Consider the following 288,358-nt stretch of genomic DNA (forward strand, 5'->3'; position numbering starts at 1 on the left):
TTAGCAGTGTTTCAGCTCCAAGCCCAGAGAAGTAGCAAAACCCGGTGGAGCAATGCCACGACTGATATCAGGACTAGATGAAATGAGTAGTGACCCTATCCCCTGGTGCCAACCAATCAGTAGAGACCATGACCCTGAGGAGACACACCAAGAAAGCTGATGAATATTCTATTGAGGTTCTCCCCTGAGACCTCAGATAAAAGCCCACAGGATGGAGGACCCAGCATAGCTGTTTCAATTGAGCACACCAGTACTTTGCCCCACTCCCTTCTTTCCCCAGGGCACTCATTCATATCTCATCTCTCTCTCTCTCTCCCTCTCTCTCTCTCTCACTCTCACTCTCACTCTCTCTCTCCCCCCCTCTCTCTTCCAGAGCACACCCAAGTCTCTCTTCCCTTTTTTTCCCTTCAAGCATGTCTGTATCTCTCTCTCTATTTCTCCTAAGCTCCAAGGGCCCTTTTACATCTGTAACTTTCAAAATGAATTTTCTGTTATAATTTGAGACTTGGCTCTGAATTCTCTTAGCCAGAACTCAGGAACTGAGGTTGCTGAACCAAGGTTAACAGCTGGCACTGTTTTTCCACTGCTAATAATTAGTACATCACTAAATAGAATGTGACTCATCCTTTGACTTCTGCAAATGCACCACCCTCACCACATATTATTAATGAGGAAAAAACTTGTTAATAGAATCTAGAAAATTTACTACTAGAATGATGGTTTGAATACTCTAAAGACTACTTAAATACAATGCTTTTAAAATCAGGTTTATTAAACATTTGGAGGAAATTTTCAGTTTAATAAGACTCATAATTAACATTTGGCCATAAGACAAAATGACTGAGTCAACAGAGTGTCTCTTGATGAGAAAAGACTTCTTGTTTTGTATGAAACATCTGAAATTAAAAAGAGCTCTATTATCAACAAATAAGCATTAATAACAAACTATTTGACTTAGATTAATTACTCACAGGATAGGCAAAAGAAAAAAAGAATTCAGCAGAGAAATGAAGTGAAACATATTGTACATAATATTTATCTTTGAAAGACTTGACATTAAGATATTTTCCTCCAAGTCACAATTCCTCCTGAAAGCCCACAAACTCAGTGATCCCTCCATCTTTTGAAACTCTATTACATTATCCATACAACTCAAAAACAAAAATCTAAAATCAGCTTATAACACAGGTTATTTTTTCTATGAATTCTATCTCCCTCAACTGGAGTGTGAGCTCTTGAAGGATAGACACCCTGGTAATGTTTGTGATTCTCTGCCTGTGGCACAATAGTAATACATTTTAGAGTATGTCCACTTTAAGTCACTCAATATTTTTCTCCTAATCCTGCTTTTCTCCTGTAACTCCTTTCTTATATTTTACCTTAATCTAAATGTAAATAGTGTTTCATATTCTAAAGCATTATTCTCTTATTTCAGCAAAGGTAAATCCACCCCAAAATGTAGCTTTTCAGGGTTAATTTTTAAATTGCTATATTTTCTGAAGACATCATCACAATCCATACAACATTAATTGTCCATCCACAGTGTGTAGGCAAAAATTATTCCATTAGTCCTAAATGCAGAACATTTCTTTTTATCTACTGTTGGGAACTACCCTGCCTGGTTTCAGAAGCTGTAAACCCCCATGGATAAGGCTGAGTAAAAAGACCTTAGGACCATAAGTCACTAAGGAGACAAAGCTTATCTTCCCAGCAGGGGCGCTACCTCTGTCCCCTTTACTTCACCCTGCTTGGCCCAGGGCAGATAACTGTTTAGCCAATGATAGGTAAGATTCCTCAAGGGAAGGACAACCTGAGACAGGCATGGTCACAATAAGGCCATCAGGGAAGGACTTGGGGGACTATAGAAAAAGAGGGTGATGGACCTTCACCCCCCAGCTTTGACATAGCCTAAGTCCTCATTTGGTCTGTAAGAAGTCTCTTAATCTCTGGCTGCCTTACTCCCCCTGCCTGACTTAAGTCTGAAATAATGCTGGAGGGTGGTGCAGCCCTAGGCAGGAACCAGCAGTTCCCCAGGATGATCAGGCCTAAGAAAGAATGCATAAAATCCTGTGAAGCCTGCTTTGCTAAGAATCCCCTCAATTTTCTGATAAGAGTCCAAGCGTAAAATGAGTTTGCTCCCCAAAGTCTTATGTCCCTTTGGCTATCTGACCCTGACTCAGAATAAGCCCTCATAGTTCTTTGAATGTTATCTATTGTTTGATCATTACTGCCTGACAATAACTGATGAGCTTTACCTGTATTCTTGTGCAAATTAAACCCAATAAAAGCCCATTGAAGAACAGGCTCAAGGCCCTTCTCCTGGGAGAGACTGGCTATCTTTCCTTCTCATCTGAGGTGGCTGGGGGAGAGGGGCTCTGCTGCACAAAGCTCCCCCACAATCTACTGTCCCAGAGTAAGTATTATAATGTTATACAACTTACCATTTTCAGTAAAGCTTTTTGTTTAGAAGTAAGCAGGCAACTTATTAACAGAATAAAAATTAAGACAAAAGCAAATGGTATCAAGAAAAATAGCAGAATTTCCTTCCACATGCCATCTAAGTGGAAAAAAAAATCACAAGAAAAGGGGAGAAGGGTTAGATGTTCACAATTATTTTCAAAACTGAATTATTTCATAAGTAATTTAGTAAATGGTGAAGAGCTGAGTTTTAAGTCAAAAACTTCTGCCATCTTTGTCAGTGCATAGACACCACAGATATGTTTGAGTGTACCATTTCTTTCATTTATGTACTTTTTATGTAGAATTACCTCACTGAAGTGTGACATCTCTTCATTTCATTTGGAAAAATAACTCCCCCAAACCCAATTCTTATTTTCCAATATGGTTTTGTTTAAAAATTGGCCTTGTGAATTTTTCATAGGAATAAAGTGATAAAACATTAGCCAATTAATAAAATAAATGTATCTTATGTATCTCTTAACTCTCAATAAGTCAAATGTTTATATCATATAATGGTGTACTAAGCAAAAGCTGATCTTCAGTATAAGTCTGTGTAAATAATGGACCTCGTCTTTAAAGGTTATGATTTTAAAGTTGCCTCACATTTCAGTGACTAAAGAGTTTTTCTTTATTAAATTTTTATTTTATTTTATTTTATTTTATTTATTTTATTATTTTATTTTATTTTATTTTAGAAAGAAAAGAAAAGAGAGAGAGGGAGAGAAATATCAATGGGAGAGAGAAACATCAATTGGTTGCTTCTTACACATGCCCCCGACCAGGGACCTGGCTTGCAACCCAGCCATGTGCTCTGACTGGGAAACGAACTGGTGACCTTCTCTTTGCAAAAAGATGCCCAACCAATTGAGGCTTACCAGCCATACCAGTATTTTTTTCTTGTTTTTTAAAGGTTGTATTTATTTATTTTTAGAGATAGGGGAAGGGAGGGAGAAAAAGAGGGAGAAAAACATCAATGTGTGGTTGCTTCACATGAGCCCCCTACTGGGGGCCTGGTCCGCAACCTAGGTATGTGCCCTGACTGGGAATAGAACCAGTGACCCTTTGGTTCACAGGCCGGCATTCAATCCACTGAACCACACTACCCAGGGCTTTTGTTTTCTTTTAGAGATAAACTTTTAATGGTTCTTCTGCATAGCAAAGAATGAGAAATGACTATACAGACTTAGAACAGTAGGCAAAGCTTGTCCTTCCAAAACTAGTATGTCTCATTTGTTTTTAAGTAGTACCATAAAGCGTCTTGAATCCTAGACCCATACATACACTTAAAACTACCCACAATCCAACCTTTTCTTTGTCTTCTTCCCTCCAGATCATATTTTCTAATAAGTTAAATTCATATGGTCAGTTCAGTTAAGATTCGCAAGGATATAATCCAGAAAAGTAACTAATAATGTAAGATTTTGGCATGCAAAAATAGCGGGAAAGCAGTTTTCTGTCCTGAGTTTCCAGTTGCTTCTTCTATTTATGAGTCAACCCTGAAGAAAAAATATTTTCATTAAAAAATGTCCTATTCTTCCATAACTTGAAACATCCAATAAAAATATAGCCTAAAGAACTAAGGCCACATGTATCTGAGGAAATTCTTTACTCTTGAACTCAGAGTTTTAAGATTTTACCAGTAGATATCCATCAGGGAAAAAGAAGTCTCAGTCGTCAATATCATGGTTAAGACTATATGTACAATACATAAAAAGATGTAGATTTTGAGGATGTGGCTAAAAACTCACCATAAACTATGCATCAACTAATGACAAGATACCAGTAGAACATGATTTTCTCAACATCAGTTCCATGGAGTCTACAGATTTCTTATAGTGATGACAAAATTAAAAAAGTAGAACCAGTAAGTGTTCATTCTGATTTCATGTTATCTCTTAGTTAATTGAGTTCTCCATCTCTCTGCCTATTTTTTCTCCATAGCCCTTAGTGATTATACATAAGATACATTTGGCTTCTTTGTTTGTTGCCTATCTCTACTCGGTGTGGGAATAAAATATAAATTTCTTAAGGACAGGGAATTTTTTTACTGCTCTTTGTCTCATGGCTGAAAAGTGTGACACATAGGAGGTACTTAATAAATGTTTGAAAAATTAAAGAGAGCAATAATATCATTGTATTAATAGGGAAATAACAGCCAAACAGTGATTCTAGTATAATGGAACAACATGAAAGGAGATGGATGATAGATAGAAATGACAGAATCTGTCTATATCTATATATGTATATGTATTTACATATGTATATATCTGAAAGAGCAATGCTAAGTTAATGTACTTCATTTTCAAACAATTATTAGTCATGTCTATTGATAAAGCTAGTATACTGAAAAGCACAATAATATTTTGCCTCATTCTCAAGGCTTTTTAGTTTATATTACTATTTCAACATGTATTTTATCATGTCAATTTAAATCAGTGTTGGAAATGAATGGAATAGGTATTTTACTAATGATAACATATTAAGTAGAAAAACATTCATTAAGCATAGTACAAGACACTCAAAAAAAGTATATGCTGACTTATCCTTGCTTTAAGATTTCTGTTCTATTAAAAATTGAAAGCATAGGAAAATATTTTTTAACATAGGTGCCCCCCCCAAAAGAAGAACTAGCATATTCTCTTTACTGATAGTCAGAAAAACAAGAATGTTGGTAATAGAACTATAGCAAGACTCTTAAACTACTTTAACCACTCTTAGTTAAAACTCAATATTAGATTTTCCATAAATCTATGTTTGATTAAGGTTCTTGCTAATTTATCTTCTCTGATTATAGACTCTATGAAAGAGCCTTTTGATTTCTTTTTTAATATATTTTATTGATTATGCTGTTACACTTGTCCCATTTTTTCTTTCTTTTATTCCCCTCTGATCTGTACCACCACCCCCACCATCATTCCCCAACTTTAGTTCATGTCCATGGGTCATAAATATAAGTTCTTTGGCTACTCCATTTCCCATACTATTCTTAACATCTCCCTATTTTCTATCTACCATTTATGCTTCTTATTCTCTGTACCCTTTCTCCCATTCTCTCCCCACTAATAATCCATGTGATCTCTATTTCTGTGAATCTGTTCCTGTTCTAGTTGTTTGCTTAGTTCATTTTTTTATGTTCTTCTTATGTTCAGTTGTTGATAGTTGTGACTTTTGTCATTTTACTGTTCATATTTTTCATCATCTTCTATGCCTTAGGTAAGTCCCTTTGACATTCCATATAATAAGGGCTGGATAGTGATGAACTCCTTTAACTTGACCTTATCTAGGAAGAACTTTCTCTGCCCTCCCATACTAAATAATAGCTTTTCTGGATAGAATAATCTTGGTTGTAGATCCTTGCCTTTCATGACTTTGAATACTTCTTTCCAGCCCCTTCTTGCCTGCAAGATTTCTTTTGAGAAACCAGCTGATATCCTTATGGGAACTCCTTTCTAGGTAACTGTCTCCTTTTCTCTTGTTGCTTTTAAGATTCTCCTGTTATCTTTAATCTTGGGTAATGTAATTATGATGTGCCTTGGTGTGTGCTTGCTTAGGTCCTACTTGTTTGGGACTCTCTGAGCTTCCTGGACTTCCTGGAAGCCTATTTCCCTTGTCAGATTAGGGAAGTTCTCCTTCATTATGATTTCAAATAAGATTTCAATTTCTTGCTCTTCCTCTTCTCCTTCTGGCACCCCTATGATTCAGATGTTGGGATACTTTAAGTTGTCCTGGAGGTTTTTAAGCCACTCCTCATTTTTTTGAATTCTTGTTTCTCCATTCTGTTCTGGTTAAATGTTTATTTCTTCCTTTTGTTCCAAACCATTGATTTGAGTCCCAGTTTCCTTCCCTTCACTGTTAGTTCCCTATACATTTTCCTTTATCTCACTTTGCATAGCCTTCAGTTTTTCCTCTATTTTGTGACTATACTCAACCATTTCTCTGAGCCTCCTGATTACCAGTGTTTTGAACTGTGTGTCTGATAGGTTCGCTATCTCTTCATTGCTTAGTTGTATTTTTTCTGGAGCTTTGATCTGTTCTTTCATGTGGGCCTTTTTTTTTTTTGTCTCAGGGCACCTGTTTTGTACTGAGGGGAAGACTCTTAGGTATTCACCCAGGCAGGGCAACACACATAGCTGCATTATGGTGCTGTCTGTGGAGGAGGATTCTGAGAGGGAACAATGCCACTTGGTGGGCCCTCAGCTGGCTTTCAGTCACTTCTCCTGCTACCCACAAACAAATTGGGCCCTCCTGGTACTGATTCTCGGCTGGGTGGGTTTGTGTACATTCTAGGGCCCTGTGGGTCTCTCCAGTGAACTCTCCTGTGAGGCTAGGAATTTCTCCTGCCACCTCAACCCCCACAGGTATTTTCAGTCAGAGGTTTTGAGGCTTTATTTCCCCACACTGTAACCCTGGGTTGTGTGGTCTGTCTCACTCCCCAGTTGTTCCTCCTTATTTATCCACATGCAAATGCAGGGCAGGATAGCTGCTCTGCCAGCCACTTTCTTCACTGGTCCACAAGTCCTCTCCACTATGGCTGCCCATCTCCACCTCTCCTACCAATCAGGATAAATGTTTTTTCTTTAACTCCATGGTTGTTAGACTTCCATATAGTTTGATTTTCTGGCAGTTCTGGTTATTTTTTGTTTTTTAATTTGTTGTTGTCCTTCTTTTGGTTGTGCAAGGAAGCTAAGTGCATCTACCTACACCTCCATCTTGGACAGAGGAACTGATTTGTATAACCAAAAAATACACCAAAAGAAAATTAATTATGCTAACAAAAAGCCAGTTATTTAGTTGCTGTTCTTTTATTTCATACCTCTCCAGCATTGTGTATCACTCCATTCACTCCAAATTCCATCATCTGAGCAATAAATATTCATTCTGTTTCTCACTAAAAAGCATAATTGTTGGCTTTCATTTGATGCTCTTCTGACATATATTTCATTTTCAAATGTGGTGGTCTGAAAGCCAAGGAAAAAAAAGATGCCATTATTTCATCTAATTGTAGCTAGATCAATCCTATTTATTTTGTCACCTTCAAAATGGATTTTGTAACATAAAATATATGCATCGAATGACTAGAAACATATCTACCAAAATTTAACAGTGATCATCTCTCTGTAAAGTAGGTTACATTTTTTTTCATTTTTTATTCCCTTCTTTATCTATATTTTAAATTTTCTCTATAGTGACAATGAACACATGCAGTAAATGACATGTGTGACAGGACACAATTTCTAGGTAGCTTTGGTGTGATAGCCAATATTTGGACTAGTGTCAAATTTCCCAGATTTCATGAATTGGAAAATGCTATGTACACTGTGTTGGAAAAAGACAGAGCCATCATGTGAATGCTATTGCTATAGAAACTATAGGATTCATACACATAAAGCTTCCCCCCCCCCTTTTTTTATTTTGGTTAATCACCTAAAACCTGTGTAGTAGGTGCTTTGGGCTTGACATGAAACTACACTTTCAGGTGTAAGAATACATAAAGGTAGATAATCTCAAAGGAAAAATATAACTGAGGCAGTTATTTCAATTTTATATTTTAAAGAGCTGAGGAGTGTTTCTCATAAAAATAATAGTTTTTATTTTGTTGTAACTTTCTTGGGAACCAACATAGTGTATATAGGTTAAAGTGGACAGAGAATAAGATCTGGATTTTAGTTCTAGCTGTGTAATGTGAATGTAAATCAATTCAGTTCCTTGGGACTTGTAAATCAATTCAACTCCCAGTTTTCTCATGCTTATGAAATGAATTGATTAGAACTAATACCTCACTTACTTTTTCTGCAACACCTTCTAAGTTAGAAATAAATGATTAAAATTATCATATAACAATGTGGGGCTAATGGCATCATCACATTTTTGGTGCTGGAGGATAATCAGTCTTTCAACCATTGCCTGCTTCCTGTTAACCTCTCTTCCCAGCTACAAGCAATTCTCAGGAAGCCCAGCTAGACTCGACTCTAACTCCAACCTGGTGATTGTTCCTCAATAAGTTGTTTTTTATGTTTTTGTTTTTTATTTTTTAAATCTGAGACCTCTTCATAATCCATCTTATGCATGTACTTATCAACTTTAATTTATTCACAAATTATTGAAAATAAGTGACTAGATTATCTCTAAGGTTCTATGCAGCTTTAAAGTTGGTATGATTGATTATACTTTCAAACAGCAAAAATCTTTCTTACATCCACTAGATGATTTGATTTTCTTGAAATTAAACTAAGATACATGTCAATGTCATGTTATCTCTTGTGCTACCTCTTGTGGATAGCAATTGATTGGTTCTCATGTTTGTTATTTTATTTAAAAGGCTATGTCTGTTTTTCCCAAGTAAATGTAATGCTCATACCACCCAAGTAGTATCATCTTCTGTGAACTTAATTTCATAAATGAAACACTTTGATGGAATGGGTCCATTAGGTATGTTCCATTTCAGGTTAATTTCATCTGAATCCTTGACAATAATACTAAGATAGTCTGGTGGCAAAGATTTAACTGAAAAACAAACAAAAAAAAAGCTATTTCAACATGGAGGTTACTGAAGTTTAACAGTAGTCCGTAGGAAAAGCAAAGGAAACCTAGTAACCTAAGCCTCCAGGACAAATCAGGCGGCTCAAGACTATTCTCTATAAAGTGAATTAAAATCAAGGTTGCTTGCCAACCTAGTTTAGGTTATTAATAAACTTGGTTGTTTTGGAAACTAATTTTTGGTGAGTCACATATTGACAAATAATAAAGCCAAAGAAAAAAGTTAGATGATCCAAATCATTACAGTCATTTTTTCACTTTGTAGTGAAGGGAAACAGACTATATCACCACAAAAAGTGCCACTTAAGCATATAGATTATTTCAAGCTGAAAACTATTAAGTTCCAAAAGACTCGGGAATTTTTCCTTTCCTTTCCTTTCCTTTTCTTAACTGCCCACTTAACTGAATGAAACAATTTAAATATGGGCTGGTCCAGGAAGAGAGCCATCACCAGAGATAACTAACTACAAAATGTATGGGCCAGGGGTAGTGGGCTGGGGAGACCTGGCAGGGACTATTTGTTCAAAGTCCTCTCTGTGTCCCACTGTCTCTGAATAGTGTTGTAAACATTAATTTAGCATTTACTCTTTCCATCTTCCTATGAATTGTCTTCCTTCTCTTTGAAATGCCAGGCCTCTAGGCCCTTCTCCTTAGCTCAGGATGACACATAAGCCTCAATAGCCTAATTGTCTTTGGGCTTTTCATGTCTATGTGGGGCTCTCATATACATGTAATTAAATTTGGTTTTCTCCTGCTAATCTGTCTTATGTCAATTTAATTATCAGGCCAGTCAAAGGAACCTAGAAGTGTAGAGGAAAAGTTTTAGCCCTTACAATAGCATTAGAAACACTTACCATAACTATGACTACTATTATTTTTGTTAATAGCTAACATATTTAGAGCTTATGATGTATCAGGCACTGAACCAGGGATGGTTTGTAGAGAAATTTATATTATAAATGTATTCATACCCACAGTAAATCTATGAGGTGATCCTTTATTATCCTCATTTTACTGATGAGGAAATTGAAATATGTTAAAAGTAACTTGCCCAGAGTCATAACCCTAGGAAGCAGTAAATTCAGATGCAGGTATGGCCAACTCTAGAACCTGTCATTTTTGTAACTGTTAGAACTGAGAACCCAAACTTGGAAAATATCCAACCATTTCCTATTTAGGCCTGCAAGCAAGTGACTATATAATTACTCCATCACTAACACTAGACAACAATACTGTATAGCAGACCAACCCTTAGAAGCTGGGAAGTAGATTGTGAGTTCTAATGAAAATGCTACTTTACCTTTCACTCAATGTCTTATCTTCCATACTTTTATATTTAATAAGTGCTTCCTTGTATCCTCTGTAGGCCCACATTTTTCTAGCTTTGCACTTTAGTAGGTCTCCATCTCCACCTCTCTTTCTCTCTCTCTCTATAGCTAACTCTTCTCTTTCATGTGGTTGTAAATGGCCTAAAATAGAAACATTTTAAAGTTGTTTGGTTACCTCACCTATATTTTGAAGCTGAAAAATGAAATAGCTGGGTCTGATAAGCTGGGATTTTGAGGATCCATTAACACAGATGTAGAAATCTTTATAGTCTGGTGATTCCAAATAGGGAAACCTGCATCCAATATTTTTCCCATTACCCTGTATGTAATCAGCACACTGTAATGCATGGTCCAAGCCCTCATACCTGTAAAGGGAAGTTTTGCAAGAATTGTTTTACCAATATCTTCTAGCATTATGGTGTCCCATTTTCCATTATCTTAAGGCACTAAGTGAGTTAAAAATCCCTTAAGAACATTCAATATTTATTGAGTTACAACTATGTACCAGATCCCATGATAAGTGCTAAGGATACCACAGTAAGGAAAGGAGACATAGTCCATAATATCATGATGGGAACTTTTATGAAATATCAAAGATAATGCAAGTTTGTGTTGACTCACCAGCAGGATTTATGAATCAAAGAATAATATTCCTATTAAGAAAACCAGGGATTTATATAGTCCTAGATGATACTGCCTTTTTTTAGTATTATAGTTGGCTTAGTTTAACATTATCTTAGTTTCAAGTGTACAATATAGATTCAACATTTGTATACCTTATAAAATGGTCATCACAATAAGTCTAGTAACCATCTGTCACCATGCAAAGTTATTACATTATTGACTATATTTCCTATGCTGCACACTAAATTTCTGTGGCTTATTTATTTTATAACTAGAAGTTTTTACCTCTTTTTCCCCCTTCATTTTTTTCCTCAAGCCCTTTCTCTGGCAACCTTCACACATGGTTGATGAGATTATAAATTGATGCAGCCACTATGGAAAACATTATGGAGGTTCCTAAAAAAATTACAACTAGGACTAGGACTTCCATATGACTGAGCAATTTGTACTTTTGGGTGTTTATACAAAGAAAATGAAAATCCTAATTTGAAAAGCTATGTGCACTCTATGTTCATTGAAGTATTATTTACAATAGACAAGATATGGAAATAACCTAGGTGTGCATGGATAGATGACTGGATAAAGATGTGAGAAAAAATATAAATATGAATTTATATATATAGAATCTCTCTATATATATAAAGAGAGAGAGAAATATTACTCAGAAATAAAAAAATGAAATCTTGTCATTTCCAACAACATTTATGCTAATTGATACTGCTTTGTCTATATTATACTGGAGAAGTTACAGTTGAAGAAAGCAAGTTTAAAAACAGATTTATAAAATATTGTTATGTTTAATAAAATAAATGAAAATTCTCTGAGGATACACTACACATCAAGAGATAAGCCTCCGATAAACCAATGGGGTGAAAAAGGAAAAGAGGAACTATTTGACAAGTAAATATGTAATTTCCCAACATCCTAGACAAGAAATGTTGCCATATCATTGAAAGTTAACCTCTTCCCAGTAAGAAAACTAATGGGAATTAAGGGGAATTTCCCTACTCCTTTCCAAAGCAACAAATGCCTGATTTATTTTCCTAAAGAAAAGCTTGCAATGCAAAATGTGACATTAACTATAAAAGCAGCCAAAATTCTCCCTTTGAAATAAGGCCAATCCAATCAATGATGTTGGTACAAATAACTAGATTCTACAGAACTGACTTTATGCCAAGTATTTACTTTAGCCAGAGTTTGTAAAATTGTAGTGTTTTGGTTAGTTTACTTGATTAGAGGTTTGACTTTACACAGATTTACTTTGTGTCAGTGGGAAACCTCATGATATACTTATTTTCCATTCTCTATATTTATCCTTCACTATTTTACTAAGATGATGACAAAATTATGTTAAACATGAAATACAATGTACAAGAAGGAAGGGACTTTGTCTTATTCACATTTTTGTCTTTTTTTATGTAGAACAGAGGCTGGAATTTAATAGTTGCTTAACATTTGCTGCATTAAAGAACAAAAAAGTTAGACCTTAAAAACTGGCACATCCAATTTGAGATGAGGAAACTGAGAGCCCCAAAAGGGAAATTGCTTACCGAAGACCCCTGGGTGAAATGATGTCAGAGCAGGGATTAGATCCCAGTTCTCAAGATTGTTAATAATTTATGTCTTTTCACTTATTATTATGATTTTCTAAAGAAAAATGCCATGGCAATTTGGCCCTAAGACTCACGAAGAGTAACACTTTGTCCTCTCATATGCTTTTTCTTTTTCTTTATTTCTTTTTTTCTTTTTATGCTTGCTCTGTAAATTTATTGTCTTTATCTGAAAAATCTTCATAGAAAATTGTGGTTTGATTTGTTAGCTCTCAGCACCCCATTCTGAGGTCTGGGGAAGCTTGTTTTCTTCTGAGTTATATAATCTTTCTTATTGGCAAGACACATTTTGAAACCTCCACTTCTTTTTTTAAGCTGCTTTTTTAAGCTTCTTCTCATAGACTGAATTCTCTCATACAGCAGCGTGAGCTTTCTTATACAGATCCTCCATCATGTCTGGAGTTATGTTGTTCTTTATGTACTGAGAGAATTGTTTCTAGTAAGCATCATCATCTTCTCCCATTAAGTAACATATAATTTGCAATGTTGTGACCCATGATGTGCTTCTGATGTACTTCTGCATTGAATTTCTTTCTTTCTGAACCATACACAGGGAATCATTTGGTACTATGAGAGATAGACAAGCCTCCATCCACAGCTCCCTTCAAGGTCCCCAAAGTTTTATTTCTGGTAGTAGTTCGGTAAGCCCTGCACCCAAAGAGCAGGTGAAGACATCAGGTTGACCATTAATGTTTTCCACATTGTATTCATCTCCAGTCACCTCCACTTGTCAAACCTATTGAGAAGCCTGTGGGCCAGGAGCAGGCCAGTACATATGCTGCAGTTTAATCTGTCAAGCTGACCTTCACACCATACTTGGGGAGTTCATGAGCATAAGTTGCACAGACTGTCATATCTCCTTCTCTACGAGCATAAGAAATCTGACAAATGACATCTCTGTTGGTTACATGAACTATCATCCTGTATTTACATTTGGAGTGTTTTTAGGCATAGTAATCAGTTTTACTCTCTTATCATCATCTAAATTTCACTAGGTATCCCTTAAAATAGGCCTTATTTTGACAACTTTAACAAACCCCAGCCTGCAAAAGAGAGACCCATGTCCTCAGCTTACCACAGACCTGCAGGCACAGCAGAGCTCCAGTGGGGACAAACATACTTTTTCAATTATTTCATAAATACATCTTTTTTCATTAATTTAATAAATATTTAGCAATAGTCCACTATGGGTATAGCACAGAGGTAGTCAAGTGAAATATAAGAAATAGTTCATCCCCACCAATCTCTTAACAATTTAAGAGAGGAAACAAAGCATATATGCATATATGTGAAAAAAAGTTAAATGTTATCTGGACAATAAGTAATAGTCAAGAGAAAAAGTGAGCAGAAATTGATGTGATCAGTAAAGGTTTAAGGAAATTTAATACCAGATGGCCTTTGAAGGATGGATAAGAGTTGGTAAAAGAGAGAGCCATAGGTCATTTCAGATAGGAATGCACACAAAAGCATAAAAGAATATAACATGTGTGAGAATAAAAATGTAGAAATGGGTCTAGATAGAGTGGAGCATCCACAATGGTGATAGTAGAAGGTAACATTGGAAAGGCAGTGATACAGTGGGGCAGAGACCTTGAATGGCAGTTAGATTTTATCCTGGAGGCAATGAGTAGCCACTGGAGGTTTTTAAGCAAAAGAGTGGTATATGAATACTGCAGTCTAGGAAGATAGATCTGACTACAGTGTGCAGTATGTATAAGAAGGAGAGAGATTAGAAGCAGAGAAACCTTCACTTGGGAAGCTATAGCAATCATCCAAGTGTGAAATGAGCTGAGCCCAAAGTGGTGTTCTTAAAGAATACACGGGAAGTAAAGAACAGATGTATGACCTAGTAAAGGAGTGTTGGGACATGACCAATGTTGTCATGAAACAAGGAATGAGGGAGATAGAAGATTTAAGATGGCTGTAAGTTTAAAAACCTCAGTGACAGTTATAAAAGGTAAAGTCAGAAAAATGATCCAGTTTTAACAGATATTTGCTTTTTTCAAAAAGCAAAAATATAAAACATGCCAATATTTTTAGGTTATACATCCATTTATTTAAATAATACAAAACTGAATCTAGTATAAAAACAGTGATTACATTCTTGTATCACCCACAGAGAGCCTTCCAGAAGCCATAGCCTAAACATACTTCTCCTTTAAAACCCCAAATAATTATAAACAACTTCATCATAAGTACAACACTGAAAAATACAATGAATTTAATTAAGTGAAAATTCAGTTACTCATCCTATAGATTAATCTTACTAGATATTTTCCTAATATGAAATTCTTATTATAAAATACTCACCAGTAAAACAAGTTGTAATTGGTATCAAAATGGACACCCGTGCCAAGTTTCCAAGAACAGAGTAAATACTGCCAGTTATAATATATGCAATTCATATCCCACACTTTAGTTTCCAGATTTCCTAAAGGAATGAATGAACTGTAAATGCTTGAAATGCATGGTGATGAATCACTTGGGAAATCACTGTACAATTCTTTTTCATTTCCTTTTACCTCTCCATTTAATTTAGCAATCAACATAATCAAGAATATTCCAAAAAGAAGTTATTGAATCACTTCACTGTAAGTGGGGCATGCAAAATCAAAAACTTTTGAGGATTCATTTACTAGTGTCAGTACTAGTGTAAGCATATATGCAAGTACTAAATTAATAAAATGCTCTGAGCAATTGAGCAAATGCTCATAGGCATATTTATTAATATGATGCCAAAACTGGCAACTATATTAACCAAATAAGATGTAGGCTTCACCAAATGTGTTTGCTAATTTAAAGAATTCAAAAAGGCTAGTCACCCAGTCCTAAAAATTATTCTTTTTGTACCATACTCTCAATTGTACATGCAATCTCATGTATAAAAGTTAAAGGACTTATTCCCTATATGGATTGTTCTCACAGTATTAAATATGAAAAGAAAGCTTTGTTTTAACCTTGAGGTGATGTCCAATAAGTAGCTTCTGACCATGAACTCTGAACTTCAGATCCATTTGTGCATTGTCCTCGCAGAAGCGTATGTATCTTTGCTTCAACACCTTTGTTAAGATCAAACCCATCTTTGTAATGTAGATTCTTAGTAATGATGGTCTGTTTGATAAAAACATGAGACAGAGCCAGGCTTAGAAACAGTGATGGTATCATAAACTACATTAATAAGGCTAATAAGTCATTAATAACCTGGAGAGTTCTCAATAGCTGAGAAATTACTCAGGATTATCTGATACAGTCAATGGTTCAGTTATATTTCTGTCAGAACTTTTGTACATCATTTGATGAGACCATTTGAATCTTAATATGTTATTTTAAAAAATCTGGAAGAGACAAAGGATCAAATGGCATGATTTGCATTATAAGCTACTTGAAATCAAGAGATAATTTTCACATACCATGCACATATGACATGGCAAATGATTTATCACCTTTCAAATGTCATATGAATTCTTCAGGAATAATATAAAATAAAATCTTGGAGGTAACTGGAGAAAGACAAACTATAAGTTCCTAGAGCAGTGGTCCCCAACCTTTTTGGCATCAGGGACTGGTTTTGTGGAAGACAATTTTTCCACAGATGGGGTGAAAGGAATGGTTTGGAGATGATTTAAGTGCATTACATTCAAGCTCACCTGCTGCTGTGCAGCCCAGTTCCTAATAGGCCAGGACCAGTACTGGTCCATGGCCCTGGAGGTTGGGAATCCCTGTCCTAGAGGACTAAAATCACATATTGTTTATCCTTGTATTCTTGATGCCTAGCAGAGTGCTGGGAACAAAAATTGCTCAATAAATGTTTGGTTTGAATTGTTTCTTGAGCCCTGGCCAGTGTGGCTCAGTTGGTTGGGTGTCATCCTGCAAACTGAAAGGTTGTGGGTTTGATTATCAGTCAGGGCAGATGCTTGAGTTGTGGGTTCAGTCCCTGGTAAGGTGCAGTAGGAGAGGTAACCAATCAATGTTTCTGTCTCACATTGATATTGATGTTTTTCTTTTTTTCTTTCTCCCTCCCTTCCCCCCCTCTTTGAAATCAATGAGCATGTCCTTGGGTCAGTATTAAAAAATAAAAAATAATAAAAAATGAATTGTCCTTTGAAACTACCTAGCTAAATTAGGAGGGTAAAAGAATTCATTGTACAACAGAAATCTTTGAATGAACATGCTTGTAGACTATGTAAATAGTTAATAATTTGATTTACTAAAATATATGCAAAGAACCATGTTGTGTTCCATGGAGTGAGTACAAAGATAAATATATCTTGACTCCCACAAAGAAAAAAATTCACAGTCTAGTAGCATATATAAGACCCATATACAGGTATATAAGTAACTATAAAGTATGGTAAAATGTATAAGCACTCTTCAAGTTCATATTCCATGGGACCAAGTGTTTTGCTTTTTTTTTTTTTCTATAGTAGTCTTAATACTGGATAGGGTGAAAACATATGTGACAGTAAGCACAGGAAAAAGCAGCAGCTATGGAGGCTTGTTTTATCTTAATAATACCTATTAAGAGATAGAAATTAGAGTGGACACTGACATCAGGAATCACAAGAAAACTCCTAATAATCACTCTGACGTCACAACTGCATGCTTTACTTACCTTCCAGTTTTCACTATCAGTGTTTCGGTATTTTAGTTCGTATTCTACCATACATTCCTTACAATTATCCAGAAACAATGGAGGTTGCCATTGCAAATAGAGATAACCTAAATATCCAGGATCCACTATCTCAAAATCTTGAGGAGGATTAACTGAAATAAAATAAAAATATTTTTACTTTTTTCCTGTATTTAATGACAAAAAAAATGCTAAATCTGGATTACTTCCATATGTTCATTAACTGATGAATAGATAAATAAATTGTGGTATATTTACACAGTGGCATATTCATCCATAAGAAAGAATGAAGTATTGATATATGCCACAGCATGAAGAATCTTGAAAACTTAAAGCTAAATTTAAAAAGCCAGTAGAAAAGACCACATATTGCATGATTATATTTACATAAAATATCCAGACTCGGCAAATCTATTGAGACAGAAAACACTAGTGGTTGCCAGTAGCTGGAAGGAGAGGAGAATGAGACATGACTGCTAGATGGATATAGGGTTTGGTTTGGGGGTGATGCAAATATTCTAGAATTTGACATTGGTGGCTGTTGTACCTCATGAATAGCCTAGACACCACTGAACAATACACTTTAAAAGCATGAGTATACACTTTAAAAGCATGAGTATACACTTTAAAAGCATGAGTTTTTTGCTATGAAAATTACATCTCAATAAAACAGTTTAAAAATTGGTTTACTGCTATATGGTTATCCCTTTTTAAAGAAATCACATATGCAAAATGTGACTTTGCCTAGAGAGGTACTAAGTTTTCACAGAAACAAGAAATTCACATGGAGTTATCTCTGTGGTCATACAGATCATAATTTAGTCTAAGATAGGAACACTTTATTACAGAAATCTCTCTAATAAAAAGAACCAGTCTTAATTCAGTGTTTACAATATCCATTTTACACCATAGCACACACACAAAAAGGGATAGAAAATATAAAACATAACAGTTATGGCTAAAGGCCTTAAGAATTAGGAGAATAGGCAGATCTTGTTGGTCTAGTCTGGTTAATAAAATCCTTTAGTAAACTAAAGTTCAGAGCTAGCCCTAAAGTATGGCGAACCAGAGCCACTCTTCGGAAAGAGTCAAGAAGTGGCAGGCAGCTGAATAGAGTGATATCAGGAAATGGACCCTTTTATTCTGGGCAAAGAAGCAGTAGGAGGCAATGGTGACCCCATCTGATAATTTAAAAAGCAATGAAAACAAATATTCTATAAACTTTCCTACTAGCAAAGCTAGTAGTACTATACTACAACCCTCATGTTGCCTTTCTGCCAATAATTTCCTCTCGTTTCTGCCCTGTTGTTCATTTTAATACAACACTTAATGATGTGAGGGGAAAAAGACCCACAGAAAGAAACTGTGGCACAAGTAATAATCTGATGTAGAATCCTCATGTACCCATAAAGAAAGCCTGCCTTGGGGAAGAAATGACAATCTTCTTTCAACTTTTATAGTTAGAAATTTTTGTCACATACATCATTCTAATTACCTTCAGTTATAAGAAGACTTCATGAGACATAATTTAATAATTCTGTAATTAATTTTAAGTCTTACTTTAAATCTCTATATTTTTATTTATCTAATTGTCTTAAAAGTTAATGGTAGGAATTAAGAAAAGTTTCGGTTAGTTGGGTATCAGGCAGTGTTGTTTCAGATAATTAACGTATTCATTAGTGAGGGCTATAGAAAATATTTACAAAGTGTCTTTTAATTTGGCTTTTATCCCACAAAATTTTTGTTATCATAGTTACCTTACACATGGCACTGACTAGTATGAACATATCTTTTGTGCATGGACTTCCTGAATTCCAATAACAATCTATCTATTTGTCATGTACTTTTTTTAGGTCAAGTTGAAAAGACAGTTAATATCTCTAATTTTCAAACTACCTCATTGTTGGTTTACCTTTTATCTCAGCGTTTGAAGAATGAGTAGAGCCAAATGCTGTACAAATAACAATGGCATATAGGCATCTGAGGTCCAAATGAATTAAATCCATTTCTCTAAAATTTAATACCTTGAATTTTCCACTCTAAAAAAAATACAACATTTTAACTTGATCTTACTTCAAATAACCAAATAACTAAATGTAATTGAAAATACATTTGGGAACTCGCTGCATGCTTTCTACCAAGACTTGGGAAAATTGTGCCCCACTGAACCATGAACAAAGAAAGAATTAAGTCTGGAACCAATATAATTGAAAAGGGAGGATTATAGTTTCATCTTTCTCATAAAAGTAAAAACAAAGCAAAGCAAAGCAAAACAAAACAAAACAAAAAACAGTATCCCTTCACCAGCCCCACCCCCACACTTTTCTATATATCACAGCTGTAGCCAGGATGGGATGACTTAAAAAGCCTTCAGCCTGTAGACTGAGCCAGACCCACCAGTTCTTAATGGTTCATGGGGGGAATTATGACATCATTAGTCTCCATAGCAATCCTCTCCTCTAAGAATGAAAACACACAGATATGTATACTCCTTTCTGAAATGAAAAATATTTGAAAGTTATCTGACTACTAAGAATGCTCAGAACCTACACCAAACCTCAGATAACTCAGAACTTTGTTCCATTTAGAAATAAGTTCCATTTCTTCACAAATATGAAATCATCACCTTCTACTCTCTTAACTGTTTCACTCTTCCCTGTGTTTCCTATATCTGTAAACAGCATCATCATCTTCCTAACTGCCCAACTCAGAAACCTGGGAGTCTCCTCAACTTCTCCCTCTCCCATCTAATCTCTCAGCTATCACTACCACTTTCTAAATTGAAGATCTTTTCATCAAGTATCTCCTTATCTAGCATTTCCTGTGCCCAAACCATTCTGCACCACATACAGCAAGAATAACCTTTCTAAAGGGCAAATCTGAACTTAGTAACCCTTTCTTAAAACAGCACTTCACTGCCACAGAATACAATTTAATCATCTATTTATCCTTAAAGAATACTGGTTTTGTGATAAAAACTTAAAGGACTCATTTCTCCACATACCTGCTCAATAAAAAAAAAAAAAAAACTTTCCTTTAACAATGAGATATCACCTCACACCTGTCAGAATAGCTACCATCAATAAATCAACAAGCAAGTGCTGGCGAGGATGTGGAGAAAAGGGAAACCTAGTGAACTGTTAGTGGAATACAGATTGGTGCAGCCACTGTGGAAAACAGTACAGAATTTCCTCAAAAAATTGAAAATGGAACTGCCTTTTGGGAGTTCCACTTCTGGGAATATATCCAAAGAAACCTGAAACACTAACTTAAAAGAATATAAACACCCCTATGTTCATTGCAGCATTATTTACAATAGCCAAGATTTGGAAGCAGCCAAAGTGCCTACTAGGGGACAAGTAGATAAAAAAGCAGTGGTACATTTACACAATGGAATACTACTTGGCCATAAAAAGAAGGAAATCTTACCTTTTGTGATAGCATGGATGGACCTAAAGAGCATTTTATGCTAAGTGAAATAAGCCCATAAAAGAAAGATAAATACCATATTATTTCACTCCTATGTGGAATCTAATAAGCAAAATAAATTAACAAACAAAATGGAAACAGACTCATAGATAGAGAGAATAGACTGACAACTGTCAAAGGGGAAGATGGTTGGGGAACTAGGTGAAAAAGGTGAAGAGATTAAGCCAAAATGATATAACCCTCATAGACACAAATAACAGTATGGTGAGTACCAGAAGGAAATGGGGTGGGGGAGATAGAAGAGGGTAGAGGGGGGATAAATGACTTGGGATAGTGAACACACAATACAATATAAGATGATGTATTATAGAATTGTACATCTGAAACCTATACAATTTTATTAACAAATGTCATCCTGATAAATTCAGTTAAAAATACCTGTGGAGATTGACTGTGGAAGTGAGGGGTAGGCTGGGCAGAGGAGGGCAAAAGGGTAAAAGCTGGGACAACTGCAATAGAATAACAATAAAAAATAAATAAATAAATAAATAAATAAAAATAATATAAATAAATAAATAAATAAATAAATAAAAATTTAAAAAACATTCTCTTTTCAAAGAAAAATCACTACTTACTTGAAGTCCTACACTGCTCTTTGAGTCTACAATCCTGGAGCCAACAATTTCACAGGAAGTTAAGGATTAAAAGTCACTTACCCAACATTCAGGGACAACCTTTCTTTTCTCCTATGTAAATTAATTGAGCATAACAACCCCCTCTCCCTGCCCCACCCTCTTTATCCTACCTGGTCAATCTATAATGTTCTAATGTTGGTAGGCTTCAATTATTATGTAATAGAATCTTGGGATCAAGCTGTTAAAGACAGCTGGTATACCAGAGACAATGCTTGTCTGATCCTTCTTTATATATTCAGAAATAAAACTCAAACTTGTCCAAGATTACACAGCAAGTTAATGACAAAACTAGAAGAGGACAGAGATATGATCCCCAATTCAATGCACTTCCACCCTACTGTGCTGGTTCCCACATGTTTGACTCAGGATTATGAAAGCTTTTCCTCTGGGGCTCCAATATTTGTCTTCCCTCACATAGCTAACTAGGCTGAATCAACACCATGCTATGTTGTATGCTTCATAAAATTATAAGGGGATGCCTTTTCTCTTACTGAGGTCCAATAAATATCCCTCCTGATTTCCTCCCTACACACTTGCCAGACTATTGCTGCCTTCTAAAGCATCTATAAGTAATGGGTAGGTTTAGTCAACATAAGACCACAGACCTTCCACAGAGCTTCTCTCATAGATTGAGATAAACACACTAGTCACTTTTGGACCCAAGACAATGGGTCTGACAAAGAGAAATCCATTAATATTACCTATAAACACTAAGACAATCAGGCTTCCTTCAAAATGCTCACAGACAGACCTTAAAGTCCTCTTTCACCTACCAATCTGTCCTTAAATATTTCAGACCTTTACATCATGTATAGCATAAATATTAAATAAAGAGTTAAAAATCACTTGCTTCTATTGTATTTATAAGCTACTGAAGCTTGACTCAAGCTATCAAGTAGTATTTCCTGGATCAGCTCAATATACTTAAGCAAAATCAGGAAATGGGATAGCTGACTTCCTGACTTATCTGTAAGCCCATGAAAGAAGTTCCTAAATTACACCTAGGCTCCCATCTAGACTTTCTTATCCAAATGAACACAAAGGCAATTATTTCCTTGTCTGTTGGGTTACAGAGTTGTCACTAGTGCAATGATGTGCTTTATATATTTTTTTAATCCTCACCCCAGGATATGTTCACTATTTTGAAAAGAGAAGAATGGAGGGAGGAGGGAGAGAGAGAGAGAGAGAGAGAGAGAGAGAGAGAGAGAGATTGATTAACATCAATGTGAAAGGAAAACATTTATCAATTGCCTCCCATACGTGCCCCAACCAGGCACCCAACCCACAACATAGGTATGTGCTCTCACTGGGGACAGAACCCACAATATTTTGGTGGATGGCATGATGAGTCAACCAACTGAGCCAACTGGCCAGGGCTATATTCTTTATATGGTTATATGATTACCAAGAAGGATGGAGTTTTCACAAGAGGGGTGCAGGGGGGAAGATATGAGGACAAAGGGAAGATGGGGAGTAGAAATGCAGATATACAAGATTTAAAACAGTTTATCATGCACTCCCCACCCCCAACCCACAGTTAACAACCACTTGCCTGATCTTAACTCCTTATTTTTTATTTTTCTTAAGATTTTATTTATTTATTTTGAGAGAGAGGGGAAGAGAGGGAGGAAGAGAGGGAGAGAAACATCAATGTGTGGTTGCCTCTTACACACCCCCTACTGGGGACATGACCCACAACCCAGGCATGTGCCCTGACTGGGAAATGAACCAGCAACCTTTTGAACTCAGTCCACTGAGCAACACCAGCCAGGGCTTAACTGCTTATTCTTAAAAATGAGGAAATGCCTAGAAAGGAAAGTGAGTTGTCCAAGCTCACACAACTTATTTGTTGCAGATCTAGAACTGGAAAACACTCTCTTAAGCCCTTTCCTCTAACTAGCAAATAAGTTTTCCTGTTATATGGCATCTGTCCTGTACCTATCTTACCAGAAGCTGCACCTGGAACCTTCCTCAACTTATTGTCACCAACCAAACCATCAACCCACCACAGAGTTTCATCATCATAACATTTTTGGCAGATTAATAATTCAATAAAGTTTCTTTAAGCACTTATTTTTACCAGATATTATTCCAGTTAAACCTTGTCTAATATACAAGGTGCAAATTACAACAGTCATAATATCTGCAGTAATAATAATACCTCCTACTACTTCCTTAGCACTCACAGCAGCCCAAGTACTTCCCTGCTCTAAACACTTTATGTACATTATCTCATGTCATACTCACAGTCAGCCTTGGGTGTATATACTCTTTTTATTCCCATTTTAAAGACCAGGAGCTGAAACACAGAGAAATTAAACAATTTCCAACAAGACTCATAGACCACAAATGGTGAAATTTAGCTTTGAATCCAGATAGTCTCCTGGCAGAGCTCTTGAAGACAACCATTATACTAGGCATTTTTCATACCTGAGATCAATGTGGAAGGCAGCTTCTGGTTTCTACCCACTCAGTTTCACCTAATACTCTTGCTTAGACAGTTTTCACTGAGACAGACACTCCTTTGGAATGGCAAGCCTAAAGCTATTTCCTGTTTTCAGCCTCACTTCCCCACCTCCTCAAAGCCATGCTATACAACCTCCTTTTAAGAGTTGGCTGGGACAATCCTTGCATTATTGGAGAAACTCCAGGTACTTACCAATAACATGATTTCTCAAGAAATAGATTACCATAGGCAATTATCACAGGCCCTGTTTTTTTTCTCCTCTCCAGTGTAGAGGCATTAATTAGAGACTCTAGTAAGTCCCTTCCTGTGCAAGAATCAAGCATACCGACAAAAATTACATAGGTGATCCAAAAACAGCCAGCAGCCTGGATACAGACTCCACAAATCACAAGATAGGTGAGGTTATGGGTGTGGCTAAAAGCCCATCTGAAGCAAATTTAGAGTCACAGAAAGGTGTTATAAAAGTTTACAGGACTAATTAATCCTTGCATAAACTAACAGACATACATCTAAGGAGCTTATTATAATAAAAGTTACAATGTTATAAGTGTCAACCTGAACTTCAGCCTTGCCTCAATCATTAATATGCTTAGAGGAAACTTATAACTCAATTCCCAACTATAAAATGAAGGTAATCAGCACAGCCTGGCAGATTTGTGCTGAAGATCAAATGAGATAATAAATGTGAAAGTGCAATCAAAATAATAAATTGCTTTATATGCTTGAAAGGGATTTGCTTCTGAGCATCTAGTCACTAAACAAAAACTTGAAAATAAGTTGTTCCAACCTATGCATTTGCCTCTACTAATTCAGCAAAATTAACCTGACAGTAGAAAACTAAGCACTTAATATTAAACTCCAACTTCTACCACTTATGTTGTTCCATTATCTGCCTTTACTTCTCTTTGTCCTAATAAAAATAATATTTGTATTTCTTTATCTTTTGATAATTCACAATGAATTTATTAAATTTATTGAAATCTTCAGGGGTGTAACATTGGTATTATATATTTATAGTCATTAAAGCTGAGGTTTAAAGAAGTGATGCAACTTGTACAAGACCCCACAGCTGGTATAATCTGTACGGAAAGGGAAGTTAAAAAAAAAAGGGATAGAAAAATGTTGTAAGGCTAATAATCTAGTCACCCACATGATTCGGTTTTGTAGAAAAGTTTCTTCTCTACCTTGACAAAGGAAAAAAAGATTCTTCCAAAGTATTGGAAATGACCACAGGTTCCTGTTTATAAAACAGGATGTGTTTATAAAAGCAGTAACCAAATTGCAGAGACAAATAATTATGTGTTAGGAAATGAGGAATGAACTTTTTCAATGTTATTCAAGTGGCTTCTAAAAAATCCACCTATCCCTGACTGATGTGGTTCATTTGGGCATCATACAGCAAAGCGAAAGGTTGATTCCCAGTCAGTGCCCATGCCTGGCTTGAAGGTTTGGCCCCCTATTGGGGCACTGTGAGAAGCAACCAATTGACGTTTCTCTTGCACATGGATGTTTCTCTCTCTTCCTTCCCCTCTCTCTAAAAATAAATAAATAAAATCTTTAAAAATTAAACCATTAAAAACCACTTAAAAGAAGTATGAGCATATTATGTATACTTCTTTTAGGTTTTTTAAAAAATTAGTTTATTTTGGGCGGGGGGGGGGAAACCAGTGTTATAAAATTTGACATTTTCCACTCACATTATTTAAAATATCCAAAAAATATCACCCAAAGTAATTAGAATAGGGCTTACAGAAAAGGAAATGGGAAAATAGAAAAGTAGAACTTGAAGACAGAAAAAATGTAGTGTGATTACAAAGGCTTAAATGTCATCTGTGGGTGAAATGATAAGTTTATATGGCCTTACTTGAGAAGGCACTGACCAGGAGATTTAAGCTCTAGTACCAAATTTGTCAGGTATTTAGAAAATAATAATAGAGACTATAGTTTATTAAGCTCTGTGCCAGATGCTTGATATGGATAGCTCATTTAAGTCTCACCAACACTGATCATTACTACTAATTTTTAGGTTTTTATTTATTTTTAGACAAAGGGGACAGAAGGAAGAGAGAGAAAAAAACATCCATGCAAGACAGAAACATTGATCAATTGTCTCTCACATGCTCCCCAACTGGGAACCTGGTCCACAGCCCAGGCATGTGCCCTGACCGGGAGGGAATTGAACCAGTGACCTTTCAGTTTGCAAGCTGATGCTCAATCAACTTAGCCACACTAGCCAGGGGTATAGTTACTATTATTATTATCTCAGTATTGCAACTGAGTAGTTTGAGGCTCAAAAATGTTAAGTAAATTACTCAAAGTTACAAAACTTCAGCAAGCAAAAATGTTTATATCTGATTCTAAAAACTCTGCTCGTATTAACACATAATATCGTCTTTCACCTAATTTTACATTAGTGAAGCTCAATTTCCTCTCACATAATTATCCCTAGGCTATCACTTTGTTTCCTCAGTCTGCTGTGTATCCATCCACAGTTTTAGGATGTGACTCAAAAGAACTGGCTTCCTCAATAACTAATCTTATTTCAAGGAGACCATCCAACATATACAAATGTCTATGCAGAGCTTGTATAGAATGACCAAGACTCAGCATCATAATCAATATCTGCAGAACCTTCCAGATCTTAAAGTTTGACAACTTGCTGAGATCAATACATGACTCAATAATAGTACAATCAGCCTATGAACTTGTGGTGAGTCAATTCTAATTTAGATAATAACTAGCAAATATTACATCCTATAGTAGAATATTTTGTAGAGAATGATGAAGACCCCTTGACTGATGTGGTTCAGTTGGTTGGGCAACGGTCCATGAAATGAAAAGTTGCCAGTTCAATTCCTGGGTTTCAGGTTTGGTCTCCAGTGGCTGGGCTGTGTATGAGAGGTGACCAGTGGACATTCTCTCTTACATCAATGTTTCCCTCCCTCTGTTTCTCCTCCCTTTCCCTCTCCTTAAAAATAAATCAATAAAATATTTTTAAAAGAATGATGAAGATGATTGTATATTTGCAAACACAAAAAGACTTTGTGTCAAATATATCCATCATGCTCACCACTGTTTAAGTAGTGTAAGTCATTTCCCACCAAAATACAGAAAGAAGTTAGGCATATATTGAATGATGGAAACCACTGCAGACAAAAGAAATATAGGTAGGATCTCTTTTAAACAAATATCACTTTAACATCCAATTATGTATAACATGATTATATTTGTGTCCCTGTCAGTATTACATACTAATATTTCCACTGACATTTATAAGATGTGTTCAATACATCTTGTAAAACATAACTAATCATCTTATTCCCTAATCCTTTTTTTAGATGGTTTCCTGTATGACATCCGGAGTTCATCCAGTTAACGAATTTCTTGAAGCACTGTCAAAGCTAGAGAACTTAGTTTTGGAATACTATAGTAACTTCCAGATAAACAGTGTTAATTCACAAAGCAGTTTACACATTTCAGAATCTGTTCCTAATTTGAGCAGTTCAGAGTTTTTTTAGTTTATAATGTCATCCAACATATCAGCAACAGGATTTTACAGCCCTTTAAAAAAACAGGTCATTCTGGCTGGTGTGTCTCAGTGGGTTGAGCACCATGCTGCAAACCAAAAGGTCACCAGTTTGATTCCCAGTCAGAGCATATACCTGGGTTGCAGGCTAGGTCCCCAATTTGGGGCTTATGAGAGGCAATCAATCAATGTTTCTCTCCCTCTTTTTCTCCCATCCCCCCTTTCTCCTGTGTCTAATAATAAATAAAATATTTTAAATGAAAAATCCCCACAGGTCATTAATTTCTTAACACAGTTATTAAATAATTAAATGTGCCTTACATTCTATTCAAATGAAGTCATGCTGGAAAGCAATGCAGTATCTTGAAAGTCTCCACTGTTCAGGAGTGAGCAAAACAATTTTTTTTGATGAACAACCTTCTCCCCACTCCCAGATGCTCTCAAATACTTGCTAATAATCAAACACTGTGTACCCAAAACATTCACTTTGTGCAACAATTTCAAAAGTAAATAAGAGAATGAGCCTTACCAAATCAGAACAGAATACAAAATGTAAAAAAAGCCAGCTTTTATATTACTTCAAGATTATTTTACTAACATATTCTTTCATGTCCATAATATATAGATTATAAGTACATGGAAATGTGGTATTATATCATATATAGTACCATCAGTTACAGAAAATAGTGCTAACAAAAATATGTAAGTATTTCCACTGTGTGTTCATTATTCAACAATTATTTTTGGAAACCTATTACATTCCAGGCCCTATTTCAGGCACTGGGGGTATAGCAGTGAACAAGACAAAGAACCTGCCCTCTTGGAATTAATTTTTTGATGAAAGAACCGGACAATAAACATATCAATTATAAGTTCTATAAAGAAAAACAAAGCAAGATAATGTGAAAGAAAGTAATGGGGCTCATTTTAGATAAGGTGGTCAGGGAATGCATCTCTGAGAAACAGACATTAAGGATCTCAACAAAGTGAGGGAATAAGCCAGGTGAAAATACAGGGGAAGAATTTTCCAAATAGAAAGAATAGCACCTTCACAAGTCCTGAGGTGAGAAGCAGCTTAGTGGTCCTAGAAACATCAACACCAGTACAATAGAAACAGAAAAGGCTAGATGACCTCACAGGTACCAGGTAGGCCATGTGCCTATTTATTTTACCATTTACTTTTAGTAAAATGAAAAGCAATTGGACAGTTGTGAGTTGTGAGCTGAGTGACATGATGTAACCTATACTTAAAAGTCTACTCTGTATGGAAGGAAAGAGAAGAATCCAGGATTCTTGGATTACTACTAGCAGTAATCCAGGCTAGAGTTGATGGTGACTTGGACCAAACTGATAGCAATGGAGATGCTGATAGGATTTACTGATAGATTGAATCAGAAGATGCTGTCTCTGTTTTTTGTTATGGGCAGCCGGATAATGATTTATGGGGCCTGGAGATGATGAACAAGAGTTCAGTTTGCATGGTTCAGTTTTAGCTGCCTGACTAAATATGCAAGGGGAAAAGATGAATAGGCAGTTAGATATTTGACTCCAGTGATTAGGGAAAGACTAGAGCTGTAGACATATATTTGAGATTCATCACAATATAGATAGTATTTAAAGCCACAGGATCAAATGAAGTCCCTTAAGGTATAGTAGAGATGGGATTACAAAAGCAAAGAAAAAAGGAAGACCAGGGACTGAGATCTGGAACCCTTCAATATTAGAGAGGTGAAATGGATGAGGAGGTACCAACAAACAAAACTAAACAGAGACCAGGGAGGTAAGAGGAAAACCCAGAGTTTGTGGTATACTAGAACCCAAGTGGAGAAAATGTTTCAAGGACAGAGTGATAATGTCAAACACTGTTGACAGACTCAATAAGATGAAGCCTTAGAATGGCCTAATGGATTTAGCAAAATGGAGATAATTGGTGGAGTTGATAAGGGAATAAGTGAAATATTTGGAGCAAAACTCAGATTAAAGTGGGTTCAGTAAAGAATGGAAGGGTAGATTTCTGCTCAAGATGGAGGCACAGGTAGATACACTTCACCTCCTCATGCAACCACAAGTAGAACTACAAGTAACCTCAAAACGAATAACACTCAGAACTGCCAGAAAAATGAAACTGTATGTAAGTCAAACAACTAAGGATTTAAAGAAGCCACATTCATCCAGATGGGTAGGAGGAGTGGAGACACAGAGTTGGGGTGGAGAGACGAAGAGATGTGGTGTGGTGTGGAGAGGCAGTGGTGGCGGTGGACCGGGCAGTCCCACACTCATGTTTAGTGGATAAAAATCAGGAGGGATACCTTAGGACTGAGCTATCCCACTTCCAGCCAGACCACACAGCCCAAAGATCCAAGACCAGGAAGATAAAGCCCCATAACCTCTGCCTGTAAAAACCAGTGGGGGTTGGGGCAGCAGAAGAGACTGCTGTTTTCTTAGGAGAGTCAGTTCAAAGGGCCCGCACAAACTTAAAACATCCATGAACCCACCCACTCTGGGATATACTGCCAGGGCAAGAACTGGAAAAGCACCAGTCCCATATGAAAGTGGCTGAGGTGACTGAAAATGAAGTGAGTGCTGGGAAAACCTCCAGAAACCAGGCAGCAACATTGTCCCCTCTCCAAGCCCTCCCCCACATACAGAGCCACAAAGCAGTGAAGTGGGGTACCCCACCCTGGTGAATACCTAAAGCTCAGCCCCATACACCTTAATAGGTGTGCTAAGGCAGGGAATCAAAACAGCTCTACCTGATACACAGAAACAAACACAGGGAGGCTTCCAAACTATGGAGACAAAGAAATATGACCTAAATGAAAGAACAGAACAAAACTCCAGAAAAAGAAGTAAAGAAAAGAGAGATAGCAAACCTATCAAATTCAAAGTTCAAAACACTGGTGACAGGATGCTCAGAGAACTCATTAAGTATGGCAACAACATAGAGGAATAAATGAAGGTTGCACTAAGTGAAATAAAGTAAATTCCACAGGGAACCAACAATGAAGGGAAGGAAGCCAGATTCAAATCAACAATTTGGAACATAAGGAATAAATAAACATTCAACCAGAAGAGAAAGAAGAAACAAAAATTCAAAAAAAGGAGGAGAGGCTTAGGAACCTCTGGGACAACTTAAAACCTACCAACATCTGAATCATAGGGGTGGCCAGAAAGGGAAGAGGAAGAGCAAGAAATTGAAAACTTATTTTAAAAAGTAATGAAATAAAACTTCTTTAATTAGGTGAAGGAAATAGACATACAACTCCAGAAAGCACAGAGTTCCCAACCAAGTTGGACCCAAAGAGGACCACATCAAGACACATCATAATTAACATGCCAAAGGTTAGAGATAAAGAGAGAGTCTTAAAAGCAGCAAGAGAAAAGGAAATAGTTACCTACAAAGGAGTTGTCATAAGACTATCAGCTGATTTCTCAGAAGAAACCTTATATGGCAAGAAGTATTCAAAGTCATGAAAAGCAAGGTCTTACATCTTTACTTTCTGCGTGTAATCTGATATTTCATTTTTTCTTCTAACTTTGTTTTCCACAAAAACGTCTTCAGAAACAACTTTATATTTTATAGGGCAATTTTAAAATTTGGTTGTTAGTCTAAGAACATGATTAAAGATTTTAACTGAGAATCATCAGAAATTCTGGTTCTATTCTCAATTTCAAAATGCTCTAGATAACTCTATACAGCAGAGCTATTATTTAAAATCAAAAGGCAGATAAAGTGCATCCCAGATAAGGTAAAGTTAAAAGAGTTCACCATTAACAAGCCATTATTACATGAATGTTAAAGGGACTTATTTAAGAAGAAGAAAATCAAAACTATGAACATTAAAATGGCAACAAATTCACAACTATCAACAACTGAATCTAAAAAAAAAACAAAAAGCAAAAAACAAACAAACAAACAAACAAACTAAGGAAACAACCAGAACAGGAACAGAATCATAGATATGGAGATCATTTGGAGGGTTATCAGTGGGGAAAAGGAAGGGCGAGAATAGGGTAAGGGTACAGGGATTAAGAAACATAATTGGTAGGTACAAAATAGACAGGGGGAGGTTAAGAATAGTATAGGAAATTGAGAAGCCAAAGAACTTATTTGCACGACTCATGGACAGGAACTAAGGCAGGAGGATTGTTGGAGCAAAAGGGGGTACCAGGTGGAGGGGAGTAAAAGGGGGAATATTGGGACAACTGTAATAACATAATCAATAAAATATACTTAAGGAATGGAAGGGTAAAAAGTGAAGATAATGAGTATAGATAACCCTTGAAAAATTTGTAATGATGGGACATAAAGTGGTCTAACTAGAACTAAATCATTGATTTTTTGCCCCTTGAACGCATGAATGGAGAACATCTCACATAAAGGCTTACTCCTGCTCTTGGATTTTTGCTATGTTATTTGAGGGGCACAGGTCAGCATGTTTTAGGATTTTTACTTATCAAAGGGTGCCATACCAAGTAGAACATTTTTGTAAGACAATAAGACTCTACCAAAGTTTAGTTTCACCAGTGATAACTTTAAGAAATATGTTCCATCTGTTCAAAGTTCTTGCATTTCTAATGAAATAATATTTTCAAAGCCTGCTAAATTCTCCAGACTATAGCTTATTTTTATTTTCTATGTGCAAGATGAGATTTCATTTTTTTCTTCCAATTTTTTTTCTACAAAAGTCTTCAGAAACAACTTTATATTGTTAGAAGGCAATTTTAAAATTTGGTTGTTAGTCTAAGAACATGATTAAAGATTTTAACTGAGAAACATCAGAAATTCTGGTTCCAGTCTCAATTTGAAAATGCAGAATAGAAACATATAGCTTTTACTGTAGTTTGAAAACTTTGAAACTGAGGGTTCAAACAATGTGTCTGAAAATACTCCCAAAGGGTTCCTTCCAGTAAGTGTATATCTCTAGGCAAGTAAATTTGTATTCTGGCTTAGATAAGCAGCCATTTTGAAACCAAAGCTGGAGGGGAGCTTTTTTGTCACTTCAAGCTCTTACCATTGCCTTCTTCTCCCTCATTCACCCCTTTCTCTGGCCCCTTCCTTTTCTTTTCTCCACTTTTTTTCCCATTATATCCCTCTTTTTCTCTCTCTTACTGATGTTTCCCTTTTCCATTAAGTGGAAATTAATATATTTTTGAATCATTGTCTATCCTTATATTTAAAATACTGGAGCATTCTCTCTTCTCAATACACTTCCATTAGTTCTTTGCCTTCAGAATATTTTCCATGCACCACTTGATTGTTAAACCAGTTTTGTAACCTTATAAGCTTACTTTTTATAAGTGTTTATGACAAAGTTATTTTTTACTGATATGTGAACAGAGCTTTATTGTTTTTCATTAGCCTGATTACTTGTCATAAAAATGAATTTTGTGCTTTATGAGGACTAGTTATTTATCATCATCTGCTTAAAACCTCTAAATATGCTTCATAATCTTAAGTGGTAGGTCTGCCTAATCATCTATTTTCTCACTGTTTTGATAGCTGCTTTAAAGCTTAGGTTAGACAAATGTCTCCTAAGAGATTTTAGAGTTGTCTCATCAAAATAGAACCTCAGAGTCTCTATTTTTATAACTATGCCTTTGATTGCTGTATTAGTGCTGACACAGTCATAGGCATCCATACAGATCTTCATTTCACAGACATTTCCGGAACATCAATTTTGCACTCAAGGCTACAGATATGAAAAAAATCAAGAAACATTGTTCTTTGCCTTCAAGTCTATTGAAAGAGCAAACAAAATATGTGTATTCACAACACACCCATTAAAATGGCCTAAAATCCAGAACACTGACAACATATGATGGTGAGAATGTGTAACAACAGGAACTCTCATAATTTGCTGGTGGGAATGCAAACTGGTACAGATACTCTGGTGGCTTCTTACCAAACTATACTCTCACTGTATGATCCAGCAATCATGCTCCTTGATATTGACCCATTGGAGCTGAAAACTAATGTACACAAAAAACCTGCACATAGATGTGTATAGCAGTTTTATTCATAATGGCTAAAACTTAGAAACAACAAAGATGCCCTCTATGAGGTGAGTGGATAAATAAACCATGGTACATCTAGATAACCAGATGTCATTCAGGGCTAAAAAGAAATGATCTATCAAACCATAAAAAGACATGGAGTTACTTTAAATGCAAATTACTATGTGAAAGAAGTTAATCTGAAAAGGCTATACACTGTATTGTTCCAACTACATGACACTCTGTGACAGGCAATAACTATGGAGACAGTAAAAACATTAAGGGTTTCCAGGGGTAGGATGAGCAGGACAGATGAATGAGCAGAGCACAGAGGATTTTTAGGGCAATGAAAATATTCTGCATAATACTATAATCATGGATATGTGTCATTATACTTGTGTCTAAACCCATAGGATGTACAACATCAAGAGTGAATCCTATGAATCCTAAGAATAAACTATGGACTTTAGGTGATTACAATGTAACAACGAAGATTCATCAACAGTAACAAATATACCACTGTGGAGGGGGATGTGGATAATGGGTAGACTACACATGTGTGGGTGCAGGGAGGGATAGAAAACCTCTGTACCTTCCTTTCAATTGTGCTGTGAACCTAAAAGTGCTCTGAAAATTAGTCTTTAAAAAATAAGTTATATAAACTTACAGTTAAATAAATTGTAATATAAGCAAAATTAATTTAAAAGGGTGAACCTTTTCTCAGGCTACTTGTAGAAATATGAATTGCTACAATCCTTTTTGGATGTGGTACACTGAGATTACCAGCTGTTTCCTAATATTCATTCCTTTCTTCTTCAGTAGTAATGGAAACCCCCGAGTTTTAGCTGGGCACATGGCTACACAAAATGAAGACTGTTTCTGAACAGCCTTTCAGCTATATGTGACTTCCCATTAAATTCTGGCCTAAGAGATCTCTCTCCCCAGCTAAAGTTTTGACCCCACAGAGAGAATGGAAGACATAATTCCAAAGAGCTGACCTCCTCAGCATGGCCTAGGCATGACACTAGAAGCAGCATGGAATGATGGAAAGAGCATGAACATTACAGCCACACAAGTCACAGCAAGACAATCCAGCTCTGTATACCTCAATTTTCTCATCCAACAAATTAAAGCAATGATACTTGAGGTTTAGGAAATGACTAAATGAGATAGTACATTTAAGATGTCTACAGCATAGTGGTCATATAATTCAAGTGTTATTAGTTGCCTTCCACTTATCCCATATCCAGAGGCCACCTCCTATTATTCTTTGAAGACACTCTGAAAAGTGCATCAAAAGGAACAAGCAATCCACCCTACCCCCCACTCCTCCAAGTTGTAGCAAAACACAAGTGATATTTCTCTCATTTTCAAAAAATACTTTGAAAGCAGCTTTTCATTTACAGGGAAGATCTTAGCATTAAAACAAAAAATAAAAAGAATCCAATAGTTGCTCTGCCTCTTTATTTAGTCCTGATGTTTGAATAATCATTTCTAATATTTCTATTTCCTTTCATGACATTACGCAGAGTCAGAACATCTGATTTATTTTACAAGTGGATAAATTAACATAGAGGGGGGTGGAAGTGTATCCCAAGGTCACAAGGCTATATGGGGGAGAGCCGTGTCTGAAAACCAGACTGCTTATTTATTAGTTTATTATTCTGTAATAATAATAATAATTATATGCACTTAAGTCTTGAATTCTCTAAAACATTCTATGTTTTAATAAGATTTTTAAAAAGGCTTTATTTATTTAGTTTTAGAGAGAAGGGAAGGGAGGGAGAAAGAGAAGGAGAGAAACATCAATATGTGGCTGCCTCTCATGCACCCCCTATGGGGGACCTGGCCCACAACCCAAGCATATGCCCTAACTGGGAATCAAACTGGCAACCCTTTGATTCACAGGCTGGCACTCAATCCACTGAGCCACACCAGCCAGGGCAAAGATTTTTTTTTATATAGAAAACAGCTGATAAAGTCCCTGTGTTCATGTCCTGGTTCCCTATACCCTTTTACATATTAAAAGTGACAGTTCATCTGTAAGCATCCAAAGTGAGTGCAATATGTAAAAGTGATATGTTTTTAAGTGTTAAATTTGTGTTAACTATGTATTCTTTCAAAGGAAAATATGAGCTAAATACATAAGCTGCTACTTCATTTTACAGCAAAAGCAGTTAAAATTAACATTTTTTATTTTAATATCTCTACAATACATGTAACCACATTATACAAATAAATGAAATCACCACATACAAAGGATATGAATGCCTATAAACTCAAAACACCACAGAAAGACAAATTAAGTCATTCATTTTAGAGGAGTTCTATGGTTATTTCTGAGTTTGAGAGAGAAAAGTTACTGCAAAGTGAATGTTCTCATTTGTATGAAAAAGTCTCATAGAAAATAATCTCAGAAAATCTCTTAACTCTGAAATGGAACTATTCTTACTATTTTGAAAGGACAAGGTTTGCTTATAAGAGGTATGATTTTTATAGAAAATACAGGTTAATAAGGAAACAACAATAAGAATTAAGAACTGGCCTGGCTGGGTTGCTCAGTTGGTTAGAGCATATTTCCAACATATCAATGTTGTGGGTTTGATCCTTGGTCAGGACACATACAAGAATGAAGCAATAAATGGGTAAATAAGTGGAACAAAAATCAATGTCCTCTCTCTCTCTCTCTCTCTTCCTCATTCTCTCTAAAATCAAAAACTAAAACTTTTTTAAAAAGACATTTTTAAAAAGCTGGTCATTAAAAAGATAAATTTAAAAGAGTTAAAAGCAATAATGGTATTTACGCTAATCAGCCAACATCTATGAATTAGCTTCATGCAAAAAGTATTCTATTTCTCCAAATTAATATCATATCAAGTCACACAAACTATTTTTTGCTACAAATGAGCCTATTTTTAAAGGTGAAGAAAGTGAAACAAATTATTATTCAAAACAATTTACTTCTCACTCTCACACTCCTTCCCCCAAATTTAAATTCCAGACTTACTGTAAGTAAATAATGAGCCCAGTTATAATAAAATCTTCTGTAATCCCAATGAAATATGTCTCCATAAACAGCTTCTTAAGCTTAATGAATTTTAGGTGGCCTTAGAATTGAAGTTTTTGATGTAGGAGGAGCTCTGCTTTATCCACCAAATTTACCAACTGTCGTGAGAAAATCTGCATTCAAAGCAGGTCAGTATCCAAGACTACATTTGTCAAAAGATTAAGAGGAAATCACAATTTTCTTTCCCTTTTAATTAGTTCCTGATAGGCATTTCAGTATGCCAATGTTATTTTACTATGTGACTCATCACACTGAGAATTAAAAGATAATCCAAAGGTTTATCAGGTCTATGTTGTTCCCTCCAAGTGCACTATCCAAAGTACTTCACTGTTTTGAGTTTCAAATATCTTTAAGTATCAACAGTCATAAAAGGACAAGGAATCTGAAACCTGGATTCTATTTGAGGCTTTTCCTTCCACAATCAGATAGGCGACCTTGAAGAATTGCCTTAACACTTTTAAACTTCAGTTTCAATAAAAATATTGAAAAAAAAAAAAACCCAGAAGTCATCTAGTTCACCCTTCAATTCCAAACAAAAGTTGCCTTCTCATTTGCCCTAAGGAATCTCTGATTTCTAAATTCCTTGGTGCTGTAATTAAAATTCAGTGTCATGTATCTTTTTCCCATTGAAAGTTTATCAAATATTTCTTTTCATAACCAAACAAGATTTTATTTCAGCTCAAATAAAATTAAATAAAATTAAGAAACTCAGATCACCATGAAATTGTCCTTCATCTGTTAAGTCCCCACAGAGTTTTTAATCCACCCCTGATTTAATCTCCATGCTGAGGAACTATGAAAAGTCATAGGAAGCCAGAATACTGTGGTGCTTTTTCTAAAGTACATGAAATGATGTCAGCGATTTATTCCAAAATAGGAATGAATTGAGATTGGATCCAGTTTGCATACCATCTAATATTTCAATGGATAAAAATTATTTTCCTTGCTGTGGAACACAGGTTCAGGCAATAAATTTCCTCAGAGACCAAAGATACATTTTATTCTAAATATGTAAATAAATAACAAAAAGCAAGGACACAAACTGAAGAGGGGATTGTGGACACAGTCTTCCCTCCATTACTAACTTTATGTTTTACCCTAACAGGTTTCTTTTCTTTTATGTCCATTTGTATGGTTGGTTAATGCTTCATCCTAAAATGAAGTTGAAAGGTGGGAAGAAACTGGTAATTGTTTAGGGAGTTTAGTATCTGCTTTTCAAGAGTCAGCTAGTTTTTTCACAATTATTTTTGTCAGAAGTTACTTATGTATTTTATGATAAGAATTTGTTCACATAATGGTAAAAAAAAATGGAAACCTGGATTTAAAAGTTTTTCTTTTCATGTGAATGCAATTCCAATTAACTCATTTATCTTCTTCTATTAAACAAATAACTCTTCAGGCCCTGGCTGGTGTAGCTTAGTGGATTGAGTGCGGGCTGTGAACCAAAGTGTCGTCAGTTTGACTCCCAGTCAGGACACATGCCTGGGTTGCAGACCATGTCCCCAGTGGGGGCCACATGAGGGGCAACCACACATTAATACTTCTCTCCCTCTCTTTCTCTCTCCCTTCCCATCTCTCTATAAATAAATAAATAAAATATAAAAAAAAACTCTTCAGGAAGTTTTCTTCAAGCTTCTTTTTCCACCAAATCTTCTACCTTTTGCAAATATTACTTTATATCATATTTTATTACACTATGGTATAAGGAAAATATAATTCAAAGAAATACAACTATAACAATATCTCAGAATAATACAGTGCTCTTGTCTGTAGACATGCAAACTCTAAGTATAGTTAATAAAATGCACTATGGAAATGATGCACCATGCTTCAGATGTTAAAATTGATTAGATATGAACTTCCACCCTGGTTTGATAGCTTACCCAGTGAAAGCATAGGCTAAGCTTTGTTTCTTGGTGTGAAGAGAAAGACACTAAAAAGACAACTAATTTTAATATACTAAAATTTCTATTTGATGGCTTTCTGGTGACATCAATGGAACTTGCCAATAATACTTGTGTACTTGTTCCTTCTCACTCTCATTACTCTAACCCAGATACAAGGCATGTTGCAAATCCTAAGAAAAAGAGAATTTGGGAGTAAACTTGGTTGGTGCAGAAAAAGAGATTGAATAATACTAGTTGGAACAATCCTTCTTTAGCTGGAGGCTGGTCTACACCAAAATTAAGAAAAGGCCTAAACTTGTACATGAAGCAAGCCAGGGTCAATTTCACCCAAGGGTTGTGGAATGAAGAGGTACATCAAAGCCTCAGGGAAGGAAAGTTCTTCATGATAGTTGGGATCAAGTCATTCTTGTGAAAGAACTGGGCAAGATGGTACAAATGATTCCACAAGTAGTCTACAGTTAGTCCCTGGAAAAGAGCCACCAGAAACTACGTTAAAAGATTTAAGCCAGGGACCCAATTTCAACAGACACAGAGGAAGAATTTAGCTTCCAGATCAGAGCCAAAGTCCAATTAAACAACCAAAAGCAGATGGTGGGGTAAGAGATAAGAGCCAAAGCCTAATGCTTACAAAGTGTCCTGGGACCCACATCAATTCTAGAGGCAAAGCACACATTAGGCTGTTTCCAGACTTCCTACCTAGTAAAACTTAATTGTTTTCACTGGGCCTGGACTGTGTTGAACTGAGACTTTCTAAGCTGACACATGAAGCGGAGCTAGGACAGGGCGAAGGTAGACAAGCACTATCCCTGGCCTCTCTAGCAGGAACATATGTATATTACTTTATTTTATCCATTATTCCCCTAAGATAGTTGGAGAGAGGCTAGTTCAGTTTTACAAATGGATATGAGTCAAATTTTAATAGATTAAGTCACTTTCCAAAAGTCAAAAATTCAGGAGAAATAAAATCTAGGTGGACCTGACACCTAGTCCAGTGCTCTTCCTGCAGAGTCACGCTACTGTTGGGACACTTTATGATCCCTCAATAGCTAAAGTAGTTGACTAGCAGGGATCATGATATTTCTTTCCTGTGTAAAGTTCTGTAACTCCCCTTCTGTTGACCATCAAAACAAAAAGAGGATATTCCTGAACTTCTGTTCAAAAGAGGCAATCAGCAAAAGCAGTATTTGATTTCCCAAAGTGTTATTTCCTTTGTAAGATTAAGGAACATTAGATAAACAAAAACAATAAAAATAATACTATTGACTATATTGTTTACATGTATACACACATATACACAGTTCTTTAAAAAAAATCTATGAATTTAACAACAGTTTTTAACCATTCAGGCATATGACAAACTTCTAAGGTTCTGAAGGCTCTTTTCAGTAATAGCATCCCCAGAAAGCTAATTTGAAAAGTTACTTAGTAGAGCTGGCTATTACACAGAAAAACAATGTCCTATGAAGACCACATTCTGTTGAGACAGAGGACATTTGGACTGCCTGCTTTCCCTGAAATCCAGGTTTTTTTATTATTCTGAAACCAACTAATTTATGAACTTTGAATTCCCCTTCAGACAACCACAAATTCAATAGCAGGACACCAGAGCTGAGCTTCTCAGAAAACCCACATGAGCTGGGAAACACATAATCCAGTGCCCAGATTAACACCAAACAGTCTTAAACACAGACCCACAGACTGCAGAGGTCAGCAGTGCTGGAATCCAGTTTTCATTCACTCATATTCATGCAACAGTTTACAGAGAAACAATGTGCCAAGCACTGTGCCAGATGCTATATGTACAAATGTGAATGAGATTATACCTCATGCAGCTCACCTTCTAGTTAGAGTAAATAGAAAGTAGAAACTATTGAATAATTACACTCCTGCTTCTGATAGTATCAAGTTGTGGTATAGTAAAAAATATATGTGGTCTTCATCCCCAGTTCCTGGCACAGGCATCCTAAAAACCTTGGAATTTCCTGAGTGATAGGAGTGTCTTTTGTTAATTCCTAAGGCCATACCCAAGTTTAAGCTAATGTGGTGACTACTGATCACCTAGACAGAAAGGAAGAGGGCTGGTTGTCAGAGGAATTAACCAAGTGACTAGAGGGTTGGAACTTTCAGTCCCACCCTGACCTCCTGAAACAGGAGAGAGGCTAGAAGTTGATTTCAATTTCCAATGGTCAGTGATTTCATCAGTCATGCCTATCTAATAAGACTTCCATAAAAACCCTAAATTTGTGCAGAGAGCTTCCATGTTAGTGAACACATCAAGGACCTGGGAGGTGATCTACCTGGAGAGAGAAGGAAAGCAAGATCCCCGAGCTGTGGTATGCTTCTCCCACCCCAGTACCTTGCTCTGTACAGTGTATCTCTTCCATGTGGTTGTTCCCTGAGTTACATCTTTCATAATAATCCAGGAGAGTGTTTACCTGACTTGTTTGAGTTGTTGTAGCAAATTATCAGACCTGTGAAGGGTCATAGAAACTCCTGAATTTATAGTTGATTGGTCAGAAGTGCTGAGACTTTTTACTGGCATCTGAAGTACGGGCAGACTTGTGACACTCAGCCCTTAACATGTGGTGTCCTTGGTAACTATATATAGAAACTAAATGTCAGAATTTAATTGAATGATAGGGCATCCACTTGGCATCAGAGAATCTGGAACCATATAATTGGTTGATGTCAGAAAACACTTCAGACAAGTCAACCTTCTTTATAACCATTTCTTTATGAGTCGTAAAGCCCACCTCAGTGAGAAGGTCTAGGTCTTTCAGGAAGCTTATCAAAATAAAGTCATCTGATAAACTAAGGCAGACACTGCTAATTGTTTCTCATTATCCATTCCCCTAACCTCCTTTTAGCAATAGAAATCCATAAGTCAGCGGTGTATATGACCTCCCAGCCAAACTTTTTTTCCAGACTCCTTTGTAGTTTGGTATGAAGATACGACAGAAATTTAGACAATGATATGCAAGAAGTAGTGATTTGCGCAATCTTTGGATCATGTTTTAACAGGAAAATCCCTTGTCCTCTTTTTTCTCTCCCTTCGCTCAACCAGCACAAACATGATAGTAGGAGCCAGATTGGACCACACAGACAAAGTCAGCATACTGGGAACTGACAAAGCAACAAGGCAGAATGATCCTGAGCCATGGGGGACCTTCTGTATCAGTACTGTTGTCCACTTTTGATCTGTTTCTTGAGCTATAATATTTTGAGAACTCTTGATTATGACAACTTCCCTTGTACTCTACATAATATAACACTAAATGTTCATGAAAGTGTAATTCATATTACTTAATGTGTTATGTTTTTCAAAGGCATTTATACATGGATTCTAAAAATTAAAGAATGTATAAAGTTCAAAAAAATATGCTAATGGTGTTTGAAAACCAGTGACAGGCCAGGGGTTTTTGTTTTTATCTCCCTTAAATTTCAGTATACCAACAGTTGGCTACTCTGTCACTCCTTTAAGTTCAGCCTAACTCAAATATCTCACATGTCTGTTTCTCCACTTAGTGCAGTAGCCCCCCACCCACTTATCCATGAGGTATATGTTCCAAGACCCACAGCAGATGCCTGGAACCTCAAATAGTATCAAACCCTATATATAATATTATTGTCCTATACATACCTATGATACAGTTTAATTTATAAGTTAGTTACAGTAAGAGATTGACAATAACCAATAATAAAACCAAACCATCATGACAATATCTTATAATAAAATTTATGGAAATGTGGACTCTTTCCAATTATTTTTTTAACTTTTATTTTAAGTCCAAACCTATTCCTGAATCTTTGTAACCGCCTCTTACTTGCAAGTAAATGGCTTGTTGTCACTTGTTTCAGGGGATTCCTTACAGAAGTTTCAGTGTTTGCTGGTGCAACATGTTGCCATCATCAGAAAACATTTGTAGTTCATGTCTCCCACCCACAAATATGATGATTTTTTTTCATGTTAACTAAGCACTTACCATGTATTGTGGCCCTAACTTTTGCAGTTTGAGGTGGGATGGCAAAACTAGCAAAACTTTCTTCTTCCTTCTTCACAATTTCATGGATAGAAGATTCATTCTTATCATAGATTTTAGCAACCTCAGCATATGGACTTTTCTCCTTATTAAGTCAAGAACTTTCCAGTTTTCACTTAAAGAAAATACTTTATGGCTTCTCTTTGGTGTATCAGAATTGCCACGTCACTACTCTTGTGCTTTAGGGCCATTATTAAGTAAAATAAGAGTTACTTGAACACAGGCACTGTGATACCATGATAGTCTATCTGATAACCTAGGTGGCTATTAAGTGACTAAAGGGCATGCAACGTATATAGTGTGGATATGCTGAACAAAGAGATGACCCATATCCCAGGCAGGAGAGCACAAGATTTCATTAAACTACTCAAAAAGGCATGGAATTTAAAACTTATGAATTGTTTATTTCTGGAATTTTCATTTCATATTTTTGGACTGAAGTTGATCATGGATAATTGAAATTGCAGATGAGAGGAAACTGCTGTATGTGATTTCCTTAGGAACAAAAAGTGTGCCTTACTTAATTCTGTAAATCCAGTTCCTAGAATGCAGCAGATATACAATGAGTATGTATTCAATACTTTTTGTGAAGGTAACCAAAATAGCCAAATTTCCTCCCTTGTTTTTTAAATTCTTCCACACATAAATTTCATTTCAATACAAATAACTAAATACATAAGTAATGATGACAGAAATAGGCTGATATTGTTGGTTTAAGCTGCTTGTCAGACAGTTGGCAGTTACCTAAAAACTGAAGAAAACGGCTCTGGAATGATCTGAAGAGGGAAGGGTATTTTGTATAATTGTTTCAGAGGACAATGGAAGAAAATAGCATAGACACAAAATAGACTTCACAAAATCAGTTTGAATATAGTATATTATCTGCTATTAAGCATTGTACTAATCAATTAACTTCTAAATTTGTTATTGTTTAAGAATATTGAAACATATAGAAAAGTCAAAATAGTACAGTAAAATTGCATGTACCCATTACCTAGATTCAACAATTATCAAGATAAAATATTTATTAATCTCATCATGAGAACTGATATTCCCAGTCAAGAAATATCATATTCACAGAATCTTAAACTAGTAATGCTGAAACACATTTAATGCTCTAATCTTAACACTCTCATTTTACAGCCAAGGAAACTAAGGTCCCGAACTGAGAGATGGTGTATTCAGATCATTTAGCTAGCAATAGCCTATATAAGAATAAGTTTCCAGTTTACCGCACTGCTAGTTAGTATTAATCACTCTTTAATTTATTTGAAAATTTTGAAAGTAATTGATGAAATATGCTAAAAGTCTTTTCTGGATAAATTCATTAAAACAGACTAGGCTATTCTGCAGATATGAGTCTTTTCTACCTAAGTCTTTTTTTCCCAAGAATGTAAGTTACAAAACAACTCTCTCATTTATCCCCTTTAATATCTAATCATATTATAAAGTAAATAGTTCTTCAATCAAGATTCAGAGAAACAATCATACAGAAGTTTACCATAACACTGCAATCTTTCCCAATTTGTCTCTTAATAATGCTGAGACAGGAACAAACACATAATGAACTTGTTAATGAACTAGTAGCAGGAAATGACAGTGTACACATGTGTGTTCTTGAATTGAGCCTTAATGAAATTAGGAAGTTAAGACCCACCCAGAGACTGAACAACCAGCAGAAAATTTCTAACAGCCAGAGCACCCCAGAATTTCAGGAAAAATCAAGATCAACAATACATATTAATTTTCTCAAGTTGCAATTTTATTAGTGACATATGGGTTTTTAAATGTTAAAATAGATTACTAAATCAGGTTTCAAAACTAACTCATCTATTAATATTTACATTAATTTAGAAAAACCCCACAGACTTATGGATCATATTCACTGCATATTAACAATTGACTTCCAAAGTGGCTGTAACTCCTAAAAAGAGAACAGTGGGAATTTTTACACTAATACTGAGATGATCTTGTAAACTATATTTTATATTGGCAGCATATCTTAGAATAAATGTTTTATTTATTTCCTCAGACCATGACCCACTTTCTCCCTAGGTTATGGCCATTGAGTGATTCATTCATTCAGTCTTTCATTTATTCAGTAAATAGTTATTGAATTTTATGTTAGGTAATTGGGATACAACAATAAAAAAAACCAGACAAATTCTTGACCTCATTGAACTTATATTCCAGAAATGGGAATAGACCATAAACAAATAAAGAAAAAATATGTTAGGTAATAATCAATGCCATAAAAAATAAAGCAAGGTAAAGGGCTAGATAGTAATGGGTGGAGTAAGAGAAAGAGGCTATTTTAGAAAGGATGATCAGGAAGGAAGACCTCTCTAAGGAAGGACCTGAATAAAAAGATGGGAAGAGAGTCATGAAGTTAACTGAGTAGAGGATGTTTCAGGAAGATTGAATAGCAAGTGCAATGGCCCTGAAGAGGGGTTCTAACTGGTAGGTTGTGGCAAGGAAACTGTGTTGCTGGGACAGAGAAAGCAAGAAAGAAAGTAAGAGGAGGAGAGGACAAAGGGGTAGAGGAGGTAGTTTGTGTGGTGCCTCATAGACCATTGCAGACTTTGACTTTTGCCCTGAGTGAGATGGGAAGCCACTGGAAGTTTTTGATCAGGGACATGCATGCAATTAGTTATGCCTTAGAGAGAACTCTGGCTGCTGAGTAGACAATATATGAGATAGGTACAAAATGGAATAGGGAGATGACTTAGGAAGCTCTCACAATTGTCCAGCCAGGAGATGATGGTGATTTGCACTATGATGCTGAGAAATGCCATATTCTGAATATATTTTAGGCAAAGGTAGAATAATTTTCTATAGAATTAGATGTGGAGCATGGAAGAAAGGGGATAATCAAAAATGATGCCCAGGATTCCAGTCTAATTAAGTAAACAAGTGGTGATGCCATTTACTGAAAAGAGGCATGCTGGAGGAGGAGCAGTCTTGGTGTGTGAATAAAGAATTCAGTTTTGAACATCATACATTTGAGCTGCTCATTAAAATTCCAAGTAGATATACAGAGTAGGCATTTGGATACATGCGCCTGGAGCTTGGGGGAGAGTTCAGTACTAGAGATAAAATTTGAAAGTTAATGGCCTGAGACCAAAAGAGATTTCCTGGTGATCATTTATTTAGATTGTAAAACAGGTTTAGGCATGGGTAATTCTAAAACTTAGAAAACTAGGAACTGTAGATAATTACCACAACATTAAAAGTCATGAACACTTCCTGCTTGGAACAATAATCAAATATTGCTAGATAAATTAAAAGCTGTTTACTGGTTTTAATCTTTTTGCCCTCTGATCTCAATGGCAAAAGTACATTATCGCCCTAGCCAGATAGCTCAGTTGCTTGGAGCATCCTCCTGTACACCAAAAGGTCGCAGGTTCAATCCTGAGTTGGGGTGCCTTCTGAAGGCATTTATCTCTCACATCAATGTCTCTCTCTCTCTTTCTCTCTGTCTCTCTTTCACTGAATTAATAAACATATCCTCAGGTGAAGATTAAGGGGGAAAAGTACATTATCCTACATGATCACCTGTCAGAAAAATTCAGTCATTTTTCTTTTAAACTTATTCTAAATTGTTTTAAATAATCTAAGTTTTAGCAATGTTAACATTACATTACTAATCACTAAGCTTCTAAAAGCCACATTATCTTTTATTCACTTTATAAGATTTGTTATTACAAAGCTCTTACATTGTCTAGAAACTTTTCTTGCCTGGCTAGTGGCATTCCCACATTAAAATATGAAAATTTCTTACTTTTACACATTTCATTACCTTCCTTTCCTATTCAAGTTTGAAGACCTATTAAAAATTTTTGTGCCCATGTGACAATTAAGGGACAATAATTGAACATTTACCTGGAGAGAAAGCTATTCAAAGACTCATACTTTCAGGACTCAGAAGACACCCTTAAAAAATCCTCCAAAGTTACCAAACTGTACATATTAAAGATATGTGGCTCTTTGTATATCAATCATACCTCATTCAGCAGTTAAAATAGGCATTTTTTAAATCTTCCTTCTTCTTTCATCACCAAATTGTTGCACTGATTTCCTATTACTAGTAGTTTCAGTTGATCTTTTTGGTAGATTCCCCATTAATCCTTGTGTGCTGAGATTAAATGTTGAGAGCAAAGGTGGGTACCATTTTCTGTGGTTTTGAGCTGCTCTCCAGCATATATATTTATCTCACATTTAGAGGAAGATACAGACTAGTTGAGAGAAATGCATATATACATACTAAATTGATCATGCCAGATTCATATCTTAGTATATTGCATAAAAGCAGTAAATCTGGAGTCAGATTGTCTGGATTTGAATCTCAGCACCATCATTTGCTAGCTATGGGATGCTGGAAAATGTGCCAATCATCTCTGTTCCTCATTTTCCTCACCTTTAAAATGGCTATAGTAATAGGATTTTTCCCACACAATTTTAGTGAGAATTAAATGACTTGGTACATATAAATCACCTACTATGGGCCTGGCACACAGTATCCTATGTGTAAATTAAGTGATAGAAGGTTTTGATTGGAAAGGTGGGTGGGTGGGTCAATAAAATAGAGCTCCGCCCGACCATTTACTTGCCAAGATTTACCCCTTGCCACCCACTGGGGTTATAAGTCACAATATTGGCATCACTCCTTTATGATAAGCTCCTAAAGCAGGAATTATTTTTTCTAAAAGTGCATTGATATTCACATAGACTACTCAAGAGATAAGTGTGGGAAATAAATAGGTATGTGTTAGCCTTTTACATTTGCACAGCATGACTATTATCTTAAGTATTTTGCCAAGTACAGATACTAGGAGTGATAAATTGTTGTGATGTGTAAGAAATTAATGTGTGAATATATGGATGCATGCATAAATGAATTTTTTAAATGGTAAAAGAGGAAGGGGAAATATAATGAAAAAGTATCAAAAGGGAAGGAGATGGGAAAGCAAGAATTACTAAGCCATCCAAGACCTCATTCCCACATTTGAAAAATGTGCCCAATCCTCCTGCATTTCTCTAAAGTAAGAGGAATGATTTGCTGTAAATGCTTAACAGAAATCCCTCAAGTTCCACTGTCTGTACAATAGAGGCACCTTCTTTGGTGAAAATGAAACAGAGAGTATCTCAGGATATCACAGTCATAGACAATTATAAGTCCCCACATATTAAATAACAATGACCAGATCCCTTCCCTGGTTTATTAATTCCATATGCCAGACCAGGATGCAGAATCTCAGGGACCCAGAAGATAGAATAAAGGATTGTAAGAAAGCCAGTGTAGAAAAACAGTTATCATTTTCACTTCTTCCTCAAGTTTGAAAACCCTAAATTAAAGAAAAGGGGTAATGGAAAATATTCTAGTAATCTTCCAAGTAAAATTTGTCCCACATGTAAACTTGACTTATATTTGTAGCTATTTATAAACACTGAGATATCCTTGGCACCTTATAATAAGTATTAAAGTGTCATTTTTTCCCTGAATGACCTCAGTGGTGAGGAGGCCAAATGAAAGTCTTCAGAAGACTTTATAAAGTCCTCACTCATATACCCACCTACAAGTCAAGTAATTATTGCAAAAGGTACAGATTGGCATATAATGTCTGCCTTTGGGAAACAGAAGGAAAAAGGGAAGAGAAAGGATAGGTCCAGGGCTGTGTGGAATCAAGTACTAAGTTGTTGAGGATGGTCTCCAAGGGCATTCAGAAGAGGCAAAGAAGAGGGAGTACATACTACTCTACTGAGCTCCATTATATTAAACTGTTCCACAAAAATTTTCACCTAGATGTCTTACAGGCAAGTCAAACTCAACATGTCCAAATCTAAACTCATCATCTTCATCCCTTACCTAAAACTGATCCTCCTCCTGTATTCCAGATTTCACAGAATGACACTGCTATCTATTTGCTCAAGCCAAATAAGGTAATCCTTGTTCTTCACACAATCACTTTCATCCACACAGTCAATTCAACATGGAGTCCTGCCAATGCTATTTCCTAATGACCTCTTGAGTCTGTCCACCTCTCTCTATTCCCACCACTATGGCTCTAGATGAGAATGTCATTATGTTCTTTATGATGCCTCTTAACTGGGCTTCCGGCCATCATGTTTACCCTCCTCCAACACATTCTTCAATTAGAAGCCCTAGAAAAGTAAATTGGACTTGGTTAGTCCTCCACTTAAAATATATTCTATTACTTTTCAACTCCACAAAACATGGCTCATGGTACATAAGGCATCCTATGATTTAGCCTCTGCTTATTTCCTTTACTTGGGCCCCTTCACTCCTGAATAAAATCATACCAAACATTTGCCATTTGCCTAGATATCTCATGAATTTATTATGCTTTGTTGCCTTTAAACCAGAAGCTCTCTCAAAATGTAGTAGGGCAAACATGTTTGTAAGTCCAGTTGGGGAATACTTTCCATAATCCAAGGAAAATATGAAGAGATCTTCCTATTTATCATTCAAAGCTCTACTCAGACAACATGTCCTTGCTGAAACTCATAGCCTAGATTTTCAATGACCCATTTGGAAAAATGTTTCCTGTTAGTATAGTATTTAGTGGACTGCATCATAATTATCTCTTTATATCTCTATCTCCATGGATTGGACTGAAAGCTTCTTGAGGGAAAGAAATAAAATTTTATTAATGTTTGAGCTCTTGGAAGCTAAAACACAAGGTATATCTGGTGGAGCCAGGGAGGATGGGTCTGAGGTAGAAAGAACATGAGAGAGAACTTGAATTGTCTGGGACAGCAAATTTTGAGATGGATCCAGGAAACATGGTTTTTATTTAGGACAATCTAGGTTTTGCATGTAAATTTGGTCTATCTGCATTTTCTTTCATTTAATATTTCAGTGATATTGGCATTCCATATTACCAGGAATCTTTTAGAGTGTAACACTGCTTGACAATTCTCATTTGCTATGTCACTCAAGTACTAATGACACAGATGGACTCTAGTTCCAAGCTACATAGATACTGCTTAGTATAAATACCTTAGAAAAAATTCAATAGCTGTGAAAAATTCAATTATTTTGAAACCTTTTTCATAAGGTGTGGTGGAACACATTTAATTTTTTAACTGTCATCTATGATATTTAATATCAGGCAAATTCCCAACCATTTGTTTATATTTTCAGGCATGGTAAATTAGTATGTCCCTGTTGTCCTCCTCACCTCTTATTCTAGAAGAGTACCCCTAAAAAAGATCACCTCTACAATCAGGATATATCTTCTGTATGAGTCTCCCTTTGCCATGTTATCTTTCCTATGTCCCTTTTCTTTAAAGAACATACTCTCCTAGCCCTGGCTGGCATAGTTCAGTGGATTGAGTGTGGGCTGCGAACCAAAGTGTCACAGGTTTGATTCCCAGTCAGGGCACATGCCTGGGTTGCAGGCCATGGCCCCCAGCAACCGCACATTGATGTTTCTCTCTCTCTCTCTTTCTCCCTCCCTTCCCTCTCTAAAAATAAATAAATAAAATCCTAAAAAATAATGAAATAATTTTAAAAAAGAACATACTCTTCTGAATTGTCTATCACTTTCATATAGCTGTCATACTTCTATGGACCAACAGATTCCTGGCCTTAACAGACATGCACAACCTCATGCCACCTCACCAAAAGAATAACCAGCAAAACAGAGAAAGATTTAGTTATGTGTGCTGTAAAGAACATTAGTCTATGGGTTAGGGCACCTGAGTTTTAGCCCTAATGCTATCACTATTGCATTGGATACAAATTTTCTTCTCTCAGGACCTCAACTTTCTCAAGAGTAAAATAAGTTTGAGGACTTTGATGATCTTCAAAGTCATATCCAACTCTAATTATTCTCCAAAAATACTATAAAATAAATTTTTCTTCATTATAAATGTACTTATTTTGCACAATTTCATTAAAAATTTTAATAAAATTAAAACTTACATTTCAAAGTATGTGTGAGATTCAGCTGCTTCTTGTGAATTGCCTGTACAAGCCCTACATAAGCAGAGTTATATGGTTAAAAGCAAATAAACCTACAGAAAAAGAACATTAAATGCCGTATCTTTCCAAATATATCTGTGGACATTATTCAAATAAATACTGCTTTCTTTTACAAAATATTTGAGAGAACAGAACTTGTGTGTACTGGCATCATTCACATTAGTTTGATCATCAGTAAATGAAATAATTACTACTGACACAGTAAAATAAGCATACTGATATATTACTCAGACTATCATGATATGTTTAGAAATGAGAGGGAACTACTAAAGCCTGTAATTTGTTTATAAAAATACATTTTTAAAAAATATCACTTAACCAATAGTTTATAAATCATGTCAGTCTACTCCAACATTATACAAAGACAACTTGATTCCAAAACACCTGGTGTACCAAATGTAATAATATAGAAGAAACCTTACAGTTGCTAGGTTTTGCTTCTACACTCTACCCAATACAAACAAATGAGACTTTCTCCTATTTATAAACCTCTCTATTAAGAAGATTTCATGCAACTTTCCTTAGGAACCACTTCCAGTGTTTCACAATCAAGATTCCTACTTAAATCTTTCCAAAATCTGCCATGGCCTTTCTTAAGGCTGTTTACTCACTGAAGAATAGACTGTTTGTTGACTATCCTGTACATCTCAGTCATTGATATTTTAAGGTAATCATTAAATTATCCCTCAGGCTTTTCTTCTCCTGGGTTAATGAACACTCTTTCCTCAAAATTCCTTTTGAGTTACATCTCATATCCCCTGACCTATCTTCTGATTCTGTAGGTAAATAATTGGCATCAGAGTTCTGGTAAGGTCTTCCTGGATTTGTGTTTCACTTTTCATGTCTTGCCCTCACAACTCATTAGAATGTATTTTGATTTTCCATGGGGTCTATAGAATCTGCTCCTTCCCTAAAATTTTATCTCCCAGAACAATATTGAGCAATATGACCCAGGTTATCCAAAATATAGCTGAATTATCACAGCGCAAAAAAAAAATTAAAGTCCTGACTCTAGCTCACAAAATAAAGTAAGAGCAATGCATTTTTAGCTTTGTGGTATCCTAGTCCAGAGGCCAAGAAATTACTCAAGTGGTATTTCTCAGGAAACAAATGTTTAGACTCCTGGGAGGAAGCCAGAAATCTGGAGTGGATGATGTGGTTCTTGGCTACCCCTGGATTCTTATGTCACCAGAGAAATATTTTGGCTGAGCAATACATACTTGTCTTCATTTCCAGACCACATCATTTTATGAAGTTAGATTGTTTGGAGAATTATATAGTATATCCCAAGACACATTTTAATGGTCTAATTGCCATATGTTATATATTTGAAATTTGAACTTTTGGAAGGAAGATGTAAAGGTTCTGCCTGTCTCCCCCCTCTAGATTGTAAGCTCTATGCAGCAGGTATTTTTCTCCATTTTGTTCACTGATAGCAACCAGATACTTAAAACAGTACCTGAAACACATTAAGTGCTCAATAAATACGGTCTAAATGAGTGCATGAGTTGAATGATCCTTATGAGTGATAGTTAGTATACAGATTGACACTATGAAAAGCTCTATTTTGACAAACTTGTGAAGACATAAAGCATTCATTAAATTATTAAGTTGAAAACAGAAATAATAAGTATAATTTATCCAACTGTAGCCATTGGGTGTTGATTTTATTTATTTATTTTAGAACATTTATTCAGTGCTTACAAGTTGCATTTCATCATTATTCAATTAGATGTATCTATTCACATACACAATTACATATGTAGTATTTATAAACACTTAGATAAGGACACACATGCAAGCACCAAAATGAGTAAAGGAGAACAGTAGACGGCAAGTGAAAATAAAATGGAGGCAACCATGGATTGATTTGTGAAGTTATAGCAGCAAGTAGTTTGCAGGGAGCTGAAAAGGGTACAAAAGTGTTCACCAAAAAACCAAGAGGTGATGTCAGATCATAATCAGAAAATGTGGGAGGTGGGAGTGGGTCGGGCAGGGGAGAATAATGGAGGAAAATGGGGACAACTGTAATTGAACAACAATAATGGAAATTTTTAAAAGTAAAGAATATATCTCACCTTGATCTGTCTGGTACCTTAATTTAATCAGATGGGTAAGTCAGCCTCACTCCATCTACACCTCACTCTTTTTATTCCTGCTCCTGTGATCCCTACCTATTAAAAACCTGAGATTTTTGTCCTGGCTGGTGTAGCTCAGTGGATTGAACATGGGCTGCAAACCAAAGGGTCACCAGTTCAATTCCCAGTCAAGGCACATGCCTGGGTTGCAGGCCAGGTCCCCAGTATGGGCCATGTGAGAAGAAACCACACATGGATATTTCTCTCCTTCTCTTCCCCTCTCTCTAAAAATGAATAAATAAAATCTTGAAAAAAAACAAACCCTGAGATTTTAATACCAAAGTCCTTTATCCCAAGGTGACACATTTCCCTGGTTTCATTAAAATACTACAGGTCATTTCCTCACACTCAAAAAAAAAAATCAGAGTCATTGAAAATAAGAACAATTTGACAATAGCCAGAGGGGAGGAAGGTGGGGACTGTGGGGACAAGGGTTTTCAGGAACTACTATGAAGGACAAAGGACAAAACCAAGGGGGAAGATGGAAGCAAGGGAGGGAGGTAAGTTTGGAGGGGGTGGGGGGGAATGCAGACAACTGTAATTGAACAACAATAAAATAATTTTCAAAAAAGAAACCCAAACAAAGGTTTTCGGTTACCTTAGTTAACAAAATACAAATGAAGTATTAGACTTGCCTTCTCCTGTGACTGTAAGCCTTCACATTCTCAGGAAATTAGTTCTGGAAAAGAACAGGAAAGCTGCCCCTTTAGTTTCCTTTTTGTGCCTTCCATTTTGATTTCTTATTTCCAAATGAGTTATATTTAAGTAGAAGTAACTACTTAAATATAAGTAGGGAATTCTGACACTACTTTTGACTATGAGAAGCATTTAGAAATAGTAAGTAATGTCTACATCTCTCCTTTTCAAAAAACCCTATAGCATTTACAGCATGTTTGTTGAAACAATTTGTTTGAACAATTGAAGGAAAGTGTCAGCATTTCAAAGGCCAAATACACTTCTTTTAATTTAATTTTCAGGACATAGTTAATATGTTTCTCATCCATCATTTTTAAGTTTAATTTTTCATTACAGTAAACTTTCAAAGTACTATAGATTTGAAAAATAATATGAATGAATCATAACTTTGCATGGTTTTAAAATTTATTTTTACATGTGAGTTTCCTAGGAAACCACTGAGATGGGTAGAATGGAAAATATTTGTCCCATTTTCTATATGAGGAAAATAGAAATGCATTTTCCAAAATCACATGACCAAAATTTGTCTATTTGGTAATAGAAATCTGGGTGTTTTAATCCTTACTTCATTTTAATTCTGGCTGTGAACCTCTGTTTCCATTTAGCAGAGATTATTCGAGCATCTACCACTGCAAAAGCAAGAGCTATGCACTATAGATACAAACATAAGACATAGTTCCTTTCTCCTCAAAGATATTAATATTTAGCGTAGAAAACAGACATGTTACTAAATATTGTTAACCCAGCAATTCCACTGCTGGGATTATACCCTAAGAACCCTGAAACACCAGTCCAAAAGAACCTATGCACCCCAATGTTCATAGCAGCACAATTTAAAATAGCCAAGTGCTGGAAGCAACTTAGGTGCCTATCAGTAAATGAGTGGATCAAAAAACCATGGTACATTTACACAATGGAATTCTATGCAGTAGAAAGAAAGAAGGAGCTCCTACATGGATGGAGCTGGAAAGCATTATGCTAAGTGAAACAAGCCAGGCAGTGAAAGACAAATACCACATGATATCACCTTTAACAGGAATCTAAACAACAAAACAAAACAAAACAAAAACTAGCAAAATATAACCAAAGACACTGAAACAGGGGATAGTTTGACAGTGGCCACAGGGAAGAGAAGAGGGAATTTCAGGGGGGAATGGGTAGGGATTACAGGAACAAATTTGGAGGACACATGGACAAAAACTAGGGGTGGTGGGTAATGGGGGGAAGGGGGGAGGGTTGGGTGGGTGGGCTGGAATGGGAGTAGGGGGTAGAAAACTGTACTTGAACAATGATTAAAATAAAAAAAAAAGAAAGAAGGAGCTCCTGCCCTTTGGGACAGCATGGATGGAACTGGAAAGCATTATGCTAAGCAAAATAAGCCAGGCAATGAAAGACAAATACCATATGATCTCACCTTTAACAGGAACCTAAACAACAAAACAAACAAACAAGCAAAATATAGCCAAAGACACTGAAATAGAGAATGGGCTGACAGTGATCAGAGGGGAGAGGGGAAGGAATTTCAGGGGAATTTCAGGGGAAAAGGGGAAAGGTTTACAGGAACAAATATAAAGGACACATGAACAAAAACTATGGGGGGTGGAAATGGGAGAGAGGTGGGAAGGGATGGGTGGGTGGGTTGGGATGGGTGTAAAGGACAGAAAACTGTACTTGAACAATGATTAAAATAAAATTTAAAAAACAAATATTGTTAATATAGCAAAATAAGGAATTGTGTTAAGGAATTCTGTTTCCAAACTTTGTAGATAATAAACTCCATTGGGTTTTCTTATTTTATTAATACATTCTCTCAGTAGATATATATTTACTTATAAATCATACACATGCAGTGCCATAACTAATACCTTAAGAAACAAAACATATTTAGGGTGAATTTTATTATTAATATACAGGATATAAGTTCATGCATGAGCCTTCTTGTCAATTTTGAACTTTGTAAGCCAATATTTTTGCAAGCCTAACTAGATCATTTTTGGATTTGTTTTGTATATAAATTAATAATGTGGTTGACAAAGAATGTTGTCCTTTTCTTGTCCATCTGTACTTATATTAGTAATATCACAAATATCATTTACAGAAATCATTTGAAGCCATTTGTGAGAGTTCATTTATTTAAAACTTAATGTGATTAAGATATTTAACTGGGAACATGTAAACTGCAGCATTTTGCAATCTAGTGAATTTAACTAATAAATGAGTGCTTCTGTCTACTCCTCCACACTCTTGCAGCAGTATACCTCATAAATTTATATGACATTAAATGTGACCTTGTGTTATCAAACAGACTAATTAATGGTAACACTGCTTTTATAGTACATACGTGTGTGTTGGTAATTAAGAATTTATTATTTTTATTAAAATAAATATAAACAGGCATACATTCTTTTATGACTATTCAACCCCAATGTCCATCTACAAAAGAAAACTCTGCAGGGTGTTGGCTCAGAGTTTCTTGCAATCAAAATGTTGGCCTGTGTTGCAGTTATTTAAAGTTCTGATTAGATCTGAGGGATATAAGATATATTCTGGCATGGCTCACTTACATGGCTGGTGAGCTGGTGCTGGCTTTTGGCAGGAAGCCTCAGTTTCTGTTCTGTTGACCTCTCCACAGTCTGTCTGAGTGTCCTCACAGTGTAAGTCTAGCTTCCCTCGGAGCAAGTGGTCTGAGAAAGAGACTAAAGAGGAAGCAAGAATGTCTTTATGACCTAGCATCAAAAGATACATATTGTTGCTTTTAGAACATTCTATTTCTTAGAGCTAAGTCTCTAAGTCTCAGCCATATTCTAGGGAAGAGGATTTGGGCTCTACCGTTTAAAAGAAAAAATGTCAAAAACTTTAAAAAATCTTAATCCACACCTAAGGACATTTATTTATTGTGTTTTCTTTTTTTAAGAGAGAGAGAGAGAGAGGGAGGGCGGGGGAGGGAGAGAGAGGAAGGGATAGAGAAACATTGATGTGAGAAATATGGATTAGTTGCCTTCCATATGCATTCAGAACAGGGATCAAATCCACAACCCTTTGGTTATAGGATGACACTCTAACCAACTGACCCACACTGGCCAGGGTTTGAAAGACTTTTTGAACACATTATGAAACCATCAGAGTCTTCCTTTGGACTACAAATTATTAATGTTCTTTGCAAATGCAAAATATGTATATCACCTCCAAAATCAGCCACAAATCTCATTTCTTACAGCAGCAACTGAGACTCAAGTTGGAGAACCTTGACAACTAAATCAAGTCCCACTGCAGCGAAGCTCTTCAAATGTGATGGTTTCTCGAGTATGTCTCCTCCTCCTCTGAAGACTTGTCAACTGAAGAGACAGTTATCTGGGTCACACACCTATACATAACAGATCAGAATATTTCTCAAAAACCTCTGTCTTAGATGATAAATAAAATTTTCCTTCAAGAGACAAGAGAGAAAGACAATCTTGGTGAAAGAAGCAAAGTGAGAAAAACAGTTGGACATTGCTGCAAGCACAAGGATCAGGACTGCATGGAGCAGCTTCTTCAAGTTTTCCAAAAGGGCCAGCCCACTCATGACTAAAGTGGGATGGAGCAAAGACTTGGGTCATGCTCGTTACAGCAGGGCTTCCTCAGATTCTGACACACTGGCGATCAGAAAAGAGACATCACAGTTATCTTTCACTGGACATGACAGTCCTATTCAGCCCTAAAATAGCATCCTCTGAGAAGTGTTCCTGAAGGTAGATTGCAGAATGACCTGCAATATGTTAAGGTAAGTTGTGCAGTTAATTGTTGAAATTCAGATTTCATAAATACCATCCAGATGGTTTCTCCTAGAAAACTCTTCCCAGGATTACTGGCACAAGACAAAGTCCATGCAAATATTGTAGAGCTACTTGATAAAGACAGTATCAGAGTATCTGAAAAGACTGGTTCCTGGAGAAAATCCTCCCTCCATATATTTGAGAAGCACCTTTAGTCATGTTTACAACCTAAATGAAGAAGGTGAAGCACTCAAGCAATCATGAGTCAACAAATGTATGTTCACAATTACAAGTTCAACACTGAAAAAAATACCAGAGTGGTAACATAAGGAGGCTTTATTTCAATAGATTAGTTCTAGACATGCTCAGTGTTCTCAAAAAGAGCAAAGAACTGAGCAAATGTTTGGAATATAACACATTTTAAAAATAATAAAGTCATAAATACATAAATATTTTCCAAGCTCTTACTTCTTACTCTTACTTCTACCACTCATCATTTAATCTTAACAACACCAGAGGAAAAAAAGCTAAGTTCACACAAATATAAATATCCAGGCATCTTTTCTTTATCTCCCTCACAGTAGCCCTAAGATGTAACAAAACTGTAAACATCATCCACTGATGTTAGAAGCAACTATTGTTGGATAAGTATATTTGTGTTTTTTTTTCTTTTTTATTGTTATTCAAGTACAATTTGTGTTTTAATGGTCATGTTTGAGAGAGATTTCATCTCCTACCCTCTCCTCTTCAATCTGTTCCTTCAACAATCCAAGCACATTCTCCCACTCAGGATATTTGCACATGTTTTTTTCCTTTGAGTGACACGTTCTCTCCAGACATTTGCATAACTGATCCTCTCAGCTGCTCATGTCTTGCATTCATGTTTCTGATTAGAGGCTTTCTGGAGTCACTCAGTAAATCATATCTGCCCCTGCTCCCTCCAAACCCCTTTCTCTCTTAGCTTGCTTTATTTTCTCTAAATATGTGTTACCACCTGGTAGACTATAATTTTTTCAAACGTTTTATTTATTTATTTTTTAGAGAGGGGAAGGGAGGGATAAAGAGAGGGAGAGGAACATCAATGTGCTGTTGCCTCTCCACACCCCCTACTGTTGACCTGGCCTGCAACCCAGACATGTACCCTAGACTGGGTATTGAACTGGAGACCCCCTTTGGTTTGCAGGGCCAGCAATCAATTCACTGAGCTACACTAGCAAGAGCTAGACTATGTATTTTTGTTTATTTGCTTATCATATTTCTGTAACAACTCAAATGTAAGCTCTATGAAGGTTTTTTTTGTTGTTGTTGTTGCTGTTCAATGCTGGATTCCCAGTTCTTGAAGTACATATTCCATATAGTAGTTTCTCAGTAAATATTTGCTGAACAATTGAAAAAAATAAAAAAACTTACAGTATATTTCTCTAGTTTGAAATACTATTGCAATAATCTGCTCAATGGTCAGAAAATGGATTTCTGAGTTTTGAAAGACTTTCCAGAAAGTAAGGACTAAAATTAGAAATGTTTTCTGTTGCTTTCTGATCCTTATCCAGAAAATCATCCAGTCATGGTGCCTCAGATTCAATCCCCATGTCTTCTAGCTAAGCTTGTACTATATTTAATCTATAATTTTAAACATCATTTATGAAGAAAGAGTATAAGAGATGGTCATAAGCTGATTACCAGACTAAATGGTTCTATTAATTTGCTAAGATTACTTATCTCATCTATTATTAGTTTATTGAGAAACTTACCCAGTTTCAAGTGATTATAACTTGTTCTGAATCATATTATACTCTCAGGATTATAAATCTAAGAAATAAGCATAATGTATGAGGCCAAACACAAATTCAAGGAAGTATGGTGTAATGGAAAGAGTTTTGAAATCACACAGGCTTGAGTTTGAATCCTGGCTCAACCATTTAGGATCTGTGTGGCCTTGGGAAAGTGGCTTAATTGTTTGAATCTCAGTTTTCTCATGTGTTAAATGGAGGTAATATAATTGCCTTCATCCAAATTTTGTTTTTTTTCAAGTAAAACATGGCACTCAAAACTCAAATATCAACTATCACTTAAAATGAATGAAATATGTGCAAATAAGAAAATTTTGCAGTTTGGTGTTCCATGGTAACCATAACTTCAGGGAGATCTTTCATGAATGGGTTAGTGTAGTGGTTCATTCATTCAATAATTATTTATTGAGTACCTATTCTATGTTCAGCATTGTGCCACACTTTGTGGGAGATACTGTGCTCTCCTACTACAATGTAGTAGCATAGATTAAACTGACATTGACAAATAAGCACAAACATGTAATGGTTCAAATGCAACAAAGTCTTAATTTTTCATGTAGCAATGCAGAGTGCGTATTCGGGTCACCAGGTAGCCTTTCTACTTTCAACTTTAGTTTCCAGTGTTGCTTTGGTTGCCACCATCCCTTCTGTGGGGAAGACAATAAAGCTTGAAAGTGCATCTGTGGAGGTTCTATGGTCAAGTCCTGGAATTAACATGTGTAACTCTGTTCCCATTGCATTGGAGAGAACTTAGTCAGATGGTCTAACATAACTGAACAAGAAGCTGAGAAATGTAATCTAGCTGTATGCACAGGAAAAAAGGGAGAACAGAGATTGGTAGACAGTTATAGTCTGCAGTTGATTTTTGAAAAAAAAAAACATAAGAAGGACAAGATCCCTATGCATAGGAAATGAATTTATAGAAAGTTTCATGAAATAGATTGTATTCTGCCATGTATACTTCACTCTTGTGTATAGTGTGCACCCACATTTTGGCACACAGTTTCATGAGAAAAATTTTTTCATTTTAATTTTTAATGTTTTTTTTATTTATTTATATTTAGAAACAAAACTGATTATAGTATTCCAGGGTATTATTTTGCATACAGATATCATTCTTGCTTTCTAGAGGTACACTTTTAATGCATAAGCATAAATAAAAGAATTACAAATGTTTATATAGATACAGAATTAGTACTACCATTGTATTATGTGCATCCTTATTTTTCCTTCAAAAATTTGGGCAAAAAAATGCACATTATACACGGCAAAGGGTACTGACACTCTTGCCATTGGAGAAAAGTTTCACAACCAGATCACTTTGTTTACATATCTTCTAGTTTATTATACTCCCATCTGTACCTTTATTCATTTGGACTGCTCTTTTCTAAAGGGATCAACGAAGGACATAATACTAAAGCAGATGATTTTCTCATAGGTTGGAAGGTTTATATTTCCTTTTCCTGTATTTTCCCAGTCGATCTTTAAGATGAGGGTGACCTTAAAAAAATTAAGTCTCTATGTGTTCTCTTTGTCCTCTCACATTTTCCAAGATCATCTTGGCTGCCTTCCAGAGTCTCCTAGGACAATAAAGCGTAAGTATCTACCCCTGTGAATACATACTGGTCCCTTGGAAAAGATGAGAAAAACTAATTCAAAGGGAATACACACATATACTCAAAGACACACGGACAGAGACTTGTTAAATAGTTTCTGAGTAAGTAAAAAAAAAGTTTATTTTAAAGCCCATATCACAGGTCAGCTAAATCATATTTCACTGGAAAATAATCTAAGAATAACCTAAACAATCATAGCCGTCATAGATACAAGAAGAGTTTCCTGCAATACATAAAATCCTCTTTTGCTGAATGCAGTGGTCAAACAGATGCCCCTTGTTAGAGAAGTTCTTATGTTGTTGTTTGGATTGATTGCAAGAGATAAATATGCAATATCTACACACACATGTACTTATCCCTTCATACACACACACATTTAAGTATTGTCCACTGATGCAGACACCAGCCCACAGTGTCTGCATCATTATGGATGAAATGAGACATTTACATGGACTACTGAGTCCAGTGGAGGAAAAGAGACAGCATGGCTTTTCTCTCAAGGGGAGCAAAAGCTGCGCCTTCCACCATCCCAGGTCTTTATTTCTATCTCTGGGCACATTACATGATGGTCCTCATTCACTGTGCACCAGTTTGCTTTAGGTGGTTACCTTATACAGAAAACAAAGGAGCCCATGCTGCTAATCACATCACAGAAGAGGAATATTTGCAAATGAAAAGGCAAAAGTGGTTGAACCGGTTACACTCATCCTTGGAAGGTTTAGCATGGATTTTAGGAAGTTACTTTGCAGTAAATGTCCTCAATTCAGGTTGAGGGAGTTTTTTTAACAAGAGTAAGACTCATAGTGGCCTATGCACATTGCAGGCCTGATTCCTCATGGGAGAACCTATCTGTGAGCATAGGTCCTGTACATCTCCAAGTGGGAGCTGGGCCTGTGCCACACAAAACGATCTCCTACAGTCCACTCTCCTCCTCATACATATATCTATCACAGTTTACTTTTACTGTTTTTACTATCCTGGTTAAAGTACTAATATTTTGTGGGAATTGAACACATAGAAACCCTGGTCAGACTGGGGTCACTGGAAGAATGAAGATCAAGAAGAAAACAGATATAAAAATGAGAACTATGTTAGTAGAGGCACAAAGAACACCTTTACATCACTAGTGAAGCAAATTTCATTAAACCATCAGGAATTTATTCTTGGGCCTAGAAAGAATTTTAGTCCATAATAGACTTTCAGTAAAGTGCAAAAACTTGTGGGAAGGATAATACTTCTAGATGAAGCTAGTAAGCTAGCAAGTGGCAAAGCCTTACAGAAAGGATAATTGGGTTAGATTGGAAGGGGATGAAAGAGCTAAAGTACAAGGGCAGAAGTGGGGAGAGAGGTTGAACAAGGAGAATACTAGGTACCAAAGATAAGTGTTTGCTTCCTAAGTTTGATTATGTCCATCTCCAGATCTTCTGGCTCCCTCTTTGTTTTTCTTCTCCTGCAGATTTCTTATTCTATATTACAATTCATTTCCTAAATTCTGTTCTTTAGTTCCTAATCCAGACAGGGTTAATCTAACAGATTGGAAAATAAAGAATCAGTGTAAAATTTCTGGTCACAAATAGAGGAGGTATACAAAAGTAGAAAGCTAAGTCTTTCTACTATAAACAAGAAAATGTGAAGTACAGGAAAATGGGTATAATGGCTCTTTCTCTTTTTCCCCTAGAGTGTTTCCATCTTAGTTTGTTTTCTGACCCCCAAATGACATTCAGAATAAAAATTATGTTACACAATATTTAGAATAGAAAAAATTAGGAGGTAGTCCAGAGAGAGAATTTAAAACAAAACACATCTAAGAATATTGAATTATAAACCCTGATGATTAGACAATATAACCTAAATTAAAAGAAGAGAAAATTGACAGATTTTACAAAAAAAGAAACTTGCTTTGGATGATTACAAGGGAAGATTTTTAAAAAACCATGTCTTCAAATTTCTGAGCATCCTAGAAATATAGAGGATTTACTTAAACTTTCATAAATATATCATTTTATTTAAAAATACTTTAAAAATATCAACCTCATAGATTAAAGATTTCTTTTCTTGCTTTTCTAAAAATATATTAAACATCTTTGTTTACATGTCATGACCTAATGAAAACAAACATTTTGTTACCAGTTTCTTCTCTATTCTTGTTAAAATACTGCTTATGCTGTATTATTCTTGGAAGGCACTAATCATGACCATAATTAGCAAAATGTTATTAAGAAACTGGTCTTCTTGCATGTTGTTTATTAATTGTGGCCAATTGTGTATGTAGCTCCATGTCCTATTGGCTTATTTTCTCTCTTTGTTCATTATTTTTATGCCTCAGGGAATTTATTTTTAGTATCTATTTAAATTAGAGAGTTCGGTGGAATTGAATATAATAAATAAAAACAGCTTTGTCCAGAAAAAATCAAAGAAAAGAAAATAATGTGCCTCTGTTTAGACGAGTATAACAGATCCTTGGCTTCTAAGGAAAAACAAACATTTTATCTAATTAACCTTGAAAAGTCAGACTGTAGATATATAACCCAGGGAACAATGCATTGATTTGATTCCTAGTTATCTTTAAGTCAAAGGACATATTTTGTTATCTGTCATGCCTATGTAGAACTTGAGTTGTTAATATCACTTGAGTGTACTATTTGTGATTCAAGTAGGAATACAAAATAAAATAGAGGAGAAAAGCTTCATAAAAAGGGGGAAATCAATTGAATATACAATGAAAAATTCTACACTTTTGGTAACTCAAGTTTAATATATGTAGAACTTATGTTACCCTTTCCAAATCTGCTTCTTCTATTACTGTCCTTATATTGGTAATAGCATCACCATCAATATGATTCAAGTTGGAAAGCCTGCAATATTCTTGACTTCTCCTTCAATGCCCACATGCAACCACTCATCAAATTCTATTCACTTTACCCCCCAAAAATCTCTCATATCAGTCTCCTCCACTCTAAACCCACTGCCACTGACCTAGTCTGTGTCCTCATCATTTCTCACAAAAATCTGTCTTTCTGACTTCTTGCCAGTCTTCCACCACCAACCACACATTTCTCTAAAATCCCAAACTGAATATTCCTTTGTTTAGAAATATTAATTAGCAGTCATTTACTCACATAATTAGGGCTAAATTCCCTAGCATGGAGTTCAGGGATTTTTCACAACCTCTCCTAGCCTACCTTTGCAAACTCTTCTCCAGTCACTCCTTTCCATGCATCTTATATTTTTTTTATTTTCCTTTTCTGTCAGGTGAACCTTGTAATTACAGTCCAATTTTTGTTTCCCTTGTGCTTTCCCCCCTCTGACTGGGATGCCCTCAACACCTTTGACCACTAATAAAATCAAATATCTTTATAAATATATTCTCTTTAAAAAAATGTTGTACTTTTTTTTTCCCATTACCATTAGGTTCCCTTATATGTCCCTCCCCCTGTAGTCACGACACTATTGTCCATGAACATGAGTCCTTTTTGAGTTCTTTTTCCTTTTTGCTCAATCCCTCCACCCCTTGACCTCCCCCTTAGCTGTTATCCTGCTCTCCATCTATGAGTTTGTCTCTTTTTTGCTTGTTAGATCAGTTTGTTCATTAGATTCCACATATGAATGAAATTATACGGTATTCATCTTCCTCTGACTGGCTTATTTCACTTAGCATAATGTTCTCCAGACCTATCCATACAGTTGCAAAGGGTAATTTTTTATTCTTTTTACAGCTGAGTAGAATCCCATTTTTTAAATATCCCATAGGTGTGTTATCCACTCATCTATTGATGCACATTTGGCTGCGTCCATTTTTGGTGATTATAAATAACATTGCAATGAACATGGAGGTATCTATGTTCTTTTGAATTAATATTTTGGGATCCTTTGGATATATTTCCAGAAGTGATAATGGTGGGTCAAAAACCAGTTCCATTTTTACTTTTTTTTGAGGTATCTCTATACTGTTTTCCACAGTGGCTCCACCAATCTGCATTCCCACCAACAGTGTAAAAGGGTTCCCCTTTCTCCACATCCTCCCCAGCACTTGTTGTATGTTGATTTAGTGATGGTAGCCATTCTGACAGGTGTGAGGTGATAATCTCATTGTGCTTTAATTTGCATTTCTCTGATGATTAGCAACATTGAGCATCTTTTCATATGCCTATTAGCCATCTGTATGTCCTCTTTGGAGAAGTGTGTATTTAAGCCCTTTACCTATTTTTTAATTGGATTGTTTGTTTTTGCTTTGTTCTGTTTCATTTGGTGTTAAATTTGTAAAATATTTATAAATTCTGGATAGTAACTCCTTATCAGACTTATCAGATATATCGGCGAATATGTTCTCCCATTCTGTGGGTTATCTTTTTATTTGGTTGATGGTTTCCTTTGCTGTACAAACACTTTTAGTTTGATGTAGTCCTATTTGTTTATTTTTTCTTTTTGTCCTTTTGTCTAGGGAGGTATATGCAATAAAATATCGTTTCAAGCAATGTCTGAGATTTTACTGCCTAAGTTTTCTTTTATGCTTTTTTTATGGTTTCAGGTCTAACATTTAAATGTTTAATCCATTTTAAATTTATTCTTGTTTGTAGCGTAAGAAGGTGGTCTGGCTTCATTTTTTGTCATGTATCTGTCTAATTTCTCAATACCATTTGTTGAATAAACTATCTTTAAGGCATTGATGTGTTGGCTTCCTCTGTTGAATATTTTTTAAAAGATTTTATTTATTTATTTTTAGAGAGGGGAAGGTGTTGAGGACTGCCCGGCCTGGTATCAGAAGCTGTAACCCCCACCTAGGCTAAAGCTGAGGGAGTGGCCTTGGACCATAAACCAGCCAGGAGACAAAAGCTTATCTCCCTGGCAGGAGCACTGCTTCTGCTGCTTCATTCTTAACTGAACCCCAAAGCTTGGTCAGTTAGCTGATGATGGGTAAGATTCCCCAGGGGGGTAATGATCTAAGACAGGCACGATCACATGGGAGGCCTCCAAGAAAGGATTTTGAGGGCTATAGCAAAAGTGGGTGACGGACCCTTGCTCCTTGGCGGTGATATAGCCTGAGTCCTCATCATCTGGGAGAAAATCTCCTTATCCCTTGCTGCTTTCCTTCCCTTACTCCACCTAAGCCTGAAACAATGACAGGGTGGTGCAGCTCTGTGCTGAAAAGGGCGGGTTCCCCGGGTGATCAGGCCTAAGAAAGAACATGTAAACTCCTGTGAAACCTGCTTTGTTTAGAATGCTCTCAGTTGAATGATAAGGGTCCAAGGAAGAGGTAAGTTTGTTCTTTAAAGTTTTATAGCTCTTTGACCCTGACTCAAAATAGGCCCTCAGACTTCCCTGTTATCTTTTGTATGATCCTTACTTCCTGGCAATGAGTAATAAGCTTTTACCTGAATTTTTATTCAAACAAAACCAATAAAAAGCCTCTCCGGAGGGGGAACAGGGTGCTCTCCCCACCAGAGAGAAGGTGGCCAAGCGGCGCCCTCCAGGAGAGAGGGTGGCCAAGGTGCTCCCCACATGAGGAGTGGCCCTTCTGTTCCTATTCCCCCACAGGACCTGGTTGTCTCTATGTATGTTTTTAGCATGTTTCGACGAGCATCCACAGCCGAGATGGATACTGCTGGCTGGTATCCTCCACAGGAAGGGAGGGAGAAAGAAAGGGAGAGAAGTATTAATGTGTGGTTGCCTCTCATGTGGCTCCCACTGGGGGCATGGTCTGCAACCCAGGCATGTGCCCTGACTGGGAGTCAAACTGGCAACACTTTGGTTCACAGCCCGCACTCAATCCACTGAGCTATGCCAGCCAAGGCCCTTTGTTGAATATTAAAAGCTGGGATAGCAATACTTATATTTGACAAGGACTTTATAGCCAGGGCTATAGTAAGAGTAAAGAAGGACACTGACAAATGTGTATATATATATATATATATATATATATATATATATATATATAATATTTATATAATATGTATATATGTATGGGGATAGAATATCCCTTTGATTTCAATGGATAGATCTTCCAGGAAGAAAGTCAACAAGGAGACAGCAGCCTTAAATGACACACTAGATCAAATGGATTTAATTGATATCTTTAAAACATTTCCTCCCTGCTCTGGCTGGCATAGCTCAGTGGATTGAGCACAGGCTGTGAACCAAAGTATCGCAGGTTCGATTCCCAGTCAGGGCACATGCCTGAGTTGCAGGTCATGACCCCAGCAACCACACATTGATGTTTCTCTCTCTCTCTCTTTTTCCCTCCCTTCCCTCTCTACAAATAAATAAATAGATAATCTTTTAAAAAAAATTTCCTCCCAAAGCAGCAGAATATACATACTTTATAAGTGCACATGGAATATATTCTAGGATAGACTATGTATTAGAACACAAGACAAGTTGTTACAGGGTGCAGCCAAGAGGGGGACCCCAAATGGGCATTTGAAATGGGGTCCAGAACTTAAGGTGTCCAGGAGATTTTGGGATGTCTCCATCCCCCTGCCCAGGGTGTGGGTTGGGGGAAGGGACAAATGGAGCAGGGCCATTGAGAGCTGTTTTGCATAGCAACAGCCTTGCAGCTAACCTCTGGGTTGGTCATTTAACATATCTATAGCCTTTGGCTGGTTGCATAGATATGTTAAGTAGCTGTGATCAGCTCTAAGACAGGGGAATGGAAGTAACTTCCCCACCCAGATGTAACTGGGGGGGGCGGGTCCCCTGAGTTACAGCGCCTGCGTGGGAGCTCAGAGAGGGTTGGCTCCAGGACATGGGGCCATGCCTGCCCAGACTCATGATGGCAGCCCAGTAAAGCTGGAAGGATACGAGTTCTGGCATGTGAAGCTGAGTGTGGGAGGAGTCGGAAATGGGGCTGCAGAAGAAGATTGGTCGCGGGGATTTAAAAACCCAGATTTGGCGGTCATAGAGGAGGAGAGCCATGCACTGCCCTGAGAGGAGGAGAACCACGCTGCTTTAGGGAGGAGAGCCATGCACAGCCCTGAGAGGAGGAGAACCATGCTGCTTTAGGAAGGAGAGCCATGCACAGCCCTGAGAGGAGAACCATGCTGCTTTAGGAAGGAGAACCTTGTGCAGCTCTGAAGAGAGAACCATGCTGCTTTAGGAAGGAGAGCCATGCACAGCCCTGGAGGGGAGAAACACGCGGACTTGATGGAGTGTAGACTCCTGCAGCCCTGAGAAGAGAACCACGCGGCAGCCCTGAGGAGAGAACCACGCGGCCTGGCAGAGTGGGGCCCCCACAGCTTTAGAAGGGGGAACCACCACCTGGTTTTAGCAGAGATCCTGGTGACTCAGCCGAGGGTGCCGGGAACCCAGGGAGGTCTCCCAGTCAAGAGGGAGTACTAACTGAGAAGAACCAGAGGACTACCTAAGCCATGGACTTCTATTTCCTTCCCTGAGATATGGTACTCTGGACTGGGCAAAGGGGGAAGGAAGGAAGGACTGTGTCTGTTTGTGGGTGTTTTAAGGGACTTTGGGATTTTGGTGAAGACATTAGGTCACTACTTTAAGTTTGTATAGCATTAAATAAACGTTTCCTTTCCTTTTCACAAATCTCTGGCATTGAGAGACGTCTTTCCTCTGGCAGCGGACATAACGGACCCGGGGCCTTCTTTCAATAATAGTATATCATCCCAGGCCCCCCTTGTTGTGTTCTGTAACAAAGTTTCAGTAAATTTAGGAAGATTGAAATCATATCAACTGTCTTCTCTGACCACAATGCTATGAAACTAGAAATCAATCACAAGAAGAACACTGAAAAACACAAAAATATGGAAGCTAAATATCATGTTATTAAAAAATGCATGGGCCAAAAACAAGATCAAGGAAGAAATCAAAAGATGCCTTGAAACAGATAAAAATGAGGACACAACAAGCCAAAATCTGTGGGACACTGGGAAAGCAATCCTAACAGGGAAATTCATAGCATTTCAGGCCTATCTCAGAAAACAAGAAAAAGCTCAAATAAACAATCTAACTTTACACTTAAAGGAACTTGAAAAAGAACAACAAACCAAGTCCAATATAAGCAGAAGGAAGGAAATGATAAATATCAGAGTAAAAATAAACAAAATAGAGTCTAAAAACATGATACAAAAGATCAATGAATCCAAGAGCTGGTTCTTTGAAAAGATAAACAAGATTGACAAACCTTTAACCAGATTCATCAAGAAAAGGAGAAAGATGACCCAAGTAAATAAAATCAGAAAGAGGAGAAATAACAACTGACACCAAAAAAAGTACAAACGTTCTTAAGAAAATACTACGAATAATTACATGCCAACAAACTGGACAAACTGGATGAAATGGATAAACTCGTAGAAACATACAATCTACCAAAACTAAATCAGGAAGAATCAGAAAATCTGAATAGACAGATTACACTTAGTGAAACTGAAGCAATAATCAAAAACTCCCAACAAACAAAAGCCCTGGACCAGATGGCTTCACAGCTAAATTTTACCAAACATTCTAGGAGAATTAACACCTCCCTTTTTCAAATCATTTAAAAAATCTCAAGAGGAGTAAATGCTCCCAAGCTAATTTTATGTGGCCAGCATTATCCTAATTCCAAAACCAGATAGACACTACAAAAGAAGAAAATTATAGGCCAACATCCCCGATGGACATAGACACTAAAATCCTGAAAAAAATATTAGCAAACTGAATACAGCAATGAATCAAAAAGATCATACACCATGATCAAGTGAGATTTATTTTGAGAGTGCAAGATTGGTACATCATTCACAAATCAATAAATGTGATTCACCACAATCAAAATGAAAGATAAAGACCACATGATCGTATCAACAGATGCAGAAAAAGCATGTGATAAAATCTAACACCCATTTATGATAAAACCTCTCAGCAAAGTGGATATAGAGGGAATGTATGTAAACATTACAAAGGCCATATATGACAAACCCACTTCCAGGATCATACTCAATGGGCAAAAACTACAAGTGTTCCACGTAGGATTGGGGCCAAGACAGGGATGTCTGCTTTCACCCCTTTTATTCAAAACAGTGCTGGAAGTCCTGCCACTGCAATCAGAGAAGAGGTAAAAGGCATCCAAATTGGAAAGGAGGAATTAAAACTGTCTTTATTTGAAGATGACATGATAGTGTACATAGAGAACCCCAAAGATTCCACCAAGATACTACTAGAACTGATTAATAAATTCAGCAAAGTAGTAGGATAAAAAAGTAATATCCAGCAGTAAGTTGCATTTTTATTATGCCAATAATGAACTAACAGAAATGGAAATTAAGAAAGCAGCATTATCCATAATTTCTTCAAAAAGAATAACATACCTAGGAATAAACCTAACCAAGGACATAAAAGACCTGTACTCAGAAAATTATAGGACACTGAAGAAAGAAAGTGAAGAGACAAATAAGTGGAAGCTCATAGGAAGAACTAACATCATTAAAATAGCCATACTACCAGAAGCAATCTATAGATTCAACACAATTCCTATCAAGATTCTAATGATATATTTCACAGAACTAGAATATTCCAAAAATTTATATGGCACCACAAAATGCCCCACATAGCAACAGCCATTCTGACAAAGAAGAACAAAGTTGGAGGAATCATGCTACCTAATATCAAACTAATATAAGGTCATAGTAATCAAAACAGCATGGTACTGACATAAAAACAGACGTGTAGATCAGTGAAACAGATTAGAGAGCCCAGAAATAAGCCCACACCTTTATACATATACTCTCAAATATCGCCTTTGCTCCACAGCTTTCCCTTCATTTCCTCCACAACCACCAAACTCAGTTAAAGCACATAGAAATAATTGTTCCTTCATGTATATTCCTACAAGCACTTCTCTTATAGCTCTTAAGTTTGTCATATATGGATTATACATGTATATTGATATTGGTGCATTGCTTGTTTCTCACAACCCTGATGAATATGTATTGCTATGGTCTATACCAAATGACCCTGTTCACCATCAAGATGTGACTTATTGAACCAAAAGGGAAATAGTGGCTTGCAATAGATAGCTCTGGTAGTCACATTAACCAGGTGGTTGAGTTTAACCCCAGTAGTGAAATGGCTTGACATCATGTGCTTCCTGATGTGATGCTGCGGAAATTTTACACACCACTCATGTGATGTTGCTAGAAATGCTTCACCTTAAGCTAATCATTTGGAAACATTCAAATAAATCCAAAATGTGGGTCATTCTGCAGAATTTCATGGCTGGATGCTTTAAGAGACTACATGAAATGAAAAAGAGAGAGGTAATGGGAACTTTGCATCTATCCTGTGTATCTTTAGAGCTATCAGTCAGACACCTTAGAATTCGAGCCAGATAGCAACTCCCTCCCTTGAACGTAGCAAAGACTCAAATCCTTTCAGAAGTGTAGTGGACTTACATGTTCACTGCCACCTACTAGGGGAAAGCCAGGATTTCTTGTAAATGTCAAGCAGCTAAATCCACACATCCCTGCCATCTTTGAATATCTCCTTGTAAATTCATTAAGCTATATATGCTCTCCCTATTATTTCTTTTCCACTGACTGAACCTACCACTTACAATTTTATTTACTTCTCCACTATACTTTTTAAACTTCCATTACATTTTTTTGGACTTTATGCTTAATTTTTATTACATTTTAATAAACTGTGCTATAATTTAAGATCCTCACCGACTGTAGGATCCTCACCTGAGATCCTCACCTGATCTCCTTTGATCTTAAACAGCTTTATCTCTGGATAACACTTCTACACTTCTCTCACCATGCCATCAAGTAGAAGCTGCTATTTCTCTCATATTCAGTTTAGCTCTGGGTCAAGTGATGGGATCAGTGCACTTCTCATTTTATAATACTTTTATTTTTTATTATAACTTTTATTATATTTTTTAAAATTTTATTTTTGTTCAAGTACAATTGTCTTCCCTTTTCCCCCTCTTCTCTCCCCACCCCAGCCATCCCCACCTCCCTCCCCTGACTCCACCCCTCCTTGGTTTTGTCCATGTGTCCTTTATAGGTGTTCCTGAAAACCCTTCACCCTTTCCCCTCCATTATCCCCTCCCATCTCCTCTCCAGTTACTGTTTGTTCTTAGTTTCAGTGTCTCTGGTTATATTTTGCTTGCTTGTTTGTTTTGTTGATTAGGTTCCACTTAAAGTTGAAATCATAGTGCCCATCAGTAAATGAATGGATCAAAAAACTATGGTACATTTATACAATGGAATACTACACAGCAGAAAGAAAGGAGCTCCTACCCTTTGCAACAGCATGGATGGAAAAAGAGAGCATTATGCTAAGTGAAATAAGCCAGGCGGTGCAACACAAATACCATATGATCTCATCTTATAATACTTTTTAGGGCCTCACACATCTATTTGCCTGTGAAAACCTTGGTTTATGCCATCCAGCTCTAACCACACATTTTTTTTTGGTTGTGGAACTACCGATTCCTGCTAATCTTCCTCCATTCAATCAACATTGGACTCACTGTTAGTTCAGTATTCTTTTCCACTCTAAGTCCTGACATCTTAGCGTATTTCAAATCCATGTTAATGATCTATCTATCATTCTGGACTGTCAGTACCTGAATCTCTATCTTCAGTGTCTCCCTCCCCATTTCGGCCACAAACTTGAATGGCAACACTCTGGACCTTGTAGTCACTGAGGACTAACTACTGGTATTTCTGAAATAAATGTAATTGCTTTACCACTTGACAATATTTTCAGGATTCTCATTCAACCAATCCCAACTACCATCTCACAGACCCATCTACTCCAACCATATAAAATTTCCTTTGTCTTTGCTTTTCTTCCCTATCAAATTTAGATTTCATGGTCTATCACTTCAACCCCCTGTTGCCAATATCCTATAATCCCATGTTTTGTGGCCGAACATTTGCTTGGTACACTGTTCTATTATAAAGTGTATTTAATCAGATCAATTAACTGTGCTGTTAAAATCTTCTTTATCCTTACTTATTTTTGTTTCTTGATGAATAAAACACTAAAAGAAATATGCTAAATAGATATAATAAATTTATTATTTATTTTCTATCTATATATTTTGCTTTATTTTTATTGAGACTAAGATATTAGGTACAAACAAATTTAGACTTATATCTTCATGATGAGTTGAAAATTTTATTAAGTGGAAACTGTTTAGGGAACCATTTCATATTTATTGTCTATTTTGCTTCAAAATAATACATAAGCTCTTTTTTAATCCTCATCCAAAGACATTTTTTTCATTGCTTTTAGAGAGAGAAGGAAGGAGAAGGAGAAGGGAGAGGGTAAGGCAGGGAGAGAAGAAAGATCAGTATGACAGAGAGACATCAGTTGGTTGTTTTCTCCTATGATCCTTGACTGGGGATCAAACCTGCAACTAGGGAATATACCATGACTAAAAATTGAACTTATGACCTTTTGGTGTACAGAAAGGCATTCCAACTGAGCCACATGAGCCAGGGCAACATATAAGCTCTCTATTGTTAAAATTTGCCCAATACCTTTACAATAATTTTATGTCAGCTATTCAGTGAATCTGATAAGCAGCATATACTTGTATATTTTTGTCTATTTTGATTCATACTGGCAATTTTTGGCTCGAACTGGAAGTTTAGGTCCGTCTACATTTACTGTCTAAAGTTATTTTATGTATTTTGTCTTGTTTTCTCTATATTTCTATTATCTTTTTAAATAACAACTTTATTGGGATATAATTCACATACAAAATTCACCATTTAGTTATGTATTTTAGGTCTCACTTTTTTAAATAAAAAAATTACAGTCAATATAACTTTTTATTACTTTCAGGTGTGCAATATTGTGGCTACATAAACATAAATTTTACAGTGTTTCCCTTGATATTTCCAGTACCCAATTGGCACCTACCCACTTATTACAATATTATTCACTATATTTCATATGCTAGACTTTGTAGCTCCATGATTATTTTGTAAGTACCAATCTGTACTTTTCAATCCCTTCACCTTTCTTACCTAGTTCCTCAACCCTTCACCTGTAGCAACCAACCGTCTATTCTTTGTGTTTGAGTCTGTTCTCTTTTGTTTCTTCAATTATATTGTTCTTCAGATTCCATTTATAGGTGAAATCATATGGTATTTGTGTTTCTCTGACTTATTTCACTTAGCATAATACCCTCTAACTTCATTCATGTTGTTGCAAATGTTGAAAATGTGTGCTTTACTATGGCTGAGTAATATTCCATTGTATATATGCACCAATTTTTATCCACTCGTCTACTGATGGACACTTGGGTTGATTCCATAGCTTGGCTATTGTAAATAATGCTGCACTGAAAATAAGAGTGCATATATTCTTTATAATTAGTGCTTTGAGTTTCTTCAGGTATATACCCAGAAGTAAAATCACTGGGAGAAATGGATAAATTCCTAGAAACACAAAATCTTGCTAAACTGAATCAAGAACAAACAGAAAATCTGATCAGACTGATTCCAACTAATGAAATTGAAGTAGTTATCAAATAATTTCAAACGAAATTTCAAGCAAACAAAAGTTTTGGACTGGCTGGTTTCACAGGTGAGTTTTACCAAACATTCAAAGAAGAACTAACACTTCTCCTCAAACTATTCCAAAAATTTCAAAAGGAGGGAAGACTTCCAACTCATTTTACAAGACCAACTTCATCCTAATTCCAATACCAGATAAAGACACTACAAAGAAAGAAAATTATATGGCCAATGTACTGATGAACACAGATACTAGAATCCTCAACAAAATATTAGCAAAACAAATTCAGAAGCACATATAAAATATCACACACCAGTATCAAGTGGAATTTATTCCTGGAATGCAAAGTAGCTACACTATCTGCAAATCATCCAATGTGAGGCACCACATAAACAAAATGAAAAATAAAAAAGAAAATCGTATCAATAGATGTAGAAAAAGCATTTGGAAAAAACCCAGCACTCATTTATCATTAAAAAACTATCAGAAAAGTGGAAATATAGAAAAATATATCTCAACACTATAAAGGCCATATATGACAAAACAACAGATAGCATCATACTCAATAAAGAAAAACTAAAAGTGTCCTGGCTGGTATAGCTCAGTGGACTCAGTGGTGGCCTGAGAACCAGGAGGTCACCAGTTCAATTCCTTGTCAGGGCACATTCCTGGATTGTGAGCTGGATCCCCAGTTGGGGGTGTGCCAGTGGCAACCAGTTGATGTGTCTCACACATTGATGTTTCCATCACTTTATCCCTCCCATCCCCTCTCTCTAAAAATAAATAAATAAATCCTATAAAAAAGGAAAAACTAAAAGTGTTTCCTTTAAAAGTCAGGAACAAAATAAGGCTGTCGACTTTCACCACTCTTATTCAACATAGTACTGGAGGTCATAGCCACAGCTATCAGACAAGAAGAAATAAAAAGCACCCAAATTGCTAAGGAAGAAGTAAAACTATCACTATTTGTAGATGACATGATGTTGTATGTAGACAACAATAAAGATTACATCAGAAACTTAATAGAACTGATAAATAAATTTAGTAAAGTAGCAGGATGCAACATAAATATTCCAAAAATAATTTGCAATTTTAAATACCAATAATGACCTATCAGAAAGGAAAACTAAGAAAACAATCCCATTTACAATTGCATCAAAAAAATAAAATAAGTAGGAAAAATGTAACAAAGGGGGTAAAAACCCTATACTTGGAAAATTATAAGACACTGATGAACAAATCTGAGGAACATACAAATAAATGGAAGCATATACCATATTCATGGGTATGAAGAATTAACATTGTTAAAATCTCCATACTACAAAAAGTAATCTGTATACTCCACACAATTCCTATCAAAATATCAAAGGCATATTTTATAGGACTGGAACAAATCCAAAAATTTACATGGAACCACAAGAGATCCTTAATAGCCTCAGCAAACTTGACAAAAAAATGAACAATGTTGGAGGTCTCATGCTACCTGATATCAAACAACATGAGAGTAATCAAAACAGCATGGTACCTGCATATAAATAGGTACATAGATCAACGACATAGAAAGTGACCCCAGAAATAAACCCATGCTTATATGGTCAATTAATATTAGACAAAGGAGGCAAGAACATATAATGGTGTAAAAGACAGTCTACTCAATTAATGGTGTTGAAAAAATTGGACAGATACATGTGAAAAATGAAGCTAGACAGTCTTCTTATACAAAATACAAGAATAAACTAAGATAATAGATTAAATACTTAAATGTAAGACTCAAAACTGTAAAATTCCTAGAAGAGACCATGGGCAGTAAAATCGCAATTATTTCTCTTAGCAATATTTTTTCCGATTTATTTCCTTGGATAAGGAAAACAAAAGAAAAACATAAATGGGCAAGGGAAACAAAAGAAAAAATAAACAAATGTGAGTACATCAAACCAAAAAATTTTTTGCATAGCAAAGGAAACCATAAACAAAATGAAAAGACCACCTATTGAATGGGAGAGTGTTTGGCAATGACACATCTGAAAAGGGGTTAACATCCAAAAGTTATGAAGAATTCATATGACTCAACACACACACACACACACACACACACACGAACCCCAATCCAACTGAAAAATAGTTACAGGATATGAATAGTCTTCAAAGAGGACATACAAATATACAACTATATAAGAAAATATGCTGAATGTCACTAATCATCAGAGAAATCCAAATTAAAATCACACTGTGATATCACCTGATACCTGTAGAATGGCTATCATCAACACAAAAACAAACATGTTTTGGTAAAGATGTGGAAAAAAAGGAGCCCTCGTGCACTGTTGGTGGGAATTCAGATCGGTTCAGGCACCATGGAAGACAGTATGAAGGGTCTTCAAAAAATTAAAAATGGAATTTCCTTATGACCCAGTAATTCCACTTCTGGTAATAAATCAGAAGAAAGCCAAAACACTAATTTGAAAGGATATATGCATCCCTGTGTTCATAGCAGCATTATTTATAAAAGGCACATGATGGAAGCAACCCAAGTGCCCATCAATAGACAAGTGGATAAAACAATTGTGGTACATATATACAATGGAATATTACTTGGTCATAAAAAAGAATGAAATCTTAGCATTTGCAACAGCATGGATGGACCTAAATGGTATTTGCTAAGTAAAATAAGTCAAAGAAAGACAAATACCATATGATTTCACTTATTTGTGGAATCTAAAGAACAGTATAAATGAACAAGCAGAACAGAATCAGGCTCATAAATATAAGAGAACAGGTTGGTGGTTGCCAGAGGGGAGGGAGGTTGGAGAGATTGGTGAAAAAGTTGAAGGGACTGAGAATTGCAACTTAGTAGTTACAGAATAGTCATGGGGATGTAAAGTACAGCATTGGGAATATAGTCAATAATATTGTGATAACTGTGTATGATGCCAAAGGGGTACTGGAAATATTGGGTAGTCCTCTTTGTAAAATATATGATTATCTAACCATTATACTATATACCTGGAATAAAAATAATAAAAATAATACTAAATACAAACTGTAATTGAAAAAAGGTTTTAAAATTTACCTGGCAAAATATGAGCATGAAGAATAAATTTCAGGTTAACTTGGATCTTAATTGTTTTGTTCATTTGCTTTACCTTACTAGATTTCAAATTTCTTATAAAAACAGATAACTCAGGAACTACCAAATGGAAGAGATGCACAGGACAAGGTATGGGATAAGGGTAAGGAGCACCTCTATCCCAGCACCAACAGCAAAGCTCTTAATTTGCTTTTTATCTAAAAACATACCACATGCTTTGGAAAACATCAAAATTAGTACAAAGATTCAAATATTTTAAGCCAATACAATTTACTTTACAAAAACAAAGAAAATGAAATCTTTTCTTGTTTGTTGGGGCAATAATGTATACTTGAAAGTTTGAGCTCAGATTACAAATCATAAATACTTAGAATTAAATAAATATACTTGTTTTTTAACTTAACTTTTATTGTTGACACTTTTACAGATGTCCCCATCCCCCATGTCCACCTCTATTTCCACCCACTCATACACACACACACACACACACACACACACACGCTTGTATATAGCTCCAATTTTAGTTATCACAGTAGCCTGAAAGAATGAGTATGCTTTGAACTTATAACCAAGGAGAGAGTTGTTGCCTATCAAGAGGGAAATGGACACCAAGAGTAATTAACAGTTTTCTAAGTATTCTAAAAGAGGAAAGTATTATGCATTAATATTTGCTAATTTGACATATTAATCTGTTTAAATATAAGGTACGACTTTACAATGTGTATCTTATCATCCATGTGACTAATTTCCTTTATCTTGAAAATTATATAGCCAAGTTTAAAATCTTTTTAAAAAATTTTTATTTATTTATTTTTAGAGGGGAGGGAAAGAAACATTGATGTGCAAGAGATACATGGATCAATTGCCTCTCACATGCCCCCTAGTCATGGGGCATGGAGACCTGGCCCACAACCCAGGCATGTGCCCTACTGGGAACCAAACCAGCAACCTTTCAGTTCACAGGCCAGAGGTCAATCCACTGAGCCACACCAGCCAGGACTAAAATTGTCTTAAAAGAAAATAATGATATCAAACAGGATTAATCTGAGCATAAAGCACATCTTTTAATTTATAAAAGAAAACCCAAAAGTCCTTAATGAAGTAGAACACATTTCAGAATAGACTTACTAAAAATGTTTATCTCTTTTAAAGACCTTGAAGCATCACTTACAAGTTTACTATTATACAGTAAATTGATATTAAATGAAGCTTGAAACACCACAAAGCCTTATTACTCAAGTTTGTCATCGGACCAGTAGGATCAGCATTACTGGGCAGCTTGTTAGAAATGCATATCTGAAACCCCAACCTTAAACTATTCAATCAATTGGTATTTGACTAATAAGATCCTCAGGTTAATATGAAAGAATTACTGCCCTAAGGTAAAATTGTAATTATTACTTCCTAAGCTATACAGCATTACTTTGTTATTTGTTCACATTAATAGTGACTGAGATATCTGAACAGTTTTAGAAAATTCAGTTTGCTATTTGAAAAATCTATCTCTATTTATGTACTATTCTTACCATGCATAAGGCACCCATGTTTTTGGCCCAAACTTTCAGGAAAAAAGATTTTAATTTTTATTTCAATTATTTATTTGTTTACTTTTATTTTTTATTATAAAGGAATTTTAGCATTTAAGTATAGTTTGTTGATTATGCTATTACAGTTGCTTCACTTTTTTTCTTCCCTTTATCCCCCTCCCCATAGTACCCCCATTCCCTCCAGCAACCTCCTCCCTTTAGTTCATGCCCATGGGCTGTACACATAAGTTCTTTCCCTTCTGTTTCCCATACTATTCTTAACCTCCCTGCCTATTTTGTACCTACCAATTATGCTTCTTATTCTCTGTATCTTTTCCTTCCATTCTTCCCCTCCCCGCTGAGAACTCTCCATGTTATCTCCATTTTTATGATTCTGTTCCTGTTCTAGTTGTTTGCTTAGTTTGTTTTTGTTTTGGGTTCAGTTGTTGACAGTTGTGAGTTTGTTGTTTTACTATTCACATTTTTTTATCTTCTTTTTCTTAGATAAGTCCCTTTAACATTTCATATAATAAGGACTTGGTGATGATGAACTCCTTTAACTTGACCTTATCTAGGAATCACTTTATCTGCCCTCCCATTCTAAATGATAACTTTGCAAAATAGAGTAATCTTGGATAGAGATCCTTGTCATTAGTGATTTCAAATACTTCTTTCCAGCCCCTTCCTGCCTGCAAGGTTTCTTTTGAGAAATCAGCTGATAGTCTTATGGGAACTCCTTTGTAGGTAACTCTCCTTTTCTCTTGCTGCTTTTAAGATTCTCTCTTGATCTTTAATCTTGGGTAATGTAATTATGATGTGCCTTGGTGTGTGCTTGTTGGGTCCAATTTCTTTGAGACCCTCTGTGCTTCCTGGACTTCCTGAAAGTCTATTTCCTTTGCCAGATTGGGGAAGTTTTCCTTCATTATTTTTTCAAATAAGTTTTCAATTTCCTGCTCTTTCTTTTCTCTTTCTGGCACCCCTATCATTTGGATGTTGGAAAGTTTAAAGTTGTCCTAGAAGTTCCTCAGTTTCATTTTTTTAATTTGTGTTTCTTCATTCTGTTTTGGTTGGATGTTTATTTCTTCCTTTTGCTCCAAATTGTTGATTTGAGTCCCCGTTTCCTTCCCTTCACTGTTGGTTCCCTGTATATTTTCTTTATTCACTTTGCATAGCCTTCACTTCTTCCTTTATTTTCCCTCAGTATTCAATCATTTCTCTGAGCTTCCTGATTACCAGTGTTTTGAACTCTGTATCTGATAGGTTGTCTATGTCCACATCACTTAGTTCTTTTTCTGGAGTTGTGATCTGTTCTTTCATTTGGGCCATATTTCTTTGCCTCGGTGCACCTATTATGTCAATATGGGCAGGGCCTTAGGTTTTTGCCAGGGTAGGGCTACTCAAGTCCTTGCACTGCAGCCCTGTCTGTGGGGGAGGGGTCAGAGAGGTAACAATGATGCTTGCTTGGCTCTCACCCCACTTTCAGTCACTTCTCCACTTCCTGCAAGCAATTTGCACCCTTGCAGTTGTTGGCCGGGCACTGATTTCCTGAGTGGGTGGGCTTGTGTATGTTCTAGGACCCCATGAGCTCCTTCAGCCAGGGGACTTTCCTGTGAGACTGGCAGCTTCTGCTGCTGCCATAACCCCTACAGAATTTTACAACCAGAGGTTCTGAGTCTTTATTTCCTGCTGCTGGAACCCTGGGTTGTATGGACTGTCTCACTTCCCAGTTATTTCTCCAGGTTTATCTACATGCAAATGTGGGACCACCCAGTCCACCAGCTGCAGCCTTGCCCACTGTAGTCCTCCAGCCACCGCTGTGCCTGGTCCTCTCTGACCCCACTGCCCATCTCTAACCCTCCTATCTGTTTGGATGAATGTTTCTTCTTTAATTCCTTTGTTGTTGGTCTTTCATACAGTTTGATTTTCTGGCAGTTCTGGTTGTTTTTGTTTTTAAATTAGTTGCTAATCTTCTTTTGGTTGTTGTGTGAGGAGGTGATCTACCTACACCTCCATCTTGGCCAGAGCCCACATTGGTTCTGTATTCAACATATTTTTTATCCCTAGCATTTATTTTTGAACATATTATGGTGCAAGAAATTTTATGTAACAAATAATTACAAAACACAAGAACAGATACAAAGTTTTTCAGGTACTACCCATGTATAATGCACATCCTTGTTTTTCCCTAAAAAATTTGGGCAAAATGTGCACATGATCCATAGCAAAATATGGCATTTACATATGTAGATACCTAATACTATCTTACCTATATAGGTAGGTACTTAATGCATATTAATGGACAAAATAAAAAAATGTATTGTTCCTAATTTTAAATGGCCATGTAATCAAAATTATGTATTTTATAATTTGAGTATGAAAAATTTAAATTTTAAAGAATCTTCTTTTTACAAATTTTCATAACTTTTAAAGGATTCAATGAACAACTTTTTATCCTAAACTACTGAAGCCAGAATTCTCATAACTCCTAAACTCTGGTTTTCCGATGCAGTAAGACTTACCTTTGCCAAAACAGCTGGAACCTTGCATTAAACACACACACACACACACACACACACACACCCTACTTACAGAAAATCTAACCTATTTAGATATCATAAGCACATGAATTTTTTCATGTTTTAAAACTCAGAAATAGAAAAAATCACACCTTAAGGAACAGAAGATATCTGGGCATTTTCAGATTAATCTAATATACAGTAATATAACAAAAGGAACCTAGTCTCGTGGATTGCTCTGCACAATGAGATAGGTTCCTGAGATTCTAAGGACCATCCCATGTACAATATCAAAATTTACTAAAGCAAATCAAACAGAATACTTTTCAGAATAGAGACCTATTAAAAATGTTAAATACCTGTTGTAAAGGCCCTGAAACATCCTTCATTTAAAATATCAAACTATTATTCTATAGTAAACTGATATTAATAAGAAGCTTGAACTACCACAGATCCTTATTATACAAGTTGGTCACTGGATCAGCAGGATCAGGATCTGAAGACAATTAAAAAATTCTGTGATAAAATTAGGATAGTTTTCAAGCAACTTAATGCCAAATATTTGCTTACATAAAAAATCATTTGAATCTGAGGTTTTAGGGTAACTATAAAACAGAGGCAAAATTATCTTTGATAATATTTACCTGAGTAACTGTCTTCTTTTAGGGTGAGTAACCATTGTGAATAAATAATTTTAATAAAATATGTGGATTTAAAAAAACAGAATAACTTGAAAATAGAAAATTATTTTTTATCAAAAACTTAAGGGTAAGTCAATCATATACCTTGTACTAAAATCTATCAGGAACAACTATAAAGGACACATAGACAATACCAAAGGGGGTAGGATCGAGGGTGGGAGGTGGGGATGGCTGGGGTGGGAGGATTGTTGGGGATAAAATGGAGACAACTGTACTTGAACAACAATAAAAAAATTATCACAATTTGACCTATGTTACCTTTTGTTAAACTATTTATGTTACACAAAGAGTCTATCTTATATAAAGGTGACATTATTTTATAAAGATATACTAGGGACTTGTTTCTATTTAAAGAAAACATTACAAACTGAAAATGGCAGGATATAAAAGAATCTAGACTCTAAAACAACTTACTTTGAATATCCTTTTGAAGCTTATTTTTCCATATTAGCACAGATGCAAACTATCAAACACCTCCAAAAAATGGATGCTGTGATGTTAAGAGAAGAGGTAGAAAGAGAAAGAGAAATTTCACACTAAATTTTTTGTTCAACTTTATTTATCCACAGTTCGCATCGGTAATATACATTTAGGGTACCATTTATTTTTAAATCCATCAGGAAAATCAGTCATGATAGATCTGTGACCAATACAAACATTTCTGAATTCTTCAAAAAATTCCATTAGAAAACTCAATAAACTAGTATTCTGTAAAGATAATTATTAAATAAATGGTAATGCATTCATTCTTTATTTCAATTCTAACTTATCCAACATCACTTCTTTTTTGTGCCATACAGTAATAAATTTAGCAGATAGATATATACTGCATTTTTAGGGCCGAATAAAATATTTTGGTTTGATTATTTAACCTTCAAATCACATAGCTAAGTCAAATAATGATAATCATTCTTAATTCAATAACTGATAAAGTAAGTATATAATAACCATAAAAAGTTTTATACTTATTTAAAAACTACTAAAAGAAATACATCAGAGCCTTGATATAATGTGTCCTTGGGCACTATGCTGTGAAAGTGCCCAGAGGTGGTGTTGCCTTTTGGCACTATGGTAAATAAACTGCCAGAGTTTGGACTTCAGACAGACCCATGCTAAATGGAATTTTGCTTTGTAGTAAAAAAATGCTACAGTGAGGTTCTGGTGCATTTTCTCTTGAAAGTAATAATTAGTTGACAAGTAAAATTCAATAAGAAAATGGCCTATAATTTCACTAATATTTCAATGGCACAAAACAGAAAGATACTTAGAAAATAATTAACACCTAGATTGATGAATAAGAGGAATTCTATAGCATGTTAACTATGATAGCAGTATGATTGCTTTAGCTTTTAATGATCACTTTATTTGTAACATTATCAAATTTCTACAATAAAAACTGATAGCTGAAGTATTTATTTGCCATTTTTTTTTACCGTTATTACCTAAGTTTTTGCCAGGGAGATTATGTCAATGAAGTTTTTTTTTTTTTTTTTTTTGGATCCAACTGAAAAATAGTTACTAATTAGCTCAAATATTTAAAGTAATACATTACTAAAAATATTTAGCCTATATAGTCGTAAGAGCCTTTAATTCTTTAAAAGCTCCAATTTGACCCTTGGGGGGTGTAAAAAACACATCTGTATTCTAAAGCTAAAATTTAATTATATGGCTTCATGCCAACTGATCCAAAAAAGTAGAGTTGTTTCTAAATCAGCCCTTATTAAACCATTTGGCACAATAGTTTTTGTCTTTTATATATACCCTTTGATACACCCAGGCCAACATATTTAATAAGTTGCATCCATTTTAAGAGGTAACAAGTGCAAATAATCACATATTTAAGATATGATACTTGCCTGGCTACTACAAAAGTAATTATACTGAGGTTCTTCTATAGGAAACAGAGTTATTCATTAGAGTAACGTTTTTGAAACATACCTGCACTACTACCAATGTAAATTTATCCATCTCTAAATTAAACAAGGACTTTACATAACAGTATATTTGTGAAAACATTTACAGAATGGTCTGTGTTTAATTCAACATCATGTTAGTTGAGTATCATAAGATTTACAGGATCCACAAATGACCACATTTTGAATAAAAACCTATTCTTCAATTGTTACTCTCCGAATCTAACTAAAGGGAGCACATGGATGCAATGTTCCTGGAAAGTAAAAGCATAAAGCAAACGTTGGCAGCTTTTTCAAAATGTCCTTGATAATTAGTACTTTGCTAGTTCTCAAAAACCTTATGCTTTGTGTAACATTTTCAATACAGACATAAAATACTCTTCAAACAATACATTTTAAAAGATGATTAAGTTTTCCAAAATTAAATAGCATAAATTAAGCATATTAATATTGTTTTTTGACAACATGAAATAACCAATTTAAGGAAAATTGCAATGGACTAAGTAAAAAACCCACAAATATCACAATGTGAGTCACATTTAAATCCTCACATATTACTGACATCACATAATCTACTAAAATATTTTAAAGTTTCACTGACTCCATAACACATTAAAACAAATTGCAAAAATGTTTAAGACTAAATGAGTCATCAATTACACAGGCACTTCACATGTAAACAATCTACAGTACAACTGAAAATATTTTGTCAACAACCTATAATACTAAAACAATTCAATATAAAGTCATAGTTCTATATTTTCTACTCATTTTCTTCTAGAAAACTAAGAACAAAGATTAAAGAACTTCTGTATAAACTAGAATTAGAAGAGAATTGAATAACTCAGATATAGAATTGTTTAAATAGGTAAAAAAAGATTACCTTACCCAGACATTACTGGTATGCTATATTAAAAATTAAACCTAAAGCAATTATTAAACTGAAATAGTATTTTAAATTTACTATCAATTTGAACTTCAAAAATAATCAAGGTTATCAGCTGACTAAGTAAAAAGAGAATCTGAATTTATCAAAAACTTAAGTTTTAGTCCAGTTTTCTTCCAAAGTTAAGTTTGGGCTATTTAAAATTTAATACAACACAATTTTTTTAAAAAACTAAGGCTTGATCTAATAAAATTATTTTTATTAGATAGTCTTATTCATGAATTTGAGTAATTTGAAATCACTTCAAGTAAATGAAACTATACACTTATGATTTTTAAATGTTATATTAAGCTGTAGAAAGCTGAGATGCCTTGGTTGTAGGTAGTTCAAGAAGAGCCTGAACCGTGACACCGACTTTCACAAGACCTCTTTCTTCCAAAATATGATGAGGCAAACAGAGTCTTTCCTGAAAAAAAAGTGATATCTCAACATTTGTTTTTAAATAATGCAATAAAGCCTAAATTAGTCAAAACAGGATTTTTTTAAACATGCTTTCTATAAAACTTCATGTGAAGAGCACACAATTCTGCTCAATTCGAGTCTAAAATGTCTGCTTTTAAAAATAGAGACTTTAATGTTATAAGATTATTATTTTACAAGCTGTGTTTGATCTGACAATCTGCTTAATCTACCTAAACAGATATTTTTAAGTGAACAGTCATGCTAAATGTTTCCCAAGCTCTTGTGCTAGAACAGACAAAGCACTACAATTCCAGCCAGGAGATCTAAGGGCCATGTAATATGAAGTATTAAACTTTCCTGAGACTCACTTTCTTAATCCTGAAGATGGAACTGTGTGAGAAACAAACAAAACAGCCTGTATGTGGAAGTACTTTGTACTCTGCTTCTTTTTATCAGTTCCAAGGTTCCATGATCTTTTATATATATGTACCACTTCAGTACTTTTCTTATCTTAAGGGTGCTTCCCTCCAGCTTCTAGTACTGCTGTGCTGCTTCTTATTTCCAATAGTCTAGAATTTGAACAATAACAACTGTCTCCTCTTCTAAGCACATCACATACATCATTTGATTCTCACAACTCCATGAGAAAGAAGTTTAGCGACAACTTTGCATTAGGTTTCATTAGCCTTCATTGATCCTCTTCTAACATCCTAAGGTTTTCAGAGGGTTCTATCTTCACTCTCTTCTCACTTTACACCAGGGGTGTGAAACTCATTTTCACTGGGGGCTATATCAGCGTTGCCTTCAAAGGGCTGAATGTAATTTCAACTCCTTAACAGTTAAGGAGTAGTTACACTTATACAGTCCTAAAATTATTTTGGCCCTTTGAAGGCAACAGGGAGGTTGATGTGGCTCTCTGTGAAAATGAGTTTGAGACCCCTGTTTTACACTATATCCTCTCCTTGTTATTCCCAAAGCTTTATCAAAACAGCAAGGGTTAATTGAAGTTTTGCATGCATGCATACAACATCAAATAAATTTGATAGTTATTTTTGAAGAAACAATGCAGTCCACTGCTTTAGTTGGGACACTGTTTGCCTCAGGAAAATAAGCTAGTAGTGTATAAAGGAGCGGCAAACAGACCAGTTACAGGCCCCATCTGGTTGATAACTGTGTTTTAGTTTAAAAACCTATAAACATTATTTTTTTAAATCCACTGTTTCTTGAAACACTGGAAGCCTTGGAAAGACTGGACCCCTATTCCCGAATTATAACAACTATTCTTCCATCCTGATGACTTTCAAAAATGTATTTCCTGCCAAGATTTCTCTACTAGGCTCCAGATACAAATGTCAACTTCATACAGCCAAATGGAGGTCCAACAGACATATCAAAATCAATGTGTCCACAACAGAACTACTTCCTCACTTAATAACTGGCCTTTCTTTATTCTATACCTAGCAAGTAGTACACAGTTTAATCTCTCTCAACAAAAACCTGAGAATCAAAATACTCTTTTCTTTCTTCCTTACCTCAATAACCCATTCACCAAATAGTACTGTAACATCACATTTATCAAAAACCATCTTTTTATATCCATTTTCAATGCAACATTAGTTGCCCTCCTAATACTTTGCTTATGTATTCAAATAACCACTAAAGTATATATTAGAAAATAAAACAGGTTTCAAATCAATGACTTAGTTCCCACCTCACAAAGTAGAAAAGAGCACATTAAACTAATGACAAGTAGAAAGAAGGAAATAATGAAGATGAAAGAGGAAAACAATAAAATAAAACAAAATGATAGGGGAAAAATCAATGAAACCACATGTTTGTTCACTGAGAAGATTTTAAAAAACCAATAAACCTCTAGCTAATCAAGAAAAAGAGAAAATGCATAAATTACCAATATCAGAAATAATAGAAGTAACATTGGAAGAGATTCTTTAAATGCTAAAAAGATAAATAACTTTATAACAATAAGCCTGGCTAACTAGATGAAATGGAGAAATTCTTTGAAGGACAGAGAATACCAAATCTCATGCAAGAAGAAGTTTAAAAAAAACAGAATAGTTTTAATATTTGTTGAAGAAATTTAAATTTTATCATAGACCTAAATGTAAAACCTAAGATTATAAAACTTCTAAAAATAAACATAGAAAAATTTTCTGACCTTGATTTATGCAAAGATTTCTTTGGTCTGACACCATGATCAATTTTACCTTAAACAACTGTGGGAATAGGGTGGTGGACAGGGCAGGGGAGAACAATGGGGGAAAAGGTGGGGCAACTAAAACTGAACAATAATTTAAAAAATAAAATAAAATAAAATAAAATTGCAGATAAAAACAAACAAATCAAAACTGCTCTAAGAAAGATACTACAATAAGAATGAAAGGACAAATCAAAGACTAGGAGACAATGTTTGTAAATCATACATCTAATAAAAGACTTTGTACATATCTTATACAGAAATCTCAAACTCAATGATAAGAAAACAATCCAATTAAAAATTGACAAAAGATTAGAATGGACACTTCATAAACGAATTCATATAAATGGCAAATAAACCTTGAAAACTTGATCAACATCATTAGTCTTTAGGCAAATGCAAAGAAAAACCATATTGGCAAACCAGTACACACCTATTATAAGGGCTAAAACTGAGAAAAACAAAAACAAAACAAAACAAAACAAAACACTGACCATATTAAATGTTGTTGAGGAATTGAAGGAGCTGGGTTCTTACATACTGCTGATAGAAATGTTAAATGGTGTGGCCACTTTAGAAAACAAATTTCTTTTTTGTTTATTTTTTATTTTAATTTTTAAATTAAATTTATCAAGGTGACACTGGTTAATAAAATTATACAGGTTTCAAGTGCACAATTCTATGATACATAATCTGTATATTGCATTGTGTGTCCACCTTCCAAAGTCAAATATTCTTCCATCACCATATATTTGGCCCCCATACCCTTTACCTGTGTATGTGTATGGGGGCCATACCCTTTACTTTTGTCTGTGTCTATGAGTTTTTTATTGTTTTTCTTGTTAACTAGTTGCATTCAGTTTTATAACCCACATGTGAGTAAATTCATATGGTTCTTGAATTTTTCTGTCTGACTTATTTCACTTAGCATGACATTCTCAAGATCCATTCATGTTATCCCAAATGGCAGTATTTCATCTTTTCTTATGCTTGAGTAGTGTTCGATTTCAGGGGTGTCCAAACTTTTGGCATCTCTGGGCCATGCTTGGAAGAAGAGTTGTCTTGGGACACACATTAAATATATTGTGACATAATCACAAAATATCTCATAATGTTTTAAGTAAATTTACAATTTTGCATTGGGTAGCATTCATAGCCATCATGGGCCGTAGGTTGGACACCCCTGGATATGTATCACATCTTTTTTACCCAATCATCTATTGAAAGACACCTTGGTTGATTTCATGCCTTGGCCACCATGAATAATGTTGCAATGAACACAGGGGTGCATATATCTTTGCAAATAAATGTTTTCAAATATTTCAGGTAGATACCCAGAATAGTAGTTGCTTGGTCATATGGCAATTCCACTCTTAATTTTTTGAGGAAGCTCCATATTGTTTTCCATAGTGGTTGTACCAGTTTACATTCCCACCAACAGTGAATGAGGGTTCCTTCATCTCTAAAACCTCTCCAACGCTTGTTATTGCCTATCTTATTGATAATAGCCATTCTAAGAGCTGTGAGATAATATGTCATTGTAGTTTTGATTTGCATTTCCCTAATTGCTAGTGAAGTTTAGTAGCTTTTCATATATCTGTTGGTAACTGGTTGGCAATTGGTACTTGGGGGAAGTATCTGTTCAGATCTTCTGCCCATTTTTAACTGGATTGTTTGTTTGTTTGGTGTAAAGTTGTATGAGTTCTTTATATATTGTACTTTGTTATAAGCATACACCTGTGTCAGATATCGACCAGCAGTATCCATCTCGGCTGCAGATGGTCGTCGAAACACGAGAAAAACATACACAGAGACAACCATGTCCTGTGGGGAAATAGGAACAGAAGAGCCATTCTCTCCAGTGGGGAGAGCGCCATGGCCACTTTCTCTAGTGGAGAGCACCCCGTCTCCATTCCCAAGCAGATTTTTATTGAGAAAACAGACTTAGTTTGTGGATTCACAGTCTGACAGAAAAGATCAAAAGAAGTAGGTGACTTACAAAGGTGCAGACAGAACTCCTGCTGTGATTCTGGGCAGAGATTGGAGTTTTAACATATGAAAGGACTACAGGTTCCAAAGGTTTCCTGTCTGTGCCTTTAAATTCTAAGTTAATAACATCCTCCAGCAAACAGATCTCACAGGGTCTTGCATATTCTATGTCCCAGGCCTGATTACCCCGGGGGTCTGCCGTTTCTGGTCCGGGCTGTACCGCCCCTGCAGGCCTGAGAAGGGCAGGAGACAGAGGCAGCCAGGAGACTTGGATTTCTCACATCTCAGAACAAAGACTCAGGCTTTGACAAAGTTGAGGGGGCAGGGGTTGATGTCCATCACCCCTTCATTTCCACAGCCCCGAATCTCTTCCCTTAGGGCATTCCCACATGATCGTGTCTGTCTTAGATTCATTCTCTTTCTTAGAGAATTGTTACCCATCATTGATTGCCAATCATGCAAAAGGGAAGCCAGGCATTAGAACAGGCAGTGTTCATGCCAGGGAAATAAGTTTTGTCTCCTTAGTGGCTCCTGGTCCGGAGGTCTTTCACTCAGCCTAAGTCACGGGGGGGGGGGTTATAGCTTCCTGAGACCAGGCAGGGCGGTCCCCAACATACACCTACCATATGTTCCAGTCATTTCAACCCTAGGCTCTTAGGTAATTACCCAAAATTAAAAAAAAAATCATACATCCAAAGAACATAAATGCTCATAGATGCCTTGTTTGTAGTAATCCCTAAAACTGGGAACAACTGAAATGGCCATCAACAAGTCAATGAACCAACAAACTGTGGTATATTCATACTACTCAGCAATAAAAAGGAATGACCTATTTACACATGCAACAACACGGAGTCTTAATATAATTACACTGAGTGGTAAAGCCGGAAAAATTCATGTATATTGTATCACTCCATTTATGGACAACACTGGATAGAAAATGCCAACTACACTATCATAACAGCAGATTAGTGGTTGCCTGGTAGAAGGATGGATTGCAAAGGGCCACAAGGAAACTTTTGAGGATAATGTACATGTTCATTATCTTGAATTTGAGGAAGTTTTCATGGTGTATATACTTGTCAAAACTTACCAAATTGTACATGTTATTTATATGTACTTTATCTTATGTCAACTGTAGCTAATAAAGCTGTTAAAAACACAAAAATATTCTAAAATGCAAAAAAATTAAGTGAAAAAATTGACTAAAAATTACCATTTTTAAGTCAGGAAATAAGAACTTGAAGCTAAAAATAAACCTCTTCCCTCACTGCCAGTAGCTACAAAGTTTAGAAAATGGGAGTTGTTGACTATTTCCTCCATAGCACCCTCTCTTATGTTGAGGAAGGGTGGGGCACAAACACTGCCCCAGAACAAGTTAGAGAAGACAAGAATACGCTAAGGAGAATAGTTTTTGTAAGACCTTCCCATTTACCCTTCTTGCTTAATGTATCATGAAGGTGTCTGGAGTATGTTGGACTGTCTTTTTTTCACATAAGAAAATAGAGTATCCAAGTTAAGAGAGTAGGTTCTGGAGATAGACCATTGGGGCTCATACCATGGTTCCACTATTTACTAAAAGTGTGACCTTGGAGAAGTTCCCTAACCTCCCTGTGCCTCAGTGTCCTCATCTATAAAAACATGCATTCATTCAAAAACATGTTTACTGAGAACTCCCCTTACAAACCTCTTAAAACAAAAATGGAAAAATATAGAATGCATTATTAGGAAAAAAAACTTCCTAATTTTTCTATTTTCTCAGTAAAAGATTAAGAGTACAAAAAAGAAAGAACATAAAAATGGTTAAGAATTGAAATTTTAAAACATCATGTCAAGCATAGAGAAAATTAGAAGAGAACAGCAAATAGTTTCCATATTACACAGCAATTCAACTGGTTCTCTCTATATAAATTATAAATTATATTCACTTGAGAAAAGAGGTTAAAGTGGAATCTGCAGACCAGATTATTATGACACTGTTGAGAGAGAGCTTAACAACCCAACTCATTATATAAGTGTATCAAATCAACACATTGTACACCTTAAACTTACACAATGTTATATGTCAATTATGTCTCAATAAAAATAATTTTAAAAATTAAACTAAATTTTAAAAAGCACAATTAGATTGTGACCTGCTAACAATGTCATGTCCACTCAAAAGTTAGTAATGCTGATGTTAGGCTTATCATGTTTCCCAAAAAACAACATTTTGGTTATTTATTTTCATTATAAATTTAAAATAACTTTAATTGTTAATTTTATGATTGCAACTATTACATGAAATATAAGCCAATTCCTACAAACTTCAGACGGAGTTTGTCCAGTGAGAAATTATCATAATATGTTACTATGATTTCCCATTAGACATTTTAAATAAAGTTTAAAACACTGTTCACCATGAATATAAATCTTCCATGAGTCTGTCCATGGATTTATTGTACAAAGGATTTCAAATGTCCTCCAGCAGAAAAAACAATAGCAGCAATGATCAAAACCAAGTTGTAATATGACTGCTTATTTATGTTTATTCAATGATGTGTACAATGAGTACATTTTTACATATATGTAGCTGTTTCCTAAATGACTTTCAAAGCAGCTTAAAAACATTCATTATAGTGCTACTATAGTAAAAGTTGGAACTCTGTAGAAGGTATCCATGGAAGGTAATCATGTTCATGTTCAAAAAGCATTATTCATTCCAATTGTGAAGAATAAGAAATGCAGTACCTATGTAAATAAGTTAATATTTAAATGATTATTATGTTAGAAAAATTGCAATTACCTGTGAGACACCCAACTTTTTACAAGCATCAAGAAAGTTTTCTACATTTCTTCGACATTTTGCCATGCTCAGTTTAGGCTATAAAGTAAGAAGAAAAGGTATATTTATAGGCATATTTAAACAGAAATAAATCAAAATCGATATTATTTAAAAACAGTTTCAAGAGAACTTACAAATTGCTGACAAAACTTACCACTGCTGGTGATGGCACATGAATACTAGCTACAGAGCGTGGCCTTATATGATTGGCTAAATGACAAAGAACAACCCCGTCCATGAGTGCAGCTCCAATGTCATCAGGCAAAATTACTTTTAACTTGGATTCAAGATTCTATAAAAAATAGGCATAAATCACAGATACTCTACCTAAATATGTTATATATTTATATTACAAAGCATTATATAATCCAAAATTTTAAAGAGTATTGAAAATAAAATCCATATACATTTTAAAAAAATATTTTATTTATTTACTTTTAGACAGAGGGGAAGGGAGTTAGAAAGAGAGGAAGAGAAACATCAATGTGTGGCTGCCTCCTATGCACCCTCCCTACTGGGGACCTTGCCTGCAACCCAGACATATGCCCTGACTGGGAATCAAACTAGGTACCCTTTGGTTTGCAGGCCAGCACCCAATCCACAGAGCTACACCAGCAAGGGCTCCATATACATTGTTAATTTTCCAAGTTAAACTCACTCCTACAAAGCAGATCTGAAAGGTCAATCAGACTTACATTGCGAAGTAGTCGTATTTGCTCTCGTTCTTCCCGTAAATGTTCCATCTTCCTTCTCATTGTAAATCCAGGATCTGCTGCCCCATATTCCTGGCGAGATGAGCGGCTAAAAGCTATAAAAACAGAAATTTCCTAACTTATAACAAAGCTAATAAGAAGGATCAACCATCGGTAGGGAAAGAGGCATGATAAAAAGAATCAGTACAAAATTTCACTAAACACTATTACTTTATAATACATTCTAAGTATTTTTTTACAGAATATAATTGAAATATACTAATCTGCATAATTGAAAGCAACAGGGAAGACAAGTGTAACAACTTCTACCACCTATATATGTTCTTATATAAACACATTTTTAGAAACTTATGATCCAGCTTAAAAATTATTAAACATAAATCAGCCTTTATTATTTTTATTATCTTTAAAGAAAAAGGAAATTATTCTTGAAGGTCAATATAGTTATTCAGTAATAAAAACTGTAATTCAATACCTTGCCAAGTAACATGGATCCATTTTCTTTTGGGCTTGCCAAATGCGAAAAGATCCCTTTTTAAAACCACAATATAATGGAGTGCTATAATTTCAAACAGTGTTTGGTTTGCTGGCAGAGTGGTCATTCTAATAGCAGTCACAGTAGTGTAGAAATAAGACTGCAGTATATCTAAGGCAAAAAGCTGAGGTTTCAGGAGCTTGAAGGTAAAGAGGAAGAAAGAAATGGGGAATGGGAATTGGAAAGACAAATAAGGTTAAGAGAAAATTACTTTTGGAGAGGGGAAAGAATCTGTGTGTACTTAAAACTATGGAATCAAATCCCATTTTAAGCTTGGAAACTCTAGTTTCATATATAACCAATAAATTTTATTTGAAGAACATATATTTACCTGATCTAGGCTTCAAGCCAAAAGGGCCATGTGAAAAACCATCAGTTCTATCATATACCTAAAAACAGAAAACAAATAAAACGAATTTTCTTTCAAAATAATTAAGGTAGTTATTCATATCCACTCCAATTTTGAGAAGTATTTATTTTTCTATGATCAGTGAAGTAGAGAAAGGTAAACTGCATTTCCATTTAAATTGATAATTTCACTTTTAAAAGGTATATAAATATTTGCTAATTGACCTGATTATACAAGCCTTTAAATATTTCTCTCCCATAGTATAAGTAAAATTAAAAGTAAAATTATTGAAATGTATAAATTTAATAGACATTATTTTAAGTAAACAACAAAGTCTGAAGTGAAGTAAACTTCAGTGAAAAGATAAGTAAAATTAGCAACATTTACTTAGCATGTACCATGGAGCTGACACTTAGGGGACACTATGGGGCAAAACTGTACATTTATACTAACAGGAGCTCCAGAATGGTAGACAATAAATTATTATGTCTTCCTTTTGAATGCACATTGCTTCAAAGTGCTTTCACACAGTTACATGCTGTAGAAAGAATTGTGGCATATTTTAAAAATCTGAACTTGGCATCATAAAGTTTAGGTTAAGTCTTAAGCAGAACATTTAATTTTTCTGTGACTTTCTTCATCTTTAAAATGGGATACTGTGAAGATTAACTGAGATAACTATAAGAAAGCACTTTGTAAAGTGGTAAGATAATATAATGTTAGCAGCATCTTATTTAATCTGTGCAATAATTGTGAAGTATATACAGTCTGGGTTTCAGTTACTTCTCTACCACTTATTTCATTGGGGTCTTTCAGCAAAGTTTATCAGTCTCTTCAGCTGTAAAATGATGAGTCTAATACCCAGTCCATGGGACTTCCCTTAGGTTCAAATGCATAGGCAAGCCTTTGTTAGTAGTAAAGTTCTATACCATTTTTTTATCCTTTTCTTTTCACAGATAAAATTGAAGCAATCAGAATTCTGTTGAATTCTCCGAATTTTCTGATTAACATGTGATATATACTTCAAGCTGAATGTTAATTGAGCTACCAAAACACATGCTCAACAATCTAAGCATCCACAAGCCTCACAGTTTGTCTTCATTCTTTTGCTAAAATGTTATGAATTCCCAGACAAAAATTTTACTTATCCAAATGCAAGCAAAATGTATTATATAAGCAATGTAATTTACTTGAGAAAACTGGCGCCAATACCTTCCCTGTGACCACTGATCATAAAATCACAAAGCAATTAGGCAAATAAGTAGTCACTTATATGCTTACATTTGTCATAATTGAAAGTAAAAGACTTACAAAAGCATATGACAAAGACTAATTTTAAAATATCTGCATTTAAACTATTTTCCAAAAGAATGTAACCATTTTACCTGCCATATACATAATTTAGAAACATGTTTATAAAACTAACATCCAATTCTATTTAAAAGTTTTAATCATTTGCTTACTAATGACAATACTTTTGTAGAATACTAAATAAGGTAATTTTAAATAGGAAAAGATACTGTTTGAAATTTTAAAAATTTATCTCTTGTTGTAAAGCAATAGGTTTAATCAAATTAGAATAATCAATAATTCAAACCACTAGAGTATTTGACTGAGATCTCACAAACTCTCATCTAGCCCTTCTCCCTTCCCTCACTCCAGTCTGAGATGCTAAGGAATGTGTACCCTCCTGTCGATAGGAACAACCCACAGCAGGGATGTTTCCCGTGGAAAAAGGAAGTTTCTCTTGCATTGCTTTCAGACCTAACTGGTTATGAGAAAAACCAAAGGTCACTGCACAATGCTGAAGTAGTTTGTTTTTAGAATTAATATTTTAAAGCTGTTTCTATCATTTATTTCAAAATATGGATTATACAACATAAAAATCACATAAATTGAATGCTTTTCTGTGATCTAGATGCATTTGTCAATGAGTAATATGTTATATTTATTATGAATATTTGTACAAAAAGATGGTAGTGTTCTTAGAATTCTTTATAGGCTAGGTATGTACAAATTAACCTATGTGGCTTTCTAAATATGGGTGAATAAATTACATTAAAAAAAAGATGAGGTTAGAGAAAAGAGACAAGAAAGAAACTTATGTAAACATAAAAACAGAACTTGTACCTCAGGTGATACTGGAGTTTGTGGTAACACATTAGCATTATCACTGTCTTGCTAAAACATAAAAATAAAAAGATGAAAGATTAAATTAAAACATGAATGATGATGTAGACATATAAAGAGAAAACTGAAAATTGTTTTAATCAACTGCTAATGAAAGAATCTAGAAAATACCATCTACCACCTCGTTGCTTAAAGTGTTGTTTGTGAACCAGCAGCACCAGCATCCTCTGGGAACTTGCTAGAAAGGCAAAGTCTCAGGCCTCACCCAAGACCTACTTACATAGAATCTGTATTTCAATAGGATCTCCAGGTGACTAATAAGCCATTAAAAGTTTTAGAAGTACTATCTACTCACACAAAGTATTTTCCTATAAATGTATTTCCTTTAAATATCACAAAAGAAAAACCTTTTCATATTTCTTAGAAAAGATCCATGTGTTAAGGTTCATTTCTGATGGGAAATGGCAATAACACATTACAATCTGGGCATGGAAAAATTCCATCATACCAAATAAAAACATTTATCTGGAAAATTATGTATAGTACAAGTGGCAAACACAAGACCCAAGGGCCGATCCAGCCCTCCACCTTGTTTTATCTGGCCTGGTACCTTGTTTCTACCCGGTAGCAGTGCCGAGTTCCTTGCCCCTAGTTAAGGAGTAGTTACATTTATACAGTCCTAAAAGTACATTCGGCCCTTTGAAGGCAACTGTGAGGCTGATGTGGCCCCCAGTGAAAATGAGTTTGATACCCCTGAGAGCTAATATAGGCTTAGAAATAATTCCAAAGAATTTAATTGCATAAAATAATATTAAGGAGTCTATGTTTTTCAAATGACTACTACCATCCAAATACAAAAATCTTAACATTTAATCTTGAATCTACATACCACACAGGACATTACTCACCATTCAACGAATGATTACTGACTACCCAGTATATGTTAGATACTGCACTAGGCATTGGGAATACTGAAATTTAGTAAAATATTATCTACTGAAGGATCTCTCAATCTAGAGGGAAAATAGACTAATTGATAGAGGTAATACAACCTTCTTAAGTAAAACAACAGAGCTTTGAATGTCATATCATGAGGCACAGATAATGGCGCTTGGAAAGATGGTGCTGGAGGTTGAGAAAGGTAAGTTTCCTGAGAAACTAAAAAAACTGAGTAGGTGTTTACCATAAAAAAAAGGGAACAACATTGCAAGATGAGAGGACAAAAACAAATGCACAGAAGCAATAAAAGAAGAGTGCAGAAAACCTTGGAGCAGTTCCCTATTGCTGGAGAGTTCAGTGAAAGGAGGGCAAATTGGGAGTTAAGGCTGATATGGTAAGTAGGGGCTTGACTAAGGACTTAGAATTTATCCTCTAAGTGATGAGGAGACATTGAAGCTTTCTAAGCAAAGGAATGACCTGGTCATATCTGTGTTCTTTGAAACAGTCATTGTGGGTGCAGGGAGAATGGACTGGACAAAGGAAGAGATGAGTAAGGTTGCTACTGCAGTCAAGAAATGATGAAGGCCTGTACGGGGGCAGAAAGAGCAGATATGCAGGTATGGAATATATTCAAAATGTTTCAGTATCAAAAACCAAAACCAGAAACAAAAATAAAAACAACAACAAAAAAACAGGTCTTGGTAACTAATTACATATCAAGGCAGGGAGGACCAAAGTGGATATAAAATATAAAGGGCCAGAAAGAACAGCCAAGCTGAACCACAACACTAGCTCAGTTTTCAGCAGACGTTTTCTGTGTGATTCTATTTCATAAAATTAGAGTTTTCAGAAGCCCTGCCAATAGCCAACATCAAATCAACTACGAACACCTCCAAACAAAATACAAAAGCTGAAGTATTCATGGTAATGAGACTATCATTTCAAAAATTCTAGGCTGCTGCAGTTTAAAATGGTGAGGTAAAAAATGTATAGTAATGCAAAAACTGTAGTAATCTAATTTTAAACATTAAGATAGTACAAAGAATTTGTGGAAAGATATTAATAAATTCCAAACAAATCTCAATGGATCATCAGATTGATTTAGGAAGATGGTAAAAATGTAAAAAGTTTAAATTTATGAATTAAAGGTTCATGATGAATGTTAAAATTCTACAATTGAACTATCAGAAATTCCATTATAAACAAAGGGCATATGGAAATTACATGATTACATTAGTAATTACATGACAACACTTACTTTTTATTACTGCAGAAAACCCAGGCATTAAATCAGTAACAAAGACACTGAAAGATGGATTACATTTTACTCTAATTTAGTCAACTACATATGAGAAGTAAATATTTTAAGTAATTGATAATATTACCCTCTTTTCTCACCTCATCATTTTCATTGCCACTTGAATTCTTCCTTGATGATTTATACTGAAAAATATTTCAAACACATATTTTTCCTTGAACATATGAATTCTCTACTAGTAAATAACATATGAGATTTATTCATATTTTGGTATTTTATTAAATTATTGAATAGTAAGTTTAATTATATAAGTAGTTTAAAGAGTCCTACCACTTACTAATAGCTAACACATACAGGGTCCAGCACAACTAATGCCCATTTTTTATTACAAAATCTTTTACTACAAAATCATAAGCATGTAACTCTGTAACATAACAATATCACACTCAAGCACACCATATGACATTTTAGGTGAAATGTTCAAATTAAAACTATAAATTATCACCCCATATTATTATCCTACCAATGACACTCAAGCAGGCCTTACTTTTGCTAGACCGTGTACAGTATGTGCAAGACATTGTTTTAATTACTTTACATATCAAGTAACAATTCCTCCTTAAACAAATCCATTTTGCAATCTGAAGGTTGTCTTACATGTTCCTTTTCCTTAATCCAGTATATCGAATGTGTCATCAAGTCACTTTTTTTGTTATCTCAAACTTACATCTGACTTCTCATAACTATCACCTTATCCTAGGCCTTATCTCATACTTAGTCTATAATCTCATCATTCAAAAATGTCATTATGAAGAAATCTACTTATTTTAAGTTAAAAAACCAGTACATTAAATGTCTATATTGACTATCTAATAATATAGTGATAATAGCTAACACTATGCTAGCACTTTATACCAGGCACTGATTGAAATGTCTTACATGTATTAACCCACTTAATCATCATAACAACTCTGAGGTAAATACTATTATCTTCCTTTTATACTTGAGCACAGAGGCAATATAGTTAATATGAAAAAATGCTACTATATGAAAATGTGCTTCTTACAATGAAGAAAATGCAGTATGACAACCACTAGAGTTCTTACTTCTGATTCTTCTTTACCAAAAATAATCTTGCAAATCAGTGGCAGATTAATCTTTTCCAAACACTACTTGCAACTCAGCAACTCAGGATTCTCCTGTTAAAAAACCTATTAACTTCTAGATTATGTCCAAATTACTCTGTCTAGCATTCAAGGTGCTCTTTAATAGCCCCATTTACCTATGTAGCTTTATCTTCTATAACTCTTGGAAAAATAGATAACCTACTTCCCAGCTCAACCACAAATTGGGGGCTGAGCAGAATTGGGGATTACAAATACAAAACCTAAGTTCCTCCACTGTCTCCCCTGTGATTTAAGAAAATTCTCACTAATCTATCAGGGTGCTCTTTTCGGCTGATCCCAGATACAGCTTCAATGTTTTCAATCCAGTGTTCCAGACTGCCACAGAATCAAGTTTGCATGTGTAAATAAAACTATTTGCTATCGATCCCTGTTTATGTCATTCTTGGTTCTCTATTCTACTTCAACAAAAGTATGTCATTAGGACAGCAGACAACAGAACTCCAAGATGCCATCAGTCATACCAGCAAAGAAAAAGAAATTCATGATGTCAAAGCAAGGGAGCTGTCAAGCTGGAAACTGATGCGGGATTTTACCCCTAAAGGCACTGTTGGAACATTTCTAAGAGGTTACTATATACTGGTATTACAAGAAGTATGTCAGCCCTGGCCGGTGTGGCTCAGTGGGTTGAGTGCTGGCTTGCAAACCAAAGGGTCACCAGTTCGATTCCCAATCAGGGCACAGGCCTGAGTTGCAGGCCAGGTGCCCAGTAGGGGGTGCACAGGAGGCAACCACGCATTGATGTTTCTCTCCCTCTCTTTCTCCTTCCCTTCCCTTCTCTAAAAATAAAAAAAATAAAACCTTATTTATTTTAGGGAGTATCGCTGGGGTTTCTATCCTGCTGGCAGGTTAGGTACTTTTCCACTACTGCCTTTCTTACAAAGAACTCAACAGTGAGCATCTAGGCAAGTATCATTGAAGAGAGCACAGCATGGAGGGAACAGTCTGCATTCCTGACCATGACCTTCTTTGTCAGGCATCTCAATCCTTGCTAAATGCTTTCATACTCTAATTGAGAATGAACACCCAATAACAGATGACTGGTACAAAAACATACACCCAAAACAAAACAAAATGACATTTGAGTGAATAATAAGCTAATATTTATTAAGTGCATACTTGGTGGCAAGTACTATTCTAAGAACTTTACATTACATTATTCAATAATTATAACAATCTTTTTTTAAAGATACTATTAGGGTCATTTGATCTTTAAAAATGGAGTTCAGCAAGGTTAGGTAATTCACCAAAGGACACACAATTAGTAGATATTTCAAGTAATGACTGGAACCCAAGTGGTTTGATTCTAGATGCTCAGGTTCTTAATCACTATAATATACTCCCATCTCTAAATCCTGAAAAATTAGTAGGAATGTGCCAGGAATAAAAGGGCTATTGGGGATTCTCAGAAAAAGAAAGCACAAAAGAATAAAAATGGTCAGCCTCTGCAAAAACAAACAAACAAAAAAACAGTCATGTGGCTAGTGAGAGGAGTGAATTGAGGCAGGAAATAAGACTTAAGAGAAGTAAATAAGTATGGACCATGAAATTTTGAAGATGTCCAAACTTTATGTTATTAATGATGGGGAGTTAATACGGAAATTTAAGTCAAGGATCTCTCCAAAAGTTGTGAAAGTAGAGAAAAGGGGACCATTAGGAAGTTATACTACACTTTAATTATTTTTTAACAAAAGAAGGTATTGCAATTGCCCAGACAAGAAAAATTAAGATTTCAATAAAAGCCAAAATAGCTGAGATGGAAATGAGGTGATGAATTGAAAAAAGGATGTTTAATTAACATTCTGGTAACCAATTAGGTGAGGGGAATGAGAGGTGAAAACATGAGAAGGACTTGAATTATAAAGCTTAGACAATAGAGCAGATAGAACTACCATTAACAAAAATAAAGAATAAAAATGAGAAGCAAATTCTATGGTGGGTGGTGGGCCAGTAAGGGGAGAAACTGAATGTGACATAAATGTAGGACATCCTGACAATTAGAAATACAGATCTCGAGACCAGAAAAAGTTTATGGAATATAAATTCAGATCCAGATGAATATAAAAGACATATGAAGTCATAAAAGTTTCAGAGATAGTTTTAGACTAATAAGATGAATCCCTAAAGGGCAAGCAGAAGAAAAGTCAGAAAAAAAGTTAGACAAGAACATCAAAAGAAAAACAGACAAATCAGGGAAGAAAAATGAGTTTCAAGAAGTATGTGGCCCTGGCTGGTGTGGGTCAGTGGATTGAGTGCCGGCCTGCAAACCAAAGGGTCACTGGTTCAATTTCCAGTCAGGGCACATGCCTGGGTTGTGGGCTAGGTCCTCAGTGGGGGGTGCATGATAGGCAACCACACATCAATGTTCCCCTCTCCCTCTCTTCCCCTCTCTCTAAAAATAAAGAAGGAGGATGTGGTTATCATTGTCAAATGCTACAGTGCATTTTGCCTTTAGTAGGTTTATGTGAAGCTCTAGTGAGGGGCTATTTCAATGGAGGAATGGAGGTGAAAGCCAGACTGCAGTGGGTTAGGAGTGATCAGAAAGTGGAAACTGAAAAATGGCAAATGTTGCTCTAAAAGAAAACAGAGATATGACAACAGGTGAAAGGCGAATCTGGAATAATAGTAGAGATCTGAGCTTATTTATAAGATGGAAGATTTAAAAAAGGACATAGAAAAGTAAATGGATAATTGATAAAGGAAAGAAGTAGAGGATGATGTAGTCAAGAATTTACATAAGACCAGTATTACTATTACTCAATTACTATTCTAATTAAAAGTATTTATTATATATGAAAACTTAGAAAGATATTATTTAGTTTGCATTACTGCTCATTGCAAAGGTCCTAAAGCCTAAACATATAAGTTTTACTAAATAAATAGTAAAACTTAATATATACATAGATTTAAAAATATTGTATAAGTCCAAATTTTTACTAACTCAACTCAGCTGTCCTCAGTTAATATTAGCCTGAATAAGTGAAGTTTTATTATATCTAAATTTAAATATCACAATAAGGGCCTGTTTTGAAACAGGTCAGTTCATCTCTGAAGCCTAGATTAAATTTATTGGCAAGACAGTTAACTATGCGCAAATTCTGACTCAGAACATATCAGGTTATTTCAGAAGCCCAGTTGGTTTCTTTTTTCCAGTATAAAATTAAGTATGATCATAAATATATATAAATGTTTATCTTAGGGGTTAGCTCTTAAATTAAAATATTGTACTATATTTATAAAATCAGATGTGTATTTTGTGAGTCATTATGCTGTATCACAGTAGTAATGAGAAACATTTGAAGACAAATATGACATTTCAATAAATCAAATAATCCTTAAAAGTAACTAGGTATAGTAAGTCTAATGTTCCCTAACATTTTGGTTTAGAAATCAATCATCAAATGCATTCAGAAATTCATATGTTATCATGCTTACAAGAAATTAAAGCTACTAAATTACATTAAAATAATTTATCAACAAGAGGTTAGATTTTCATAATTTATTGTGTATCTTAGTAAAATATTAATATATTTCTATAAAAGATGTTTTAATAAAGTAATGTGTTTCCTAGAATAGTTTTACTTTGAGAAATGCAGTGATTTCTTTTTGGCAACAAGGACATTCAATTTTATTTACCAGAGTAGTATGTGATAGTGGCCAAGGAGTATAAAAGTGTTAATGTAACTCCCCTACAGTCAATTATTTATGTGGTCATATACTTATGTGGTCATTTATTTATTTAGGTGGTCATATAATCTGACCCAATTTATATTCTTGCTCATATAACCTGGGCAATATGTTGAAACATTTTTTACTTAGTTTCAGGGTCTTCCCTGAAAAACATACCACCCAAAATTAGTTTGGCAACTAAGAAGCAATACTAGAGCAACACACATACACAACAAACACACAGAGTAACACACATACACAAACACACATACACTTTCAATAAATATACTGAATAACAGCACCATAAATAATTTACCATGTAACAAAGAAATGCTATGGCTCAGTCGTTTTATGTGTTAGGATAAAGTTGCACAAAAACTCTATGTTTCAGAACACAACAAAGCAAAAGAAGCCATTGTTGAGCGAACTCAGTGATAATTTGATAGAAATCTCTAGGGTAGTATATTTTAATATTTAATGAACTATAAATTCAGATTTAGTTCACTAATTTATCTTATGAAAAACCTTTTTGATTCTCAGGAGACAGGTAATTAAGATAATTTTTTTTTTTAAAGAAAGACACTTCATAGGAATTGATGATGTTTTAATCATTAAAATACTGGAAATTGTGAGTAATGGTTTGTATTTGTACTTAATTTAGAGAGCAGTATTTCAACTGTATATATGTATTTTTTACATTTTAGGAAAAAATTGCTGACATTCTATTTTTGTTAACTGTCCTAACACTGACATCTTCTGACAGCTGAGGAGAACTACATTTTCTTAAAACATGCCCCAGTGACTGAAACTTATCTTTGTACCTATTTAAGTGTGGATGAAATTAACATTTGTTGAATAATGATTATGCAACAGACACTTCAAAGATTATTTCATTTGATCTCTTAAATAACAATGTTATAGAAGGTATGTTTTAGCCGTAAAAATAAAATATTTATCAACAAAAGATGCTATTAAATCAAACTATTTATTGATTTAGGGAATTTTTCAGTGTATTTTTTCCATTACCATTTATCCCCCCATACCCTCTTCCACCTCTACCCACCCCTTCCCCCACCTGAGGTCACTGAAGCCTTTATTAAGACTTTATTGAGAAATTCACCTAAGTTACTGTAAAACATTTAAAAAACAATAAAACTGTACTGATTTGAAAATGTTCATTTGACATTAGGCTATCTATAGTAAGTAAATAGGCAACATAGCACACGCTTTGGGTTCAAATCATGACTCAAATGCTTCTTAGCTAAGTGACCTCAAGCATATTACTTCGCCTCTCTGTGCCTTAATTTCCCCATCTGTAAGATAAAAATGATAATAATTGTAGTTACTTCATAAGGTTGTTACAAAGATTACATGAGTTTATATTTTTAAAGTATTTGGAACACTACCTGGCACTTAGTAGGTGCTATGCAAGTGTTTTCATAAATAGATTTTGTATGCTTTTACTATACAAGTAGATTAAATAAATATTAAAAAGGGGAAAGGTTTTCAGGAACTACTATAAAGGACACATGGACAAAACCAAAGGGGGGTAGGATCAAGGGTAGGAGATGGGGATGGCTGGGGTAGGAGGCATGGTAGGGGGAAAATGGAAACAACTGTCCTTGAACAAAAGTTAAAAAATTTATTTTATTAGTTTAAAATACTAAAATTTCCCCATATCATTAGTTATTCATTAACTTTTATCTATTAACAAATTTTATTGAGCACTTTTGTTCAAGGCTCCATAAACTAAAAGAAGGGGTTCTAAAATAAGTGCCAGAATGTTAATTTAACTACAGACCTGTAAAAAGTTGGGATAAATAGCCTTTCATCATTACTGACCAGGGTTCTGCTTAGAATGTCCTTCCCTTTCTCCCTATGTGTTTTATTTCTTCGTTATCTCCCCTACTGACCAGGTAACAAGAGGCTCATTAAAAGATTCAGTAATTATTTGTTGAAGGATGAAACTTATCACATACTTCTTACCACATTTAAATATTTTTGTTTTGGTCATATGATACTGCTTCTAAATATGTTATAATCCCATATAAGGAAACAGATCAATGTGCATAAAGACCCACTGCTAGCAAACAGAGAAAAACATGAAATGTACTCTTATTTATTAGTGATATAAACTTCAAATTACTACCTATTATTTAGCTTAGAACTATGCATTCTGATAAAATTGTTATTATTATTAAATGAAAATTAAGCTTTGGGAAACAGCAAAGGTGCAGTAAGACAAGAGAATTTGCTATTCATGGATGAGGAGATTGTTTGCACTGTTCATTTGAGTCAGAAATTCCAATAGTGGATTCTGACTAGTACTAAGATTATTCCAATTCCAATGACTGACATCTGCAAATCAGCAGACCTAAACCACAAATATATAATATTTACAAAGGTATGCACAGTAAAATTTCATTAAAACTATGCTAACTAGAAATGTGGGATAATTCAGATGCTCTCAGCTTTTAATTTAGTTAAAAGACCACCTTATGAAAATCTACTAATATAATAACAGAATAAAATGGCAGGGAAAACACTTTTAATCTTTTGTAGAACCATATAAATAACATTTATTTACATAAAAACAATTAAATGCTAATTGTCAACTATTTATTGAAACAAATCCAATGAAGACCTTTTGGGGGTAATTCTTTTAAAACATTACCACATATTGTTCCAACTAGCAGTGTAGAAGACATTACATCTTTCTTTGTAAAGAATTTGGTAAACCACAATTCAGACTGATCTACTCATTCTTAATTATTCTGTATTACTGAAATATAGATATAACTGGATTGTGTTATCTGTACCATATACATGTACGAAATAAAGATAACACATTTACTATATGTAACAAATTATATTCTACCTTATTAACATAAAATAAAACTGATGAAATGAAAGCTCATTTCAAAGTAAATTTTACAATTTTAAAGTACCTTGAAATATTCTTTTCTAATCTGTTTGCTCCTCCTCCTTTCTTCACTATGCCAAATTATAGGTTGAGATTCTGGCCACTGTTGTTCATCTGTTTGATCCTTCTGATTTTCTAAGGGCTGTAATGAGACAGTTTCTTTTAAGTAAATAAATGAAGACAAAATATTAGGTATAATAAAAATTTAATACTCTCTTACCTGCCATGAGAAAGGTGATAATGGTGAATTAACTTCATCTGCTAAGACACTAAAAAAAATCAAAGATGCCTTAATATGTTAAAATATTTAGAATTACCCTTAGATATATATTATAAACATGATAAAAGACTATAAAATTGCCTTTTAAAACCAGAAATCTAAAGAATGTATCCATGTCTATGTTTTGAACTAATAACCTAATACTTAAAGTTGACAAAAACATATTGTAGTCTCCAATCAATTATAATCATTACAAAAACAACAAAATGGGCTTATTTAATATCACTGTAGTAGACCATCCTGTGTGGTGTGGGCCCAGCACCCAGTGACAAACATTTACTGCAAAATAACTTCCTAAAAACCATCCTAAACCTTCCAAGGACCAGTGTAATCTGTTTAATCACTTCTGCCTTTTCATATGCAAATATCCCTCTCCTGTGATGTGATTAGCAGCATTGGCTCCTTTGTTTTCTGTAAAAGGTAACCACCTAAAGCGAAATGGTGCACAGTAAATGAGGACCATCATGTAATGGGCAGAGAAACCCAATAAAAGTTGGTCATGGAGGAGGCCGAAGCTTTTGCTCCCCTTGAGAGAAAAGCCATGCTGTCCCTTTTCCTCCACTGGACTCGGTAATCCATGTGAACGTCCCATTTCATCCATAATGATGCAGACACTGTGGGCCAGTGTCTGCATCATATCACCTTATGCATAGGACGACTCTAAGGACTTTTTAGAGGCCAAAAGAAATATAATACATAGAGACATAAAAAGAACACACAAGATATTTATCAAAATCATCACCCAAAACAAAGCAAAACAAAACAAAGCAAAACAAAACAAAGCAAAACAAAACAAGTAATTCTTTTTGCCTATTGAATTACTGATTATGAGCCTGTAACCTTTCATTCCAACATACAGGGGCTATGGTAGAAATTCTTTTTATCCAGTTTTTTTTTTTGGAGTGACGTAAACTGCACGCCATTGTTACATAGCAGATTTGAACAAGGAGTTCCTTTAGAAAAAAATACACAAAATGCCCACTAGAGATGATGGTATTATTCAATACTGTTATAAAACTTCTGTTCAGTACAGGAATAAAAGAACATTTAAAAATTAGAAAGGAACAAATTTCCAAAATTTATAGAGAACATAATCGTCCAAGAGAAAAACATTTTAAAAAGTCTATTATTATTAACAGAAGGTTAGCAGTTGTAGGAAAAATATATGTTAATAGTTTTTATATATATATATATATAAATATATATATAAAAATTATAACAAGTTATAAAATATATTAGAAAAAAAATCTCATAAAAGGAAGGAAAAGTTACACCTAGGGAAAAAGAGTTAACTGGACATGCACAATACCAATATGAAAAAACTACAACTGTCTAATAAGGAACTTAAATGACTAGAAAGTTCTTAGAAAGACTAAATATTATAGATAGCTGATCACTGAAATAAACTCCAATAATTTAAAAAACCAAGAAGTATTTTTGGGCTTGTTTTGGAAATTTCATAAGAGTTACAAAGTTAATTTGGAAGAATGGATAACCAAGAAAAGTTAAGTTATATAATAAGGAGGACTTACCTACTAGGAAATTACATATTTACATTCTATTAAGTTACAGAAATAAATCAGGACTAGTTCCAGAATCTATAGGTTTTTCAGTGGAAGAGGTGTACAGGACTGCAAGTCAAACAACTTATGATAAAAATGAACTGTAACATCATTGAGGAAATGATGGATTACGCAACAAATATTGTTCAGACAACTAGTTAACCAATTGTAAAATACACACAGAAAGAAAAAAGAAAAGGGAAGAGGAGGAGAGGGAGTGAGAAAGAGAAGAGAGGAAAGGAGAGAGGGAGAAAGGAAAAAAATTACATTTCTTACACTATATCAAATATCAACATTAATGGACTGAAAGGTTTAAATATAAATAAAGATGAAATCACATAAATATATGCAAAATATGGGTAGTAATTTTTAAAATGTTTGGGTGAAGAGGGCATGTATGGAAAACGATCAAAATTAAATATTGACAAATTCCATAAAATGTAAAAATTAGTCTCTGCATCTGGCCAAGATAGAATTAACAGTGACCAAGTTTATACCCTGACTGAAAGCAATAAAAGTATAGAAAAAATACATGAAATTATACTTTCCAAGACATTAAACATCAAGGAAAAAGACAGCTATCCCTTAGACACTGGTAACAAACAAGGCAAGCCTCACAATTGAGTCAGATTGCTATAGGAAGAGAATTTCCAAGCCATAGGCCCAAGAAGGGAAACCAAAGTGGGGCCTGTAGAGCTTCCTAAATTGAGGAAAGAAAGTTGGGAACCAGAGGGAAAAAGGTGGATGGAGTTAACAGGATAAAGCAACAGAAAAAAAGAGTAACACACAGAGAAAGAATTCAAGAGCCCTACAGAAGCATCCTTCAAATTTCAGCTGAGTAATGACTGAACACTGATCATACATATGAAGAAACTACCCTAGGCAAAAGAATCAGAGAAAAATTAAAGTATTTCTCAGACCCATAGAGGGCTAGAAGTAGTACCAGTTTCCATCAGCCAAACTGGAAAACCTTATAGTTAATGGGATATCAGGTAGAGTATTATGCAAAGTCTTACCTCATTAATGGGACAAATTTGATCCTAGATGAAATGCCTCACTGTAATCACTTGTTATGTCATCACACATAACAAGTCATAAAACCAAGTCCCCAAAATATCAAATTGCTTTTCAATAATGTATCAACATCCCAACCAGCCCTGGCCAGATAATTCAGTTGGTTAGAGCACTGTCCTGATAAGCTAAGATTGTGGGTTCAGTCTCCACTAATAGCACATACAAGAAGCAACCAATGAATGCATAAACAATTGGAACAGCGAAGTGATATCTCTCTGTCTGTCTCTCAAATCAATAAATAAAAAATTAAAATAAAGTTTTTAATTTACTACCCAAAGCAATCTACAGATTCAATGAAATTCTTTATCAAGATACCAATGGTATATTTCATAGAACTAGAACAAATATTCCAAAAATTTATATGGAGCCACAAAAGACGCCAAAGACAACAATCTTGAGAAAGAAGAATGAAGTTGAGGAATCATGCTACCTAATATCAAAATTTACTACAAGACCACTGTTATCAAAACAACATGGTATTGGCATAAAAACAGACATACAAATCAATGGAACAGAATCGAAAGCCCAGAAATAAATCCATGCCTTTATAGTAAATTAATATTTGGGGTGAATAACATACAAGGGTTTAAATATAGTTCATTTAGTAAAAGGTGTTGGGGAAATTATACAGATATGTGCAAAAAAAACAAATGAAATTAGACCTCCTTCTTATGCCACACACCAGAATAAATTCAAAATGGATTAAAGATTTAAATGTTAGAATTGAAACCATAAAACTCCTAGAATGTAAAATACACAGGTAGTAAAATATTGGACTTTTCTCATAGCAATATTTTTTTCTGATATATCTCCTTGGACAAGGAAAAGAAAAAGTAAACAAACTGGACTAAATTAAACTAAAAATTTTTTGTACAACCAAGGCAACTATGAACAAAATTAAAAGACAGCTCACAGAATGGGAGAACATGGTCACTGATACATCTGATAAGGTGTTGCTATCCAAAATTTATAAAGAATTTTTAAAACTCAAAACCTAAATAAATAAATAAAACAGACGAATTAAAAAATGGGCAAAGGACCTGAGCAGATACTTCTCCAAAGGAGGACATAGTGATGGCTCATAGACATATGAAAGGATGCTCAACACCACTAATCATGAGGGAGATGCAAATTAAAACCATGATGAGATATCATCTCACACCTGTCAGAATGGCAATCATCAAAAAATCAACAAACAACTATTGGTGAAGATGTGGAAAAAAAGGAATGCTCATGCACTGTTGGTGGAAAGCAGATTGGTGCAGCCACTGTGGGAAGCAGTATGGAATTACTTCAAAAAATTAATAACCAGAGACATTGAAATTAAGAACAAACTGACAGTAACCATAGGGGACTAGGGAGGGGATAATGGGGGGAAGAGGGAAGGGTTTCAGGAACTTCTAAAAGGACACATGGACAAAACCAAGGTGGGGTAGGATCAGGAGTTGGAGGTGGGGATGGTTGGGGTGTGGGGGAGTGATGGGGGAAAATGAAGACAACTGTACTTGAACAATAAAAAGTTTTAAAAATTAAATTATAAATAAATAAAATGGCAAAAAACCCTAAATGGACTACCTTAAGACCCAGCAATTCCATTCTGGGAATATATTTGGAGAAACCCAAAATAGTAATTTCAAAGAATATATGCAACCCTGTGTTTACTGCAGAATTATTTACAACAGACAAGCTTTAGAAGCAACTCAAGTGCCCATCAGTAGACAAGTAGATAAAAGAGTGTGGTACATATATACAATGGAATATTACTCAGCTCTAAAAAAGAATGCAACCTTACTATTTGCAACAGCATAGTGGCCCTAGAGGGTATTATGCTAAATGAAGTCAGTCAGAGAAAGACAGGTACCACGTTATTTCATTCATATGTGGAATCTAATGAAAAAAGTGCACTAACAAGCAAAATAGAGACAGACTCATAGATAGAACAGGCTGACAGCTCTGGAGCAAGGTTTAGGGGGTGGAAGGGGCAAGCAAAAAAGAAAAAAGAGAAATAACTCTGGGACATTGACAACAATGTAGTGACTGAGGGGCACTGGTGGAGCAGAAGAGGGTACAGGGCAGATAAGTGGTAATGGAAAAAAAAACAATAAATATAATGTAAAAAAAGAAAGCTCCAGTAACTATATTAATATAAGAATAACAGACTTCAGAGCAAAAATTATTACCAATATAAAGAAAGTCATTTCATAATGTCAAAGTGTAAATTCAACAAGATGACATTACAATGCTCAATTTTATGTATCTAATAACAGCTGCAGAATAGATAAAGAAAAAATGATAGAAATTTAAGGAGAAAAATTAAATCCACAAGTAGTTTTGGAGATTTTAGTAGCCTTCATAACTAATAAAGCCAACATTATACATCCAAGTGGAGGTGTTGAGTAAGCAACAGATAATACAGCTCTGTAATATATACATACATACATACACACACACACACACACACATGCACACATTTCACTTGCAAATATACATGCACACACATAAAATAAAAGATCTAAAGAGAATATACAAAAATACTATGAATTGTCATTTCTGGAGAGAGGATAATGGGTGATGTTTGTTTATTTCTTTCTTTGTGTTTAAATTTTCCAGTTTCTTAACAATAACGCTACATTACTCTTATAATCAGGAAAAATTAAAAATGTTCTATTTTGTTTTTAAATAAGGAATTGGATGATTGTTTTGAAAATGAGTACCAGTAATAATGCTGTATAGAAAAGGCCAGAATTGGATATCACATTTTTGAGGTTGAGGAAGTTCAGGCTTTCCCAAGAGAATGTTAGGAACCTGGAAAGGAAGCTTAGAATGGGAATGAAAGGAACTGAGAAGAAAGGTAGTAACAGAAACTTTAAGGAGAACAAATATGTAAGATAGCATAACCAGTATTCAAAAAGGGAGAGTGAGTTACATCTAGCTAAATGAAAATTAAGATAGATGAATGTTTCTAGACTTTGGCATAAAAACTTATCTTACATTTGAACTTAATTCTGAAAGTCTAAGTGAAAAGGAAAGAAGAAAAGGCAATTCCAGCAGAGAGACCAGGATACAAAACAGATGTGAAACCATGCTGGAATAAGGAAAGGAGTACTGTTCCTAGCTACAAAAGGTGCTGGTGGAAGAGTTCATGAGAAGAGGCTCTGAAGGCAGGCAGAAACTCACTTTGACCTTATGGGTTAAGGCAAACATTTTAAACTTTATTCTAAAAGTTAGAAAGAACCATTAGAAAGACCTATGGGGTGCACAAACCTACCCACAGGAATTAGCACCAGAAAGGACCAGTTTGCTTGGGGGAAGCAGCAGAAGGGGCTGAAATCCGGCTGGGGGGAGGAACAAGCGTCATTGTTCCCTCTCAGACCCCTGCCCCATATACAGCGTCACAACCCAGCAACTGGGGTGTCCCGCCCTGGTGAACACCTAAGGCTCCGACCCTCACTACATAACAGATGCGACCAGAGCAAAAAAAAAAAAAAAAAGATGGCTCAAACAGAACAAATGAAAGCCCCAGAACCAATACTTTTAAGTGACTGAGAGATAGCCAGCCTATCAGATGCACAGTTCAAAACACTGGTGATCAGGATGCTCATAGAATTGGTTGATTTTGGTCACAAATTAGATGAACAAATGAAGGTTACGATAAGTGAAATGAAGACAAATGCACAGGGAACCAATAGTGATGAAAAGAAAGCTGGGTCTCACATCAATGGAGTGGACCAGAAGGAAGAAAAAAACAACCAAACAGAAAAGAATGAAGAAATAAGAATTCAAAAAAAAATAAGGAGAGGCTTAAGAACCTCCAGGACATCTTTAAACGTTCCAAAAACTGAATTATTGTGGTACCAGAAGGAGAAGAGGAAGAGCAACAAGTGGAAAACTTATTTGGACAAACAATAAAGGAGAACTTCCCCATTCTGGCAAAGGAAATAGACTTACAGGAAGTCCAAGAAGCTCAGAGAGTCCCAAAGAAGTTGGACCCAAGGAGGAACACACCAAGGCACAACATAATTACATTAGCCAAGATAAAAATGAAGGAGAGAATCCTAGAAGCAGCAAGAAATAAGGGGACAGTCACCTACAAAGGAGTTCCCATCAGACTGTCAGCTGATTTCTCAAAAGAGACCTTGCAGGCAAGAAGGGGCTGGAAAGAAGTATTCCAAGTCATGAAAGACAAGGACCTATATCCCAGATTACTCTATCCAGCAAAGCTTTCATTTAGAATGGAAGGGCAGATGAAGTGCTTCTCAGATAAGGTCAAGTTAAAGGAGTTCATCATCACCAAGCCCTTATTTTATGAAATGTTAAAGGGACTTATCTAAGAAAAAGAAGATAAAAATCATGTATAGTAAAAGGACAGCAAACTCACAATTATTAACAACCACACCTAAAACAAAAACAAAATAAGCAAACAACTAGAACAGGAACAGAAACACAGAAATGGATCACGTGGAGGGTTAGCAACAGGGGAGTGGGAAGAGGAGAGAGGGGGGAAAAGGTGTGGAGAATAAGTAGCATAGATGGTAGGTAGAAAATAGAGGGAGGGTAAGAATATTATGGGAAATGTAGAAGCTAAAGAACTTATGACACATGGTCATGAACTAAATGGGGGGCATGTGGGTGGGAGAGGGTGTGCAGGGTGGAGGGGACTGAAGGGGGGAAATGGGACAACTGTAATAGCATAATCAATAAAATATATTTTAAAATAATAATAAAATACAAAATAAATTTAAAAAACAAAAAAGAAAATAATAAATGGGAGTCGCAGTCAGATTTGTGTCTTAGAACCATCACTCTTCTATCAGTGCAAAACACAGATTTAAAGGTAGGCAAAACTGACGAAGAGAGGTGTATTGAGACCTGTTGCAGTAATCCAGGTAGAAAAAGGTAAGGCCTGAACCAACCCAATTTCAATAGGAATGGACATGTTGAAATAGACACAAGTAAGGTTAAGAAGCAATAATTTTCTGTGACTGACTGGACAGGGAGGTTTGTATAAGAGAGAGGAATGTCTAATAATTCCAAAGTTGCTGAGTTGGGCGACTACATAGTTGAACATTCATTCATGCATGATTCAGAGGTGTCCAACCTGTGATCTATGGGCTGAGTGCAGCCCACGATGGCTATGAATACAGCCCAACATAAAATTGTAAATTTACTTAAAATCTTATTTTCTTTACTCATCAGTTTTCATTAGTGTTTGTGTATTTAATGTGTGGCCCAATACAACTCTTCTTCCAGTGTGGCCCAAAGACATCAAAAGACTAGACAGACACCTCTGACATGGTCCTGCAGAAGTAAGGGCTGCTTGAGTGTGGTTGGTAGGGTAATAATATGGGTATAATAATTTATCATTTTAATTTGAACAGTTCACCTAAAAAATCATATGGTGTGCTTGAATGTGATATTGTTCTGTTACAGAATCACATGCTTATGATTTTGTAATAAAAGATTTTGTAATAAAAAGGAGAAATTATTTGTGCTGGACCCTGTATATTGGAGAAATAATAGGTCTGTGGGAAATTTGGACTGTGAGGTATCTAGGAAAAGACATCAATAAGATGAGTAGATCTGCAGGAAGCAAAGTGTTCTTATTACCAGGTTAATAGGAATTTGGTTAAAACAACACATGGGCTTCTGGAACAAGAAAAGTGGGTTTGAAACCTCACTGTACCACTCTTACTAGATGTATGATCTTGAACAAGTTATGATAATTTCTGAGCCTCAGTCTTCTTATAAAATGGGGAGGGCAATAATAACAATTTTATAGTGTTATGAGCATTAAATGAGGTAATACATTTAAAGTACTCAGAAGAGTATGCACATAAGAAGCATTCAACAAATGTTAACTCTTTCTGTACAAATGTACCCACCACCCCCACACCAGCCTTGGACCTTTACACTTCCATAGGAATGACTCAGGAATTGAGTGTAATGCCAATTTTCAAAGCACCAAAATGAACAAATAGAAACTTTCAAGGTGTCCTAGTTCTCTGGAATTAATATGTGTGGCTTAGACCATGTATTCACATAACAGAACTTAGTAAAACCCAATTGAGCCCTGACTGGCATAGCTCAGCGGATTGAGCACAGTCCTCAGAATAATTCCCCGTTCACTTCCCAGTCAGGGCATGTGCCTGGGATTAGGGCCAAGTCCCCAGTAGGGGGCAAGCAAGAGGTAACCACACATTGATGCTTCTTTCCCTCTCTTTCTTCTTCCCTTTCTCTCTCTAAAACTAAATAAATAAAATCTTTCTAAAAACCCAATTGAAAAGGAAATGAAAAAGTAAACAATAACAGAGAATAAACACAATCGATGATAAAGAAACATTGTTCCTGGCAGTAACAGTAATACAATAAATGTTTACTGAATAAATGAATAAATGATTCTATCAAGATGAAATACGGGTATGAGTGCAAAAAGAGATCAAAATGGCATTTTAAAAATTATTTTATTGTTGTTCAAGTACAGTTGTCTGCATTTACCCCCTACCACTCCCCCCAACCCCAGCCCAGTCATCCTTACCTCCCTCTCCTGATTCCACCCCTGCTTGGTTTTGTCCCTGTATCCTTTATAGTTGTTCCTGAAAACCTTTTCCCCCTTTCCCCCTATTATTCCCTCCCCACTCCCCTCTGATTATTGTCAGTTTGTTCTTAATTTCAATGTTTCTGGTTATCAATTTTTTGAAGTAACTCCATACTGCTTCCCACAGTGGCTGTACCAATCTGCTATGCACAAAAATGCCTAATGAAGTAAATATAAATTTGTAATTACAGAAAGATGGTTAACATAAAGAAACCAATTTCCATTACCCCAGTGTCCTCAGTAGCCTGAATCTAGTAAAGCCTCACTAGGAGGAATCACAGTAAGGGGCAAAGGACATGCATCATAGGTAAAGCAGTACAGTTTTATACCAAACAATTTTCAGATTTAATGATGAATTTATTCTTCTTCTTTGTGTGAACATACACTAAATTGTTCTGGATCCCCAAATGCAGAAGAATTGAGCTAATAAAATATCTGAGACTACTAGGAAAAAATACATCTTTAGAATGACTTTTAAAAAGGAGATGTAGCAATGTGTACTGTGTGGGGTGGGGATGTCAAAATTATTCCAGAGCATGGGAGTGGTCATGAAACGACAATGCCCTTCACAACAGTAAATTCTGAATTCTGCCCCAACACACTCACTAGTATTGTGATTACTGATGTGTATGGGTCATATAGGAGCAGGAAAGAAGAACAAAATCCATCCACCTGTAAAACATATTTTATGTACTTGAGAATGTTCCTATATAAATTAAATTTTTCTGTGTACAGTGATATTCAACATGTTAATCTGTGATACACAAAGTAAAAACAAGCATCTGTTCTACCTATTCTAAATTAACACACTTCCCTAATCCAGTTACTGATACTGTGTTTTAAGTAACAGTTGCATCAACATGGCCCTTTAGTACTTAAGGCTTCCACAGACTCGATATACCCTGATGCATACCCTGCTATTCTCCTCTGGAAGAGTTTTTCACTGAATGATGCTCTATAACATAAAGGCCTCCATCTGTATTCACATTTTGTGTCCATTGACCAAACCCAAAAGATGTTTTGGGAAAGGACAGGGAAGTCATTCATAAAGCAAACAGAAAAGAAAGAATGGATAGATTTCAAGGACTCAGAAAACTACCTAATTAGTTATAACAAACTAAAGGTTAGCATGATGTTCCTCAAACTGGAATGTACATGAAACAGGCAATGTACATGATTTCTATAATTCTAAACCAAAGTAATAAACTACTCAAAACCTGATTTTTCTTTCCATGATTGCTAATTATACTTCAGTATAACTTCTCATAATTACTTTTTTTATTTATCCATAGTACATAGTACTCAAAAGTACATCTTTCCAAAATAATAAAAAAATTCTCAGGATACACCCCCCCCAAAATAAAATAATTATTAAAAACAAAGACAAATAGAAAATACCACAGAAAGAGTTACCAAAAATGAGTATGTAAAGGGAACCAGTTAACTCAAGTCATTGAGTTACAAAAGGTCACATATATTGGAATCTTTTTTTTAAGGATATAACCAAATAACTTTTTAAAAATTTCCATATGTTTTATCATTTTTATTGTTCAAATACAGTTGTCTCCATTTTCCCACTACCACTTTCCCCTGCCCCACTCACCCCCAACTCCCACCTTCAATCCTAACTCTCTTTGGCTTTGTCCTTGGGTCCTTTAAAACACATTCCTTGACGACCCCTCCCCTTCTCTCCCATGTTATCTTCTTCCCCCCTCCTCTCTGGTAACTGTCAATTTGTTCTTTATTTCAATGTCTCTGGTTATATTTTGTTTCCTTGTTTGTTTTGTTGATTAGGTTTCACTTATAGGTGAGATCATGATCACCATACCTGACATCAAACCATTTTCAAGGCTACAGCCTTGTACTGGAATAGGAACAGACATATAGACCAATGGGACAGAATAGAGAGCCCAAAAATAAATCCAAATCTCTATGGTCAATTAATATTTGACAAAGGGAACAGGAACATAAAATGGAGTAAAAATAGCCTCTTCAACAAATGGTGTTGGGAGATCTGGACAGGTACATGAAAAAAAAAAAAGAAACAACCACTAACTTACACCATACACAAAAATAAACTTAAGATGGATAAACAACTTAAAATAAGTCACAATACCATAAAAATCCTAGAGGAGAACATAGGCAGGAAAATCTCGGATACTCCACACAGCAATATTTTCACCAATATGTCACCTACAGCAAGGGACATAAAGGAAAGAATAAACAAATGGGATTTCATCAAATTAAAGAGCTTCTGCTCCACTAAAGAAAACATCAGCAAAATGAAAAGGGAACCAAATGTATAAGAAAACATATTTGCCAATGATACATTGAACAAGGGTTTGATCTCCAAAATATATAAAGAACTCGCATGACTCCATTCCAAAAAGACAAACAATCAAATTTAAAAACAGGCAAAGGGCCTGAATAGACACTTCTCTAAGGAGGACATACAGAGGGCCCAGAGACATATGAAAGGATGCTTAGCATCACTAGCCATCAGAGAGATGCAAATTAAAACCACAATGAGATACCACTTCACACTAGTGAGAATGATATCCATCATAAACATCATAACTCCATCATAAACAAATCAACAAACAAGTGTTGGAGAGGATGCAGAGAAAAGAGAACCCTAGTGCACTGTTGGTAGGAATGCAGACTGGTACAGCCACTGTGGAAAACAGTATGGAATTTCCTCAGAAAACTAAAGATGGAACTGCCTTTTAACCCAGCAATTCCACTGCTGTAATTATACCCTAAGAATCATAAATCACAAATTCAAAAGAGCCTATGTACCCCCATGTTCACAGAAGCACAATTTATAACAACCCAGTGCTGGAAGCAGCCTAGGTACCCATTAGTAAATGAGTGGATCAAAAAACTGTGGTACATTTACACAATGGAGTACTACACAGCAGAAAGAAAGGAGTAAGTCCTACCCTTCACGACAGCATGGATGGAACTGGAGAGCATTATGCTAGTGAGGTAAGCCAAGTGATGAAAGACAAATAACCAAATAAATTTTAAGAAGTCAGTTAAACATCTGCTTATTAATCTACATAATAAGGAAATGAGTATAAGAAGAAGAGCAATAGCCACATCTCTAATACTAACATACAAAAGTAGGGTTGGTAAATATGTGAAAAATTGGTTAAATAATTTACAGAGCAACATTAAGATAATTTTTAAGACAATAGTATTTTTTTAATTTCCCAAATTCTAGTGAAGGTAAAATTATGACTTGCAGAATAGCTATTTTGATATAGATAAGATCACTGATTCAGGGGGACCTGAATACACCCAAATACAAGTAGAAATAATCCAATATTTTGATAAGAGGGACAAAGATTAGCTTTTAAAAATTCAACAATAAACTTAATATAAAGTAGCTTGATGTATATGGATCTCACTTAGACTACGAGGGAGAAGTCTTCTAAATAACTAGGCTTCAGACTTTGAACATTTATGACTTATCTACTTGATGGTTTATTTGCATATCTCTTTTCCCACCTCTTGATTATTAATTCTGGGCAAATTCTCTTGTTACATTCATAGGATAGTTTCATTCATTAAGTGCTAATATAAACTTACTTAAAGAATCAAATATATTTTTTTAAATAGTATGAACTAAATGAGTGGCAAAGCTGCTATAAGAAAACCATCAACAAACTAACATATACAATTTTTTACTTTTCTCTAAGTTGGAGGACATGCATGGCTTCTTTTAGCTGAGAGCTGACACTGCATTTACTTTCCACTAATAGCTAGCTAAACAACAGTTAAGTAGTATACAGTCAAAGTAGAAATTCTAGGTGGTACATGGTGATATGCAAGGGTAATCTTATTCCAGATAAATTCCTTTAAATCAAGATGAATAATAAAACAGAAAAACAACCCATGGACTGTAAAAACTAAAAATAAATGTTATAACTGCTGCTTATAATGTTAAATAGCATCTTAGATTTTTCATAAATAGAATCTATGAAACAACACAATGTAAATTTAAAAAGTTTATATGGAACCATAAACAGCCCTGAAAAGCCTCACCAATTTTGAGAAAGTACAAAGTAGGAGGGATCATAATACCTGACATCAAACTGTATTACAAGGCCACTGTAATCAAAACAGCCTGGTACTGGCATAAGAACAGACACATACACCAATGGGACAGAATAGAGAGCCCAGATATAAACCCATGTCCATATGATCAATTAATATTAAACAAAGAGGGCAGAAACATAAAATGGAGTAAAAATAGCCTCTTCAATATATGATGTTGAGAGATCTGGACAGTGCATGCAAAAAAATGAAACTCGACCACCAGCTTGCACCATACACAAAAATAAACTCAAGATGGATAAAAGACTTAAATATAAATTGTGACACCATAAAATTCCAAGAGAAGAACACAGGCAGGATAATTTCAGGTATTCCATGCAACAATATTTTTACCAATATGTTCCTTAGGGCAAGGGATATAAAGGAAAGAATAAACAAATGGTACTTCATCAAATTAAAAAGCTTCTGCACCACTAAAGAAAACATCAGCAAAATGAAAACAGAACCAACTGTATGGGAAAACATATTTGCCAATGATACCTCAGACAAGGGTTTTGATCTCTAAAATATATAAAGAACTCACACACCTCCACACCAGGAAGACAAAAAATCCAATTAAAAAATGGGCAAAAGACCTGAACAGACACTTCTCCAACAGAAGGACACACAGAGGACATACAGAAGACCCAGAGACATATGAAAAAGATGGAGAGCAACACTAACCATTAGAGAGATGCAAATTAAAACCACAATGAGATACTACTTCACACTAGTGAGAATGGCCATCAAAAACAAATCAACAAACAAGTGCTGGTGAGGTTGTGGACAAAAGGGAACCCTAATACACTGTTGGTGGAAATGCAGGCTGGTGTAGCCACTGTGGAAAACAGTTGGTAATTTCCTCAGAAAACTAAAGATGGAACTGCCTTTTGACCCAACAATTCCACTGCAGGGATTATACCTTAATAATCCTGAATCACCAATTCAAAGGAACCTCTGCACCCCAAGGTTCATAGCAGCAGAATTTACAATAGCCAAGTGCTGAAAGCAATCTAAGTGCCCATCAGTAAATTAATGGATCAAAAACTGCAGTACATTTACATAATAGAATTCTATGCAGCAGAAAGAATGAAGGAACTCCTACCCTTTGCAACAGCATGGATGGAACTGGAAAGCATTGTGCTAAGTGAAATAAGCCAGGCAGTGAAAGACAAATACTATATGATCTCACCTTTAACAGGAACCTAATCAACAAAACAAACAAACAAGCAAAATATAAACAAGGACATGGGAATAAAGAACAAACTGACAGTGACCAGAGGGAAGGGGTAGGAGGATAACAGGGGAAAGTAGGGGAAGGGCAAGTCAAGGAACATGAACAGAGCATTCATGGGCATGGACAATGGGATGAGGATTGACTGTGGGAGCAGGGGTTGGCGAGAAGTGTGGGGGCAACAGGGCAGGGATGAGCAACAGGGAAAAGGTGGGACAACTATAACTGAACAACAATAAAAAATTAAACACAACTCAATGTAAAAGAGAAAAGTTATAAATTATTATCAAATCCTCTAAGTAATACAATCTCTTACAAGATTACTTTTCATTTTTTCGGCTCACTCAAATCAAGTATTGTAATAGTATATAAAAGTTTATAATTATCTACATTTAAGAGAGGTAAGCAATAGCAATATGTTTTAAGGGAGAGAAATTATTTAATGGCAAAAATATGGAATTTTGGCATAAAAATATTCTGAGATCAGTTTAAGTTCAGCCATTAACAGAACCTGGTTAGGGATATAATTTAAATTGTCTATAGATTATAAAATTTTAAATTATAAATTTAAAATTTATAAATTAAATTTATTAATTTATAAATTATAAATTTAAAATTTAGGTTATAATTTAGATGATAAATTATAGATTTTAAAGTAAAATGTGCTCCATACATTATGACCTCATATAAGAAATATTTTAATGTTTGAAAAAATTAGACATAATTATTACATTAATGTCACTACATATTAACATTTAATCTAAACTCATCTTATATTCATATGTACTAATATCTAAAAAGGAGGATGAAGAACAGAATTATCAGATAAACACTGAAATTACTCTTATATATCTCAAAAAATAATACAAGTTATTTAGTGAGAACATAGTACCTAAATTAATGGCTCCTATTAGCTTTTTTAAATTTGTTGATCTCATTGCCAGGCAATCAATTAACCAATGGCAGTATCCCTGAATACCTACTAGGTATAAGGCACATGATTAGGTGCTGTTTTGAACTAATTACCAAACTATCAAAAAATCAAGACATATGAAACATTATTTGATGTATCTCAGCTACAAAAAATAATTCAAGTCACAGGGATACATGAAAAACTAATGCAACAATAAAAGAAAATTAAAAATATAGAAATATATATCACAATGTTAAATCTAAAATTTGGATTATACATCCAAATGCTATTCTTAACACAATGAAAGAAATGGATATTGTTGCATTCTTATAAAATCAATAATCTCTGCCCATAATGATAAATATAATTCTTTCACTTGCCAGGTAGAGGAGATAGAAACACAACTATTTTTTAAAGCTACTCAGAGTGGGTGGTGCTTTGCTTCATCAAACCTGTTAAATCATGGGAGTGATCAATACTTAGATTATATTGGATAGGGGAGAAATACACATCTCATAAGTAGCCAATTTTTAAAAACGGTTCACTAGAAATAAGTCTTAGAAGAAGATGAGAAAAATAAACTTCACAGAAAAGGGTGAAAGTTACTGTAGAAGAAAAATGTGAACTGGGAATAAGGGTACACAAGATTAAGAATGAATAAAGGTGAGCGATATTTTCCAGTATAGTTTTTAGTTCTATAAACACAGTAGCTGTGCAAAAAAAAAAAAAAAAAGATACTAGTGACTATTAAAAAAAGAGTAGCCCCTAAAACTATGTATTTGTCATTTGATAAGTTTTAATAGTAATTATTTTTCAAAGCATATTCAAGCAAATGTCAGTATAATTAGATTTTAAACATCCCCAAACATGGTCACGTGATCCATAAAAATTTATTGTTTTGAACGTGAGGTAAAGTACTTATTAGTTTTCAATGTTAAATGTATCAAAATCATTCTTATAATTTTCTCAAAACACAAAACATATACCTTTTTTTTTTATTTTAGGTTGGACTGAGCAACAACATTCACATCAAAAACAAGCTTTATTACAAGGTTTATAATCCTTTGTTAGCTACTCCTATTAGGTCTTCCCTATAATGTTCCTTTTTAAAAATATTTATTCAATTTATTTAAAGTAAAAAAAAATAATTCAGTCATCTCCCCACGCACAACCCCGCCCATACTTCAAATAATCTTCTTTATTATTTCAAAATTATAAATGTAGTACTCTCAGTACCATGAAGATGGCAATAACAACTGACCCTCAACAGCATCTAGAATGTTTCCTTCTAGACTTGCTCACCACATAGATAGAGTCTGCTAGAAACCCAAGTGCCCTCTTAAAAGTCCAGCACACAAAATCTCATACACAGACACTCACCCTGGGCTCCAGTGGAGGGAGCATGGCTCGAGTGGACAAGAGTCATGTGAGGAGAGACTGGGTTGTGTGGCACCAGGGAGAGAGTTGAGGGACAAGTGCCAGGGTCCTGTGCTGAGTTCCTCTCCCACACAACCCACAGATGCCATCTTTCTGGGGTGGTACACTCCCTTCCTTATGGCATCAACCTGAGGGAATGCAATAAATAAAATAGCCCCACCATCCCAATTCCCTATGCCCACCCCCACAACAGAGCTCACACCCTTTGGAGAAATCAACTGCATGAGCCCCTAGTGTTGATGTCCCTGCGAACTCTGGGTGTTTCAGAAACTGAGTTGTTTGGCTCTGGGGTGGGGACCATTCTCCTCCTTCCTGCAACCCTGACTGACACACAATGCCGCATCCAACAGGATACCCACTAGCCACACTCCCCCAATTCCAGGCATTCTGCCCTACTGAGCTCCAGATCCTGAGGAGTTCTGGGAAGAATCCAGGGCAGACTGAGTTCTGTAGCCCTAGGGTGGTGGCAATTTTTCCCCTCACACACCAGACCTGCACCACCATTCCTATTCAGGGCCCTCCCTTCATAGAGCCAAATCTTGGTCTGTTTTGGGCACGATAAACTCTGCTGGCCTCCATGTAGTGATTTCCTGAGACTCCACCCCAGAACAAAGGTCTGTGAGCACCTGGGAGTGGCACCTGGCCTTGGAGTAGTTTGGAACTTTTGCTGATTAGCCTCAGACTAAGCATTGACACCAGGTTTTAATCTGTATTAACCTAGTGAACACAATTCTCCCCTACCTGGTGACTCACTGAGAACCTACCTCATGCACCTTGCATACTACCAGAGGACCTTTCAGTGACTGAGCCTAATAGGCAGCCAGAAGGTAGAGGAAGAGAGAAGTGGATTTCCAGTGCCTTGAGACTTTTGCCCACCTGCCCTCAGGTTCAGTGCTGGTGGAAGCTGTCCTTGGTGTACAGCTTGCTCCTTCCTATGCACACCCAAGCCAACCAAAGACAACCATGTACAAACTCTGGATCCCTTTGTAGCTGCAAACGGGTTGCCCAGGGACAGTCACATATAGTGTCTGATATTTTTTAAATGTTTATTTTATTTTTGGTTTTACAGAGAGGAGAAGGGAGGGAGAAAGAGAGGGAGTGAAACATCAATGAGAGAGAAATATTGAATGGCTGCCTTCCATATGCACTCTGACCAAGGACCAAACCCACAATCCAGGCATGTGCCCTGACGAAGAACTGAACCAGAAGCTTTTTGGTTTGTGTGATGACAACCAACCAACTGAGCCACACTGGCCATGGCAACACCATCTGATATTGACCTGCTCCAGAGTCCTTCTTAAAAGGCCCCAGAATCAACACACCTAGTGATGAGCTTCTGACAACATCAGAGCAGACCCACTCAATTCCACAAGTGGGACATCCAAAAGCAGATGTTGGCAGGTACCATAACATGCTGGGGTGTATTATGCTTTTAGTGGTTAGCACCTTCGCAGCAGTTCATACACTATGGTCAGGGGCAATGCTTACAGTCAGCCAGCCTAAGGACTGCCAGCAGCAATACAGACTCAACTATGACAATAGGGTTCACATAACTCACACAAGGGAAATTCCTGAACCACCCTGCTTGGGTGACCAGTGAAACTGGGCTACTGAGCCCCACACATAAATACCAAATAAGGTCACCATACAAAGATTAGAGGACATAGCAGATCTATCTAATATACAGAAACAAAGAAGTAGCCAAAATGTGGACACAAAAAAGCATACCCCAAATGAAAGAACAGTAGACATCCCTAAAAAGAACTGAATGAAATGGAGGCAAGCAAGCTCTCAGATACAGAGTCAAAAACAATGCTTATAAGGATGTTCCAAGAACTTAGAACATCAGCAGCATAAAAAGGAACATAAAAAACATAAAAAAAAGAACCAGGCAGAAATAAAGAATACAGTATCAGAAGATGAAAATATATACTAGAGGAATCAAAAGACTCTGAGATAAAGCAGGGGACTGAATCAGCAATTTGGAAGGCAAAGTAGCAGAAAACACCCAATCAGAGTGGGAATTTTTTTTTTTTTACTGAGGATAGTTTAAGGGGCCTCTGTTGTTACCTTATGAAGCAACAACATCCATATAATAGAGTTCCAGAAGGAGAAGAGAGAGAACAAGAGACTGAACCTATTTGAAGAAATAATGACTGAAAATTTTCCTAACTTGGTAAAGGGAAAATTTACATAAGCCCAGGAAACACAGGAAGTCCCAAACAAGATAAACTCAAAGAAGCCAGCACTAATACACAGTGTAATTAAAATGCCAAAGGTTAAACACAAAGAGAGAATCTTAAAAGCAGCAAGAGAAAGAAAGATAGTACTTACGAGGGAGAACCCATAAAACTATTAGCAGATTTATCAACAAAAACATTTCAGGCCAGAAAAGATTGGCACAAAATATTCAAAGTGATGAAAAGTAAGGAGCTACAACAAAAGCTATTCCACACAGCAAGATTATCAGTCAAAATGGAAGGTGAGGTAAAGAGCCTCCTGGAAAAGAAAAAGCTAAAAAAGTTCATTACTACCAAAGCAGTATTACAAGAAATATTAAAGGGACCTCTTTAAGAGGAGGAAGAAAAAAGAACATGGTTATAAAGAATAAAATAGCAATAAATGCATACCTATCAATAATCAATCACTTTATATGTAGGTGGATTAAATACTCCAATCAAAGACATAGGGTGGCTGAATGGATAAGAAAACAAAGCCTATATATATGTAGTCTACAAGAGACTCAACTCAGAACAAAAGATACACAAAGACTAAAATTAAAGGGATGGGAAAAGATATACCATACAAAGGGAAATGAGGGAAAAAGCTGGAGCAGAAGTACTTATATCAGACAAAATAGACTTTCAACAAAGGCTACAACAAGAGACAAAGAAAGACATTACATATAATGAAGGGATCAATCCAACAAGAGGACGTAACCCTTGTAAATACTTCTGCACTCAACATAGGAGCACCTCAATATGTAAAACAAATCTTGATGGACATAAAGGGAGAGGCTGACAGTAATACAGTCATAGTTGGGGATTTTAACACCCCACTGGCTTGAATGGGTAGATCTTCCAGACTTCTGTCAACAAGGAAACAGCAGCCTTAAAAGATACACTAGACCAGATATATTTAATTGATATCTTCAAAGCATTTCACCTCAAAGGAACAGAATATACATTCTTTTCAGGTGTACCTGGAACATTTTTTTTAGGATAGACCACATGATAGGACACAAAACAAGACTCAATAAAGAAGACTGGAATCATATTAATCATTTTTTTCAACCACCATGGTATGAAATTAAACACCAATTATAAGAAAAAAATGAAAAAAATACAAAGACATGGAGGCTAAATAACATATTATTAAACAATAAAGGGGCTAACAATGAGATTAAAGAAAGAAATCAAAAGCTGCCCTGAGACAAATGAAAATGAAGACACAACCCGAAACCTACAGTAACTAGGAAAAGCAGTCCTAAGTGGAAATTACACAGCATTACAGGCCTAAATAAAAACAAAGAAAAATATCAAATGATCAATCTAATCTTACACTTCAAAAAACTACAAAAAGAACAACAAACAAACCCAAAACTGAGTGGACAGAAAGAATATTAAAGATTAGAATGGAATAACATACAGAGTGAAAAAGCAATACAAAGGATCAATGAAACCAAAAGCTGTTTCTTTGAAAAGCTAAACAAGCTGAAAAAACTTTAATAGGATTCATAAAGAAAAAAGGACACAAATCCAAATAAATAAGAGATGAAAGAGAGGTGACAACTGACACCACAGAAATAAAAGAATGTAAGGAAAGACTCTGGCCAACATGGAGGCATAGGTAGATATGCTTTGCCTCTTCACACCACCAAAAGAAGGACAACAACAAATTTAAAAACGAAAAATAACCAGAACTGCCAGAAAATCAAACTGTATAGAAGTCTGACAACCAAGGAGTTAAAGAAGAAACATTCATCTAGACTGGTAGAAGGGGTGGAAATGGGCACCCAGGTGTAGAAGACACACAGCAAGGCGGTGGCTAGAGGACCTGGCGGGCAAGGCAGTGGCTAGTGGACCAAGTGGCACATTAGCATGCAGGAGGAACAACTGGGGCATGAAACAGACCACAAAACCTAGGGTTCCAGTGTGGAAAAACAAAGTCTCAAAACCTCTGACTGAAAAAGCCTGCAGGGGGTTGTGGTAGCAGGAGAAACTCCCAGCCTCACAGGAGACTTCACTGGAGAGACTCATATGGTCCTAGAACATACACAAACCCAACCACCTGGGAATCAGCACCAGAAGGGCCCAATTTGCTTGTGGGTAGCAGAAGATGTGACTGAAAGCCAGCCGAGAGCCCAGCAAGTAGCATTGTTCCCTCTCTGACCCCTCCCCCATATACAGTGCCACAAGGTAGTAAGGTGGGTTGCCCTGCCCTGGCAAATACCTAAGGCCCTGCCCCTTACTACCTAACAGGCACGTGAAGACAAAAAAAAAAATGTCCCAAATGAAAGAACAGATCAAAGCTCCAGAAAAAAATACAATTAAGTGAAGAAGATAGAGCTACCCTATCAGATGCACAGTTCAAAACACTGGTAATCAGGATGTTCAAAGAAATGGTTGAGTATGGTCTCAAAACAGAGGAAGAAGTGAAGGCTATGCAAAGCGAAATAAAGGCAAATGTACAGGGAACCAACAGTGAAGGGAAGGAAACTGGGACTCAAATCAAGGATTTGGAGCAGAAGGAAGAAATAAACATTCAACCAGAATAGAATGAAGATACAAGAATTAAAAAAAAAAAAATGAGGAGAGGCTGAGGAACTTCCAGGACATCTTTAAACATTCCAACATATGAATCATAGGGGTGCCAGAAGGAGAAGAGGAAGAGAAATAAATTGAAAACTTATTTGAAATCATAATGAAGGAGAACTTCCTTAATCTGGCAGGGGAAATAGACTTACAGGAAGTCCAGTAAGCTCAGAGAGTCCCAAACAAGATGGACCCAAGGAAGCACACAGCAAAGCACATCATCATTAAGTTACCCAAGATTAAAGACAAAGAGAGAATCTTAAAAGCAGCAACAAAAAAGGAGAGAGTTACCTTCAAAGGAGTTCCCATCAGACTATCAGCTGATTTCTCAAGAGAAAGCTTACAGGCAAGACTGGGCTAGGAAGAAGTATTCAAGTCATGAAAGGCAAGGATATACATCTAAGATCACTCTATCCAGCAAAGCTATTATTTAGAATGGAAGGGTAGATAAAGTGCTTCCCAGATAAGGTCAAGTTAAAGAAATTCATCATCACCAAGCCCTTGTTATATGAAATGTTAAAGGGACTTATCTAAGAAAAAGAAGATAAAAAATATGAACAGTAAAATTATAACAAAGTCACAACTATCAACAACTGAACCTAAAATAAAACCGAACTAAGTAAACAACTAGAATAGGGACAAATTCAAAGAAACAGAGATCACATGGAGGGTTACCAGTGGGGAGGGGTCAGGGGAAGGATGGGGGAAAAGGTACAGGAAATAAGAAGCATAAATGATAGGTACAAAATAGACAGGGTGAGGTTAAGAAGAGTATGGAAAATGAAGAAGCCAAAAACTTATATGTATGACCCATGGACATAAACTAAGGTGGGGAAATGATGGGGGGGGGTACAGAACACAGGGGAATAAAGGGGAGAACAATGTAACAAGTGTAATGGCATAATCAATAAAATATATTAAAAATAAAATAAAATTTAACATACAAAAAATGATTGTGAGAAAATACTACAACTATATGCCATATAATTGAAACACCTGTAACAAAATTGATAAATCACTAGAAACATAAAACCTTCTGAAACTAAATCAGGAAAAATAAAATATCTGAACAGATTGTAAAAAATGAAATTTAAGCAGGAATCAAAAACTTGCAGCAAACAAAAGCCCTGGACCGGATGGCTTCACAGGTGAATTTTACCAAATATTCCAAGAACTAACACCTATTTCTCCTCATAGTATTCCAAAAAAACTCAAAAGGAGAGTAGACTCCCAAGCTCATTTTATGAAGGCAGGATTATCCTAATTCCAAAACCAGATAAAGACACTACAGAGAGAAAGTTATAGGTATATCCCTGATGAACACAGATGCAAAAATCATCAATAAAATATTAGCAAACCAGGTCCAGCAATACATTAAAAAGATCATACATCATGATCAAATCAAATTTATCCTATGGATACATGGTTAGTATAATATTCACAAATCAATAAATATGATACATAATGTAAACAAAATAAAGAATAATCATCATATCATCATATCAGTAGATGCAGAAAGAGCATTTGAGAAATCCATCACCCATTTATGATAAAAACTCTCTGGAAAGTGGGAATAGAGGGAATTTATCTTAACATAATAAAGGCCATGTATGGTAAAACTACAGCTGACATCATAGTCAATGGGGAAAAGTTAGAAGTGTCTCACTTAAGACCAGGAACAGGATGAGGATGTCCACTTTCACTCCTATTCAACATAGGAGTAATAGTAATGGATGTACTAGCCACAACAATCAGACAAGAAGAAGAAATTAGAGGCATCCAAATTGGAAAGAAAGAAATAAAACTGTCATTATTTGTCATTATCAGATGACATGATACTGAATAGAAAGGACCCTAAAGAGTCCACAAAAATTACTAGAATTGATAAATTCAGTAAATTAGTAGCATACAAATAAATATCCAGAAATCGCTTGCATTTTTATATACCAATAATAAATTATCAGAAAGACAAAATAAGAAAACAACCTAATTTCCAATTGTCTCAATAAAAATAAAACCTGGGAATAAATTTAACCAAGGAGGTAAAAGAACTCTACTCAGAAAATTATACAACACTGAACAAAGAAATTGAAGACACCAATAAATGGAAATATGTAACATGCTCATAGATAGGGAGAATGAACGTCGTTAAAATGTCCATACTACCCAAAGCAATCTATACATTCAGCACAATTCATATTAATATACAAATGCTGAATTTCACAGAACTAGAACTAATAATGCAAAAATTTATATGGAAACACAAAATACACCAAACAGCCACAGAAATGTTGACAAAAAACAAAGTTAGAGGTGTCACACTACCTGATATTAAACTATACTGCAAGGCTATAGTAATCAAAACAGCATGATACTGGAGGGCCCAGAAATAAACCTATGCAAATATGGTCAATTAATACTTGACAAATAGATACTGGAAGATGGCAGTGAGATAGGTGGCAAAGGAGTCCACTTCCCCTGCACATGGTTAGAACACCTAGCTGATCTTCTGAGGAACAGAGTGAACAGCCAACGGTATCCCAGCATATTTGAAGATTAGAGACCGAAACTGTAGAGGACATTAAAAATCAGATGGTAAGGAGATTGCTTTGGGACAATAAGGTTCCTGGGACCAGCATGGGGACTAAGGCAGCTGCAGCCCCAGGGCCGGCACCTGCCGGGTCTACCACAGGATTCTTGGGAGGGAGCCAGGTCAACAGTTCCCTCACCTGCCAAACAGGGAGGTTCAAGTGGCACCAGGATGGACCTGGATGCTTGAAGTCACTGAGGGGGAATAAGGATGAAGTGGCAAACACACAGGAGCAGTGTGCACTTTCAGAGACAGTGGACACCAGCTAGGAAGAGTTGGGTTCTGACGGACCCTGACCCACATAGTCTCTGGTCTGGTTGGAGAGTTGGGCTGTGTGAGAGGCCAGGTGCTTGTTCGGAGTGGCAGGCTTGAACAAGAGGAATTTTTAAGAAAGAAAAAAAAAAAGAGGCACTGTGTGGCTCTTTAGGGAATTCTCCCACAGCAGCCGTCCAGACTCCCCGGGCTGTGCCCATTCAGCCTCCACAGCCTTGGCCATGGGCCCACCTCTGCTGCCAGGACCGTGGTTGTGACCCCAACCTACCACTGGCCACTGCAGCAGAGGGCGCCTAATTGTGCCCATGACCCCAGTGGTGCACCACTGACCCAGCCACCCACCCTGCTGCAACTGCTGACACATCACCACAGGTAAGCGGAGCAGTAGAGACCAAGCTTTCACACTCAAGGTATAGGGAACCAATCAGCATGGCAATGGCAAATGTAGCCCAATATTGATCCAGAAAACCGATCAATGCGAGGCAGCACACAGGAGCCACGTGTGCAGACCAGCTTTCCTATGGGAAATCAGGCCTGCATTGTACCTAGGCTGCTATGAGACTTGCTTTCACTAAAACTCCCTCACCCTGAGTTAAGACTGCAGATATTTAATGCGTATCTCTGAAGCAACTCCCTAGTGTCTGGGCTAAGATGTCCCAAGGATGAAATGTAACCAAATGAATCATTTTTATCATTGCCTTGAATATGCAACTTTTTCTCCTTTTTGTTATCTGTAAGAACTAATCACTTAACTAAATCTAGAAATGAGAACCTTCTTTGGTGTAATGTGACTGGAAACCAGTAAAAGCCTGTCCAGGCAAGGGTCAGGGCGCTCTCCTCTTGAGAGAGTGGCCGTGCTGTCCCTTTTCCTCCACAGGACTCAGTAGTCCATGTGAATTCGTGTACTGCATCCATAACACTCTGGAGGGCCAGAGTCTGCATCACCAAAACACCAGGGACAGTGCACACCTGACCCCACTGCCCAGAGGCACTGTGTGTCCAACCCAACAACCCAGACACAGTAGCACAGAAATTGCATGCTCAGGTCCCTCACTGCAGTCATGGTGGGGGGCTGACTGGTTCGCTAAAAGGAATGTGGAGATGCCCCACAGAGGAGAGCAGCAGGGTTCAGAGAGTCAGCAGTCCCCAGAAAAAATTAATTCAGTGTGGGAGCCAAACTACCCTGAAGAGAATCTGAGAGTCCCTGGCATCTAGGACAGCAAAGAGTGAGAAGACGGTGTGAGTTGCCCCTAACTGGTGTACCTCAAGGACAGCACAACTGGTGGACTGAAGGTATAGGCTGGGCAAAGGTGAAGAGTACAGCTGAGACCTGGCCCCCACCCCCCCAGGCCTACAGGAAGGGAGAAAAGGGAAACCAATCCCCCCTCAGCCTGCTGCAGCCAGGAAGGCCAGCAGAACTGGCTTGGCTGGTTCAAAGTCATCAGGAGGCTTTTGTTCTCCTTCTTCCTTACTTTCTTTCTTTTAAAATTCCCACAAGTGAAACAGTAAAATCTGGAGTTGTGAAAGGACCAGAGTTAGACCCAAAGAGGGGTCATCCCAACAACTGAGACAGGGAGACAAATTTAATTTTGCTATTCCACAGAACTTGCAAGTGACTGTATTAATATTATCTTCTCATTACTTTTACATCTTTTAGTTTATTTGTATTGTTTTTATTTCTCTTCTTTCTGTTTAGACTTCTCTTTGTTAAATCGAATTGTTTCACTGGTTTTCCTTGTTCTCTCTTTCATAGTACATTTTTAATTTTCCTTCTTTCACTCCTCATGTTCCAATAGCACAGTAGCTTACATTGTATACTTCGTATTCTTATTATTAACATCACATACATTCTGTCATATGATTGTCGTTCCATTACTATTGTAAATAATTGTTGTTCCATACAATTGTAAAAACTACACAGCACCCCTCCCAGATCTTAGCTCACTTCACTGTTTCCGGAACTTTATTGCTGTTGTAGTTAAAAATATTCTCTTCCACACTACACCTATTGTCTACCCTTTACTCTCACTTTACCTCATAATCTGACCTTTCACAAACTCACTGCTTTCTAGATCCAAGTCACAATCCTTCCCTCCCCTGCAAAAATAGTCTTATCTTCCTTCCACCCTTCCTAAAAAGTGGGTAGATGGGTGAAATATCACAGGTAACACTATACGTATCCAAAGGATCTCCTATCTCTTCCCTATGGGTTCGTACTTTAAATACCATATGATACACTCCCTCCATCTTAAGCCATGTTGCCTTCTCCCTCCAACTAACCACATAAAAGAGTAGGTAGCAACTGTAAAACCCAGCATACCTCTTGGAAGAGGAAAGCCACAAACAAAGGAACCACCAACGGGTAATATGGAAGAATGTGAAGGAGTTAGTGGAAGCCACATTAACTTCCACCCCAAACCAATCTGCAAATACAACGAAGCAGTGGACAAATTACCCAGAACAAACAAATAATAGCAAGAGAGAAGCCTCATAACCTTGGACAGACAGAAGAACCAGCTTTAATACAATCTGTCCACACCTGCAAAAGGGCATACAAGAGGTGGCAGGCAGAGTGACCCTCAGTTAACCAGCTGAAGGAAAGGATCCACCAAGGAAAGACCAAACAACAATAAAAAACCAAGGACATACAGAGAGTCAACATAAATGACAGCCCAAGACCTGCAAGCTCAGGAGATCAAGGAGACTGCACCACTGAATCGTAAAGGTATTCTACCATAGAAGTTCACATCATAAACCCAGCGAGTCAGTGTTAGCCTCTGCATCTTAAATTGATCTGCAAAAGCTAACAAGGAGAGTCTAACAATGGGAAGACAAAGAAACAATCCCAAAATGAAAGAAAAGGGAGAAGCCTCAGAAAGAATGCTAAATAAAATAGAGGCAAGTCACCTATGAGATACTGAGTTCAGAGCAATGGTTATCAGGAAGCTTAATGAGCTCACAGAGAATTAACAAAAACTACAAGGAAACCACAATGAATTCACTGCTAACTATATCAACATGAAAATGGAAACAGAAACTATCACAAGGGTCAAAAGGAAATGAAGAATACAACTTTTTGAATTGAAGAACACATTATAAGGAATCACAAGCAGGCTAGATGAAGCAGAGGATCGAATCAATGAGCTGGGGGACAAGGTAGGAAAAAATACCCAGAAAGAGCAAAAAAAAAGGAAAAATACTCAGAAAGAACAAACTGGTGTTAAGGGAAATGCAAGACAACATGAAACGGAATAATATCCATATAATAGAAATACCAGGAGAAAAATAAGAGCAAGGGATAGGAAACATGTTTGAAAAAGTAGTGATGGAAAACTTCTCAAATTTGATAAGAGAAAAAATAACGCCAATCCAGGAAACACAGAGTCCCAATCAAGAGGAACCCAAAGAGGCCCACCTCAAGACACATCATAATTAAAATGGCAAAATTCCAAGACAAAGAAAGAATCTTGAAGGCAGCAAGGAAGACAGGAAGTAACATACAAGGGAGTCCCGATAAGACTAGAAGATGACTATTCAATGGAAACACTCCAAGCCAGAAGAGATTAGCAAGGAATATTCTAAGTAATGAGAATGAGAGCCCTGCAACCCAGAGTACTTCATTCAGCAACACTCTCAATTAAAATGGAAGGCATAATAAGGAGCTTCCTGGACAAAGGAAGACTCAAAAAATATACCTCCTCTACCAAACCAGCTATGCAAGAGATGCTAAAAGCTCTGCTTTAAGAACAGGAAGAAAAACAACAAGAGAGAGAGGAACACAGGTAAGAAAAATGGCAATGAATAAGTACCCATCAATAATAACCTAAAACATAAATGGATTAAATACCCCAAACAATAGATAAAGAATAGCTAAATCGATAAGAAATCATGGCCCACACATATGCTGCCTATAAGGACCCACCTCAGAACAAAACACATACACAGGTGAAAGCAAAGGGATTGAAAAAAAACATTCCAAGCATATGGACAGAAAAAAAAGCCCGGGTGGCAATACTCTTATGAGACAAAATAGATTTCAAAAACATAGCCATAAAAAGAGACCCAGAAGGGAACTTCATAATACTCAAGGGAAGAAGCCACCAAGAAGATACAAACATTATAAATATATATGCACCCAATACAGGAGCATCCAAATACATAAAGAAAATCTTGAAGAACTTCAAGAAAGATATAGACAGGCTGAAAATTACAGTAGATTTTAATACTCCACTGTCAAAAATGGATAGATCATCAAAAAAATATCAATAGAGATATTGTGACATTGAACAATACCCTAGATCAAATGGACTTAACTAATATATATAGACCTTTCATCCCAAAGAAGCAAAAATACACATTATTTTCAAATGCACATGGAACACTTTCAAAGATAGACGACATGATGGGACACAAAACAAACCTCAACAAATTCAAGAAAATTGAAATCATACCAAGCATTTTCCTCAGCTAAAAGGGACTGAAACTAGAAACTAACACCAACGTAAAGACCTCAAAACACTCAAAATCATGGAGATTGAATAGCATGCTATTAAACAATAAATGGGTCAAGAAAGAAATCAAGGAAGAGATCACAAAGTTTCTGGAAACAAATGAAAATGACCCCACAACAATCCAAAACTTATGGGACACAGCAAAGGCAGTCCTGAGAGGGAAGTCCATAGTCATACAGGCCTACATACCTACATAAAAGAGATAGAAATATTTCAAATAAACAATGAGACCCTATGCCTACAAGAACTTCAGGAAAAACAACAAAGACAGCTCAGAGCAAGTAGAGGGAAGGAAGTAACCAAGATCACAGCAGAATTAAATGACCTAGAGACTAAAAAGGCACAATTCTAAGGATCTATAAATTCAGGAGCTGGTTCTTTGAAAAGATAAAACAAAATTGAAAAGCCTTAAAGCATACTCATCAGGAACAAAAAGAGAGAGGACCCAAATAAACACAATCAGCAATGAAAGAGGAGAGATTACAACTGATACCACAGAAATTCAAAGGACTGTAAGAAATTACTATGAATAACTATATGCCAAGAAATTTGAAAACCTAGGTGAAATGGAAAAATTTCTAGAAAGATATAATCTTCCAAAACTGAATGAAAAATAAGCAGAAAGCCTGAACAGACCAATAACAGCAGACAACATTGAAGTAGGAATAAAAAAAAAACTCCCAACACACACAAGTCCTGGACCAGATGGTTTAAGAGGGGGACTTTATAAAGCATTTAAAGATGAGCTAACCCCTATCTTTCACAGATTATTCCAAAAAATCCAAGAAGATGCAAGACTCCCAAACTCATTTTATGAAGCCAGCATCATCCTAATCCCAGAACCACATAGAGACATAACAAAGAAAGAAAACTTCAGGCCAATATCAAAAATGAACATAGATGCTAAAATCCTAAACAAAATACTGGCAAACCACATCCAGCAATACGCTGAAAAGATCATACACCATAATCAAGTGGGATTCATCCCAGGCATGCCAGAATGGTACAATATTCACAAACCAATAAATGTAATACATCACATAAACAAAAGCAGAGAAAAAAATCATGTGATCATATAATAGATGTGGAAAAAGCATTTGATAAGGTACAGCACCCATTTATGATAAAAACACTTAGAAAAGTGGGAATAGAGGGATCATTCATCATATAATAAAGGCCATATCTGAGAGAACTACAGCCAATATCATACTCAATGGGCAAAAACTTAGAGCTTCCCCACTAATATCTGGAATAAGACAACAATGCCCACTTTTACCACTCCTAATCAACATTGTATTGGAAGTCCTAGCCACAGCAATCAGACAAGAAAAGGAAATAAAAGGAATCCAAATTGGAAAGAAGGAAGCAAAACTGTCATTGTCTGCACATGACAAGATAGTGTACATAGAAAACCCTATAGAAACCAACAAAAAACTACTTGACCCAATAAATGAATTTGACAAAACAGTGGGATACAAAGGCAAGACTCAGAAATCAAAGGCATTTTTGTACACCAACAATGAAATATCAGAAACAAAAATCAGGGAAAAAAAAACATTTACTATAGCAACAAGAAAAATAAAGTACATAGGAATAAACCTAACCAAAAGGGTAAAAGACCTGTTCTCAGAAAACTACACAACACTGAAGAAAGAAATGAAGGAAGACACAAAGAAATGGAAGCAGGTAACATGCTCATGGACTGGAAGAATTAACATCATTAAAATGCCCATGCTACCTAAAGCAATTTATAGATTAAATGCAATCCCACTTAAAGGTCCAATGACATATTTCACAGATATAGAACACACATTTCAGAAATGTATATGGAACCATAAATGGCCCTGAAAAGCCTCATCAATTTTGAGAAAGAACAAAGTAAGAGGGATGACAATACGTGATATCAAACTGTATTACAAGGCCACTGTAATCAAAACAGCCTGGTATTGGCATAAGAAGAGACACATAGATCGATGGAACAGAATAGCCCAGAAATAAACCCAAGTCTCTATGGTCAATTCATATTTGACAAAGGGGGCAGCAACATAAAATGGAGTAAAAATAGCCTCTTCAACAAATGGTGTTGAGATATCTGGACAGCTACATGCAAAAAAATGAAACTCGACCACCAACTTACACCATACACGAAAATAAATTCAAGGTGGATAAAAGACTTAAATATAAGTCGTGACACCATTCAAGTCCTGGAAGAAAACATTGGCAGGGAAATCTCAGACATTCTGCGCAGCAATATTTTCACTGATATGTCCCCTAAACCAAGGGGCATAAAGGAAAGAATAAAGAAATGGGACCACATCAAATTAAAAAGCTTCTGCATGGGTAAAGAAAACAGCATTAAAATGAAAAGAGAACCAACTGTATGGGAAAAATATATTTGCCAATGATACCTCAGACAAGGGTTTGATCTCTAAAATATATAAAGAACACACATGACTCCATTCCAGGAAGACAAAACTTCCAATTAAAAAATGGGCAAAAGAGGGGACTTCTGGCAAGATGGAGGCATAGGTGGACACACCGTACCTCCACGCACAACCAAGATTAGAACAACAATAATTTAGAGGTAGAATAACACCCAGAACTGACAGAGAATTTATCTGAATGGAAGTTGGACAGCCAAGAAGTTGAAGTAGACCCGTTCATCCAGACCAGTAGGAGGGGCAGAGAGGAGCAGCCGGGCGAGGGTCGCGGTGCGCAGAGAACAGGGAGAACTAGGTGCATAAGGCAACCAGGAGTGTGTCAGGCATCTGGGGCACACAAGATCGCAGTGGGTGGACCCTGAGTACGCAAGCGGCAGCTGGCAGACCCAGTGAGGCAGCGATTGTGGACCAGGGCAGAGCGCGCAAACCAGGATCCCAGAGAAGGGGCTGAGGTCCCAGGAGAACAGAGCTAGTGCCATTGTTCCCTCCTACCCCCACCCTCGCCCCTGCCCCCACATACAATGTCACAATCTAGCGACTGGGGTGCTCAGCCCCAGTGAACACCTAAGGCTCTGCCCCTCACCGTAACAGGGAGCAACCAGACCAAAAAAAAAAAAAGAGAGAGAGAGAGACAGAGACAGAGACATGTCTCAAAGAGAAGAACAGATCAATGCCCCAGGACTCATCTTTTTGAGCGACCGAGAGAGAGAGAGAGAGAGAGAGAGAGAGACATGTCTCAAAGAGAAGAACAGATCAATGTCCCAGGACTCATCTTTTTGAGCGACCAAGAGATAGCCAATCTATCAGATGCACAGTTCAAAACACCGGTGATCATGAAGCTCACAGAACTGGTTGATTTTGGGCACAAATTAGATGAAAAAAATGCAGGTTACCATAAAAGAGATGAAGAAAGATGCACAGAGAACCAATAGTGATGGAAAGGAAACTGGGACTCAAAACAATAGAGTGGACCAGAAGGAAGAAAAAAACAACCAAACAGGAAAGAATGAAGAAATAAGAATTCAAAAAAATGAGGAGAAGCTTAGGAGCCTCCAGGACATCTTTAAATGTTCCAACATCCGAATTATAGGGGTACAAGAAGGAGAAGAGGAAAAGCAACAGATTGAACATGCATTTGAACAAATAGTAAAGGAGAACTTCCCCATTCTGGCAAAGGAAATAGACTTCCAGGAAATCCAGGAAGCTCAGAGAGTCCCAAAGAAGTTGGACCCAAGAAGAAACACACCAAGGCACATCATAATTACATTAGCCAAGGTAAAAATGAAGGAGCGAATCCTAGAAGCAGCAAGAGATAAGGGGACAGTCACCTACAAAGGAGTTCCCATCAGACTGTCAGCTGATTTCTCAAAAGGGACCTTGCAGGCAAGAAGGGGCTGGAAAGAAGTATTCCAAGTCATGAAAGACAAGGACCTACATCCCAGATTGCTCTATCCAGCAAAGCTCTCATTTAGAATGGAAGGGCAGATGAAGTGCTTCTCAGATAAGGTCAAGTTAAAGGAGTTCATCATCACCAAGCCCTTGTTTTATGAAATGTTAAAGGGACTTATCTACGAAAAGAAGATAAAAAAAAGAACACGTATAGTAAAAGGACAGCAAACTCACAATTATTAACAACCACACCTAAAGCAAAACCAAAAGAAACTAAGCAACTAGAACAGGAACAGAACCACAGAAATGGTGATCACATGGAGGGTTAGCAACAGGGGAGTGGGAGGAGGAGAGAGGGGGAAAAGGTACAGAGAATAAGTAGCATAGATTGTAGGTCGAAAATAATAGGAGGAGGGTAAGAATAGTATGGGAAATGTAGAAGCTAAAGAACTTATAAGTATGACACATGGACATGACTAAAGGGGGGGATGTGGGTGGGAGAGGGTGTACAGGGTGGAAGGGAGTGAAGGGGGAAAATGGGACAACTGTAATAGCATAATCAATAAAATATATTTTTTAAAAAATTAAATAAAATAAATGGGCAAAAGACTTGAACAGACACTTCTCTAAGGAGGACATATAGGGGATTCAGAGACATATGAAAAGATGCTCAGCATCACTAGCCATCAAAGAGATGCAAGTGAAAACCACAATGAGATCCTACTTCATACTAGTGAGAATGGCCATCTAAAACAATTCAAGAAACAAGCACTACCAGAGGTTGTGGAGAAAAGGGAACTCTAGTGAACTGTTGGTGGGAACACAGACTGGCGTAGCAACTGTGGAAAACAGTATGGAATTTCCTCAGAAAACTACAAATGGAACTGCCCTTTGACTCAGCAATTCCACTGCTGGGATTATATCCTGAGAACCCTGAAACACCAATCCAAAAGAACCCATGCACCCCAATATTCATAGCAGCACAATTTACAGTTGCCAAGTGCTGGAAGCAACCTAACTGCCCATAAGTAAATGAGTGGATCGAAAAAAAACTATGGTGCATTTACACAATGGAATACTGTGCAGCAGAGAGAAATGAGGATCTCCTACTCTTTGCAATGGTATGGATGGAACTGGTGAACATTATGCTAAATTAAATAAGCAAGGCAGTGAAAGACAAATACCATATGATCTCACATTTAAGTGGAACCTAATTAACAAAACAAACAAGCAAGCAAAATATAATTAGAGACAGTGAAATTAAGAACCATCTCACTGTAACCAAAGGGGAGGTGGGAGGAAATAATGGGTGGAATGGTTTTCAAGAAAAACTACAAAGGACACATGGACAAAATCAAGGGGGGTGGCATGCAAGCAAGGGAGGGAGGTGGGTTTGGTTGTGGTTGGGGTAAATATAGACAACTGTAATTGAACAGCAATATAATGATTTAAAAAAAAGAAAGTACAAAACCCTCGAAGATTTAGAGAAATGAAGAGCATTGTCTAAGTTCCTCTACTGAAAGAGATCTGGTCCATATATGTGATTTTTTTCTAACAAGATGTAAAACAGATAAACAGATGAATAAATACATACATAAACAAAAAATACTTGAGAAATAAAGCAAGAACATATAATGGGGTAGAGACATTTATTTCAATAAACAGGAATGGGCAAATTGTACAGATACATGCAAAAAATAAAACTCAACCACTTTCTTTCACCATATACAAGAATAAACTCAAAATGGATTAAAGACTTAAAAGTAAGTCTCAAAACCATAAAAATCTGAGGAGAAAACATAGGCAGTAAATTCTAGGACCTTTCCTTTGGCAATATTTCTTTCTGATATATTTGGTCAGGCAAGGGAAACAAAAGAAGAAATGAACAAATGGGACTACATCAAAATAAAAAGGTTTTGCACAGCAAAGGAAACCATCAACAAATGAAAAGACAATGCATTGAATGGGAAAACATCTGACAATGATACATCTGATAAAGGGTTAATATCCAGAATTTACAATTAACTCAGACAAGTCAACACCAAAACAAACAAACAAACAATCCAATTAAAAAACAAAATTACCCTTTGTGACAGCATGGATGGAACTGGAAAGCATTATGCTAAGCAGTGAAAGACAAATACCATATTATCTCACCTTTAACAGGAACCTAATCAACAAAACAAAGAAACAAGCAAGATATAACCAAAAACACTGAAATAGAAAACAGGCTGACAGTGTTCAGAGGGGAAAGGGGAGGGAATTTCAGGGGAATATCAGGGGAAAAGAGGAAGGGTTTACAAGAACAAGTATAAAGGACACATAGACAAAAACTAGGGGTGGGTAGAAATGGGAGGGAGGTGGGGAGGGCTGGGGGTGGGCCAGGATGGGAGTAAAAGATAAAAAAATTGTACTTGAACAATAATTAAAATAAAATTTTTGAAAATGCCCTCCCCCCAAAAAAATGGACAGCGATCCTGAAGACACTTCTCCAAAGAGGACATAGAGATGGCCAACAGACATGAAAAGATGCTCAACATCACTAATTACCAGGTAAATGCAAATTAAAACTACAATGACATATCAACACATGCCTGTCAGAATAGCTACCGTCAACAAACAATAAGGATGTTGAGAAGGATGTGGAGAAAAGGGAACCCTAGTACACTTTTGGTGGGAATGCAGTGCATTCAGTATGGAAAACAGTATAGATATATCTCAAAAACATTAAAAATGGAACTGCTTATGAACCCAAGATCCTCTTATGGGAACATATCCAAAGAAAACCAAAGCAGGCATTTGAAAGGACGGAAGCACCCCTATGTTCAATGCAGCATTATTTACAATAGTTAAGATATGGAAACAACCCCAGCATCCATCAACAGGTGAGGGGATTAAGAAAAAGTGGTACATATATACTGTGGAATAAAAAGATAACAAAATCATAATACTTGCAACAGCATGGATAGACCAAAGTATTTATGTTAAGTGAAATTATGTCAGTCATACAAAGCCAAATATCACACAATTTCACTTACATTTGGAATCTATACAACAATATAAATGAACAAGCAAAACAGAAACAAATCCATACATACAGAGAACACACTGATGTTTTCCAGAGGGCAACCTGGTTGGGGGAATGGGTGGTAAAAGTGAAGGTATAGAAAAGTACAGATTGGGAGTTACAAAATATCCATGAGTATCTGAAGTACAGTATAGGAAATAAGTCAATAATATTGTATTAACTGTGTATGGTGCCAGATATGTACTGATAATACTGAGGGTGGCAAGAACACTTTGTAAAGTATACAATTGTCTAACCACTATGCTGTACACTTACAATAAAAAAATGCTATTGAATATAAAGTGTAACTGAAAAAAAAGAGCTTCCACTAATTTTATTTCATTCATACAATGTCTTTGTCACTGACAAAGACAAGCATTTGGGCACAGCTTAGCCAAAGGGAGAAATGTTAGCTGACCAACAAACAGATCAAAGTGAATCTGTGATCCTCAAATTATCAAGCTGATTTAATCACCCATTATATAATTCAATTAATTTCTAAGAAGTTTACACATATCCCAAGTAATTAGGAATCCGATAAAAAGCACACTATATACTTATGACGTATTCATAAAATTCTTATAACATATCTAATGCTATTGTAAGCTAAAATCAATATCAACAAATAATCAATTATTATTTAGCACACAGGAATAAAAAAGATATACTTAAGCAATAATTAAATATAATGATATTATGAGTATATTCTCTTAATTGTATATGTAACTTTACATTTTTCTCCTAAGTATTTCCTACTGTCTTTTAGCAATTAGTACCTTCAAATAAAACAAAATAGGCTTATTTTTTATTGGAAACTTCATATACTTTATTGGATAATCTTTAAATAATCAGATTTGGTGAATATTAAATTTGCCTATTTAAATCTCATTACAAAAATATACCTGTTCTTTTGCTCTTGCTGCAATAACTGAGCGGCTACTTTCTTCAAATCAGTTACTTCCTTCAAATCATCATCCTCTTCCTTGGCAAGTAAGTGTTCTTTTCCAAGTCTGAAAGGCGACACAAATTTTGGTTATCCAAAAATAAGGCAGAAGATTTTTTTCATGTGTTTTATTTTTAGTTTCTATTTATTGAATTTATTGGGGTAACATTGGTTAATAACATTATATAAGTTTCAGGTGTAAAATTCTTTTATACATCCTCTGTATACTGCATTTTGTGTTCATCACCCCAAGGCAAGTCTCTTTATTTTATGCCAGCTTCCAGAATTAGAAGCCATTTTGTTTTTAGTACCATGCAAAAGCTAAAATCTTAATGCCCTTGTATTTAAAACAGTAAAATAAGAAATAAGGAATATTTAAAGAATATAAAAACAGAGTTCTGGCCAAGATGACCAAGAAACCCTTCACTTCCTCTCACAACCAAAAGGAGGATAACCAATCTAAAATCAATAAACAACCAGAAACACAAGAAAATCAAACTGCATGGAACTCCGACAATAAAGGAATTAAAGAAAAAATCAACCAGAACAACCAGACCGTCAAAAGGCTGGAGACTCAGAAAAAACTCAGAAAAACTGTTGCGAGCTGGCCAAGGGGCGGGGCCAACTGTTGAACTTGGCAGAGCTGCATGGGAGGGACTGAGTTAAGGGGAAAACTGAGACTCAGAGCTGATTGTGGGCTACGGCTGGGGTTGACAAGGTGGGAGATACTTCCAGTCTGACTCAAGAGTCTGTTGGAAAGTGCACTCGAGACCAGCAGGAGAGCTGCATTGCTCCCTCTCTGGCCCCTCCCTAACAGGCAACTCAGCAAGAAGGGTTGCCCTGCTTGGGTGAATACCTAAGGCCCCACCCCCTTATAACTTATCAGGTGTGCCAAGACAAAGAAATATGGCCCAAATGAAAGAATACAGCAAAAGCTCAGAACTAAGTGATGAGAACATTGCCAACCTAACAGATGGAGAATTTAAAGCCCCGGTAATCAAAATGCTCACAGAATCAATTAAGCTTGGTTGAAAAATGAAAGAACAAATGAAGGATACCCAAAATGAAATAAAGCAAAATATTCAGGGAACCAACAGTGACAAGAAGAAAAACAGGATTCAAAGCAACGATTTGGAACCAAAGGAAGAAATAAACACCCAACTGGATCAGAATGAAGAAACAAGAATCCAAAAAAAATGAAGAGGCTGAGGACTCTCTGGGACAACCTAAAATGTTCCACTATCTGAATTATAGGGGTGCCAGAAGGAGAAGACCAACAGTAAGAAATTGAAAACTTATTTGAACAAATAATGAAGCAAAACTTCCACAATTTGGCAAAGGAAATAGACTTCCAAGAAGGCCAGGAAGCCCAGAGAGTCCCAAAGAAGTTGGACCCAAAGAGGAACACACTGAGGCACATCATCATTAAGTTACCCAAGATTAAAGACAAAGAGAAAATCCTAAGAGCAGCAAGAGAAAAGGAGGCAGTTACCTACAAAAGAGTTCTCATAAGGCTATCAGCTGGTTTCTCAAAAAAAAAACAAAAAACAAACAAACAAAAAAAAAACCTTTGCAGGCAAGAAGGGGCTGGACAGAAGTATTTGAAGTCACGAAAGGCAAGGACCTACATCCAAGATTACTCTATCCAGCAAAGCTATCATTTAGAATAGAAGGGCAGATACAACGCTTCCCAGACAAGGTCAAGTTAAAGGAGTTCATCATCACTAAGACCTTTTTGTATGAAATGTTAAAGGGACTTATCTAAGAAAAAAGAAGATAAAAGATACGAACAATAAAATAACAACAAACTCACAACTATTAACAAATGAACCTAAAAGAAAAACAATGAAAACAAAAACTAAGCAAACAACCAGAATAGGAACAGAATCAGAGAAATGGACATCACACAGAGGGAGTTCAGTTGGGAGGGGGAAGGGAGGAATGGGGGGAAAAGGTACAGGGAAGGAGAAGCATAATTAGTAGGCATAAAGTAGATGGGGAAAGATAAAAATGGTATAGGAAATGTAGAACCCAAAGAACTTATATGTACAACCCATGGACATGAACTAAGGGGGGTGGGGAATGCTGGAGGGCTGGGGGGCAAGGTAGAGGGGGGATAAAGGAGGAAAAATTGGGGAAACTGTAATAACATAACCAATAAAAATACCTTAAAAATAAATAAATATTCAGTTGTCAAACTTAAAAAAGCATATAAAAGCATATCTATCCCCTCTACTAAACAGAAAATGTGATATACTTATTATATTAATATAATTAATGGCTAACAAAGTAAACTGTAGTATTACTTTTCATTTCTGAAATGTGTAATGCCCATAATAATTTAATAATGTATACTCCCCAGCATTGAGTGTAATAAGAGCTGTAGAAGTCTATATGGTCAGTCTGAATATTTTATTTTATTAAACCACCTTCTTACATAAGTTTATTTATAGCAACCTTTAAAATCTCTGTGCAAAAATGTTTAAGTAGAAGAAATACAAAATAGGTTCAAATAAGACTGGAAATTCTTCCAAAAATACTCATTAAAATACATAATTTTTATCATTCAAGGAGAACAAATTTTAAAATAAATTGCCCACCAAATTCTAGTAATTTTATCTCAAAGGTATTAATAAAAAAAACAGTATCAAATCCTAAGACTTTGTATCTTTACCATAACTTGTATGTCACCAGTAACTCTCAAGTTTAGGCAACTGTCTTTGTGAGATAAGGTGAGAAAGTAAAAGAATTAAACATATAGAGTATAAGACAAAATAATGCACCTCCGTATGATGTCCCAGAAATGATTAATTAATGACTGCTTAAAAATATACCAGTGAAGTCATTTAGAGGAAGCACAATGTAGAGAAAAGAGAAAATCACAGGGATCAGAGAGGGCTCAGTTTACACCCTAGGTTCTACTGGACACTAGCTAAGTGGTTCTAGGCAAGAAACTTCAGTCTCCAAGCTTCATCTTCCTCAGCTGTAAACATGAGAACAATATCTACTCAGCAGAATTTAGTGAAGATTATTTAAGAACGATGGGAAAGCATATAGCACAGATTCTGGTATGTGGTAGATATTCAACAAATGCTCCTCCTTTCCTCCCTGCAGCTATGAAGGAACTTAAAGGAGTGACTGAAAAAATTTAGTAGGTCATATTCTATCATTTCATAAGATAAATGACACAGAAAAAGATCCAAAGCACAATTATTTTAATAAAATATCAAATACTCCTAACATTACTATGACCAGTCTGATGGAAAGTATATTTTCTCAATAAAAGAGTCAGACTAAGAGTCAGAACACCTGAGTTGCAGACATTTGAAATGCTGGGTCTCAGTTTTCTTATTTGTCATATGATGCCAATACCATCTATTTTAAAGTCTTGATAAATAGCTCAAATGAAGCAATGCATGTGAAAATATAGTCCTCAGTAATAATCACAGGGAACATTACTATTACATTTCTGGGAAAAAAACGTATATACTACACTCAACCTAAATGCTTATGATAATTTTCAGTTTAATTGAAGAACATGAGCAGGCAAAGTATTTGCAAATTAATTATCTGAATACAACAAACAAACCAAGAAAAATTATATTCTTTCAAGTAGGAATATCTTAAAAATATTTCAAGCATTTATAAGTAGCATTTCAAATTGAGAATTTGTGTGTGTGCTTACCTTTTTTCATCTCCTAATTCTTCATTTTTCTGCAATTTTTCAAGGCCTTTTTCTTTTCCCTTATATAAAAGAAAGTTACCATTTAAATTGTATGGTCCATTTTTGTTAGATCAAGAACATGCTATTAATATTTGTTCAAAGTTTCCTTTACCTTAAGGAAAGAAACAAAGGATCCCACATGTGTATCTCCTTGTTCAGAAACTGCTACATCTTCTGTGTTGAGGTCAATAAAATCATACACCTCCTGGTCTAAGTATAAAATAATATTTATTAAAAAAATATTGTCCTGATCAGTGTGGCTCAGTTGGTTGGGCATCGTTCCACAAAGCAAAAGGTTGTGGGTTCAATTCCCAGTCAGAGCACATGCCTGGATTGTGGGTTTGGTTCCCAGTCAGGGCACATTGGAGAGGCAACTGATAGATGTTTTCTCTTTCTCCCTCCCTTCCCTTCTCTCTAAAAATAAATAAATAAAACATTTTTTAAAAAATATGAATAGTGCCCTGCTGGTGTGGCTCAGTTGAACATCATCTCATAAACCAAAAGGTTGCGGGTTCAATTCTCAGTCAGGGCACAGGCCTGTGTTGTGGGTTTGGTCCAGGTCAGCACATGTGTGAGATGCAATTGATAGATGTTTCTCTCTAACATCAATGTTTCTCTCCTTCTCATTCTTTTTCCCTTCCCCTTTCTCTAAAATCAATAATAAAAATTTAAAAAATATGTGAATAGTATGCTCCGACACTGCAGTGCTTAAAAGAAAAGTGGATTTTCTCAATGAAAGAGTTAGCCAAAGATAATATTTTTCAAAGCCCACTTTTAATAAAACATCCACTTTTACTAAGGGCTATGTATATAAAATAAATACAGCAAAAACATATGGATCACCTTTCTGAGAATCAGGTTTGCTTCCAGTTGAGTGACTGTCATTTCTTGATGTCTGTTCTCTATTTGATTCTGACACTTGAGAGTGAAGGCTGACTGTGTCATCATCTGATGGCTGAAAGAAATAAGTCCAAGCACCAACGAAGCATTTTAAACATATGATTAAGAATTTATTTGCTTCAATTTCACATATAAAGGGTAGGATATTTTATTTACATCTCCAATTTTCAAGCCAAAAAGTAGTATGTTAAGGTTTCCTGTTTTGATTTTAAGAATGTGCCTGTTTACATTTGAAGTCATAAAATGTAATGACGTGCCCTGGCTGGGTAGCTCAGTTGGTTAGAGCACTGTACCAATATGCCAAGGTTGCAAGTTTGGTCCCCAGTCAGAGCACATACAAGAAATCAACCCATGAATGCATAAGTAAGTGGAAAAATAAACTGAGGTTTCTCTCCCTCCCTCTCTCTTCCTCCTTCTCTCTCTCTCTAAAATCAATGGATAAAAAAGTTTTAATGTAATGATGATTATATTTTTAAACAAAATAAATTAAATATGTGCAAGTATCTATTTCAAAGCTCTAATAAATTTTTAAAATAAAATAGATTAGCAATAAAAATTACTCACTTCTGTTGCAGATAATCGTTTCTCTCCATTATCACTTCCAATTCCAGAGTCAGGACCAGGATTTTTATTTGGATAAAAATCCTCCATACTATGGAAACAAAAATTCTAAGCACAGTTAGGATTTTCGTCTTAAATAAATAATATAGATTTGACCTAAGTTTTTGCTATATAATACAGAATATGCATTTTTGATATCTAAGATCCTTAAGGACACGAGGGGAAAAATGTCAACAATCTTCCTATAAAACACTTTATTTGTGTCCTTCATGAAATATTTTTCCTCCATGTACTCTGTTATAAAGTGTCAATTGTTAATAATAGGCTATTATTATTTCTCCTATGAAATTCAGAAAAGCAGATAGTCTTGCTACAAAATCATCTTGATAAAAAAAAAAAACTTTCTGTTTTTGGTCATCGGTTGGACAAATTTCACTATAGAATGATGAAGTTTTTTCAGTTTATTCTTCACATTAGCTCTAAAAATATTCTATAGCTTCATATATAATGTACATTTAATAATTAAGAAAACAGAAAATGCAAAACAAAGTCTGCAAAGCATTGAATAAACAATTGTTTTGGTGTGAGGTCAGAGTTGTCTTTATAAATTTCTGAATTACACAGTATGCCAATGAGGTTACAAAGTAGTTTTCACTTTAATTTGCAAATTTACAAAACACTCTACATTGACCACTTATCATGTGCCAAAAATTGGACTAAGTGCTTTAAAGATGATACTTCAGATATTTCTTGTGAAAACTCTAGCAGATCGTTGGTGTTTTTTCATTTTACAGATGAGGAAACCGAGGCCAGGAGGGGCTGAACAATTTACCCAATGGCATGCAACTTGCAAATGGCAGTCTAAATTTGATCCCAAGATTATCTAACACTAAACTCCCTGATCTTAATCACTATGTTGTATTTCCTCCCCAAATAATGATTTTTATACTTTTCTGGAGTATATTAAGAAATATAGGGAAGCAATTACCAACTGTTAGGCACTATGTTGAAAGCCTGAGATGAGATAAAATGAGATAAATTTAAAAATGTTTGACCACAAAGGGATCTCAGACCAGAAGAGAAGTAATGTTTATATGGTTTGAGGACTATGTCAAGGGCAAATATAAAGTGCTGTGAGAAAAGAGAAATTAACTAATTTTCCTTGCTAAGGTTTAGGAAAGGTCTTATCCAAGAAAATGGCATTTGAGCTTAGTCTTGAAGGATAAAAAGATGCAAAAATTGCTAATATTTGTTAAGTGTTAGATACTGTGCCAAGTGTACTTCATATTTTACTAATAATCCTTACATTCCACAATGTATACATTATCTCTTTTTACAAATGAGGACAATAAAGCTTATAAAAGTCAACTGTCCAAGAGGGAAAATTATAACATTTACCAAATATCATTTACTGAACTAGTTGCCTAGCACACACATATATTTTTTGTGTTACTATTAATGTTATTTTTATTATCATTAAATACTTCAGCTTTATGTTGAATTGAGCCCTACATTATACTTTCAAGTATGGGTTCCAAAACTATTTTTAAAAACTTATTTATTATTTTTATTCTTTTTTAATTTACATTTTATCTTTCACTTACTGTTTACATTCAATATTATTTTGTATCAGTTTCAGGTGTACAACATAGTGGTTAGACAACCATATATTTTACCAATTGTTCTCCCATAATATTTCCAGTACCCCCCTAGCACCATACAGTTATTACAATATTATTAACTACATTCCCATGCTGTACTTCACATCCCTAACTATTTTGTAACCACCAATTGCCAAGTGCACATTTAATTCTCACAACAAGCTCATAAAGTGGGCATTGTTAACATTTTAGATTAAAGAAAAAGCTCAGAGAGATTACATAATGTAGGTCACAGGGGAATTAAGAGATTAAACAGTGATTAAGAGTTGAAATGCATCCAACTCCACTGCACAAGAATACTATATACTATAATAAAATACATCTGTGTATTTCTAAAAGATGACAATGTTAATAACAAGCTACTTGTTGAGGAATTATTATGGGTAGGGCAATGTGTTAAAGTACTGCATAGACGTTATTTCATTTAATCCTGACATCATCCATATGATTGTTTACATATAAGAAAACTGAGGACCAAAGACAGTATGACACAAGAACATAGTTTTTAAGACTTGGGGAAGGGCTTTATACCCACATTATGTCAGAGTCCAAAAGCTGATATACATAACTACTGTAATGCTTATTTTTGTAGAATAAAGTATTTACAAGATATTCAAGGTACTAGAGGGTGTTATAAGTAGTAAGAACAATATAGGCAAGGGCATGAATCTGAAAGTGAAATGAACATACAAGAATTGTCTAGGTATTTCAATATGGGTTGTGAGCAAGAGATGAGAACACCCAAAAGTCAACTTGTAAGTAAACTATTGACCTGCAGTGTCCAATACAGCATCCACTAGGACTATATAGCTATTGAGCACTTTCAGTATAGTTAGTCCAAATTGAGACATGCTGTAAATGTAAATAATATACACACAAGATTTCAAAGATTTAATAGGGAAAAAAGACTGCAAATTGACTCACTAATTTATTATATCTAAATCACATGTTAAAATATTTTGGATATACTGAGTTAAATAATGTGTATTGTTAAAATTAATTTCACCTGTTTCTTTTTTTTTTTCTTTTTTTTAAATGGGTTACAAGAAAATTTAAAACTCCATATGTGGCTCACATATTTAAATTGGGTGACACTGCTAGAGACCATCTCCAAAATATCTCAATTCTGTCCACTCCTTTTCATCTCTACTACAATCACCTTATTCAAGACTCCTTGATCTCGTGGAAGTACTGCAACAACCTAACTAGTCCCTGTGCTTCCATGTTTGTTTACTTCCAATCTATTCTCCCTGTAAGAGCCAAGATAGTTTTTTTTCAACAGAAATCAGATTCATGTTATTCCCATGCTGTCCAATGAGTTCCTGCTGTACTCGAAGTACAATTTAAACTCCTTATCACAGTCTCCAAAACCCCTTAGTGACTTGAGTCCTCACTAACCAAAATCAACTTGTACACTCTACCCTTCAGCCACTCCGCTTCAACCATGCTGGTCTCCATTCAGTCTTTTAACACACCAGTCTCTTCTTAACTTAAGGCCTTTGTACATGTCTCTTCCTCTCTCTCTTTACACAGCTACCTTTTCTCCTTTCAGGTCTTACCCTGAAACCTCATCTTACCAAAGATAATTTTTGTATCTTTACTCCTGAAACATATTTCTTTCCTTTATAGCAAGGAAATCTAAAATTATTTTTATTGTATTTCCTTGTTTTATTTATTAACTGACTTTTACATTAGACTGTGGGCTACATGAAAGCTGAGACCAATGTGTAAGTCATTCAACAAAACATACCCAGAATGCACCACTAGGTATGTTACTGTATTTGTAAAATAGAGGACTAATATAAGAAATGCTGTTACTAAAGTAGCATCATTTTATAAATAAATATAAAGCAGACTAATAGAGATCATAATATGAATTAATTCTAATTTTTATAGAATTGTTTGGTTTACTAAACAAAAGGATCTTTAGGAACTAAATTTAATGTTTGGATATTTAATTCTACTTAGGCAACAGAAAAAAATTCATTAAAAAGTCCTATTTGGGAGTTCCAGAACGCGCACTGTTAACAGTACTTACTATATTGACTTTCCAAGTAGCCTAACTTTGTCATAAATCCAATGTCAAACCTTTAAACGTTTTAGACAGGGTCATAGGCTACCCTTCTGCAGTCTCACCCCATTCCAATTATTTTCCATACTAGTGAATGGAATTATATTTTCATAAAATCAGACCAGCATACATCTTGAAAAGATGAATTAAAAACAGAATATGAAATCTACCATTTCAAAATCTCATGAGGATAAAAACACCAATATCATACAGAAGAACACCGATGAAAAATCATCTTTGATCTAGATATAAAATATATAAAGAATGTGAAAAGTACCCCAAAATGTCTTGTTTTCCCACCAAATTCATATCAAATTCAAATTCCACTTGTTATTACAAATGTGCAATAGTGTGACCACAGGAGTAAATTAATAGGTTTCAAGTGGTAAGAAATTAGTATTTCTGTACTATAATATCAAACATTTATATTTTACTACTAAAGCTTTAATAATAATTAATTTTTAAGAAAATTCCAAATTGATTCTAGCATCTCAGAAGTTTATTCTATGATGGTGATATTTTACTTCAGCCCATTATTGAATTTTATACTGAGCCAATCAGCCTAAACATATTCAGTACACTCAAGATTAATAAATACTTTTTACATACAGAGAAGATACCAATAATAAAACAAGACTGTAAGAATATTACATTACCTATCTGTGAGAGGCTGGGAGGGCATTCTTTTACTCAACGATGGAAGATCCAGAGAATCTGGTTTTTTATCCATTCTGCAACATGCTTGGATATTTAAGTATTTAAATATGTGTACTTTACCCTTTAAACATATCTGTCAATAAATAGAGAAAGGTTTAATTATACAGGTCCAAATAAAAATACCATCTACCAATTTATTTATACATTTTTATAATCTCAAATTAATCTAAGGCATCATAATCATGATAGATACTTTGCATATTTAATTAATTTTTACTTCTGACATGAAGTAAAAATATCTGACAATACTGATACTAAAATTCTATTTCTCTTTTCTTATTAGGAAAACTAATTTTTCTGTATTTCACTAAAGTTTTCTTATTAATAGTACAATGTATGACCACTAAACAATATAGAATTTACAATTCATGAAAGTTGCCTTTATCAGAAAAAAAGCAAAAACAAATATATTTATTGTACTGGTGAAAACAGAAAATAAAATGAACCATGTAATTCTTTAAAGTTATCTCATCAGAACCACTAAGCTGGTTGGTCTAAACACTGCCAGAAAACTAATTAAAAATTTAAATATACGAAAAATGAATTTGTTCTAAGGTGTGATGGTAGGCTAATTATAATAAAATAATTTAAAAGTGGTCAATTCAGCTAAGATAACACCCTAAAAAGTTCTTTTCTTTGTTTTATTTTAATTGATGTTCAAGAACAGTTTTCTGCCTTTTATCTCCCCTCCCAGCCCATCCCCCCAACCCTAACCCTAAAAAGTCATTTTCATTGGTGATAGAGAGAATAGGAATAATGAGGGGTAAAATACTATGTGAGAAAAAGTATACTATATAAAAAAGAGAGACAATGAGTGGTAAGAAAGTGATAAGTCAGATTTACAAACGTTAACTGCAGTCACCTTAAGTTATAGCAAACAAGTACCTTGCAAAAATTATAAAAATATTGTTTTATGAGTCATATAACCTACCAACAATGCAAAAATAATCTACAAAGAAAACAGTAAGAAAGATACATTCAGAAGTAATTATCACACCAGGTATAAAGGAGAAACATTTCTTAGGTAATTCTAACAGATACCAGATCTGACTTGACTGCTGAAAAATTTCATTTAAAAATATTAAAACATTTGAGCTATTAGACTATAAATACATTATCAATTAACACGCACCTTATGTCTCCTTAAACTACAAACATAAATTTCTTTCATCACCAAATTAAATGCCTATGAATTTTTTTTTGTAAATTCAAATTTTAATCATAGTAATTCACATATGTAGTTTCAAAATTCACGGAGAATTATAAAACTGATAACAAAAAATTAGTTCTCCATTCTATTCTTTCGATCTCCAAGACACAGTTCCTCATTTGACTCTTTTAGTCGCTTTTCTGTGATTTTCATGCACAGTTATAAAGAGCATGGTTTTACTGTTTAGTTTTGTTTTTCAAGTACAGACCTTTAATTGTTGAAGTCTTCCTAAGGAAAAAGAGGATTTAGATTTCTAATATTATCACTACTACCACTTTCATATATCATCAATACCACACCTACCATCCTCCCATCTCCAATCACCATAAACTCACATAAATATACTTCCTCACTCTTTAGAAACATAGCATAGGTTAGAGTATAAACTTTGGTGTCAGACAGCCTTGATTTGAATCTGGGTTTTACCTCTTACTAGCCATGTGATTTGACCAGTCATTTAACTTCTTTTTAGTTGGTTTTAATAATTTATTTTTAAGTATAATTTACTGATTATGCTATCAGTTTTCCCACTTATTCCCCGTCCACCATTCGCCCTCCCAATCCTCCAGCATTACCCCCACTTAGTTCATGTCCATGGGTTGTACATGTAAGTTCTTTGAGTCCTCTGTTTCCTGTACCATTTTTATCTTTCCCCATCTACTTTATGCCTACTAATTATGCTTCTCCTTCCCTGTACCTTTTCCCCCCTATTCCACCCCTCCCCTCCTCATTGAAAACCCTCCATGTGATGTCCATTCTTCTGATTCTCCTCCTGTTCTACTTGTTTGCTTAGTTTTTGTTTTCATTGTTTTTCTTGTTTTTTAGGTTCAGTTGTTGATAGTTGTGAGTTTGTTGTCATTTTACTGTTTATAGTTTTTGATCTTCTTCACTTTCTTAGATAAGTCCCTCTAACATTTCATACAATAAGGGCTTGGTGATGATGAACTCCTTTAACTTGACCTTAACTGGGAAGCACTGTATCTGCCCTTCTATTCTAAATGATAGCTTTGCTGGATAGAGTAATCTTGGATGTAGGTCCTTGCCTTTCATGACTTCAAATACTTCTTTCCAGCCCCTTACTGCCTGTAAGGTTTCTTTTGAGAAATCAGCTGATTGCTTTGTGGACACTCCTTTGTAGATAACTGTCTCCTTTTCTCTTGCTGCTTTTAAGATTCTCTCTTTGTCTTTAATCTTGGGTAACTTAGTGATGATGTGCCTCGGTGTGTTCCTCTTTGGGTCCCACTTCTTTGGGACTCTCTGGACTTCCTGAAATTATATTTCCTTCACTGGATTAGGGAAGTTTTCCTTCATTATTTGTCCAAATAAGTTTTCAATTTCTTGCTGTTGTTCTCTTTCTGGCACCCCTATAATTTGGATATTGGAACATTTTAAGTTGTCCCAGAGGTTCCTAAGCCTCTCTTCACTTTTTTGAATTCTTGTTTCTTCATTCTGTTCTGGTTGGATGTTTATTTCTTTCTTTTGTTCTAAATGGTTGATTTGAGTCCTGGTCTCCTTCCTGTCACTGTTGGTTCCCTGAATATTTTGCTTTATTTCACTTTAGGTACTCTTCATTTGTTCTTTCACTTTTTAACCAAGCTCAATCAGTTCTGTGAGCATTTTGATTACGAGTATTTTGAACTCTCTATCAAATAGGTCAACTATCTCCTCATCACTTAGCTCTCTTTCTGACGTTTTGCCCTATTCTTTCATTTGGGCCATCTTTCTTTGTCTTGGCATACCTGTTAAGTTGTAAGGGGGCAGAGCCTTAGGTATTCACTAAGGGAGGGCAACTGTCTTTGCTGCACTGTGGTGCTGTCTGTGGGGCCAGGGTCAGAGAGGGAACAATGCAGCTCGCCTGTTCATCTCTAGCACACTTTTCAATGAACTCTCGTGTGAGATTGGGAGTTTCTCCCACTGTGTCAACCCCCACCATAGTCCACAGTCAGCTCTGAGTCTCAGTTTCCCATTTAGCCAGCCCGTCTGGTACAGCCTGCTTCCTCGCCACAGCCAGCCCCAGCCCCATGGTCTGATGGCTCACCACAGTTCCTCTCCATTCACTGCCTTACAGGTTAATTGTTCTGTTTGACTGTTTCTTTAATTCTGTGGTTGTCAGATTTCCATGCAGTTTGATTTTCTCCCAGTTCTGGTTGTTTATTAACTTTAGCTTAGTTGTCATCCTCCTTTTGGTTGTGCGAGGAAGCGAAGGGTTTCTACCTATGCCTCCATCTTGGGCGGAACTCAGACCAGTCACTTAACTTCTATGTCCTTGTTTCCTCATATATAACATGAGGTATAATGACAGTAATTGTTTTATAGAATTGCTGTAAGAAATGAGTTAATGCATATAGAGAATTTTCAACAGTACCTGGAGCCCAGTAAGTGCTATTTAAATTATCTTTACTACTATTATAACACTACTATAATTTTTCTTTAAATCAAAATCTAATATTTACACTGTTAGGACTAAGAAAATTTTCACAGATGAACCTCGTTAGCTGAATTTCCTTTCTACTATAAGTTTCATTTTTTCTAAAGTGACTAATTACCCCATTTTTTCCCTTGGCATAATTTCCTGTGTGCCTTACTACTTAATTCCTGACTCTGTGACAAAACTGTAAAAGTCCATACTGACAAACACATCAAGACACTTATCAATTTATTTATTTTTTTTCCTTTTAGAAGACAACCACCCTACTTCAAACTGACTGGTTGCTCTCTAGGCCTACTGTATACCTGTCAATCTTGAACATGAAGGATTCCTCTTTTTTTAAAGATTTGATTTATTTTTAGAGATAGGGAAAGGAAAAGAGAAAGAGAAAGAGAGGGAGAGAAACATCAATGTGTGATTGCCTCTCATGCACCCCCCAGTGGGGACCTGGCCCGCAACACAGGCATGTTCCCTGACTGGGAATCAAACTGGTTACCTTTTGGTTCACAGGCTGGCACTTAGTCTACTGAGCCACAGCAGCCAGGCCAGGATTCCTCTTTCTTAATTTCCTCCTTCATTTTGATATACTACAAACTCTGCTAACTTTCTAATAAAGGGCACATGGGAATTAAACGTTCTGAGATCTTGCATATTTGAAACTGTCTTTTTTTCTTACCTCACACTTAACTGACAGCTTGAGTACAGAAAGATATAACTTTTCTCTTAGTTGTTTAAGGTGTGGTTCTAACATCTTCTAGTTTCCTATGCTGCTGCTGAGAAGTCATTCTGACAGTCACTTCTATGAATGTAACCCATTCTGTTTCAATGGAAGCCTTTCACTGTTTCGGTCTCTTGTCTTTCATGTTAGAGATTATTACTACAACTGTCAACTTGTCCATGGCTGTTCATTTTCAAGAGTGAAGCAACTACAAAGCCAACTGGAAGCTCTATATATGAGGGGGAAGGTTACCCATGGTGAGTTTCACTGACTAGTGATCAGACAGAGACTGTCCATTTCATCAGGAGACAACCCCAAAGATCAGTGTGTGTGTGTATTTTATTTTTCAAATATAGACTTTATATATATATATAAAGTTTCTATATAAATTATATATATAATTTATATAGAAACTGTATGTGTGTATATATAGATATAAAGAGTGTTTTATATATATATATATTCCCCCTCCTAGTTGAGTAAGACTTCCAAGGGAGAACCCACCAATCCTGCCTGAGATAAATAAAATAGGCTAAATGCATTCTGGGACCCTAGTAATAGAAGTCTACTGGAGGGTACCAACTCTCACTACGAAAGCATTTGTTGTGCTCAGTATAGAGTCTCATCCTATCTATACCTGTACTCAGAGCCCCTGACTCTGGTTTTCAATCTCCCTACAGTTGTGCTGTCCAATACAGTACCCACTAGCCATATGTGGCTATTTGAATTAATTACATCTAAATTACATCTTGAATAAAAAAATTCAAATCTTCAGCCACATAATACATTTTCAAGTGCCCAACAGCCATTTGGTGGCTAGTACATTGTACAGTGCAGATATAGAACATTTCCATCACCACAAAAGATTCTAATGGACAGACCTACTCTAAGAAGTAAATTCCAAGCTTCTGTTAAGGCAAGAAGCAATAGTCATTTGGCTTCTGATCTGAGAGACAGAAGCTGAGAAAAACTACCTACTCCTCAGAGTAAACCCCAGGCTTCTGCTAATGCAAGAGAGGGGCTGTCATGAGGACAAGAATACGAGGATGTAAATCATAGATCTGTAGTGTCCAATGGTAGCCACTAATTACATGAAACTATTTAAATCTCAATTAACCAAAATAAAATTCAATTAAAAATTTGGTTCCTGTTCCGGCCAATATGGAGGCATAGGCAGAAACCCTTCGCTTCCTTGCACAGCCAAAAGGAGGATAATAACCAAGCTAAAATCAATAAACAACCAGAAGTGGGAGAAAATCAAACAGCATGGAACTCTGACAAACATGGAATTAAAGAAACAGTCAACCAGACCAACCAGACCAGTAGGAGGGAGTAGAGGGAGATGGGGCAGACAGGCAGAACCCACAGCAAGGCAGTGGACTGTGTGGGCAGGGCTGACTAAATGGGAAACTGAGACTCAGAGCTGACTGTGGACTATGGTGGGGGTTGACACAGTGGGAGAAACTCCCAATCTCACACGAGAGTTCATTGAAAAGTGTGCTAGAGATGAACAGGCGAGCTGCATTGTTCCCTCTCTGACCCTGGCCCCACAGACAGCACCACAGTGCAGCAAAGACAGTTGCCCTCCCTTAGTGAATACCTAAGGCTCTGCCCCCTTACAACTTAACAGGTATGCCAAGACAAAGAAAGATGGCCCAAATGAAAGAATAGGGCAAAACGTCAGAAAGAGAGCTAAGTGATGAGGAGATAGTTGACCTATTTGATAGAGAGTTCAAAATACTCGTAATCAAAATGCTCACAGAACTGATTGAGCTTGGTTAAAAAGTGAAAGAACAAATGAAGAGTACCTAAAGTGAAATAAAGCAAAATATTCAGGGAACCAACAGTGACAGGAAGGAGACCAGGACTCAAATCAACCATTTAGAACAAAAGAAAGAAATAAACATCCAACCAGAACAGAATGAAGAAACAAGAATTCAAAAAAGTGAAGAGAGGCTTAGGAACCTCTGGGACAACTTAAAATGTTCCAATATCCAAATTATAGGGGTGCCAGAAAGAGAACAACAGCAAGAAATTGAAAACTTATTTGGACAAATAATGAAGGAAAACTTCCCTAATCCAGTGAAGGAAATATAATTTCAGGAAGTCCAGAGAGTCCCAAAGAAGTGGGACCCAAAGAGGAACACACCGAGGCACATCATCACTAAGTTACCCAAGATTAAAGACAAAGAGAGAATCTTAAAAGCAGCAAGAGAAAAGGAGACAGTTATCTACAAAGGAGTGTCCACAAAGCAATCAGCTGATTTCTCAAAAGAAACCTTACAGGCAGTAAGGGGCTGGAAAGAAGTATTTGAAGTCATGAAAGGCAAGGACCTACATCCAAGATTACTCTATCCAGCAAAGCTATCATTTAGAATAGAAGGGCAGATACAGTGCTTCCCAGTTAAGGTCAAGTTAAAGGAGTTCATCATCACCAAGCCCTTATTGTATGAAATGTTAGAGGGACTTATCTAAGAAAGTGAAGAAGATCAAAAACTATAAACAGTAAAATGACAACAAACTCACAACTATCAACAACTGAACCTAAAAAACAAGAAAAACAATGAAAACAAAAACTAAGCAAACAAGTAGAACAGGAGGAGAATCAGAAGAATGGACATCACATGGAGGGTTTTCAATGAGGAGGGGAGGGGAGGACTGGGGTGATGTGCAGGGAATAAGAAACATAATTGGTAGGCATAAAATAGACAAGGAGAGGTCAAGAATGGTATAGGAAACAAAGAATTGAAAGATCTTATACGTACAACCCATGGACATGAACTAAGTGGGGGGAATGCTAGAGGGTTGTGGAGTGCAGGGCAGAGCGGCAATAAAAGGGGAAAATTTGCAGAATGTAATAGCATAATCAATAAAATATACTTCAAAAATTTGGTTCTTTAGTGAAGTACATATTTTGATTTCTCAGTAGTCACACATGGCAAGTGGCTATGGTATTTGTCAGCACAGTATATAAAACATTCCCATGAGGGGAAGCAAAGTTTGCCACGTCAAAATACGCCTTTGGAGATATTGATTATTTTAAGTTAGTTATTTTTAAGAAACAAAAGACTCAAAAATGCCTTTTACCTCCTCACCTGTCTAAAAAAAATCAGATTGAAAAACTGCTCCAGGGAGGGAGATCACCTTAGTATGTTATAAACTAAATATGGCAGATAGGAACCTGCAAAGTCTGTACATTAGACTCCCCTCTGTGTCTGGATGCCGTGTCAAGAATTTGTTTGCCACACATTTGCTCCTTCTTATCTACCTGTGAATCGCCTACCTTCCCTTTGCATTCCAAACCACTACCCCTCTTTCTGAGAAGACTGTATATAAATTTCAACTGCCCTGGGATCCCATATTCTTACAGAACCCCCATATATAGAGGTCTGTCCGAAAAAAAAAAAATCAAACTATTGCTAATATAACAAGAACGGTTTGTGCAACATGAATGTAACCTGGCAGCCAAAGAGAGTGGACTTGAATGTGCATCTGTGAACAATGAAGACTTCAATGTGCTAGTCAGAGGGGGTGACAGACACCATTGAGAGCAGGTGTACTGTGTGGTCACCATATTCAAAATGACCAAGCAAGTAGAGCAATGAATCTGCATCAAATTCTGCATTAAGCTAGAACACTCTGCAGAGACTATCCAGAGGATTCAGAAGGCTGCAGCTGTGGGCAACTGGTAATTGACAGCTTCATTACAACATGCCTGCTCATGCATCTTGTCTTCTGCAGTTTTTTTTTTTGTGTGCAACATCAAATCACCCAAGTGATTCAGCCCCCTATAGCCCAGATTTGGCACCCTGCAACTTCTGACTTTTCCCAAAACTAAAATCACCTTTGAAAGGGAAGAGGTTTCAAGGTGTCGATAAGATTCAGGAAAATATGATGGGGAAGCTGATGGTTATTGGGAGAACTGTATGAGGTCCCAAGGTGCCTACTTTGAAGGGGACTGAGGCATCATTGTCCTGTGTACAATGTTTCTTGTATCTTGTATCTTCTTCAATAAATGTCTCTATTTTTCATAGTACATGGCTGGATACTGTCTGGACAGACCTTGTACATACATATAATAAATTTGACCATTTTCTCCTGTTAACCTGTCTCATGTCAATTTGATTATTAGACCAGACAGGGTAGAAAAAAAGTTCTTTTTCCTTCCCATATCATCATTCAGAAACTTTTACTAAACAGCAGTGCCTTAGACATTGTACAGACTTTCATGTTTTCAGTCTTTCATCTCTATATTCAGAGCTACATGTTTCCTCTAGTAATTTACAACAACGAGAAAACCTAGTCATTCCCAGGTTTAACACAGTAAATCAATTTGTTTCTTGTTGCCTTCTCCCATAGCAAACATAAGTTTCAGCTTTCCTAATCCTTTGAAGGCAGCTACTACCAGGACTCTTGCCAACCTTTATCAGAATTAGAAAAGGCACCTCTTCTGGAATGAGTAGAATGTACCTCTGCAGGAAGAAAAAGGCAATCCTTCCTCTGGATGGATGCAAACCCTGTGCCATGGCAAATGGCTTGAAAGTAGAGAGCAGGCTGGAATTGCCTTCCATGTGCCTTCTATAGCAGATACTCTTGTGCATGCAGTATAAGTAGAGAACCTAGTTACCACAATTTCATATATTTTCCATTTCCCAAAATACTGTAACCATCTCTCCCCTGCTGTCCTCTCTCTCTCAGTCTTTCTCCTTGTGGGTTTATATTTTGGTGTGTTTCTTCCCTATCATTTTAGTGGATCCCACGTGGATTTAATCTTCAAACTAAAAGTCTAAGTTAATACTTTTATACTTGAGTACTTTTTCTTTCTAGCATGATTCCATCTATCAGTGCTAAGAAAGTACCTCAATCACTCACACAAGTCTCAAGCAGACATATACCTGAATGGGACAGAGGTAGAGAGACTGCATAGTCTATCCTTGAAAATAACACTGACAACCAGAATTATCAGTTCACAAGCAAAATGTTCATAGCTGGGTTTTCCAAATCCTATTCTCCAGAAGATAAGATAAAACTCCTACCAATGTTAAAAAGGTGCTTCTCAGAAAAACTCCTTTAGACAGTAATACACCAACAAAAAATAACTTTTACTTTTGATGCTTTTTTGACTTACCAGTAACAGACATAATTCTGAATAAAAAGAGAAAAAATAAATATAATTTTTATTACGAACCTGCGCTGGTGGTACTTGCAATGGATTGTTATCCAAAATTATTACTTGTAAATGATGTAGCTTTCTGTAACAAACTGGAATTTCGGTCACTTTATTACAAGAGAAGTCCAGCTTGACTAAGGGAAGATCTCCTAATTCTATTCAGAAATGAAAAATAATTAAATTAAATTTTACATAGTTACTCTTTCATTCATGTCAGTAAAAACAGTAAGCATCTTACCATCTGGCAATGCATGAAGATGATTTCTTCTTATATTGAGCTCTCTCAGTGAATGTAATTGCCCCATTTGTTGGGGAAGAACCTGAATCTCATTGCAGCTAATATCCTATGGAAAACAAGAAAATAAAACCATAACAAACTATCTGACAAATACAGATATATTTCAATTGTTAAAGTACATGGCTAACAGCTAGCAAAAGTTACCTTTCTGAAATTTTTTTACTTTTAAATTACCCAGTTGATATATAGTACTATATTAGTTTCAGATGTACAACCTTGTGATTAGACATTTATATAACTTGTGATCACCCCAATAAATCTACTACCCATCTGATACCAAATATAGCTATTACAATATTATTGACTATATTCCCTATGCTGTACTTTACATCCCCATGACCATTTTGCTACTACCAATCTATACTTCTCAATGCCTTCATACCTTTCACCCATCTCCCCAATCCCCCTCCCATCTGGCAACTGTCAAAATGTTCTCTGTATCTATGTGTCCACTTTGGTTCTGCTTGTTTGATTTCAGATTCCACATATAAGTGAAATCATGTTGTGCATTTGACTTTTTCCATATGACTTATTTCATTCAGCACAACACCCTCTAGGACCATCCACAATATTGCAAATGGCAAGATTTTATTCTTTTTTTATGGCTGAGTCATATTGCATTGTATATGCACCATGTTTTCTTTATCCATTCATTCATTTATTGATGGATACTTAGGTTGCTTTCATATCTTGGTTATTGTAAATAATGCTGCAATAAACATGTGGATGTATATGTCTTTCAATTTAGTGTTTTGGGTTTCTTCAGATAAATGCCCAGAAGTGGAATTGCTGGGTTTTTCCTTATCTATTATAGCCTTTGTTTTAAAGTCTATTTTGTCTGGTGTAGGTATTGGTACCTCAGCACACTTTTAAAAAATATATTGCATTGATTGTGCTATTACAGTTGTTCCAATTTTTTCCTCCCCATTATTCCCCTCCACCCTGCACCCACCTCGCACCAGCATTCCCCACTCCACCCCCAGTTCATGTCCATGGGTTGTACATATAAGTTCTTTGGGTTCTACATTTCCTATACTATTCTTAACCTCCCCCTGTCTATTTTCTACATACCACTTAGGCTTCTTATTCCCTGTACCTTTTAGCCCCTATTCCTCCCCTCCCCTTCTTCATTGAAAACCCCCCCACGTGATGTCCATTCTTCTGATTCTCTTCCTGTTCTATTTGTTTGCTTAGTTTTTGTTTTCATTGTTTTTCTTGTTTTTTTTTTTTTTTAGGTTCAGTTGTTGATAGTTGTGAGTTTGTTGTCATTTTACTGTTTACAGTTTTTGATCTTCTTCGCTTTCTTAGATAAGTCCCTTTAACATTTCATACAATAAGGGCTTGGTGATGATGAACTCCTTTAACTTGACCTTAACTGGGAAGCACTGTATCTGCCCTTCTATTATAAATGATAGCTTTGCTGATTAGAGTAATCTTGGATGTAGGTCCTTGCCTTTCATGACTTCAAATACTTCTTTCCAGCCCCTTACTGCCTGTAAGGTCTCTTTTGAGAAACCAGCTGACAGTCTTATGGGAACTCCTTTGTAGGTAACTGTCTCCTTTTTTCTTGCTGCTTTTAAGATTCTTTCTTTGTCTTTAATCTTGGGTAACTTAGTGATGATGTGCCTCGGTGTGTTCCTCTTTGGGTCCCACTTCTTTGGGACTCTCTGAGCTTCCTGGACTTCCTGAAAGTCTATTTCCTTAGCCAGATTGGGAAAGTTTTCCTTCATTATTTGTTCAAATAAGTTTTCAATTTGTTTCTCTTCCTCTTCTCCTTCTGGCACTTCTATGATTCATATATTGGAACGTTTAAAGATGTCCTGGAGGTTCCTAAGCCTCTCATTTTTTTGAATTGTTTCTTCATTCTATTCTGGTTGAATGTTCGTTTCTTCCTTCTGCTCCAAATCCTTGATTTGAGTCCCAGTTTCCTTCCCTTCACTGTTGGTTCCCTGTATATTTTTCTCTTATTTTACTTTGCATAACCTTCACTTTTTACTCTATTTTGTGACCATACTCAACCATTTCTGTGAGCATCCTGATTACCAGTGTTTTGAACTCTGCATCTGAGAGGTTGGCTATCTCTTCATCACTTAGTCCTATTTTACCCCAGCATGTTTTTGTTGTTTTCATTCTCATGAAATATCTTTTTCCATCTTTTTCCTTTCAGCCTGTGTGTGTCTTTTCATTTGAAGGGAGTCTCTTGTATATAGCATATGTAAGGGTATTGTTGTGTGATCCATTCAGCCATCATGTCTTTTTTTTTTAAATCCTCACCTGAGGATATGTTTATTGATATAAGAGAGGAGAGAGAGAGTGATATATATATTCACACACACACACACACACACACACACAGCGAGCAACATCAATGTGAGAAACATTGATCTGTTGCTTCCTGCAAGAGCCCTGACCAAGGATTGAAGTGCAACCTAGTATGTGCCCTAATCAGAAATCAAATCCACAACATTTTAGTGTATGGGACAATGTTCCAACCAAGACACCCAGTCAGGGCTCATGTCTTTTGATTAGAGTATTTAATCCATTTGTATTTAAAGTAATCATGAAAAGATATTTATTTGTCGCCACTTTATTATTCATATTTTTATCACTTGTTCTTCTTCTTAAAGAAGACCCTTTTACATTTCTTGTAAAACTGGTGTAGTGGTAAAGAACTCCTTTAGCTTTTTCTTGACTACTCTTTGTTGGGTAGAGTAATCTTGGCTATAGTCCTTGCTTTTCATCACTTTGAATATTTCTTAATCCCTTCTGGCCTGCAAAGTTCCTTGAGAAATCAGCTGACAATCTTATGGGTGCTCCCTTTTAGGTAACTAACTGCTTTTCTCTTGCTGCTTTAAAGAATCTCTCTTAAAGAATCTCTCTTTGTCTTTAACCTTTGCCATTTTAACTATGATGTGTCTTACTGTGGGCCTATTTGGGTTCATCATGTTTGGGACTCTCTGCATTTCCTGGACTTATACGTCTATTTCGTTCATCAAGTTAGGGAAATTTACTGTCATTATTTTTTTCCAAATAGGTTTTCAATTCCTTGCTCTCTCTCTTCTCCTTTCAGGACCCCTTTGATGCAAATGATGTAACATCTCAAGTTTTCCCAGAGACTCCTTACATTATCTTCATTTTTGGGGGGATTCTTTTTCCTTCTTGATGATCTGATTGGGTGTTTCCTTTTTCCTTATCTTACAAATTACTGACTTGATCCTCTGCATCATGTACTCTACTGCTGCAAAAGTTACCTTTAATATTGTTTTTCTAAAGATGAATTATCCAAATGACTTCTATTTATATTACATCACAAAGCCAACCTAGTAGAGCTAACATATTTTTCTGTGCAAAAATATGAAGTTATAATTTAGTACTACATAAGTCTACCATTCAAAAATCTTAACTGAAGACTACTCTCATCAACTCAAATCAAAAGCTAGGGTGTTCCATGTGCTCTTTTTTCAGAGGTAAAATAAAAGACAACTATCAACTATGTGACAATCTGTCAATTATAGTAGTTGTTTTGAGATGCTTGATTGGGTAGAAACTGAGCAAGTCAGGATATACACAGGTGAGCTGAAGGACTAAAGAAATGGCCAGGGTTGATTTAACCAAGCCTCTTTCTCAAAAGGATGCAAAATATGAAATATTACAAATACAAAGTTCTGTGGCTCACAACCCAAAGACAATCTAGGAAATATATGAATAAGAAATGTCTCGGGCTTAAATTAAAATGCAAGCCCTGATTTAAAATAAACAATATCACATTTCCATAAAAATAGGATAAAGAATAGGTTAATTACTCTCCTCTCCCTCCCCTTTATTACATCAACAAAAAGGGGGAAAACATCTGCAACAAGATCTCAGCACTCATTCCAGACACCCTTCAAATGAAATTCATATTCTACCACAACTACCTCCAATTTCCAACTTTCACTGGAAATTATATTGGCTTGAAGGGAGAGGAGTGACACATATTCAGTCTTATCAAAAGTAAAAAAGGCAGGATGATAAATTCAAAACGATATTAAAGAATATCTAATCATCTAATTTACAGATTATTAGAAATGTATTTTACATACTTCTTTCAAACTATATCTAAGCCATCTTTATTCAACACAAATATTTATCAAATACCAACTATTTGCTAGGCACTGTTCTAATTGCCAGTGACTATGGAGATTCAGAAGGAGCCACCCCCTAAGATATACCTCAGTTGTATGTGCATTATTTTGAACTAAAGGCAAACAAGACCTGGTGGCCTCAAAAGAAACTTCTGCTCCCTGCTACCCTCCTTAACTATCCAGAAGAAATAAAATTAGAAGCCTGGCCCACAGTAAGAGTTATCGGAAATGTCTTTTTACCTATCTATGTGGCAGGGCAAACTACTAATTACTGAACATGTGTCCTCCCTGGAGTGACCTTCTGAAGCCCCAAGGTATATTACCTCATCTCTAGCTAAAAATGTCATACATTGTTGGGAACCACCCTGACTGGTATCAGAAGCTGAAACCCCCGCCTAGGCTAAGGCTAAGGGAACACCCTTGGAACCGTAAGCCAGCAAGGAGACAAAAGCTTATCTCCCTGGCAGGAATGCTGCTTCTGCTGCTTAATTCATAACTGAAACCCAAAAAGCTTGGTCGGTTAGCCAAAGACGGGTAAGATTCCCCACGGGGGGAACGACCTAAGACAGGCACGATCATTTTGGGAGGCCCTCCCAAAAGAAGGACTTGGGGGGCTGCAGCAAAAGGGGGTGATGGACCCTCGCTCCTCGGCTTTGACATAGCCTGAGTTCTCATCCTCTGGGAGAAAATCTCCTTATTGCCTTAGTTCCCTTGCTCCAGCTAAGCCTGAAACAATGACAGGGTGGTGTAGCTCTGTGTTGAAAAGGGCAGATTCCCCGGGTGATCAGGCCTAAGAAAGAATATGTAAATTACTGTGAAACCTTCTTTGTTTAGAATGCTCTCAGTTGAATGAGAGGGGTCCAAGGAGGAAGTTAGTTTGTTCCTCAAAGTCTTACAGCTCTTTGACCCCGACTCAAAATAGACCAGCAGAGTTCCTTGTTTTCTATGGTTCCTTACTTCCCCCTAATGAGTACTGTACTTTACCTGAATTATTATGCAAAATGAGCCCAACAAAAGCAGGTATGGACGGTAAATCGGCTCGCTCCCCACTAGGGGGGGTGGCCATTTTGTCCCTACTTCCCCACAGAAACTAGTCTGTCTCTGTGCATGTGTTTGTTTCTCGCGTGTTTTTCGGCGAGCCATCCACAGCGTTCCGTGGTCACTGCTGGCCGGTGACCCACGCATCAATACATAGCCATGTTCCTTTTCTGTCTCTGAACCTTTCCTACATGCAGGTCCCTGTCAGGGGTGTCCAAACTTTTGGTGTCTCTGGGCCACACTGGAAGAAGAGTTGTGTTGGGCCACGCATTGGATACACAGACACTAACGAAAACTGATCAGCAAAAAAAAAAAAAAAAAAAAAAGGTTTAAGTAAATTTATGATTTTGTGTTGTGCCACATTCATAGCCATCCTGGGCCACATGTGGCCCACAGGCTGCAGGTTGGACACCCGTGTCTAGTGTATATGGGATCCCCATACATTCGTATTAAATGTGGTTGTTTTCTCTTGGTAATCTGTCTCATGTCTATTTGATTACTAGACCAGCCTAAAGAACCTTGGAGTAGAAGAAAGTTTCTTCCTCTCCCACAGGAACCATCAAGAATAACAAAAAGAAAAATTTCCAACTTTATAGTTTTTTATAGAGCTTACATTCTGGCAAGGGGAGATTATATAATATACTAAAAGATATTAAGTTCTATTTAAAAGAAAACACTGCAGGTTAAAAGAAAATGGCAGTACTGGTAGTAGTATGGAGGGATATTAGCAATTTATTTTTTAAGATTTTATTAATATTTTTAGAGAGGAAAGGAGGGAGAAAGAGAGGGAGAGAAAAATTGATGTGTGAGAAAAACATTGATTGGTTGCCTCTCACACATGCCCAGGCTAGGGAATGGGCCCACAACCCAGGCATGTGTTCTGACTAGGAACTGAACCAGAGACCTTTTACTTTGTGGGATGATGTTCAATCAACTAAGCTATGCTGGTCTGGGTGGATATTAGCAATTTAGATTGTCTCATGCAGAAGCTGTTATTTGAGCAGTGCTGTCAGAGCCGAGAATGTGATCCATGCAAATATATAAGAAAAGGCTATTCCTAGTCAGTAATATTGTGGTAATTATGTATGGTGTCAGTTGGAGTACGGAAAATATCAAGGGGAACTGTATGTAAAGTATATGATTGTCTAACCACTAATCTGTACACTTGAAATCAATACAAAATAAAAGAAAAATATAGTCCATGCAGAAGGAACGGTAAATGGAAAGGCTCCTAGGCAAAGTGTGTTTGACATGTACTAAGAACAACAAGGAATCCAATGTAACTAAAGGGAAGTGTGCAAAGGAAAGACTACAATGGAGAAAAGAGCATAATTTTGGTTTTTAGCAGGAAACAGGAACTTTTCAACAGAGATATGACTTACCCTGACTTATGTTTTGACAGAATTGACTTAGCAACTGTGTTAAGAATAGGCTAGTATCCAAATTACAGATAAGTAAACTTTGGGAAATGTCTTTTAAAATAAATACTATTGCATAAACAAATCAACAAACAATAAGTGCTGGCAAGGTTGTAGAGAAAAAGGAACCCTGGTACATTGTTGGGAGGAATGCAGACTGGTGCAGCCACTATGGAAAACAGTATGGAATTTCCTCAAAAAAACTAAGACTGGAACTGCCTTTTCACCCAGCAATTCCACTGCTGGGATTATAACCTAAGAATCCTGAAATAACAATTCAAAAGAACCTATGCATCCTAATATTCATAGCAGCACAATTTACAATAGCCAAGTGCTGGAAGCAACCTAAGTGCCCAAAAAAACTGCACATTTATACAATGGAATACTACACAGCAGAAAGAACAAACTCCTACCCTTCATGATAGCATGGATGGATGTGGAGAGCATTATGCTAAGTGAAATAAGTCAGGAGGTGACAGACAAATACCATATAATCTCCCCTATTAAGTGGTACCTAATCAATAAAACAAAGAAGTGAGCAAAATAGAAGGAGACATGGAAATAAAGAGCAAATTGGCAGTATGGGGGGGAGATAATGGGGAAAAGAAGAGGAAAGGGCATCAAGGAACATGTATAAAGGACCCATAGACAAAGACAATAGGGCAGGGGGAGGACTGAATGTGGGAAGTGGGGGTTGGTAGGGCAGGGAGAGTAATGGGGGGTAGAAATGGGGACAACTGTAACTGAACAACAGTAAAAAGAAATAGATAGATAAATAAATAAATACTGCTTCCACAAAGGTGTCTAATACTAAGATTTCCTTATAGAAAATCTATAGCAATTTGATAGAGAGCTAACACTTTCCAGAGAAAATAAACCCAGGCACAGGAGACTGACCAACTCAACCAGTGGATATGCTAGAAAATACTCTGTTGGGGACTGGAGGTCTGAAAGTATTTCCTAGGCTTCTAATGACAGGATTTCACTGTAGTTGCTACCAATTTCTTGTGGATTAATGTCATAGGAAAATATTCCGATGATAGGTAATATCTACTAATTTACTATGTGATTTATAATTGTCAGTTAGTCATCCTAACACTATATATCCACTGTTACTGATTTAAAGAGTTTAAAGCACAATAATTTTGCAGTGCCTAGTAAAATAATGATATTTAATATTTTAAAATATGAAACCAAGGGTCCTAATGACTTTGATTAAATTTAGCTTTAAATCCTAGCTCTAGAAATCATAACCCACTCTATCTATATATATGTCCCTCAAAGACCTAGCCTTTCTTCCAGATAATCAGCAACCCTCAAGGCAGAAGAGACAATAGTCTGGACCTGACTAATGGTTCCAAAGTTTGGACCTCTGAGAGGATAAAGATGACACCTTGACCTAAGTCATGTTTCACTTTCTGAGCCCTGAGGTAGATGAACCCCAGCTGCTTTTCCATGAGACCAGACAGAGGGATGCCAGAAAAGACCTCCGAGCTGTCCTCAAGGCCTAAAGAACTCATTACCCTGACTTCCTCTGACCAATCAGCTCCCAGTATGACCCCAAACCCCTACCCCACAGTGTCTTATATTTTTGTCCCATATAATCTGTAACCTACATTCCATCAGAGAGTTGTTTTATTTACAGAAAAAGCTCCTCATTTCCATATTGGCCAATTCAATATTAAACTATTTTCTCTTTCTGTCATGCAAACTCCTGCTCGTGCATTTCTTTGGGCCAGTGCATACAGGCAGGCGGACCTAAAGGAAAACATTGGGGTTGTGGTAACAAACATTCTATTTAAATAAAAATACTGGAATACATCTAAAATACGAAATATTTTTAAAACTTCACTTACCCAAAAACTACCTCATGTAAATTAATTTAGAACATAGGTCTAAAAACTGAATGAAAAGAAGAAATTACAGAGCCATAGCATCTAAAAGTGTAACATGTATAAAATCTTTTTTTTTATAAACTAACAAATAAATTTATTTATTGAGGGCAAGAGAACACAAGCAATATAAAAATAAAAACATTAGCTGGCTTTAATTGGATTTCTTTTGTCAAATGGGGGTTGGATTTTATCTGTACATTTTCTAAGGGTCTCAATCTGCTCATGAAATCCTCATACAGGGGGAGGCTATGGGGCAGAGATTCCTTAAACAACACACAGGAAGGACTCTTGACCAGGGAGGAAGTAGCTGCTCAACTGCTTACTTCTTTCCCTTCTGCTTCAGGTGTACTACAAGTCATTGCATGTGACAGTGAGCCCAGCAATTAGCAAAAAGAAGCTCTGGAATCCCACTTGGCCATCTCGGCACTGGTCCAGGTCCTTTATTATTTTGTCCTCGGCCAGAGTGTCTTTTTGATTTTCCAAAAATGCAGAAAACTTCTTTTCCATGAGTACTCTCAGGTCCTCCTTTGTTACATAGCATCTATCCCCAGTGAATTTGTGAAACGTGAACATCATGGTTTCCATGGTGTGTTCCATTTGAGATGGCATCTTGGTGAGGTCTTGCCCCGAGGTGTGGCAGGATCACTAGGCTGGCTGGGATGTGCGGACAGTATAAAAATCTTTAAAAATATTAAGTCTCCAGCCCTGACTAGCGTGGCTCAGTTGGCTGAGCGTCATTCTACAAAGAGAAGGGTCACTGGTTCGATTTCTGGTTTGGGCACATGTCTTATGTTGCAGTTTCGGTCCCTAGCTAAGACACATACAAGAGGCAACCAATTGATGTTTCTCTCTCTCTCCTTCTCCCTCCCATCCCCTTTCTCTCTAAAATTTAATAAATCTTTTAAAAAATATTAAGTGTCCAGGTGAAAAAAGTATGGCTCTCTTTTATTATAAATTTGTTAGATCAACATCTGAAGTCTTCCATTCACTGGTGAGTATAACATTAAAAGAGACCTAATAAAAAAAAGAACATTTTTAGAATAGAAATAGTTAAAAATAAAATGTAATAAAGAACAGAAATGTAGAAAAGAATAAAAGTGATGAAGATTTTAGGTTACAGAAAACAGGTCTTACAGTTTGGAAAAATGAAGGGTAGACACACACCAGATTACAAGTATCCTAAGGGAAGTGAAGTTGTCATTATCTATTGTTTACATGGTAGTCCCAAAACCAGTAGATAAAAGTGACAGAGGTATGTATTTTAGTTAAAAATAAAATGGATAACAAATAACAGTTGCAAAAGAGAATTAGGGCTGCCTCAGACACACACACACACACACACACACACACACACACACACACTTATCTACCATTGAAAATATCCAGCTAGGTGTGTCAGAGATTTCTGCATTAGGGAGCACTCAAATCCAATTACTTATAAGATTCCACTGAAACTTAAAATTTTGTGTTTCTAAAACATAAAAACACTAAGTTTAAGGAAGTTTCCTTGTGTGATATTTTCACATGCAGGTATTCCTTAATGAATAAAAGGAAGACATTCCTGAAATTTTTGTTCATTACATTCTATTAACATATTACTTTTTCATTATAAAATTATAAATAAGTTTCTCAAGAAAACTTTTGGCTTCCCACACATAATAAAGTCATACTTAAGAATACTTTTAAATATCTATCTATTAGGAAAGCATTACTCAAGATAAAACAAAATAAAAATGAACAGCATGGTATACTACGTGAAGTGGAAGTAACAGCAACATGTGAAAATAGCTCAATGCCAGAAGATCTATGTTTCTCTCAGAGTTCAATGTCCTTTAATATCTAAAATATGCGCAAAGTAATTATTTTAAATTATTCCTATATTTCTACAATCAACTTTATATAATGGCCTCTTTCCATTTATATTAGTCCCAAATATGTTATAAAAATCACATGAGTATATAGGACAGGAATGATTATTTTGTTCATTGTACTGTTTTGTTCATATCCATTTTCTATGAGGCTCTCACAGTAGCACTTGTAAAACCTTAAAAAAAAAAAACTTGTATTTTTTACTGGTAAGAACTTGACTCTCCACGAAATGGATAGACAAATGCTTATTCATTTGAAAAGCATTTCTTAAGACTTGTAAAAAAGCCTCTGAGTAGAACTGAGGAACAATTAGGTTTTTACTGGCTGTGAGCTAAAATCAGACAAGCAATGGTATTTTGAAACTTTCTTAAAGTGAATTTAAGCCAAGGATATACTAAGTTATTCTCTTCTTTAAAAATTACAGTGAAATTATATAAAGAAATGAGTAATATTCCAAAATAAAGGTATGGATTGTGCACATTACATACAACCAATGCAACTGTTTTACTCACCAATTCCATTAAGTCTTTTAACTTCCCAATTTCTTCTGGGATGGATACCAGTTTATTATTACTGATAACCAAAACTTTAAGAGGAAGATCAAATAAGTATTTTGGCAATGCTGATAAAAGATTTCGACTGAAAAGAATAAGAAAGTCTCATTATAAGAAATATGTCTAAAACCTGACATGTTATGTTGAAAAAGAGCAAATCACCTCAAAAGTAAATAAGAAGCTTTGGTAAAATAACAACTATCATTTAATGAATGCTTACTTTGTATCAGGCCAAAATCTTTATATACACTATTACATTTAATCCTCACATGATCCCACAAGATATGTAATATTATTAGTGGCATTATACAAGTAAGGAAACAAAGGTAAAACCTGATTGAGTTGCCTAGGCACAGCAGACTGCAAAACCTGTGCTGTTACCTATGATATTATCCTACACACCACCAGTTCTCAAAACCCAGAATCATTCTTCTGAGCTAGAGAATGTCAGAACCTTGCTCTTTGCTATAATTTCACTATATTCAATAGCTCCATGCCTCTAACTAGAGAAAGACTCCAAGGATGAATTTGCATGTAGTTTAAATTTATGAAAGAATGAACAGGATTATATGTTCAAAAACATGTAAACCCTAACTCACCTCCTTTTACGGGTTTATGGTAGAACAGCCTACTAGCACCTTTATCTCAATTACAACATTCTCACCTCCATGGCTACATTTAAATATAACAACAACTAACACTTATTGAGTGCTTACTGTGTGCTAGGCCATGTTCAGAGCACCTCACATGAATTAATTCGACGAATCCTCACAACAACCTACTTTAAGAAGATAGCTACTATCATGATGCCCATTTTACAGATGAAGAAACAGTCATAAAGACATTAAGTAAACTCCTTAAGGCACACAACTAGTAAGTGGGAGAACCAGCATTTAAATCCAGACAATCTGGCTCTGGGTCCCTTACCCTCAAACTACTGTGATCAAATTTATATACCAATGCAGACTGACACCCAAATGATCCCCACTATAGACTGAATGTTTGTGCCACCCCCAACAATTACAATGTTGAAACCGAATCCCCAAGGTGATGATATTAGGTGGGACATTTGGGGGTGATTGGGTCATGAGGGCCCTCATGAATGGGATTAGTGCCCTTATAAAAGAGACCTCAGAGAGATTCCTCACCTCTTCTACCATGTGAGGGCACAGCTAGAACATGTCCATATAGGAACTAGGCACTAAATTTGTCAGTGCCTGGATTTTGGACTTCTCGGCCTCCAGAACTGTAAAAATTTTCTGTTGTTTTATAAGCCACCCAGTCTATGGTATTCTGTTATAGCAGCCCAAATGGACTAAGAAAATCCTATCTCAAACTATATAAAGTATACCATTACATTTACATACTATACTAAGCATTCATAAGCAATGAGCAGTTATTTTTTTTCTGTTTTTCAAAGTTACATTTATAGATGTACCTACTTATAGCATTTTAGGTAACATGTGCAACAAAAACTCAGTGTTACCCCAAGACAGGGTTTCAAAAACTTTCACCCCATTTTATGCAGGCAGAGACATCCAGAAACACTAGACTGGCTTTAGACCTGGCACAAACTTAAAACAAAAAAAGACAATGTCCCTAGAACAGGAATCCTGGCCATGCTGCTGGAAAGTCAAATATGCTAGGGGCCTGTCAAAACTCTTGACACTTTTAGGATCAAGCAGGATGAAGCAAATGAGAATCTTCCTGCAGGATTCTACTTTAAAAGGGGATAGTATACAGGAAGAGAAAAAGAACTAAAAAATCACCTTACAAGTTTCTCAAGATATTTTCACCAAATTAAACATAAAATAAATGGAAAAAATAATGGCACAAACAAAAACATTCTAATCTCCTTCAAACCAAAAATGTTTAAAAATTGACTTATTTGCTTCCCTTAAGAATCAGGTTCATTAAATTAGCACAGTAAGCTTTCTCCAAAATTTAATTTCTTTATACATAGCTAGTAAGTTATTAATCTTTACTTTTTTGCCATGTTTTAGAGATAGTCAATGGAAGTCAGTCATCAGAACAAATGTTGTTTCAAGAGTTTGTTCAAAATTTTTATGACAGTGAACAAAAATCAGAAGTTAACTTTCAAAGATCTACAGTTTTTAATATCTGTAGTTTTTAATAAAACTACAGGCACACCTCATTTGATTGGGCTTTGCTTTATTGCACTTCACAGGTATTGTGTTTTCTACAAATGAAGGCAAGACCCTTCACCGGCAAAAAAAAATTATGACTCAGTTTATTGTGATACCTACTTTATTGTGGTGGTCTAGGACTGAACTCACAATATCTCCGCAGTATGCCCATATTCTAAGATATACTATACGTTAACATAGAAATGTAATTCAATTTTGGACAAATCAATTTTTCCATTAAAGAACAAAATGAAACAAAAACAAACTTAAAAATACCTCGCTTTCCTCAAACCTCTCCCAAGCTAGGCCAAGGAGATTATAACCAATTAAAGGAAGGAGCAACCCAAATGACTAATATCTATGGAAGGAAATTCCTCTCACATATTTTAAGGTGTAAAGTGGTTTCAGTTTAAACAGCATGTACTGCCAGGTGACACAACTGTGGGGGGACACACATAATAATTAATATATCACAGTGAGAAAGGAGCATTATTATTTATGTATATTAACTATATTTACTATTCCCTATATGAGAATTTAAACAAGTGACTTCATTAGGAAGGGGAAAGAAATTATCCCTTACAAATCAAAAAAAGGAGAAAGAAAAAAAAGAAAATTATTCTAAAATTGTCACAATGTAAAAGTGTCCATTCAATGTCACTCATTTGACAGGGAATTTTTTTCTTATTCTTATCAAATGTTCACTCTGTTATATAGTTTAAGAATGAGATTTCTACAGCCATACTATTTTGATTATGACCTTGGCCCTACCAAGATAGCTATAGATATAGACAGACAGAGGTATATAAAACATTGGGCAAATAATTAACTTCTCTGTGCTTCAGTTTCCTCATCTGTAATTCAGGGATAATAAAAGTACATATCTCAAAATGTTGTTGAGAAGATTAAGTATTATGTGTAAAGTATTTGTAACACTACCTGGTACACAGTAAGCACTTATTTATTTGGTGTTAACATCAACTGTCATTGACCTCCTACCGTTCTGACGTTCCCATCCCAATCCATCCATGCTTGAAGTAGCAACAGAAAGTCACAACAGTATGAAAAATATCACAAGGACTCTTTTTTATGTCTCACTTTAACTGAACATGCATATAAATAAATTGATATTGTGGTGTTATGATTTCAGTAAAATATTTCTGATGAAAAGCACTGCTATTCAAAGTGATTGGAGGACCAGCAGGCATGGGCATTACCAAGGGCCTTGTCAGAAATGTAGGCCCCACTGCAGACCTAGGGAATTAGAGTCCCCAGGTGATTTCTGTGCACATTATTTCGAGAAGCACTGCTCTCAAGAACAAGATAAAGGCCTATAAAGTAGTGTGGGCATATAAAAAATACAAATAACATACTACTGAGATAACTATAGGCTACATATCCAAACCAAACACATTCTTTTGTTACTAAAAGGATTAGAACTATAATAAAAAACAAAATTTACCCCCTACATTACTTCCTTACCTGATGTTAAGATATGTTAGCATCTGCAGATTTTTAATGGGTTCAGGAATGGTTTTTATGCAATTATGATATAAATTTAATGTTTCAAGGGGTGCAAATAACCAGACATCAGAAGGAATTTCTGCAAAACGATTTCTTGAAAGATCTGAAAAAGAAAGGTAATATTTGAGTGTCAAACATGCACCTTTATCAGTGGTAATAAGCAGAACTATTTTAATACTTGCTGAATCACTTATAATCCAAGCAACTATTTAATATATCATAAAATGTTACTCACCATGGTCTTGAAGTCCTTCACAGTCAAATTTACATAAATTTACAACACAACTAAATTTCTTACTTACCATGGACTTCTCAACCCACTTTCATTTGGTTTCTGGCCACTCATACCCACTAAAGTCAGTAGCAGCCTCTGCATCAATAACCACTCATCTACCTGAAAACATTTCTTTTTCCTTGGCTTGAAGATTACACTTCTGGATCACTTCCTATTATATCCCTGACTACTTCTTAGTCTCTTGATAGATTCTCCTCTACCCATATTGTAAATGTTAGTGCTCCTAAGGACTGTGCTATAAGATAGACACTATGGTGGGTGATTTCATCCAATCCCAGGGCTAATTTAAATTTATATTCATATACTGACAAATTTCAATTTAAAGATGTGTCTGAACACCTAAGTTCTGATCTTCAGGACTTTCTCTTGATATATCTCAGGTACTTCAAATTCTACAAGTATAAAATCTGAACTGAAGGCTTTATTCCACACATCTGTTTCTCTCATCTCAAATAATGTCACCAACATCCTCCTGGTGAGTTGCTCAAGCCAGAAACTTGCCATTCATCTTTGATTCTTTCCTCTCATAAATTATTCCAAGTACACACAAATATACTTCCATTCACTGAAGTTTTTCACTAAAATAAAATCATGAAATCACTATAACCATTACACCTCTATTAAAGGTTTATTTGTTAAATGAAATTTTGGAAAGTATTTGGGATATCATGTGGCAGGTCAAAAAAAATACCCTAAAAGGGCTTCTCACTAAAGCTCTGTTGACCTTTTGGGCTGTATCACAATTCGTGGAGCAGGGCTGTCCTGTGCATTGTACAATACTAAGCAGCATCCCTGGCATCTTCCTACTGGATACCAGTAACACCCTCTAGTTCCAGCAGCCAAAAAATGTACCCTGGGGTGGAAATGTCTTTACCCCTGTTGAGAAACACTGCCTATACAATTCTCAAACTACCTCCTTATTATAGAAATATACTTTGATTATACTAGTTCATTATACATATTTGGTTGAAAGCATAACATTATTTTTTACCTCTGTCATAAAGAACATCTATGTTGTATTGTAGTTTAGCCCACTATACCTCATTTAGTATCTGGTCTGCCTTCATAAGAATAGCCTCCTACCAATGCTCAACTGCTTCACTCTGAAGGATGTAGTCCTATTTACTTAACAATATAGTAAATTCCTTTCTCAGAAAATTAATACGCATGTGTTAATATATTTTATATATATTATACATACATACTCACTTAATGTAAAATTTTATAATTGACAGAAGAAAATATTAGTTATGATTATATAAGAAAATTAATTTGGATTCTTCTTCCTTCTACTATGTGAGTCTAAATAACTATATAAAAGGATAGTCATAATTATGAGAAACCAAAATCTGAACTTTCTCTAAATATCTTGCTTGCCTTCTCTAGACACCCAAGCATCATGCAGTTGTATTAAGAAAAAAAATTGTCATCTTTTTTTAGTTTATAATGTTTCTTTAACATGTAGGGTTGTACTTCTTATTCTTGTAACTTCAGAATCCTGGGAATTAAAAATTACTGCTTACTACTGCCTTGGTTGGTGTGGCTCAGTAGATTAAGCCACTGGCTTGTGAACCACAGGGTCACTGATTTGATTCCCAGTCAGGGCACATGCCTGGGATGTAGGCCATGTCCCCAGTAGGAGGCATGTAAGAGGTAACCACACATTGATGCTTTTCTGCCTCTCTTTCTCCCTCCCTTTCCCCCTATCTAAAATAAATTAAAAAATAAAGATTACTACTTACTATTAATCTGAAATCCTAAAAACAAATTATGCTCAGTTTATTATTCTAGATAATATCTTGCATTAAGTATCCAAAAATAATACAGTGGTACTTGAGAGATGATGATGGTAGCAAGAATTGGGATAAGCAAAGTAGACAGAATTTGTTTATATTTTGATATTGGTACTTACAAGAATTAAGCAAGTGATTGTCTATGTTGGAGAAACAAGAGGTAAGAATCAAGGATGGCCCCCAACATTCTGGCCTAGGCACCTAAACGATATTATTTCATATAAGAGTAGAAGGTGGAACAAGATTTTTGTTGTTGTTATTGCTGTTAGGGGATTTGTTTCATTTCTTGAAGCAGAGATAAGAATCAAGGGTTCAATTTCATATTTGTGTAAACTGAGATTATCTGAAAGAGATCCAATGGAGTGTTATGAAATGATCAGTTAGATGATTCTGGATATCGGAAGTGAGGTCTAAGATGGATATGTAAAACTCAAAGTTATGGGAATATGGTTAGTACTACAAAATCATAAAAACTAAAGACATCACCTAACATTAGAGTAATTGAGTTAGAAAAGGAGTTCAACAATGGGCCATTAGGAAAACCAACATTTATAAGCTGAGAAGAGAAAAAAAACAGCAAGCAGAAAAGACTGAAAATGGTCAAGAGTAAACACAAAAGTATTCAATCAAAGAAGTAATGGGGAAAGAAGCTAAAATATCAGTACTAATAATGAGTGACTTTAATAAAATAATTTAAATAATATCAAGGTGTTGTTTTAATAACTTATACATAATTGTGCGATGCTTTCTATTATTTCCCCTCCAAAAATAGAATAGTTAAATTACAAAAAAAAAAGTACTATAAGTTCCCTTAGGGAATTTAATTAAAGCTATATTAATAATATATTTTCTATATGACTAATATATTTATTTAGGAAATATCAGTTAAATTGTACTTACTATTCTAATTTAACTGAGTCATATAAAATAAAGTAGAATAAAGTCAAAATTAAAACTTAAGCTATTATGAAACCTTTAATTAAGGAAATCTTGTTCTAGGTTCTTTCAGATTTTGAATCTGTATAAATATCCTTTCTAAGAACTGGGTAAACAGAATAACAGAGCCAAAAGAAAAATACAACCATGAAAAGAAACATGGAAAATACCACAAAACTCTTTGTATCTTAATGTCTTCAACTATCTCTCACTAACAGCATCTCAGATTTTCCTTTAAAAAAAAATAGAAGAAAGCACAAATACCATCCTGACTACCACAAATTATACAGTTGAGTGTACCACATTTGGGGAGATCGCAGGGGTCAGCACACTGGACTGCAATGATTAAGCCTTGCCCTGGGAAAATCACCTTCGTGATCATGGTACCTTCCATGCTAAGTAAGTATCACTATATTTTCCTTTAAAAAGTGAAAATTAACTTTTATATAATATAATGGATAAAATTTAAACTCTAATTTAAAATTTTTATATTGTGTTGTACAATTAAGGGAGTTTTATAACATTAAAAAGCATCTAATAAAATGTACACTTGAGCAACTAGAATAATATGACTAATAATGAACATACTATACTCAATAAATACATGCAAAATTAGTGTTTTATTTAATATGGTTCCATATAAAGATGGGAAGACAAACTGTTAATTTATTCCTTATGAGGAGATTCATTTCACAACTTTAAAGCCTGCCTTCTTAGCTTTGCTTCACCTTTTAAAAACACAAGCATCCTGTCTCCTTAGGACCTATGAAATTATTCTTCAGAGAGAATTCGGGGGGAAGTATCTGATACTAATTACCAGCATACATAAGAAATTTTACTAATTATAAGAAATATTAAATATATCACTGCTCCTTCAAAACATTATGGTGGCAAGTTCATGTCCAAGGGAAATCAGAGTTCTTACTGCCAAAGCGGAACTGTTTGCCAAGCTGTTTGGAGGGAGCTTGCACAACAAAATATCTGCCCTTTGACTGACGTAAGCCTGTGTGGGCATTCTAACTACCTAATATATGAGAAAAATGTATAAAGGAAAACCTGTGTAAATTGAATTGGAGTTTAAACCATGATGTAGTAGCCAGTTATAATAAGAATATGAGTGTTATGTGACCATAGCCTCAAGCAATGAGCAGATTTAACAGTGATTCTAGAAGAGATAAGGAAAACAAATCATTATCTTTCACTAATCTCTGCTCATAGTGCTAGTGCAGATAAAAATCTTTAATACATAGGGTAAATATGCATTTTAATAAACATTTCTCTGAGATCACTTTTGTTGTCATGGCTAATGATTGACAACTAAGTAGCAAGTATATTATATAGTGCACTGCCTTATTTCACCATGTCTGTAAAAGACAAAATATATGGCATTAAATTTGTTCAAACACAAGAAAAAAAAAGTAAAGCCTGCCTCCTAAGGGGAGAAGTAGAACTTGCAGAAAGACAGTTATAAAGATGCTTCACCTTTCCCATGAAAAAAAGGAAATTAAAATGTTCCTTATCTTCCTTTAGTGAGCTGAATGGCAGCCCCTACAGCTATCGGGTTCTAATTCTTGAAATCTGTGAAAGTTGGTTGATAAGATAACATTTTTGCAGATGTAATTAAGACTCTTGCAGTGAGGTTATCTTGGATCATCCAGATGGACCCTAAATACCATCACATGTGCCATTATAGAAGAAGGCAGAGAGGGAGATTAGAACGATACATTGAGGAGAAAGCCCTGTGTAGATGAAGGCAGACACTGCAGCCAAGAAATGCCAGCAGTCATCAGAAACTGGAAGAGGCAAGGAATGGAGGGCATATGACTCTGCTGAAATTTTCACTTTTTAGCCTTGTAAGATTCACTACAGACTGCTGTTCTACAGCACTGTAAGAGAATAAATTTCTGTTGTTTTAAACCATCAGGTTTGTGGTAATTTGTTGCAGCAACCACAGGAAACTAACACACTTCTCAAAAATTGTTTATCAGAATTAATGAGAGCATGTCTACAAATTTTTTAATTAAATAGCTGTGTTTATTTCTCTTAAGCATTAAGGAGCGATCTTATTTAATTAGTATCCTTGGGAATAAGCACCTTTATAAACACTGAACAATTTTTCCTTTGTCTTGATTTTAATCATAAATCATATCAAGCAGTATTTGCTGTAACTCAACAGTAGACAGACTATACTGGGTTCTGTTTCCTGCCTTCCTTCAAAAGGCTCCTTGTAAAACTGCTGGAAGCCTGTTAGAAAAATTAATAGATCATTTTAAATAAGCTGATCTAAATTATGTTCTGTAACACTCTTGAGCTTCAGAGGTCAGAGAAGCTAGAAAAAGAAGAAGAGTCAGATGGAATTGAAATCTGTTTGCTGCCTCCCCAGCTGCAGCCACCTGAGCCACAGATGGGTCCATCTGTCACACAGGGCAATTCCTGGTCCATTGGCTAGCATCTCTCATGGCAAATATAAACTAATAACTAAAATTCTGCAGCACACCAAAAGATACAATGTTTGCTAGTCTGACAAAAATAGGTATAATTTTGATTCATTCACACTGGAGGCTATTGTTGTATTGGAAGTTATTATTTTTCTATTTGACAATCTAAGGGAAAAGAGGTCAGTGCCCCTGACTAAATAGTCAGGTATTACATGTCTTAAAAATTCTTGCTGCACACAAGTTGAAAAATACTATGTTATACTATATTACTTATACTAATTAGAATTTTATCTTAATCAGTGTACAAAAGGATGTACCGTTTTTGCCACAAAATGTTAAACTGATACATGAGTCTTCTTTAAGTGACATTTAGTAATATAGATTGCCATAGTCCCTTTTATTGAAGAAAAAGCCTAGGTAATGTTTGAAAAGTTGACACATTTTTACCTCTGGAACAACTTCTAATGAAATGTGTTGTTAGAACACATCCTCATCATTAACAAAGACATCATCGTAGAATTTTCTGCCTCAACAAACATGAGTATTAAGTGAAGAAATAGTTTGAAATCACAACTCTTAAATTCATACTAACAGTAACCTAAGTGGAACTAGAGCAATTATTACACATACATACTCACCCACCCCACATGCTAGATAAAAAAACTATAGGTTTTGCACAATTAGAAATAATTGTCATAACAACCCTGTGAGGCAGCTACTATTCCTCATTAACATGCCAAGCAAAAGATACATTCAATGGTATGCCCAACGTTAACGAAACTAGTAATAACTGACAGCACTAGGGTTCCAAACCCAGATTTGGCTTCAAAACCCATATTCTAGGTGTATTTTTCCACTCATCCAACACAGTATTGTAACTTCCTGTCCTAGATTTAAAATATCCTGTTCCATTGGAACCACAAAGCAGGGTCAGAGAAATTCTAAATCACCTAACCACATTCACATCCTAGGTTGTTTCTTGCAATAGGAAACAGAACATAAATCTTACTTTGAGTCCCAATTTTTAGTTAAGAAAATAATGAACACTATTATAAAGCTCTCACTTGTTTTTAATATATCAAGTCAGAACTGTTTAGTCTGAGCCAACACATAGGTTTTTTTTTTGCTCCTAAAAGAGTGGACCCTTATTAATTTTCTCAACATTTCCAACCAATTCAATAAATGAGGATTAAAGAAAATTCATTACACAACTTTCTTCCAAAGGGTGGATATCTTATCAGCAAAATTATTGTGCTGAGTACCCGTCAAGAACTCTGAAGGATCTGAGACTTTACCCTACTTGTAAGCTGACAAATTAGTCTAACACAGTTGTATGGGTGCTGGCAGAAGGCACAAGACTCCAAAGGACTTTGTCACTCATAGCAGAGCAAGTGGCGTGAGCAACACATTTATATCAATTCCCCTTCCCCCACAAATCTCACAGGAGTAACACAGATGGGTACCTACCAATGGATGCCTGCACATACAGCACATCACACTCTGGGACAGAAACTCCGAGCTGAGGAAACACAAATCTTTTACAATACACAGTAAGCATGTCTGCACTTTGTTCAAAGGGCGACATTTTCTTTATTTTGCTGGACAGTAAGCCTAATTTTCCTTTGCTCTGAAGAGAGAATCTATCACATTCTTCCAAAACAGAGCCCTGAACAAAGGTAGTTACTTAGTAACTCACTCCGAAGATGTGCAGAAACGTAAAACCCATGCAAAATTATCTCCCAATAATACCATGTACATTCCTTATTGAGCAGAGATTAGAAGCTGAAGCCTCAGAAACTGTGTAAGGTAAAATAATTAAAATATCTTAAGTATCAAACTCTCTGTGGTCCTGCACTTAGAATCTGTGACAGAGGCAGGCAAATCCTGATCCTCACCTCCCAATCCTCATTATCCTTATTTCCCATGCAGCATCCTGGCTTGACTCTATTTATTAACAATTCATTCAAACAAAATTCATTAAGCCCTATGAATTCAGCACTAAATGTTAGGATAGTCAAAAAGCCCAATCAGACACCAATCCTAAGCAATCCCAATCACTGTTCCATTCTAGCACCTGTTTAGATAATACTATCTGTTTAGATAATAAGACTTCAGTGAAAGGAACTATGTGAAAAAATCACCCCCACTTAGTTCTACTGAAACTACCTTTGACACAGCTGTTGTGGTGGGACCAGTGCTACATCATTTTGGGGTATATCTCAGAGTTTACAAAACTCTTACAGACTGGAAAAAGATGGGCAACTGTTCATTAGCAGATTAACACTAGACTGGATCTGAGCTGTATTCAGATTCTACTAATTATTACCTATAAAACATTGTCAAAATCACTCAAATGCTGCTGTGGCTGGTGCGGCTCAGTGGATTGAGCACTGGCCTGTGAACCAAAGGGTCTCTGGTTTGATTCCCAGTGAAAGCACATGCCTGGGCTGCAGGCCAGGTTCCCTAGTGCGGGGAGCACAAGAGGCAAGCACACATTGAGGTTTCTCTCCCTCTCTTCTTCCCTTCCCCTCTCTCTAAAAATAAATAAAATCTTTAAAAAATCACTCAAATACTACTCTTCACTATCTCAGGGCTGTTGAAAATGAGTAAATACTGTGCAACAATCTAAAATACCTAGAAGAAGCAACAGAAATGAGGAGAAAATGATCATTTGTACATAACAATACATAATGTTCATAAAGATATAAAATAAAGTGATGGAAACTATTATGTTCAGTTCTTATGACATGGATAATATATACCAGAATTATATGTCTTTCCAAAAGTGTATAAAATCAACTTAGTTATTTCCTAACATGAAAATAAAAATTATTTTATGTGTTCTTCAGTAGCTGATATTACTCAAATGTGAGCTAAAATCTGATTAACATGGTCTTAAATGTTAAGACCTTATCTATTTTTCCATCTAAAAGAAACGCCAAGACTAGAAACAAAAGCAACAAGGAAACAGAAGGCACCACAGCTGTCTGCCAATGAAAAAATGGAGAGTGTCTTTGAAATATTAGAGACTCTGATGTTAGAGCCTGATGGGAAATGACAACCCCATGGCTCTGGCATGTGTTCTCAACAGATGCTCTCTGCAAAAACAGGTGATCTACTGATTTGGTGTTCACTAGAAGGCTGTTGTCCTGTCATTCAGGACAAGATAATGAAAAGTCAGTCTATAACACTGACACCTTGTTGAATGAGTAAGACATACAGGTCACAGATTTTCTAAACTACTCTCCATCATATTACCACAAGTATGATGGAGAGAAAAAAGTGTAAAGTAAACATTAGAAAAAATGCTTTAAAGCCAACAATTCAAGAAAGAACAAGCAGAACACACTTATCTGCAGCAACCAATCATGAGAGGCTCTATTTGAGCACAGGCACTTTGAAAAGCAAGGGTACGAAAAACAGATGCTGCAAGGACAAACCACAGCTGCTAACCAGAGGGCAGATTACATGCATGCTCAGTGAGGAAAGGACTGTGAGTCATACAATTACTAAGCCATGTGAAAAGACAAGACTTCATTTTAAAAAAGATGGCAGCTCTATGCATTTATCTGTAGAAAATTCTACAATGTGTTTCAGTTCTACCAAGAAATGTTGACTAATAAACAGTGTAATATTCAAACAGTAAAGCAAAGTTTAAAAATGGCACTATACTTCAACCTTATAAAATTTATTAATATACTGTAAATTTAGCACATTGAATCAATGTAGGATTATTTATTAAACAGTTCTTGAAAAAATTCTTATTTTGTTTTTTTAAAAGATTTTATTTATTTATTTTTTTAGGGAGGGAAGGGGGAGAGAGGAGAGGAGAGGAGAGGGAGAGGAGAGGGAGAGGAGAGGGAGAGGAGAGGGAGAGGAGAGGGAGAGGAGAGGAGAAACATCAATGTGCGGTTGCTGGGGGTTATGGCCTGCAACCCAGGAATGTACCCTGACAGGGAATAGAACCTGGGACACTTTGGTTCCCAGCCCATGCTCAATCCACTGAGCTACGCCAGCCAGGGCTAAATTCTTATTTTCAAAAGACAAATGTTATAACCTCATCACATAACTTCTACTAAAATAATTCCAGATGGGGGAAAAACATAAATGTGAAAATGAACCATAAGAAAACTATAAACACATTCTAGTGAATAGTTATTTAATATTATAATGGGGAATAACCTTCAAAGCATCAGATAAAGGAGTAATTCACAAATGAAAAGACTTCTAGATTTAGCTACATAAAAAGAAAGGAAAACTGCAATCTATCAAAAGCAAAATATACAAACAACTCATTGATAAAACCTGAGCCAAGGACATAAACAGATTTAAAAATAAGAATTATCAAAGACACACATGAAAATGTTCAACCTCACTGATAATCAAACAAAATATAATAAATAAGGTACCATAATTCATCCATCAGATTTAAAGGTATTACTCTCTGCTGGCAAGGCTACTTTGAATAGAGTACTTCCATACATCACTGATGGGAATTCAAAATGAGGTAACCTGTCTTGAAAGCAATTTTGGCAATATAAATAAAGGTCTTTCAAAAATATTTGTACCTACTGATCCAAGAATAAAGTCTCTAGCAGTTTTTGAAAACAACTAAATATGGATAAAAATTAGGTATACTTTAGGATTATTTAAATAATAGAAAATTAGAAACAACTTAAATGTCCAATAATAGGTAAAGGCTAAAGAAAATATGGTATATCCTTAAAATGGAGTATCTTGCAGCCTTTAAAAATGATATGATAAGGGCTATCATGGCTGGTGTGGCTCAGTGGCTTGAATGTTGGCTTGCGAACCAAAAGGTTACTGGTTCAATTCCCAGTCAGGGCACATGCCTGGGTTGTGGGCCAGGCCCCCAGTAGGGGGCATGTGAGAGACAACCAATAGATGTATCTCTCACACATCAATGTGTCTCTACCTTCCCTTCCCTCTAAAAATAAATAATTTTTTAAAAAACTTAACTTAAAAGTGATATTATAGACTTAATTCCTTAATATGGAAGTAAGAATGCTCACAGGGTAATAACTGGAACATTTAAAATGTAAAACTATACACTTGAAACCTGTATGGTTTTAATAACCAATGTCATCCAAATAAATTCATAAAACAAAAAATTATACTAGAAAGTATAAAACTATATAAAAAATATGAACCAACTATTTCCTTTAAAAATGTACATTTTATATACTTGCACATATACATATAAAGACCTACAGGTATTGATGAGTGTGTAGGTATGAAGGAAATATACCATAATGTTAATATATATTCAAGGTTGGTGGAATGACCAGTAGTTTGTATATTCTTTTATAAGCTTTTATTTTCCAAATTTTCTACAATAAGCAGGCATTGCTTCTGTTATAAGAAAAATACAATTAATATTATACTATTTAAAGGTATTTTGTTTCACAAGGTACATTGAATCTAACCATTCATAAGAATGATATATGCAGACAATTACAAGTTAATTATAAGTTGCTATTATATATAATCATTTAATTTTTATGGGTCACAACTTGTTCTGCTACCAAACATCACTATGTTGAGTCCTGTTACATTGATATTCTACTATGTCATAATTTTTTAAATGGAAATTACTATGAAAGTTTGCAATTTTAATGTCAAAACCATGCTTTAATGCAAATTATTTTTAAAGCAAAAACAATGAAATCTGAATTGTTATAGCCTGATTAATGAAATAAACAATGGCAAAACATGTCATCTTGACCATCTCTGAGACATCTCCATTTACATATGAGTAATCTGATATTGATGTTCTTTTGCCTAGGTCAAGATCAACTAGCCACTGAAAATCAAATGGATCGGTTCATATAGTACACTTTTTATTTGCTTTAATTAAAACACTGTTCTGCATGAGAAAGTAAAGTCTAACATAATACAAGACTACTTATCATCAAACTGACTCCCCAGAATAACTCTAGCAGGCTTTAGATTCCAAAACAAAAGTAGTCCTTGAAGAGAGAAAAAGGAAGGAAGGAAGGAAGGAAGGAAGGAAGGAAGGAAGGAAGGAAGGAAGGAAGGAAAGAAGGAAGGTGACCAAGTACAATCTATCATGCTAAATAAAATTAAGTGCTTCATCTTTGATGTGTCCATATTAAGACAAATTTTACAGCCAGTATACTGTACTGAGCTCCTTAATGAAAAGACTGTATTTACACAGTAAGGATCATCTTTACTGGAGCTATTTAACAAAGCACAAATATCAGAGGCTGAAATTAAAAGCAAGTCAAAGTAAACTGACTAATTACAAAGTAATTACAAATTCCACAAACCATACCAAAGAAAATCCTATTAGTTTATGTTAAGTGGTCAAGTGGCCCCTAAACAGCAGCACAATGGCAGGTAAGCACAATAAGGCCAAATGGATTCAGTTTACTACTAACACAGAGAGAAAAGACATGATCAGTATGGTATCAGTTCCCCATGTCTCCAGTCCCACAAAATAAAACAAAACTGGAGAGAGGGACCAAGTGACAGACAACATGCACAGTTGGCTGCTCTGTTACTGAGCAGCCAACTCTCATCACAGCCTTGCAATTTTATACTTACAGCTGAACAAAGAATGTCCCATGCCCTGCCAGAATGAAGGAAGGAGTCAAATTGTCTTGGGGAAGATTCCCACAAGATAGGAGAAAAATTAAGAAATGACCTTATGCCACCTGTCTATCTTGCCATGTACCTCAGAGGATCACAGACCCTTTCCCCAAGATTTGAGTCTGACTGTGGTTGAGCCTTACCTCTGTGGACTTTGTGGGTATGTGCAAGATCACCAAGGTACTACGCAAGAGCCATTCTGCTAGTTTGTCACACACATAGAACAAGAAGTCAGCATACAAAATTGCCATGCTCCTTCCCATAAGTTTAAGTTTAGAAATTTGACAAACATTTAGTATGAACTGTTGCACAGAGGCACAGCATTGAACCAAACACTATATGGAATTTTTCTTTTTTTAAGATTTTATTTATTTATTTTTAGAGAGGGGGAAGGGAAGGAGAAAGAGAAGGAGAAAAACACCTATGTGTGGTTGCCTCTCATGTGCTTCCTACTGAGGACCTGGCCCACAACCCAGGCATGTGCCCTGACAGGGAATTGAACCAGCAACTCTTTGGTTGGCAGGCCTGCACTCAATCCACTGAGCTATACCAGCCAGGGCTGGAATTTTGTTATAGAATGCATTATTTGCCTTCAAGTTTAAATTCCTCTTGGGGAAAGCAATGTAAAGCTATTATGGTAGTGTTTATTTTTTTCCAGAAAAGTTATTAAATTGGTGGTGAATGTTACAATAGAGGAAATATATTAAGTGCAACTGCACTTGGCTATATGCTCATATTAAATAGTAACTTAGTCATCTCACAAAAGAAGAATGGTTAAATTAAACATGGCACATCCATACAAGAGACTGTTAGGCAGTCCCTAAAATCATGATATAAGATATTTTTCTTCAATGGAACAGTGGCATAGAAAAAATGCTAAAAGAAAATTTTGGAAAGAGTATACAATAGATTATAATAGGAAGGCTTTTAAGGCAACAACATTCCATAGATAATATTGAGAAAATCAGTCACGAGGTGAGGAGGTTTTCTATAAAACAGGAAGCAGTGAACATACAGAGCAGTTGTTTGTGAGAGCCTTTAAGGTCTGATCCTACTGAAGATGAGAAACTTTCTAACTCAAAGGCAGCAGATTCATGACCGTAGCTTTGCCAATGGCAAATGGAAGACAAGAGACCAATTTAGAAGATAAAATTATACCAAAACATGCAAAAACACAATTTTAAACAATTCACAGATACACTACTTGGAAACTGCTAAACCTAAGCACAAAATGTGCATTTATCTCCCAATTTTTCCTAAACTTCATCTATAAATATGATGTTTAAAGATAGGATGTTTAAAACAACATATTTCTCCTCAAATCCTTTTATAATTTCATATTTTCAATGCCAAACATTAAATATTATAAACATTACTTAAAATCAATTTTATTAGTTAACCTAAATATCTAAAAACAGCCAACTATTCTAAAATAAAAACATACTCAATGATATAATATGACAATAATCAAAAACACAGCAAATTTGCAACAGTTAAAGTTTAATAACCATCTCTCTCCTTATAAAGCAATAATAATCTGTTATCCTTTCTCTTCTTTGTTTCTATAGTTTCCCATTTTTTAAATAATATAACAAAGCAGTAAAAACAAAAGTCAGGGAGACAATGAGGAATCCAATGTGACTGGAGAACAGGGTACATACATGAGTTGTGGGAAACACAGAGAAAAAGAAAAGACACAAACTCTGCAGGGACCTGAAAAGGCACCCAGGCTTAACTTAACAAATTTGTTAAGGACCTACTATGCACCATACCCTGTACTAACTGTTGGAGTGGCAACAAAGTAACTACATTCAAAGAACTTCAAAATCAGTAAGAAGAGAAATGTAAATAAATACCATATTTCTTTGATTTTATAATGAAGATCTTCTACTGTTAACATTTCTGAAGTCCATGTATGTGCTTATTCTGGTAGGGTTTATTTTTTTCCAGGAGAAATTATTAAATTGATGGTGAATGCTACAATACAGGGACTATATTAATTGCAACAAAGAATCACATCTGTTCTGATGGAGGTATAGAATAATCACTATATGTGGAGGATGAGAGGAAACAGAAAAAATAAAGAAAGGATTAATGTGGGATACAAAAGATTAATAGGTGTTCACAAGGTATAAAACAGAGAGAAGGACATTAAAAATGGAGCAGGAGGCTGAGGCATGGAGACATGGAACAGCATGTAGTTTGGTAGGCTGGAATGTAGAATTTGGGGCAGTATGCAACTAAACCTGAAGAGCATGTAGGCAAGGAATGCAAGATGGTTGTAATATCCAAAAATCAATTGATGTAAGCCCTGGCTGGTGGCTCAGTTGGTTGGAGCCTTGTTTCATACACAAAAAGGTAGAGGGTTCGATCCCCAGTAAGGGCACATAACTTAGGTTGTGGGTTTTCTCCCCAGTGGAAGCATGTACAAGGAGACAACCAATTAATGTTTCTTTCTCTCTTTCTCTTTCTCTTTCTCTTTCTCCCTCTCCCTCTCCCTCTCTCTCTCTCTCTCCCCCCCCCCCTTCCTCTCTCTCTCTGAAATCAACAGACATATCCTCAGGTAAAGATTAAAAAGAACAATCAATATAATTATAATGTATTAATGTAATAAAGAACAAAACCCATACATTATCTCGATAGACACAGAAGCATTTGAGGAAATCCAACACCTCTTTATGATCAAAAACATAAAAATGAGGAATAAGAGGGAATTTCTTCAACTTGATAAATGGCATCTATGAAAAAATCAAAGCTAACATCACATTTAATGACAAAAAGACTGAATGCAGTCTTACCATTTGCAACAGGAGTGTATTATGCTAAGTGAAAAAGTCAGTCAGAGAAAGACAAATACCATATGATTTCATTTATATGTGGAATTTAAAGAAAATAAGTGAACAAAAAATTAATTAATTAATTAATTAATTAATTAAATTAAAGAAAGAAAGAAAGAAAGAAAGAAAATTAGTGAACAAATAAAAATAAAATAGACCAATGGTTGCCAGAGGAGAGGGGACTTGGGGGACTGGGTGAAAAAAAGGTAAAGGGATTGAGAAGTATAGATTGGTAGTTACAAAACAGTCATAGGGATGTGAGGTAGAGCATAGGAAATATAGTCAATAATACTGAAATAACTATATATTGTGCCAGATCAGTACTGAAAATATCAGGGGGATCACTTTGTAAAGTATAAGATTATCTAACCAGGATGTTGTACACCTGAAACTAATACAAAATAATATTAAATGGGAACTGTAATTGAAAAATAAATTTAAAAAATAAAATAAAAATTACCAGTTATATAAAACATAAGAGTATGTATTAGCTTGTTTTCACATTTTTTAAATGTTGAAAACCAGGAATAAGTAGTGAATTGTTAAGAAGCTGGCTTACTGACTACAGGTTTTAGTAGCTATACAAGTGACAATCAGATTTGCATTATCAGAAAAAGTACTCTGGCTACAACGTGAAGGACTAATTAGCCTTGAAGCATGAGTGAGGCAAAGAGATCATGCAGGGTATCTGTTGATGGGTCCCGTTAAAGGTGAGGAGGGAAAGACCTGAACACAATGGCGGTGAGAATAGACAGGAAGGAAACAGATCTGAAAGTTATTCAAAGAGCTATGACCAACAGGCCTTAGATCCTAGAACTCGATGTAAAGAGTAATAAAGGGGAAGAGTCCAGAATCATTCCCAAGTTTCTGGTTTGGATGACCAGGCCTAGGCTCAATAATAAGAGTTGTTTTGTTTTGTTTGGTATTTTGAGTTTGAAGAGACTCTGGAATGTCAATATTCATTTAGTCTTCTCCCTTTAAGAGTAACTATAAAATCTGATTTTCCTTCAAGGCCCATCCTCGGTCTCCTTTTATAAAGCCCTCTCTGCTGTTCTACCAATACAATCAGACGTCATCTCTTCCTCTTTGACCTTGCATTGCATTTTGTCTTCACTTATGACATTTACCTTAGTCTAGCACAGCGTTTCTCAGTCTTGGCATCATTGATATTTTGGACTAGAAAAATCTTTGTGGTACGTGGCAGTCCTGTGCACTGTAGGAGGCTTAGCAGCATCCCTGGCCTCTATCCACTAGATGTCAGAAGCAACCCCAAGCTGTAGCAATCAAAAGTGTCTCCAGATAATACCAAATATCATCCCTTGGGGGCAAGTCTTCCCCTGGTTGTGAACCACCTATTTAGCCTATATTTTAGATAAGTCAGTACTTATTTTATACCATTATGAAATCATAAATTCCTTAAAGGCAGTAGTTTTACAACCTTGTCCATATACATACAATAGATATGACACAAATCCTTTCTTTTTTAATTTGATTTAATCATTGTTCAAGTACAGTTTTCTCCCTTTTACTCCCATCCCAGCCCCCCCACCCAACCCTCCACACTTCCCTCCCATTACCACCCTCCCCCTAGCTTTTGTCCATGTGTCCTTTAAATTTGTTCCTGTAACAAATCCTTTCTTACAAACTTATTAAACTAGTTTAAGGAGACAATTATTTATGTTCAATTTACTATTTCATTTTATAAATATCTTCAAAAGTAATTGATTTCTTGCTGATACAGACATCCCCAACCAATTAGCTCAAAGTATTAAGGATTTTCATATTGTAATTACTTTTTTAAGAGAGGAAAATTTCTAGGCTGTACATTACAGAGTCTCTTAAGTGCATAATCAGTGAACGAAGCCATTTTTTAGTGAAATCTAAATCCACAAATGCTCCAGAATTGGTTGGTCTCCATAGAGTTCAAATAAAAATTTATGTCACAGTTACTTTATTTCTCTCTTATCACTTTGAATCCTTAACATTATACATAATATTCTACTGAAACAGACTGAAGTAATTAATTTAAAGTGACAGCAATCTTTGTCACAAATTATAAGAGTACACAGAATTAACAATTTCTGCAAACAGGAAAGAACTTGCTTCCCTATTTAGAAAAAAAAAACTTTTCTTTAAAAAATTCAACATCAAAAATACATTAGAAAATATCCATTGTTTAATTATCTATTACTGTCCATTGACTGGTATTCTATAAGTAAAATGTTATCACTTTACATTTTATTTAAAACAAGAGAAATATAAAGATTAAAAGATTGTTGCGCGTGGGTCACTGGCCAGCAGTGACCACGGAACGCTGTGGATGGCTCGCCGAAAAACACGCGAGAAACAAACATACACAGAGACAACCAGGTCCTGTGGGGAAGTAGGGACAGAATGGCCACCCCCCTAGTGGGGAGGGCCCCGATTTACCGTCCATACCTGCTTTTATTGGGCTCATTTTGCATAATAATTCAGGTAAAGTACAGTACTCATTAGGGGGAAGTAAGGAACTATAGAAAACAAGGAACTCTGCTGGTCTATTGAGTGGGGGTCAAAGAGCTGTAAGACTTTGAGGAACAAACTTCCTCCTTGGACCCCTCTGATTCAGCTGAGAGCATTTTAAACAAAGAAGGTTTCACAGTAATTTACATGTTCTTTCTTAGGCCTGATCACCCAGGGAATCTGCCCTTTCAGCACAGAGCTATACCACCCTGTCATTGTTTCAGGCTTAGCGCGGGAACTGAGGCAACAAGGAGATTTTCTCCCAGACGATGAGAACTCAGGCTTTGTCAAAGCCGAGGAGTGAGGGTCCACCACCCCGTTCGCTGCAGCCCCCCAAGTCCTTCTTTTGGGGGGCCTCCCAAAGTGATCGTGCCTGCCTTAGGTCGTTCCCCCTGTGGGGAATCTTACCCGTCTTTGGCTAACTGACCAAGCTTTTTGGGTTTCAGTTATGAATAAAGCAGCAGAAGCAGCATTCCTGCCAGGGAGATAAGCTTTTGTCTCCTTGCTGGCTTACGGTTCCAAGGCCGTTCCCTTAGCCTTAGCCTAGGCGGGGGTTTCAGCTTCTGATACCAGTCAGGGCGGTTCCCAACAAAAGATAAAGACTGACCTTTAGCAGACTGAGTAAACTCATTTAAGGTAAAATTGTCTTGTACAGTTTTCTTTAATTACCTAAAATGGTTCCTTGGAGTGTATTTTCTTCTATAAAAGGAAAGCAGACAAAACTTTCTGAAATTTTTCAAGAATTGATTGAGTCTATTACAATGTTTCAAGAAGTATCCAAATATACCCAATGTGTAGAAAAAAAGAGAAAACTAAAAGGCTTCCTCTTCTAGGTCATGATGATAAACAGCCTCTGCAGAATGAGCCTGAACATCACACAGTTTAAGCATCGCTTAGAATGGGTTACTGGGATGGCCTTGGAGAATTATATGCCCTTCTGCAAAGTTTCACTGTGTGCCTTGAAACTTAAACAAATACTACCTCCCAGAAAACCAATATGCTGTAAGTTCTCAATTACCTGTATTTGTGAAAAGTGCCCCTAACGTCATCTCTTACATTGTCTATAAGGTTCTGGATTTTGCCTATCTTTATGCTTCTGATGACAAATGTGCAAATCATCCAGTTTACATTACAAATAATCTAAATCAAAATTTTAAACTTTACACAGAATGTTTATTTGTTCATTTCTTGCATTTGAAGTACTCCTTGATGACATCCTTTGCCTGAGACTCTTTGCCATAGTCCTTTAACCACCACACAACTGCGACCAACCATGTTATGGGGTTTTCCCTCTCTGTTCAACTTACAGAGGTCTACCCATTCCCCTAGTTTCTTACTGCCATCAACCTTAATTAGGTTGATTTGGTGTTCAGCACAAAGGGTCTACACCAACTTCACTGACATATATAGGCTCATCACAGTTGGATGCAAACACATAAAGATGGGCTTGACGCTTATCTGAAAATCCAGAGGCTTCTGCAACAAATCTGAAGTTCTATCAAGCTAACTTGACGGCTTAATTTTGCAAACTACTAAATGAGAGTTCCCATGTTCCTATCTATCTTGTAGATAATATGAACAACCTACACATTTGTCAGACTTGTTACATTCCACACAGTCTTAATTCTAAACTGTGAACTATTCTCCATGCTGATTCCTAAAGCATTTTGCACTACTGAATACCTTTCCTATGCTTATCAAGCTTGTTTTCCTTGATGACACTGCCTCACTGTTTTAAGATTTAAACTTAAGACAGTAGTGTCCCCAGACATCTATATTTACCTTCACCTTAGCAAAGGTCAGGTTACTCCCCTCTTCCATTGCTAACACCTCCTCATCCTGACCTTGCTTAGCCATCCTCAAATGAAGGCCCTCCTCCTCTTGCATTCTAACACTGAACTCTCCCACCAGTTCCCTCCTCTCAGCCTCTAAGTGTGTTTGAGAAAACACAGAGCAAACCTTAGTTAACATCTTCCCTTAACATGCAATGTCATTCTCAACTCTGTATCCATGAGATTTCTCTTTTGAAATTCTACAACTGCCCCTCCTTCCAAATCAAAACTTGATCCTAAACTGATTGTTTACCTCAAGAATCAGGAAATACCTAACTTTACAGAGAGCTTTTTCAAAGTAACTTAATCCATAATGAAATTAAGCCTTATGCCACAGTTCCATATCACTTATTGTATACTTTATAAAAGTATACAATTTTAAATATTGTTATGTAATCTTTTTTCTAATTGTTACACATATAACTGAACACATGCAACTGTTTTATGAACCCAAAGACAACAACCATGTCTTCTCTATTGGCCATAATCATGTTTCCAAAGTTGGAGTTCAATAAATGCTTGCTTAATGAATCTATTCTAAAATCATCAGAAAGACACGAAGACAAGATATACAAATATAACACATAAAACAAAACATACTGCACACAAACAAAGAACATATATGCATGGTCCATGGACAGGACAATAGTGTGGGGATGGTAAGAGGGAGAGGGTAGGGGCTGGGCAAATGTGAGCAAAGGGGTGGGAAATGGGGGACATTTGTAATAATAAAAATAATAGTAAAAACACTAAATAACCTAAGAAGTTAAATAAGCATTTTCAGTATAAATAACCTATTTAGTAGTATTTATTTTAATAATAAATGCTAATTTATTAGTGGTTATCTTAACAATAGCTTTGTTATAAGGACAGAATGTGTTACAATGGAAATAACACTAGAATAGTGAGGTCTACAGTTGGAAAATCTAGCCTCTGACCCACACTCTGCTGTACACGCTAGCCATTTAACTTTGGGCAAATCATTTAACCTCTCTCATCAAGAAGTAATTATTATGGATTCTACCAAGCTCACAGGGTTTTATTAGAATGAAAGTGCTTCAAAATTTATAAAGAGCTGCAAAATTTATAAAGAGCTGCTTTATAAAGAGCTCTTTATAAGAGCTGATTATTAAAAATAATCATTTTCACAAAGAACATATCCTCCAATTTAAGATAACATTTTACTTTAAAATGTTAACGTGCAAGAGAAATCAAAAGACAACTATTTGTGCTATAGAAGAATTCATCACTGGGGAGAGAAGATGGCAGTGCGGTAGGTGGGAGTGGAGCCCAGTACTTCCTGTGCCCACCTGGCATGCCTTGCTAATCTTCTGAGGAACAGAGTAAACAGTCAATGGAATCCCAGCTTATATGAAGTTTGGAGGCAAAAAACTGCAGAGGACATTGAAAAACAGATGGTGAAGAGATTGTGCTGGGACAGTAAGGTCCCCGAGATCTGTGCAGGAACCAGGGCTGCTGTGGCCCCCGGCCCGGTGCCTGCTACAGGATACAGAGAGGAGAGTTAGAGCACAGCACCCTCCCCTGCCAGAGCAGGGAGGGCAGTCGGCACCAGAAGGGACTGGGATGCTGGAAGTCACTGTGAGGGAATAGAGATAAAGTGAAAGACACAGAGAGGCGGTACAAATCCAATGGGACTGTGGATGCCAGCACCAGAGATATTGAAGTGCTGGGCAACACCTGAAGAAGGGAGAAGTTGGGCCATGTTGGACCCTGACTCGGATAGTCTCTGGACTGGCTAGAAAGTTGGGCTGTGTGAAAAGCCGGGCATTTGTTAAGAACAGTGGGCAGCTGCTTTGTAAGGAACTCTCAGCAGCAGCTGGCATGCCCCAAGAGAGATTTCAGCTGCACCCGGCCAGTGACTGAGTAGCTGAGTGGAACTGCATGCCCCACTTGTCTCGTACTGCATGCCCTGAGACTGAGAAGCTGAGCAAAACTGTGCATCCAGCTTGTCTAGCACTGTGCTCCCAGGGACAACAGCTGAGCAGAACTGTGCACCCCACTTGTCTCACACTGTGTGTCCAGTGACTGAATAACTGAGCAGAGCCATGTACACCCAGCTTCCCTTGAGCTTTGCCCGAGATTGACTCCTGCTGTGGGTCCAGAGACTGAGTGGCTGATTTGAGCCTGGTAGCTCACAGAGGACTTGGGCTGGCAGAGGTCAGGAAATTGTGACCCAGACCTGGTCCCCATCCTCTCAAAATCACAGGAAGAGAGAAAGGCAAGGCCCAGCCCCCTTGTCCTGGGGCATCTAGGAAGACCAGCAGAAATCACTGAACAAATTAAAAATCAGCCAAAAGCTTATTATTTTTTTTTCTTTTTGGATCCACTCTCTTTTTTTTCTTCCTTCTGTTTCTCTTCCCCCAAGTGAGACAATAAGACATGGAATTATGAAGGATCCAGAGACATATCGAAAAAGGGAACACAAGGTTAACCCAAAAAAACTGAGACACATGTCACTTTGCTATCCCATAGAGCTGGCATTTTATTGTTTATGTGTATTATTACTATTATCTTTTCATTATTGTTACCATTGATTTGATTAGTACTCTTTTATTTATCCTCCTTATGTCTGGTTTTCCTTGTTTTATTTCTCAGTTTAATTGCATTGTTTGACTGGTTTTCCTTATTCTCTCTTTATTGTATTTTAAGTTTCCTTCTTTCACTTCACCTGTGTTCCAATAATACACAACTATTGATCGAGTGCTTTCTATTCTGGTTACCCAAATCATATATTTCTTGTCATATTATTGTTGTTCCAGTACTATTGTAAATCATTGTTGTTCCATACAATTGTACATACTACACAGCAACCCTCCCTGATCTTAGCACACTTTACTTCAATCCAGAGCATTATTATTATTGTGGTTAAATCTATTCTTTCTCACATTACGCCTACCTTTTCTCCTTTACTCTCACTATATCTCATCATCTAACCTTCCATAAGTGCTCTGTTTTCTTGATTCAGCTCACAATCCTCCTCCCCTCTAGCAAGAGTCTTGTTTCTCTTTCACCTTTCATAAAAAGTGGCTAGTTGGGGGAAATATCACAGTTAATGCTATAGTTATCAAAAGAAACTCCTACCTCTTCTCTACTTACTGGTACTTTAAATCCCATAGAATACTCTCCTGCTGTCTTAATCCATTTTGCCTACCTGCTGGCACTGATCACATACAAGAATAGGTGGGAGCTACAAACATCAGAATACCTGTTAGAGGAGAAAAACCACCAACAAAGGAATCACCAAAAGGTAAAAACCCAAGTAAAACAAGAAAGCCCACACAAACAGAAGAAAGGGCACACCCAGAATGTTCAGACAAGGAGATCAAAGAGACCACACTACTGAACCCCGTAGAACTTCTACCATAGAAGTTCACCATACAAAGACAAATAGCAAAGCGAAGCATCAGGAAGAGCAGAAACAAACAAAATGAGTCATCTAAAATGGGGAGACAAAAAAAGAACATGCAATCAAAAGGAATGGAAGGCTCCACGCTAAAAGAGCTAAACAAAATGGAGGTAACCAAACTATCAGAGATAAAATTCAAAATAATGGTTACAAAGATGCTCAAGGAACTCAAAGAAAGCTACAAGGAACTGAGTGAGAACTATATCAGTGTGAAAAAGGAAATAGAAACTATAAAAAAGCAGAAAGAAATGAACAATAAAATTTCAGAAATAAAAAACACATTGGGAGGAATTACAAGTAGGCTGCATGAAGCAGAGGATCAAATCAGCAAACTGGAGGACAAAGTAGGAAAAAACTCCCAGAAGGAGCAAGAAAAGGAAAAGAGACTCATAAAGAATAAAGACATGGTAAGGGAGCTGCAAAGCAACATGAAACAGAATAATATCCATATAATAGGGATACCACAAGGAGAAGAAGAAGAGCAAGGGATAGAAAACCTGTTTGAAAAAGTATTGGTGGAAAACTTCCCTAACTTGATGAAAGAAAAAGTCACACAAATACAGAAAACACAGAGTCCAATCAAGAGGAACACAAAGAGGCCCACTGCAAGACACACTGTAATTAAAATGACAAAATTCCAAGACAAAGAGAAAATCTTCAAGACACCAAGGGAGAAACAGAAAGTAACATACAAGAGAGCCTCAATAAGGCTAGCAGCTGACTTCTCAATGGAAATGCTCCCAGCTGGAAGAGAATGGCAAGAAATATTCCAAGTAATGAGAAACAAAGGTCTGCAACCAAGGCTACTTTACCCAGCAAGGTTCTCAATTAAGATGGAAAGCCAAATAAGGAGCTTCCCAGACAAAAGAAGTCTAAAAGAACACACTTTCACCAGACCAGCTCTGCAAGAGATGCTAAAGGGACTGCTTTAAGAAAAGGAAGGAAAAGAGTGAGAGACAGAGGAACACAGGTATGAAAAAATGGTCATGAATAAGCACCTATCCATAATAGCCTTAAACATAAATGGATTAAATGCACCAATCAAAAGACATAGCACAGCTGAATGGATAAGAAAGCATGACCAACACATATGCTGTGGAGACTGACCTGAGAACAAAAGACCTACACAGACTGAAACTGAAGGGATGGAAACAAATTTTCCAAGCAAACGTACAGGGAAAAAAAGCTGGGGTAGGAATACTCGTATCAGACAAAATAGACTTCAAAACAAAGGACCATAAAAAGAGACCCAGAAGGTCACTTTATAATACTCAAGGGAAGAATCCACCAAGAAGGCATAAACATTGTCAATATAAAGGCACCCAATATAGGAACACACAAATACACAAAGAAAATCTTGGAGGACTTCAAGAAACATATTGACAGCAACACAATTATAGTAGGGGATTTTAACACCCCACTGTCAAAAATGGACAGATCTTCCTAACAAAATAACAGGTAAGATATTGTGGCACTGAACAATGTCCTAGATAATATTATCATAATTGATATATATATATAGAGAGAGAGACTTTCACCCCAAAGAAGAAAATACACATTTTTCCAAATATACATGGACCATTTTCAAAGATAGACCACATGATAGGACACAAACCAAGCCTCAACAAATTCAAGAAAACTGAAACCAAATCAAGCATTTTCTCCGACCACAAGGGACAGAAATTAGAAACCAACCTGAAGGATAAAATCCAAAAACAAACTGTTGGAGATTGAACAGCATGCTATTAAACAATGAATGGGTCAAGAATGAGATCAAGGAAGAAATAAAAGTTTCTGAAAACAAATGAAAATGAACTCACAAAAACCCAAAACTTATGTGACATACTGGAGGCAGTCCTGAGAGGGAAATTCATAGTGATACAGGCCTACCAAAAAAAAAAAAAAAAAAAACATTTCAAATAACCAACCTAACCCTCCAACTACAAGAACTCCAACAATGACGACAACAACAAAGGCAGCTCAGAGCAAGTAGATGAAGGAAATAAACAAGAACAGAGAAGAATTAAACAACATAGAGTCAAAAAGCAAAATTCTAAGGGTCAATAAATCCAGGAGCTGGTTCTCTGTAAAGATAAACAAAATCGGCAAGCTTTTAAGCAGGCTCATCAAGAACAAAAGAGAGAGGACACAAATAAACACAATCAGAAATGAAAGAGGAGAGACAAAAATTACTATGAAGAATTATATGCCAAGAAATTTAAAACCTAGGTGAAATGGACAAACTTCTAGAAAAATATAATCTTCTAAAAGGAAATAAAGAAGAAGCAGAAAGCCTGAGCAGATCAATAACAGCAGACAAAATTTAAGCAGTAATCAAAAAATTCCCGACACACAAAAGCCCTGGACTGGACAGTTTCATAGGAGAATTCTACAAAGCACTTAAGGAAGAGCTAACCCCTCTCCTTCACAGGCTATTTCAAAAAATGCAAGACAGAAGACTCCCAAACTCCTTCTATGAAGCCAGCATCATCCTTATCCCAAAACCAGATAAAGACACAATAAAGAACAAAAACTTCAGGCCACTATATCTGATGAACATAGACGCTAAAATCCTCAACAAAATATTGGCAAACTGCATCCAGCAATACACTGCAAAGATCATACACTATGAGCAAGTGGGATTTATACCAGAGATGCAAGGATGGTACAATATTCTCAAATCAATAAACATAATACATCACATAAACAAAAGCAAAGACAAAAATCACATGATCATATCAACAGATGCGGAAAAAGCATTTGATAAGGTACAGCACCCATTTATGATAAAAAACACTCAGCAAAGTAGGAATAGAGGGAGCATTCCTCAACATAATAAACGCCATATACAAGAGACCTACAGCCAACATCACACTCAATGGGCAAAAACTTAGACATTTCCTACTAACATCAGGAACAAGACAAGGTTGTCCACTTTCACCACTTCTATTCAACACAGTATTGGAAGTCCTAGCCATAGCTATCAGGCAAGAAAAGGAAATAAAGGCATCCAAATCAGAAAGGAGGAAACAAAACCGCCCTTGTTTGCAGATGATATGATAGTGTACATAGAAAATCCAATAGACCCCACCAAGAAACTGCTTGATCTAATAAATGAATTTGGCAAAACAGCAGGATACAAAGTGAATATTCAGAAATCAAAGGCGTTTTTGTATACCAACAATGAAACATGAAAAATAGAAATCAGGAAAAAAAACACATTTGATATAGCAACAAGAAAAATAAAGTACCTAGGAATAAACCTAACCAAGGAGGTAAAAGACCTCTACTCAGAAAACTACACTACTGAAGAAAGAAATGAAGGAAGACACAAACAAATGGAAGTATGTACCATGCTCATGGATTGGAAGAATTAACATCATCAAAATGTCCATACTGCCCAAAGCAATTTACAGATTCAGTGCAATACCCATTAAAGTACCAATGGCATATTTCACAGACATAGAACAAACACTTCAAACATTTATATGGAACCATAAATGATCTCTAATAGCTAAGCAATTTTGAGAAACAAGAACTAAGTAAGAGGGATCACAATACCTGATATCAAACTGTCTTACAAGGCCACTATAATCAAAAAAGCCTGATTCTGGCATAAGAACAGACAGATAGACCAACGGAACAGAACAGAGAGCCCAGAAAGAAACCGAAGTCTCCACAGTCGATTAATATTCAACAAAGGGGGCAGCAGCATAAAATGGAATAAAAATAGCCTCTTCAACAAATGGTGATGGGAGAGCTAGATAGCTACATGCAAAAAAATGAAACTTGATCACTAACTTAAACCATATACAAAAATAAATTCAAGGTGGAAAAAAGACTGAAATATAAGTCACAACGCCACTAAAGTCCTAAAGGGAAATATCGGCAGGAAAATCTCAGATATTTCACTCAGAAATATGTTCACTGATCTGTCCCCTAGAGCAAGGAACATAAAGGAAAGAATAAACAAATGGGATTTCATCAGTCAAAAAGCTTCTGTGCAACTAAAGAAAACAGCATTAAAATGAAAAGAGAACCAACTGTATGGGAAAATGTATTTGCCAATAATACCTCAGACAAGGGTTTAATGTCCAAAATATATAAAGAACTCACACAACTCCACTCTTACAAGGCAAGTAGCCCAATTAAAAAATGGGCAAAGGACTTGAACAGACACTTCTCCAAGGAGGACACACAGAGGATCCAGAGGCATATGAAAAGATGCTCAGTATTGTTATCTATCAGAGAGATGCAAATTAAAACCACAATGAGATACCACTTCACACCAGTCAGAATGGCCATCATAAACAAAGCAACAAACAACAAGTGTTGGAGAGGTTGTGCAGAAAATGGAACCCTAGTGCACTGTTGGTGGGATTGCAGACTGGTACAACCACTGTGGAAAACAGTATGGAATTTTCTCAGAAAACTAAAAATGGATCTACCTTTTGACCCAGCAATTCCACTGCTAGGATTATGTCCTAAGAACCCTGAAACACCAATCCAAAATAACCTATGTACCCCAATGTTCATAGCAGCACAATTTACAATAGCCAATTGCTGGAAACAACCTAGGTGCCCATCAGTAAATGAATGGATCAACAAACTATGGTTCATTTACACAGTGGAATACTATGCAGCAGAAAGAAAGAAGGAACTCCTACCCTTCCTGGCAGTGTCGATGGACCTGGAGAATATTATGCTAAGTGAAATAAGCCAGGTGGTGAAAGGCAAATACCATATGATCTCACCTTTAAAAGGAACCTAATCAACAAAACGAACAAGGAATCAAAATATAATAAAAGACATTCAAATGGAGAACAGGCTGACAGTGACCAGAGTGGACAGGGGAGGGGATTATAGGGGAAAAGGGCGAATGGTTTGCAGGAACAATTATAAAGGACACATGGACAATAACAAGGGGGGGGTGGAAACAGCAGAGGAAGGTGGGGAAGGCTGGGATGGTGGGGAGGGGTGGGGGAAAGGGTAGGAACCTGTACTTGAACAATAAAATAATGTTAAAAAAAGAATCCATCACTGAATAAAACAAATCACTAAAGGTGCAGCAACTCAAATTCAATATAGATCAATGAAAATATGAGTAAACTATCAAAAAAATGTTTCACATTCGATTTTTCAGGAATACATTCATCACATAAAACAAGGCAGATACTTGAATCAGGCCACAAAATCAGAATCACAAACTCATTCTACTGAATGCACTGAGAGGGCCTTTACCTGTGTAACAAAATCCAATGTTGCCAACAATAAAAGGATGAGTGAGATGGGTGGTTGCAAGAATTGGGGGGTCAGGGAGGAGAAGCAGGTGGAAAAGGATGAACAGGAGGAGCACAAAGGATTTTGAGGTCAGCAAACCTCTTCCATACAACACTTAAGGGTGAATATATGGTATTATATATTTGTTCAAACCCACAAAATATACAACACTGAGAGTGAACCCTAATGCAAATCAGGGACTTTGGGTGATAATGACGTGTCAATGTAGGTTCATAAATTGTAACAAATGTATCACTGTAGTGCAGGATGTTGATAATGGGGAACACTATACATGTGTAGAAACTCACTGTACTTTCTGCTCAATCTTGCTGTGAACCTAAAGCTGCTCTTAAAAAATAAGTCAAGGTTTTTTTAAAAAAAATGGGTGCTGTAGAATTTTTCTGGCTCCATTGCGCAACCTGATACAGTGCACCATGTCCCACAGTTGAAGAGGTGAACCTGCACATGTAGGAAATACTAGAGTTGACTCTTGGTTTACAGGAAAACATGTGACGAGTCAGGACACAACACAATCAGATGTATGTAAGATTCAGAAATCTGTTCCACAGATGTATTGTTTATGGACATAAAGAGGTATGCAAAAGCAGAAGGAGAAGCTTCAAGTAGGCTCAAACTTATTTGTAGCACTGGTGACAAAGTCAAATATGAAAAGTTTCAGAATGAGTTAAGGCAGCTATTAAAATCATTTTCAAGTTTTGTTAAGGTCAACAAATTATCACAGTATCCAGACAGACTAAAAGTTCTAAGCAATTTCCCTTCATCTTGCCAAGCCTACCTATACACCATCAAAGATGAGACATTACAAGAGTCAGCTACTTTCAACTTCTGATCCCTGTTTTTATGTATTTATATAGGTGATGATTTTTATCAAAAAGTGTCTGTCAGGTAGATCTATTCAAAAAGGTCACAAGCACAAACCACCAATTGGAAACTCAAGTAAATTAGCAAACTATCACTTTTACATGTTAATCTCCTGGAAAGGCAGACATAATTAGTTAGCTTTGAGCTCCATCCCAGGAAGGGAAGGAGAATGAGGCAGAAGTGGGAAGAAGAAACAAGAACAGCAGCAGAAGGGAGAGGGCAGATGAAGGAAGCAGGCACCAGAAATGCAAAGAGAGGTAAGAAGACATCGAAGAAAGCTTTTGCCAACTGCTACCTACTATTCATTTTCCCTCATAACAAGACTATTAACAGAAAAAAAAAAGATTTTGCTGCAACATATTTTGGGGGCTCTATTTTCTTAATACAAACTTATCAAACAGTATTAAATGTGGACTTCTGGCCAAGATGGAGGTGTAGGCAGACATACCATGCCTCCTAGCACAACCAAAAGAAGGACAACAATAATTTAGAAACAAAAAACAACCAGTACTGACAGAAAATTGAACTGTATGAAAGTCCAGCAACCAAGGAGTTAAAGTAGACACATTCATCCAGACTGTTAGAAGGGGCAGAGTCAGGCAGTCGGGTGGAAAGGGGTTGTAGCAAAGCAGTGGCTGGTGAACCCCGAGCACACAAGGCGGCAGCGGGTGGACCCAGCAAGGCAGTGGCCTTCGGAGGGGCGTGGCACACAAGGCAGCTGGTGGACTGGGTGGTCCCACATTTGTGCACAGATAAACCAGGCAAAACTGGGGAGCGAGACAGACCACACAACCCAGGGTCCCAGCATGGGAAAATAAAGCCTCAAAACACCAATTGAAAACACCTGTGCGGGTTGAAGTGCTGGGAGAAACACCCAGCCTCACAGGAGAGTTCACTGGAGAGATCCACAGAGTCCTAGAACGTACACAAACCCACCCACATAGGAATGAGCACCAGAAGGGCCCAGTTTGCTTGGGGCAAGCAGGGGGAATGACTGAAATCCGGCCGAGAGTGGAGCAAGTGCCACTGTTCCCTCCTGGACCCCTGCCCCACATACAGCATCACAACCCAGAGATTGGGTTGCCCTGCCCTGGTGAACACCTAAGGTTCCGACCCTCACTACATAACAGGTACATCAACACACACAAAAAAAATGGCCCAAACAGAAGAACACATCAAAGCTCCAGAAAAAAATACAGCTAAGGGACGAAGAGATCGCCAACCTATCAGATGCACAGTTCAAAGCACTGGTGATCAGGATGCTCACAGAACTGGTTGAATTTGGTCACAAAGTAGATGAAAAAATGAAAGCTATGCTAAGTGAAATAAAGGAAAATGTACAGGGAACCAATAGTGATGGGAAGGAAACTGGGACTCAAATCAATGGAGTGGACCAGAAGGAAGAAAGAAACATCCGGTCAGAAAAGAATGAAGAAACAAGAGTTCAAAAAAATGAGGAGAGGCTTAGGAACCTCCAGGACATCTTTAAATGTTCCAACATCTGAATTATAGGGGCACCAGAAGGAGAAGAGGAAGAGCAACAAGTGGAAAACTTATTTGGACAAATAATAAAGGAGAACTTCCCCATTCCAGCAAAGGAAATAGATTTCCAGGAAGTCTACGAAGCTTAGAGAGTCCCAAAGAAGTTGGATTCAAGGAGGGACACACCAAGCCACATCATAATTACCTTAGCCAAGATTAAAGATAAGGCGAGAATCTTAACAGCAGCAAGACAAAAGGAGAGAGTTACCTACAAAGGAGTTCCCATCAGACTGTCAGCTGATTTCTCAAAAGAGACCTTAGAGGCAAGAAGGGGCTGGAAAGAAGTATTCCAAGTCATGAAAGGCAAGGACCTACATCCAAGATTGCTCTATTCAGCAAAGCTTTCATTTAGAATGGAAGGGCAATACTTTGGTTTCTCTTCAGGTCGTATAAATCTTTCACCTTTTACTAGAATGGAAGGGCAGATAAAATGCTTCTCAGATAAGGTCAAGTTAAAGGAGTTCATCATCACCAAGCCCCTATTATATGAAATGTTAAAGGGACTTACCTAAGAAAAAGAAGGTAAAAGACATGTACAGTAAAATGACAGAAAGCTCATAATTATTAACCACACCTAAAACAAAAACAAAAGCAAACTAAGCAAACAACTGGAACAGGGACAGAATCACAGAAATGGAGATCACATGCAGGGTTATCAAGAGGGGAGTGGGAGGGGGAGTGAGGGGGAAAAGGTACAGAGAATAAGTAGCATAGATTGTAGGTAGAAAATAGACAGGGGGAGGGTAAGAATAGCATGGGAAATGTAGAAGCTAAAGAACTTATAAGTATGACACATGGACATGAACCAAATGGGGGAAATGTGGATGGGAATGGGTGTGCAGGGTGGAGGTGAGTGAGGGGGGGGAATAGGATAACTGTAATAGCATAATCAATAAAATACATTAAAAAACAGTATTAAATGTAAACCAGAGTAATGCATGGGAACCAAAGAAACTATAGCTTACTGTTATGTTTCTATTCACTGTAGACATAATATGATGAGAAAATAAGAGTCTCTACTTGACACAAGGCTATTAAAAAGAATATTCAACTAAAACTTAAATGCTTAGTTCCTAGTTTGGGCTTTGACCCTCTTAAGTCACTTTAGGATTGTCAGTAAACTTTTATCAGTTTTTATTCACTCAAACAATAAACATTTTTTAAAAATTTTAAACTTTTTATTGCTTTTCAAGTATAGTTGTCTGCATTTTCCCCCTCCACTCCCCCCACCCTAGCCATCCCCACCTCCCTCGCCTGATTACACCCCCCCTTGGTTTTGTCCATATGTCCTTTATAGTTGTTGAAAATCCTTCCCCCCTTTCCCCTCATCCCCTCCCACCTCCCCCCTGGTTACTTTGAGTTTGTTCTTAATTTCAATGTCTCTGGTTCTATTTTGCTTGCTTGTTTGTTTTGTTGATTAGATTCCTGTTAAAGTTGCGATCATGTGGTATCTGTCTTTCACCTCCTGGCTTATTTCACTTAGCATAATGCTCTCCAGGTCCATCCAAGCTGTCAGGAAGGGTAGGAGCTCCTTCTTTCTCTCTGCTGTATAGTATTCCATTGTGTAAATGTACCATAGTTTTTTAATCCATGCATTTACTGATGGGCACTTAGGTTGCTTCCAGTACTTAGCTATTGTAAATTGTTCTGCTATGAACACTGGGGTGCATAGGTTCTCAACCAATAAATATTTCTTGAGTACCTTTAAAAGATTAGCTATTTAGAGTTTCACAAACCTAGCTGCATATTAGAAGCACTTGGGAAGACTTTTTTAAGAAGTCTCTAGGCCCCTAAGAATCTGATTTAATTGGTCTAGGGTGGAGCCCAGGGATAGTTTAAAAAAAAATCCCCTGTGTGATTTTAATATGCAGCCAAAGTGGAGAACTGCTGGCCTATTTCATCTTGCATGTATGTAAGGAACAGAAAAATAATGTATAAAGCCCTCCCTACTTCTTTTGAAATCTATCCATTTCCCCTTCTCATCAAATTCTGTTTTAACCAAGATTCTCACCACCTCACACCTAGATTAACATAATAGCTTCTTACCTATTTTTTATTCCTTCAGTCTCTTCTCAATCCAATAAACCATTACATGCTGGTCTGATCAGTTTGGATCTGAAACATCATCCCACTGAAGGTCACTTTAAACATAGCAATATCAACAAATTGTGCTCATCAAACAAAGGATATACAATGTATATCTGTATGTGTATGTTTGTGTGTGTATGTGTATATACTGTGTATGTATATACAATCTCAAACATGCAGCCCCGACCTGTGTGGCTCAGTCTTGAGGACTGAAAGGTAGCCGGTTTGACTCCCCATCAAGGCACAAGCCTGGGTTGTGAGTTCGGTGCCCAGTTGGTCCCCAGTCAGGAAGCACAGGAGAGGCAACCAGTCAATGTTTCTCTCCTTTTCTTTCTCCTTCCCTACCCCCTCTCTAAAAATAAGCAAATAAAATCTTTTTTTAAAAATCTCAAACATGCTCTATTTTTCTTCAGTTCCAGTGTACCTAGATTCATTTATACATAATGTCAATCTCCTTACACACAATAATACTACCCCTAAATATTCATGGCTCAATTTTGTTTAAAAAATGGCATATGAGTTACTCACAGATTTCTCATCTAAATTCTGAAGTGTTCCCACAAAGAACATACATTCAAGTGAAAAAATAAAAGTAAAATGAAGTGGAATTATCTCAAAAATTCCTGTGTTACTGCAGACCCTGATCAAGTTTATGATGAAAGAATGCTTTACCAAGAACAAATATGATTCTGGTTTCTATTAATGCCTGCTCCAGAAAACCAAGTGAAGACTTAAAAGCCAACAACTATAACCACATGATATTTATATTTATGAAAAGTATTATCAAGTACAACATAAACAATATATAATAAGACTAACCAAATATATAACTTATTCCCTGCCTTTTAGGAGCTCTCCATCTATCTCCTCAGAGACAGCAAGACACAAACATAAAAAGAAAATAAAGCCAGCACTAGCATGTAAATGGTAAAGACAAGCAGTACCATGGGAGTTCAAAGAAACGGGAGACTGCTATGGACTAAGGTAGTTGGAGACAGTTTCTTGGAAAAGCTGGGTCTTGAACAAAATTAAAGAGGTAGGGAAAAGAAGTAAATCCCAAGCACGTGGATGACCTTCTACAAGGATGAGGCAGAAAATCATAAAATACATTTGAGGGACAGGGAGTTAACCTAGTTGGAAGAGGTAAAATTAATGGTAAATTGGAGCCAGACAGTAAAAGCCCTGAATGCCAAGCTAAGATGCTTAAACTCTGTCCTACAGATAGATAGATCCTTTATAGGTTATAAAGAACAATAAACAAATCAATATATCCCTATAATGACACAGTCTCAAACCATTTCTATTGAAGCCTTTGAAGAACATACCAAGTAGTATAATATTTTGCCAATATATTCATGAATGTGACATTCGAAAATATGTTCAGAGTGAAGCAGTAAATACTCAAAACATGCTTTCCAAAACACAAAAATCAGTGATAAATCAGTGACACATTCATGGTTCTTAGGATAATTCCTAAAAGAATAATTGGATGGAAGGCTTCAATTTTAGGCTGTCTTCCTCTCCCCACCCTTTCCAAACACATATCTTGATTCAACAGCTAGAATCTGAGTACACTTAAATCATGTTATTATGAAAATAAGAAGCCATTTAATTACTTCTCATTATGGGTGAATTTACTTACTATATTGTTTCAAAATTAGTACATCTATTAAAATAATATTGTCCATGATTTCTTTCAGCAAAGCAAATGAAAAAACAAATATAAATAACAAATATAAAGATTATGAAAAGCAAAACATCCCTTTTATTACACCAAAACACACCTAAAATATTCAACATTGGTATATAAGAAAGAGAATGTGTTCATAATAAAAAAATACCACCCACAACAAAGAATACCAGAGAGTATATGAAGAACATTACAATAGCCCGTTTCTCATCCAAAATGATAACTCATTAACCCACAACTCCATAAAGGAGTTGATTATGTTTCTCAAAAATACCCTTAAAATTTGTTGGCAATTTCTTCTATGAACATTAAGACTTACATAACTCAAAACAAGGATTCTTGCCCCTGGCAACCCGACATTTAAGTGACTGATGATTTAATTTGCAGCAAATACTAATTTAAGCACCTCTATCTTCTCAACACCAGGAAAATGAAAAATCTCGGTCTTTAAGGCATACAGGATAAGAAGGCAAGAATATTCTAAGATGACTGAAACAGAAAATAAGAACACAAATACCGTGACAATACTGCTGCTGTACTATGAAAGGGGATATAGCATTCTTGCAAGCACGTATGCTTTTAAGGAATATGTATAGATTACGATTTTATGTATTGTTTCCACCCCCAACCCCTGCTTCCGGAAAAGATGAGAACATCCAAGATAGTTGGAAGAAGTGCATTAAGGAAGGTGTCAATACCTCCCTCCCCACCCCTTACAGGGGAAACTCGATTTAACAATAATGTTCTTTCAGCTCCCACATCCCACCCGATTTCCATACATCTTCCAATCAGCATTCCTTTACCCCCTCCCCTATTCCCTTCTCTGCCCCCCACATTCACAACAAGGGGCTCCGACTTTGTCAGTTCACCGCCCGGTTGCACCCGCCCAGACCAGCAGTCCAACAACGCAGCCACACAGCCACCCACTCTCCCCACCTCCTCGTTCTTAGCTTTCCTTCACCACCCCATAACCGAGTCCTGTCACCTGCTTGGGTGGTGTCCGTCAGGTCGTAGCCACTGCCAGGGAACTCTCGGAGTTTCCTACCACTGAGGCTAAGGATGCCGGAATTGCCTGCCTCCTCGAGGGCCCGGTCCAGGCTCCTCGCGGTGTGTTGAGGCTGCAAGCTCCCGGGGTTCCACTGCGGCCCGTTGGGGAAAGGCTGACCGAAAAGAGTCGGTACCGGGATGGGCAGCACTAGGGTCCCGCCGCCGCCACCTCCTGCTCCCGCTCCACTACCTCCTCCTGCCGTGCCACCGCCACCGCTATTTCCACCTCCACTACAACCGCTGCCCGCACTGTTACCACCAACTCCCTGACTCGCCGCCATGTTCCTGGGCGAGAGAATAGCCCCCGACTACACTCCCAGCTTCTGCCTTGAGTGTAGAGATTCTTAGAACGCATGCGCAGCCTGGGGGCGGAGTAGGGGGGCGAGGTAGAGTGGGAAGGAACTAGGCGGCGGGCTTGGAGGAGGTGTTGGGTGGAGAACAGACGGTTTTAAAACTTGCAGAACGTTTGCTTTAAGAAATGTGTGATCAGAGAAAGGATGCTAAATCCGGATTCCGTTGCTTTGGGTACCAAAATCTTACGAAGTGTCAGCAGATTGGTCATTTGGCGATATGTACCCAAATATGTAAATGGCTTCACCTTTTTCGCTCTGCTAGACAAAGGCAAATATATTAGGTGGGATGAAAGAGATTCGTTTCAGAATATATTGAAACAGCATTTAGACCTATCAGTCACCTTATTGAAACACTACAAATGCTTCGGGAATCGTTTACCAGTGTTAATAGGGAGAGAAACATTAGGGACCGTTTCCGGAGGAATACTGGTGCAGAAGAAGTGCTTTGAGTTTTAAGCACATAAGAATTTTGCCATAATTTACAGTTCCAAAATAAGAAAAAAAAACTTTTCAAATGTTTTCAAGGAAGCATCTCGTTTTCAGTGTGTGTGGGTCTCAGCCAAACTGCCGCCCTCCAAACCTGGGAAAAATTGTCTGCATTCTGTTCTATCATTCTTTGAAGTTGTGCCAAGATCTCCAGAATATCTTGAGTTTCTTCTCATCATGTCAGTATAACTGATGAAAAACTCTTTGATCATGAAACAAACTGAAAGTCTATTTTTGAAATACAGGTTTTGGTTTTAGGTGGAATTCTGAAGGTTTAACACTAAGCATATGAAGCTAAAGAATCTTGGATTTTAGCAGTTCATTCTTAGAATCTTAATGCAATTATTCAGGCCACTGCCACCCCACCATCCGTAATCACAGTTATTGAAATCTTTTTCACTAATAGCCAGTAAAATTACCCCAAAAAACTATAAGAATGCTTGGGCATATTCAGTTATCATTAATTTGAATGCCCTATGCATCTATTTTACACTCATTTCAATTTGAACAATCTATCAAAAATCTAATTTTCATAGCGAAATATCCACAAAAGTTTATCTGCCATAGATTCTACATCGGAAAAAAAGGACAGGAAAAAATTACAACTTGTCTAAATTGTTTCATGGCCATACAGTTTAATTAAAATGATTATGTTGCAAGAAATTACATTTGCCATATGCATGATCCACAGAAGGAACAAAACCCTGAGAATCAGACTCTAAAAAGAATTAGCAAGTAAAATCAAATTATTTAAACCCACTGGTGTCAGAAAGAAATGTTATAACTTATACTTCATCTTTCTTATATAAAAAATCAAATCAAGTATCAATTCAGAACTTCCAGAATCAAGAGGGATGAAAAGAGAAACTTAATTCATTAGAGGAAATATTAAGAAAGAACCTATTTTAATAATTAGCCAATAAGAATGTTTGCAATTAGTTAAAACAATATATTAGACTCAAGAAAAAAATATGTTCTTGGAATCAGGATGCCTGACAAGTGAAAAAGGTCATATACAACCAAATTTAAAAAGGAAAATAACCTTTGAAAGAATTAAAAGATAATCTAAGAAAAACAAGAAACCTACAAAATATGCTAGGTACACATGAAAATCAGGCAAAATAATACATTTCATAAGAACCCCAAGGCCATAAGGAGTGTTAAAAGATAAATAGAGGTTTCCTTGGACAGTGTGGCTCAGTTGGTTGGAGCATTACCCTGCACACCGAAAGGTTGGGTGTTCCTTAGGCTATCAGGGCCCATACCTACCTTGTGTGTTCCATTCCCCACCCCTCCCCCATGCTGGGGTGTGTATGGGAGGCAACCAATGATGTTTCTCTCACATATCAATGTTTCTGTCTCCTTTCCTCTCTCTATAAATTCAATAAACATATTTTTAAAAGATAATCTGGGAAATAATACAATTTTTTTAGAGTTTGTTGAGCATTTATTTATTGGAATTGGGCACTGCTAAACCAGGAGTGGTTATAAGCATTCTGATGACAGGAACAAGAGGAAAGACTCAAAGAGAAAGTAAGAAAGCAAAGAAAGGAAATTATTGGATTGGATATAGTTTACAGCCTACTTGGCCATTGATGATTGGTTGACCTTAGCATTTTGATTTCATAGCCTTGAGGACTTTAAAGTGGGCTTAGATTGTGGTTTGCTTATGTAGGCCATCATGGCATTAGAGCTACTTCAGTCTAATGGTTTCCTTGTTTAATCAATTTAACAGGAGGTAAAAGATTTAGAAGAGCGAGCCTGAAATTTAGTAATTTGTTCCAACCTTTTAATTGCCTTTGTAATACTCAGAAAAATGACGTTAACTCTCAGTTTCTTCATAGGTAACACTGGAAAGTAACAAAGTAATGAACAACAACAACAACAGCAATATGTAAATTGTGCTCACTATTTACCAGGAATTAGTCTAATTGTTTTACATACAGGGTGATCAAAAGTTAGGTTTATAGTTGTTCATATGGAAAAATACATGCAAGTTATGATTATTACAATAGATTTATTAACTCAAAAGATTGTCATAATGGCACAATATACTTAGGTACAATCTCATAAGTGCTCAGATTGCCGGCCTTCATTACTTGCTCATTTTTGTAGTATATTTGCTATACTCAAGCACACTTTGGCAGAGTTCTTGCCTACTTTTGCCTGCTCCTGTATATTAAGTCATTCAATTTTTATAAAAATCCTGTAAAATAAGTACTATTATTCTTCCATTTTATGGTTGAGGAAAAGTAGTAATTAGCTCACATATGATTATTATAAGAATAAATAAGATTGCAAATGTAAAGTGCCACCACAATACTTGGCATTCATGTATTCCTTTAATAAATATTTATTGAGTGATTATGCTGTACTAGGAATTATTTTCTGTTTAAGTAATAGCATAGCATTAGATGCTCAATACCTGTTCATCTCTTTACTACATTTCTGTCTCCCTCAAGGAAGAAAATAATGTAACAAAGAATATACATAGATGAAGAGCAGGGTGGCAACTAGTGGGGTGAGGGGTGAGGGGATGGAGGGATTGAGCAAAAAAGATAAAGGACTCATGGACATGGACAACAGTGTGGTGATTGCTGGGGAAGGGGATATAAGGGGACTAAGTGGTAATGGAAAATAATACAATAAAGATTAAGTAAAAATAAAATAAAATAAAATTATGAGAAAATAAAAATAAATAATATAAAAAGTGGAGAAAGCCAAGGGAGAAATCAGTTAATTTCTCAATAATTGCAGGCAAAGAGACACCTCCCATATTGCATGCAATTTTTGTTTTAGATTATACTAGGAGATATTTTACAATGATTACCACTTCAGTGTGTTCTTGATGTGGACACATTGGTAATTTGTTAAATTACAGTCAATACTCAGAATTACGAGCCAAACTTACAAAATGAATGTTGATAAATCACCAGGACTAGATGACATGTATTAAAGATTATAGAAGAAAAATAAGGGGTTTTAAACAGAACATGCAGCCCCTATTAAATAAACCACTGAAAGGCTACAAATGTGATTTGTATCCCAAAGAACTATAAAGGGGACTTCTGAAATTCCAGGCCAATTTATATTCACTGTGATTTCAATCAATTAGGTAGTTACCCAATATTTATAAATAATATAGAGGAAGAAGGGAACAGTTCAAAGTTTCAATTTCTTTTATTAGAGATCAAGATTATTGGGACAGACTATGAAGCCAAAGAAAATATGTGGGTGGTGATAACCTCATGTTTCACACTCTCAGGCCCCAACAGGTAGAGTTAGTGTAATAACATAACATACTTTCCCGCTCTTTTGTAGTTTTAAAAGTCTGTTTATTAAAACAGATAACTATAGTCATTGAATAATGGAGAAGATAATTCTAAGGTACTAATTAGTAAATAACTAGGTTATCCTTGGTGACTTCATCACTTCTATTTTGTATATCCTAAACATTCCTTAATAAAATCTTCATTTTATTTTTTTTCAAGCCCAATAATTCCATTTTATTGTTGTACACAGTGTGAACACAGGAGTAATCATAGTTCAGAGTAGAGGCTGAATCTTATTCGGGTTTGGAGGGCCATGAATGCTAGAGAACAAGTTTGAATTTAATTTAATAAGCAAGGGTGGACCTCTTGAAGTTTTTAGGTAGGGAAATAACATAACTGAAGCACATTAGGAAGAGTTTTCTTATAGGAATATAAAGTGTACAGTTAAAGAGGGAAGTCTATAAGTAGAGAGTCCAGAGTTTTCTATAAACCATCCCAACTAATTCACTCTAACATTTGATAAATCAGAAAAGACCTTCATTAAAATCTTAACTTTAATACCTCTACTTAGATTAAAACTTTTTTAGTACACATACATAAAGTTGTAGAGGACTTTAAAATTATCTTTGCTGGTGATGGCTTCTCCTACTGGTCATAAACAATAGCCTTTTAATAGGCTGGCAAAACTAAAAACATAAATGCACCATACTGTTTGACTACTCTCCACTGCCAAGTCACTATTTTCTCTGAGCTACTATAATAGCTTCCTAACTAGCCTTTCTACTTCTACTCTTCTAACACGTAATAATTATGTGGCCTTTGGCAAGCACCAATACTTCAGCTTCTTTGTGCCTACCTTATAGGGATATTGTGAAGATTAGAATTACATAATATATGTAGACCACCTAGAAGAGAGTATATATAGCACATTATAAGAACTCAAAGAACATTAGGTAGTATCATTGTCATTATCATTATCATTAACATACTCTGCCTGCTAGTAATATCTAGCACTGAAAGGTAAATTATCTCTTAATTGCACAAGAGTCCTGTAAGGTAGGCATTATTATTGTCCCTATTTTATAAGTTAAGAAACCATGGTTCAGAGAAATTAAGTAACTTGCCCAAAGTCTCATCTATGATCATCTGTGCAGAAAATACAATAGAACAAAAAAAAATTGCAACAACAAATGAGTTTGACAAAGTTGAAGAATAGAAAATCTGACAGATGTAAAAGAACTGTACACTGAAAACTAAAAACCATTGCTAAGAGAAATTTAAAAAGACATAAATAAATGGAGAGGTATATCATCTTCATGAGTTTGAAGACAATATAGTAATGATGTCAATTCTCTCCAGAGTCTCAGCAGGCATTTTTGTAGAAACTAACAAGCAAATCTTCAAATTCATATGAAAATGCAAAGGACCTACAATACTGAAAATAATTTGGAAAAAGAAAACAATATTTGGAGGCTAGGACCACCAAAATTCAAGACTTACTACAAAGCTAGACCAGTCAAGATAAATAGAGGAATGGCACAGAAGAGAAAGTCCAGAAATAAACCTCTACACATGGAGAAATGGCTTTTGACAAAGGCGTAAAGACAAGTCAATGGAAAAAGACAATTTCAACAAATGCTGCTAGCACAATTGAATATCTGTAAGGAAAAAGACAAACTTGGACCCATACTTGACATCACATAAAAATTAACCAGTAATGTTGTCCTGGCTGGTGTGGCTCAGTGGATTGAGCGATGGCCCAGGAACCAAATGGTCATAAGCTTGATTCCCTGTCAGGGTACATGCCTGGGCTGCAGGCCAGGTCCCCAGTAGGGGGCATGCAAGAGGCAACCACACATTGATGTTTTCCTCCCTCTCTGCCTTCCCCTCCCTCCCTTTCCCTCTTTCTAAAAATAAATAAATAAAATCTTTAAGCAAGCTTTTTGTTAAAAAAAATTAACCAGTAATGCATCATAGATTTCAATGTAAACCTAAAACTTAAAATAGAACATAGGACGAAGTATTTGTGGCCTTGATTTAAGCAAAGATTTCTGAAATATGACACCAATAGCATAATCTATAAAAGAAAAAATTGACAAATTGGACTTCATCAAAATTATAAACTTCTGCTTCCTTGAAAATCACTGGTAAGGGAATGAAAAGACAAACCACAAAATGAGAGAAAATATTTGCAAATCATGTATATGATAAAGACTTCTATCTATACTATATATGTAACTTTCCAGAGTTATGAGTCACACGTAATAATAAAAAAACAAATAACCCAATAAAACGAGCAAAATATTCGAACACTTCAACAAAGAAAATACATGGATGGTAGACAAGCACATGAAAAGATGCTCAACGTATTCTAGCGGGTGTGGGTCAGCTGGTTGGGCATCATCCCGCAAAACAAAAGGCCACAAGTTTGATTCCAGTCAGGGCACCTTGAGCAGGTTGTGGGTTCCCAGTAGGGAACACATGCAGTAGGCAACTGAATGATGTTTCTCCCTCACATCACTGTTTCTCTCCCTCTCTTTTCTTTTCCCTCCCCCTCTCTCTGCAATCAATATAAGACAAAAATTTGCCAAAAAAATGCTCAATGTCACTAGCCATTAAGAAATGAAAACATAAAACTTTTAACATGATATTAGCACATACCTATTAAAATGGCTAATATTAAAAATATTAACCATACCAAGAGTTGATGAGGATGTAGAAAGACTGGACCCTTCAGAAACTGCTATTGAAAATATAAAGTAGTAAAACTACTTTGGAAACAGTATGTCAGTTTCTTAAAATAGTTAACATACACTCAACAAATGATCCAGCTATTTCACTTTTAAACACAGCATATCCTCAAATAACATTTCATTCAATATAATTTGGTTAATGAGGAAAAAAATATCAATCCCTGCCAGGGATTGTGCATTAATTTGCATGTCTCCCCATGTCCACGTGGGTTTTCTCCATGTACTCCAGTTTCCTCCCACATCCCAAAGATACACACGTTAGGTAAATTGGTGTGTCTAAATTGTTTCAGTCTGAGTAACTGTGGGTGTGTATGTGATGTGTTCTATGATAGAAGGGCATCCTGTTCAAGGTGGGTCCTGCCTGAGTTGCTGGAAGAAGCTCCAGTCACCCACCACTTTGCACTGGAATCAGAGGGTTGGAATATAAATATCTTACTTGTTTTTATTCATTTTTCTTAAATGTATTTATAACTCACATTTACCTCAATATTTAATATTGGGAGTGTTCTGGGTCTTTATTTAGAAATTTGTGGGTGTTTTTGTGATCAGAAATAGGCTGTAAGAGTCTAACTCGTTTCTATCAATTAGTCTATGATAAAATTGGTTTCTTTATACTCCATTTTGCTTAAAGTGGCAATTTCCAAGAAACTGTTGACAACATTAAGTGAAGACTTAATGTATTTACTCAAGAGAAATGAAAGATCATGTAAATACAATGACTTAACCATGAATATTTAAAAACTGAAAACAACCTAAGTGTCCATCAATAAGAGAATGGACATATTGGATTATGTGCATACAATGGAATACCTTCAAGTAATAAAAGTAATGAACTATTGATACAACATAATAATGTAATGAATTGCAAAATAAATACATTGAGTGAAAAAAGAGCTGGGAAAAAAGAGTACATAATATATGGTTCCATTTACATAAAACTCAAAAATGCAGACTAATCTATACAGACAGAAAACAGATTAGTGGTTTTCTGGGGAGCATGTAGCAGTGTGAGTGTTGGGAGAGAAATTACAAAGAGGCACAAGAAAACTTTTGGGGCTGATGGGTATATTCACTATCTTAATTGTGGTGATGGTTGCATGGATATAAAACATATGCCAAAAGTTATCAAATTGTATACTTTCCATGTCTGCAGTTTATTGTATGTTAATTACACATCTACAAAAATATTTAAATTGATAATTATTAATTGCAAGATTAACATGGAAAAGACTGTTTAAGATTAAAATTTCAGTAAATAAAAATTAATACAGAAAATATTTAAATGTTTTAATAGCATTTAATAAGAAATTGCTTAAAAATTAAATTGGCTGAGTTGAATTCACTTTTAATATGCTTTCTCAACAAAAATAGTCAGTGAAATGTAATTCTGAATCAAATATATATACACATAAGCAAGAAATCAACATGTCCTTAAGGTCTAAATATCTACTCTATCAAAATGGGTCAAAATGTTAGAATAAAAATGGCCTAGACCTAATTGAGATCATTGAGGTAATATTGAATTATATCCCCTCAATGAGTTTACAACAGAATTGAAGAAGCAAGACTTTCATATAAGAGTTACACAATAATTAAATTATCCCTAGAGTATACAATTCCATTTACAATTGTATTGAGAAATCAGAGAAGAGAGTTAAAGAAAATCTCCATGGAGGGATTGGAACTTGATCTGACCTTCATGGAGCAGAAACGACATGACACCTTAGGAAGGGGCAAATACAGAAATGAGTATGTAATGCTTTGGAGATGGTATTCAGCATGGCCTGACCAGAGCAAATGGGGCATGTTGTGGGGATTGGAAAATAAGCTTGCAGAGGTAGGATAGAACTGGGTTAAGGATAGTCTTGAGGTCAGAAAGAAGTGATTAGATTGGATTCATTAGACAAATTTCTCAAAAAGGCTCTGGCATTTATATGCTTTATGAATTTAAGCTAGGGAATTTGTAGTGGAGGAGATTAGCTGTTATGGTAGACTAAGATGTGGTATTAGAAATGTTTAGGAGGCAAATTTAAGAAAGACTTTATAGGAGGACTCAACAGGAGACAGATCACACATTTATTTCCTTCACATTGCTAGTTTTATTATTTGTTTCCTTGACATTTGATTGACATCTAGTGCTAATTTAAGTCTCTTTTCACATCTGTATGTAAGAATAATTGCATAGTTACATTTGTGTAACCTAAACCTCAGATCTCTTTTATTCTTATTCAAGCCTAATATATAACCTAATTCTTCCTGATTAATTTATTCCATATTAAGAATTACAAGTTCAGTTTCAGTAATGTGCTTTGTATAATTGTGTTCTATCATAAACTTCTTTCATAATCTGATATACTATTTATTCTTATTTCCTTTTATATAAGATTCATTTTTAAATGGATATATCAATGTAATTTTTAAAACTTTCTTCAGCATTTTAAACTTAATTCTCTGTATTATTCCCCAATAATTTTACATTTATTCTAGTTATTTCTTTTTACTGTTCTTATACATATTGAAGTGAATATCATCATCAATTATATTACATATGATCTTGTGGAATCTTCCTTTGCAAAATAAACAGATTTCTGGCACAGAAAGCTTTTACTTTTTGGTGGGATTGCTTAGAGGTATTTGTGTTTCTGGAGAGAAGAAAAAGAGACAGCTGACAGAGCCTTTCTTCCTCATTCTTACCCTAACTTGCTATATTCCCACTGTACAATTGCCTAGAGCATGCTAAACCACATAAATTAAGTCTCAACAAGCTGAGCAACCAACCTCCAGCAAATGGTTACACTTGCAAGCTGAGCAGAAGAGTATTTTTTTGAAAATATAATTTTCAACAAATGTCTTATCTGAAATAAGCCTTATAATGCTTTGTCACACCATCCCATTACCCTCTTTCTACCACCAACCGCTTTGATCTTGAGATCAAACTCAGTCTTGGATCAAAACAAGACAAGAATGATAACAAAACTGTTCTTCAAGTGTCTCAGACTCAAACTCATCCTCTTCCTGCCATCCATAGTCATGTCTCCCTTAGACTACTACAACAACCTCCTGACTAGTCTTTCTGTTTCTGGAATTGCATCTGGTCCTTTCTCTTTTCCATGCCGCTGCCAGAGTGACATCAAAAAATGGTCACTTACCAACTTGCCTATTGCCTACAGAAGAAAGTCCAGCAGCCTTAGTATGGCATACAGGACCTTACATGATTTGGTTCCTGCCTATCTCTCCAATATCATCTCTCACCACTCACTTGCTTTGTACTTCATGCTCTAGTCTACCATACTGAATTACTTACATTTTTCTGCCACATGCAATGCTGTTCCTCTAGACAGAATTGACCTCCTCAAAATGTTTCTTCTGAGTAACACCTATTTAGTTTAGGTTTCCCTTTTCCAAAAAGCCTTCCTTTAACTTCTCTTCAGTTGGCTTCCCTCCAGTTCACTGTGTTGTCAAAACTGTCTGCTATTCACTATCATACCAGCTATTGCAGTATATTATCACCTTTTTGTCTTGTTTCCTCTCATTCAGATGTCAACTCCTAAAAGGCAGTTACTGTGTAAAATTTACACCAGTGTCTTGGTACACAGTAGATACTCACATATATTTTGTTTCTCAGCCACTTCTATGGCCATGACTCACGATAATTGGCATGATAATTGGCATGATAAATGCCACCCACCAGAAGAACATGTAAAAGCAGAGCGACTTGGTTAAGGGAAGCAGTGAGGTGGTAGGTTTTCTGCTGCTACACATAAGCAGAGGGACTCAGAGATCATGCAGCAGAAGCAGAAAAAGGCAAACAAGAAGAAATGAGAACCCAAGTACCTTTGTGGCTTTGAGTCCAACTCACTTGCCCTTCACCTGTATGCCCAGATGTGCCTGGAGCCAGTCCCACCACACTGTGTTTCCTCCTGTAGTGCTCAAAGCTCCCAGCACGGACAGTCTCACGTTTGTCTTGAGTCTGCATTGGGTCCCTGTTGTGCTTCCACCTTAGGTAGCATCTCTCCCCCAAGGCCACTCCTGGGTGTGAGGGGGTTACCCTTTTCTAGTTTTTTTTCCCTGTATTAAAAGTGGGTGTGTAATTCCTTGGAAAAAAATATTGTTCTCCACAAATAGAGGAATACAAAAGTGACTACCATATAAGCCTCGGGATCATCACCTTATATTTGGCTCCTGGGTACTACTTAATAGAGTCTGGTCTCAAACCTTTTTGAAGCACATGCATATGTATGTATGTGAGAACTGAAATAATTTAATCCTTACCTCTGCAATGTAAAGATCCTTTCCTCCCAGAATCACATTTTAAACTCAGTTCTCTCCACATTGTAGTTGGGGCTGTCTTTCTATTCTTGCATTCAACACAAAACTGCCATGTTCCTAACTTTTGTTATTTGCAACACTGGATCCCTTCTCAGACTTACAGTTCCATCTGAAGACACTAACAACTAATTTCATTCAATGTGACTGCCCACCTCCCCCCCCACCGCCAACTCCCTTGATTTCTGGGAGCAGCAGACTCTGGGCTTGTGAGCAACTAAATTTCACTGCCTACTGCTCTAAGGCCAAATCCAAAAAAGATTTTCTGGCTCATAAAGTTTTCCTGCTGTTCAGAGTAGAGGGCACAGAGCCTGGGTGTCATAACAGAAAGTGCTAATCTGTATACCGGGTGTATTGAAGCACGTAAAGCCAATTCATAACATTCTATGACACTTTTGTGAGCTTAAAAGCATCTTGCCAAATCTATTCAAATTGTATGCATGTGGGAGAATTATGCTCACAGCTATTTTTAGAGTTTTAGATCATCTTCCACAAATAGGCCAAGGCACCCTTAGTAGTCTGTTAAAGATCAAATATGTTTCCAAAGAAGTGGGCCAGTGTTCCAGCTCTGGTTGATTCTTACTGTGGATTAATAGGATAGAGAGCAGATCTACCAGCTTTCTAAGAAGGGGTAAAACAGATTGTTAACCTGCTGACTTTGGAGAGAAGATCAGTAGGTTACAGTGAGCATCAGCTCCTGCAAATGGCTGGCAGTGGGAAATCTCATGGGCTATGGAAGGGGGAAACTGAAATTATTGAGAAGTCTGTGCACCACTTTTTGTAGGAATGCTATATACTGTTATCCTTCTTCAGAATATGGCTTCATCTTCTGTCATCTCATCCCATTCCCTCTTTCTTTCTTTCTTTCTTTCTTTCTTTCTTTCTTTCTTATCTGGGACCTTTGGTTCATTTATTCTCTGTAATTCATTCCTGCACTAATAGGTTTTAGTTAACAACAAAATCATACTCAATAATGTAACACACCTACTAAAATTTGGTGACACAAATATATACAATTTCAATAGAAGTACATAAATCATGTTAAAGAAGATAGTATCTTCACTCTACTTTTTATTAGTCCAAATACACCTGACTATTTGGATCCAGTGTGGAGGCTACACTTGAAGAGAATAAATACAATTATCCAGTGACTTCAAAGATCAAGTCTTTTGAACACCATTTATTGGGAAAATTAAAAAGATTTTTTTTCTTGGGCATTGTTTCTTGACATTTAATCTGTGGGTTACCTGATCAGAATTGTTTTGGTTGCTTGTTAAATTTTCAGATTCCTGAGTTCCATTCCTGACCTATTGGATTAGTCTTTGAGTATGGGGACAGGAGATTTATATTTTTAACACACTCCCAGGCAATTTCATTGCACATTAAAGCTTGAGAACTAATGATTTAAAAAGCACATAATAATGGCCTTAAACTATTCAGAAGTGTTCTTAAATGACAAAAATAAAAACATTAATTTTGAGTTGCTCAAGAAAGGAAAAGATTGATTTTGTGTTGCACAAGAAGACAGGACTTAAACTATAGGTGAAAGCTGTAGTAGGAAAGTCTCCAAATATGAGGGATACTTTTTAACAAGACATAGCCATCAATAGGAGTAGTTGCCTTGCAAAACAGTGAATTGTCCACTCCTAGAGAGCATGGAGGGCTCTCTTTAAATAATAATGTAGTAGGGATTCTTACATCAAGTGGGAGGTTGAACAAAGTAATTTTTTGAGTCCCATCTAGCTGGCATATTTGATGAATTTATAAAATAAGCTTCAAACCATTGAGATTATACCAAGGCCTCCAAAATTGATAATCCTGGTTTCTTTAATCTCTCTCTCTCTCTCCCCCCCTCTCTAGCATTCATTTGTATGCTACTATGTGCTGAACACTGCTAGGTTGTAGAGATGCAATGATCAACAGGCAGCAATGTTCTTGTGTTCAGAGATTTTATAGTATAGTAAGGGAAAAGAGTAAAATGCAATTATACAGTATTAACTGCTGTAGTGGAGGAAATATAAGGGGCTAAGGGAACACAGAAAAGAGGAATATAACTGGACTTGAGAGTCAGAGAAAGCTTTTGGGAGGCGATAATATCTACTAATATCTACATTGAGAGCTCAACGATCAGCAAGAGTTAGCAAGGCAAAGAGAGGAAAGAGCTTATGCAAAGGGCAGGAGGCAAGAGATAGCAAGGCATGCTCATTCAAGAAAATGAAGATAGTTCAGAATGGCTAGAGCAGAAGTGCTAGGAGATACAAAATGAGACTGAGATGATATACAGTGTCCAAATTTCTCTGGGCCACATAGATTATAATACAGTTTGGATTTTACCTCAGAGGCAATGTGGAACCATCAAAAGGTTTTAAGAAAAAAATATGGTGAAATTTTCAGTATACAAAAAAAAATTCTTCAGTGCACAGAAAGTATTGGAGAAGAGGCAAGAGTAGAAGCCCGGAGATCAGTTACTAAAGGCTTTTATCAATAGTCCAGAAGAAATACAATATTGATGAGACTAGTGAGAGGATATTGGAGATGAAGAATACATTATTCAAGAATAATTACAAGATAACATTGATAGGGCTTGGTGATAGATTAGATGTAAGAGTTAAGGAGAGACAGGAGTCTAGGATGACTCTCAGGTTTATGGCTTGAGCACCTGGATGGATAGTAGCACCACTCAGTGAGAGAGAAAAACAGAGGCAGTAGGCTGTATGCAGAAAAGAAGGACATGATGATTGGATTTTGACCATGGAGAATTTCAGCAGCCTAGAAGGTATCCAGATCAAGATAGGTAATAGGCAGCTGGATATGTGAAGCAGGAGAGGAATCTGAACCAGAGAGATAGATTTGAGAGTCATTGGCTTTTGAAACCATGTAAGTTGATAAAATCACCCAAGGAGAGTACAGTTGCCCCTCGTTATCTGTGGTTCTAGGGCCCCCATGGAGCTCAAGTCCCTTATATAAAATGGCATACTATTTGCATGTAATCTGTATTTGTATATAATCTACAGTAAAATGTGCCAACACATCACTTCATGTGCATGGATTCAGTGTAGTGCTTGGCAGATGGTAAATTCAACATTTAGTTTTTTGAAATTTCTGGGATTTCTTTTCAAATATTTTTGAAGCACAGTTGGTTGAACACATGGATGTGAAATCCATCAATACAGAGGACCAACTATATATTAAGTGAGAAAAGAATATAGGACAAATCCCTGTGAAAACTAACAGATGAGCTTACCAGATGAGAAAGAAGGGCCTGCAAAGAACACTGAGAATGTCCAGATTTTTATTCATTTGTTTGTTTTGTTTTATATCTCTTTTTGTGGGCCAGTGAACTCTAATAATGATATGGTATACATTAAAATGCACTTATCCCATTTAACCACTTAGTTTTCTAATAAGTTCCTTAGTAAACAGAATAGTGTCTTGCTCTGACTTTCAGCAGCAATGTTTTGGAACCCTACCTGCTTATCTAGTGTCCAAGTGGCTTTTCCTATGACTATCACCTGCTTTCTGATTTCTACCCGACCGCTATTTTAATATAAAGTAGAAGGTATGTATGTGGATGTAGAGCCACACAGACTGATCTTGGGTTACTTACACAAACTTTCTCAGACTCAGTAAGTGGCTCATCACCACTAGATCATAACATCCATGAGGACAAGAATCCTGTTCACTATGCTATCCTATCCCTAGAGCCTGGCACATCATTATTACTCAGTTAGCATGTGTTGACTGAACAATGAATCCATAAAATGGGGACTCTGGCACACACCTACCCCATTGTTATTAGTACTAAAATATATAAGTATATAGTAAGTATAAGGCTTAGAACATAGTGAGTGTCCACAAATAGTGTCTGTCATTATTATCACAATGCCTTGTTGCTCTTGGCTCTGGAGCATTACTTTTTCTTCCTACTCTTATGTGATTTACAGTTTTGGATGGATACCACTGACACTGGCTTTTTCCCTTTCTGTGAGATATCCAGTTGCCTCACACATGATAATGATTTCAAAATTCTTTGTATTTATGTAACTGTGATTCTGATTTCATCCAAAACAAACAAAAAAAGATTAATAAAAATGTAATTTAAAAATTCTAATATTGGATTGAAATTAATACTGAAAATGTATGTGTTTAGAAAATATATTGTTCATAACTTTCATATTAGTAGTCTTTGAAATTGGAATTGTATGCTATAATTAAAAATAAAAGGAAGATGAGCCAATCAAAATCAAGGGAGCATGCTACAAAATTTAATTAAAAAGTCTGGTCAACTAATATAAAAACTGATAAAGTACAAGTTTGGTTTCAGCTTCTTTTATGTATTAGATGTGCTCTTTAGGGCAAAAGCAGAAATTTGGAAATAGAGATGATATAAAAAATCTAGGGAAAGATGGACTTGGTGAATTGCTTTTTAGCCTTAAGGCAGGGAATCAATCTGTTTACCAGCTGTCTGCCTATTTTCCTAATGTATATTTTGGGCATTTGCTACAGAGATGAAAACAAACAATAATACTCTTGCCAATATAGGTGAAATTCTGAACAAGTAGCCTAAATAAAGGCAATTTATATGGCATGATGTGCGTGGGTCACCGGCCAGCAGTGATCACGGAATGCTGTGGATGGCTCGTCGAAAAACACCTGAGAAAAAAACATGCACAGAGACAAACTAGTTTCTGTGGGGAAGTAGGGACGAAATGGCCACCCCTCCTAGTGGGAAGCGCGCCGATTTACCATCCATACCTGCTTTTATTGGGCTCATTTTGCATAATAATTCAGGTAAAGCACAGTACTCATCAGAGGGAAGTAAGGAACTATAGAAAACAAGGAACTCTGCCGGGTCTATTGAGTCGGGATCAAAGATCTGTAAGACTTTGAGGAACAAACTAACTTCCTCCTTGGACCCCTCTCATTCAACTGAGAGCATTCTAAACAAAGAAGGTTTCACAGTAATTTACATATTCTTTCTTAGGCCTGATCACCCGGGATATCCGCCCTTTTCAGCACAGAGCTGCACGACCCTGTCATTGTTTCAGGCTTAGGTGGAGCAGGGGAACTAAGGCAACCAAGAGATAAGGAGATTTTCTCCCAGAGGATGAGAACTCAGGCTATGTCAAAGCCGAGGAGTGAGGGTCCATCACCCCCTTTTGCTGCAGCCCCCCAAGTCCTTCTTTTGGGGGGCTTCCCAAAGTGATCGTGCCTGTCTTAGGTTATTCCCCCCGTGGGGAATCTTACCCATCTTTGGCTAACCGACCAAGCTTTTGGGGGTTCAGTTATGAATAGAGCAGCAGAAGCAGCATTCCTGCCAGGGAGATAAGCTTTTGTCTCCTTGCTGGCTTACGGTTCCAAGGGTGTTCCCTTAGCCTTAGCCTTAGCGTAGGCCAGGGTTTCAGCTTCTGATACCAGTCAGGGCAGTTCCCAACAATGGTAACACAAAGAATAATGTTATATCATACTGCTGAATTATGTATATTTGATGGCTTAATCTCTACAAAGAGACATAGAACAGTTTGTAGAAATGAAAGTAAAATGTGTAGGCCAAATAGTAATAAAAGTTTAGTTTGTCCAAAGGTAAAAATAATTAAATTACTAGAATGAGGAAAAGACAAATTTTTGGCAGTACCCTGGTTATTCCATACCATAGGCCAGCTTTAGAATACAATTACAGAAGTAAAATTGTAATACATGATTGAATACTTACTTAAATATTTGAGAAACATTTGATAAAAATGTAAGAGTAATTATTGTGTGATAAGTAAGGAGCAAAGCCTAGTTTGTCCAAATCTCATTCCATAACATTTAATTTAAAAAGATTTGAGACAGTTAATTCATGTTATAGCAATAATAGCATAACGATATTCCTTCACTATATCAAACCGGTTCATAAATGAATAGGCTTCATAAGTCTAACAACTGGATGACAATAAATCCCTATCAAAGAAGATCCTCTGAAGAAAATCAATAAATTTTACATTAATTATTTTAGACTATGTATAGCAACAACCACAAAAATACAACAACAAAAATGATTTCAGGGTTACACTTACCAAATGAAAGGATGCAGGCAGAAATTTCTTTTTCCCCAAGATTTAATAAGTCTCCCTGTAGAGGAGACACACTAAGCAAGTGACCTTATCTGCCAGTCCAGTCCTGAAATAGGACTTATTGTCATGGCTAACATTTAGGAAATTGTCGTGTCCTCACTGTAAGGTCTCTACAAAGATAAAATATGGAATGAGGCAGAGCTCAGAAAAGAATGAAACAAAAATGTGTAGCTGAAATGCTTTCATAGATCTCTGATAAATTAAGTCTAGGTCCAATTTATTTATGAGAGAACCAGTTCTGGAAGTCTGCAGATACCTGAAATATGTCTGAAAAGAACTGTTTTTGGTCCATCTGATTTGGCAGTAGAGTGCCTCTTAGTGTCCATGGTAACTCCCACAGAAGTGGTTCACAAATTAATCATCAAAAGCCTTGCACATTAAAATATAATAGGTCAGCCACAATACTTAGGCAATGTTCAGTTTCTGAATTTCAAAACAAGTTCAATCCATTATTCACTGCTTTAGGAACATATTATCAGAAGAATCTATATTTAAAAACTAGCCAATTCTTTAAAAATCTGCAGCAAAACAATATTTCAAGTATTGCAAAGTATACTTAGTCATTATAGTATAGAAAAAGTAATTATTAGAGCACTTGGAAATCTAAAAGAATCATAAAATTAAGTAATTTATGTAAGTTGTAATCATAGAAATACCAATAAAGGAATATGGGAAAGAATTTCTATTGATGTGCTCAAATGGCCATTTTGTTCTGTGTTCTTTATTTTGGAGGAATGTAAAGTAGTTGTATTTTAACTTTGTAAAGTAGTTGTATTTTTTGGTTATCCTTTCAGTATTAAGAAGCTAACTATATTGAAGTAAGGCAAGATTTAATGTAATGAGTTAAGACTAAAGAAATCTGTCTTGGTTCTTACTTATATTCTTTCTTGGGAGGTTTCATATTATAACTTGAGAAATTGGTTAAATCCATGAAAATACTAAATTGGCCTGCTTAAAAGCAATAGACCTTTATCCAGCCCCTAGCATGGGAAAGACCTGGCAGAAACTCAGAATGTACTTAGCTAAAATTAAGAATATGAAAGTCTTTCCCTGGCTGGTGTAGCTCGGTTGGTTGGAGTGTAGTCCTGTACACCAAAAGGTTAGGTGTTCAATTCCTGTCAGGGCACATAACCTAGGTTTTGGGTTTGATCCCCAGTCCAGGTGCATATGGGGACCAGCTGATTGATCTTTTTTGCATTGATGTTTTTTCTCTCTCTATCTCTCTTATTCTCTCTCTCTGCCTTCCTCTCTAAAATAAATAAACATAAAAAAGAATATGAAAGTCTTAATGATTTAGTAGTTTGAAATTCATTATATAAATTTTTAAAAATATATGCCTGTGAATTATACTCTGTTTACTGAGGCTCCAAATACAATTCTCCCTCTCCCAATTTTTAGTTGAGGTCAGAAATATTACTGTCTAAAGGGGGAAATGAAAAGAATAAAAAACAAATGGATAAAATTAATCAACTGAGAAAATATTCTCAGGAAAATAGCCCATGTAAAAGGTGAATTTTGAGCCCTGGCTAGTGTGGCTCAGTGGATTGAGCTCCAGCCTGTGAACCAAATGGTCGCTGGTTCGATTCCCAGTCAGGGCACATGCCTGGGTTGTGGACCAGGCCTCCAGTAGGGGGAGCATGAGAGGCAACCATACATTGATGTTTCTCTCCCTCTCTCCCTTCCCCCCTGTCTAAAAATAAAATAAATAAAAAACGTTTGAAAAGATGAATTTTGAGCATATTGACAATTGGACTAGGAGCCCCCTAAGTCAGAAACAACCTTTTTTTTAAAAAAAGTGCCCATTTTAAATACAACAATGTAATATAATCAAAGACATTTAAATATGCCTTTCATAAGGAAAAATTGAAATGGAAAAAGTTTTGATAACAGATAAAAAGATAAGGGACTCACAGTATAGCAATTTGTCCGTTTCTCCAGTGCTATGCAATTGAGAAGATTGGAGCATTCTATTATTCTCAACAGCTCCATCCCTGTAGAAGCCATGGATGCATCTGATTATTATAATCAGATTACACTAGCCCATTAAGATAATTCCATCCTTCATGCTTTCTTCATACCAAAAGAGACTTGTACTTAGCATTTTTTTCATTGTGAACATTGCCTGTCAAATTCCTGATAAATAGACTCTATGCATTGTGACATACTCCCCTCACGCACCCATGTACAAGTATCACTTGCTTTTCTCAAGTTTGCCTTAAACCACTTGAGCTTTTATGAAAGACCTATGTTAACACCTGGTTTTTGCTAACCTAAAGAAATTCAAACAGGATTTTCACTTTTACAAAAAAAAGCAAAAATAGTTTTCAGTGTTGTTTTGGCACAAGCTTTTATAGAGGCAGCACGCACCCTGAACAGCGAGTGTGGCATAGCCAAGCTCCTTCCCCAGGAACTACATTCAGCCACCATAGCTTTGAACTGTGTCTGTGACCATCTGTGTACACAAATTAATTAATCAATTAATTGTAATTGCTTCTTCACCTTATGTCATTTTGGCTTATAAAAGTTTTCATAGGAATGCTCTACTTTCAGATAGCAGGAAAACCTATAGAAATATCCTATAAGGTACAGCCCACGCAGCCAGCTAGACTGTCTTTATGCCATCTGATGTAAAACAAATATATTTGAATTGACACTGTGGTATTGAAAATAAATTTCTTTAGCTCCATTCAAGAAAAATGTTACTTATCTTCAAAAGGCATTGACAAAATTAAAAATATATGACAGCCCTGACCAGTGTGGCTCAGTTGCTTGGGCATCATTCCACTAGGTGAATAGTCACAGGTTCAGTTCCAGTCAAGGCACATGGCTGGGCTGCAGATCAGGTCCCTGGTGAAGGCTCATAGGAGAGGCAGCCAATCTATCAATCTTTCTCTCTTGCACTGATGCTTCTCTCCCTCTCTTTCTCTCTCCCTTCCCCTCTTTCTAAAAATAAATAAAGAAAATCTTTTTTAAAAAATGTGTATTACATTGGTACAGCCAGTATGAAAACAACAAGGAAGGTACTCAAAAAATTAGAACTACCATATGATCCAGCAATTTCCCTTCTGGGTATATATGCAAAAGTAATAAAATCACTTTCTCGAAGAGGTATCTGCAATCCCATGTTCACTGAGGAATTATTCATAATAGTCAATATGTGGAAATAACCTAAGTATCTGTCAACACATGAATAAATGAAGAAAATGTGATACACACACACACACAGATATATATAGTCTGTCCAGAATGTATCCAGCCATGTAATATGAAAAATAGAGACATTTATTGAAGATACAAGATACAGGAAACATTGTATACAGGACAATGATGCCTCAGTCCCCTTCAAAGTAGGCACTTTGGGACCTCACACAGTTCTCCCAATCAGCATCAGCTGCCCCATTGTAGTTTCCTGAATCTCATCGATGTCCTGAAATCTCTTCCTTTTCAAAGGTGATTTTAGTTTTAGGAAAGGACAGAAGTCACAGGGTGCCAAATCTGGGCTGTAGGGGGGCTGAGTCATCTGGGTGATTTGATGTTTTGCCAAAAATGTCTGCACAAGACGTGATGCATGAGCAGGCACATTGTGATTATGAAGCTGCCAATCATCAGTTGCCTATAGCTGCAGCCTTCTGAATCATCCAAATAGTTTCCATGGAGGAATGTTCAAGCTTAACACAAAATCTGATGCAGATTCATTGCTCTACTTGCTCAGTCATTTTGAATGCAATGGCCACACAGTACACATGTTCACTCAATGGTGTCTACCACCCCCACTGACTAGTGCAGTGAAGTTGTCATTGTTCATGCATGATCACTCCAGTCCACTCTCCTTGGCTGCCAGGTTACATCAATGTTGCACAAACCATTCCCCTTATATTAACAGTGGCTGCAGTTTTTCTGTAAAGACCTCATAAAATGGAATATTATTCAGCCATAAAAAGAACAAAATACTGTCGTTTGTAACAACATGGATAAGCCTGAAAGATATTGCTAAGTGAAATTAGCCAGACAAAGAAAAACATGCTTTGTGATCTTAATTATACATAGAACCTTAAAAAGTTGAACTCATAGTACCAGAGAGGAGAACAGTGATTACCAAAGGCTGGGGGTTGGGGGCTGAAGGATAATGGAGAGATGTTGACAAAGGGTACAAATTTCCAATTATCAAGTGAATAATTTCCAGAGATCTAATGTACAATATTTTGACTATAGTTAACTGTACTATATTGCATACCAGAAATTTGTTGAGAGAGTATATCTTAAGCAGTCTAAATACAAAAACAAAACAATCCACAAAAAATCCAGGTAACTGTGTGAGGTGATAAATGTGTTAATTAACTTCATTATTGTGGTAATCACTTATGTATATATACACATACATACATATACACACATATATATACATATACGTATGTTAATCATACCCCAATATAGCCAGAAAAAAAACAAAATAAATTATCTTACATTTTATGTAAAATCTGGCATATCTTCCTTTTAGAAACACCTAACATATACAAATGATGACACCAAAAACTGAAATTAGGGAGTAATGAATAAATTATTTTAAAAGTCTATTTCTTATAGGATTATTGTGTTTCTCCAAAATAATAAGTTACTCTGATAGATTTCAAATGTGAATAGTTATATACACAACTTTTTAGAAATGTTTCTAACACTTAAAGTGAGGAATAACTTAAAATATATAGGGTATTTAATAATCTCGATATCTACACTTCTTTTACTCTACATCCAATTTTATTCCTTCAAATTACACTCCATCCAGCCAGTTTTCACTACCTTGTTCCAATCCACTACCATCTGTCACCTAGATTATTGCAATAACACGTAACCGGTATCCCTATATCCTGCATCCAGGTAGCCAGAGTGACTCATATTTAAAAACTAAGTCAAATCATCACTTCACTCTTCTCTTTCCAAAACTCTGTAAATGGTGCCCTGGCTGATGTGACTCAATGGATTGCATGCCAGCTTGTGAACCAAAAGGTCACTGGTTTGATTCCCAGTCAGGGCACATGCCTGGGTTGAGGGCCATGTCACTGGTTGGGGGTGTGCAAGAGGCAAACAATCGATGTTTCTCTTCCTCTCTTTCTCCCTCCCTTCACCTCTCCAAGAATATACAAATAAGATATTTTTCTAAAACCTTGAAAATGGCTTCCCATCTTAGTCACATAAAAATAAAAATTGTATGATGGCTCCTTCATACCCACAGATAATTTTTCCTTTTCCCCTCTTCTACTCTGATCTCCTGTGCCTGTATTTTCTTCTGTTTCTCTGTCTCTGTCTCTCTCCCTCCTAAGTTTACTTTAACCTGTTCCTCTAATACTCCAGCTACTCCACCAAACTCAGGGCCTTTGTCTTTGGTTATTTCCTCTACTTGTGACATTTTTCCACCAGATTTCTTCATTACTGTTGCCTTCTTCTCTGTTAGGCTTTTGTTCATATGTCACTTCTCATCAAGGTGTTTTCTAATGATTCTATTTAATACTACAACCTCCCCCAACACATATACAACTTCCTATCTTCCCTTATTATATATTTGATCTCCACAGCACATATCACTTACAATATTTATTTTACTTACTTATATTGCTTTTAGTACATCTGCCCACACTAGAATGTAAGCTCCATGAAGGCAAGGATTTTTGTGTTTATTCACTGCTCTATCCATACAACCTAGAACAAACAGTATTTAGCTCGATATGTATTTGTTCAATGAATGAATTAACTAATTAATGAAATTCATGAAATGATGCCTCTGGCTGAGAGCATTCCTTTCCATATCTGTTAATATGGAAATAGTATTCTCTATGTTCTATGTTCCTTTCACCACTAGTAGTAAAATGAATATGAAAATGATTATATCATTCTTTTGGGATAAATGTCATTGTTAGCTCAGGAGAAGAGGATGGGGACCATTTTAGGCAGGGGTGTCCAACCCACAACCTGCAGGCTGCATGCAGCCCAAGATGACCATGAATGCAGTAAACACAAAACCATAAATGTACTTAAAACCTTTTTCTTCCTCATCAGTTTTTGTTAATGTTTGTGTATTTAATGTGTAGTTCAAGACAACTCTTCTTCCAATGTGGCCCAGAGATGCCCAAAGGTTGGACACCCCTATCCATTATTTCTTTTTTAATGATGATTTTTAAAATTTTATATTATTTTTCAATTACAATTTATATTCAATGTTATTTTGTGTTAGTTTCAGGTGCACAGCATAGTGGTTAGAAAATCATGTACTTTACAAAGTGCTCCCTGCTATTATTCCAGTACCCACCTTATACCATGTATAGTTACTAAAATATTATTGACTATATTCCCTATGTTAGACCTTTCATTTTGCAGGCCAGCACACGATTCATTGAACCACACCAGCCAGGACTTAAGCATAGTTTAATAATACCAGACACAGCAGCTTGATTGCTTTTAGGCATTGACCATGTGGAGTATCTAACAACTGTGAACTATAATGTACTCAGTTCTCATTTTTGCTGCTGATGGCAATCCAATGTGTTAACTTCTGTCTCACTTGTAACTGATCAGAGTTCATCCACCTATGATTGCAGATAACCAATTACACTGACAAGGGGGTACAGGTGCAGTGAAAGAAAGTAACATGTATTGTATAATGCTACACAATGGAGAACAGTCAGCTTGTGCTGGAAAAACCTGAACTCTCTAATGGTTTAGAGACAAGAAGTTTTATAGAGCAAAAACTTTAAGTTATCATGAGTAAGAGATTTGAGGTGGTAGGTGAAACTGATTGATGAAGAATGAGGTAAGGGCAATAAATCATTATTTTAGGTCTTGATGTCAGCTTTATATCCTGCAGTCTGGTTTCATGTGAATGTTGCCAGGGGGTTGTTCCACCTTAGGGCCCAGGAGCTGAAACACAACTCAGAGCATCATGTTTTCTACAGTTTAATGAAACCCATAACTTGTGACCATTGTCCAGGGCCTACCCATTGTTTCTTGGTGCCTCGGGGCGGTAATAAATGTACAGGTAAGGGCAAAGGCGTATGGGCCATGCTGTGAAGAAACTAAATTAAGTGTACTAAATCAAAATCATACACCAAATCAGGACCCCCAGTTTTAATATATTATTGTTACAGAACAAACAAGGGGGGGCCTGGGACAATATACTATTATTGAAAGAAGCCCCCAGGTCTGTTATGTCCACCACCAGAGGAAAGACGTCTCTCAATGCCAGAGATTCATGAAAAGGAAAGGAAATGTTTATTTAATGCTATACAAACTTAAAGTACTGACCTAATGTCTTTATCAAAAACCCTAAAGTCCCTTTAAAACACCCACAAATAGACACAGTCCTTCCTTGCCCCCTTTGCCCAGTCCAGAGTACCTTATCTCACCTAAGGAAATAGAAGTCCATGGCTCAGGTAGTCCTCTGGTTATTCCCAGTTAGTACTCCATTTCAACTGGGAGACCTCCCTCGGTTCCCAGCACCCTCAGCTGAGTCGCCGGGATCTCTGCTAAAACCAGGTGGTGGCTCCCCCTTCTAAAGCTGTGGGGGTCCCCACTCTGCCAAAGCCGCGCGGTTCTCTCTCCCAGGGCCACAGGAGTCCCCACTCTGCCAAAGCCGCATGGTTCTCTCTCTCAGGGCTGTGATCCTCTCCGTACTTCCACAGCCGCAAGGTTCTCCTCTCTCAGGGCTGCTGCCTCTGGGTTTAAATCCCGGTGCCAGTCTTCCACTGCAGCCCCATTTCCGACTCCTCCCACACTCAGCTTCACTTGCCAGAACTCGTATCCTTCCAGCTTTACTGGACTGCCATCATGAGTCTGGGCAGGTGTGGCCCCATGTCCTGGAGCCAATCTTCTCCAAGCTCTGGCCATAGCTATTTAACATATCTAAGCGACCAGCCAAAGGCTATAGATATGTTAAATGACCAAGCCAGAGGTTAGCTGCAAGGCTGTTGCTATGAGAAACAGCTTTCAAAGGCCCTGCTCCACGAGTCCCTTTCCCCAGCCCACACCTGGGGAATGGGGGTGAAGACATCTTAAAATCTCCTGGACACCTCAAGTTCTGGACCCCATTTCAAATGCCTATTTGGGGTCTCCCCTCTTGGCTGCACCCTGTAACATTATGAAGTGGTCCTGTATTTTACCTCCCTACTTTAATAATAACAAATTAAATGTAATATGCAATTGTAGCTGTGCCATCTTCAAGGGTATCTGTGCCAGTGTTCCCTCTCATTCTAAAGTGTACACACCAAGATAACCCACTCTCTGTTAGCTCAGCATGCAGAGCAGTGGAAACTGCTGAGAGCTGAATTCTTGTTTATGGGGGTTCATATTCTGTCACACACTATTTTTCTTCTTTTTTGCTTATAAACCTGCTATACTCACCATGATTTTGTATGTGTGTACAGGCTTCTCATTTGAATATAAAATGTTTAAATGAATATTTACAGTTACATATTTAAATCTGAAAACACAGTTCCCATGAAGTAGTCAAACTCACGTAGAGTTAAAAATAGTTCACCTCCTACCACACAAACGAACTAACTTAGTTAAGTTTAGCTGAATCTGCCACACCAAAATATGTCTTGTTGGTATAAGAATTATTTTGAACTGATTATTTTGAGAAACAGCAGACACAAGAGATGCTATGAAAATAGAGTACAGCTACCTTTTGTAAGGGAACTTTCATAAAGGAAATCTCCATTTGTAAGGGTGTCTCACTCTCTGTACCAGGAAGAGAGGGTGACTCTAAATCATGAGACAGTCTTATCAGTGGAGAAGGCAATGACTTAAATTTTCATAGCAAACTGTTAATAAATTTCTGTTTGTTTTTCTCCTGTTTGTCTGCCTTTTATTACAGGGGGTCTCAGCCAAAAAAGTCAGAATAGTAGAGGGAAAATTAATTTTCACCCCTATGGTAGCTGTAAACAATCTATAAGTTTTTAGGGAATAAGGCAAGCCTATTAGAAGGTTTCGCATGTGAGGGGAGTTGGTAATGTTTTGCTATGTCCTGACATGACCACTGGCCTGCAGTGACTGCAGAATGCTGTGGATAGCTCATTGAAACACAAGAAAAACATACACAGAGACAACTAGGTCCTGTGGGGAAATAGGGACGGAACAGCCACTCTCTCTAGTGGGGAGTGCCTCAGCCACCCTCCCTAGGGGAGAGCACCCCGTTCTCCAGGCTTTTATTGGGTTCATTTACACAAGAATTCAGGTAAAGCTCATTAATCATTGCCAGGAAGTAAGGATCAAACAATAGATAACAAAGAAGTCTGAGGGCCTATTTTGAGTCAGGGTCAGATAGTTAAAGACCTGTAAAACTTTGAGGAACAAATTTACTTCTTGCTTGGACTCTTATCATTTCATTGAGAGCATTCTAAACAAAGCAGGTTTCACAGGATTTTACATATTCTTTCTTAAGCCTGATCACCTGGGGAACCCGCCCTTTCCAGCACTGGGCTGTAACCACCCTCCATTATTGTTTCAGGCTTAGGTGGAGCAAGGGAAGTAAGCCAGCTAAGAGATTAGGAGATTTTCTCGCAGACAATGAGGACTCAGGCTTTGTCAAAGCCAAGGGGCGAGGGTCCATCACCTCCTTTTGCTGTAGTCCCCAAAGTCCTTCCTTGGGGCCTCCCACGTGATCGTGCCTGTCTTAGATCATTCCCCCCTTGGGGAATCTTACCCATCATTGGCTAACCAATCAAGCATTGGGGGCCAGGCAAGGTGAAGTAAAAGGAGCAGAAGCGGCGCTCCTGCCAGGGAGATAAGCTTTTGTCTCCTTGCTGGCTTACGGTCCAAGGTTGTTCCCTCAGCCTTAGCCTTGGTGGGGGTTACAGCTTCTGATACCAGGCAGGGTGGTTCCCAACAATGTCTTAGTGATGGTATCCTCATTTACTAGTTAAGTTGTATTATTACCAAAGTATGTGCATGAAATGCATTACACATGCTACTGCAAAATAAGTTCTTCGGCTACTCCACTTTCTATACTGTATTTTACATCCCCATGGCTATTCTGTAACTACCTATTTGTACTTCTTAATTCCTTCACCTTTACACTCATTCTCCTCCTCCCCTCCTCTTATCTGGCAACAATCTGGTAACTAACTTCTTTGCTCTTGCTGCTTTTAGGATTCTCTCTTTATCTTTAACATTTGGCCTTTTAATAATGATGTCTCTTTGCATCCCTCATAATTGGGACTCTCTGTGCTTCCTGGATTTGCATGTCTATTTCCTTCACCAAATTAAGGAAGTTTTCTTTCACTATATTTTCAGATAGATTTCCACTTTATTGCTCTTTCTCGTCTCCTTCTGGCATTCTCTATGAGATGAATGTTGGACCTCTTAAAGTTGTCCCAGAGGCTTTTTACCGTCATTTTCTGGATTCTTTGTTCATGTTGTTGTTCTGCATGGTTGCTTTTTGTTTCCTTGTTTCAAATTATTGATTTTATTCTAGGCTTCATCCACTCTACTGGTGTTTTCCTGTAAATTATTATTTCAATTAGTGTATCCTTTGTTTCTGACTGGACTTTTTTTATGCTGCTGAGATCCTCACTAAATTCCTTGAGCATCCTTATAGACAGTGTTTTGAACTCTGCATCTGATAGATTGCTTACATCCATTTTGTTTAGTTCTTTTTCTGGAGTTTTGATCTGTTCTTTCATTTGGACCATGTTCCTTTGTCTCCTCATTTTGGCAGCCTCCCTGTGTTTGTTTCTATGTATTAGGTAGAGCTGCCTTCACTCTGTGTCTTGTTAGTGTGGCCTAATGTAGTAGTAGGTGTCCTATAGGGTCCAGTGGCACAGCCTCCCCTATCACCCAAGTGGGGTACTCAAGGTGTACCCTTCATGTGGGCTGAGTACACCCTCTTCTTGTACTTTGGTCTTGGTTGCTGTTAGCAGGTCAATGGGAGGGATTTACCCAGGCCAGTCAGCTGCAAGGACTGTCTGTGACCACTGACCACCAACCTCTGCCCTCCATAGAGAATCAGCTATGCAGGGGCAGGGTGGTGGTGCTTCAATGTGGTTGTGGTCAGTAGCTATCCACTGAGTATGTTGGCCCTAGGGATTCCTGGGTGGTGCAGGCAAGATCAACCTCAACCTGTGTTTTTCCCAGGGCACCATGCCTGAGCTATAAAGCAATCTGAGATGGCTGCTACTTGTGCTGGGCTTGGGGATTCCCAGGTAAAGCCAAGCTGTGACTCTAATCTGGCTGCTGCTAGGGCTCACTGAAGCCAGCTGTTGCTTGTTTGATAGAATTTCAGAGCCAGGACCAGCCACTCATGGAAAAGAGGCTTGGGTGGGCCTGAATTTGGGTGGGGTAGAACCTCTGTGGGTCTCCAAGGTGGGTCACACAATGTAAGCCAGGTTGATAAAGTCTCAGATAGGGCACCAGCCTACTCGCTCTGTGGGGAGAGGGCTCAGCAAAGGGACAATGGCCTCTGCTTGTCCTGATGCCAGACACTTCCATATCTCTCTATATACCACTGGTGCCCTTCAAGCTGCCACCCTGGTGCTGGAGCTCAAAGGGAGCAAGTCTGAGTGGGTGAGTCCATGTGTGGGTTCCCTAAGAGGAACTTCTTAGGGCTCCAGCAGCCTCCTCCACCAACTCAATCCCCACTGGTTTTTGCAGCCAGAAGTTGTGGGGACTTATGTTCCTGGCACAGGAATCTTGGGCTAGAGGGCCTGGTGTGGGTCTGGGACTCCTTGATCCCCAGATATCCCTCCCAAATTATTATTCACATGGGTATGGGGCCAGCCTGTTCCACATCCACACCCTTCCTACCAGTGTGGAAGGATGTGGTTTCTTAAATATTGTAGTTGTCAGACTTTCATTCAACTTGATTTCTGATGTTCCTGAGTGATTGTTGTTCTATATTTTACTTGTAATTTTGATGTGGTTGTCTGAAGAAGCAAGTCATATCTGTCTATGTTGCCATCTTGACTGAAAGCTTGATGTTTGATTTTTTATTGCAAATGGAAGACAGCAAAATATCCTGAGTTACGAATTAGAAGTTGTAGTTAAGTGGATAATGAGAATGGAAGATATTCCATATATAATGAAAATAAATAGAAAGGAATTTGAATATCTGATATTTAGACATTTTTATCCTTTTTTTCCTCACTTTCTAAATTCAGCTTCTTGCATTTTGTGCATGCAGCGGTAACAGAAGCTATGTGCCCTGGCCCTAGCTCTGGGTGTTGGTATAGTTCATGGCGAGTGCTAAACAATTCACCATCTGTGTATGTGAGCACAGGGGAATCAGCCACAAAATAATCTTATTCATTGTGTGGGAAAGATGAAGAAAAAGAAAGAAAGGAGAGACAGAAAGAAAGAGAGAAAGAGACAAAGGGAAGAAAGGAAGGAAGAAGATGCACAGTTTTCTGGACTTTACCCTTTTGGAAGGACCTCAGTTGTGTCTCTTATATCTGTCTGAGCTTATATAATGGAACTCATGAACCTGAAATCCTAAATCAAAATAAGGCCTGAAGCAATGGAGGAGAGGCACTGTGTCCACTGTAGTGGATAGAGAAAAGAAACACAAACAATAGCTTTAAACAGATGAGAACATGTGAAGCATGTTGCTCACAAAAAACCTTTTCATGTCTTTTTTTAATATTTGTGAATTGGTTTAGTGAATTGTGAAATGTGTGTGTGTGTATAGTTGTTGTTCAAGTACAGTTGTCTCCACTTCCCCCTACTACTCCCCCATGCCCCACTCATCCCTGCCTCCCACTCTCGATCCTACCCCCTTTGGCTTTCTCCATGTGTCCTTTATACATGTTCCTTGATGACCCTTCCCTTATTTTTCCCCATTATCCCCTCCCCACTCCCCTCTAGTTGCTGTCAGTTTGTTCTTTATTTCAATGTCTCTGGTTGTATTCTGCTTGCTTGTTTGTTTTGTTGATTAGGTTCCACTTATAGGTGAGATCATATGGTATTTGTCTTTCATTGCCTAGATTATTTCTCCTAGTGTTGGGAATAAGGAAATTAAGAACTAAATTCCCTCTAATAGACAAGAACCACATTGTAGCTAAAAGGAAATGATAAGGGAGACACAGGGCAGTTAAGCAAACATCCTGTGTCTAGCAGACGCTCTCCCCTGAGTAGGCTAGATAAGCAGTGCTTTGTAGTTTTTAATGAGAAAATAGAAAACTAGCTAGCTAGAGCCAGGAGATTACTAGGCTAATGAACAAACAGCCTGCCTTCCCGCCTTATGCAAAAACACTTGGTTTGAAATTCCCGCGCGCGGTCTCTGTAAGCGAATTGCTAACTGCCACGTCTGCTTCTGTATAACGCTTGCTTGCCCGCCCCTATATAAGAAAGTAGTTGTACGCGCTTGAGGCGGCTCTCGTTTGCAGCTCCTTGTGGGCACTGTGTCGCTGGACACTTTGAGAGTTCGCCCCTGCACAGGTTAAACTTGGCCAATAAAATAACATCTTTGAACCCCTGAAAGTCTCCGATATTGGTTCTTGCGTGTGCTGGATGCTACACTAGCATGATGCTGAAATGTATATTTTTAATCCCACATAATAAAACACAAGAGATGAGGAAAAAGCTTAGTTGTCTGTATGCCCAATTTCATTGTTTGGATGCATTTATTTTCACCTCCCATTTATTTGAAGCTAAGTGTTTCAAGTGGTAGCAAAATTATCATCCCAAATTTAAACTTTTTAGCTAAGTTTTTAAGGTGTTTTATGTATGCTTTGACAATTAGAAAATAAAAATAAAGTATCCCACTACATTCTTATCCCAGTTACCTTGATAAGAAATATATGTGACTCAGAATAACTAGTTCTCTAGTGTTGCTCTGCTAATTCCATACTGTGTATTGTGGACAAATAGCTAATCTCTTTGGAGCTAAGTTTTTTGTCTCAAATGATAGGGTTGGACCAGACTGTCCACAGGGCTCTTTTTCCATGATAAAACTCTATATATGTTTGAAATTATTACTTCTATTTTTAAGCTGTGCCTACTTGGTATAGAACAAAAGAGACATGTGGAAGAAAATCAGTTAAAATCCAACGATTTAGGTTGGAAAAATATTGTACGCTTGAATTATCCAAATTCACATAAATTCACATAAGAGATATAGTTTATTGAACTACCCTCCACTTTGCAGTGTATATTTACATTATTTTGTAATTCCATTAATAATATTCACAATGCTTTGATTTTGAGAAAGATTCATTTAATTTTTTTTTTTAATTTAAAAGTCACTAATTTTGCCCTGGCTGGTGTGGCTCAGTTGGTTGGAGCATCAACCCATAGACTCAAGAATAGCAGGATCGATTCCGGGGCAGGGTACATGCCTGGGTTGTCAGTTTGGTCCCTGGTAAGGATGCACATGAAAGGAAACCAACTGATGTTTCTCTCTTACATCAATGTGGGTTTTTTTAGTTGTGTTTTTTAAAGATTTTATTTATTTATTTTTAGAGAGAGCAAGGGAGGGAGAAAGAGGGAGAGAAACATTAATATGTGGTTGCCTCTCACATGCCCCCTACTGGGGAACCTGGCTGGCAACCCAGGCATGTGCCCTGACTGGGAATTGAGTCTGCAACCCTTTAGTTCGCAGACTGACATTCAATTCACTGAGCCACACCAGGCAGGGCTTACATCAATGACTTTTTACCTCTCTCTCTCCCCCTTACCAGCTCCCTAAGATCAATAAGCATGTCCTTGGGTGAGGATAAAAATAAATAAATAAGATTGTGTTTTCAAATGTCACTAATTTTGTAAGTACAAAACACTGTTAAAAACACTTAGATGACAAATGTGATATTTACTGGTAGTGTTACAGGGTGCAGCCAAGAGGGGGGTGCCCAAATAGGCATTTGAAATGGGGTCCAGAACTTAAGGTGTCCAGGAGATTTTGGGATGTCTCCATTCCCCCCCCCCCGCCCAGGGTGTGGGTTGGGGGAAGGGACAAATGGAGCAGGGCCATTGAGAGCTGTTTTGCATAGCAACAGCCTTGCAGCTAACCTCTGTGTTGGTCATGTAACATATCTATAGCCTTTGGCTGGTTGCATAGATAGGTTAAGTAGCTGTGATCAGCTCTAAGCCAGGGGAATGGAAGTAACTTCCCCACCCAGAAGTAACTTCCTCACCTATGTAACTGGGGGGGGGGGTCCCTTGAGTTACAGCGCCTGCGTGGGAGCTCCGAGAGGATTGGCTCCAGGACATGGGGCCACACCTGCCCAGACTCATGATGGCAGCCCAGTAAAGCTGGAAGGATACGAGTTCCAGTGTGTGAAGCCGAGTGTGGGAGGAGTCGGAAATGAGGCTGCAGAGGAGGATTGGCCGAGGGGAAAAAAACCCAGACTTGGCGGCCATTGAGGAGAAGGAGAAGCACGCAGACTTGACGGAGTGTAGACTCCTGCAGCCCTGAGAGGAGAACCATGCTGCTTTAGGGAGGAGAGCCATGCACAGCCCTGAGAAGAGAACCATGTGGCAGCCCTGAGGGAGAGAACCACGCGTCTTTAGCAGAGTGGAGACTCCCGCATCCCAGAGAGAGGGAACCACGCACCATGGACTTCTATTTCCTTTCTTGAGATATGGTACTCTGGACTGGGCAAAGAGGGAAGGAAGGAAGGACTGTGTCTGTTTGTGGGTGTTTTAAGGGACTTTGGGATTTTGGTAAAGACATTAGGTCACTACTTTAAGTTAGTATAGCATTAAATAAACATTTCCTTTCCTTTTCATGAATCTCTGGCATTGAGAGACATCTTTCCTCTGGCGGTGGACATAACGGACCCAGGGCCTTCTTTCAATAATAGTATATCATCCCAGGCCCCCCTTGTTGTGTGTTCTGTAACAGTAGCACTGTTTGAAGCAGAATAACTTTTCCTCTGAAGGGTTTCAGAATGAACCTCCCCAAAATGTGTCACTTCGGCATGTGGATTGTTTTGAACTGATAATAATCAAGACCCAACAGACTTAAAAGAAAAAACCTTTTTATCTCTTCCTTAAGTACCTTTAGATAAGGGTCCTGGCCCAGAAAAAAGAGCTAGTATCGGAAATACCTTTTTATTTGACTGACCTACCTATATGTGTAGTAGACCGTTCTGTGCGGCATGGGCCCAGCTCCCACTCAGAGATGCACAGGACCCATGCCCACAGATAGGTTCTCCCATGGGGAATCAGGCCTGCAATGTGCCTAGGCCACTATGAGTCTTGCTTTTTGCTAAAACTCCCTCAGCCTGAATTGAGGACATTTACTGCAAAGTAGCTTCCTAAAAACCATCCTAAACCTTCCAAGGATCAGTGTAACCAATTCAACTACTTTTGCCTTTTCATTTGCAAATATCCCTCTTCTGTGATGTGATTAGCAGCACTGGCTCCTTTGTTTTCTGTAAAAGGTAACCACCTAAAGTGAATCTGGGCATAATAAATGAGGACCATCATGTAATGGGCAGAGAGACCCAATAAAGGCCTGGGATGGTGGAGGCCGCGGCTTTTTGCTCCCCTTGAGAGAAAAGCCATGCTGTCCCTTTTCCTCCACCAGACTCGGTAGTCTGTGTGAATGTCTCGTTTCATCCATAAAGACATGGACACTGCGGGCCAGTGTCTGCTTCATATATGGCAGGACAAACATCTAATTAGATCTAATTACCAAACATCTGCTCTTTCTATCATCCTGTGAATTACCCTCCTCCCCTTTGAAGCCCCATACCCTGCCCCATTCCTTAGCTCAAGATGGCACATAAGCCTCAACTTCCCAACTTGTCCTTGTCTTTCACTGTGTTTGTGGTGCCCCTGTATGCATGTAATTAAATTAGGTTTTCTCCTGTTAATCTGCCTTTTGTTAATTTGATTATTAAATCAGTCAAAGTGTTATGGAAAAGACGACTCAAACGGCCTCGGAGTTTGCAAAGTGGGGTTTATTCACATATGCAGACCCAGAGGAGATAAATTCCAAGTTCTGGGCACTGGAGTTTGCTTATATTCTTGTTACAAGGCAAAAAGGAGGGGCAGGATGGGGGGACAACTGCTAAAAGCAAGCATACAGAAGCAGAAAGTGAAGGTTAGTGTACGACCTTGAGATAACTGCCTGTCTGGGAATGGCTGCTGGTCAGCTCCCACCTAAGAATGGCTACTGTTCAGCTATGTCCTGTCACAAAAGAACCTACAATGATGGGAGGAAACTTTCCTCCTGTGCAGTTGGTGTAGTCGGCAGGATAAGCTTCACTGTCTGGACACTACTTTCTTCATGGGTGCAGCAGCTGAGACATCCAGTGACCTCTGACAAAAGCTGGCAGAAAGTAAGAATTCTTACCACATCTGTCTTCTAGATCTCTGCCTGCAGGTTCTGGTGGAATCAACAGTGGTGAGAGTCCCTTTCTTTTTCTAAATGTAGATGATCAGAAGATAATATTTGTGAGAACTTGTTCCTTCAGTGTACAGACTCTGGTAAAGACTTGTTATGAGTACTCTTCTATTGATACATTTCCTCCCAGAGTTGGTAACTATTTTTCTTTGTCATAGTCTTTTGTTTTGTTTGTCAGAAGGGGGAAACCATATGGCTTCATTCAAGCTGAACTCACAGGCCAGTGAGTTCACAGCTCTCACCAGACTGGTATCTGTTTAGACAAAAACTGCTATGGGTTAAGGTGCACATGAGGTAAACACTATTGCTAATGGGAAACTCAAAAGCCTAACACTGCAAAATTGCTGGGCATAGGTCAAGTACTTAAAAGCTGTTAGAGTGCCTGCCTCCGAACTCTCAGACTCCTGTGTTAGGATAAGCTGGTCATGGAACCTGTCGGATTGATACTATGTCAACCAACAACCTCAAGAAAATTTCCATGCAACAAGGTACACTGCAAAACACCGCCTGATTTGCAATCCAGCAGCATTTCCCACTTAGGTATTATTTTGGCTTACAGAGACCCAGGGTTTAGCTAAATCCATTAATATGCACATAAAAAAGAAAAACTAGATGAGGTTTTCCTTTTGTCTTGTTTTAGGTTCTGAAAGCTTGCCTTCATGAGCAGTGAGAATACTCTCCGTGGTCTCCACCAACTGGAGGATGCACATACTGGCGTGCATCTGGATTTCCAAATAGGCTGTTGATCAAATAAGCAGCATCCTCTTTGTCTGATTGGGCCAGCTCTCGGGGGAGTTTGTCATAGTGTCCTGGTCCATAATGGACCTTTGTTGTTTCAACCTTCATGTCTTGTTATTGCTGGAAGTCCAATTCCAGGAACACCTGCCTGAGATCACAGATCAGTGGGTCTATGACTAGAGGCATCTCATATTCTAGTGGGACGTTGGAGACATCATTTTCACTGCACCATTCTTAATGCCTGTGACAACAAAGTTATTGGCTTTCTTAGACTGACTCTGAAAGTGAACATTTTCAGTTACGGAACCTGCATCTTCTGCATCCACGTTAGGGCTGCCCCTTTGCATACCTGGTAAAGATTTATTCTAAGTTTCAAAAGTTACCTCTTGGTCTTTTCATGAAAAGGCTTATTGAAATGAGTTGCTATTGGAATGAATATACCATTGACAGTCCTACTCATCAATGTCCAGATGATGGAACTTTTGAATTGAAGAAAGTTTTATATTTGAAAATTTTTAGAGAGCTGTTATCCTAAACAAATGTCTTATTGGTGACTATGGGAAGATCAAATTGGAAAGAGTACAAAAAGGAGTATAATGGCCAGCCTTGGGGACTTCCTTAATAAGACGAAAGAACAGAAATGGGCATTAGAACAGAAACTAAAGTCCACAGCTAAAGTAAATTCACCTTCTCCACCATCTTGATTCACCCCCTTGTCCCCAACTCCCTGTCCCTGACCCCCAGATGATCTTTTAAATTTCTAGGCTCCTGGTCTAAACCCTCCCTCTCAAAATCCAGCCCCATCACCTCAGCAAATTCTCTTAGATCCCCAAACTCTTCTACATTCCCCAGAAAATCCCTTAAACTCCCAGCTGCTTGTTTTGACGCCCCTTTCCTCATAAGATTTACATAGAGCACTTCAGCTTGATCACTAGGCCCCTAATATATAGCTTACTGTTGCAAATACTAAAAACCAGGAAGTAAATTTAATCTCAGAAGCCAAAAGCTGCAAAGAAGCACCCAAGATGGGTAGTAGGGCTTGTTTTCCTGTTCCTTACAACTTCTCCTGTTCCCCAAGGTTCTATAATTATGCCCTGCCAGCTTCAGGCCTCTTCTGTACAATATGCTTTGTGAATGTATACTGGACTTCCACCCCAGAGGATTTATATTACTGGACAGCAGCAGATCCCTGAAATTGCAAAGCCCCTTTACTTCCACTTTCAGAATATCCTACCAAATTTAGAGAGAAGTTGGAAAGATTAGTGATCATTTACAACCCTGCTCAAGGAACCTAGATTAGCTGTCAAGGGGTGTTGCTAAACAAACCCTGGGTAACACCTCCACCTACCAAATGGCCAGAATTTCTCCCAAGCCCTTCTACAAATGACCAGGAAATGGCACAACTGGAGGCTGATATTCAAGGGCTGGTAACAGCAATAACAGAGGTTCCCCTCCTAGTGTGAATTGGTCTAAGGTTGTTTGAAGTATGTACTCAGAATGAAGGAGAGCATCCAAAGGCTTTTGTTGGATACTTTATGGGGACTCTTCAAAAACATAATGCACTAAACCATGAAACACCAGAATATAGAGATCTTTTAATTTTCACTTCAGTGGGAAAATTTATCCCTGATATTAAAAAGAAGCAAATCCAAAACAGTGTGGCTTAGTGGTCCACCTAACCAGCCAACCTCTGAGTGTTACAATGGAAGCAGCTACCCAATTCTTTGAAAATAGGTTGCGAGAATGCAGGAGGGAGGGAGGTAAAAGCAACAATCCTTGCTTGGAAACATGAATTAGGAAAACAAAAACATGACTCTGAGTATAACTTAAAATCTATTCAGGTGCTTCCTTAGTTGCCTCCAGACACTTGCTGATATTGTTACAGATTGGAGCATTGGAAGAAAAATTGTCCTGCACTTAAGAGAAAGAAAAGTTTAAGAAGCAAACTCTCAAGACCCAGTAATCCCCAGAAGGCTTGTTTTTCTCCTGTAGGGCAATTTCACATCAAATGACAGGGTCAGCTAATCTTCACTTGTACCCCAGATCCCAAAATTAAACTTAAAATAGAGCATTAGGAACTGGATTTCTTAATGACCTACTGACCTACTGAAACAGACACTCTGGGCATAGGGCCCAACAAGCTGTGTGTTAATAAGTCCTCCAGGTTGACTCTGATGTATGCTAAAGTTTAAGCACAAATGGTTTAAAGATCAGGGAGATGAGGTGGGACCAGAAAGAAAGAAACTTAAATGGACCACTTAGTAAAATAGAAGGAAACCCAGGAAAGCATGATGTCCCAGGAGTCAAAGGAAGAAAGCACTTTAAGGAGGAAAGATTGATCAATTGCATCAAATGCAGCTGGTACGTCAAATAAATTAACCAGTTCCAGTCTTTTTGGAAGATAAACTATATTTCATACTTTTTACCTCCACCGGATTCTTCTAATAAATCCTCCTTTTTGTTAACCTAGAGTTATTTGCAATTAAAAGATTATTGACTTAAAAAAATACCCAACTGTTCTATAGTTGATTTGGAGAAACAACATTCTTAATTGTACATTAATCTTTATGTAGCAGAGGACTCTGTTTGAACCTCAGCCTATTTGAATGAAGGCAGAGAACTCTTCCTAAGAAAAAGTTTTTCAAGGTTAGACTCATTAAATAACAAAGTCTTATTGTCAGAGGAGAGAAGCAATCTCATGCAAAGCAATTTTATGAGGGATGTCTCTCAAAGTCATCTTCTGACCTAATTTCTATTAGACTCAATTCTGAAACCTAGGGAAGGAGAGGAGTGGGAACTTATAAAAAAAAAAGGCCTCTACCACCAACAATAACAAAAGACTGAGAAAAAACATTCCAGTGAAGCTCTTTAAGACATTGGGATTCTAGAAGCATCACTTTAGTGTCCTTCTAATAGATGTGACAGAGAAGGAGAGACAGAGATTCTCTATTCAGCATGAGGTTTTTGATTTCTTAAGTTTCAATTCCTTGTCTGTAGCACATGATGGAGGCTGGAAGACAAGAAAAGGAGTCCAGAGAATGAGAGAAGGAAAGACATATCAGTTTATGCATGGCAGCTAACTGGATTGTTTGTGATCATATTTATGAAGGATCACCCCCAGGAAATATTAGGGGAAACATATTTGAGGTGGTTTGATATACTTCAAAATCATATGTAAATAGAAACCATTAAAATTTGAGTTATTGTTATGAATATAACTCCTATTAATACCCATAGGCTAAGTGTGTGACCTGGGAAAGTTTGTGTAATACGTAGGAAATTTTTCATTTATAAAGATTCTTCCTTTGTTATACATTTATTTCCTCTCTTATTCAACATGAGTTCTTCTAATAACACTCTTAACTCCATTATTTTTATAGGGCATAGGGTATAGGGAATGTGTTTATTGATTTATTTTCCATTCTCTTTCCTTTATTTTTAATGCCTCTCTCTTCCTTGGCTCCTTTCTAATAGCCTATAATCATGTTTAAATCATTGCTGTTAAAAAACCTACTCTTTTCTACCTCGTGTAGGTAGTTGTTAAAAGTATGAATTCTAGAGTCAGACTGCCTGAGTTTGAATGCAGTTCCATTATTTGCTAGGTATATGTTTTTGGGCAAAATTTTTAACACCTCTTAGTCCTTATTTCCTTACCTGTAAAAAAGGAAATAATATTAGTTTTTACTGCATGGGTTATTGTAAGGATTAAATGAGTAGATATTTGTAAAGCTCTTAGAATAGTTCCTGACAGATAGTAAATGCTATATGTGTTTGTTATATAAAAATTAACTAATTAATTGATCAATCCTCAATTTATTGCTTGTTAGAAATCTGTTGAAGGTGAAAAAACCCTTAATTACTAAATTTAAGCAATTCTTAAGTTCTTAGCTAATACGATCTTCCAGCAACGCTTGTCACAGTGGACCACTAGGTTCCTCTTTGAATTCTCTCTTTATTTCCTGGATACCTCTTTTCTGTTTCTTCCCATATTTCTCTATTTTCTACTCAGTTCTTTCATAGTTTTCTTCAGTTTCTGTCTTTGGTCCTCTTCCTTTCTTACTCTATAACTCAATTCTGACAGAAAAAAAATGCTTCAAATCATTCTCATAATATGAAAGTCTCTTCATAACTGAATCTCTGTTGATCTCTTCAGTCTCACCTTTCAGTACCCTATAATATGGAATGGCTTCGACTTTCCAGAATGTTTCAATAGTGCTATTTCCTCTGCAAGGAAATACCTTACTACCCTTATAAATATTCCCTAATTTTTCAAGTGTTAAGTGAATTTTTCTTGATACCTTAGGTGAATTTTCTCCTTTACATCTCATGTGTATTTTACACATACCAGTATTCCAAGAGCCTAAGATTTAAGGAGCTCAGGATTTGATGACAGACTGAATTGTAGCACCTAAATTAATATTTTGCATCTATTTACTGTTTCCAGGAAACTGTATATGGCTTAAGGAAAATATTTATTTATTAATCTTTAGATCCCTTGTGCTAAACAATTACTTAAATATAACAAATAATTAAATAATTTACATTTTAAAATTTCTTCAGATATTTATACCATGATTTCTGTAACAACTTGAACAAGTTCTTAGCTCTCAAAATTTATTAATTTGATTTTAATTTCCTCTGAAGAACCTTTGATTGACAATTAGGGTTCCCCTAAATATTTAACAATAGTGTATACCGAGCAGTATCTAGGCGACATGAGGAATAAATTACATGTTTCTTAAATATCATGGACACATCTTAAGGAATGTCATCAAAAAGTATGAGGTACTGCAAGACTTTTGATGTACCCTCACTGCTATATTTGTAGCAGTTCTTTGAATTTGAGAGAAGCATAGAATCTGTCCATCACATCAAGCACATAAGGTTTTATTCACTAGAAATGCCAGCAGAGAAGAGTAGCAATGGATTATCCTCAGAGCCCATTAGAAGGGCACAGAGAAAAAAGTTGCGGCTGCCTGGGTGGTGTATGCTCTGAAGGAGTGACGCTTTAGAAAGAGCGGGAAAGGGTATGTGTGTGTGTGTGTGTGTGTGTGTGCGCGCGTGTGTGCATGTGTGTGTGTGTGTAGTTTCTGATTGGAGACCTGGGAAGTGGTGTGTGTGTGTGTGTGTGTGTGTGTGTGTGTGTGTAGTTTCTGATTGGAGACCTGGGAAGTGGTATACCCCAAGCTCCACCCCTTGAGCCTTAGCCACTGAAGGAAAAGAGAATGATTGGCTGTCGAGGCTAGTGAAGACTCCAGGGAGCTCTGAGAGAGCGCCACCTAGTAGCCAGCTCAGCTGGTGGTGAGATCAAGTACTGAAAAGATGGCTTTGTCTTCCAAATTAGCACCTTCTGGAAAGGCACTGACAGACCCAAAGGATTCAGGAAAGATGTCTTTTCTAGATATGTCTCTGGGTATGTAGATTTGGATCCCAGACTCAGCTACTCTGGGCAGCAGGATTAGAGCAGGAGACCTCGTATCAGGCAGCTAGTCACCACCCCAAACCAGATAAAGCAGTCAGTCCAGCCCCTCTCTCCTCTCAGTTCCCATTTTCTCTCCCCTCTAACTCTGCCCTCTTAGGTGGGAAACTGACCATTGGCTGTAGTGTGGGGAGTAAGGATTGTTGGGAGGGGGTTTGTGAGGGAAATAAAGAGCAGGCTACCTCTCTATTTTTTTCTTTTCTAAGGAATAACAGCAAGCTATGCCCTCCTTTCACACAGGTGGGGTCACTTGCTTTTCGGGGTCGGAGTGCAAGGCAAAAATGAAGTTTTAGCAACTTCTCGGCAGTGGTAGCCGGGCAATGTAAGGAGTAGGGATTAACTTAGACCATGAGGAAATAGGAACCTAGCTAGTTAGAGCCAGGAGATTACTAGGTTACTAAACAAACATCCTGCCTTCCCGCCTACTGTAAGAATGCTTGGTTTGAAATTCCCGCGCGCGGTCTCTGTAAGCAAATAGCTGACCACCGCGTCAGTTTTTATGGAATGCTTGCTTTCTTGCGCCAAAACCCCTATATAAGGACCTGGATATGAATATTGGCGCGCCACTCTCTTGTGCTCCTCTGTGGGCACTGTTTCACTCGACAGAGAGTTCGCCCCTGCGCAGGTTAAACTTGGCCAATAAAGTAACATCTTCGATACCCTAAAGGCTCCGAAATCTGTATTTGCGTCCGCTGGGTGCTACAGTCCACTCCATTGATTTGAGTCCCAGTTTGCTTCCCATCACTATTGGTTCCCTGTACATTTTCCTTTATTTCACTTAGTGTAGCCTTCATTTTTTTTAATCTAATTTGCTACCAAATTCAACCAATTCTGTGAGCATCCTGATCACCAGTGCTTTGAACTGTGCATCTGATAGGTTGGCTATCTCTTTGTTGCTTAGATGTATTTGCTCTGAGGCTTTGATATGTTCTTCTGTTTGGGCCATTTTTTTTTTTGTCTTGTCTCACCTGTTACATAATGAAGGGTGGAGACTTAGGTGTTCACCAGGACAGGGCAACCAACGTCAATGCATTGTAACACTGTATGTGGCGGAGGGGTTTGAGAGGGGACAATGGTGCTTGCTTGCTCTCTGTGGATTTCAGTCCCTTCTGCCGCTCCTCCCAAGCAAACTGGGCCTTTCTGGTGCTGGTTCCCAGTGGGTGGGCTTATGTATGTCCTGGGACCCTGTGGGTTTCTCCAACACACTCTCCTGGGAGGTTGGGAGTCTCTCCAGGCACCTTAACCCCCACAGGTGTTTTCAAGTGGTGTTTTGAGGCTTTATTTCCCCGCGCTGGACCCTGGGTTGCACGGTCTGTTTCGCTCTCCAGTTTTGCCTGGTTTATCTGTGCGTGAATGTGGGACTGGCCAGTCAGCCAGCTGCCTTGCACACCTGGTACCACCACTTTTTTTGCCACGACCCCTCTCCACCCAGCTGCCCCACTCCACTCCTCCTACTGGTCTGGATGAATGTGTCTATTTTAACTCCTTGGTTGTTGGACTTCCATACAGTTCAATTTTCTGTCAGTTCTGGTTGTTATTTTATTTCAAAGTTGTTGTTGTCCTTATTTCTGTTGTGCAAAGAGGCATAGTATGTCTACCTATGCCTCCATGTTGGCTGGAAGTCCCATATAAGTTTTATGAATTCTGTTTCCTATACCATTTTTTCTCTCCCCATCTATTTTATGCCTACCAATTATGCTTCTTATTCCCTTTACCTCTCCCCATTCCTCTCCTCCCCCTGCCCACCAAACACCCTCCATGTGATGTCTATTTCTCTGATTCTCTTCCTGTTCTAGTTGTTTGCTTAGATTTTGTTTTCGTTGTTTTTATTTCTTTTTTTTTTATTTCAATCATTGTTCAAGTACAGTTTTCTCCCCCCTACTCCCGTTCCAGCCCCTCCAGTTTTTATTTCTTTCATTATTTTTAGGTTCATTTGTTGACAGTTGTGACTTCATTGTCATTTTACTGTTCATAGTTTTTAAACTTCTTCAAATTCTTAGATAAGTCCCATGAACATTACATATAATAAAAGCTTGGTGATGAGGAACTCCTTTAACTTGACTTTGTCTGGAAGCACTTTATCCGCCCTTCCATTCTAAATGATAGCTTTGCTGGGTAGAATAATCTTGGATGTAAGTCCTTGCCTTTCATGACTTCAAATAATTCTTTCCAGCCCCTTCTTGCCTGCAAGGTTTCTTTTGAGAAATCAGCTGATTTCCTTATAGGCACTCCTTTGTTAGTAACTCTTTCTTTTCCTCCTGCTACTTTTAAGATTCTCTCTTGATCTTTAATCTTGGGGAGCTAAATAATGATGTGCCTTGCTATATTCCTCTTTGGGTTCAACTTCTTTGGGACTCTGGGCTTCCTGGACTTCCTGGAAGTTTATTTCCTTCACCAGATTGGGGACGTTTTCTTTCATTATTTGTTCAAATAAGTTTCTGATTCTTGCTCTCGTTCTTCTCTTTCTGGCACCCCTATAATTTGCATACTGGAATGTCTAAAGTTGTCCCAGAGGTTCCTAAGTCTCTCTTCACTTTTTTGAATTCTTGTTTCTTCATTCTGTTCCAGTTGTTTATTTTTCCTTTTGTTCCAAATCATTGATGTGAGTCCTGGTTTCCTTCCTCTCAATGTTGGCTCCCTGAATATTTTGCTTTATTTCATTTTGGGTATCTTCCACTTGCTCTTTTATTTTTTGACCAAGCTCAATCAGTTCTGTGAGCATTTTGATGACCAGGGCTTTGAACTCTGCATCAGATAGGTTGGCTATCTCCTCAACACTTAGCTCTGTTTCTGAAGTTTTGCTCTTTTCTTTCATTTGGGCCCTATTTCTTTGTTTGGGGGCAACAGTCTGGTTGTTCTGGTTGACTGTTTCTTTAATTCCTTGGTGGTCAGAGTTCCATGCAGTTTGATTTTCTGGCACTTCTGGTTGTTTATTGATTTTTGATGGGTTGTTATCCTCCTTTTGGTTCTGTGAGGCAGCAAAGGGTTTCTACCTACACCTCCATCTTGGTTGGAACCCCTGTTTGTGGAGAACTTTTAAAGTCACACTAATCTTTTTAAATGTTATCCTATATGTCAGTTGTTCTTTACCCTGGCTGTTCATCAGAACCCCCTTGTTAGCTAATAGTCAAATAAAGAACCATTTAGAAAAAATAACTAAAGGAATTTAATCACTAAATTCATTGATACTTTCACTTAGGTTATACCTATGATTTTTTGTTTCAGTTTGTTTTACTCTCATGGAATACTTTTTATGTTGGAGGCATAGGTATTGTTCCTTAATTTCATTTTTTTCAATTATTTGTCAATTTTCACATTTGTGAATTTACTCTGAAATACTTATGAAATCCCAAATACCAGGTTCATTTCCAGAAAATCTATCAAAGAATGGATGTTTAAAGCATTGGAGAGGATATTAAGAAAAGAGAATTTTAGTTCACTGTTGGTGGAAATGCAGACTGGTGCAGCCACTGTGGAGAACACTATGGAATTTCCTCAGAAAAACTAAAAATGGAACTGCCTTTTGACCCAGCAATTCCACAGCTGGGATTATATCCTAAGGCCCATGAAACACCAATCCAAAAGAACCTATGTACCCCAATGTTCATAGCAGCACAATTTACAATAGCCAAGTGCTGGAAACAGCCTAAGTGCCCATCAATAAATGAATGTATCAAAAAAACTATGGTACATTTACACAATGGAATACTACACAGCAGAGAAAAACAAGGAGAGCATCATGCTAAGTGAAATAAGCCAGGTAATGAGGGACAAATACCATATGATCTCACCTTTATTTCATTTATTTTATTTTTTGATTATTTTGTTGTTGGACAATTACAGTTGTCTACGTATTCCCCCCACCACACTCCCTCATCCCAGCAAAACCCATCTGTCTCCCTTGCTTCCACCATCCCCCTTGGTTTTCTCCTTGTGTCCTTTACAGTAGTTCCTGAAAACCCTTCCCCCCATTTTTCCCTTCCCCCTCCCCTCTGGTTATTGTTGGATTGTTCTTAATTTCAATAGCTCTAGTTATATTTTCTTTGCTTTTTTCTTTTGTTGATTATGTTCCAGTTAAAGGTGAAATTATATGGTATTTTTCCCTCACTGCCTGGCTTATTTCACTTAGCATAATGCTCTCTAGTTCTATCCATGTTGTCCTAAAGGGTAGGAGTCCTTCTTTCTCTCTGCTGCAAAGAATTCCATTGTGTAAATGCACCATAGTTTTTTTGACCCATTCATTTACTGATGGGCAGTTAGGTTGCTTCCAGGACTTGGCTATTTTAAATTGTGCTGCTATAAACATTGGGCTGCATAGGTTATTTTGGATTGGTGTTTCAGGGGTCTTAGGATATAATCCCAGCTGTGGAATTGCTGGGTCAAAAGGCAGTTCCATTTTTAGTTTTCTGAGGAAATTCCATAGTGTTTTCTCCAGTGGCTGCACCAGTCTGTATTCCCATCAACAGTGCAGTACAGTTTCCTTTTCTCCACATCCTCTTAACACTTGTTTGTTGATTTGTTTATGATGGCCATTCTGACCCATGTGAAATGGTATCTCATTATGGTTTTAATTTGCATCTCTCTGATGGCTAGTGATGCTGAGCATCTTTGCATATGTCTCTGGGCCCTCTGTATGTCCTCCTTGGAGAAATGTCTATTCAAGTCTTTTGCCCATTTTTTCATTTGTTTCCTTTTGTTCTGGGTGTGGAGTCATGTGAGTTCATTACATATTTTGGAGATCAAACCCTTGTCTGAGGTATTATTGGCAAATATGTTTTCCCGTATAGTTGGTTCTCTGTTCATTTTAATGCTGTTTTTCTTAGCCATGCAGAAACTTTTTAATTTGATAAGTCCCATTTGTTTATTCTTTCCTGTATATCCCTTGCTTTAGGGGACATATCAGTGAAGATGTTGCGTGGAATGTCTGGGATTTTCCTGTCAGTGTTTTCTTCCAGGACTTTAATGGTATCATGACTTATATTTAAGTCTTTTATCCACCTTGAATTTATTTTTGTGTATGGTGTAAGTCGGTGGTCAAGTTTCATTTTTTTGCATGTAGCTGTCTAGCTCTCCCAACACCATTTGTTGAAGAGGCTATTTTTACTCCATTTAATACTGCTGCCCCCTTTGTCAAATATTAACTGACCATAGAGACTAGGGTTTATTTCTGATCTGCCTATTCTGTTCCATTGATATATGTGTCTCTTCTTATGCCAATACCAGGCTGTTTTGATTACCGTGGCTTTGTAATATGGTTTAATATCAGGTGTTGTGATCCCTCCTACTTTACTCTTCTTTCTCAAAATTGCTGTAGCTATCCGGGATCATTTATGGTTCTATATAAATATTTGAAGTATTTGTTCTGTATCTGTGAAATATGCCATTGAGACTTTAATAGTGATTGCATTGGATCTATAAATTGGGTGGAGTAGTATGGACATTTTGATGATGCTAATTTTTCCTATCCATGACCATAGTACATGTTTCCATTTGTTCATGTCTTTCTTAATATCTTTCTTTGGTGTTGTATAGTTTTCTGAGTACAGGTCTTTTATGTCCTGGGTTAGGTTTACTCCTAGGTACTTTATTTTTCTTGTTGCTATATCAAATGGGATTGTTTTCCTGATTTCTGTTTCAAACATTTCATTGTTGATTTACAAAAATGCCTTTGACTTCTGAATATTGACTTTGTACCCTGCTGTTTTGCCAAATTTACTTATTAGCTCGAGCATTTTTTGAGTGGAATCGATAGGATTTTGTATGTACACTATCATGTAATCTGCAAACAATGACAGTTTTGCTTCTTCCTTTCCAATTTGGTTGCCTCTTATTTATTTTTCTTGTATGACTGCTGTGGCTAGGACTTCCAATACTATGTTGAATAGGAGAGGTGAAAGTAGACAGATTTTTCTTGTTCCTGATCTTGGTGGGAAAACTCTTGGTTTTTGTGCATTCTTTATGATGCTGGCTGTAGGTCTCTTGTATACGGCCTTTATTATGTTGAGGAATGCTTCCTCTATTCCTACTTTGCTGAGTGTTGTTATCATAAATGGGTGTTGTACATTATCAAATTATTTTTCTGCATGTATTGGTATGATTATATGATTTTTTTGCTTTTATTTATGTGATGTATTATGTTTATTGATTTGCAGATATTGTACCTTCCATGGGTCATTGGGATGAATCCTACTTGGTTCTGGCGTATGATCATTTTAATGTATTGCTTGATGCGGTTTGCCAATATTTTTTGAGGGTTTTAGCGTCTGTGTTCATGAGTGATGTTGGCCTGAAGTTTTCTTTGTTATTTTTTTATCTAGTTTTAGGATTAGGATGATATGGCTTCCTAAAAAGAGTTTGAGAGTCTTCCGTGTTCTTGAATTTTTTTGGAATAATATGGGAAGAACAGGGGTTAACTTTTCCTTAAATGCTTTGTAAAAATCTCCTGAGAAACCATCCAGTCCAGGGCTTTTGTGTGGGGGAAGCTTTTTGATAACTGTTTCAATTTCATTAGCTATTATTGGTCTGTTCAGGCTTTCTGCTTCTTCATTGAATTTTGGAAGATTGTATTTTTCTAGAAATGTGTCCATTTCACCTAGGTTTTCAAATTTCTTGGCATATAGATCTTCATAGCAATTTCTTACGATCCTTGGTATTTCTGTGGTATTAGTTGTAATCTCTCTTCTTTCATTTCTGATTGTGTTTTTTTGGGGGGTTCTCTCTCTTTTTTTCTTGATGAGTCTGCTTAAATGCTTGATAATTCTGTTTATCTTCTCAAATAACCAGCTCCTAGATTTATTGATCTTTACAATTGTGTTTTTAGTCTCTATGTTGTTTAATTCTACTGTGATCTTGGTTATTTCCTTCCTTCTACTTGCTCTGGATTGTCTTTGTTGTTCCTCCAGTTCTTATAGGCACAAGGTTGTTGTTTATTTGAAATTTTTGTATCTTTTGGGGAGGCCTGTATCTCTATGAACTTCCCTCTCAGGACTGTGTTAGCTGTGTCTCATAATTTTTGGATTGTTGTGAGTTGCTTTTCATTTATTTCCAAAAACTTTTGTATTTCTTCCTTGATCTCATTCTTGATTCATTCATTGTTTAATAGCATGCTAGTCAATCTCCATTAGTTTGTTTTGTTTTGTTTTTTCCTTCAGGTTGGTTTCCAGTTTCAGGCCCTTGTGGTCAGAGAAAATGCTTGATTTGATTTCAGTTTTCTTGAATTTGTTGAGGCTTGTTTTGTGTCCTATCATGTGGTCTGTCTTTCATAATGTTTCATGTGCATTTGAAAGGAATATGTGTTTCTTTGGGATGAAAGGTCCCATATATATAAATTCAGTTAAGTCCATTTGATCTAGGACATTGTTCAATGATGCAATATCTGGGTTGACATTTTATTTAGAAAATCTGTCAATTTCTGATGGTGGGGTGTTAAAATCCCCTACTATAATTGTGTTGCTGTCAATATCTTTCTTGAAGTCCTACAAGATTTTATTAATATATTTGTGTGCTCCCATGTCAGGTGCATATATATTTACCATGTTTGTGTCTTCTTGAAGGACTTTTCCCTTGAGTATTATGAAGTGACCTTCTGGGTCTCTTTTTATGGTCCTTTGTTTTGAAGCCTATTTTGTCTGATATGAGTATTCCTACGCCAGCTTTTTTTCCCTGTACGTTTGCTTGGAAAATTTGTTTCCATCCCTTCAGTTTCAGTCTGTGTAGGTCTTTTGTTCTCAGGTCAGTCTCCGCAGCATATGTGTTGGTCATGCTTTCTTATCCATTCATCTATTCTATGTCTTTTCATTGGGGCATCTAATGCATTTACGTTTAAGGTTATTATTGATAGGCACTTACTCATTGCCATTTTTTCTTACCTGTGTTCCTCTCTCTCTCACTGTTTTTCTTCCTGCTCTTAATGCATACCCTTTAGCATGCATTAACTCCTCTTGCTGAACTGCTTTGGAAGAAATATATTCTTTGAGGTTTCTTTTGTGTGGGAAGCTCCTTATTTGGCCTTCTATCTTGATTGAGAGCTTTGCTAGATAAAGTAGTCTTGGTTGCAGGCCTCTGCTTCTGTTCCTTGTGCAATTCCTTGCCAATCACTTCTGGCTTGGAGCATTTCCACTGAGAAGTCAGCTACTAGTCTTATTGGGGCTCCCTTGTAGGTTGCTTCTTGTTTTTCCTGTGCTGCCTTTAAGATTGTCTCTTTATCTTGGAATTTTGCCATTTTAATTATGATGTGTCTTGAAGTGGGCCTCTTTGGGTTCCTCTTGATTGGGACTCTCTGTGTTTCCTGGATTTGTTTGAGTTTTTCTTTCATTCAATTAGGGAAGTTTTCCATCATTACTTTTTCAAACAGGTTTTCATCCTTTGCTCCTCTTCTTCTCCTTCTCATGTCCCTATTATACAGATGTTATTATGTTTCATGTTGTCATGCATTTCCCTTAACCCCTCTTCATTATTTCTGGGTCTCTGTTCCTTTTTTTTTGCTCTTCTCTGGGTGTTTTTTTCTACCTTCTCTTCTAACTCACTGAACCAATACTCTGCTTCATGTAGCCTGTTTTTTTTATTCCTTCTAGTGTGTTATTCAGTTCAGAAATTATATTCCTAATTTCCTCTTGGCCTTTGTGATAGTTTCTTTTTTTTTCATTTTGAGATAGTTTGCAGTGAGTTCATTATAGTTTTTCTGTAGTTTCTGATAATTCTCAGTAAGCTCATTGACCTTCCTTATAACCATTGTTTTGAACTCAATATCTGATAGTTGACTTGCCTCTATTTCATTTAGCATTCTTTCTGAGGCTTCATCCTTTCCTTTCATTTGGGGATTGTTTCTTTGTCTTCTCATTGTTTGTGAGACTCTTCTTCTTGGCTTGTGCTTCTTAGATTTATCTGTTCTGACACCCTGCGTTTATGGTGTGAACTTCTATGGTAGAAGACCTGTGAGATTAAGTGGTGCAGTGCCCTTGATCTCCTCAGCTTGCTGGTCTTGGGCTGTCATTTAGGTTGATTCTCTGCATGTCTTTGGGTTTTGATTGTTGTTGGGTCTTTCTTTGGTGGGTCCTTCCCTCCAGATGTTTAACTGAGGGTCACTCCATCTACCACGTCTTGTATTCTGTTGTGTAGATGTGGACAGATTGTGCTGAAGGCGGTTCTTCTGTCTATACATGGTTTTGAGGCTTTTCTCTCCTTGTTCAGTTGTTTTTTTTGGGGGGTTATTTCTTCACCATTTAGATGTATTTCCAAATCGGTTCTGGGTTAAGGTTAGTGTGGCTTCCACCCCTTCCTTTACCTTCTTTTGCTGTTATCTGTTGGTGGTTCCTTTGTTGGTGGATTTCCTCTTTGAGCAGGTATACTGGTATTCATAGCTCCCACCTACTCATCTGATTTTTCTAGGTCCTCTACATTTTTTGGTCTGCAGTTTTCATCTATGCTGGGATACCATTGGCTGTTCACTCTGTTGCTGAGAATATTGGCTAGGTGTTTCACCCATGTGCAGAGGGAAGTGGACTCTGCATCCAACTCTGATCTCACTTTTAACTAGAACATAATCAACAAAAGAAAAAGCAAACAAAATATAACCAGAGACATTGAAATTAAGAACATTCTAACAATAGCGGAGGGGAGGGGAAGGGGACAATGCGGGGGAAGGGTTTTTAGGAACTACTATAAAGGGCACATGGAGAAAACCAAGGGGGAGGGTGGAAGCAAGGGAGGGAGATGGGTTTGGCTGGGGTAGGGAGGAGTGGTGGGGGGAATATTCAGATAACTGTAATTGAACAGCAATGAAATACTTTAAAAAACGAATGGATGTTTAAGATTATATGGGTGAAGCATGTTTATTTTCTCCCTTTGAATCTGAAACATCTTCATGATTAAAATTTCCCACTCAGTTGACTTTCATCACAGTTCGTATTTTAAATGCTGATATCTGGACCCTGCATTAGTTTAGATGAATACTATGTCATACAAGCTTGTCCTGAAGTGACACCATATCAGTGTTCTAAGTGCAAAGAGAAATGGGATAGTTGGTGTTTGGCAAGAGGTGAGGTAAATGATATGTGTTATGTAAAGCTTTTCTGCTTTATTAGTAACCACGTATAACTTGACTTGGAAAAAAATAAATGTTTACTTTTAAAGATTGAATGTTATATTAAATGTGCCCATTTTTCACTTTTTCTTTGGCTATCCTCCTTTTGTAGTCTAAGGAGCTTTATAGTTTTTGCACAACTGAGTTCCCTTTCAAATGTGGGCTTAATTTCTGAAAACAGTATAATGAAATAGAAATTATTAGGTAACAGAAAGATGGTGGTTTCCTGTCATATAGCTGTGCATAATATAATTTCTTTCTCTATATAAAAAACATTGATCAATTTTCTGATTTCTTCATAAGTGTATAAATGTATAACCACTATGATGTATACCTGAAACTAATATAACATTGAATGTCAACTATAATTGAAAATTTTTTTAAACTTTTATTCCTGATATCATATGATACCTAACATACTGCCAAGCACATAGAATACTTTCAGTAAGTGCTTGTTATTTGGTAGATTGACCTGGCATTGTGCTAGAGGTTGTATGGGATTCTCCCTTCACTGGGAGTTTTATATGGCCCCCACCCCATTCATAACTCTTACTACTTGTGCCTTAACTCCTATGCCTGGCCATATATCAAGGTACTGACACTCACAGCTTTTAATAACCTACCTTATCTAACCTTTCTTCCCAGAATTCCCCAGTGCTAATCTTCCATCATAGCCAAGCTGATGTTTTCTATCAATTTACTTTATTAATTCTTGGCTCCAAATCTTTTCATGTGTTGTTTCTCTGTCTTGGAGCACCCAAATCTTTTTTCCTCTCATTCAAATCCTATCCATCTTACCCACCTGACCACAAGATGTTACAGTTGTTCCTGTTCACAGTTGTTTGTGTTTTCTCTTCAGCCCTGCAGAATTTAGTTCCTATGTTATTCAGTTGGTACTTAATCATATACAGGCAATTTCCAGCTGGTAAATGTGTTGCTACATTCTGATACTTCATTTGTATGCCAGCTGTTGGATGCATAAAGAATTTCTCCCATAGAAATAATATTATAAAGGGTGAATAGTTTTCTAGAACAATGCACAAGTGTCTATTTGGTGCACTGATATTTGGATTTCATCAATCATTTATAATAATATTTTATGCAATAATGTAGTACAGGGTAAAACTGAGAATTCTAGGAAGGCATTTCACATGCTCTAATTCTAACATCTTTCTGTGGGTTCCTTCCCCTTACCAATTCAGCTTCATTTTCTTGGTGACCTGTGGAGGTCTTTGATAATAGGTAGTGCAGTGAGAATGCTGTGAGTTCTGGAGTGTCAATAAAAAGAAGATGTAAACCTCTGTAAATTTAAGAAAAGAATTGTTTTCCATTTGTTGCAAACTGAAGACATGCCCAAGAGCAGAGCTCCAAAGAAGCCTTGAAACAATGCTCTGATTTGGAGAGTGAGAGCTCTTATGTAGGTAGAAGAGTGAGAGACAAATATGTATCAGGTATTTTAGAAGTTTCAGTTAGGGTACACACATTTCAATAATTAAGAGTTTTATATTAAGTGGAGAGAATGTACAGATAAGGTTGGGTCATTGTGCCCCCTTGGCATCAGGGGGTCTGAGAATAGAGTTTGGAAACACTTATTCTGAAAGAATAGACACTGCTTTGTATGTTCATTTATCTTGAATGTTGAAACTGGTGAAGAGTATATGTGATTTTTCCCATGGAATGTGCCTGGTAAGGAATTTGAAAAGTTTTATATTTTCTTTTGGTTACTCATTTTTAGTTAAAGCAGTTAAAACACCCTTTCTTTCCCAAGGGAGAGCTTTGTGCCTGAAAGAGGATGGGTAGAAGAGAATGAGGCTGTGTAGGCCCCTGAAGTCAATGTTCCTATTGGATCTGAGGTGGAAAGGGAGAGGAAGTCTCATTTTTCTTTTTTTTTTTCCCAATACTGCCTTAGTATAAACTATTATCTCTTCATGCTTGGACTATTTAAACTCCTACCCCAAAGTAACTACTCTTCTTTTTTGTAGTCTTACTCTATTCAGTAATTTACTGCCAAGCACAAATTGATACTCCCCAAACCATCAATTTCATAATCTCACTTCTGTACTCTTTGAAGGTTCTCCATTGCTCACAGCAATTGTTTTCAGTCTTAGCTAAACATCAAAGTTACTTGGGGGACTTTTTAAAAAATACAGACACTTGAGTTCTACTAAGTCATCATCTTGAATAAGGGCTCTGTATTTTACAATAAATTTCTCCAGGTGATGTTGGTGCACAGCTAGGGCAGAGGATCACTGACCTATAGGATAACATTTAAAAATCTTAGCATGACTTTAAAAACCCTCCATCAAGAGATTTATGTTCTAATCCTAGTTCTGCCATTAACTAACCTTTGGTCTATTACTTACCCTCTCTAGTTCTCCATTTTCTTATTTGTGAAATGAAGGATAGGTGCTTTCCTGCTTCATATTTCTTTTCCAGATTCAGGGTGATTGTAGGCCTCTTTCTGCCTTTATGTTTTAGTTTGTTATATTTTAGTTTTATTTCAGAAAAGCTGATTTAGGAGGCAGTGTAATGAAACAAATGTGTGGGTGATGATTTTTCAACTCTAAAGTATACCCACGACATCCTTTTCATCTTTTAAACAGAGTCTCATTTACCTGTGTCACAGACTTTCAGGATACATTCCTGCTGTCTATTGTGTAGCCTGCTTTTCTGTGCTCTTCTTTGGTGTACTTATCTTTTGTTGCACAAGTGACCCACCCCACTTTGGTGTGAAATTCAATAATGGAATAAATATAACAAAAAACGAGAAAATACCAAAGAGAGAATTGACTTTCCTATTAGTTAAATGAATTTTATATAGCAGCTATGGGTGTGTAGTCCTTAAACCTGAACCCATATTACAGGGCTGCTTCTGTTTATCACTTATGAGCCTAAATTAGGTGAAAACATGACCATTTTTAAGAAAATTTAAAGTCAACACCATAACAAAATCCGTTGGAGTCTAACATAGTGAATAGCCTTAGAGTAACTCTAAATAAGTAGGAAAATAATGTATTATTGACCTAGAAATTCTCATTGTTGTAGATTTGGATGGATACCAGAGTATATTTCTACCTTTTCTGTTGTAGAACAATTACTATGAGTTAGAATATTTTGGTGCTGTTGGCCAAGTAGCAGATATGAAAATTATGCCCATTTGTTGAATGTGAACTATCTCAGTCAATCGCTGCAAAGCCTTTTTGGGAATATAATTTTTATAAAAAGCCCATCTTGTATGAAATGTTCAATCAACATTTTGCTTTCTGTAATACAATTGCTATTCACCACCTTTCCTGTGATGTTTGTTCATTCATAGTACTAGGGAGTTACATATTTGGACTGGGTCAGACTGACATGGAAAAATGCTTCCATACAGTAATATATTCAAGAGGAAAGGATTCAAAAAATCCTGTGGGATTAATGTGGTACTGTCAGGATGACACTAAGACCAGAGTCTATAATGTTATGGGTAAACTAAAAAGCACACCAAGAAGGAATTGATTATGGGGAAAGAAGACTCTACATATTTCTGGAGCCATTTTACATATTCACTCATGAGTTAAAAAAGATTGTGTGAGTTACAGGGTGGTTTGATTGGAAATTCAAATGACTTAAGTCCTCTTGGGCAGATGAGGTTACCGACAGGATTTAAAGCCATGCCATAGCTTCCCTGTATATGATCTCCTGATAATGATTGCATAACAAATCCTAGGCTGAAGAAATCAAGGGGGCAGAGTAGGTGATTAAATACTGCAGTAGAGGTGGTTGTTATATTACTTGAATGTTAGAAATGACTTTGTGCACTTAATTATAAACAATTGAAAAGAAAATGCTATTTTAATAGGGATATCACATTCAAATTAATGGTTGGGTGCTGCTGTCCTAATTTGTGGAATAACTATACTTTTGAAGGAGAAAGTGTAATGTGGTGTAAAGAATCTGGGATTTAGAATCTGTCCTAGCTTGGTAACATATTATTGTTGTGCTATCAGGTAAGTCATGTAATTTTCCTTAGTCTGTTTCCTTCTTTATACAATGAGGATAATCTTTGCTGACTTTGAAGCCTAGGGCCACAGTACCTGGAGTATATACATCACTCAATAAATGTTAGTTCATTTATTATCTCACTTATTGAGTATCTTATGTATGTCAGGTATTGTGCCAAGGGCTTTTATGTGGAATTATGTTGTAAACTTTAAAGTGCTATCATTTAAAGCTGTTTTATGAATCCATGTAGTTTATCCATTTAGCCATCCCTCTCATAAGACATTATAAAAATGTTTTCCAACTGTAGCTATAAATCTGCATGCAAAATTTTCTGCTTTATTTAATCCTTATAAGATTCTAAAACAGATTTCCATTATTTTTGGTGACTCTAAGGACAGGAAATATTTAAATCACTGCAAATTGTGTATGAATGTCATGAGACAAACTGATCCCAGAGCACTCCCTCATGTCATTGTGAAAGATACCCACCTAAGAAGGAGCTTGCTCTTCCCTTTCTCCTCTCTGAAGTTTTGTTCTTCTATCATGAAACCACTCATCTTATTGGGTCCCTGTAAACTGTGTAGTGGTTGTTTCAGGACTGATGGGGAGGGATTTGGAAATTTAAAAATCTTCCTGTGATCTCTTCTAAGATATTCTGTTAGTACACTCCATTGTACTGTAATGAGAAAAAAATCTGTACAGAGAATGCAGGGAAAACAACAGAGGAAAAAAATCAGAAGAAAAACAGGAATGTTGTAAGGAATACAAGGAACAGAACATCAAAAACTTTGTCTGTAGGAGATGTTACAACCAATGGCTGCTGAGAGGCATACAGAACAAAGGCTTAAAATGGAATTTCCAAGGAATGATACTCAGTTCATTGTTGAACTTTACACAGACTTTTACCTTGGAGTTGACAGCCTTTTCAAGGATAATCAGAATCAGAGTTTTGGAGACTTGAGGCAGGACTAGTGCTAAGCAAAATAATAAAGGAGTGGTTAATCTTTGGTATCCAACTGCCTCCTCTTTTGCACCCATCTCAGCTTTCCTTCTTATTTCTAGTATCTCTAACTCTTTCTAAATGCCTAGTTTGTGCTTATTTCTAGAGACAACTTGACCCAAGTAAGCTTTCATCTATGTTAGAACATCCAACTTTAGAGCTTTTAATCCCAGATGTGAGGAGTGCTCTTTTAGAGCAGGTTGTACCTGTGTCTCATTCTTTAAATAATCTCATGTAAATGCTCTTTTTCTGTGAGTGTATAAGAACATATCTGATCACTAAGTAAAGTCTAATTGCTTCTTGCTAATACACTAATCTTGGTATTTCACCTCTTTGGTATTTCCTGTGAATGTCTGTCACTGTTGTTTCCTTTTTTACTTTTCAAGAAAATAAATGCAACTAATTTTCTAGTACTTTTTTTGCATTTGTTATTTTTGACACTATTACAGATGTCCCTCATTTCCCCTCTTTTACCCCCATCACCCAGACCCTACTCCCCTCCCCACCTTCCCCATCTTCACCACATTGTTGTTTGTGTCCATTTATACATATATATGCATATATGTTCTGACCTCTTTCAGTCCTCACAACCCCCTCCACTCTGAGATCTGTTTAATCAGTGATGATACTATTGCTCAGTTTCTCTGAAACTAAAATAATGTTTAGGGAAATCATTTTCAAATGATTTGCTCCTTAAGCTACTCTGAAAGTGTTTTATTTTTGCATAAATGAAGTTGCTATGAATCTATTTAACAGGATTTTTTTCTTTCTTGTTCCAGGATACTAATCTTAAAATGTCTGCATTGTTTGATCTTTGTTATGGTTTTACAACTTCATTATTATTATAGTGATATCATTTTTATTTTATTAAAGATACTAATTTTTGAGAGATAGCATACAATGAGAATATAGATCATTCACTTCAGACACATTGTTGTAATTTGGTGTTTTCCATTGTCATAATTTTTATGTGTTTTCTAATACAGATGACATAATCCTTAGAAAGAGAGAATATCCAACCTTCAAAGAAAATACAAATGAGACACAGGATGAGGGAGAAAAGAACTCAGTTTCAAAACAGCAATCAAATGCTGGTAAGTGTTGCCAGCAGAGAGGTAAAGTGTACTAAAGATCACATGTGGTAAAAATAGTTTGAAATATTTGCGAATAACTATGTAAGCAAATTTACAAATTGGAATGTGTTCTAAGGTTTCATTATGTTGCTAGTTTTATTTTTGTTGTAAATGTAGGTATAAGGTGTTGGTAAGAATTTATGTCATGACAAATGAAAAAAATTCAAGTAAGTTACTTTCTTAAGGGAGACCTGGATAAGAATGAAAAATGTTTTGTACTTGTTTGCATGTCTGGCTGGTTGGTCCAATTCTACTTTTAGGAGGCAATACAAGAAAAGCATAGTTAATAGTATGGGAACCATGACATCCACATTTTGAAAAAACTGAATGCTGTAGGGCAAAGAACAGTACAGAAGAACATGAAGAAAGTTGGTTGTGTCCCTAACCACATTAGTCAGTGTGCATGCATACTTTAATATGAATGCACTATAAATTGCTACGATAGAGAAGTATTTTCAATAATTAAGGATCTCCATGGTATAGTCAACAGGTTGGAACCATCTTGATATTGTACATACTTTTACCCCAGCCAGTTGCCTACTCATCTTCATTAGAGTGTTTATTTTAATCTTTCAGTGGCTTAGTGGGTTGTGAGAAAAGGATGGGATGATGGTTATTATAGTGGCAAAGCCGCTGAGAATGGTGAGGTGGCCCATTCTCATGTTTCTAACTAAACATACAATTGATCTTTATGAGCCTTTTGGAGATCCATATTGTTTGATCATTTCTTAAGTTTTCTTTACACCCAAAGCAAAGTGGATAAGGAAAACATGCACATGATTAATATAAAGCAGGCAGTTTCTCCCCATCTTTATATTTTTCAATTAATTTTAGATAACATGCACCAACTTTGGTGACATATGAAACCAAATTTGAGGTATGATATACAGAGGATACTACCATATTAAGGTATGCAAGTAGAAATAATATGGAAAGACTGTTCTAGAATTCAGTGAGACTCTCAGATAATATCAAACTAATGAAATATCAAAGTTTTGTAAAACCCAGTGCATAACTTTAAAACAATGAGGTAACAGATAAAACTTCTAAAAGATATGTTGAATTTACTGACTGAAAATACAGAAAATAATTATTTTTCAAAGGGTCCTTAATATCCAGGAAAAACATTGAAGGAAGAAATAATAAAAAACCACACCGAGGTTGTTGTAGATTCAAGTCTTGACAAACTCTTTCAAACAGGCAGCCTTTAAATAAGAAGGTAAATAAATACCAAGAATTAACCAATAAAAGGTTCTACATTTAATATATTTTTAATTGTATGGATTATTTTAAAGTTTATTGAGAACAGGTATTATTTCTTAGTATTTTCTTATGGTGCCTAGAACATAATTTAAATTCAATATTTGTAATTGATTTCTTCTTGTGACTGTTTTAATAAACATTCCATTTTGCTATTTTCAATAATTACTAGAAATTTTGAATTTATAAAATGGCAAAATAGATTATTGGTTTCATGATTTATCTTGTGTAATCATTTTTATTTTAGTCCTCATGTAGAATCATTGATCTTAAGTTAGAGTATAAAAGCAGTTTTAGTAGCTTTGTGAATGAATTATAAAAACTAGAAATCAGATGATATAAGATGTGAAATATACTTTGGAACCAACAGGTGGGGCATACTATAGTTGTACAAATCTGTCATCTCTAACCTTATATATATATCAGTGATATATCGGTCACTAGGCAGGGATTTGAGAATTGCTCATATCTAGATTCATAAACTAACATTGATGCTACTGTTTCAGCTTGGCCTATAACGTGATTCTTCTTAAGATGTTATGTGGGGCAAAGGAAGATGGCGGCATGGTAGGAGGGAGTGGATTTCCCTTCCCCCTATGCACAGGAGAGAAACTGGCCAATCTGCAGAGGAACAGAGCAAGGGGCCAACAATATTACAACATTTATGAAAACAGGACATCAAAAAATATAGCAGACATTGAAAAACCAGATGTTAAGGAGACTGCTTCAGGATAATAAGGGCCCAGGGATCAGTGCAGGGACTGGGGAGGTTGCATCCCCCAAGCCTGGTGCCCCCAGGTCTGCCTAAGGACACCCGGGAGGGAGCAGAGTCAACCGCTCCCTCCCCAGCCAAACAGAAATTGAGCAGTACGAGAGAGCCTTGTTGTTTGAAGGCACAGAGAAAGGAGTGGGGACTGAGAGACAATCACACAGAGGCTGTGAGAACCCACGCATAGCCCTGGGAAGAGTGAGTGCCCCAGCCTGTGAGACCAAGGGTGGCCTGGCTGTGCGCCTGCACCCCCAACCTGGTGAGAGTGTGGTTTTGTGGAAGACCACAGCCCTGAACAAGGAAAGGGCAAGGGCATTCTCAGGATTCTGGAGCCTTCGGTGGTGAACTTTGGGAAGCATGAGCCCCTTTGGGATTCCTGGATCTCACACTATGAACCCGGAAAAGACGCGGGTCCTTCATGGGAACCTAGAGCCTGCGGCAGTGCAATTGGGGGAAGTACGCGCCTCCTTTCGATCCCAGGAGCATACATTGTGAACCTGGAAAAGACATGAGTGTGCTACAGGACCTTGGAGCCTAGGGACATACGGTGGTGAGCTCTGGAGAGCATGCTTGGGAGCACCCAGACCCACACCCAGGGCCCTGCGGAGAGACACCAAACCAGCTCTGGGGAGAGCACACAGCTAGGCCAGGGGACAGTACTCAAGAGACTGACTGAGTTCTGACTGGGAAGGGTGAAAAGCATTCTAATCACCCCTCAGCCTGCTGAAGCCAGCAAGACCAGAAAAACTGGTTTGGCCAGTAAGAAACCAACAAGAAGTTTTTTGTTTGTTTTTATTTTTTGTTTTTTGTTGTTGTTGTTGTTGCTGTTGTTGTTTGATTGTTTGATTTTTTTTTTAAGTAACTTTTTATTTTTTCATTCTTATTATTTTTATATCTCTCAATTCCTTATGTTTCTCTTCCTTTCATCCTAGTGTTATTCCTTCCTTTCTAAATTTATACCTCCTGCATTCCATCTTCTGCATTTTTTTCCTTTTTTTTTTTGGACCTACAAGTTCCTGCAAATTTGTATTATCTTTTTCTCATTATTCTTACTTTTTTATTTTAACAGTATTTTGGTATATCTTGTTTTTCTGTATACTCTTCTTTGCTTGCCTGGTTATACTGTATTGTTTGATAGGTTTCCCCTGTTAGCTCATCCATAGTGTATTGCTAATTTACTGTCTTTCATTTGTGTTCCATTAGTACACTACTCAAGGTTCTATACTCCCTATTCTTGTTATCTAGATCTCATAGATTCTGCCATATGATTGTTGCTCTAATATTACTGTAAATAAGACCTATTTCATACAATTGTAAATACTACACAAAAACCCTCCCAGATCTCAGCCCACTTTGAGATTTCCCGAACTCTATTATTATAGTGGTTAACTTTATTCCCTTAACACACTACTTCTATTTACTATTCTTTACTCCCACCCTACCTCAGAATCTGACCTCACACAGCCTCACTGCTTTCTAGATCCAACTCACAATCCTTTCCTACCCAATAAGAGTCTTATCTTCTTTCCATCCTTTCTAAAACATGGCTAGTGAGATGGAAGATCACGGTTAACACTATACATAGCCAAGGATTTCCTATCTTTTCTCTACTGGCTGCTACTATAAATATCATAGAATACTCTCTTGCTGTCTTAAAACATTTTGCCTTACTCCTCCAACTGATCACAAAAAAGAGTAGGGGGAAGCTGTGAACACCAGGATACACGAAGGAGACTGCACCACTGAATCTCACAGGTATTCTACCACAGAAGTTCACACCATAAACCCAGGGAACCAGAACAGATCAGTTTAAGAAACAGAGGCTAAGAAGAACAGTCTCACGAACAATGAGAAGACAAAGAAACAATCCCCAAATGAAGGGAAAAGAGGATGCCTCAGAAAAAATGCTAATTGAAATAGAGGCAACTCAACTAACAGATATTGAGTTCAAAGAAATTATTATCAGGAAGCTCAATGAGCTCACAATGAGCTACTAGAAACTACAGGGAAGCTACAACAAACTCACTGAAAACTATATCAGCATGAAAAAGGAAATAGAAACTATCAACAAGGGCCAAGAGGAAATGAAGAATACAATTTCTGAACTGAACAACACAGTAGAAGGAATGAAAAGCAGGATAGATGAAGCAGAAGATTGGATCAGTGAGTTGGAGGACAAAGTAGAAAAGAACACCCAGAAAGAGCAAGAAAAGGAAAAGAGGCTCAGAAAAAATGAAGAGGGATTAAGAGAAATGCAAGACAATATGAAACGTAATAATATCCATATAATAGGGATGCCAGAATGAGAAGAAGAAGAGCAAGTGATAGAAAACCTATTTGAAAAAGTAATGATGGAAAACTTTCCTAATTTGATGAGAGAAAAAGTCACACAAATCCAGGAAACACAGAGAGTCCCAATCAAGAGGAACCCAAAGAGGCCCACTACAAGACACATCATAATTAAAATGGCAAAATGTCGAGACGAAGAGAGAATCTTAAAGGCAGTAAGGAAGAAACAGGAAGCAACATACAAGGGAGCCCCAATAAGGCTAGCAGCTGACTTCTCAATGGAAACACTCCAAACCAGAAGAGAATGGCAAGAAATGTTCCAAGTAATGAGAACCAGAGGCCTGCAGCCAAGGCTACTTCACCCAGCAAGGCTCTCAATCAAGACACAAGGTCAAATAAGGAGCTTCCCAGACAAGAGAAGTCTAAAAGAATACACCTCCCCTAAACCAGCTCTTCAAGAGATTCTAAAGGGACTGCTTTAAGGAAAGGAAGGAAAAGAGAGGGAGAGAGAGGAACACACATACATAAATAGCAATGAATAAGTACCTATCAATAATGACCTTAAATATAAATGGATTAAATGCTCCAATCAAAAGACATCAAATAGCTGATTGGATAAGAAAACATGACCCACACATATGCTGCCTACAAGAGACCCATCTCAGGATAAAAGACCTTCACAGGCTGAAAGTGAATGGCTGGAAACCAATTTTCCAAGCAAAGGGACAGGAAAAAAAAACTGGGGTAGCAATACTCATATCAGACAAAATAGACTTCCAAAAAAGGGGTATAAAGAGAGACCCAGAAGGTCACTTCATAATACTCCAGGGAAGAATCCCCCAAGAAGACATAAACATTGTCAATATATAGGCACCCAACATAGGAGCACCCAAATACATAAAGAAAATCTTAGAAGACTTCAAGAAAGATATTGACAGCAACACAATTATAGTGGTTGATTTTAACACCCCACAGTCAAAAATGGACAGATCTTCCAAACAAAATATCAACAAAGATATTGAGGCATTGAACAAAGCCCTAGATGAAATGGATTTAATGGATATATACAGAGCCCTCCGTCCGAAAGAAGCTAAATACACATTCTTTTTAAGTGTACATAGAACATTTTCAAAGACAGAACACATGATAGGACACAAAACAAGCCTCAACAATTTCAAGAAAATTAAAATCATACGAGGCATTTTCTTGGATCACAAGGCACTGAAACTAGAAACCAACCCCAAGGGAAAAAACCCAAAACACTCAAAATCATGGAGATTAAATAGCATGCTATTAAACAATGAATGGGTCAAGAATGAAATGAGGGAAGAAATGAAAAGGTTTCTGGAAACAAATGAAAATGAACTCACAAAACCCAAAACTTATGGGACACAGCTAAGGCACTCCTGAGAGGGAAGTTCATAGCAATACAGGCATACCTAAAAATGATAGAAATATTTCAAACAAACAACCTAACCCTACACCTATAAGAACTTGAGGAACAAGAACAAAGACAGCCCAAAGCAAGGAGAAAGAGGGAAATAACCAAGATCAGAGCAGAATTAAATGACATAGAGACTAAAAGCACAATTTTAAGGATCAATAAATCCAGTAGCTGGTTCTTTGAACAGATAAACAAAATTGACAAGCCTTTAAGCAGGCTCATCAAGAAAAAAGGAGAGAAGACCCAAATAAACACAATCAGAAATGAAAGAAGAGAGATTAGAACTGATACTGTTACAGGGTGCAGCCAAGAGCAGGGATCCCAAATAGGCATTTGAAATGGGGTCCAGAACTTGAGGTGTCCAGGAGATTTTAAGATGTCTTCACCCCCGCCCCCCAGGGTGTGAGTTGGGGGAAGGGACAAATGGAGCAGGGCCTTTGAGAGCTGTTTTGCATAGCAACAGCCTTGCAGCAAACCTCTGGTGTGGTCATTTAACATATCTATAGCCTTTGCCTGGTTGCTTACATATGTTAAATAGCTGTGGCCATGCTCTGAGCCAGGGGAATGGAAGTAACTTCCCCACCAAGATGTAACTGGGGGGCAGGTCCCCCGAGTTACAGCGCCTGCGTGGGAGCTTGGAGATGATTGGCTCCAGGACTTGGGGCCACACCTGCCCAGACTCATGATTGCAGCCCAGTAAACCTGGAAGGATATAAGCTCTGGCATATGAGGCCAAGTGTGGGAGGAGTCGGAAATGGGGCTGCAGAGGAAGATTGGCACGGGGATTTAAACCGAGAGGCCACAGCCATTGAGGGGGAGAACCATGCAGCTGTGGAAGTGTACAGAAGATCACAGCTATTGAGGGGAGAGAACCACACAGCTTTAGCAGAGTGAAGACTCCCGTGGCACTGAGAGAGAGAACCGCGTGGCTTTGGCAGAGTGGGGACCCCTGCAGCTTTAGAAGGCGGAACTACCACCTCGTTTTAGCAGAGATCCTGGCAACTCAGCTGAGGGTGCCGGGAACCGAGGGAGGTCTCACAGTCAAGATTGAGTACTAACTGGGAATAACCAGAGGACTGCCTGAGCCATGGACTTCTATTTCCTTTCCTCAGATAAGGTACTCTGGACTGGGCAAAGGGGGAAGGAAGGAAGGACTGTGTCTGTTTGTGGGTGTTTTAAGGGACTTTGGGATTTTGGTGAAGACATTAGGTCACTACTTTAAGTCTGTATAGCATTAAATAAACATTTCCTTTCCTTTCCAAGAATCTCTGTCATTGAGAGACGTCTTTCCTCTGGTGGTGGACATAACAGACCTGGGGGCTTCTTTTAATAATAATATATCGTCCCAGGCCCCCTTGTTTGCTCTGTAACAATACCACAGAAATACAAAGAATTGTAAGAAATTACTACAAAGAATTGTATGGGAAGAAATTTGAAAACCTAGATGAAATGGACAAATTTCTGAAAAATATAACCTTCAAAAACTCAGTGAAAAAGAAACAGAAAGCCTTAACAGACCAATAACAGCAAAAGAAATTGAAGAAGTAATCAAAAAACTCCCAACACACAAAAGCCCTGGACCAGATGGTTTCACAGGAGAATTCTACAAAGCTTTTAAGGAAGAGCTAACCCCTATCCTTCACAGACTATTCCAAAAAAATCCAAAAAGATGGAAGACTCCCAAACTCTTTTTATGAGGCCAGCATCACCCTAATCCCAAAGCCAGATAAAGACACAACAAAGAAAGAAAACTTCAGGACAATATTGATAATAAACATAGATGCTAAAATCCTCAACAACAATGGCAAACCGCATCCAACAATATATTAAAAAGATCATACACCATGACCAAGTGGGATTCATTCTAGGGATGCAAAGATTGTACAATATTCACAAATCAGTAAATGTAATACATCACATAAACAAAAGCAAAGACAAAAATCATAATCATATCAATAGATGCAGAAAAAGCATTTGATAAGTTACAGCACCCATTTATGATAAAATACACTCAGCAAAGTGGGAATAAAGGGAACATTCCTCAACATAATAAAGGCCATATATGAGAGACCTACAGCCAACATTATACTGAATGGGCAGAAACTAAAACCTTTTCCACTAAGATCAGGAACAAGACAAGGCTGTCCACTTTCACCACTTCTATTCAATATAGTACTTGAAGTTTTAGCCACAGCTATTAGACAAGAAAAAGAAAGAAAAAGCATCCAAATTGGAAAGGAGGAAACATAACTGTCACTGTTTGCAGATGACAGGATAGTGTACATATAAAATCCTATAGAACTGGCCAAAAAACTGCTGGACCTAATAAATGAATTTGGCAAAAGAGCAGGATACAAAGTCAATATCCAGAAATCAAAGGCATTTCTGTACACCATCAGTGAAACAGCAGAAGAAGAAGTCAAGAAAAAAATCCCATTTGAAATAGCAAAAAGCAAAATAAAATACCTAGGAATAAACCTAACCGAAGAGGTAAAAGACCTGTATTCAGAAAACTACAGAACACTGAACAAAAAAATCAAGGAAGACACAAACAAATGGAAACATACACCATGTTCATGGATTGGAAGAATTAACATCATCAAAATGCCCATCCTACCCAAAGCAATTTACACATTCAATGTAATACCTATTAAAGTATCAATGGCATATTTCACAGACATAGAACAAACAGTTCAAAAATTTATATGGAACAATAAGTGACTCTGAATAGCTGCTGCGATTTTAAGAAAGAAGAGCAAAGTAGGAGGGATCACAATACCTGATATTAAACTACACTACAAGGCCACTGTAATCAAAGCACCCTGGCAATGACATAAAAACAGGCATATGGACCAATGGAACAGAACAGAGAGCCCAGAAATAAACTCAAGAGTCTATGGTCAATTAATATTTGACAAAGGAGGCAGCAACATAAAATGGAGTAAAAATAGCCTCTTCAACAAATGGTTTTGGGAGAACTGGACAGCTACATGCAAAAAAAATGAAACTCGAGCACCAACTTACACCTTACACAAAAATAAATTCAAGATGGATAAAAAACTTCAATATAAACTGTGACACCATTAAAGTCCTAGAGGAGAACATAGGTAGGAAAATCTCAGATATTTTACGCAAAAACCTTTTTACTGATATGTCCCCTAGAGCAAGGGACATAAAGGAAAGAATAAACAAATTGGATCTCATCAAAATAAAAAGCTTCTACATGGATAAAGAAAACAGTATTAAGATAAAAAGAGAACCAACTGTATGGGGAAACATATTTGCCAATGATACCTCAGACAAAGGTTTAATCTCCAAAATATATAAAGAATTTACACGACTCCACTCTAAGAAGACAAGCAAGTCAATTAAAAAATGGGCAAAGGACTTCAACAGACACTTCTCCAAGGAGGACATACAGAAAATCCAAAGACACATGAAACAGTGTTCAATATTGCTAGCTATCAGAGAGATGCAAGTTAAAACCACAATGAGATACCACTTCACAGCAGTCAGAATGGCCATCATAAACAAAGCAACAAACAACAAGTGTTGGAGAGGTTGTGGAGAAAAGGGGACCCTAGTGCACTGTTGGTAGGACTGCAGACTGGTAAAACCACTATGGAAAACAGTATGGAACTTCCTCAGAAAACTAAAATGGATTTGCTGTTTGACCCAGCAATTCCACTGCTGGGACTATATCCTAAGAACCCTGAAACATCAATCCAAAAGAACCTATGCATCCCAATGTTCATAGCAGCACAATTTACAATAGCTAGGTGCTGGAAGCAACCTAGATGCCCATCAGTAAATGAATGGATCAAAAAACTATGGTCCATTTACACAATGGAATTCTATGCAGCAGAAAGAAAGAAGGAGCTCCTACCCTTTGGGACAGCATGGATGGAGCTGGAAAGCATTATGCTAAGTGAAACAAGCCAGGCAGTGAAAGACAAATACCACATGATATCACCTTTAACAGGAATCTAAACAACAAAACAAAACAAAACAAAAAACTAGCAAAATATAACCAAAGACACTGAAATAGGGGATAGTCTGACAGTGGCCAGAGGGGAGAGAAGAGGGAATTTCAGGGGGGAATGGGTAGGGATTACAGGAACAAATTTGGAGGACACATGGACAAAAACTAGGGGTGGGGGGTAATGGGGGGAAGGGGGGAGGGTTGGGTGGATGGGCTGGAACGGGAGTAGGGGGGAGAAAACTGTACTTGAACAATGATTGAAATAAAAAAAAAGAAAAAAAAAGAAAAACAAAAAAACTTTAATTTTAAAAATAAAAAATACATTAAAATAAATATAACATTACTGAAATATTTATGTCTAAAAAAATGGCCTCACAACAAGTCTTTTTCCAGAACCAAGTTTATGTAGCTATATTTTAATGACTAAATGTGTATTTGTTGTAACAGACATTATATTGGGACAAAGATATTAATAGAATAGTGGTGGTATATACATGGAATCAATATTCTTTCAACTTGCTGATGTTCTCTAGCTATCATCCATTTAATGTACCCTAATTAAGTTGTTCCATCTAGGCCAGCTTTCCCAGGCAGAGCCCTATGTACCCAGCCTTTCCTACTGAGCCTTCTCCACAATCAAAATATATTGTCTCCAAGTCCCATTCCCTTTGAACTTTCCAACCTGCTAGGCTATCTAATATAAAAACTTACTGTGATTGGTTGATAATATATGATCTGTGGTGATGAATTTCTGTATTTTCCTCCTCTGTCTTCTTCCTAAAGAGTTTTTGGAGAATCTTCATTAGACAAATGATAGGTGTATATTTGGGCAGCTGAACTTTCCTGCCTTACTCAAATCAGGCCATAGGGGAGGATGCTATTCTATGCATACATGCAACCCTAACCTTCTAAATATATCTTGGATATGGAGAGTTCCAGCTAAGATGGAGGCGTAGGTAGAAACCCTTTGCTGCCTCACACAACCAAACGGAGGATAACAACCAATCTAAAATCAATAAACAACCAGAAGTGCCAGAAAATCAAACTGCATGGATCTCTGACCACCAAGGAATTAAAGAAACAGTCAACCAGAACAACCAGACTGGTGCCCCCAAACAAAGAAATAGGGCCCAAATGAAAGAAAAGAGCAAAACTTCAGAAAGAGAGCTAAGTGTTGAGGAGATAGCCAACCTATTTGATGCAGAGTTCAAAGCCCTGGTCATCAAAATGCTCACAGAACTGATTGAGCTTGGTCAAAAAATAAAAGAGCAAACGGAAGATACCCAAAATGAAATAAAGCAAAATATTCAGGGAGCCAACATTGAGAGGAAGGAAACCAGGACTCACATCAATGATTTGGAACAAAAGGAAAAATAAACATCTAACTGGAACAGAATAAAGAAACAAGAACTCAAAAAAGTGAAGAGAGACTTAGGAACCTCTGGGACAACTTTAGACATTCCAGTATGCAAATTATAGGGGTGCCAGAAAGAGAAGAACTAGAGCAAGAAATCAGAAACTTATTTGAACAAATAATGAAAGAAAACATCCCCAATCTGGTGAAGGAAATAAACTTCCAGGAAGCCCAGGAAGCCCAGAGAGTCCCAAAGAAGTTGGACCCAAACAGGAATATACCAAGGCACTTCATCATTAAGTTACCCAAGATTAAAGATCAAGAGAGAATCTTAAAAGCAGCAAGAGGAAAGGAGACAGTTACCTACAAAGGAGTGCCCATAAGGCAATCAGCTGACTTTTCAAATGAAACCTTGCAGGCAAGAAGGGGCTGGAAAGAAGTATTTGAAGTCATGAACGGCAAGGACCTACATCCAAGATTACTCTACCCAGCAAAGCTATCATTTAGAATGGAAGTGCTTCCCAGATAAGGTCAAGTTAAAAGAGTTTATCATCACCAAGCCCTTATTATATGAAATGTTAAAGGGACTTAGATCTACGAAGAAGATCAAAACTGTGAACAGTAAAATGACAACAAACTCCAGTATCAACAAATGAACCTAAAAAAAAAAAAACAATGAAAACAAAAACTAAGCAAACAACTAGAACAGGAACAGAATGATAGAAATGGACATCCCTTGGAGGGTTCTCAGTGGGGAGGGGGAAAGGTACAGGGAATAGGAAGCATAATTGGTAGGCATAAAATAGATGGAGAGAGGTCAAAAATGGTATAGGAAACAGAGAACTCAAAGAAATTATATGTACAACCCATGGACATGAAATAAGGGTGGGGGAATGCTGGAGGGTTGGGGGTACAGGGCAGAGGGGGGATAAAAGGGGAAAATTGGGAAAACTGTAATAGCATAATCAATAAAATATACTTAACATAAAAAATAAAGGAAAAATATAAATATATCTTGAATATCTTCTGTCTATACATTGTTGCCTTATAAAACTGTTAGGCTGGGTCTGTCTGCCCTACCAAAAGAACCAGAGAAATTTAACAATGTTTCAGATTATTTGAGTTTTAAAAACCAAAGAACACATTTATTTATTTATTTCTGATATCTGTCATGCCCTTATTCAAAGGTTGGTGATCCACACACCTGCAAGCTGTGTGTCCCCGTGCAAGTCACCTGCCCCCTTTGTGTTGCACCCCTGCGTGGCATCCACTGTGGCCCAGTGTGTGTCTCTCATCACCCAGCATGGCAGCCAGTGGGATCCCCTACAACCTTAATTACTAGATTATAGACAAAGCCAGCAAGGTGCCATCAGAATTATGCAACAGAGCTTCATACTGTGCATGTGAGCCTGCTCAAGGCTATGAGAACAGTACTTATCAGGCCCATTCCCAAGAACACTTTTATTGTTATGTGTTAGGTAACTGATTAAAAATTTAGTTTTAGTTTGAAAATTTCAGTCATTGTCTTCAGTTTGCATTGCTTTTAAATATCTAGTGAAGTATTGTAGCTTCTATTAACAACTTCACTGAATTGCTGATTTCAGCCAAAAACAATTATTTCTAAAATGTATGTATGTGTGGGTTATTGTGTATGTAGACAGTGTCTGATGTAGGGACAATTTTAGTGCTAAAGGCCTCACACTATTTATATCAACAGTATAGAAATAATTTGCTATGAAAATTTAAAATATGTTTAACATTAATGACAGAAGTTCATATTTCTGCATTTATTAGGGACTTTCACATCTTACACCTGATTTTTATTTGCAAAGTGGTATAATACTTCCATTAAAGCACTTATAACTGAGCAAGGTCTCACTGCCTGATGTACAGAGAAGCTAATACTATCACATTGGATATTCAGAAAAGAAAAGGGTTTTATTATAAAGTTGACTGGCCAGGAAACAAAAGGCAAGACTGAAATCTCTCTCTTCCATCCAGGGTTCAGGGTGAAGTTTTTGTTTTTGTTTTTCAGTTACAGTTGGCATTCAATCTTATTTTGTGTTAGTTTCAGGTGAAAAGCATAGTGGTTAGACATTTATATAATTTATGAAGTGATACCCTTGCTAAGTCTAGTACCCATCTGGCCCCATACATAGTTATTACAGTATTACTGACTATATTCCCTATGTAGTACTTTATATCCTTGTGAATATTTTCTAATTACCAATTTGTAGTTCTTTACCCTGTCACCTTTTTCACCCAGTTCTTCAACTCCCTTACCATCTGGAAGTCATGTGTTTGCTTTCTGTATCTATGAGTCAGTTTGTTTTGTTTGTTTTATTCTTTAGGTTCCACATATAAGTAAAATCATATGGTGTTTGTCTTTCTCTGTCCGACTTATTTTACTTCATGTAATACCCTATAGGTCCATCAGTGATGTTGCAAATGGTTAAGATTTCATTCTTTTTTATGGCCAAGTAATATTTCATTATATATATATGTACTACCACTTTTTAAAAAGATTTTATTTATTTTTTTAGAGAGGGAAGGGAGGGAGAAACAGGGAGAGAAACATTAATATGTAGTTGCTGGGGGTCATGGCCTGCAACCCAGGCATGTACCCTGACTGGGAGTCGAACCTGCGAAACTTTGGTTCACAGCCCGCACTCAATTCACTGAACTACACCAGCCAGGGTGTACTACCACTTTTTTATCCACTTGTCTATTGATGGTCACTTGGATTGCTTTAATAGCTTCGCTATTATAAATAATGCTGCAGTAAACACAGGAGTGCATATATTCTTCATACTAGTGTTTTACTTTTCTTAGGATAAATCCCCAAAAGTGGAATTGGTGGGTCATAAGTCAGTTCCATTTTTATTTACTTATTTTTTCTTTTTTAATTATTATTTTAATTGTTGTTCAAGTACAGTTTTCTGCCATTTACTCCCATCCCAGCCCACCCCCCAGCCCTCCCCACCTTCCTCCCGTTTCTACCCCCTCCTTGTTTTTGTCCATGTGTCTTATACTTGTTCCTGCAAACCCTTTCCCTTTTCCCCTGAAATTCCTTCCCCTCTCCCCTCTGGTCACTGTCAGCCTGTTTTCTATTTCAGTGTCTTTAGTTATATTTTGCTTGTTTGTTTGTTTTATTGATTAGGGCAGTTCCATTTTTAATTTTTTGCAGAAATTCCAGTTTTCCTTAGTGGCTGGTCCAGTCTGCTTTCCCACCAGCAATGCACAAGAGTTTCCTTTCTTTCCACATCCTCTCCAGCACTTGTCATTTGTGGATTTATTGATGATGGCCATTCTAACAGGTGTGAGCTGATATCTCATTGTGGTTTTAATTTGCATTTCTATGACAATTAGAGATATTGAGCATATTTTAATATGTCTATTGGCCTTCTGTATGTCCCCTTTGGAGAAGTGTTTATTCAGGTCCTCTGCCCATTTTTTAATTGGATTGTTTGTGGGTTTGTTGCTTTTTTTGGGCTGGTGAGTAGTATGAGCTCTTTATAAATTTTGGATATTGACACTTTAACAGATGTATCATTTGCTAATGTGCTCTCTTGTTTAGTAGATTGTCTCTTCATCTTCTTCATGGTTTCCTTTACTGTGTAAAAACAATTTAGTTTGATGTAGTCTCATTTTTTATTTTGTCTTTTGTTTCCCTTGCCAGAGGAGGTATATCAGAAAAAGTATTACTAAGAGAAAGAAATATCAGATTTTACTGCCTATGTTTTCTTATAGGATTTTTATGGTTTCAAGTATTACATTCAAGTCTTTAATCCATTTTGAGTTAATTTTCTCTTTTTTTTTTCTGAAGACTGACCTCTACAGTTTTTTAAATTTTGGGGAGTTGTTGATTTTATTCTTGTATATGATGTAAGAAGGTGGTCTAGTTTCATTTTTTTGCATGTATCTGTACAGTTTCTCCAGCATCTTTACCCCATTGTATGTTCCAATGACATGTTTCTGTCATTTATGAGTACATTTAGGACATAATGAATAATTCTGTTCAGTTTTTTTCTCCTCCTTTATCTTCAATTATATATATATATATATATATATATATATATTATTCTCAATACAAATAAGTGGTATTTGCTTGGTTAAAGTTATCAAACATAGAAAGCATCCATCAGAACCTGACCATGTTGGCACCTTGAACTTGGACTTCCCAGCCTCCAGCACTCTGAGAAATCAGTTTCTGTTGTTTATAATCTACCCAGTTTATGGTATTTTCTTATAGCTTCTATCTCTTTGCTGATATTCTTATTTTTGCCACTCATCATTTTCCTGGTTTCATTTAGTTGTGTATCTGTCCTCTCTTTTAGCTCATTGAGTATTTGTATAACTATTATTTTAAATTCTTTGTCAGGCAGCTCTGTATTTTTTTCAGGGTGGTTTCTGTAGTTTTATTTTGGTCCTTTGATTAGACCAAGTTTCTGTTTCTTTGTATACCTTGTAAATTTTTGCCAAGATTTAGATATTTGAAAAAACAAACACCTTTCCCAATCTCTGCATAGTGGTTTCATGAAGGGGGAAATCACCAAAACCTCCCATCTAGAAGTTCTAGGACCCCTCAAACTTTTTATGAACTCTTGCCCCCCTTGGTATCTGCCTGCATAATTGCAGCTCTAATGGGCTGCTTGCCTCTGTTTTATTTATTCCAAACTCTGGCACCAGTCTCATCAATACCTACAGTCTGAGAGAAAACAGCCATTCAGGCAGCCCCCAGACAAACCAGAACATTCAATGTGTGGTCCACCCTTTACTTTTCGTCCCAAGGGAGGAGCCCCAGTATAACGGTTTCCTTCTGGATGCTCTGTGTTGTGATGTTTAGGGGGAGATACACAAATGCGTGCACTAAATGTCATGAATATTCCTATTCCCACTCACTGGAATTCATTCTTGGTTTTACAATGGCCTGGGTGCTGTGGCATCAACTGGTCTCTAGAGTTCTCACAGGGGTATTGTAGTCTTCACAGGGTGGGGCAAAAGTAGGTTTACAGTTTTTCACATGGAAAATAATATAATAATTAATAAATAATAAAACAAGAATAAACTCTGTTTCACGTACTCACAAGTGTAAACCTACTTTTTCCTCACCTTGTATATTGCTGTTAATTCTTTATTTCTCTCTGGGAAGGAGGGCCTGTAGCTTTCTGTTTGTTGTCTTGACTTAAGTCTTGGGCATCCATAAAAAATTTCTCACAGTTCTGTAGGCTGCAAGTCTCAGATCAGGGTGTCAGCATGGTTCAATTCTGGTGAGAACTTTTCTGCCTGGCTTGTAGACAGCCACTTTCTGTCTGTGTTCTCATATGGTAGAGAGAAAGAACAAATTCTGGTCTCTTTCTGTTCTTGTAAGGACACTAGTATCATCAAGGGGCACCACTCCTATGACCTTTTGAGGCTCCACCATCAGATATCATCACCTTGGGGGTTAGGTTTCAACATACGAATTTGAGGAGAACAAAAACATTCAGTCCATTATAACTAACTTGTTGACATCACTCCTGAAAAAAAAATTTTGAAACAAAAATGTTCAAGCATATGCCAAGTTAACTTCTGGTCTTTGTTATGCATATGGAAAGTAATAATTCACACCTAAGCTGAAACTTGCTTATCAAATACTATTCTAGATTTTAATTGCATCAATGTCCAGTCTTAAAGTACATGTTTAAATATATATCATAAAATAATAGTTTCTAGCATTTCATTTTAAATATGTATAAATATGTATAATAAAATAAGACTGCTTGAAGACTTATATTCTAAACAATAATTTCCTTCAAAATAAAAGATAACCTTTTAAAGTATCACTGTTTGTGATTTATGTCAGGTCTTTTATAATGAAAAATAAGAATGGATACCGCCAAGAACAGCTTCAGGAAGTAAATGACCTAATGAACATGAGCCAAAGAGTAAGTATTAGAACTTTCAACTTTATGTCACAGAATCCATATGGTTTTATATATTACTTCATTTTAATAGACTTTATTTTTGCAGCCTTTGTTTCTTCTAGTTTTGGCACCTACCTGTATTGATAATTACTTTAATACATTTTAAAACCTATTTACCAGCATCAGTGTAGGAAGAAGCCACATATATCATGTATGTCTTCATAAGTCAAGTGGTTTCAGCCTCACAGCATAACTGCTTACAAAAGGTTCTCACTTCCCTTCCATTACCCCCGTCCTACCTTATATTATTTAGTTTCTAAGTGGGCATTAGACAGCAATGATAAATAATGATACAAATAAAACTAATTAGCAGCATGTATTATTTCAAACTATCTTTTACAACCATTGAATCTCCAGGATATTGTCTTTATTGTATGTATTACTTATTTACTGATGATCTATGAATAGCAATTATAGGAAATGAAGTAAATAGTGTATTGATTAAACCAATTAAATCTATTGTGTTAGAAACTTCCATCTTTAACACAGAACACATAGGTTTGATGTATTTAAACAAAATGTGTTATTGAGTAGATACAGCTCCTAATACTTATTTACTTATTTCTGATATTTATTTTTTTTTCTTTTATTGATTCTAGAGAGGGAGAAGGGAGAGGAAAAGAGAGGGAGAGAAACATCAGTGTGAGAAAGAAACATTGATCAGTTGCCTCTTGCGTGTGCCCTGACTGGGGACTGAACCTGCAACCCAGGCACGGGCCTTGACTGGGAATCAAACCTGTGACCTTTCAGTTTGCAGAATGATGCCCAACCAACTGATCCACACCAGCCAGGGCATCTAATACTTTTATTTCTGCATCTTAATCCTACACATACCACTCTGGTATTTTTTCTAATACCTCTTTATATACAGGAAAAGATAGGCTATCATAAATGGCAATGTGATATAGTATAAAGAGGTCTAGTCTAAGTCTCAGAGACTTGGCATTCTTTCCTGACTAATCCGTTTACTAGATGTGTGTATGAGCTTCAGCCAGTCATCTCCCCTGCTCTCAATCTTATTTTTATTCCCTTGTAAATGAGATGAGAATGAAGGACATCTATGAGGTGTCAAAAGAAATCTAAGCAGTATGATGGAATGGTTAATTATAGGAGCTTTGGATACACACTTAGATGGAAACATTCCTATCATTTAATAACTTGTGTGATCAATTCTAAGACATACATGCTTTTTTGCAGGTTTCAATATCTCTGAAATCAAGAAGTATCTTACATTCAACAGTTTTATCCTATTTAAACTGAAAACTTTTTTTTACATCAAATAACAGCACATTTGACAATCATGGTGTCTTAGATTTGATGAAACATGGTAGCTGAAAAACCTTGGAGAAGTTACTTTGAGCCCATAAGTGGGACTATCAGCTATAAAATTGGAATAACATTGACCTCATAGGTTGTTATGATGATTAATTGAACTATATGTAAACATTTTAGGATAGGGAATGGATTGCAGTAAGTATTCTATAAATTGGAGTTTTTATTATTTTATGTTACTATGATGATGATTATATAAAATTATTCATTATAATCATCAAATGTTCATTATGGCCATGGTGATGTGATTATTTTGACATGCGGCCTTTATAAAAGTTCTTAAATTCTAATTAATTTTATGTCATTCAGATTATTAGTGTATATATTACATATACATATATATGTATACATATACATGTCATTCATTATTCAAGGGATTTTCAAAGTAAAGTAAGAAATCTCCATAGGAATATAGGGGCAAATATGAATATCCTTTAAATAGGAACAAAATCTCTAATAGCTTTCAGATACAGTTAAAACCTCAATGATATTTGTATTTGACCATTCATTTCTTGACTCTGACTTCAGTTCCTACCATTCTACCAAATTTTTCTATGAAAGGTTTTTTTTTATAATTTCCTTATTGTCAAATTCAATGGCCGTTTTTAGTCCCCTTCTTCCTCGACTTCTTTGTAGTATTTCATTTATTCATTAAACACTTAATTAGCTCTTATTATATGCCAGAAATGTGCCGTGAGCTTGAGAAAGAATCTTTACTCCAAAAAAGGAAGGAAAGGAAATGGAAGAGAATGAAAGAAAAGGGAAGGGGAGGGAGGGGAGGGATGGAGAGAGAAAGGAGTGAAGGGGTAAAGAAGCATAG

At 36.6% G+C, this 288,358-nt stretch overlaps 3 protein-coding genes, 2 non-coding genes and 1 pseudogene across 10 annotated transcripts; all 6 read right to left on the reverse strand.

Moving 5' to 3' along the window:
- Positions 1 to 570: 570 nt before the first annotated feature.
- Positions 571 to 27,740, reverse strand: IL13RA2 (interleukin 13 receptor subunit alpha 2). The gene is made up of 11 exons (XM_028523052.2): positions 27,628 to 27,740; positions 23,561 to 23,612; positions 19,102 to 19,228; positions 17,172 to 17,323; positions 15,517 to 15,670; positions 14,870 to 14,990; positions 10,506 to 10,690; positions 8,819 to 8,964; positions 7,274 to 7,418; positions 2,442 to 2,557; positions 571 to 896 (listed from the first exon to the last, which is right to left on the reverse strand). Exons 3-11 carry the CDS (start codon positions 19,193 to 19,195, stop codon positions 846 to 848), a joined length of 1,164 nt encoding a protein of 387 aa, XP_028378853.1. The 5' UTR covers positions 19,196 to 19,228; positions 23,561 to 23,612; positions 27,628 to 27,740; the 3' UTR covers positions 571 to 845.
- On the reverse strand, positions 8,443 to 14,697 carry LOC114504817 (annotated as a pseudogene).
- A 54,425-nt stretch (positions 27,741 to 82,165) lies between the features above and the next one.
- Positions 82,166 to 212,411, reverse strand: LRCH2 (leucine rich repeats and calponin homology domain containing 2). 6 transcript variants are annotated; one of them, XM_028523157.2, is made up of 20 exons: positions 212,025 to 212,401; positions 176,823 to 176,967; positions 173,152 to 173,278; positions 162,236 to 162,341; positions 162,016 to 162,152; positions 152,411 to 152,544; positions 148,026 to 148,113; positions 147,405 to 147,516; positions 146,674 to 146,771; positions 146,523 to 146,581; positions 142,797 to 142,904; positions 105,834 to 105,882; positions 105,639 to 105,755; positions 97,978 to 98,022; positions 95,641 to 95,691; positions 93,493 to 93,550; positions 92,609 to 92,721; positions 92,068 to 92,205; positions 91,875 to 91,952; positions 82,166 to 84,889 (listed from the first exon to the last, which is right to left on the reverse strand). In XM_028523157.2, the coding sequence occupies exons 1-20, from the start codon at positions 212,365 to 212,367 to the stop codon at positions 84,770 to 84,772; spliced, it is 2,226 nt and encodes a 741-aa protein (XP_028378958.1). In that variant the 5' UTR covers positions 212,368 to 212,401; the 3' UTR covers positions 82,166 to 84,769. The 6 variants fall into 6 exon arrangements, 5 of the variants coding, with proteins under 5 accessions (XP_028378958.1, XP_035872675.1, XP_028378959.1 ...); XM_036016782.1 differs by having other exon boundaries at positions 147,405 to 147,529; positions 148,024 to 148,113; XM_028523158.2 differs by lacking the exon at positions 95,641 to 95,691 and having other exon boundaries at positions 212,025 to 212,411.
- Positions 95,189 to 95,317, reverse strand: LOC114505881. Its single transcript, XR_003685332.1, has one exon. It is a non-coding gene; the product is annotated as a small nucleolar RNA SNORA35 (small nucleolar RNA).
- Positions 170,965 to 171,435, reverse strand: LOC114505259 (protein S100-A10-like). The gene has a single exon (XM_028523159.2). It carries the CDS (start codon positions 171,377 to 171,379, stop codon positions 171,119 to 171,121), a length of 261 nt encoding a protein of 86 aa, XP_028378960.1. The 5' UTR covers positions 171,380 to 171,435; the 3' UTR covers positions 170,965 to 171,118.
- On the reverse strand, positions 180,135 to 180,295 carry LOC114505911. Its single transcript, XR_003685360.1, has one exon. It is a non-coding gene; the product is annotated as a U1 spliceosomal RNA (small nuclear RNA).
- Positions 212,412 to 288,358: the final 75,947 nt, after the last annotated feature.

This window comes from Phyllostomus discolor, chromosome X (assembly GCF_004126475.2).
Source record: "Phyllostomus discolor isolate MPI-MPIP mPhyDis1 chromosome X, mPhyDis1.pri.v3, whole genome shotgun sequence".
Classification (NCBI taxonomy): domain Eukaryota; kingdom Metazoa; phylum Chordata; class Mammalia; order Chiroptera; family Phyllostomidae; genus Phyllostomus; species Phyllostomus discolor.

Bases quoted from the DNA above. Each gene is read 5' to 3' on its own strand.
- LRCH2 (XM_036016782.1), bottom strand. From the start codon at position 212,367: ATGGCGGCGAGTCAGGGAGTTGGTGGTAACAGTGCGGGCAGCGGTTGT. The intron at 176,968-212,024 runs GTGACAGGACTC...TTTCTTTTTCAG, and splicing joins GACGGACACCACCCAAGCAG to ATCTTTCAAGAAATCGTTTT. The intron at 98,023-105,638 runs GTACTTTAAAAT...AATATTTTTCAG, and splicing joins TTAGAAAAGAATATTTCAAG to TATAAATCATCAAGGAAGAA.
- LOC114505259 (XM_028523159.2), bottom strand. From the start codon at position 171,379: ATGCCATCTCAAATGGAACACACCATGGAAACCATGATGTTCACGTTT.
- IL13RA2 (XM_028523052.2), bottom strand. From the start codon at position 19,195: ATGGATTTAATTCATTTGGACCTCAGATGCCTATATGCCATTGTTATT. The intron at 17,324-19,101 runs GTAAACCAACAA...ATTTTATTTCAG, and splicing joins TTCAAACGCTGAGATAAAAG to TTAATCCTCCTCAAGATTTT. The intron at 10,691-14,869 runs GTGAGTATTTTA...TTCCCTTTACAG, and splicing joins AATTACAACTTGTTTTACTG to GTATGAGGGCTTGGACCATG.